Source organism: Xiphias gladius, chromosome 20 (genome assembly GCF_016859285.1).
Source record: "Xiphias gladius isolate SHS-SW01 ecotype Sanya breed wild chromosome 20, ASM1685928v1, whole genome shotgun sequence".
NCBI classification, from domain to species: domain Eukaryota; kingdom Metazoa; phylum Chordata; class Actinopteri; order Istiophoriformes; family Xiphiidae; genus Xiphias; species Xiphias gladius.
The window spans coordinates 9,210,501-9,442,934 of record NC_053419.1 but is presented as its reverse complement, the minus strand read 5'-3'; the positions used below and the strand labels follow the sequence as shown (position 1 = coordinate 9,442,934).

Sequence of the window (232,434 nt, the reverse complement as noted above, 5' to 3'; positions counted from 1 at the left end):
GGAGAGGAAAATGAATGCAATTGTAAGGGATTTGAGCCAGTAAATCTGATAATGAGGTTGCTTTTTTAAATTTTTTAATGTCAGAGCTATTATTCTGCATCAGCACACATCAATACAATGCACTAGAAATCAAGGAAACATATTTAAATAACTTGAATTTATTCTTTTTCATAGTAGACATTTGGACATGTCATAGCAGGAAAAGCAGGGCTGCAACATAAAGGATGTTGATAAATGATGGCTGCACTCCAGTAAGTTCTGTCTGTTTCAGGGCCCCGGTATGGTGCACTTACTAGGACCTTTCAACGGAGCTCATCCATGGTTAATGTTACGAATTCCACCTGCACTTTTCCTGCAATGTCAAGTCAAACTTTCACACTTTCTGTGAAAAAGGTCTGTTGTCTTCAGTGAGGAAGTGTATACTAACATTTTACTTCACTCTTTTACTATCCATCAGGATGAACTTTGTTTTATGAGAAAAAAAACCTGCGAAAGTAACGTCATTCCCATCAGCCTCAGCTGTGCTTTGCTTTAATTGGCAAATAATAGCATGCTAACATGCTAAACTAAGATGGTGAACATAAAAAAAAACATTCATGTCAGCCTCCAACTTGTAATTCTGAGTTGTAGATATCAGGAATTTCTGAGACCGATGTTACCAAACTGCTGGCAGAATGGCTGCAAGTCGACCACATCCCAATAAAATCCAATAGTAACACTGTTGCAATTCATTCAGCTAATTATATGGGAGATATACGCTGTTTGTGTGTATCTTATGTCACTCGGTAATGAGCAGCTACAAATATGTAACATGACAACATAAGCTAATTTAGGCTGTTTAACTGGTGTGACTACAAGGTTAACCGCCTTGGAATAATGCTTAAAGACTCTCAAGTGCTCTTCCCATTCTTCAGAGGCACTAGCTGTCTGCAGCATAAACACCAGCATTTTAGCAATGCAACCGTAGGCTGGTTAGCATGCTAACGTTAGCATATACCTCGCAGAACTGCTAGCATGGCTGTAGACTTTTGGTATCATTAATTGGTATTTCTGTTGATAGTTTGGTCTTCTGCATTTTTCCATTTTCATAGTCCTTTTTTCTGAGTGTCTTAGAACCTGCAACGCTTGAAAGCAGGCAAGATTAGATCCGAAGCAAGACTGAATCGAAGTTTGGCAAGTGGGAGAGGATCAGGAGTTGTTTTCTGTAAAACGGATGAATACTGATAAGTTAAAGATACTGTAGCTATGGAAGTATTTTATGCTTGGTCATAATTTCTATTTTTATTCTGTGGTAAACAACTTAATTTTAACTTCTTCTAATCATTTGTTATATTTTCTTGTCCTGTCTGTGATTGTTATTATCTGTTGTTATCTTTTATTATGTCATCTCTTTCAACAGTTGAGCTAAATAAAGTAGCTGTGACTCGAAGTGACTCACATCTCAGTCACTTTCCTGTGTGTGTGGGCGGGAACATACACACACACACACACACACACACACACACACACACACACACACACACACACACACACACACACACACACACACACAAACAAAGATACTAAGGTGTCCCCAAGCAAAGGTAGCGGCTGTTCCCAGAATCGCATTGCATGTTTTAAGAAAGAAATATCAAATATCTGAAAAGTTCCCCTAAACATCCCCGTGGAGATGGGATACACACACACACACACACCCCAAACACACACACAACCACACACGCACAAACATGCACTCACTCACCACACAGGATCAAATGTCCCAGGCTGCTCTTTGTTGAGTTCTGTTAAAAATGTCATGATATTTAAGCTAAATGCTAAAAATGCCCAAAGCAAAGAAAAACAGCAGCTTGTTAATTATCTATGTCCTTTCTGACTGAATGTCTATCTGTGGATCATGACCCTCTGAACCTCTCTCTCACAGTCTCTTTCTGTACTTCTTCTGCATCTCTTTTTCTCTCTGTCTGGAACTCTGGCCTCTCGCTACAGCTTTTTTCACTCTCTCTCTGCTCTTATGCAACCAGCTCATAAATAGAAAATGGATGTGTCAATTACTGTATTTATACTGGAAATGGACTAAAGGCTCAGGCCAAAGTTTATACCAGAGCCCACACAGGATTTTAAGCCTTCTTCCATTAACTTTATTTTTACTTCAGTTTCAAAACATAGTGACTCATTCATCTCAGCTGCACAGGTGGATAAAGTGGTGGGCTTTTTTTTTTTTTTAATAATTTATTTAGCAACTCAAAAAATCAATAGATCTCTATCAGACTCTTCGTGAAAACTGAGGAGTGTGCAAGCATGAACAAATGCACACATGTAGAATCCAAAGGTGAGGAAGGAAGGATTTGGAAGCGGGGAGAGGAAACAAAGAGAGATTGTCAGCCATTATTTTTCCAAGAGGGAAGCAGCTTTGGCTTTATGTTTTCTTTTCTTTACATGTTCAGTTGAATACATAGCAAAGTATTGGTGACAGGGTAAGAAGCAGGGACCTTTGAGGCCTCGTCCATCCAGCTGTGCAGTGTGTTTTTGTTGTTTTAGCTGCTGCTGGAGTTAAATCAGTCCCAATCCTGCATCTCTTCCTGGTCTATGCTGTTTGCCGTATCCTCAGCCAGGTGGTTCCTGTTCTCTACTTTGTATTATACCAGTTTCATAGCTGTGGGCACTGCTCTCAGAAAGCCACCAACCACTTTGAGGGCCTGTGAGCTGTTTTCTGTTAAAAATTTGTACACCATGCCAGTAGTAGAAGATTCAACATAGTTCATTTTTAGAGAGAGAGAAAATCAAAATGACCCAACATCTTGTTGTTGTTTTATCTTGACAGTTTTTTGGGTGAGATTTCGTATAGAAGGACATTATAATATATTTCTCACCACAGCAGCACGGTTAGTCACAGCCTTTTAAGTAAGTCCAATTGGGCAGGTAATACAAGCAATGAGATGGACAGTTTACAGTAAGACAAATCCCCACTGTCCTAAGTTATGTAAACAAGACTTGGTCAAAATTTAGTATATGGCTGGACTGCGCTTTATCTGTTTGCCTCTCTCCTACACCTTAAGCTCACTTATACAGTGATCTAATACAGCTGAATTCCCAGTAAAGCTGTTCTCATTAACACGTTTTTCTGTTTCTGTTGTCAGACAATGGAACAGGTATGAAATAGTGACTGAAACGCGGCCCATTAAGACTACATGTTAACCAGCAGTCACTTTCAACATGCCTTTTCCAAGCTGCTGCTCTGCAATGCTAAAATCCTGATTCTATAACCGTGACGTTGTCTGACAGAATCACCATACGCATAAGTTAAAGACAACGGCTGTGCTGTGATTTTGGCTATATTTACTTGTAAAATGACCAGTCAGAGAGAAAGGTAGAGGCTTATTCACATCTGTGTCAGCTGCCGTTCAGTCAGATGAATGAGACGCACAGAGAAGCATACCTTGCGCTAGGGGGGCAACACAGGCGACTCTCTTCCACGGAAAGTAGCTAAGGTTTGACCACAAAGTCGACAGATTTGTGAAGAAAATTCACTAAAGTCGGAAAAGTTGGTAAATCTAGCGAGAAAAGCACTAAATTGACAACACTACCTGTAAACGACACCCTGGTGACGCAATAGAAACTGTCTTCGCTAATTCACTTTGAAAGAGCAATAGCCAATGGTGTAACGTCAGCACTCAGTCACACGACATTCGGCACCGAATGCTAATTAAATATCAGGAGTTTTTAGGCTTGCTGAGCTATAGGACTTTATGCATAACCTTTTATTTATGATTAATTTGTTTTTATCTGTAGAAAGGAAAAATAATTCTCATTTATTATCATCAGAATTTCCCCTACAAATGCATCTTGATACAGAGAAAAGTGTGTGAAATGTGAAATTTTTAAATTAGACCTGAATATAAACATTGTTTTAGGTCGCGGTCTGCTAGTTTAGCTTTAAAGACCTCTGCAGCCTAAAAGACAAGACGGTAATCCTCTCAGCGTGGGATCCGGGCTCATTAAAAACACACCACCACTCCTGTCATGAGAGGACCCGTCACCAGCTGAACTGTGACCCATTTTGGGTGCGACCCCTTCGTTTAAGAAACCAGGCTACAGAGTCTATTATTCAACTTCCTGGGAACTAAACCTAAACACAGCACTCCTCTCGTGTGTGAGCCAAGCCGAGAAGCCGAGCTTGAATCGGCAGCTGAATAAAAGCCCTCATGTGTTCTTTCATTTTAATGGACCAAACTGTCTTGAGCTGCAGCTTAACAGCACATTGGTGTGTGTGTGTGTGTGTGTGTGTGTGTGTGTGTGTGTGTGTGTGTGTGTGTATAGAGGTGGTAGGTTAGAGGATGGGAGGGGTTCATGATACAGACTAGGGAGTGTTTCCTGCAGTTTGAACAATCACACCCAAACTTCCACCTTACCTCCATCAGCCTCCAGCTATTTCCCGCCTTTAACCTCTCATTCCCTTTTACTTCCTTTCTCTCTCTTCTGTTTTAGCAATTTTGCAAACTCTGTTTTCCTTTTCACTCTTCACATCCATGTTTTTCTTTTTCTGTTTTTTTTTTTTGCTCTGTCTGTCTCTCCCCTATCCATCTCTGCCAGTCAATGCATTTCACTTCAGTCCAATTCAGCTCAGGGGGTAGAAAGTAACTAACTACAGACACTATTGTTACTGTAACCAAGTACCTTTTTTGTGTGCTTTTACTTTTTTTAGGACATTTTTAAATCACTAAATGTACCGTACTATCATGATTCCTGTCTCAGGCCTGTTTATGTTGGCCATCCTGCTTCTGTCTCCTGTCATACTTCACCTGCCCACCAGATGTCCTTGGACTTTTCTCCCTTTCCCATATCCACCTGTTTTCTATTCCCAATTACTGGAACTTCCCCGCATACCTACGCACCTGTTCCTCATTTTCGTCATTTTCTCCCCCCTATTTATACCAGCTCTCTCTGCCCAGTGAGTGGCCAGGTTGTTTGATATGTTTCAGTGTGTTTCCGTTTGTGCTGTTTATTATGTGGACTCTATCTGCTTCTAGTGTTTTGTTACCTGTTGTCTGTTACTTGCCTGCCTGTCTGCCTTTCTACCTGTTATCCTGGTGTACATCACTAGTTCAATTAAAGTACTTCACTGCAGCAGGTTGCTTGTGTGCCTGCGCTGGGCCCTCCCCGCCTGTGCTGACACTGTACTTTCATATATGTAGCTAAATGTTTGATTAAAGTCACTAGGTGTTCAATTTGAACATGTAAGACTTTTGAGTTCCCCAGTGGTGGTAAAAAAAAAAGACACAATGACAGAGAGCAGTGCTCATCAATTCACCCCAACTCCCAACAGATTTGAGATGAATGGGCAGAAAAGGAAAACAAAAATTTTACAGTTTCTCAGACTATATGTCCATGTAATATAACGGTCTAAGCTGCATACCATGTAATTGCAACTTCCCCTGATCAATTCTGGCTGGGACGTTTGGTTGCATTTCATTCCCTTCACTCTCTGCCATGTTTCTTGTCCATCGCTCATCTTAAGTAAAGGCAAAAGACCCCCCCCCCCAAAAAAAAGGAAACACACATTCGTAATAGTAATTTTATATATAAAATAGCGAACAGTGGTCATTTGTCAGTGCAGCTCATTTTCATGTTTACAGCAGCTGAGTTTTTCTCACCACAACACAGAGTCAGAAAGGTTGTTACGGGTTAAACTAAGGATGGAAACATTTCGGAACATATTACCATACCTAAATTTTTTCTAAATTTTTCTTTCATCTGTTTCTTCAACAGTCTAAGAAGACCTGGTATCCAATCACAGTCTTTCCATGAGCAATAATACACAAAGTCGACTGTACTGTCTATAAAGCACTTGAGCACTTTTTCTTCCCCCCTCCCTCTCTGTTTCTGTGTGTTGCGACACCTCCCCCTTGTGTTGATCTTTGGTACTGAGCTCTGCAACAGGCAGCTCTCCTGTATGTAAAGGTTGAGGGGAGGACCAGAGGGTGGAGCTCCACCTCACTGTTCTCAGCTCACCAGCACAGGTACATTTTTTTTAGAGTCTGTAATCCAAAGCCAGCAAAGCAAATAGAGGCTGCCTGGAAATTGTCAGTTGTGGAAATGACATGCAGAGCCAGTGGCAATGGATAGTCAGGCAGTAGTCAGGCAGCCAGATATTGCTCTTAACTGAATGCCCTGTTAGATTATAAAGGCCTAACTAACAATGGGGAGGTTTGTGGCTGATCTATTTCTGCTACTGCTGTTTTCCACAGGACAAGTTGACGGAGGTAAGGTGCTGCAGAGGAGAAAAAAATCACTCCTCACTCCTCCTTGTAACTGACAGATGTAAAAGTTTGAAACTAAGAACAAATATGCTGCATTATGACTGTTTAATCATTTTTTTGCATCGCCATAATACAACTGGTAACACTATAAAAAGTCTAACCCCCACAGAATGTGTCTAAAAATATAGTTTTTAATGGCTGTTAGTGTAAATTTATTAAAGGTAATATTGAACATGTGGTTGTTGTCCTGAAGTAAATTCCATCCCCTTTATTACACCTCAGATAATGGTAATGTAAATGCAGTATTGTTGTTCGTAAAAGTTTCGATTAAGTTAAAATGTGTCTCTAACAGTTGTCAACTAATTGTTTAATCCAGTCTAATATTGTCTGTAGACATATGGCAATACGCTGCTGAATACTGGATTATATTTTGAGTGGAGCCTTGCAGTTACTTATGTTCTGCACAGGGACATGACTACTTGACCTGATGTCACACTGCTTACTAAATACCCTCCTAGACCGTTTAAATTTTAGTTTCTAAAATATTTTTGCTCTGGTGATGGTTTGCTTTTCAAGTAAAAAAAAGGTATGAACAGCTTTGGCAAAACCCTGAAAGCAAAAATGAACATTTTTTCCCTTTTGCTTCTAAATCCAAAAAGTCATTCAGCTCTGTGAGTGAACTACCTTTCCATCAACCTCTACATAATTCTGAAATATCAACACTTAATAACATCTGAAAAGTTGCCGCATGTAAGGGAAAAATCTTTATTGGCTATCAGCATTGCCTCAGACAGTTGCACATGTCTCTGTATCATCCTTATACTTGTTCATGAGAGCGCATAAAAGACCTGCATTCATAGGTGTGTCTGTGACTGTAGGAAGATTACTAATAATCCAGCGTTCTCTGGTATCATAGAGGCAGATTAGAGATAGATGGACAGACACTGACAGTGGGCTTATAGGCTTTATGCAGAGCAGCAAGCTGGGCCGACCTGCTGACTGAGTACTTCTCTTTGGGACCAGTCTTTTAACACATAATGATATCCTTGATCATAAAGTTTACTTTTTTCTGGCAGTGCATTTCCCAACCAGCATTTGAAAAGGATTTAAAGGCAATAAATTAATAAAATATTAAAACTATTTTGACAAATTATACCATTTGCAGGCAGAAGATTAAGGCGAAAGAACAATAAAAATATGAAAAGCAGAAGAACAGATGTAAAAGATCATTATTTTTTCATTGTTTTCTGTCTGTTTTTAAAGGAAAATTTGTAGCTATTTGTACAAAATGGAAAGTCTGTTATTCATATTCAACTCAATGAAAAATCATGTTAAACAAACACAAAAACAAAACTAACCAAGATTACTTATTCTGACGTTAGCCAAAAAAGGTTATCCAAAATAATTTTATAAAAAAAAAAAAAACTGCAAGAAAATAATATTTAGAGACTGATTACAATGTTAAATGGTTTTGAACGTCCTACAGGTAAAAGTCTACATTATGATACTGACTGACTTTTTTTGCTGTGATGTGGAAATATAAATTATTGGCTTTAATGTAATTACACTTTAGAATTCTTGAGTTTCACACGCACAGCAGCTTTTATGAGTAATTTTATTTATAAAATGTCTTGGCCTCAGTTTTTCTCCCCCTCGCGCCAATTAGGTCTTTTTTATTGAGATAAATGGAGCTAGTAAGACTTTAAATGCTTCTTTGGTTTCTTTTTTTTTCTCAGTCTCACTGCTAGTCCACATTGCTGTACAGTTTGTTATGAGAGAGCTTTAGAGAGTTTTTAAAACATCACCTATCCCCAACTACACACACACACACACACATACACACACACTCCCTCGCTAATTTCTCTGACCATTGTGATTGATTGATTCGTTGTGTGTTACGATTTCCATGATTGGACAGGCATTTTGACAGAGTGCTCCAATACTGCTGTTTTGTAGGTCAAAACGATCTTTTTTTAATTCACATTCAATTCATTCAAACACAAGTACATTGTAAGTACATATAGACATAATTATAAAATCTTAAATGTTTCTTAGTTGTGTGTCATTTGTATGGGGCTCTAAAAAAAGTGCCAAATGAATAAATGTGCATAGATATAAAGTAGTGGAATTGCTTTGTGCATTTTTAGCCTGCTAGCAGCATTGATCTAGGGATGTTAAATTCGGACAGACGTTCGGTCAATGAACCACTTTAGTCTGAACTGAAATATCTTAAACATTATTAAATGGATTTCCATAAAATTTTGTACAGACATTCATGATTCCAAGATAATGTGTCCTAATAACTTTGGTGATCCCTTAACTTTTCATGTAGCACCATCAACAGGTCAGAATTTCACTTTGGCCTATTCTTTGGTTTTTGATCATAAGTGTAATTCCCAGCAGCCTCAGCTCTACTTTGTGTTTAGTGCTAATTAGCAAATGTTAGCATGTTACCACGCTAAACTAATATGATGACCACGGTAAACATTACACCTCCTGAACTTCAGCATGTCATTGTGAGCATGTTAGTATGCTGATGTTAGCATTTAGCTCAAAGAGCTGTGAGCCTTACAGAGCCACTAGCATAGCTATACTGTAGATTATTCGGTTTGTTTTAACGTTAGTTAGATAGCTTTACAAGTACAAACTAGCTATACAGCTGGATAATTTGATATCTGGCATGAAGGTGTAATATCATAAATGCCATGTCATGAATGAAACACCTTTTGATTTATATTTGGAGCATGGGTTCCCCATTCAAGTTAGCTAGATGTGCTAGCATCGGTAGCTGGGCGCTGATTTGTGCTTGCAGAGCAGCTCTGCCATTGAGAAATGTTTGTACAGCTAAACGTTCAATCTGCGTTATCTGGGTCAACAGAGAAGTCTAATTAGGATCAGAACATTTCAGGATGACCTGCTCCAGAATCCATTAGTTGTCATTAATTGAATTCAGATAGCAGGTATAAAGTGCAGAGTAGACACCACATTGACAAAACAGTCAATACAGATTAATGCAGTGGTTCTCAAACTGAGGGATGGGCCCCACTTCGGGGGGCATTGAGCCACTGCAGTGAGGGCATGGATGACCAGGGGAAAAATATGGAGTGAAACTAAGTTGAATGAATATGATTTATGTAAGGAAAATAAAGAAATAAGAGTTTGCTGATGCTATTGTGATGACCTTCATTTCACTAAATATCAACATAGATCCCATTTTATTAGTTGCTTCCCCTATAGTTGTTAATGATTGCTGTTTGAGAATGTAAATAAATTTTAAAAAGTAATGATATATGTCTGCATAGAGCACATTTGCAAAATGCCTTTTAGCCTCATAATAATCTGTAAGAAAGCTGGTAATGAAGCTTTGTTACAAACCGAATTAATATGATTCTGACTAGGCTATGAGACAAACACTATGCATTTTATACCTTCATTAGATTGCGCCAGAACTTGAACCAAGACCTAAGCCATCATTCAGCGTTTCATGGTCAGCATCTTAACCTTAAAGCCATGGGGATTCCCCAAATAAACACTTTACTGACAACGACTTCATTTGAAATTGTAATTATTAAAGGACTTTTTGATTCCATTGGACCGGATTGCATGGTTGATATGTAACTACTCACTGTATTTCATGATATGAATGAAACTATTTTGGATCACAGAAACATCTTATGGGTGTGAAAGCCAGACTTTCTGTCAATAAAGTCAGTAGAGTCAGTAAAAACTTTCCTTACACTTTTATACCAAACTATATGATCTGACCGCGACTTTGGCCCCAACTTCTCATCTGTCTCCTGTTTCGTTGTTGCAGTGTCGTTCTACGGTGATAGCTACATCCACCTGCGGACGGTGGAGGTATCCATTCAGACCTTGCTCCATGTCCGATTTCGAACCTCCAGTCAAGCAGGGTTGCTGTTTTTGGCAGCAGGACACAGAGACTTCTTGCTGCTGGAGCTGATCTCTGGGCGTCTGCAGGTAGGCTATTACACATATTAGGGAGGTAGCAAAGTTGTCAAAAGTGTCTTCCAGGAATCTATTCATGGATGGAAGCAAGGCAAATGTACTTAATGATCATTTTAAAGAAAACAGATATTGTGAGAGGAAATCTATCAATTGTTTCCATGTCTTGGCAAGGTAAATACCAGTTGGATTTTAGTAATATGGCTACAGATCAGTCATACTGAAACCTGTCTGGAGGCTCTCACATAAAGATGCCTCACATATCCAAAACAAGAGGAAATATTTGTCCCTTGGGCCATTTTAGCTCATATATATTGGCATTTACTATCCTGAGGAGAGCCCAAGAAAAGAATCAGTGCACACAGCTTGGTGTCAGATTGCTTGCAGAGAGAAAAAAATAAACCCTTTGACACTGGCTTCATTTCAGAACAAGTTCCTTCATGATCAGCTTAAGACAGAAGACCACAAAAGTTTGATGAAAGCTCCCAGTACAAGGCTATGGAACTACTCATGAAAGAGTTTGGTTATATTTTTCTTTGTGGAATAATTCTTTAATCTACAGTTAACAACTCCCTTGATTCTGTTTTAAAAATTTGCACACTCAAGATCTAATCACCATTTAATGTCTAGTTTTATGTGTTTTGCTATTCTTGACACTTTTGGTCTTACAAATTATAGTTTTCCTTTGGGCATAGAAACAGAAGTTAGAAAGAGTTTCATGTCCTGTGTCTTGTTTATCACCTTTTATTCCCTCTCACTCTCTCCCTCCTTGACTCCTCCTTCTTCCCTTAGGTACGTCTGGACCTGGGCTCAGGTGAGCGTTCACTACGCTCAGAAAAGGGCATCCATCTTAGTGACCTTGGGTGGCACTCTATGGAGCTGACCCATGACCGCCATAATGTCACCATGACCGTAGACCGAAATTCTCACACCAGCCTCCGAATGCCAGGACCAGATCTGGAACTCAGCGTGGAGGACGGACTCTTTGTTGGCAGAACAGCTGGTCTTAACCACTCCTATCTTTTCAACATCTCCACCGGGTTTAGAGGTTGTGTGGATGAAGTTGTGTTCAATGAACATAACCTGCTGTCCAGCCTAAGACCGTATTCTAGGTACAAGAGCGTCCATGAAGTGTCTCTGGGCTGTAGTCTGCAGTTTTCTGCGACAGAAGAAGATCCTGTCAGTTTTTTCAGCTCCAAAGCCTTCATCTCACTCCCACCATGGGAGGTGCCGCAGGAGGGAGTGTTTCAATGTGAACTTCACCCCTCTGCAAGAGAAGAAGATGGTATGGTCATGTACAGCTCTGGCGACCAGGGAGAGTTTGTTGCCATAGAGATCATAGATGGTCACCTGGTGGTGACAATAGGAAATGGAGAGGGGAGTAAAACTGAGCTGCGTTCTCTAACACATGTCTCTAGCAACCACACCTGGTACCCCATCCAGCTGCACCTGCTACCCAACAGCGTCCAACTGAAGGTAGACAACGAGTTAATCAAGGCCAACCTGAGGCTGGAGCTCCAAATCATCCAGCTCAAAGGGCCGCTCTTCCTGGGAGGGCTAGATGAAAAAGCTCGGGGACAGGCGCAGCGAGTTGGGCTGATTTCTGCCTCATCTGGAGGAGGAGGAGGCTCCTTTAGAGGCTGCCTCCGAGAAATTAGGGTGAACACTCAAAGAACAGGTCTCCCTCATGCTGCCATCACCAAGGACATCACTGTGGGTTGTAAGACAGGGCCAGCTCCTGTGACGCTGACCACCATCAGCCCGACAGACCATCCTGAGTTTGATGTTACAACCTCACAACCAAGTAGCAACAATAAGAAGAACCTTAACTTTTTGTTGCTGAGAAAGCTAGAGGTCACAGAGGGAGGCCGGGCAGCCCTGGAGCCCAAACACATAAAGGTAGGACTTGTTGTCTCCTGCCAATCTGTTCTTCTAGTTATTACTTTCAGTTATTTGACAGGTTTCTCGTACATAAAAGTGAAAGTAGGCTGGAGCTATGTAATATAAATCTGTTCCTATTTGCGCTCCCTTTCAGGTTAATCTTGATTTTCCTAAATTAGGCATCCATCCTTCCCAGTTGAAGTTCCTCATTGAACAGCAACCTGTTCACGGCCAGCTCCGGTTGGACCTCAGTCCAGACCCTTATGGGATCCTGGATGAGGGTCAAGAGAAAAGTATTACAATAGGAACTGAGGAGAAGGACCGGACTTTCAGTATGCTCGACCTATGGCAGGGCCGGGTGACATACGTTCACAGTGGGTCAGAGGACCAGAATGACTTCTTCATGTTTTCAGCCTTCTCCAGCGATAAGAAGGAGCTTCCTGTGTTTCTGAAGGACAACCGTCTACACAGGTTTGATATCAGCATCAGTCCTGTAAATGATGCCCCTGTGCTCAGCCTCCCAGAGGGAAACCTTTTTACTCTGCTGGAGAAGTCCAAACGACAGGTATCCACAACAGAATGACCCAGTTGTATGAATATTTGTGTTAATTAAGCATAAGAAAATTAAAATACTAATATATCCTCAATGTTCTCAGATGACAACAGATGTGCTGAGAGTGTCCGACCCTGACAGCAGTCCTGCAGAGCTGGTGTTCAGCTCCCTTGGAAACCTCAACACTGCGGCTGGACACCTTGAGCACCAGGATTACCCTGGCAGGTTGGTGCTATGGCTTGTGAGGCGTTACAGTGCCTTGCAAATCTTCTTACAACCAGTCATTGAGGTCTGTAGGGCAAGTGACTGTTTGTATGTATGTAACAACAGGGACAGAAAACAAAAGATGCCTGAAAAAAGTTTTGACAAAGCAAAGACTCATTGAAGCTGAGGCTGTTAAATGTTATACATCAAAGTAATATAATATTTATTTAGATGAAACAGTCTAAATCTGAAATCAAGGCTAGTGGAACTTGACTGTGGCTCTCTGCAACTGCGGTGTTGAATCTGCTTGTACCTTGCTAGAAACTATAACTGATCATTCTTTGTGTTACCAAGGAATATCACTGACATATACTGGACCTGACAAATTAATCAAAACATTTAGACAGTTATTCTATACATCAGCGGTTGCTTGACTTTGTTATCACATTCATTAGTGAGACCACTGCACTGTTTTGTTGCCAATCGTGATCTCCAATATCTCCTTTTGCAGTGTCAGACAAACTAAGTAGAGTAGAGAAAAAACAGAAGACAACATGGAAGTTAACAGGGTTATATCCATCTTCCAGGGCCATTAACATGTTCTCCCTACACGATCTGGAGGAGGGCAAGATCAGCTTTGTACACACGGGAGTCTCCACCTCCAGGCTGCCACTCAGGGTTAGCGACGGGCAGAAGGTAAGTAATGTAGTAGCTTTCCCCAAAATTGAATAACCCAATGGAGATTTGCAGGATCCGTTACCGTTATGCTAGTTAGAGCAGTGGACTAACAGTGACAAAACCTTGATTAATGGAAACATATGGCTTATCCTACTTTTTTTTTAAAAATCTCTTTTTCTTCCTGTTACCCCTTCTATTGTAATATTGTCTTGTCTCTTCCTTTGTTTCCTCTTCACTTGTCCCCTTCTTTCATCTCTTTTCCTCACCTTTATTGTCTCATATCCTATGTCATGTCCTGTTCTCACACTTTTCATATACGTTCATCTTTTTATTCTTCCTCTTCATTCATCTTCCTCACCACACTTCTGATGTTTCCTTGTTTCCTCTCCTTTCTGCAGTCAAGCAACACAGTAGTTTTGCGGGTCATGGCAGTGGCGCTCGAACACAAACTGGTGAATAACACAGGATTGGAGGTGAACCAAGGTGAAGCTTCCATCATCACCACCAATCATCTCGCAGTACAAGTAAATGTGGCTGATCAGGCTGTGGAAATCCGATATGACATAACAGAGTTGCCACAATATGGTGAGCTCCAGCGGTTGCACTCAAGTGGCGGCTGGAAACCAACAACCTCGTTTTCTCAGAAACTTCTAGAAAAAGAGAGGATCAGATACTTCAGCACTTACCATGGCCTTCAGACTCAGAACAACATCACTGATCAGTTCAAATGTAAAATAAACATCAATTCCCTTGCCACTGAGGAGGTTGTTATCCCCATCGTGGTACGCTGGATCCACTTCAAGGTCACACGAAGCAAGATGGAGGTCAACGGTAGTCAGTTGGCTGTTGTCACTCCCGAGGACCTCCATGTAGTTTCAAAGGGAGTCAAAATTAATGAGAGCAACCTCTACATCAGGCTCATTACAGTGCCAAAGAAAGGTCAGCTATTCCTCGACAACAAAGTTCTGCAAAAGAACTCAACTTTCAGCCAGAAGAACATCACAGATGGTTTCGTGAAGTACAAACTGCTCAACAGGCTACATGATGACACAAAAGACACTTTCAGCTTTCAGGTCTTTTCGACACACGCCAACTCTACAACTTGCGACTTCAGAATCAACATCAAAACTGAGTCAGCAGCCATCACTTTTTTAAACAAAGGCCTTTCAGTACTGGAAGGAGGGAGTAAAGTCATTACCAAAGACATCCTGTTTACTCACACGGCAAGTAAGCGGGAGGTCCAGTACAGCATAACGGTGAGCCCCATGCATGGGCAGATAAGAAAGATCAATCTCTCCAACTCAACGTCCATTAATGACAATATTGTAATCTTTACAAATCAGGATATAGTGGAGGAGAGGATCATGTATGTTCATGATGACAGCGAGACCAAGCAGGATTCTTTTAAATTTCAAATCATGGTTTATAAACCGCATAAACACAGCAGCAAGAAGGAGGATAGAAACACAGCCGAACACACCTTTAATATCTCTGTGCAGCTCGTCAATGATCAGAGACCTGTCAGGGTCGTTGATAAAGTTTTCCATGTTGCCCGCGATGGCCAGAGGTTGGTGACGTTGAATGACCTTCGCTACCGGGATGATGATTCTGACTTTGAGGACAACTGGTTGGTGTACACACGGAGGGGGATTCCCATGGGAGAGCTGGTGCTTGCCAATGATCCCAGTCACAAGCTGTATGAGTTCACACAGCGGGACCTCGAGCAGGTTAGCAAGATTTATCTGTGAAGATTCTCCGTCATCCAGATGGAAGAATATTTAGAGTCACTAAATCAAAGGTATATAGATTTACTCTTTTACTGTTCAGATTGTTTCTGTGTCATGATGTCAATGACCTTTAATGTCTGAACAATTCAAAAATACTTACCAGTTTAACTGATGAAGCCTCTTGGATAAATGAGCTCATCAAACTAGTTTGCAGGTAATGTTGTCCAAAGGGAAAATGCGTTTACTAGAGTTGTTACAAATAACTACACTCAAATTTGAGTGAAAAATTTGTCATACAGAGGTATACAAGGCGATGAATCCTGGAGATAAGGGCACACACTTTCAGACAGTCTGCCTTCATTCATGCATTGCACCTGGTTGTACACATACAAAAAGTGACAAAGTTCAAATCCTTCATAGTTTCTCACCTCTGCACACCTGGGTAATTGCTTCAGAGTGTACTTGTAGAATTGTTTGATTTACAAAAAATGATGGACGCAAAACATTAAAATCAAATCACAACAAAGAAAACACAGTTATTCTCCTTGTTACATACAGATTGTAGTATGTGTTTCATTTAATTATGACATAAAAAGGAAATACAAACAGCAAAGTGTAATCTCTTTCAATCTATTTCTTCTTTTTTAATATATGCTTTTTAAGTCTTCCATACTAGATATTCTGTTGTACTCCTAATTGAAGACAATACTGGTATCTGTAATTGTTTCTGAATTTGTTTTTTAACCGTGCTGATGTTTTTTCCTTTCCTGTCATCATCTCATCTTCTCTTCTCTCCTCTCAGAAAAAGGTGTTGTTTGTCCACAGAGGAGTGAGTTTTGGGCGTTTTGTTCTTTTTGTATCAGATGGGAAACATTATGTTTCCACACTGCTGGAGGTGATTATAATGTCTTCACACTTAATGTATTTTATGGGTTAATTAATTTATATATATTATTCTGAGAAAACTCCATCAGCACCACTGTAACCATGCCAGTGTTAGCCAAGTGGCTAGTTTTCAACTGTTAAAATATCAATAATAGATACAATGTGTAATTACATCGAGGGAGGACAGGAAAAACATGAAAGCTGTTAAACAAAAAAGTAAAAACCAAAAAGTCAAGCAGTGTACACTATAGGAAAAACACAGTGTAACCATTCAACATTAATTCTTCCAGCTGTGATTGTATCATATATATGTTCATGTTATTTATGGGTTGTTTAAGTTGTGTGTTTGATGGTTTCCTTTAACTAGTGAGTTATATCTCCTTCTACAAATTATTTGCTGGTTATTAAATATCATAAGGCATTTTAGTGTGAAAATAAGTAAGCCTGTGATGTTAGCAGTGTGATCACTGACTGCTGCTGTAATTAATAACTGTCTCTGTTGTGTAACTGGCTGTTACAGGTGATGGCCCAGGATCCTTACCTGCAGGTGGAGAACAACACAGGCCTCATGGTCCAGCGAGGTGGGATCACGACCCTGACCTCTACTAATCTCAGCGTCTTCAGCAACCTTGACATCCGAGACCCTCGTGAAGTGACATTCGAGGTCTTCCTTCCACCTAAACACGGAGTCCTCTGCTTTAATGATGGAGATCATGGCACTGTAAAAGAAGCAGATGCAATTTCAATATTCAACTTTTGGGATCTGGTGGCAGGGCGCCTGGCGTATCACCACGATGGCAGCCATGAATTGTCGGATGTGTTCAATGTGTCGGCAAGAGCGAGGGTGAAGAGCATAGAGAGGAAACCGGACAGAGGGAGGAGGGAGGTGCATCTGGACATCGGAGTGTTGGTAAAAATCTACCTGGAGAGTCATCAGAGGCCACCAACGGTCATATGCAACCTTCCAGTGGTGGTGGCGGAGGGACAGACTGTCTCCATAAGCAGGGAACATTTAGAGGCAAGTCAGTAATCATAACACAGCATAAGACTCACCCATCAATTACTTAATATTTATTTTGCTCCATGCAGCATCACCCTCTATTGTTCCTGAGATATCCTGTAGCTTATTAACGTCATATTTAGTGCTGTTGTTATAGTTCTGCAAGTAGGATTTGTCCTCCACACATTCTACAGTACATACTGTATCATCTTCAAGTTGTTTAATAATGAGGCCTGTAATAATAAACTTGGCATATTTCCACTGTATTTGCAAATATGTACTTGTGTTTTCTATTCAACAGGTGGTCCATGAGGACAGTCAGCCCTCAGAGATAATTTTCACGGTCCTGAGTCCTTCCACCCTGGGCTTTCTTCAGAGGTTCTCCCCCATCAACAAGCACCAGAACAACAATAGAGAGCAGCAGCACCTCTATCAGGTATAGCCGGCAGTACAGCTAACTGTGGGTCTATTGGAGCATTTGTATCATGCTGATACTGGAAAATAGGTTAATGAGAACAGAGACTGTCAATCGTAAAACCAGAAAGACACTAAAAAGCCCCGTAGAGCTAAGGAGAATGTAGAATTGGGTGATAACTGAGGTGTTCGTTACTACAAGTGACAACTTTCACATTCATTCTTTGACTGTAAAATAAAAAATATTGAATTGTGGAGCTTTAAGTTTAAAAAAGTTATAAAAGTTGAATGTAAATGGAATGCCCTGGTGGCCTCTGGATGTAACGCGGTGACCATGAATTCCAACAACCCTGCTTTAAGTTCGGCCAGGGCCCTTTGTGGCGTGTCATTCCTGACGTCTCTCTCCCCTTGTTTCCAGTCAACTCTTTACTTTTGACCACCTAATAAAGGCATGAAATGCCCCAAAAACATTTTAAAATATTTTCTATGTAATATAACTGATACACATACTTCCAAGTTTTTTTTCATAATGACATGAGTGATTTCTAATTTCTCATATTTCCGGTTACTCTCCACTTTCATCTATCAAAATAAGAGCAAACATGGCCCCAGAAGTTGTAAACTTCAGCACTTTAAGGTCAAAGGATTCACAGAGAAACAGCATTTGATGGGTTTATCCTTTCTGTTCCTTCCTGCAGGGCATCAGAGAGCAGCAGACAACCTCCTTCACTCAGGATGACCTGAACCATGGATCAATCATCTACCATCATCAGGCCATAGGAAGCACCAACGACTCTGTTCTGTTGGAGGCAACCAATGGTGTCACAAAGGTCGGACCTATCAGGCTGGAGATCGATATCATTCCTATTCTGCTCCCTCTACAGGTACAGCATGTATGTCTAGATGTTAGATGAACCTCTGGAAAGGCGAGAAAATTAATCGATTTATCAGTTAGTCAGAGATCCAAGTGACCCAGCAAAAAAAGTTGTCTGCTGGTTGTTTCTGCAGGTGTCTGACTTGACCCTTGATGAGGGGTCATCCCTGCCACTGACCTCTGACATCATCAAGGTCGCCAATCATCACTTCTCAGGAATGAACTTCCTGTATCAAGTCATCGTTCCACCGCGACACGGACACTTGGAGCACAGCCGGATACCGGGGATGCCCATCACTGCTTTCACACACACTGAGGTTTGACTGAGCACACGAAAATACTCTATGGAAACTGCCTACATGCAGAAGGAAATGTTAGATATTTTGGTTTAGGTCTCTTGTACTTGTTAAAAGACGTCAATTATACCGAGTGTTTATATGTTAAAAAAAAAATACAGCTTAATAAACCTTTTTCCACAAATGTATCTCAAGGGAAGGCCTGGGAAATAGACTTTACAATAATTTTAGTGTTACTTTTCTCTGTTTATGTTTGTACTGTTTGTCCATTCACACACACACACACACACACACACACACACACACACACACACACACACACACACACACACACACACACACACACACACACACACACATCTGCACAATATCTCAAACACCACTGACTGGATTTGATGACACTTTGGGGCACAATATCTGTTGTTGCTCATTTTCAAGATGAGACTTTTTGCAGCTTAACTTTTTGGAAATAACACACAATGTCTGACTGATTTTTTACGAAATGAAATCTGAAACATTAATCTCTGTAAGATGATACAGTTAATAGGGCTTTGTTAGAATCAATAAATCTTGTCCATTCAACATTTGTTTCCAGGTGGAACGTGAGTACATCTCCTACATCCACGATGGCAGCGACACAGAGAGAGACAACTTCACCATCGTGGCCAATCAGACAGAAATCAGGAAGAACAGTTTGCCCTGCACCGTTCGCATCAGTGTCACACCGGTCAATGATGAGACTCCTGTCGTTGCAACCAACCGGGGTCTGAAGGTGAGAAGTGAAGGGATACTTTTGACTGTGTTTTGGATACAAAAAAGGGGAACTGTACAGTACACAGATTTACAATGTTCAGGGAGTTCTGAAATAACAAAATCACTCAGGAGGTCTTGGTGTACTTCAAAATATTTTTGAAAAGCCAGTCTCAGGAAACTTTATACACAATACACAAACACACAGCCTATATATACTGTACTGTCTTTATTTTTAGTTAGAAAATGTCTGGGTATAAGCGTATATGCTGGCGGATAATTAACAAGAAAGTAATAGACATGCCAAAGATATGTTTGCAATAACACTTTGCCATTACATAGTTTGTCTGAGTTTATTTTTCACTCATACAATATCCTGTTTGGTACATATCTTGGTCACAATTCTTTGACGAAATAATGGCCCCTTATCGAATTTGTTTTTTTTTTTTCTAATGTGTTTATGTTACAAAAAAATTGTAATGACTGAAATATATTTAGCAAATTCTTTCAGCTTTCAACTGTCAATATTGGTTTTGGACATGTTTTTCTTTTGTATTTTTCATTTTTATTATTATAATGATTATTGTAGTTATTACACTGCAAAGAGTGTGAAAACTTGTGTAAGGTAATGCAACAAAGGGATAGTGTGATATTTTGGGAAATGCACTGAAAGGTAGATTAGAATACTTCTTAAAATGTCCATCTCTTTTTTTAACAGCTAAACTTAATAGCCTTCCTGTCCTTTCCCTCCATTTTATCTCCTGTTTCCTCAGGTGTGGGTGGGCTCGGTGACAGAAATCACCATAGATGATCTTAGTGCAGAGGACTCTGACACTCTGTCTGAGGGGCTGGAGTTCGTTGTCACACCGCCAAGCAACGGCCATCTGGCTCTGAAGAGTGCCCCCTCCAGACACATCCTGAACTTCACCCAGAATCACATACAAAATGGACAGCTGGTGTTTGTGCACAGTGGTGAGCGAAGCAGAAGCTGTGCAGATTATAGTTAGTTTTTAAATGAAGTACTGCACAGTGCTTATTAGCAAATGTTTTACTGTAACTGTAATTTTTATGGACCTGTGGAATAAAAGATGAGTCTGAAATAAATGAAAGAATGGATGAATGAAAGAATGACTCGGCCTGACTCGGCCTCTGCTGGCTCTCTTCTTGTTTAGGTGCGTTGTCGGGTGGCTTCCACTTCCAGGTGAACGATGGCGTTAACTTTGCCCCTCGTCAGATCTTCAGCACAACTGCCCACTCTCTGGTCCTCACTTTGCAGAGAAACCATCCAATGGAGGTCTACCCAGGTACAACAGGTCACTCAGCTACAATGTAACACCCATTGTTCGAATCCCTGTACTTGCTCAAAACCAGCTGAAGTGTAGCGACTGTGGGGAGGAGAATTAGCAGTAATTTTCTTGCTCAGATAAACACGTGGTTTTTACAAGCTGGAAAACATCTAGAAATCTGGAAGACCTCCAGGATCATGAGCTTATTAAGGGAGAGGTTTCCAGATGTAGTGCAGTTACAAAACAATGGCACTGTGTGGCATCACTCGTCTAAGCCTTAGCTCACTGTATCACATCTCTGCCAACAGAAAATGATTTACAGTACCTCTGTGCCCACTCAGCGCCAGGCCGACAGTGCCACGTCATGCAAGAGTAAAGCGGCTCCAAACTGCAAACATACAAACTTATCAGTCCGTAGTCTGTCCGGTGGCAGTTACATAAGTGAAGCTGTCATTCTGATAGATAGCCAAGCTAAGAACACTTACAGTATATGATAGTAAACGACCTTATGACTCTACTGGTATAACAAATCATATTTTTCTATAACATGATCAAATTTAAAATGTTTGTGTTCAGATGATTCAGAATTCACTAATGCAGCGCCAGTACATTGTCTTACACTTGTTTTTGTTGAAGACTGTAGGCCAGGTGCCCACAAGGCAACAAGTTTTCAGAACTTGCATTTTAGATTCATCATGTCATTGTGGAGTGTCACGGCCGCTGTCCTGTGAGAAGGTTTAATTGCCACCGCACTGCTGACCGCTTCCTGAACATCCCATTTGCTTGATATTTTGTCGTTAGCTCAGTAATTGAATAGTTTACCTCAGCTGGATGATGTGAGATGTCCTGCAATGGGCTCTGCAATGTTCCTTTAACTGTCAGTACAACATGCGCAGTATATTAAATACTGCTAACTGTGATTTTTACAAAAACATAAGGGGATGATGCGTCCCACAGTTCTGTCATGGCTTTTTTTTTAAGTGCCCTGATTGTACCAAGCAAAAACCACATACACAGCTCAAAAGAATGTGAGGTATTTGATTCTGATTTGGCCAAGTTCGGGAACTCATTCCTGGTTGTTTTAAAATGCTTCTAAGAAAATGTCACTAAAAAGCCACGCACTTGCCTATACATCCATTAATTTCACATACTCTTAGCATGTCTGTCCTTTTGTGGCAGATTGGAAGCATGCAGATGTCCACAGATACCAAAGTTAATCAGGAACATTCACTGCCTCCTCTCCCTGTGTCTGTGTTCCCTTTTAAGGCTCTGTGACACCAATCAGTGAGCAGGAGCTTCAGGTGTTAACCAACGACGTCAGTGATATCAGAAGAAACCACTCTGTGGTGTTTGCAGTGACTGCTCCCCCTAAACTTGGTCGCCTGGTCCAACGTATGCCTGACAACTCCACACGAAACATTTCTACATTCACACAAAGCATGGTAGGAGGCTTATATATTGTGTGCATACGCACAGATTTCCAAATGAGAGGATGATTGTCTGCCTATGCACCAAAAGCAAACTTTAGTTTACTTCTCAAACAAAAAATAATTTCCTTTCTCCCTCCTCGTCTCTTCATCTCACTTTCTCTCAGGTGAATGATGGAGTCATCCTGTACGATCAGAACAAGCCAGAGTCAGTGGGATGGTCGGCTGCAGACGCTTTCTCTTTCACCGTGTCCTCTCCTCCTGCTTTCCTTCCTCCACACACCTTCACCATCTTAATCTCCTACCAGGCCAACGAACACCATGACAACCCTCAACACAAGACCAGACTACTGAACAATGCAGGTACCGATGAACTCAATCTTAAATACTCCACTAATCCAGTCTTATTTCATATTTGTTGCACTTTTTTTTCTAGTACAGACACATTACAAAACAGATTAAAGTATTGCCGGCAATATATATGAAATCATGATATTTTGGTTATTTATGGTTTTATTCAGTTTTGGTTAAAGTTGATCTTGATACACCTTTTTCCCTTTCTGTTGTTCCCGCTATTTGACCTATTATTAATTAACTTTCATAATAATTATTAACTATTTAATAAAGATTTCAGATGCCTTACATTTACATAATTATTTTAACTTAAATAATAGCATCATTTGCCATTTTCAGAGTCTCCAGCTACAGTACAATGCATTCTGGAAAGATTAGGCCAGCTTATTTGATTCAACTTTACTTTCTCTTTCATCAGGAAGAATATACAAACCCACCATTTGTTTCTGTCATTCAGGTGCTGTGGTGGCAGAGGGAGGCAGGGTCACGATTGACAGGTCTAAACTTGATGCCTCCAATCTCCTGGGGAACGTTCCAGAGCCCCACCGGAGAGACCACCACATCCTATACCGTGTGATTTCTCTGCCACGTCACGGGGCTCTGTCTATACCAGGACATAATCTCACCAGGTGCTGGGCTCATTTCTTGGTGTCTCAATGTACAGTATGCCCTGGGAACTAACACTGAAAATAAAATTTAGCAGCGTAACAACAAATCCAAAACACAAGAAAAACAACCACAAAACTTTAAAATATTTCTTTTCTCCACAATGTGACAAACATTGCAGTGGCACCTGCCTCTATCCGTTTTATTTATTGCCCAAAATAATCTATATTGTGTTTTCAAATGTGTAAATGATGCATTGCAGACAGAAATATTTACACAACACCTCTACCAATAAGTATATGTAATTAATGAGGGAATGAGGGCTCAAGTCAAAAATACCCAGAATGATCTCTTTGGAAATTTAATTTTCTTTATAATTTATTATAACCAACTAAACTATTTTTAACCACTGTCTTTTAATTTTCATCCTTCCCCAGGGACCAACCAGATTTCTCACAGATCACCCTGAATAAGATCGGCATCACATACATCCACGACGACTCTGAGACGACGAGCGACAGCTTCACTTTCCGGGCTTGGGTGGCTCCTTTGGATCTCTCCTCCTCTTCCTCCTCCTACTTTTCCCCTCTGTATTCAGCCCCATCATCCTCCTTTTCGTCCATAGACACGGTCTCTCATCGGCGAGTCAAGGACAGCCTGGCGGTGACGGAGACGTTCAACATCACAGTGACACCAGTCAACGACCAGCCGCCACTCATCAGGAGCAGAGCCCCGAGCATGAAGGTGGTAGTTGGAGAGAGAGTCGTACTTGGCCCAGACAATCTGCAGGTGAGCAAATGCAAAGCGAACAGGTGTAGATGCGGATAGCCATTTCTACACTATTTGTTTCTCAGTAATGAGATCCCGATTTTTAAAAATGATTATTTATGAATCACTGGAAACAATGAAGCATTTTTAGTGCTCTATATGCAAAGTGTCAATATCACACCAGAGAAAGTTTATCTTATTTATAGTAGCCAAAATTGTTATTATTTTCCAGTTACTTACTAATAGAATTCATAAAACTGGGTTTTCTGCGAACATATCGACTAACCAAACAGCTCTGACATTTTGCCTTCTGAGATTTATCAAACCAGCAGCAACAATATTTCAATATCAATGTAAACTTTGGGTGACCGTTTTCCTATAAAACAGTCTTATAAAACATAATCTTTTGCAATCTCTGTGTCCAGGTTGAGGATCATGACACCCCTCCAGAGGAGCTGCACTACCTAGTGATCAGTAAACCCAACAACGGCTACCTGACGCTGGGGGAGAGACCAGAGCCGGTGACCTCTTTCACCCAGTATGATGTCAACCACGGCCGGCTGCACTTTATACAGCAGGTGAAGAGTGACTCTGCACCATGGATACTTTGCAGCTCTGTAATTATTCTGATGGAAAACATTTTTGCTAGTAGAGAAATCAGTATGTATGGCAGTCTGTCACTGTGTTTTGATAGTGCCTCCCGGGGTTGCCAAGGACAAAAATGTCCAAATCCTACACATATGGGCTCTACATCACTGGCCACAGAAGATTAAGCTACAAAATTATAGTCCTTTCTCAAAAATAGACGACGCAACTCAGAAAAAGTGACATATGGATGCATCTTAAAGTCATATAGATCATAGATTTTTATTAATTTATTTTTTTTAACTTTCAGGCAGCCATTGATTTCAATTCATTTTAGTCATATGGAAATCAACTTGTGGAGATTTTAAACCTGCCTGAGATATATATATATATTCTGATATTCATGAGTGGGTATTATTTTTTTCCAAGTCATAATTTGATGTGATGGTAACTTTTTTTGGTGCTTTTTCATTCAATGCCCACTGTGTTTCTTTCACCTTCCTGTGTTCCCTCCATCAGGGTGAGCCCTCCACAGGAGTTTTCTACTTCAATGTAACCGACGGTTATCATCGTCCACTCTACAAACTGTTCAGTTTGGAGGTGATTAAGCCTTCTGTCTCCATGGTGAACAACACTGGTCTGTCATTGGTTCAAGGCAGGACCGCTGTGATCCTGACGACCAACCGGCTAGCAGCTCAGACCAACGGTCGCAGCAAGGCTAACATCACCTACACGGTCACCACGCACCCTCGCCACGGACGCATTGCTATTAACGACCAGGAGGTCACGATCTTCTGCCATGAGGACCTGCAGTTTGGGCGTGTTGTCTATCACATGACTGATCTCAGTGAATCAGAGGACAGCTTCCAAATCTCTGTGTCAGCCTTGTCGCCTGGGGTAGATTATGGAAATGTAACTGCACAGACAGTGAAGGTAACTGTGCGGCCTCTAGTCTACCTGAGGGAGCCGGTCAGAGTACCCAGCGGTATCGCTGTGAAACTCGGGAAAGCCATGATCGATGCCTCTGAGCTGGCAAGAATCAGCCGAGCCGACCCGGTCTTTGCGGTTCTGTCTCCACCAAAACATGGAAAACTAGTCAAGGTAAAACTGTTCATCGTATCTTTTGATAAAGTTTAAAGGAACATGCTGGTGATTTTGCATGTTTCAGCTCATCTTCATTCCTGCCAAACATTTTTCAAAGCATTCCATGTTTTTAGGTTGTTTCACATTGTTTTTGACATAAAATGAAAATACACTCGTAGAAACTTGACACTTACTTGTGATAGGGTATCCACCACAGTAGAAAATTACACTCTAGGCCCTGTTGCAAATCAGTGTCAGATGAACTTTCCTCTCTGGTTGATAGTTTCAAGTCTATTGTTAAAACTCTTACCATCTAATTTCAGTTCACTCTCTTTTCTGCTGTGTGTCTGTGCCTGTGTGAATATATGTAGATGACCTATGACCCTAACCAAGCATCAGAGGTCTTGAAGTCATTTACGTTCAGAGATGTGGTGCAAGGCCGAGTCGCCATTGAGGAGACCCTCAGTGACAGCGACAACCAGCTCCATGACAACAAATCAGTGCTCACAACAACTCGAGGCCACACCCCTGCCAGACCTCTCAATGATTCTTTCACCTTCCTGGTGAAGGCTGGAAATGTCCAACCAGCGAAGGGTGAGCTTCACTTCACCATCTTACCCCATCACCAGATGCATCATCATGGTCCGAGTGGTTTAAATAAAGCAGATGGGGCAAGTCGCGAACATACTACAACCCATCTGCCGACACATAATAGGACTACTACTGTAGGAGGAAGAGGAGGTGGACGAGGGGGATCCACAACACACGGCGGAGTTGAGGTGGGTTTGCACCCCCACATTTCGTCAAATAAAAACCACAACAGAGCACAGCACAAGTTGAGGCCTCACAGCCGCTGGGGGAACGACACACGCAGTGGGAGTCATGGAGGAAGATCAGGCAGTGGTGCAGAGGGAGCCGGAGGGGGTCACAATCCTCCTCCACAACCCCACAATCCTTCTGTCTCAGACAAACAGGGTCCCGTGAACCCTCCTGACACCCACCTGGTTCATGCCGAGGTCTTCCCTCGCCCCGCTTCTGATCCCCTCCTCATTATCCTGCCGCTGCTGGCCTGTTTGCTCCTCATCATTATTCTCATGGTTTTGATTCTGGTGTTCCGCCACCGCAAGGAGAAACAGGCCCGACTGCGGCTCATGCAAGAGCTCGCTAGATTGCCCTTACCCACTGAGAGCAGTCCTTACCTGGGCCGGCCGGAGCGGAGTGTGACTGTGCCCTCCGTGGTGGTCACCCCGCTTGGCCCTGCAAGCTGCCCTAACTCACCGAAGGTAGCCATAAATCCCAGGAGGAGGAGTCTGGCCCCTGGGATGACCTTCTGGGGGCCATTTGAAGCAGATGGAGCAGGTGGCGATGGGAACATTAGAAGTGGTCACAGTAATGAAAGACATTGTGGTAATGCTGTCCGCGTTGTTACTGCAGGATTCAAGACCTCTGTGAGATCTAGGTCCCAGACTCTGACTCTTAAAGACAACCAATACTGGGTTTGATTGAGGTAATTCAAAGAAAAACTGTGCCTTAGAGGTGTATTTTTGGTGAGAAGGATATAAATGGCATGTGTCTTCTCTCCAGGGGACATCTGTGGTCAAATGGTAAATCTGATCTGCTATGAACCTTTTATAAAAGAGGACAAAAATATGCACATTTTTTTGTAGAAAATGGATGATGGCCATCATATTGAAGTAATTTCACTGAAACAACTAGAACTGAACACATCTTTGTTGTAGTAATGTTTGTTAAGGCGTTAACCACCTATATAGGAGGATCAAAGTTAACAGAGTCAATTATTACTGCTTAGGCTGCTGTTTGTCATTGCACTTTCATGGTATTTTTCAGTTTTGCACTGTACTGCAATTGTGTGACATGAGAACAACCACCATTAGTTCCTTTATGCAAAAAATCCAACTTTAATTGTAACCATCAGTTTTGTACTGATTCCTCAAAACACTGGTTTTAACATTTGTAGCGACGAAGATAGTCTTATATTTTTGGAACCGTTACAGAACAAAGAAGTGAAACATAGACTGAGGTTTATTGCTATTACTGTAAATTGTCAAATTTAGAGTTAGCAGTGTAACTGGTAACTGAAATCTCTTGCCTACAATATAGCAACTTTTAACTGTAAAGAGCTGATGTGGTGTTACTTCTTCAAAAGAGTGTATGGTCAGCTGGTAGGTCATAATGTTGTTTTTACATGTCACTGAAGGTACTGTAAGCTTCAAAGTCCAAACTATTTTTTTAACATTTACCCCCACTGCACAGGTGTCATTCAATATACTGCAATTTCTGTTTTCCTTTGTCTGATTTTGTTACACCTCAAGGCTGCGAGCTGTCATGTAACTGTTTCTGATAGTTCATACATTATTAATGATTCATAGTGAGATGTAAAGACATAGGTAACTTTCCCAGTTCTGGATTGACTTCAGCATCTTTTTCACTTTTGACCCATTTTATGCCTGCATCCGTTTACCATGTGCTGTGAAAGATTTATTTTTATTAAAAGATATGTCTTAAAGACTTGTGTGTGTGTTCAACTCAAACACATAAATGCAATGAACTGTCAATGGAACTGCAAACCAAGACAGAGGATCCAAATTCATCTTTCGTGCAATATTTTTTGCAGTGTTAATGACCAACAGTGTCCATCTGGTGACATTGGCGATGGCCATTAAAAGCCGAGTATCTGAACACGTAAAAATGCCAGTAAAACTCACAATTGTGTGACAGTTACATAAACCCACTTCTAGGTTGTATGTAACTTGCAAAAGTAGGCTTCAGCCAACAGAGCCAATCAACAGTCAAACACAAAAAGAAAAAGTCTTTGTTATTTTAAGTCAGTATTCAAAACATGTTTCCAGATGTATATTGACCAGTCTATGCACCACCAGAAGGCTTTGTTTTTTTGCATGAAGTAGGACAATATATCCTGATTAACCCCAATCTTCATAATATCGTTATAAACAAAAAGATTTGGTATAATCAAATAAAATGATAACTGAAAAAACAGTGAAGAGGAAAATGACAAGAAATGGGAGAGGAGAAAGAGGCTAAGCCTAAATAATGGAGGGCCTGTGGCTGCAGTAACTTGACCTGCAGTCTGTGAACTCTGGTGTCAGATATCAGGGATCGGACTGCTGCTGCTTCCACAGCAAAAACAAGTGAGAACATGCTACTCTTTGGCAAAACTTTGCACTTGACAACACACAGAATACAGAATACAATTTCTATACTGGCCTGACATAACTTCACTAAAAATATGTCATATTTGCAGAATAATTTGTACATAGTTCGACAAAGGTTGGAGGAATGGCACACCAGGCTTTTTAATGACAAAATGAGAAAGTGATTTTATGAAATGACCTGACATTTTCATATAAATAAAATATGCTCTTCTCCATTGCAAAGTGATATGACATTAGTACTCAAACTTGTTCAGAATGTTGTTGCAGCATTAAAGTCATTTGTTTGGCACTGTCATGCCCTTAGTGACACTGTGTTTAGACTTTTATTGTCTAATGTAATTTTAAAAATAGCATTATATTTGGATTTTGTGATTTATTCTTGCACAAATTCATTCACAAAAAAATCAGAAGTTAGAAATGTTAGTCGTAGTTTGTGGTGTTGTCATGGCATTCTTGGTTTTAATAGCAATAACAGGCAGATCAGAATGTTTCTTTACCAGCATAGGGGCTTTTCTCTGAGAATGGTGTTTATGGCATTTACATTTAACAACATAAAAAAAAGAAAAAGAAATGGAAATAAATGACTGAAACACATTCTACTTTCATGTATTTACTGGAATGCTGTCCCACTGTGTTACATTTAAAAGTGTTAAGAAACAGTTTCATCATAGTTAATTATCTGTTTCTGAAGAAAAGAAAAAAAGCTGTTGGGAACAACAAACAGGCTGGTCGCTCACCCTATTATAAACCTCTAAAGTAACTTCCCAGGAAAGGAATGTCAAGTCAGACCTGAAACTGAAACATTTACCAGAAATACTATGTGACAGCACTAGATACTATAACATTTACAGTGTAAACCACTGTAATATATTCAGTTGATTATCTCAGTAATTAATCCTCATTTTTTCCCTATTTCTTTAGGGAGCATATTGGTTAAATATACCAGATCACAAACTTCCCTCTGACTGTTTGATACATGTTTATCTTGGAACCCGCTGCTGATTTTATGAAGGAGCTGCTCTATGGGTGAGGCTCATTAAATCAGTGCAGGATGCTGCCTGGTAAAAGTATTCAGAATATCAGCTTTTATTGAAAAGGTTTCTGGTTGCAGAAATTTTGCAAACCACAGAGAACAGTGGTATCCTTCAACAACAAAAATACTGTAATCAACTGGGGACTCACAACAAACAGTACTGGGATCTTATTTTGGTTACTGATTGGTTCAAAAGAATGTTTTGAAGTAGCAGGCTAACATGTAGGATAGGGAAACCAACCTTAAAGCCACTATAAGACGAAAAAAAAAAAATCTGACTTTGGCTCCCCCAAAGTTGGAGTATTCACCTCAGCGACACTGACATGAATGGGCTAAAACCACAATACTGACTGCACCAGTATTCACTATGATTGTCTAATTTTTTGTGACAAAAAACTATGTCCTCAGAAGAATTTGAAATGCACTATAATCACATAAAAAGCAATACTGAGCAGGTAATTCAAGTAAAAACAATGACATATAGAGATAGATTACATTTATTGTGTCTTTCAATCATTAAAAGATCCAGTTTAAGTGATTTAGGGAATTTCTTATCTACGTATATTTGTGTGGGGTTACCATGTTCCCGGATGGAGGGTTTCCATGAAGTGGTGAGGCAGTGGAGGATTGGAGAGATTACATGACTCTCAAACCGGGAATCCAGAGGCATCCCCATCATATTGAGAGCAGCTGTTTTTAATATCTGTGCAGTCCCGCTGATTTGAAAGATGTGCCTGGAGCGTCAACAAAAATCCCTGTTACTGGTACATTCATCAGAGCTGTCCGGATAATACAAGAAGTTGTCATTCCACAGTCCAGTGGCCTATATTTTTCTACAGAGTGGTATATTTCTTCCAACATTCATACCAGGCTCAGGTCCCATGACAACACAAGTCTCCAAGGTTTTCTCTCTTACAAGATGTTAAGATGTTCTCCATTACCAGAGGACGAACCCATCAATCAACACTGTCTGCTTCCCCCTTCAGGCCTCCCCCCACTTCCTAAAGGCCTTTGCAGTGCAACTTCTCCCTCTATTCCTACTGCTCATCGTCATATCTCTGAAGCGCGTCCTCCAGCTTGGCAGTGATCTTCTGGAAGAAGCCGATCTGCTGACGGAGGTGGTGCTGCATCTGCGAGCGGAAGTCCCGTACACGTGTGCGGTGGAAGTGTTGGATCTCTGCCAGTGTGGCGCAGGAAATAATGTTGCAGCGGTCGTGGAGCTCACCTTCCTGCTTAGGACAGTCTTTCACCTTGGTCAGTGCACCTGGAAGAGGACGGGGGAGGGAAGGAAGGAAATTGAGGGAGAAGACTGAGAAAGTGTGGCAGGTGTTTAATGTGTACACATTAAAAATAAAATTAGACCTTATGATTTCTTTTTAAACATGAAGCTAAAGCCAGGAGAGTGTTAACTTAACTTACCATTGCAAAACCTCAACTTGTTGTTTTGCCATTGCGGTTTTTGTAACGATTAAACATACAACACATAACTTTTTAACTAGTAAGCTTTAGAAGTGGTAGTAAGGGGATTTTTTTACCTTTGGAAATGGGCAGGCTTGCTATTTCCTCCTGTCTTTCTATTGTTTCCTCCTTCCGGTCTTTATGCTAAGCTAAGTTAACCGCCTCTTGGCTGTAGCTTCATTATTAACGGACAGACATGAGAATGGTATCAATCTGCTCATCAGGTTCTCAGCAAGAAAGTGAACAGGCGTGTTTCCAAAAATGTCAAACTATTTTCTTTGATACCCTCTACCAAAAGCCCAAGACAGGTCGCTATTCGGACAGGAGAGACTGACAAGCATAGAATTTTTTTTCAGAGAACAGTGAATTCAGCTAAAAAGTTGGAAACGTGATGTTAGAAGACTGCATGGGTCAATATGGGGGGTAAGTTTAAAACAGTTGGACCATTTTCACAGCAGACATTTTGACTGCCATACTGTGCTTCTCCTACTGTGATACGTCAAACTATCTGCTGTGAAAAAAGCCTATGACGTATATAAGGCACGCTGCTGGGCTGGCTGAGAGTTACAATTTTTTGAATGCTAACAAATAATAATGATGAAGGGTTTACAATTGACTATCAAGGGCTGCAGTTGATATTCATTTATCTTACAGTATGGACAGTAAAGTGCAGGAACACATTTACTCTTTCTGAAATACAGCTGAAAGAAACCCTCAGTGAGAGAGCATTCCGTTACAGAAGCTAGCGGCTAGCCCACAAGTGATGCAGGGAATTTGGAAAGAAATTTAAGGGAAAAAGGAAATGAAAAGGGCAAAAGGCAGAGTTTTTTAAGCTTTAAACCAAATAATAAGATAGTAAACCCTACGGTTAAAAAGATTTAAGAAGAGACTGTTTTTGACCTACACCCAAATTCTCCAAGCTGACCTCAAGTCTGATCGTGATATTTTTTTCATACTACAGAAATTAGCTGATTATTGCATACTTTTCCCCGGTTTCCCCTAAGTTTCCCAACAGCCACTTGTGACTCAGAAAGTCTAGTTTAGTATAACTAAACTCTCTGGGGAAGTAGTACAGTTAGGACAGACATGACCGATGAAAAAACAGATGAAGAGGAGCTCATTGTGACACTCTCTAACATGTCAGCATGTGGAGGAAATGAGGAGTTAGCTGGTAGCCTAGTACGACTCTCCTTTTAGATTTGTCTGTCACATGCACATGAAAAACACGCATCGGACCAGCTCTAGCACACTAGCGAACTGAAATTAACTTGGACTTTGCTCCCCTCCCTGCCAAGGTGATTACAGAGCTGTAACCTGAATCCTTGTACTGTTGGCTGGTGGGAAATGTGCACAGCTCTGTAGCTATCTGAACCCCCTCACACACGCACATTAACACACACACAACCCTCCCCTCTTCTTCTTCCTTCTTCTCTTCAACCACCAGGAGGAAGGAGGAAAAGAAGGAGAAGAAAAGAGGAGGAGGGGAAACTAATCTTGAGACCGCTCCATTTTGCATTCCTGCAGTCCCAGGGCAACACAGTACAAGGGGCCCAGGAATCTCCCCTCATTCAAATCAGATGTAGCCTCTGGACCTCACAGACAGAACGAGCAGACGGACTAGAAGACGGACCATACTGTACAGGGACATTTAGGTCAACAAAGCTGTCCCCCTTAAGTGCCCAACAGCTATTTTCTAGCTTTTATGCACTGCAATGTTGCCGTGCCTTCGTAATTAGGTTATTGGAGAAATTGTTTGACCCTGTATGAGATAGATGGATCTTGTGGTATGTAGAGCTACTGAGATAAGAATGGAGGTTAATGTCTTCGAAAATGTGAAAGAGTCTACTTTCCTTTGATACTCTGAGTCAAAAGAGTGTAACCCAATGGTTTATTTAGTTAGAGAAAAGCTGATCTTTCTCTCAATGAGGGCCCTTCATCAAATCAACTTTTGTGGAAACTGTGACTAAACCGGACCTCTTTTGTTAAAAGTAGTTATTTCACAACTATGACAGCAGAGGAGGATGTGTTCATGGGTGTTACTCAGCAGTCACTCCTATGACATCAGTGATGGTTTACTCAGAGTCTGTGCTTTTCATCTCAGCCTGGACTGAAATCTGAGCCAATGATTCCCTTTGTATAATTCTAAAAACTGGTTTATCAGTGTGTTTGAAACCATTAGCTCATCTACCTGACAGTATGTTTTTGGTCTTTAGATTAAGTGGCAGGATATTGTCTTTTCAACTGATTTCAGGGAAACTTGGTGAACAGTTAGGCTAACAAATGATTAGAAGTTTTGGTGTGGAAGAAGTTTTTTTTTTGGGGGGGGGGTACTATCTGTGTTTCTGAAATAAAAAAGAGAAAGAAAGAAAGACTGCTGTTCCCATTCCTAAGAGAGAATCACATTGGGGTTTTTTTTTTTCATAAAGCACTGGTAGCCAAGGTTTCCTGAAATGAAAATCACGCTTTGCCCAAGAATGACAACAATGCTTTGTGTGAGAGCTTATGAAAGCAGAAATTATGTTCTCAAATCGTGCGACATTACTATGAGTTGCCTTGTGACCTGTTTGGTTAAGTTGTGGGTCAGTTTTCAGAGTAAAGATGCGGAACAATTATTTTAGATAAAGATGGGATAAGTCAACTTGGTAATGTTTTGGGTAAATTTTCCACCAGTTTTCATTTACTAACAGCAAAAATACAAAGTAGCACAAATTTCCCATAAGATCATGTTCCAAAGAGACACATATCAATATTAATTCCACATATTACAAACATTCAGAAATCAGTCTTAACTTAGGCTTATTACTCCAAATTTAAATACTAGGGTCAGTGTCTTTCAGTGCAATAGAAGTGAAGGAGATTGTTTTTGTTGTTAGAGGTTTGTGGTCTATGGGGGACATAAAACAATGTGTTATTTATCAATCAGAAAGTAGGTGAAGTCCTGTCAGTCAAAGAGACCATTGGGATTCAGGCAATGTTTCGGAGCTGTGATTGTATCTAGAGAACAGAGCTGAGCGGACTATAGACACAGTGCCTCTAGGTTTGGCAGCTATCAAGACTTTGCATGCCAGGAGCAACTCCCTCCTCCCAACATGCCGAGAACTAACAAGCTAACTCCTCTGCAAGTCTTTTGTACATGCCTGAATGAGTGTGTGTTTCTGTGTGTTTTCAAATGAGTGAGTACAGGCTTTCACAGTACCCGGAGTGTTGTACACAATGGACTGGCCAAGGGTTTCAGTTTTCGACCCAGACTGACACTGCAGTTCAGTAAATGAAAACAGATGTTGCCTTTGGTTAGGAAGCAGTCAGAATCTGGGTCTTTGTATATTGTCTGCCTTTATATTGACATAATTAATAGATAGGAAGGCTGCGGGCTGGATGGCTTTTAGAAGCAACATTAATTATTTTTTTTAAAGCAAGTTAAAATAACTACAGTAAATTTGTGTGTCTCCTGTTTCACAGAAGATTACTGTCTGCTGCATGGAACCCAGAGCGAGAGGCCTGGATTCAAACCCTTCATATCTGCAACCCTCCACCCTGCACAGTCACCCATCAGCAAGAGTCCTGATCACTCAGTCCCTACACCTCTACCTGAAGCTAACCTCCCTGTGAAGAGAAGTATGCTAGGTCCTGCACCTCATTGATTTCTTGCAAGCATGTTGGAGGTTTAATGCTTTTTTTTGTCAGTATGTAACTCCTTCGCATACTCCTGTCATTCCTTGCACACAACACTGCACAGTTTCTTTCCCATCCCCAGGTTTTTAACATGTAAATGTGCTCACTGTCACTCACAAATGTGTCACAAATTCCTTTGCATTTATGCTATATGACAAACACTGTGGTTCTGAATTTGGATCCCACAGGAACACACACACACACACACACACACAAACACTTCCGCACCTTTCTGTACATGGATGATGTCAGGAAAATTGGCCAGGTGTCCTCTGTAGAGATCCAGCAGGTCAGAAATAGGATCCAGGTCTTGGCGTGGCTGCTCAGCAAAATACTCTCCTATCGCCTCGTAGGCCTCGCCAGTGTAGGCAATGGCCTTGTTCAGGCCCGCTGAGTAGGCCTGCTGGTCCAGATCGAATGCCTGTGCCAGGAATTTGAAGGACTGTCCCACTTTATGGTACTCCTTTTTGAACCCTGCCATCTGCTTGCGGGCGAACTCGTTGATGGTGGTGTTCACGACAACGATGTTCTCGTCCATCCGCTTGGTGAAGGTCTTGAAGCCTTCGATTTTGCTCTCGACTTCCTGGAGATCCAGAGGGACAGCAGGTGTGCTGAAGGAGAAATGTGGGGAAAAGACAGTCATTTTAGACCTCGTGGCTTTAATTTGAAAGTCCTTTATGGTTTCTTTTTATTTCACACATCATATCATCTTTATTACACAACCATGTGAGAACAGATTATTTCTCTGGTCTGGTTATATCTTTCATTATCAGGCGATCTCAATGATGAAAGCCTGTACTTACAGCACACTGACACAAGGAAACCAGATAACAGTGTCTTGTGAGAGGGCAAATATCCTCAGTAGTTACTTTTACACTGTTATAAAGTGGGTCGACAAAATAACAGGAACACCTAATGAAAAACTATGATGTAATCCAACACCACAAACTTGATTTTTACATCTCTGACACAGTATTAACATAACTATAATATTTAAAGCTTCACAAGAGTAGTCTTTTTCTGCAGGACAATTAAAAAGGAATGCATTACAATGTTAAGTGTTCTCGTTAAGTGGTCCATCCCCTGGTCCATCATTAATTTGCAATGTTTGGAACATTATGTGAAGGGCTGTAATTTATTGTTTTGGTGTACACTCTTTTCCTCAACCAGCCCCATCTTTATACTGGTGGCCTACATTTCCCAGGATGCCTTTACAATCTTCAGCGATTGTGCTTGACCTTAATGCACTCAGTGCTTGGTTATAAAAGTTGCACGAGCATGTAATAGTGACAACAGAGCCATGAGAGTGAAAAGTTAAGATAGCTTTTAAGTTAAGAAAGTGAAAGGACAATGGCCCTTATAAATCCAAATTAAAACCCAATCTGTGTTGTAGCAGCACTGTATTCAGATCTATTTTCTGCTGTTAATGGGGTAGATGTTGGCGTCTACTCATTCATACATACATACATCTACAACAGATACTTGTTACATTATAGGCTGTGGAAGCCTATCATAAAGAGAAAAACAGCTGCGCACATCTGTTAAATTGAGTATATTTAAACATGCAACACGTCAAAGGCTTTCCAGTGTGCACTCAATGCTGTTTATAAGTTTGTAATAAAAACAAGGATTCAAACCCACAACCTCTGCAGTACATAACCACCACTCCTACCTGATCGTGAGGAAGAAATTGGGCCCGACCAGCTCGTCCCTCTCTGCCTTCCTCTTGCCCTGTTTCCAGGCCTTCTCATCTACCCCGCACGTTAGAAAATGCTGGAAAACATCACAACGCGCCAACACAGGGTGGCTGGTCATGTGGTTCATCCACCAGATCAGACCCTTCCTCCTCTTGGAGATGAAGTCCTCCTCGAAGCGTCCGGTGGCCTGCTTCTCCGGCAGGTGGGGCACTGAGATGACAGGGAAACGCTCCACGAGCCGAGCGTACAGCCAGTCGAAGTGTTTATACCTGCGGGGAATGGAGAAAGAGTGGACAAGTGGGAGGATGAGAAGGAAGGAGAGGGTTGGGGAAGTGTAGGGGGAAGGTGTGAAAAAGACGGAGGAAAAGCAAACACAGGACTTTTTCCCAGCTGGGCCAGGTGGTAAATGAAATTTAAGTGAGCAAATATTGGTTTGGAATTACAGACCTACTGACAGGGGAACAATTTGAAAGGTGCAGAGGAAATCTTAAAGAGGAAAAGGGAGAAAAGGGAGATTTCTGAGAACTTCACCGGGCCAAAGGTCACAGTCATCTCTATTTTTGCTATTTTGTGGGATTAATTGTGGTCACAGGGAGAACCACAGAAACATTTATTTTAAGTGTATGGGGGCCAGAGGATCCAGTGAGGAAATAAGCCCCTAGATAGGGAGGATGAGGAGGAGGAGGAAGAGGAAGAGAGCTTGTACCTGCGGTTGACTTGTACATTTGTGTGCGTTGGGGTCAGGCCATAGGACATGTAGCTCTTCATGCCTTTGAACTTGGTCTGCTTGGTGGGGTCGTCAATGGTGCACGTGAACGGGTATGGATCCTCCTGCCATTCGGGCCCGTGCTTCCCCATCACCACACAGATCCTGTCCCCATCCTTCACAAAAGCAGAGGCCTCCCCGAGCAAGAAGGCCTCGCCTCCGGACTTGACAAAGGTGGAGAACCTGTTGAGGTTCCTCCCCACCGTGGCCGAGCTCTTGGCATGCTGCTGATGCTGCTGGGCACACCCACGGCGTGCAGGCAAGGAGGTGGTCACTGGGTGCAAGGGGGGCGTGCTACCAAGACCCTGAGGCGCATCGGTAGCAGGAGAGCCGTCGTCCCAGTCGTCGTCCCAGTCGTCGTCACTGCCCTGACTGGTGTGGAAGCTGCCTCCACCACTCCCGCCACTGCCGGCCCCGAGTCCCCTCTGCGGCTGGGAGTCAGGAGATGTGAAGGAGGTCTGGGTGGGTGGCAGGGCTTTGGTTTTGGGCGAGGAGAAGCTGTTGTTGTTACTATTGGAGGTGATGTGATCCTTGACGATCTCCACATAGGAGGCGGGGAAGAGGCCAGTCTCCCCCCTGCTGTTCTCCCCCTCCAGCCAGCCCTCCAGCTCCTCCTCGCTGAACAGGGTCACCAGCTCATTCTCTGTTATGGAGATCTCCCCTGGGTTTTCAGAGTGGAAGTCGTACAACACTCTGGCCTTCAACGCCATAATTTTATTATCACTAATATTACTTGTGTCTTTTTCTGTTTCAGTGTCCTCTTGTTCACTGCAAAGTCGCCTCAAGAACTTGCTTTTTCTTCCCGGATTAAACCTTTAAGATTTCTGTGGCACTTGAATGAGATTTAGATCGCGCAGCGGCAAAAAATAAAAAAATAAAAAAAGAAGAAGAAGAAGAAGAAAAGAAGGGTTATTTGTTTTCCACTTTAGTCATAATCAAACAGGCTTGAATCCGAGATCCGTGCATAAAAGAACAAGAACAGAAACACACAGCCTTGTATCCGACACCCACCTCCCTCCTCTCTCTCCGCTCCTCTCTGCGGGTTCAAATATCATTTGTTTCCATACAGAACTTAATCCCAGACGGAAAATGCAGAGGAAACCCGCCTTCACGGCAGATTTTCTCTCCAGCCGAAGATGCCGGTGAAAGTTTCAAGTTGACGAACAGTGCGACGAACTATGTGGCTGTTTTTCCCCCAGATAAGAGCCAGGGGAAAGTCCTCCTTTTTTCCTTTTTTTCTTTCTTCCTCCTCTTCCCTAGATGCTTGGAAGTTAAAGGCACCAGTCCTAACACGTAGTAGACTGGCTGACTAATGGAGGGTGGAGCTAGGAGCAAGTTCAGTCAAGTCACTGAATTCTTAAATGTAAAAAAAACCCACATAAACCCCTTTTTAAGGCCCCAACTTATGAATGTATCGTCCTGTTATATAAGCACACCATCTTTTAAAATGCCACAAATCCAATAGAAAAACCGGAATGAGTTATATCCCCATTTATTATTAGTATACTACTGCAGTTTACTTTAAAGAGAGAAATTAAAGTCCTGTTTGTACTGCTTGTGTTTTAAAGAGCCCCTCTATTCAAAAATCTCTTTGCTTTATGTTGCATGTTGGAGCTTCGCTATGCACAGTGATGTACAGTATGAGCAGAGTTCGGCACCGGAGAGCTGGTTTTCAGTTCATCTGCCGCAGGGGGTTGGTTTTTCCTAGTGCTCACCTTAAAATCTGAGTTTAAGGGGTGTACATCACAACCAGTGTGGAAGGGCAGTCCCGGTCCAGGACACATCTGACCTACATCAAGTGTGACATGGAAAAGTATATGTACATTCACTGACAACAGACCTTTCAGTGAAGCAGGGGACATTTGTTTCCAGCTGTTCAGAATTTTTTAATATGGAAGAGGGAGCAGATGTAATTTATGAATTTTGAACTATAGGTAAATTATAACATTTTTGTTGAAAAACCATAAAGCCCAAATTATTATTCAAAGCAGAGTATTTTTGTCTTGTAATATATTTGGAGGGTATCTTTACTCATGGTGCTATGCAGCTTTAATTAGCCCATGGTCCTACTGTTAATTGTCCCCATTTCTTCCCGTAGAAATGTATCATTGGTTTACGATAACACAATTAAAGGAATGACTTTAACATAATACTGAAAGGGCTACATTACCCACGTGCGAATCCAACTCACATATTGTCTTACAGGTCAACTTCAAATGTAAATTAAGGAAAGGCTACACACACTTTTATTAGTGACACAGTTGTTTACAGATAAATGCTTGTATTTAGATTTTTTCAACAGCGCATCTCGCCAATGAAGTGATACATTTAAAGATTAAGTTCATTCAGGTGTCATCATGGTCAAAATGCTTATTTTTACTTAAAAACACATAAAAATAAACTTAACATTAGCACATTTGCTCCTTCCCCCTCAATCAAAAATCCAGAATCTATCAATATGCAAATGTGTTTTGTTTCAAAAGTTTGACGGCTGAGCACAAAATGGCTCCTGCCTCAAAAAGACAGTTCCTAGTTCGTGTGCACTGGGGCTTTGACATTTCCATACCACGTGCGTAAGTTGCATATTGGGCTGGGACTGGCTTCAAAACCGGCTGTGGTGTCACACAATCATGTGGTATGGACACTCACAGCCGAGGTGAGACATAGAGCGGCGTTTTCCTCCTACAGCAGATGAATGTGAAAACAGCCCTCCAGGGTCCAAGTCTGCCCGACTTTGAATGTAGTCAATACGCGCCCAAAGAACGACGGAGACGGAGGCTCGATACTGGAGTTTCAGCTGCAGATGATGCAGTTTCACCGGAGGGATTATGCGCTAGTAAACGGAATTTCACAGCTCTTTTGCCCACAAATATGCAAGATAGGCGCCAAAAACTTTATATATTATCAAAATACAGGGGTGTCATATAATATAATATAACATAATATAACATAATATAATATAATATAATATAATACAATATAATATAATATAATATAATATAATATAATATAATATAATATAATATAATATAATATAATATAATATAATATAATATAATATAATATAATATAATATAATATAATATAATATAATATGTGGAGTTATTGTGCGTTTCCCCACCGCGGCCACTAGAGGTGAGTGTTACCTCACACGCACAGCGAGAGGAGGCGGCAGTTCCTCCTCCTGTCCAGCTGATGGCAGCAAACCGACTCCCCCACCCTGGATTCTGGTGATGTTAAACCTTCCAGACAAAGAAGGCTGTAATTAAACAACTGCTGGACACATGATGGGATATTCATGCTATTTCATCAAACAATATGTGCGTCATGTCGGGATCAACAGTCGCTCCGGCTTGAGGACACGTAAAGGATAAAGGAGGACGGTGTGATGATGTGAAACCTGCCTCGACCTCACAGCTGAAAGGTTTTATTATTGTAATAAATAAATTTTAAAAAAGGTAAATATGAGACGTTAATGGGCTGCAGGGGCTTTGTTCTTGTTTCTGGTGAACTGGGGTTCGCCTGTGGATGTGAGAGACGTGTCTGATGATGGACAAGGTACCTGTTTGTCCTCGATGATCCTTTGATTGGAGTTTACAGTGAGTTACAGTAGCACAGTTCACTGGTGTATGTGTTATTATTTGTGTTATTATTATTTGAATTTCTTTATTCCTTTTGTGGGGGAATTTAGTTTTGAACTAGAAACGGTTGAGATGTCCATTGGAAATGTGAATCCATACCAAAGAGCCAACACCAAAAGTAAACAGTAAAAGTGCCTTTAAAATCTGCATACATTTGTCTCAGTCAGATGAAATTAAAAGCCCGAATTTAACTTCCCATCTTTTGATGGACAAGAGCAATGTGTACAAACATTCAAAACATGAATAAATATACAAACCATCCCTGACGTTTATACAAACACACAAAAAATTGAGAATTTCCTATCATTTTGATCTGGACACACCCTTTGGGTTATACCTCCCAGTGATCAGAGTGAAGTGGCTTAAGTCCCCAGGTATTATTAAACTATTATTAATTTCAGCTTTGTTGAATCATTATTACTATTAGTCGAAGCATCACCCTAAACATCTAAAAAGAAGTCAAAAAATCCTATGATAATTTCAGCAAATATACATTGAAATAAAATTGGATTCATAATACTGACAAAAATATTAAAATCAGAAAACTTTGTTAAAAATAAATACATCAAAAAATAGAATAAAAAACACAGAAGGTCTGGTTCTGGTTAAGTTTTTTGGCCACGTAGCCTAATTAGCTGCAGTCTAAAAACAATAAGTTGTAGCTCGAGAAGCCTTTTCTTGAGACTGAACATACAGTAAGTATCAAGCGGCCTTAGACACTTTCTCCTCTCTCTCTGCTCTAGGTTTCTAACATGTCCGACCCGCTTCAGACCACCTCTGACAGTCTGTGCAAACTCGTCCGATGGGCTCACAGCCACGGCACCATCTGCAACCTCATCCCCAGCCTGCAGCACCTCGCTCGCGGTTCTTATGCCAACGTACTGACACCAGAACCTGGTCTCCACGGTAGCACGGTCCCCGTTGCCATTTGGGGCTGTGGGGCCGGACACGCCTACCATTGGCCCCTCAGTGACCATAGCAACAGCTGCGGAGGCTCAGCGAACACCGGCCAGGGACAGGAGAGGGTTGTTGGAGGGCGTCCGTCCAATAAGGTAGGGTAGACACCATCCTGTTTCAATAGGAAATATGTCACGATGCTCTTCAAATGCAGTCTCAGTGGTAAACCCAAATGTCTAACCTTACAGACTCTCAGAGACCTATGGTCCTGAAAAGTTTGCAAGGGCTTAGGGTTGTCCCACTGTAAAATCAGCAGGTGTCTCGGGGCTCTTGGGCAGACATTTTGAGACCTTAATGCTTAGGCTGCAGTCCTGAAAAAACCACCTGTCTGTCGACATACAATTCATGTTACGTTAAATGACCTGTAGGCAGTGATCGGTCTTTGCTACGGTTTCTCCCGATTGTCAAACCTCTCCTACACTCTATACTAGAAATCAGTTTCAAAATACATTTGAAATTCCGTTGCAGACATGTGGTCCATTTTATGATGATAGATCCTACACATGGGGGCTTTAACGGGGTGCTCTTGTGGTTTAATACTGCACTTCCACCGAATTGGGGGGCTTTTAAGAGACACATTGGACAAGGCTGAGTAGTACTCCCCATGCTGAGTTAACTGACCTTCATTTGTATAATTGGTGGAATGCCCCTTTAAGTTACATACTCGGGCATTTACACTGAGCTCTCAGTCGATGTTAGTTAAAGCCAGTGAGGGTTCGGTGCTTAGGCTCATCTGTTCTCTCTCTCATACCTCTCAGGTGGCAGCGAGGATCTCATGTGACCTCTCCGGCAGCGAAGCCGCATCAGAGGGGGAGGAGTTCGGCAGCCGGCTGTTTGACATCGCTGGATGCGACTCGTCAGCCACGGACGAGTATGGAGACTACGAGCCCCGCCCATCCAGAAAAAGAGGCGGTGCACCGGGAGGAGAGGTGGCGAGGAAGAAGGTCAAGCAGGAGGCGACCTCAGCAGAGGACTACGACACTTTTGCTAGCACAGGGCTAGCAGAGGCAGACGCTGTCAATCCTTTACAGGCTTGTCAAGCAACAAACACACACTCTCAGTTCACTCACACGCTGTTGCCCAGCAAGCCCCTCCCACCCTGCCCTCAGCCCCAGCATGGACAGAATCTGGGGTGTGAGGGGTCAGTGGGCCCAGAGATGGAGCTACTGGGTGGAGGCAGCTGTACGAGAGGGACCACAGAGCAGGCCGATAGATGCAGCTCCGCCACAGAGACTACAGAGAAGACTGCAGGTACAGCTACTTAGTCAGGCTCGGAAAAAATAGTGTAGGGTCTGCATCAGATGTGTCTGAATCAAAGTTGATCTTATGATGCAGAAGACTGATTCTTACCCAGAGTGCGTGCGTGTGTGTGTGTGTGCGTGCGTGCGCACACACGCCCACACTCTTGGCTTCCACACGTCTGGCCTCCTTTTGCTTACTGCTGTATTCGTATGTGTAAAGCTGCAGATGGCCAGAGTGAGCTGGAGAAGCTGCGAGCGTTACTTTGTGCAGAACGCAGCCGTAACCAGCAGATGACAGAGGTGATCTCCAGTCTGAAGCAGGACAAAGAGCTGCTGCAGCTTGAACTCACTAAGAAAGCCGAACTCATCTGTGACTTCCTGCAGGACAAACTGCGGCCAGGTAGAATTTGGGTTTGAAAATTCACCTACAGTGACGATGAATTGAGTGACTACACCAAAGTGCGGTGCTTTCAAATAATCATACAATAGTGATAAAGAAAATAAAATAGATGCAAAGAGTAAGAAAAAACAATGATAGATAGATAGATAATACAACAATAGTAGTAAAATAAGATAAATAAATCATCCAGGAAGTCCAGGAATACCAAAATCAAAATAAAAACAAAAACATCCAAATTCAGTTTTAATTGACAAATGATTTTCCATGTACTCCAAAATATAATCCTGTAGCCAAAAAGTTTCTCTTGCCAGATGGCCAAATGCATTATTTCCTGTTTCTTAATTCCAGAGAAGAGGTGGCCTCGTTACTCTAATCAGATGGACCCGGGAAGTTCTCACATGACCTCATCTGACGATGTGGCAGGGTTCGATTCGCCAACGCTGTTTGACTCGTTCGAGGAAATGGAGCTTCACCCTCTGGAGCACCACCGGACCCTGAAGAGCAAGAGGAGCCGGGAGGGAGAGAACACCAGAGTCAGGAGTAAGAACCTAACACAACAGAGAACATTCACCACACAGTAACAGTGATACCAGTGTCATACTTTGCTTATAAGTATAAAGCCTGGTTGTTACTAAATACTGCACTAATATGCTGATGTGTCATTTACATTGAACTTTCCGCTGTGTCTCTCCTCTCCAGTGAAAAACGTAGTGGGTGTGATAGCGCGCTACATGGCCGCCCTCCAGGAGTTTCGGCGCAGCGTCTCCATGAAGGTGGCCTTTGACCGGGTCGGAGTGGACCGCAACACGATCTCGCGCACGGCGGCCATAGCCGAGCTCAGCCTGGCCGCTCCGGAGGTGTTTCATGCGTTGGCGCCGTGGGACGAGAAAGAGGAGACGCTGGCGCATTATGCTCACCGCTGTCGACAGGCGATGGATGACACCATTAGGGCCAAGATCAAAATGATGAAGGCGAAAGGAGAACTGCTGCCAATCGTGTCAAAGTGACAAATAGTTAAAGATAGTGTGTGGACTGACTCCTTATGACTGAATCAGAGGCCTGCAATGCACAGTTCTTGTACAAATTCAAAGAAAATCCAACACATAAAACATAAAACGCCTTGTCAAAGAAAAGCCCATCCATGGATTCTCTTCATCCATTGTTCCACACTGTGCCACCTTAGTCTGTGGTTCTCAACTTAATCCAGGAACTATATTGCAAGGTTGTTGTGATTTCTTTTTTCTGTTGCACCAACTTTTTCACAGCCTCGTGTACTTCTGATCATATCGTGTGGCTGCATTACAATCGGGCCACATTTCTGCTGCCGTGGGTGTCGAAATACTGTAGGTCTTTCTGCCTCCTGTCCACTAGATTTCTTCTTGTATAGTTGTGAAACATCCATTGAAAATTGTGACTCTGGATAAACAAGCTCTTGTTCTTAGATCCAGCGAGACTCTCACTAGAAACATTGTTTTATGCTGCAGTCATGGCAGCTCAGAATTCATTATAACAAAGTTTCAGCGTGCTTCGTTTCCACTGAATCATGAAGCAATCTGTAATGGGCACATTACACACCACTTTATAGTTAAGTGGTTGCAGTAAACAGTCTGATCAGTGAGGGACTCGTCAGTATTCAAGGTTCAGTGACTCAAAAAATGTTTTTTATGCATGCTAATATGTGGTATTTAATCCGTTGTGCGTTGTTTTGTGTGCTGCTGACCACTGTTTTACAATAAACCACAAAAAACTGAGAGCATAATGAAGTTAAACAGGTCTTAAAAACGTGCCTTTGTTCATTGGTAGGGAAGGGTAAATCAGATCCAACCTAGGGAACTCAAGTGGAGCCTGTGGGTCCTCTCAGAACAGAGGGCTGTTCACATTTAGACTGGATTTGGATCATTTGAAAACACGGATGCGACCGGTCAAGTCACAAAAAAAAGAAGCGAGACAAAAGAAGAATTGATCTTAAAACCTTATCATCTGAACACAGTCATAGACTATGTATTTAGGCCTTCTGCCTTCTTTTTTTTTTTTCATTTGCAAAAATGAAAGCTGAAATCCAATACATACACAATTGCATGTAACAATTTTATTGTCCAAATATCAATACAAATCAATTACAAATGTAAAAACCTGACAAAAATGTACATTTTATGGAAAGCCATATGATAGGCAACAGAGCAGGATAACATTTACAGTATTTCTGTAGAGTTTGTCTTTAGCCCCTGGATGACTTAACAGGATTTTTCTTAGTGATCTGGAATCTCTAATCCAACTGTTTTTTTTTTTTAAAGCTTTCCTAAAATCAGCAGCCAGGTTGTTAATCTGGAAAATGTAAAAATGATGGATTCACTTCCCCCTGAGATTGTTTACAACTTGACAAACAACTGTCCATTAACCACAGACTTAAAAGAGGAAACTGGGAGAGACAGTGGTCTGATGTGCACATATTTTGTTTCTAAGCTTTGTCTCAGGCAGTATGGAGGGAGATCAGGAGTCCGAGGTCATGACTCAGGCTCCAGGCGTGGGAGGACGGGGAGGATGAGGTTTCCAAACGAGGAGTCCTGAGTGATGAAGAAGCCTGATGAGTGTGCGTGTGCGTGCTGCAAGAAAAGACAAAGGTTTGAGTTACTGTAGCTGAATGAGGAGTTACACAAACAGATAAAAATCAGACTACCAGCGCTTCTAAAGTTCACTAATTAACACTTTATCCGTTGTCTGTTTAATCTGTACCAGCAAAACACTGTGTTTTTACACCACATATGGTTAGCTTAGCACAAGAAACTTTTTTTTTTTCTTTTCACAGTCTGGTTTTTGTTGGGATTAAACAAACAAGATATAACGTTTTAATTAGTGAGCTTATTTCTGTAAGATGTCTCATGTTGACATGACACCTCACTTATAAAAATAAGTATTTCCCAGACCTGTATTCACACTGGCAACTGGTAGTCAAACATTATTCAGCACAGGAGCCTTTGTGAATGCGATTTACAAAAATTGCTGTCTGCGTCAGTCAGAAACCCTGCAGAATGGGGTCTCAACATCCGTCTCAAATTTCTAAACAGAGGAAAACTCACCAACACTGACTCAGCACATAACTGGACATTTTCTTAACATTATGTACTATTATGATAAGAATAAGACCACATAATAACAGACGAAACAGATATTAAGAATGAGGATGGGTAACTTGCGCGCTGATTAATTTTTCAATTAATAACAGTGGTGTGACAAAGTCTGTCATTTGAATTTGTGGTGGCGCCCGTGATGCTGTGAAGTTGCATCTGTATCTCGGTGCATCTCACCTGCAGGGCGGCCTTCTGCTGGGCAGCGATGTGCTGCTGTTCTGCGTTGTCCCTGAACTCCTTCAGACTCGGCCTGGACAGCGAGATACTACAGGATGAGAGGGCAAACGACACTAGTCTGGTGTCCTCTGCCAAATCATGATGCACTGCTGGCGATCATTTGAAACTAAGATTTGAACAGTGATTATTTGGCAAACAGTATCAGTAGTTAATTCCCCTCTCATGGAAAGGTTTCTGCAAGGCTGTGACTGAGATAAAACCCCTGTTATCCTCCATGGCTGTATACTGTCCGTACCTGGCTCCAGGAGTGTTCATGGATTGATTCTGCATCAGCCGCCTCCTCTCCTTCTCCAGCTCGGCCAGGATTGCCACCCGTGTTTTGTTTGGGAAGGCTGGATGGGGAAAAAAAATGAGATGAGAAAGAAAACTGCAGGAAAAGAGTGGGTCACAGAACAGAACAACAGGTATCTGCTGACATTTAATTCATGTCATCCCGGGCAGCATTTTGAGTATATGCAGATGACTGTGTTGAGAACAAAATAAGTGTTATAAACGATGGTAAATTCAAAAGAAGACTGGTGAACCAGTAGCTAATGTAGATTCATAAAGACCATAAAATGGGGAATGGGGCCCAATGTTGAGAGACTTTTAGCCACATAGATTTATACAGTAGTTTTACCCAGAGTTTTTACATTAACCATAGATTCTCTTTTAGCCTTCCTGCACCAAATCCTGAAAGCACTCAGATGAGATGAGAGGTTGTAAAGTGTCTACTGGGGTTCAGTGTTGAGAGAGGAACTACAGAGGGTGTGATGCCTTCAGGGGACACGGCATTTGTAGTTCCGCACCTGGAGTCAGGAGCGGATACAGACTGACTGACAAAGACAAAGAACTTCAATGCCGTTAAGCCAAAAAAAACAAAAATAATTACCCTGTCCTGGAGGATTGGCAGCCATGTAGGTCCAGGTAGCGAGAGGCTGGTGAAGAAAATAAACTACGGAGCGGTTTTTATTAATGGTTTTGCTATGTTGTACTTGTTTGTGTTTCCTTCCGCCCGGCTAATGTTGCGCTGGTGGATGGACGGATAACGATAAAAGCCCCCCTGAATGATGAATGTACCTGAAACTTGAGCTGGATAAATAACACAGTACTTTCTGTTGTACACCACTATAACCGCTGCGGAAAGTTTAAAATACTGATAAAACTGTCGATTGTGTGCGGACGGTCCGTCGCATTTTAACCCCTGCTCTCGTGTACCGGTTTTTAAGTTAGGCAGGTCTGATGGATGATACAAGACAATGTCTTACTCTGCTCCTTTTTCTGGTGACCAAACACGTTATCACGAAAAGCACCAAGGCTAGCAAACTAGCATCGTGAAAGTATACTGCCTGAAAATAACTTGTGGATGCTCATTATGAGCAATTTAAATCAATCAAAAATGTCGTATAAAGGTCCAGTTACTTTCAGAACAGATGTCTGAGGAAAATACGTTCGCACATGGGAATTAATGCGCCCCAAAACGCAAATCGTTTTCTCAAACTTTAAGTTTATGTGCTCAATAAACTTAGCACAAATTAGTCATGTGCACAAGGTATTTATTCAAGAGCATAAATAATAGCAAGTTTACCCCGGCAACTACCTGCTTTAAACAATCATCATTGTTTTTACAATTTAATAAATAAAATAGAACTCATACTCTACTTTGTAGCTTTCTGCAAGAGCTTTCAACCACAACTCACGGTCTTCTTTGGCAGATGGAGTTCGCTCAGTTGTCATGGAGATAGCTTGACAGTTGAAACGAGGAAATGCTTTCTTTCTGGAAAGCTATGAAAAGAGCTAGTAAGTAGACCTTGAGTTAAAAAATTAAGTAAAAAATCATTTATTTTCATGCTATTCAGATTAAAGTCATAATTACTGTCTGTTATAAGATGATGTTACCTAGTAGTTTTTTGTTTTTCTTTGTGATAATAAAATAAAATAAAAAATGTTCAGGGTTAGCAGTTTTATTGACAGTTCACTGGTTTTGTGTTTATAGACGATCTTTAGAGTTCCACTGTTGTCACGTGACGCGTATGTTTACATCCGGGTTCTTGGGGGTTTAACGTCCGCAGCTGCGCAGTGTGAGTCAGGTGACAGGACCAACCAGCGGATGTAACATCTCAACTGAAGAGACTCTGACTCCGTGTCCGCTCACCGTATCATCCGCGGAGAACTGGGCAGCCGTTACCCACGATACCCGGCCACGTCTTCCCGCCTCCCGCAGGATGAGTGTCGGCGCTCCGAGAGGCCTGGCCAGCTCGGGGCAGAAGCCCATCGCCGAGATCCTACACCCGCTGTCCGCCGCCGAGGAGCCGCTCTCCCCGGGGCCAGATGTCACCGTTAGCGTCGGAGGGGACAAGGTAGGGTCTGCTTGGGGCTGTACCGAGACCGGCAGTAAGTAGTAGCAAACTGATGTGGTATAATAGAGAAAACGAAAAGAGCACAAGCGAACGCCTTTTCTGGTGAATGTTCACTATGTTTGTATGCATTTAAGGTTCCCTGCACATTACTGGAGGTTAGACCTGAGCCTGAACCGCCCGAGTTTCCCCCTGAATCACTGGATGAAAGATAAATCTTAAAAAACGTGGCTTACTTGCAATGTCCTTCAAAGGGACTTACCTTTTTTTTTAATTTCAATACAACAACAAAACCACTAAAGCATTAAGAACACACAAGGACAGAGAAAAAGGAAGGGGAAAATGATCTTACTATTGCAGACACACACACACACACACACACACACACACACACACACACACACACACACACACACACACAAACAGTTAGACTGTGAATAATGTGTATACGTCATTACACCATTTACATTTGGTGGTGCACAACACTGACTCCAGTTTACACGTTTTGGTCAGAAAACAGATTTCCCTTATTCCACTTTCAGAGAGGGGCCTGACATCGCTACCAGCCCAGTTGCGCTGTGTAAACGAAGATGGACCATGCAAACAAATGACAAAGCTTTTATGCTTCCTGCTGTTTTTTTACCCTAGGACTGACAACCTTAGCAACCCCTTCTGTATCGCAGTTAATTATTGCCAATAGGAGATGCTATAATCCCCCTCTGTCCCTCCAATAAGGGAACTTTCCCAGGTGAGGGTACGGTGTGGTAATGGCTCTGGTCCCAGCCAAACAAACTGTCAACACATTTCAACAAAGATTTGGTGGAGAGTTAGATCGTTGGACGGCAAACGAGTGATTAGTTTTTGGTGTGAATGTGTTTTTATATGCTCCTACAAAGAAGGTATAATGCCCTGAACATACATTGTATAGATTTCCGGAAAAATCTAGCTGTCTTATTGGGTTGCTCCGTTTTTTTTTTTTTTTTTTGATCCCCTCACTTTCAGTTAAACATTTATTCCTCCAAGGCTCCAAAGGAACGTAATATACACAACCAAATCCTGTCATAGACCAACAGCAGAGTTTGCATTCTTAGTTTCTTAACCTGAAAGCAAACAGTTAGCAGTTCATGACTGATGAGTACATTTTGATTCGGTCCATGATATCATTAATATTGGGATATTATTGGTATTACTATTAGTGTTTGCTTCCAATGTTTAATCATGTTCTTAGGCAGAAGTTGGGTGGGATTTAGTAGACCTTTTTCATGGAGGACATTCTGACATGTCACGGTAGGAAAAGTGGGGGTGTAAATAGTCAAATGAATGACGGCCAAATTCCTTTTAGCTGCTTCAGTTTCATGTTCACGCTGGATCCCTGTGACACTGGGGCAACTTAGTAGAACGGAGCCATGGCTAATGTTGTTAGTAACACCTATGCTTTTCCCTGCTGTGTCAAGTCAAAGTGCCTGCTGTGAAAAAGGCCTATAAAAATAGTAATGTGGAACACGCTGTGCACACAAGTTTTTCACCCTTCATCTCTCTCAGGTAAAAACAGTCAAATATGTTTAGAAAATTCGAAATAACTGTGAAGCCCTAAAATGCAACATTTAAGCTCTATCACAGTTTTACAGTGAGCAGAACCCCACATTATATCCATTCTCGTATCACAGCATTGATAATTACATTCATACACCAGTCGGCTGCGTATTTAAAAACAGATCTTATTCTCCCGGGGTAATATTTTCAGATTCCTCGTCCCTGTCCGTCTGAGCGTGGCTGCGCTGCGGCGGCCTGGTTGTTCATTCACATGGATGTAGTGATGCAGCGCAGCACAATTATCTGAACTGTGATTACCAGCGTGGGTTAGCACCACAGTGTAAAAAGAGCCCTCACAACGTCAGCAGCCTGTATGTGTGTTCGTGTGAGTATACCAGAGAGAGAGAGCGGGGAGTGGTGTGAAGAAAATGTGCGTGTGGTCAGTGTGTGCAGTTGTAGTGTGTATGTGATGGAGTGAGAGAGGAGAGGCAGAGGTGTAGCACTTTTCTTGACAGCGATTGGATTGGATGGATTGGAAAGTTGCACACTTGTCCACTGCAGGCAATTTAAAAAGGAGAAAAAGTGTGTGTGGCAGGAAGAGTGATCAAGTTTGAACATTAGCTGCTCTGCTTTCCCACATGCACCTTAAACTGTTTCTGGAAGAAAGTAGCTCCCTCCTCATGTGAGGCAAGCCGGGGCCACAGAGGACATTAGCGGCTGGCAAGTAGTGTGAGACGTCGGGGTTTCAGATGAAATCAGACGTGGCAGTGCAGGTTGTAGTGATGAGTAGACTAGTTTTATTTTCAGAACCAGTTTTGATGATGCAACCCTGCTGCCTTCCTGTTGCAGTGTTTACATTTTGGTCATTGTTTACATTTCACATTCTGTTGCCTGCCGTCCCTGCAGCTTGTCTAATGAGATCATCAGAGTCCTCTCTGAATGTGCAGTAATACATGGATCCATAATAAAATCGTTATTCTTTACAATTATCGTTTATTGTAGTCATGTGCCCGTTTATAGCCTTTGGACTTTAGAAATGAGTTTAAATAGCACCTAGAAGTAAAAAATCAACCACATAATTCTCTTATTCTCCAATAGTCACGTCCAGATCCACAGGTTGTCTATTAATCTTAAAGAGACAAAGTCCCACAGTTTCCTCTTTTGTCCAGCTATTTGAGGACCCTTGCTGTGTGTGGATGGAGCCTGGAGATCTGTTTTTGTAGACCCAGATACTAATTGTATTGATATTCGATGCAACAAACATATCTTTGTTCAGAAACCAAGAGAGAGAAAACAAGAGTCATGAAGGGCACTTCACAGGAAAACTTATTTATCAATAAAATAACTCATTCATCATCTGTTAACTGCAAAAACACTAACATAATAACAGTTTCTTTCAAAAAATAGAATCAGATTAGATCAACTTTGGTCGTTCCTACAGCTGGTCTAACTAGCAGTTGTTTTCTCACAGTTGGTATTTTCTGTATTAAGCCTGTGGAAATGTATACCCATTCCACAAATGCTCCATTTCTCTCCTCTCGTCCATTATTCAATTAGAAAGACAAGCGTATTGTCAGATGATTCAGGGCGTGTATGCAGCAGCCGCAACAAGAGTCCCATTGACAGCGAGAAACAACTGCATCACCATCAGCATCAATCTATCAGCTCTTTGTTTGCAGCTTTTCCCCTTGCAGCATCTGTATTTGGTGTCACCACAGTGTCATGTGTGTCCACGCAGGAAGCGGTGTTGAGCAACGGCACGCCGGTGGAGACGTCCAGCCCCGCCTCGGCGTCCTCGCTGTTCAACAGGCTACAGCTGGACGATGACCCGGAAGCAGACGCCCAGGACCCTTACGCCTCCACGGAAACCCGTGACCTTTTTGTCACAGTCGATGACCCAAAGAAGCACGTCTCCACCATGGAGACCTACATCACCTACAGAGTCTCCACCAAGGTCTGCTATGGGCTGGTGTCATGACAACACTGTCTACGTTGTGTCCTATGGACAAGAGGGGCTGCATTAACCTTCTGTCTACTAGGATCGTAGTGGTTTTGCATGTTTTAATCCAGCTACCAATCATGTATACATAATGTTACTGCTAACCATTTCCCAGAGCACACAGTTATTATCTCTGCACCACTTGGAGACAGGTAATCCATCATAGTGAAAATGTAGTCTTCTTATAATTTGTAATATTTTGTTGTATTTGATTCCCGTTTTAACTTTCCTTGATGGTGTGTTCAAGGCAAGTTTGATACCCAAGAGTTAAGAGCTGGCCGATGAACAGCAACGTTTCAAATGCTAAAAACCGTCCATCTGAGGCAAAGAAAGTAACACCTGTCGCCGTTTTAACCCTGGCACCACCTTCAGGCAAAAAATTTCTAAAACTGCAGTTTTTCTTTTTTCACAGCTCCTCTATTTGCTTTTCCTTTGGCAGTAATGTACAGAGACCGAAGTCTGCTTGAAAGCAAACCCAAATGTAATGCAGCCACAACATAATTTGTTTTAAGTAATGGTCAAATGGTCAGTTTTGCTTTTGAACTTTTGTCAATCTTCAAATTTTAGGAGCGAGTCTCCCCAATAATTGAGCTCAGCCTGTTTCATGCAAAAATCTATCAAACCACAGAGGAAAATTATGACGATCAGTTGAAATCTAGAGGCTCTTTACGTCTTTCGGTCGTGTCTTGTACAATATGTTTAACTGTGGTTGTAATTGTAGATGCCAGGGGGCATTGTGTTTTTTTTTTTCCAAGTGAAAGTGAAAAGTATATTTTGGTCAGTGTGGAGCGTCAGCTTGAGGGGACAAGAGAATACTCAATCATAATGTAGCCTGGGGCCATTACATATGACAGCTGCTATGTGCACTACTGTGGTTCCTAATTTCAGAGGCCTTAGACAAATATCACAACCCAATATGAACACAAAGTGTTAATTGAGGGCATGCAGGGGTGTTTTTTAACACTAGATTGTCAGAGAGAGAGGGTGTGTGTTTGTGTGTTTGTGTGCATGTGCGTGGTGTAAGCTGTATTTCAAGATCAATAAGCATGTGCTGTAATCCCATTTGGGCTGAGATGAACAGAGACATGGACACCCTCTAGTCTAACGTGTGTATCAGTTCTACTGTACTGTACATACATTTATTAACTTATCGGTTTTCATTGTGTATAACTAATTGATACACAATGAAAACTAATCTTAAATAACTAATCATTAATAAACTTATGATAATGATGCACAGATGATTCACTGCCACCGATCAAAACAACCTATCAAGCCCTTGCACACACTATATTTTATTTTTCAAAAGTAGGGAGGTGGATTTCTCTAGCATTCCTACACAATTGGTCCCCAGTTACACAAGGTAAATACATCCGGGTCCCTTCTTAGGTTTATGATAAATTAAAGGTGAGAATCGGGCTTTTAGTATGTAATTTATACAATGTATCCTTCCGGGTGACACAACAAATATTTGTTTGTGTGTGTGTGTGTGTGTGTTTTCTTCAGACGACAAGGACAGAGTTTGACTTGCCAGAGTACTGCGTGCGACGACGCTACCAGGACTTTGACTGGCTGCGGATCAAGTTGGAAGACAGCCAGCCGACCCACCTCATCCCAGTAGGTCAAACGAGCCATGACGCAGCCTACAGCCCTGCTTTCCAGTGAGAACCGCTTCATTTACGTTTGCTGCTCTGCTTCACCTCTCTCCTCCTCCTCCTCCTCCTCCAGCCACTGCCGGAGAAGTTTGTGATGAAGGGCGTAGTTGATCGTTTTTCGGAGGAGTTTGTGGAGACGAGGATGAAAGCTCTGGACAAGTTCCTGAAGCGAGTTGCCGACCATCCCGTCCTCTCTTTCAACCCGCATCTAAACGCTTTCCTGTCTGCCAAGGTAAGACAGCACAAGGGTGGGAAGAGTGGGTGACATTTTGTTCTTTTATAAGATTTTCTGCTCATAATCACTCCTTCACCGCTTAACAAGAACACTTGTATTTTTCTTTGATGCAGTACTTTGTATGGGTCAGCCTTTCCTTAAACTGCTGGCTCTGTGCGACTAACATCTGCTGCCACAGGCTACGTAGTTGGTTGTTTTTGGTTCAAAATTGTTTAATTTATGTCACACAGAACTCTTTATAAACAGTCATTTGCACAGAGAATCCAATAAATCAGTTAGTGTAAGCCACAGAGGAAAGTAGTCCCACTGATCTGTGAATACAGGGCAAGAAATGGAATGTGATCATGGTAAAATGTGAAAAAGGAAAAAGCTTAAAACGCTGATGCACATCCAATGCAAATCAAAAAGCTTAATCTCAGCAGTGATCTTCCAGTAAAATGCACAACCACAAATTGCAGAGTCTCCGTTTCCTAACGTGTCTGTGTGTGTGTTTGTGTGTCTGTGTGCGTGTGTGTGCGTGCGTGTGTGTGCACGTGCGTGCGTGTGTGTGTACTCGCGCGCCCTCCATGTCTGCCATCAGTCACAGATTTTGTCTCTAAGTAGCTGAGACACAAGACAAGACTTTATCGATCGCTGTAGGGAAATGAGGTTGTCGCAGCAGTAAAATAATTGGACTCAGAAAAAGAAAGTAGAGCATAAGCATATAAGAACAGTATCTACCGCGTAAAATGGGTGATAAAACACTGAAGGTAATAAAACAGAATAGAAGCAGCTGTGGGGTTGTCTCAGCATACAGGTGACAAATTCACGTCATGTGGGCTGTGTGTCACCGTGTGCCTGCAGGACCTGAACAAGCGTCAGGGTCTGGCCCTGCTGACCAAAGTGGGCGAGTCGGTGAAGCACGTGGCCGGAGGCTACAAGCTGCGGGCGCGGCCGGCCGAGTTCTGCGCCATGGGGGAGTACCTGGACACCTTCAGCCAGAAACTGGGAACCATCGACCGCATCGCTCAGAGGATCCTCAAAGAGCAGTCAGGTACCGGACCGATGGAAGAGACTGGTGATAGGAATTCATTCCTGTGTCCTCTTGGTGGTTGAGGGTTCTGAGCTTGTAGACGCTCACCTGTAGACGTGGCGTCGATATGAGATTTTTAATACTGGTTCCATACATGGACAACCAAGCTGTGTTGCACATGGGTGTAAGGTAGTTTCTTCATTGTCGCATTTGACTGTGAAGGAGGAATTCATAAGAGAATTTACAAATGAGAAAATGAGGTCAGAATAGGTTGAAAATGGTGTATACTAGTGCAAAATAACGCAGCCAATAAACAGATTAGTTCAAACTAGATTTCTTAATAAAGGGACTTGGAAATTAATTTGGAAATCAGTTTGAAAATAGAAATAAAAGCAAAACAAACCATTTAACAGGACAGGCTTTAAAAAGAAGAGCAACAGAATCATTTCTTTTTCATTTTGCATTTCCATTTACCAGTTGCTTTTCTCTTTGATCTTCCATTTAGCAACTCTATTGTTATGTACATGTGGCCTTGAGCTGGCAAAACTTAGTGTGTAAGCCCGTGTAGTTCTTCTAAACTTGTATTTCAGGCTCCAGTAAGCAACTTGTAGAAACAGTGGTGTGTGCTGCCTGCAACTCAAGTAGTACCCCTTATCTACTTCTTCGCTTAGGAGCCCTGCTGTGCTTGAGGTTAGCTTATGTTACGAAATGGTTCCGTCTTTAGCACGGTGGCTAACACTAGCCTGGACGAGTTTATCCACAGTGTTGACATTTTCAGTGCTGCAGTGTTTGTTTAGAGAAAAAAACCCCAGACCTTTGGGCCGTGACGGTGCACGATTGATAACTAGAGGCCTAGCAAGTGATGACAAGTGATCCTGCCCTGTGCGTTCCTCACTGTCACCAACCGTTCGGGTTTTAGGAGCGTTGTAGTCTGTGGCCTGAAAATCTGGAGTGCTAAGGAAACGTCCTTGTTTCCAACTGTAGATAATGAAGGCCTATGAGCTGACACAGATGTGACCATGTTTGCTTGACTCAGCAGCCTGGTGTTTGGCCTTCATCCTCTCCCATGTAATTTCTATATATAGATTTTTTCGCTTGAACATGCCAAACCCTCCGTATCGCCTGTGAGGAAAGAGAGGAAGTGCTGCTGTGATTTCTTTTCCCAGTGCAGCAGTGTTTTGTGCTGTTACAGATTATTAGCCAGTCAAACTTAAATCCAGTTAGAGTATCCAGTGTGTATGAAGTGTATAAATTCCTTGCTCCGCCATCTAACCTCTTTATTTATTTATTTTCTTCTCTCTCGCTCCCACTAGAGTACCTAACAGAGCTGCGTGAGTACGGCACTGTGTACTCCAGCTGGGCGGTGTCGGAGGAGGAGCTGCGGCGCCCCCTGGAGGGCGTGGCCAGCTCCGTGACAACGTGCTGCGGCGCGCTGGAGGACCTGAGTGAGAACATGAGCCAGGACTTTCTGCCTGTACTCAGAGAGTACGTCCTCTACATAGAGTCCATGAAGGTGAGAGGGACGAGGACGGTCGTATCAGAAACGCTTCTGTATTTGTTTTTAAGTAGAACATAGTGATTAAAAAGAGATTAAAAAAATATGATTTGTCAGTAAAATGCAGTTTGAGATTGGAAGGTGTGATTTGTTGTGTTGTTTACTTTCCTATATCATGCTTTCACAGTACATCACAACTCATTATTACTCCTAAATGTTAAAAGGTGCTTCTTGGTGCAGTAAAATAAGTAAAGTTGTCCTGAAGCCATACACTGTCAAAAACGCCAACTGTGTTTCAGAGTAGATCCTTTATCCTTTGACACACACATCAAACTTGCTTCTTCTAGCTGAGTCACTTTTAACCCTGAATAAAGGAAGTGGCATCTGAGAATCTGCACGCATCACGTCCTGTCCTCACCAAACTCCTGATTCACCATATCTCTTTCTGTTAATATTTTTGTCTATGATTTCTCTCAAAGATGATTAAGGTATCAGTAAATGGCATACTAACGCTGCATGTTTTCTGTTTGATTACAGAATGTTTTGAGGAAGCGAGACCAAAGCCAGGCGGAGTACGAGGGACGACTAGAAGCCGCTGTATTGCGCAAACAGGAGGACAGAACGCCCGTAAGTATCCTCCTAAATTGCTGCGTTTACTGTTCACATTTCCGGGGGTGTCGGTACTTTCCCAGGGTTCACTTCACAGCGTTACTCTCTTTCCCAAAAATGTCCCTGTTGGAAGCATAGGGGAGAGACATTTAACTGTGTTTAATAGTGTTTCGACCAGACAATTCATTATTTACAACATTCTTCCGTTACAAAGTACAGCTGGTGTGCGCTTTGGAGAACAAAGTTCAGGGATCTTATATCTTCATAAAGGATGATTGGGATGATTTCAGCAGAAGTAACGGGGACTATTGGTGGATTAACCTGTACAAAAATCAACATGTGTGTAACTGACATAGAACTTCATCTGGATAATTTAATTGTGAACATACATGTGTGTCAGGGTGTCATCTATCACTCTGCCAATTATATTCTCTGATGCGACCCTCCCCTTAAAAACTTATGCACCACCCAGAGCCCCCGGTGATTCTAGTCCTGTAAAATGTAGTCTTCTATTATGTCCCCTCCAGCCCCCTGTAGCTGTAGTTTTATCTGTCTCGCTGTAGATGCCAGCCGAGGTAGAGAAATGCCAGGACAAAGTGGAGTGTTTCAACGCTGACCTGAAGGCAGACTGGGAGCGCTGGCAGAGCAACAAGAGACAAGACTTCAAACAGCTTCTCACCAGCATGGCCGACAAAAACATCAACTACTATGAAAAGGTACGCTGGCTGCTGTAAAGCTCTGTGGTCATGACTTTAAAATACTGCAAAGACGTGGACTTTAAATCTTAATGGTCTTGTGAGTATTGATCAAAACATTTTTCATGGTTAGAACAGAAGCAGAAAATGGTTTTACCTGTATTGTGTTAGGATGTATTCAAACATTGAAGAGTTTCGAGCCCTCACACCCACCAACAACATGTTATGACAAGGAAATGCTGGTTTGCTTGTTTCCCACAATAACACTAAAAATAGAAAAGTGTTATTGCTACGGCTGAGTATCATCTGAAAAATACTGATACTGATACCAAAATAATAATTTTTTAGGGATACTTTAAACATGTTTCTATACAAAAAACCATCTAACAAAACTCAGACTTCTGAAATGCAACAGTGACATAACTGTTTTAACACGAAATTAAAAGCATTGTTATTTACACTAAAAAGTACTGATGTTCGATACCCAGACCTAGTCATTCTCAGTCAGGTTACTTTATTTCAGACTACAGATCCACAGTAAGACAACAGAAAACTGGTTTCTTAACATTTACTGGCAATAGTGAGAATGACTCTAAAGCTGAGCACAAAATTCGAAAACAGATACATGAAACTGCCTCTGCCTCTCCCTGTCTCTCCATTTCACTTCATTCTTTCCCTCCGTCGACTGACTCTTCACCCATCTCCACCCTCTGCAGTGCCAGGCAGCGTGGGAGTCGCTCATAACTCTCCTCCAGGAAAAACAGACTGAGGACAAAAGGGGTGAGACGAACTGAAACACGTCCTCATGCCTCTGCCCCCCCCATGTCTTTCTCCTGCTCTGTATCACACACACACACACACACTCATGCCAAGGAAACGGACCAACTGGGCAGCAGGTTGGAACTGCTGGACTTTTGCCCCTGTTCCACCGGGAGATGATTGTACAGAGGGGGAGTCGTCTCTCTCAGTGAACTGACCCGCGAAAGAGGTAATCAACGGTGCATTCATGGGCAGCGGGGAAAGATGAGAGAGTTACTATGTACAGACTTGTTTTGTTTTTTTTTGTCTTGTTTTTTTTGTTGCCGTTCTTATTGACTTTTTCTACTTCATATTTCCAAGTAACGTTCGGTTGCCAATGCTATTCGTCTTTATTTAACTGCGGTCTCAGAGAAGTGCGTTTTCTTTCAGTTCTCTCCACTTTCACATTGAGACGAATGTGAAGGATAACTATTTACCATTGCAGAAAACATTTTTTGAAGGCAGATACTGATATTTTGAGTGGGTGTGAAGTATCTTACATTAAAGTAAAGCTATTCGGAGCATCCACAATATTCCTTTCCCCGTCGGGTTGTAAACGGCTCTGAAAACATAACGCTAAAACTCTCCACTGAAGCGAGACTCAATAAAATTCTTTTTCATCTCTTAAAGGCATCATATTGGTTGTAAATAAGAAGCCAATATTTTACACTTAACAACCGTACTCATTATTTTTGCATGTATCAACCCATAAAACCCTGTATTTGCCATTACTGTTGACCACTTTCCAGAAGTTGGTAAACTTCACAGTTTTCCTACTTTCCCTGCAATCTTTGTTTTTAAGAAAATCTACTTTCAGAGACACGCATTTGCTGTGGCATCAGAGGTTCACAACCTGGCCTTGTGTTCGACCAAAGGGCTGCAAGGGAAAAGCAGGGAGGCGCAGCGACACATGTCAAAACGAGACCTCAGTAAAAGCCTCTGTTATTTTGACAAAGGGAAACTTTAGGATTCTTTGGCTGTTTTTGGCCCTCACTTTTACAGATAACCAGACAGGAGGCAAAGCTGCATTTGACAATGACGGCACAAGTGTGGGTGTCTGAGTTGAATGTGGTGCTTTCTTGTTGAGCTCGATTTGGTTACATACTGCAGCACCATCTGGTGGCCAAGCTGTTACTAGTTTTCATCCTCATGAAACTGCCGGCTGAACAGTGCTCTACCTCTGTTGGTTTCTCTTGATATCACATTTATTTTTACCACGGCCATTTGTACCTGCTGTAGCGACTTCAGCTCTCCTCTAGAAACAAAGGCCTTAACTCAGTTGGGGATGCTAAATGGCACACTGGACAGATTTGCCTAATGAAAAGACACAGAAGGAATTGAAGGTGAAGACTCCATTTGTATACTTTATTAGTAAACTTTATTTCTCTTTTAAACAATTGGAAATGATTAGGTGTCAATGTTCATGAAGAACTTTTTAGAGTCAGATGTCCTTTTCTTGCAGTAAACTGCCTCAGTGACTCATTTACATAAGATCTCTGAAGCAAAAACAAGAAAAAAAGAAATCTTGGGGAACATTTGGCATTATCACACTCCTTTCATAGGATTTGTGTCTTGTTTTAGGAAAAGTAAATCTAATGCTGGATAGAGTTTAGAGCTGTCAGGTTAACATCTGTCTACTTTGGAGTTGTGCAAACACAAGAGGAAGTGGATAAGTCGCTGCTGAAATGAGTTTAGGGAGCGCTCCCTGGGTCAGAGCCACACATTTCAGAAACTACATTCTGAGTGATAAACCCTTTTACTTTGAAAGCTAATGCCACTTGTTTTCAGCGACCAGTTTTCTCCTAGTATGAACCTAAATGACTCTGTAACGTGGACATATTTTTGAGGTTGTGTTATCCTTAGCTGTGACTCACAGGAAACATTTTTTAGAAGATGTAGCTGCACTGCAGCATGAATGACGCTTTATGCGTCACTTTTTTCTTTTTTTTTTTCCCCCTCCAGATTGTTGCTGATGTGGCCTTGCTTTGAAGGAAAAGATATATTCTGCTACACTTCAATGCGTAATATTCGCTGAACCCACTTCAATGATTTCCAACTTTTCCTAACATGTATTTGACCATACAGGGATGTACTGTAGGTTGACAGTTAAAGCAGTAGTGGTATTGCTGAGAGTTTAGCATTTTTCCCTCCCATAGTTAAAAACTTCTATCCTTTTTTTTTCCTCTCCGTCCTCAGCTGTATTGTTAGCTCAGTACACTGAGCATAAAGTAGCAAAAACTTGACCACTGATACCAGGGCAGACTCAGTCATGTCACATCTTTTCAGAACCACTCTTACAAAGATTTTAAATTCTGTTAATTGCAAGGAACAGATATCGCCACGTTGTAGCGTCTAAAACAGGGGGAGACATTTTTTTTTTTCTCGGTCACAAGTAATAATAGTTTGCTGAAGAGTTTCTTTAGTGTCCTTTCATTTATTGACAGGATTTTCTGAAACAAGGTGCTGATATGGGGAAATGACATAGCAAAATGGCTATAATCTCAGCTTTTTATTTTTATTTTTTAGCGCTTCTAGAGGCTTTATTAAAACATCAAAATCTCCTTTGTTACGTTTCTTTTAAATGGTGTCCTTTTTATCTGATCATTTTTGGATGCTTCTTCCTCTGATTTTAAGTTGATGTCACTTTACTGAGCCTGCCCTCAGTGTAGCCAAATGCCAGCACTATAAGACAGCGACGAAATGAAGTGACTGCGTCTGCTTGCGAGCTGGTTTTAGTGCTTTGTCAGTTCTTTTTTTTTTTTTTTTTTATGTCCTTCATTCCCTTTGAGCTTTGAAAGCATGAAGCAGCTTCTGCTTCCTCTTACTACCAGAAGTCAACGAGGTGACTCGTGAAGAACATTGTATTTTTAATTGTGTGTGTTGAATACAGCCTGTTAGATGGAGCAAGAAGAGTAGCTGTGGTCCAGTGTAGAGGCGGGTACAGCAGACAGTACTATGGATGCACTGATGCTAAAAGGTTACATTTCTCAGAATACCAAAATATTAAAATCCTGTATTAAGAGCCAGAGTCAGAGGAGTCTCTGTATTGTCTGGTTCTTTCACATATACTGTAGAAGAGGATCTCCATTTTTATCCTCAAACCACTGCTTTAAACGTTACATTATAATTTAGAGTTTTGCTACCTTTCCACATTTTCCATCCTTTTTATGTTACTTGTCACAACTTATATAAACATGCGCCACAATTAAAGTTATGTTATTCAATTATCAACAGCAGGAACTATAGAAAGGTAAAGCACTGAAATTAAGCAAAGTTAAAGGTACCCTGTAGAGCTTTTGACCACTAGTAGCGCTGCGGAGCAGTGTTTTCGTGAGCAGATCCCTGATGGGTTTGTATCTCAAGGAAACACACAAAGCGTTTCGGTAAGAAAACCTGAATGGAAACAGAGATTTGTTTGTTTACTAGAAAACTCCACAGTGCGCCTTCTTAAAGCAGTTTGGTTTTATCAGACTGTAAAGTTTTACATTTCATAATCCGTTCACCATTACATATAAGCGCACTGGTGAACTCCACTAGGAAAAGATACAGCAGGCGGCATCAGACTTGATTTCCCCATCTTTCTAGCAAAAATAAACATTTCAACCAGTAGCTAATGTTCACTGTGACCCAGGTACATTTTAAGATATTGACTTGATGAAGAACTTAGGAATAGGAAAATGTAGCAAACATGATATAAGTTTTAAAAATGAACTGATAGGATGTCAAGAATAACTCTGACCACTCTTTTCCTTTTAGTTCTGTTTTGTTTACTGGATCAGATCGGTACTTGGTATCTGTTTGTGGACAGCCGAGCACTGTGAGTCGTTGCCATCAGAGCAGTGATTTTTAAAACGAGGCATCGATGCATCTGTACACTCTCCTGCTCTCTGGTGTAAATGAAGTAACTGTACCGGCCTGCACAGGTTCTGAGATCATTCAGAGTTGACTGAAATTTCTTTTTGCTCCAATGGCAATGTTCTGTATTTTCAGTATACTGCAATGTACAGCTTAATTATATACAGTACAGCTGAGTCTATATTTGTATAATAAGGAGATCGTCGTCGGGGTTCCAGTGAATATGTGAAGATTACTAGAATACATTTTAGAAGGGATTTTGGAGATTTGTACTAATGATGTAAGCCTGGCATAACCAAAATATGAGGAATGAAAAATTTTGTTTTTATTTTTGATGCTCATTGGAACCCTGACGATAGTTTTCCGATGAATATACTTTACCTTTTACTCATAGCCATTGTAAAAGCCCCATCCTATACAGTGTGCCTGCTGAATTATTTTTGCACTATATATGTAGCTCCAACCCCTGGCAGAAGTGTCTGTTGGGTGGGGGGGAAAAAAAAAAAAAACAATTTGCTTTCTTTCATTTGCCAAAAATTACAATAAAGAGTCTGGTGTCGAGTTGGTTCAGACATACTTTGTGTTGCAGTGTGAAACTTCGCCTGCATAGCCGATTCAGGTTAAATCACCAAACAGGGACAACTATGACGGCCGCCACTGTACAAGCCTATAAAGAGGGGAGAATGTGAGTTTTGTCCTTCTTTAACGTACAAATCAAATGTCTCTAAGCCAAATGTCCCTGTCTTTTCCTCCCCTTTTCCTCGCGTGCAGTCACACATGAAGAGAGACCTGATCAGTCAAACCTGTATGAAAAGTTAAAGGTCAGATGACTTATGAACGTGTGAATCTAGCTTCAGTCTTTTTATTTCTGCCCCCCAGTGTGTACTGTTTACGTTCAGAGTCCTTATTGTACATTTGGATGTGAATAACATCTTGTTGTAATTATAAATAAGCTTGTATATTGATGTTGTTTTTGATGCAATTTATCTTTACCTCAAATGATTTTTTGGATATATTGGACCAATAATAAAAAGAACATTCATTTGATATTTTTCTGCTCTGGTTCGATTTTTCAGTTTTTCTTATGTAATATTTTATTGGGTTTTAACCAGCTGAAATGTGTTGTAAGTGCAAAAAAAAGTAATCATTTGATGGGAATACGCATAGTAACAATGATCTTACGAAGCAAGAAAAAACATGAAGCGGGAAGGTTTAGATACGAGTTTTATCATTTCATAAAACATTGCATCCAGTTAGTTTCATACAGACAAAATCAAATTATTAAACAATTGTTTGAGGAATGAAAAAAACCAAAAAAAACAAAAACTAGACTTTTATACAACTTAATTGCAGCTTGCTGATTCATTACTGCAAATATTTTCCTTTTGTTCTAACCTTTGTACCAATGTAAAATGTACCTTCTGCGTTGTGACATAAACAACATCCCTTTTGTCAAGTGCTTTTTTAAAAGTGTCACAAATACATAAAAGTGCAATAATAAATCCATGTATAAAATAAAAATAACAGTAATGCAGGCTGCATCTTCTTCCCTTCTGCTCTACCGTTACGTTACCGCTACGTCTCGTACCATATAACAAAATGACAGGCCACACGCCATGAGATTTCCAGACCTCTTCTCATGGGGACAAGGTCACTTCAGGCATAATTACTCTAGATGTCAAAATTATTATATCTAACTGTAGTTATTACAAAAGTATTTCATTTCTAAATTTCATAGTAATTATTTCATAATTTGTTTCTGAACTTTTTGAAAAAAGATGGTGATAATTTAATGTGTGGCTGTTAACCAGACAAAATCACACAGGCTAAAATTCAGGCAATAGGTTAAAATGATCGAACCTTATATAGTACCTTTCAAATAGGTTATTGCTTTACAACCTAAAGCAAAATTAAAGGAGGTTAAAAATATCAAAAGTGAAAAAAAAGAAAATCATAAAAACACCAATTTCAAAAAAATGTCATTTTTAAACAAATTTTGCCTTTGCTCTGTCAACAGTTCCTGACCTGCAGGGTTGCACTCTATATACTATAGAATTAAAATAAATGCACTTTAATCTATGTACATAGCATTTCTATTTTTAAAGATAAGTCAGTATGTGAGAACTTCAAATGACACCATACTCATACAAATTCTGAGTTGTGTGTACAGTCATTAATTACGTGTGACTGGTAATCGGTATCTACAAATGTAAGTTTGGAACCGTAACGCAAATAACTGCAACTAAATTAACCGACAGAGAGTGTCAAGAGGTCTTTAAACCATCCTCAAGTACAGAAACACTGGAGTGACCCAGCAGCAGCCGAACAAACTACACGATTTAAAGTCAGATACTGACCCAGATTTGGTCGTGACAAATCTACAGATTAACGACCAAGTTTCAACTCAGAAGAAAACAACTTAAAGCCAAAGTCTGCAATCATAATAAAACTGAACTTCTGACATATGTTTGTTTAAAACCCTCATAAGATTACATACGGTGCATCACCAGAGGTGCCCGTTTGACAAAAATTTAAATTGCAAGTGTGTGTAAATCCCTGAAATCCCGGTTTCCATCTAGCTTGGGTGTGCAAGGCTTTAGGAAGGAAATATCTCACCTCCCATTAGGTTCCAGCATTGATTCAAATATATTAGAAATTTACAACTGAAATGATGTGATCCTGTAGCATGAGCTGGTTCACAAAAGCAAACTTCATTAAACGTGTGAAGTCAAATCTTTTCACAGTATTAAAAAAAAAAAACAGCCTATTTTAGGCAGCACTCACAACTTACTTGTCATGCCTGACACATTCACTGCAAAGTCTGCGTAATGCTGAGATCACCCTGGGTGTGTTCCTGTGGACATGTCTCTAATCCTTTAAAGGCTGCTTGGACCAATTTCACGGGTTAATGAATTCCACTGGTTGATGATGCCTGCCTGCATCTCAGTCAGAAGTTGAACAGTTTCAAACTTTTTGTCAGACCGGTTTGAGATATTTTCACGCAGTTTACCTCCAGTCAGAGCAAGCCATCACACAGGCCTTATTCCAGAATGTCACAGGTTAATTTTAGTTTTTTTTTTTTTTTTTTTTTTTTTTAAAAAGGTCTCACAAAATGCTCACATGAACATAAAACTTCTGTTTGTTCCTCCTCTAACAGCTCGAGTGTAGGAACTCCTTTCACGCAGTGCCTACAGTTACTGTATAGGAAGTCACTCTCCTTCTGCTCATTTCATGTTTCAGTTCCCCGTCTGCCTCGGACCGATGCCAACTCACTGCTGGTGAGTCAGTGCCGCCTGAGTCCTTTGGCACTTCTGCCTCTGAGGGGATCTGCAGCCAATGATGCTGGAGGGGGGGGAACAGGAAACGTGCATGGAGAAGTGTGTGAGAGAGAGACAGTGTGTGGGTCAAGTCCAAGTCAAGTTTTATCACAATAACTCAGTATTTTATGCCTGAATTAAGCTTTTAAGACTGTTTTTCATTGGTGCACTATGTAGAGAGAAACAAACGCTGACTGCAAACCTGCAACTTTATGTAATGTCCTGATAAACCTGCAAACTAATCTACTGATCTGAAACGGTCTAAAAAGAGTACCTGATAGGTATCATTCCCAGTACTGTAATGATGCTGGAGAGCGTGAAGACGAAGCCGGGGAACCAGTCCAGGGTTCTCTGATAGATCTTAGTGAAGGCAGGGATGTAGGCCAGACCGACAAACTTCAGAGCCAACTGCAGGGAGGTGAGAGTGGTGCCTGATGGGAAGGAAGGAGGACAGACAGTTTAAAGGAGAGAGAAGTTAATCCGACAGAGAGATCTCTTTAAAGGAATAGTTTGACATTTTAGAAAATGAACTTGTTTTCCTTTTTTGCCAAGAGTTATATAAGAAGATCGATATTACTCTCATGTCTGTGCAGTAAATATATGAAGATATGGCCAACAGCTGGCTTACATAGCTTAGCATAAAGACTGGAAACGGGACACCGTCAGCCTGGCTCTGTCCAAAGATAACACGATCCAGCAGCGCATAACACCGACCCCTAACATACAGCCAGAGTCGTGAAGAACTATCTTCAGTGACCAGAATAGCAGGGGGCGCTGCAACAGGTTGTCTGGCCCCCACAGAGCCCTGATCGCAACATCACGGAGTCAGTCTGGGACCACATGAAGACACAGAGGACACTGAGACAGCGGAATTCCACAGAGGAACTGTGGCGAATTCTCCAGCAACCTACCTGCCAAGTTAACACTGTGCGCAAGTGTACCGAGGAGAACCGGTGCCGTTTTAAAGACCAAAGCGGGGTCAAAGCAAATACTGATTTGATTTAGGTTTTTTCTCCTTTACTTCACTTTGTAAGAAGTTAGTTCAGGAATAAAAACTATTCATGACATTATTTTTGAAAGCATCCTCATTTTATGCTTTTTGCCCAAAACCTTGGCACTGTAACGTATATTTCTTAATATTTTAATTTCCTTGTATGTGTGGACAGGAAAAGGGTTTGTGTGGCTGATGTCTATGTTTGCATTGCACTGACTCCTCAAACAGGCATCATACCAAAGCAAGCACAAGGGAAAAACCCTGATAATGAACAAACCTTTCCCTGTGTGTGTGTGTGTCTGTCTGTCTGTCTGCCTGCCTGTCTGCCTGCCTGCCTGCCTGTCTGTGTTTGTCAGAGAAAGGAAGCATGGCACTCAGATGGACTTTTGGCAGAAGAGGATCTTTAAGACGTCATCTTTTTTAGTATAAGCCCGTCGGACTGGCTCACGTGTAGGTTTCCAGTATACACCGCTCTTCCGTGTGTGCATGTCTGCATACCTGACCAAAAGCTGATAAACACTACTGTACACACACTGAACACAAGACCAAAAGACTAAAAATGAGGGTAGCTTGATCAAAATTAATTTCTCCTTAGAGAAAATGAAGTGTACTGAAATAAAGAGTTTTCCATCTTCCAAGCCCCTAAACGCCTCCTCCGTCCACCATGCAGCCGCACAATAACCTAAGTATTTGTTCACAAAGTTTGGGAATGAGTTTTAAAAGGTGGTGAGTCGTGCCTTTATCAAAATATTTTCCATGTTCTGCTTCTCCACATCGGGCCTCCTGATATTGTGGTCAAAGTTTTTTTTTTTTATCTGCCAGGTGACATATAATGACATAATTTTCATCACACAGCAACTCCTTAAACACGCTAACCATCACACATTGATGATAACAATGTGAGAGGATCACTGTTCTGACCTGTCACTGACCTTCACACTGCAAACTCAACTCTCTGGAAATAACCTCTTGCCTTCCCTCTCCTACAACTTCCTCCTCTCCTCGGTTGGACACCATCTAAACACTGCACTTCTCTCTTATCTTTGATACTTTCAGTATTCTAGATACTGCAGTATGTAAACACTTGCTAATAACAACATTTAATCTCACTGTGTAAAAAACTAAGCTAGATGTCACTGATTTGGCAGAGCTTTGATTTATCTTGTGTGTGGAAGACGCTGAATGAAATTTTATTTTCAGTTATATTATAAGTGGATATAAATATATTCACTTATATTCACTTTTTGCACACTATTTGATTGGGTTAAGATGTCTGTTTCTGCCTTTACAATACAGTGAGGGTTAATGTAATTTGATTTATTTTGTTCACAGCATTGAAAATGTCATTTACTTAAATCTGGCTTATTCTGGATAATCCACAAGACCTCGCTGTGAACGTTTTTTGGAACTACCTTCCCCCAAACAAATAGTCCCTCTTAAAACTCTAGAAGTAAGTGAGAAAATATGGTTTGCTTTTTTTTTGGGGGGTAATTCAGATGAACTGACCCTTCAATAATCTAAAACTTTTAGCAACTTTCAGTTGCAGCTGTATGTTTTAAATCCATACATGTAGTGCAGTAAAAAAAAAACCCTGTATTTCTCACTTTTAAAGCCATATTAATGTGATGAAACCATTGTCAACCTGCTATTTTTATTACTCATCTGTAGTGCTTTCACACACCTACACACACACACACACACACACACACACACACACACACACACACACACACACACACACACACGCAGGCACACAGGTTGCATACTCACCGTATGAGGAAGCTGGAACCTGCTGTGAGAGCAAAGATCTGATCGTGGGCATCGGGATGAGAGCAAACAGGCTGAGCGAGCGAGCTGCCGAGAAATGAACACCAATTAATTTTTTCCCTCTCGATTCCTCTCCCTCCACAATGTCCCTTTGTACACCCAACCACCCACCACTGCCGTCCACCTACTAGCTTCTGTCTTTGGCAGGTTTGTGTGTCTAATAGAGCTGTAGCCAGTTTTGTATTATCTCACCCACACTGTCTAAACAATGAGTCTTTTGTGTTAAGGTAATACTGTAACCTGTCACATTTTCATTAAATGTGACAGTCCATTTTGTTTGTCTGTAGCACAGATTGCGGCTGGTTAAACATTATATTATATTTCATTAAGGCTTTTTCATTATCAGCCGTGACATCTGAGCTAGTGTTTTCACCCTGTGACTGTGTGTGTGTGTGTGTGTGTGTGTCATCATGGCAAAATGTGGTCCTGGAGACACCCAATGTAGCAACAGCTATCACAGAGTGGGTTTTGAGTACTGTGGCAGGTGTTTGTATGTCTGTCTGGTTGTGGTCTGAGCAAGGGCGCTGGAAGTAGGGAAGGAGCCCCCCCCCACTTTACACCCCTGGCCCAGGTTCGTTTTAAGTCGTAGATCACTGTATCCCAGTTTCAATCATTCCCGTCCACACTAAGACATTAGGTAAAACTACAGACCGTATTGCAATGGGATCCCAACAGCCGCAGGTCAAAACATCAGCATGTTGACGGGCGTCGTGGCTGGTTTGATCCCATCACACGATGGTCTCTAGTGTGCTGTTGTGAACAGCTTGTGAATGCTAGCTCTTTCCTTTTGCACAGAAAATTATGTGTTTTGTATTTCTGCTTTGTTTGGAATGAACAGAATAAGAAGGCTGTGTTTTTAAGATTTTATGCTTTAACACAGATAGAACATTTACGGAGACAATAACCTTCCAGTGTATCTGTCGCATAGTGCTGGATGCAGAATTGGATGTTTATGGTCTCTACTCACTGTCGTTTCCCTATTTTGGTTTCCATTTTTTACTATTTGTACCGGCAACCTAAATCTGTCAGACGTGGAGCCAGCTGATACAATCCTGTTACAATCCCTTTTCTTACTTTTGCTGACTCAAGTCAAAACAAAAAAAACAACAACAACCAAACATGAACGCTTGTTTTCTCCTGTTTGCTGTATTAGCCATTTGGCTAAATAAAAATGAGAAAAGAGGTTACTCAAAAGACTCTTGTGGGAACTAAACCCTATCTTTCATTTATAGAAGAACCTGTTAAACCAACAGGCCAAATGTGAAAGACTGTAAAGGAGTGAGAGATCACTTCAAAGAGAAAAGACACTGCCATTTTTTTATACACACATCTAATCCTCTGCTGGCAAAATATACTAAATTTCACACTAGTGCTGAAACGATTAGTCAATGAATCAATTTATCATTCAATAGACTGACAAAAATTTTTTTTTGGTTGAAGTCCTTTATCAAGCAAAAATTCTGATTCCTGCTTCTCAAATTTAAGGATATTTGTCCCTTTCCTGTGTTTTATTCCGAGTTACATGGAATATCTTTGGGTATTTGACTGAAAAACGAACCAAACTAAAGACGTTATCTCAAGCTCTGAGAAAGTGTGATGGGCTTCTTTTCACTGTCTAATGACAATTTATGCACTTTCCCATGCACTTGAATGGGAAAGTGGTCTCAGACTTTTGGACCCCGCTGTTTTTTTTTTCAGTAAAAAAAAAAAAAAAAAAGGGCAAGTCAAAAAAGAAGCAGTGCTCTGATTCCGGGATTTAACCCGAAGGTACAATCTAATGGGGCAAATGTTAAGGAAGGGACGAGAGATTCTGTTGCATTTTGTTAAGCGAAAGAAAAAGGCGAGTACGCAGGTGAGCTTCTCCAGGGAGCAGGACACACACAACAAGAAAGACAAACGGCGTGAACTGCAAGATTGTTTTTTTTCCCCCCTTCTTCTTCAGGTTGCATCGTCCTACCTGCCCACGACCCACCACAAACCCGGGCCCCGTCGACGCCACTCCGTCTTACCGAGGTAGAACATGTAGGTTGCCGTGACGAAGGACATGAAGTAGATCCCCGAGGCGAAGGACACCATGCCGACCAGGATGAGCACGACGTCGCCGACGCAGCGGCGAAGCAGGAGGACGCCGAGGAAGCTGGTGAGGAAGATCATGCAGCCGGCTGCGTTGCCGTAGCCAACCTGGGGGGGGAAATAGGCACAAAAGGAGAGGGAGTCAAATTGGAAGTCACCCGGATAGAGGAAAGACATGGACACACGCTAATGACAATGATCATAATAAGAATCAAGCAAAATTACTGTCATCGTTCCTGCATAAAGTATCGGAAACTTAAAGGAGAGCGAAATGTCACCTGAGTGGCGGTCCAGCTGAGCGGCTCCTTCATCACAAAGACGCCCAGTATCTCCATGGCCCCGCCCACCGCAAAGTTGTACAGCACGGCGGCCGCGAACAGCAGGAGCACGTTCGCCTTGTCCTTCCCCGCAGTGGCCGCGGCCACCCGGGCGTCCTCGGAGGCGTCGCGAAGGAGGCGGCAGTCGTCACCGGGCTCGTCGCTGGGCGCTCGTTTCACCTTTGATGAAGATGCCAGACACACACACACACACACTTAACATCAGCATGATCTGCACACTGCTCGGCAAAATATTCGGCCCCTGCTAGACTTGGGGGACATAAAGGTGAAAATCTGGTGCAGACAATAGGACACTGCTGAAAACAACGTCAGACTGAAATCCACTCAAGCTTGAGGTTTTTCTGGGGAAGTTTCAACAACAACAACAAACAAACAAAGATTTCTGGATTCTGGTATATTTAGTACTGGTCCAACTTCATATTTTCAAACAATAATTGCCAATTTTTTCTCTGGATTCTATTTTAGTACTGGTCCAGCTTCATATTTTCAAACAATTATTGCCAGGTACCGATAAGCTGACTGCGGTGCAGCCTTGGCTCACACAGACACACCAGTCAAAAACGCACGCATCACACATTCATACGGGAAACCCTCTGCGATATTACACACACACACAGGCACACACGCTGACCTGCAGCAGGACCACGGACAGTATGAGGCAGAGCAGGTGCAGCAGTGTGCTCACAATGAGCAGGACGATCCCATGCCCCAGACTGGAGCTGTACAGCAGGAACAGATGACCCGACACCAAGCTGCCCACCAGGCCTGAAATCCCGTACAGCAGCTCCACTCTCATCATCACCTGCATGGGACATGGACACACGCCGCTTCTTTTAAAAGGAGACCTTGTATCCTTAGCAATCACAACTTGAAGGACACTAAAGTTGTCATTTAAGGTTGAGTTCTGAGGTGTTATTCTGTTATTTTAGGCCAGGCTTAGGCCACACACAAAAAATAAAATAATGTATGTGCATTTGACGAGGGGCATGGACGGTGTGTGCCAGTGTCAGCCTCTGACATAACAGAGGGCATATAAAAGACACGTTTTGTCTCCAGCGGGAGAGAAAAGTAAAAGTTGCAGCAGTACCGTGTAAAAACATTACAAGTCCCACTTCACCATTCTGTGTTTACTGAGTCCAACTTTTGTGAACGCTTGTCTGTGCTCCAGCTGAAGGAAGAGCTGCAGAGCTCCGCTAACCTGCCCAGGGAACCAGCCTACTGGAAAAGCAATACATATTTATCTAGTATTGATATTGTTTAACGATTACCTTTGGTGATATTTTCCGCTATAGTGTTTCTGCCTCTTTATAACCGCCTCCCATCATTTTGTGGTTTGATGAGACCGAAAACGACATTCAGATTTCTCCGGACCACTGACCTTGGACCGGTCGGCCGCCGTGGAGCCCAGCGACGCCAGCGTCATGACGCCGGGCCAGTAGGCGCAGAACCCGCCGGACAGCCCGAAGAGACCGGCCGCGCCGAACATCACCTCCAGCGGCAGGCGGAAGATGACCACCAGGAGCAGGGCGAGCCTGGACAGCAGGTACCCGCTCAGCGGCACCGCGATGGGGGCTTTCCTCCTGCCGCGGTCGCTCAACCTGGCCAGGAGCAGCGAGGGTAAGATCGGAACCAGCCGGATGATGAGGTTGTAGGTCATGAAGAAGTCCGTCATGGCTTTCTGCTGGCTAGCCTCCCTGGAGAGCTCGCTGTAGGTGGCGTTGGCGCACCGGTCCTTGACTACCAACTGCAGGGCGGTGTCGAACAGAGTGCTGCCCAGCTGCTCGAGCACGATGATCGGCTCGATCTGACGGAGCACCGCGAAGGCAGCGAGACACGAGTTCGGCACCACCATGGCTGTACTTTCGGGGTCATTCACGGTATACCGGCACCCTCCCCCGAGACCTATTAAACCCCTAAAACCGGGATCAGACCGAAGGCGGAGGAATGCAGCGGGTCGGTGTTCTCCAGTTCTCCTGGGTCGGTAGAGGATGATTTAGCGAAGGAGAAAAAGCAACTCTTGTCACGCCCACTTCCTCCTGCTCCTCAAGTGCTCGGCCGCCGAGCGAGGGCGTGGATTCAAACTTGTGTATGGATGAGATTAAGCAACCGCGGGAGATTAAGCGCTCCCACGCATGCACGGCCACCGGGTAGACTCATGTTCAGTTTATTCATTCCAAAGAAAAAGACCCTCTACAGTGACACCGGGTCGGTTTTAACAGTCGGAAGTCAAACAAGTTGCTGAACTCTCCCGTAAAAGGGAAAACGGCGTGTCGAAATGATGAGAGTGTCCCGGCCGCTGGAAACGGCGGGGGAAAAAACTCGCCTTTGCTGGAGTCTGAGAGTCGGAGGATGGCGGAGGATCCGCCCGCTGCTCGAGAACGAGGAGCGAGGCGTTGACGAGCTCGAGCGCTTCGCCGCGCAGCGACCGCGGTTTTGTTTTTTGTTTTTTTTTTACTTCCCCCCCCCCCGCCAACAGCCGCCGCTCGCCGCGAGGCATCAGAGCGTCCTGCCAGTTTCGGAGCGAAAGCGTTGCGTAAATGAAGCACCCACGAGTCCAGCATCTACATGTTTTCTTTTTAATGAGAAAATATTCATAATATGTAGAGTAGGTGTATAACTGTGAGCCTTACATGTGCTACAAAAAAAAAAAAAAAAAAGCAGAGTATGAGCATACAAGTGGTTAACATGGGGACAGAGGTTATATACTGTTGGATACGATTGCTTTGTCACATGCAGACAGTGTGAGTCCCCCGCACCGAAGCTCGGGAGCTTCTGCGGGGTGAAAACAAGCTACCGGCATTTAAAATGATAAATAAATCATCTCTGCACCATCAATTCAAACAACAAAAGCATAATAATAATAATAATAAATCACACAATTATAACTCATCCGCGTGTGTGCATGATGTCTGTTACCTTTTCAAACGCATTTTCTTTTTTAATGAGAACTCCAACGGGTTTGGGGGGGGGGTTTAATTGTGTCCTTTGAAGCAGAAATGAGGACAGCATGAGTGTGTTTGTGTGCAATAACAGAGTTTTACAACGTGCTCCTGCAGCTGCAGTATACTAGGAAAAAAGGCCTTTTGCTTCGGTTTCTAAAAACTGAAATGGTAATGTGGCCAAAGGTTGGATACAGTCGATGCTCAGCCTGCATCCAGATTGGGCCACTGTAAAACAATCTCATTCATCATAAAAGGGTCTGTATCTGTTATTCATCCTGAAAAAAAGCTCTGGTGAGGCTCACGTTTCCACTTAAATCTCATATTTCTCACCGGGAAAGCAAATATACCAGTATGACAAGTGCTTTTAATATTGCCTGGCGGTTTGAATCTTGTTCCTGATGTCGAGAAAAACAGTTTTTGTCCCAACTGACTTTTTCATTTGTTCCTTAAGACCTGTGGCAAAAATTAAATCTCAAATCAGCATCAATGACACTGTACCTCTGTTTACATTTGTGGTATCAATGACAAACTTCTTTTGCTTTTCTCACGCTCATAAAAAGGGACACTAGTCCTTTAAATACTTTTTTTCATTTTATATATTATTAAAAATGTATAAAAAACAAGAACATGGAGGATTCTCTTGAACAATGCGTTTTTTTTTGTTTCAGGGGGAAATGGGCGCAGCACAGAGGCAGAAGTCCTTGGTTTTTCACTTCTGGTATGTGGAGCTGCTGAATCTTCATTTCCCACTGAGGGCATATTACGAGACAGCCAAGTCAGATCATTTGCCAAGAGGAATGTGACCTCATGCTGGTGCTGTCCCAATAAATACAATATAGATTCATTATTGTCAAGGGTTAGTATGTGTCACGCAGCTTTTTATATTTTGTGCAAGTTTACCTCAGTGTACATTTGTATTTCAGGCATTTATCTGAGGATTTCATTCAGTGTGAGCAGACAGAGAGGTCGGTGCCTCGCTGAAGGACACTTGAACAGGACACATATGTGATCAAACCTGTAACCTTTGGTTTACAGAAGAGAACCATTCTCCTGATATCCTAAGGCTGAAAAAAAAAGTCCCATAGGCTTCAAAATAAAGACTGAAAAGTAAAATAATTTTGCTACTTTTCAGTTAAAGTGGTTCAGAAATACCGTATCTACAGCCATGCTGACACAGTTCTACTTTAAATTCTCATTTCAAGACATTCCTGTAGGCACCAGGGATTATTCGGATTGTGTCTGCAGTGGGTTTAGTGTTTTCATCATGAAGCTTGTTTTATACACCTGGACAGTCCACAGTATCATCAGACTCACAGAGGCCTGTATTGCCATAATTTTTCGTTCATTTAACAGAACAGAAAATCACGTCATCCTGCAAAATCAAAGCTCACAATATATTCGGTACAAAAAAAAAACCTGACAAATCCCCTACTTACAGTATGTTAGTGACATAAAGATGAACAGAGGTCTGTTCAGCCTGTTGTTACTGATAGTTAGTTGTCTTCTTTTTGCTGCTTGTTGTGTGCTTATTTCAGGTTAGGAAAGGAGTGTAATGCCATGCACACAATCAGCACTTTTTAAATAGACGTAAGAGCTTAGGCTGACTGATTTTCACTAAATAACAACATTGTGTTTTGGTATAACAACTTTTTTATAAAAAGCTTGTTTAATATTTCTCATCAAACTTTATCCTCAGCTAGCAAGGTGTAGTAGATAGACGGCAGTTGCCCCACTGGAATCTCAACATACTTTTTCATATATCAAATACACAGTCCTACCTCAGTATAATACATGAAACAACTGCTTACATCAGAAAGCACAGCTCAACAAAGCGGCATAGCCAGCAAAGGTAAAATAAGTGATTTTTAGAATATAAAACCCCTGACCCAGCCCTTTCATTAATACACACACCGACTGAAGTGACACAGATTTGACCTGCAGTTAACCTTTCCCTCTTCCCCATCTCTCCCCCTACTGTCTGCACCTTATAGATGTGAAGTCACTGAAGAGCAGTGTTTTGTATAGAGACTATGTTATGTGGTTGCTTATTTTCTCTAAGTTCTACTGAAACTGTAGTAATACAGGATAGGAGAAGGTAAAATACATCATACGTATCGTGCATTCAACAAATCACTGACAGGTCTAAAGCAAAGTTGCACCTTGATGCTAGTTTTGCAAATTCCCTCGCGAGCATTTAAGGGATTAATGGACGCTGGCCCTCAAGTCGCCACTTAGGATTTAATACGGATGCTTGAAGGAATGCCAAAGCTCCCACCGACATGTTGTCTGTGTGTTATATCTGTACTGTGGTGTACTATGGCACTGAAGGATACAGAAGATAAAACTTTAAGGGTTCCGAAAGTGATGCATCGGGTCCCATTTAGTTAAAATCCTGGAAAACATTACAGCCTCCACGCAGCGTCATCAAAGTCAGGTAAAAATTATTCTGAAATTACAGAAAACATGTCTGAGTGTGTGATTAGGCCTCGCTCTTTCTCCTTTCTTGATAGTCACTCTGCACACACCTGCTTGTCTTTTGCATCTTTTTTCCTGTTGGTAATCAAACGCTTCCCACACATTTTGAAGATGATTCAGGCTATTATCAAGCTCACATTGCCAAAACCGTCATCATCAAGTCTCAGGAAACCTGTCAAAATAAAATCTTTAGATCCCAGCCCCTATTTCAACAATAAAATGGCAGATAAGTGAAAAATCCTATGAATATTTCAGTCATTCAGCGTCTAATAGTAAAAACCTTCTATCCCAAATAAACTTCTGCAGAATGCTCCTAAGCCACCATATAACCCTTTCAAAGTGTCTCTTGCGTCCCTGACCTTTTTTTTTTTCTTCAAACTCACCGCAACACTTCAAATGTCTCTCACATACTCATTCTTTAACATACTGTTCCGACTTCAATCCTCAGGTCCAAAAATCACAACTTGATGCATCTCATCGATGAGCCTCATTGGTCAAGCCCTAGGGTCATGTGATCATCAGAATACTATTAGTAAAATAAATACTGTTTCCTTTCTCCTCCTGTTTGCATTTTTCCTTCAGTCTCTTCATCCTCCTCTTTCTCCTCCTTTCAGCTCAGTCCCTTCACTGTCTCTGAAAGGAACTCTTTACTCCTCCTCTTCTTCTTCCTCCTCTTCTTGTTCTTCTTCCTCTCCTTCCTCATTGGCGTAGATACCAGCTTCCCACTTCAGCGCCATGTCGCTTTTCCTCCTGGTGACACGAGTGGCCTCCAGAACCTGACAAACACAAAACAAACGATCAGATGGGCGCACATATATCTTGGCATCAGCTAGCAATTGAAAGGAACTCATGCTTTTTCCCAGCACAAGGGATCTAAGGGCAACACAATCACAAGAAAACACACCACAGTGACTTTAATATGACATGCAGTGTATGTCAAACACTGAGGGAGCGCTTGGTTAAACCGTCCTGCAGTAAAGGATTCATGACTAATGACCTAGAGTTACATTTGTGCAAATAAACCACCAAAATGAAGTGCAACTGCATCATTTGACAGTAAAGGTAATTTTACTCCAGTTCAGGGAATGATTGATGCATCAACACCGTCCCTCTCCCACAAAAGTACCAAACACACACACTCCTACAAACACATACACCCATCTTCACACAGAGTGAAGATTTTTTTGTGAGCAGGAATCCAGGGTAACGGAGAACAGGGTGAAGGTGAAGTTGATTCCGGGCAGAGGTGCGCTATTGAGGCCTGACATAATGGCTGAGGTAATGATGATGATAATAAGGTGGATGCTAAATGATTTTCACAAAATTGGGCCCAGTCGTGTAGTTGGAAATGGAAGCACTGACGCTACCTATTGTAAATATGATCTCAAGTTGATTATCATCCCACCACACAATCCACCAAATATATGTAAGTACACGGACTGTCTTTCATCCAAAACTTTCTGTTCCCTTTATATATTTAAGCACTTAATGATTCATTTAATGTCATTAGCTATTAATCCTTTTGCAATCTTTTAAAATAGTGCACATATTTCATTTGGAATTAAGTCATTTGAATTGGTACTGTACTGTATACATTTGATATAGAGAAGAAAAGTGTGCGTGAGAGGATCAAAGGTCACACCAAATCCATGGACGAGCACATGCAGCACCAACACCACAGAGCAGAACATTAAAGCAGTCAGACCACAAGCAGACCTGGGACCAGATAGAAAACTTTTTAGGTCTCCTTCACAGAATCCGCCCAGGCTAGGGTTTCAAACAAAATAATACATTCCCGTATATATTTTCTGCACCAGTTTCATGTCTGGAAGACTGAGTGAAGTGACGCAGTTTTTATTTCTTACTGTTGACACATCTACAATGCAGTGCACTTTTAATGGAGAATAAGAATGTGCAATTTCCACTCTTGTGACTCCTCTGCATTTGGGAACTTTCTCTTCTCTGTTAGTTGAACTGAAATAACCCTCATGAAAACAAACAGCTTTGTAATCCTGAATAAACAGTTCCTTCAATGAGATGTGATAATGATATCCAACTAATTTTGTCTAATGGTAGGACCAAGGGCACATCCTAATCTCTAAAAGCTATAATGGGAGTTAAGTCTTTCTTTAACAGCACAGAAACAGTCCAAAATATACACAGGAATGTACTGTACTAGTTTTCCTCAGAGATTTCAGTTGAGTCTGACCCAGGTCTGTCAGTAAAGGCAGTTAACAGAGTGACAGGTTTGGGGTGCGACAGGTACCTCAGTGGTTACCTCGTTAGCCAGCAACAAACGGGCATACTGACCGACCAGCAGGAGAGAAGCAACAGTACACAAAGTCAACACATGTGATGTCATCATGGATAAACATTATCAACATCAGCGAGAACATTACCCGCTGCAAAATGGTCAGTTCAAGATACATTCACCTAAATTTCTTGAAAAGGAATGAACGCAGCTTTTTTTGTTTGTTTTGTTTTTTTGCAGTATGTGAAGTTCTTAGTGAACAGATAAAACATGGTGACGTGAAACTGTTTTCATTTTCTGATTGTGTAAAAATGTTTAACTTTTTCCATGATGTATGCCATTTTGTAGCGTAATTAGTTTTTGCAGACCTTTATTTTGCCAGTTTAGTCTGCCCAAATTCAATAGAGAGATCTAATTCTTAATAAAGAGCATTAAAAGATGTATTCAGACACAAAAAATAACAAAAGTTGGAGTCAGGAGAGAAATCCCCCAGCATCTGTGACTTACTTTCTATTTCACTTCCTTCCTCAGGCTGGGAAATTCCCTTTTCTGTTGTACAGTATTTGTTCATGCCAATGAGTCATGGATGGCAGCATTCATCCGTGACATTACCCAATCCAGACAAACCACATTATAGTCCAGTAATGTGTGACAAGGTGTGGTCACATTTGTGCTACTTTGACTCACTGAGAAGCATTTCTTTGTTCAGAAGTTCAACAAGAACTCAACAAATTTAATTTTATTCATTCAATTTTTTGGGGGGGGGTAGCAATGTTATTTTTTTCTTTTTTAGGACTAACTGACAAACATTAATAGTAACAATTTTGCAATTTCCTATGGCTGACAGCTTCAAATTCTTTTTGTTTTTGTTTTATTTCTGAAAACAAGTCTTCCTTTCTCTCATTCATGTCTCTGCTCATTTATCCTCTCCAGGTTTGAATACTTACACTGTTGTCCTCCATTTTCTCCCTCCTCTTCACCTTGTGTGTTTCATAGTCTTCCATAAGCGTCTGCATGAAGTTTTTGGGTCGTGATCCTCCAGAGTCCTCACTGCCAGCGTCAGATAGGGCTCCTTCTGATGGTGAGGGTGAGACAGGCGGTGCAGGTCGAACCTTCTCGATCTTTCCTGCATATCAAACAAGAGCACATAGAGTTAGACACGTTTGTTGAAATGGCATGATCACACTAAGCATGTTTTTCATATATTATAACTGGTATACAAGAGAAAATTAACTATGACTATAACTTTCTCCCACATTTTGATTTTTCAAACATAGGTGCAACTAATAGCATTAATGGCCAAGTTCCATTTAGTGTTTTTTTTTTTTTGTTCTTCTATTTTGTATTCTGGACCACTGTTGCTTACTGGCACACTTAAATGGGATTGAGCCTGTCATTAGTTGCGTCTCACCTGTGCTTTCACAATTGTGAAATAACTTCCTCACACCGCCACTGTGGTTCAAATATAGCTTTTCAGAACCTATGTGTTTTTAAGTAACCTGATCTTCTTGTGTTGTTTTGTTGAGTTTTTCTTTGTTTATTCTCTCTTACCTGAAAACTTCACCTGAAAAATACATAATAAAAAGTTTAGCATCTCCCACTTTTTATAGTGAGAATAATATTTGCATAAAAAGACGCCAGAACGGGATGCAGCAGTGCCCAGTGGGGATTAGGAGTAAGCATTCTTCATGCTTGTAAGATGAAGCTATAGGAACTGGAATCAGATATGTTCTGGCTCCTCAGATACCAAAATCTCCTGGCAGTTTGGTGACCTATCAAATCTCTGTCAAACAAATAAAACACTTGCGTCCATGTGTCCTTTGCTTTGAAGGCCTGACTTTGTTTAAGTTGAACTGTGTGAACTTAAACAAGTCATTTACAACAAGACAACAAGTCTAAAGCTCGTAAGGCTGTACTTAGACACAGTGATGCTTTGAGCTTAATGCTAATGTCAACATGCTAACATGCTGATGTTCAGCAGCTATAATGTTTACCATGTTCACCATCTTAGTTTAGCGTGCTGAGAGCTAACATGTAATGGTTAGCACTTAACACAGCGCACAGCTGAGGCTGATTGGAATATCATTTGTTTTGTAGGTATTTTGGTGTATTGGATAAATAAAAACTTTGATCTTGTGATGGCACTGAAAAGTCAGGGGATCAACAAAATTATTACATTTCATCTTGAGGGCAACATGACTGCCTGAACCAAATTTCATGGAAATCCATCCAATAGTTCTTGAGCTATTTCAACAACAACAACAAGCTTGTACCAGGTGCTTCATACGAGGACCAATGAAAAACATCTTTACAAAGCGTATCAACTTACCTGGTGCTGTCTTTGCTGTCAGTGTGAGTCTAGTTGGCAGGCTGTTGCTCTTAATCTTATCGGCTGGGGATATGGTGGTTTGCCGCACGCCTGCCCTCACAGACCCATGACTGCTGCTAGAGGTGTTGCTGGGGCGGACCATAACAACAGGTTGCGCCTTCCTCTGTGTCTTCAGCTCCTCCTCCCTCTGCTGAGCTGCTCGGATCTCCTCCTCAATCATGGACAAAGTTCGCTGCTTCTTGGAGCGCAAGCGGAATGGGCCGCTGGCCGCCTCCACCTCAGGGCCTCGCGTTGCTGCTGCTGTGCTACGCAGTTCAGCTGCCTCTGAGTATTTACTGAAGTAGCTGAACTCCGGTTTCTCCGGGCTTGGAGGAGAAGGGACACGATAGACTGGGGTTGGCCTGGGGACAGGAGCTGCTGAGGCTGGAGTTGGAGCTGGAGCCGATGCTGAAGAAGCCAGCGCTCTGGTGTAAGAGGACTGGATTTTGATCCTGGGGCCTCCATCTTTGGGTCTCTGTGGAGGTGAGACAGGCTGAGAAGGTGGTGGAGAAGGTGTCTGGAGCTGCATTGGCTGTGCTGGACCTGAGGGCTGTTCCTGCTGCTGAGTCTGTTGTGATTCTGAGGGCTTCTCTTGGGAAACAACTCTTACTTCTGGCCGCCTGTCTGGCTGAGGGGACGGGTTGGATGGAGCAGGACTGGAGGACCCAGGTGATGTGAGACTCGGAGCTCCACCAGAGGACGCAGGGGAGAAAGAAACTGGCACTGGGCTACTTGTATAAGCTGAGGATGGAGACACAGGATTGCTGAGCTGTGATGAATTCAAGTCAGTTGGCTGCCAGTTTCCTCCATTCTGAGCTGCCAGGGCATTTTGGATGGCATTTTGGACAAGTACCCCAGCGTGGTACTCCAGCTCGTCTTCTGTTGGACTGCCACTGGTCTGCCCGTTGACTGGGGTGGTGGGCTGGGGGGTAGGAGGTGACACTGGGGTAAGTGGCAACGGGGTAGAGGATAGCGAAGCCCCGCTGTCGGAAACATTATCCAAGCTAAACACAGTAGTGTCCTGAGAGCGGACAGATGACTCGTCCAGTCCTGAGTCAGACTCCTCTGGGTGGAAGGCTGGGAGGAAATGACCCTTCCCTTCCTCTTCCTCACGCAGGATTGTCATTACAGCTCGTGCACATGTGAATTCTCCTGCAATTCCTTCATCAGACCAGGTCACATGACTCTCTCCACTTTCTGCAACAATGTCAATGCTCGCCTGGCTGCCCCTGGTTATGGATTTTGAGAAGGGCTTGGCGGAGTATATCTGAGGAGCTACATCCTTCCTGGGTGCATTGCCTTGCAGAAACTGCTTCCTGGCAGATGAGAAGTCAATCTGCTTCTCCACAATGTCCTCCTTCCTGGTCAGCTCTGGGTCAAAGGTCACCATTGTGGGAGGACCTGACACCTGTGGCTGCAAAATAGAGATGGGAAGACAGAATACAAAAGAGAAAGTTAGGAGAAGAGAGGTGACTACTGAAAATCAGACAGCAATGTAACCAGAAAAAACAAATAGAATACAAAAGCTCAACAACATCTTCATATTGTACATCACAGTCTAACTTTGGTATACTTCCTCATGGTCAAAGAACATGTATGTGTGTGTTACCTGTGTGTATGTATAACTATGATTCTGTCGCTGCTGTTTTCTCTCCTGGTATTTCCTGAGAGACTCAAGCTGCTCTGTGTCCAGCTGCTCTTCCAAAGGAACCTTGAAAGAATGAATGAACCAACCAAAGAACCAGTCAGTCAGTTTGTCAGGAAGCAATGGAGTTCAAATTGGAAACAGAGATTCAATGGGATCCTACCTCCTGAGGAGGGTTCCACCAGCGCTGGGCGATCCCAGGGTTCTTCTTCACAGCCTGGTCTCTGATCAGCTCCTGGCGCTCACGCTCCAACTCCTGAACCTGACAGGGAAAACAAACCAGGAGAAGAATATATGAGTAAGAATATCCACAAAGAGTATCCCCAATAAACTGCTATTAGCTTTAGCTTCTCATATTAATTTACAATTACAAAAGAGAAAACATCTATGCAGATTTAGTGTTTAGTGTTTCCATGTCTGTAACTATGGTCCAATAACAGTGTGACTCAACTCAAAATTATCTAATTTTCTAGGGGATTTATTTTTCATAAATGAAATTTGTTGATTTTAAAACAGTTTCCAGTGGTTACTGATGAAAATGTGACCACAACTGACCTTCTGGGCACAGCTTTCGAATCATGTCTTACGTGTGTTTTGGCAAGTACAGTATAGGCTGGTATTTTGGTCATAACTCAAAAAACATGCAGCTTAAAATAACATATAACTAACATATTGTACCTTCAAAAAATAACTTTTGTAAATTTTTCACTCCTTTATTTCCACACATTTAAATATTTTGTGCAAAAATGGTTGGGTTTCCTACTTAGAAAAACACCCATTCATCTTCAGTAAAAGCTGACAGCCATGACAACAATTTTGAATATCTAAAAAAATACAAACATTTCAGCTTTTCCTTTTTTTGTTAAATTATGTTGAGATAAACTTGTGGTTTTAAAGTTGTTACAGTAAAAAGGAAGACACATTTTGGTCAAGTGTTGAGAAGTATGAATACTTTCACACACTATCATTCATTTTAAGCTTAAGAGCCCATTTGAAAACTTATCTTGTCATAATTTTGCTGGTGTTAATATTGTGCATCATGCAGCAAGCGGCAAGCAGTTTACACTTTTTGCCAAAGACAACCAGTCTGACTTTAAAGGTACTAATTTAAGTTAACCACATAATATAGTGGCTCAACACTAAATAATTGTTTCGTAAAATTCACATTTATCCTTGTTTATTTGATAGGATCTTTTTCAAGAAGGAGAAGAAAAAAAGAAACAGTACTTTTGTGTTGTTTTTGTTACCATGTCTCTAAATACTGCATCTATTACGTATGATACATTATCTAACAGCTGTTCACCTCCTCTGAGGGTCGTCTCCTCGTCACCCTGACCTGCTGCTCCTCTCCAGGGGAGAAGAGTTTTGCTGGCCGTCTCTCCTCCTGAAACGCTCTCAGCTCAAACTTCGCACCGCTGCGCCCCGACTCCTCCCCCTGCACATGCCCGTTGGTTCTCGCGGCAGAGTCCTCTTGGTGGAGGAAAGTTGTTTGTCTCTGACGCTCCACAATGATTGGCTGGTGACTGATAAGAGAGGAGGCTGACACACAGACAGAAGGAGAGGTTCCGTCGACGCTGATTGGTTTGGTGTGTTCTGACAGAGAAGAGTTTCCGTTAGTGGGCGCTTCAGAGGCTGCGTCTAACACCTGGTCCAGGTAGCGGATCTCCTGTGGACACAACAGACAATCACAAAGCTGTAGTGGACAAATATTATACAATAATGGTCACCAAACTCCTCCTGTTATTACAATTAGGGGTTAAAATAAAGAATGGATGTTAAGCCATTTAACTATATATCATGTTATAAATAATAATTTTTTTTATCAACATAAATGTAGAGGGAGATGCTCCTGCATCATTTGTGGACTTGACAGTAAATGCCTATTTATAATGGCAGAAAGTGGAGAACATAATGTTTTACTGACAAAGAAACATAAACAGAAAACATAAGAAGTTGCACATGTACTGTTTCAAAGACAGTTTACTTTTAGCATGTTATTCATTTAATGGATTTTCTTTAAAAACAAAGTTCTTTTAGTCATTCAAGTTTTTGTCACCAAAACATTTTTAAATACCGTCTTAAAATTTTCATGTTATTGCAATAATTACAGAGATCACATCAATCATCTTAGGAAAGTTTTCATATAAGCACAAGCCTAGGCACAGCTGAGCTTTAGTGATGGTCTAGGTTCTTGGGACTGGCCAAAAGACAAAACAAAACTAAATTCCAAGGCAATGAAGGTCAAAACTATGACCAACACCAGAATGATGCACAATTCAAGCTATGTACATGCACCTTAATGGAAATGTTGCCAAATTAACTTGGTCTGTGGTTGGAGGAAAACTCCTTTTTGTTAGGCTAATATTGCTCAGATTGCTGAAAGTAAAAGAAGAGCAACACAGAAAAAAGAGAGAAAAGTAACTTAGGAAATCAAATTTGAAAACCATTCCCTAAAACTGTGACAAAGCCAGTACAATTACCACTCAGCCCAAAATAAATTGGCACCATTCCAGGAAATAAAAAAAAACTGAAAATCTGAGTACTGTTCAGAGAACCTGCATACCTGAACCACCTCACTGTCAGGAGTCTCTACTTTCACACCAGCTGCGCTATGGGCTCGGTTACTGGGGCTGCTGAGGCAGCCATGTTGGATCTGCTGGCTCTCCAGTTCCATGGTTTGAGGCCTGTCAGTGATAACGCTGACCGATTCCTGGAAACTGACGCTCTTCAGGGCTCGCTCTCTCGGTATTGTGTCACTGACATCCTCGGCTGCCCGCCACGATTTCTGTCCACAAACAAACAAAAGACGTAAGGTGCAGAAATACTCTATGGAGAAGCTGTACACTCTGTCTCATGATCAATTCAATAATGTTTACTCAGAGCAGTAATTTATAACCAGTTTTAGTACAGAAAGGTCAGAATCTTCCTAGTCTCTCTAAAAAAACACACAGACACATTCCATAGATAAATTTGTCTGTCCGCATTGCAGTAGTACAGTGTGTTGAATTGAACCTCTGCAGCAGGAGTGTGGTCTGACTGGTTCCCACCACTAGGGGGGACCAACTCACATGCTGCTGCTTTATGACAGATCACAAACATAACAATCTTCCATAGTACTTAAACAGCAGTATCGTTAAAGACCTTCATGCTTATGTAAATGAATCAGAACGCTGAAAACTTGGGGTTGGAGACAAATAATTAAAATACAGAAACTCCTAAAACTGTTTTTATCTTCTCTTGATTAAAGAACTGAGTCTGAAGGTCCTACCTGGCATCATTGGGCACTTTAATAATATATATGTTCTGCACAAAGTATGTCTGAAATGCATCACTGGCAAAGGAAATGTCTGTAAAGAAACTTCAGATTCTGCAGCTGTAGAGACATTTAAGGTTTGACAGCTTCTCATTTGTTCTGTTACCCACATTAGCTCCCTGTATCTTCACAGCCTCAGCTTTTCACTGAGCAGCCTCACTGATGTGTTTCTGGATTAAGTGCCTGGCTCAAGGCCACATCATCAGTAGTTGTTAAGAGTGGAGGAATATGTCTCACTCACTTCCAAAACCCAAATCTCCCTACTGACTTGCAGACAGAGCCTGTTGCGACTAATTGTATAACTGCCAAACAAAGTAATAAGTTGTCAAAATGTACTACAATGTCCGTCTAAACGGCTTCAAATTGAAATTAAATCCGTCAATTTATCGCAATTCACTGCACACATTATGAACAAACACATGTGACCTTAGGTCATAAAATATGCAACCATTTTAGCTGATGATATACTTCTAATATTGGCAAATAAGAGCTACTCAATAAAATTATTATATTATTGCTGAAAAGTAAGTTACACCCTCATGAATCACCAATTAATGCAATAATGTGATGTTACATTAATCAACAGGCTTTATAAAAAAAAACTAAAAAACATAATGTTTTTTTAATATTTTGAGAAGCAACTTTGATTTTATAAAATATTTTATCATTTTCTAAAAATTTTACCCTTACTTATCAATTGCAGTCACATTTTAACTGGCATATTGATTCATCCAAGGGAGAAATACACAGGGGGTGATTGTGGTGTTAAAGGACACACTGGTAGACACGTTGACATGCAGGGATCAAACCTGCGACCTTCTGTTTTTGGGAACCATCTATCCGACACATTCCAGACACGCTGTTAGCGAGAAGCTACATGTACTCACTCCTGTCTTTACTGACCTTTCTGTTTCTGCATGAGCCACTAACAAATACTCTAATGGCTTCCTGTTTTACTGCCTTGCACTCATCACACCTCTACTCAAAGGATGTGTTTACTTCCACGAGGACCTACTGACCCGGGTCTCTGTACCTGTGAGTGTGTGTGTGGGGATTTAACGAGGACCACTTCTGTCAATATGATCACTGTTTAGATAAAACAAAAACAGCCATATCGAGGATGGCTTGGCTTATGGCTTGGCTTTTTACTCCCTCTTTCACGTAAAGCTTCAGACACACTACCAGACTGTTTATTAATAATATTCACGAAGATTTCTACTGATGTGAAGTATCTAAATGAGGGGTCAAAGCCCTCATCCGGATACTTCACATCTACATTTTGGTTTCTCATCCCCTCTTCTGCTGAACCCCCTCATTCACTCTTCATTGCTCCCTTTGCATCTTTTCCTTCCTCTCTTGCTTCTTCTCTCTCCTCTCTGGGATTGTTGGTTTGAAGGAACAGCGGTCAGTGAAGTCACATGGTGGACTGTAACACCCTGCCTCTCCTCCAAAAGCCTTCTCTTGTCTCTCAAATACTAAAGAAACACTCCTCCACACTTCTTCAGTGCTCTCTCCTCCTCCTTCCTATTCTCATGTGTCCTTTTACTACTGAGAGAAAAAAGAATTCTCTGAGGGCATTTTGGTGACCCATCTGGCTCAGTCACATGCAAATTCCTGACTTTATACTGGCTTCATTAAAGTTTCTCTATTTGCTGTTTGAACACAAGAAGGGCTGCATTTCAGGCTATACTCATTTCAGACATTTCTATACGCACAAACAACAACTAAAAACGGGGTATTTTACCATGGCTACAGAGAAAATAAAAAAGGGTCCCAAATACTAAAACAATACTAATAACAGAAATACAAATTAGCAAGACTATTCAAGAGTCTCTACCATGGTAGCAGCTCTGGGAGGCTGTGCCGCAGTACAGCATTTTGCATTGGGAGTCATAATCATACTGTTGGCCACAAGCTCGATTTTTAATTTCAGCAAAAGTAATTTTGTTTAACCAAATTATGACTGAAATAGGACAATATTACAGGAATGTTTCAGCTGCTGTACTCTTTCCCCGTTTCTTTCATCTCCAGTTTCTTTGTTTTCTTCTTACCCTGCTCATCAACAAGACAAATGATTTCTCACCCAGTTAATGATATTAGTGACCATGTGAGGACCTGATGTCATTTCTACTTACACACTCATGCACACAAAGTCTTCTGTGTGATTATATTTGACCCATTGTGTATAGTGCATGTGTATATGTGTGTGCATGTGCAGGAACGTGTAACTGTAGGAGTGTGTGTCCAGCGGGCAGGACAGTACAGAGGGGGAGGATATCCTGTTACTGCCTCAGGAAAACAGTACTACAGTACAGGAATGTCTCATATGCAATGCTATTCTGCTTCACACACACAAACACACACCCACACCCACGAACACACACACAAATGGAGTGTGTATGCGATTGTAGTTGTGCAGCAGTGCATGTAAGCAAGTGTGTTCTTTCACGTCTGTGTATTTGTATAGCAGGTGTGTATTCATGTGTGTATTTCTGTCTCTCATTGAGGTGAACTGACATTCCAGGAATAACTAGCTGTCCTCAAGGCTTGAAGTTTAATACTTGTGATGAGGGACATTGTGCACCCTGCTTGGCCAGCTAAAGGAGCAAAGTGTGTGTGTGTGTGTGTAAGAGTGCATTTGTGAGTGTGTGTAAGTGTGGAAAGAAATCATGTAACTAGGAAAAATGCAAACACATTCTATAATGTGTTTGAATTTCTGAAAAATCAGAATGTGTTATTACCCTTTAAACAGTATTTAAGTCCCCTTTAGCATGTAAATATACATAAATGTTAATGTAACATTTACATGAATAGTGAAATATAGTGTTAAGTCATTATAGTCCCACACCCTCACCACCAAGATGTGTCAGCTGTGTGTGTGTGTGTGTGTGTGTGTGTGTGTGTGTGTGTGTGTGTGTGTGTGTGTGTGTGTGTGTTTTGAGTTTTTCCAAAAAAGGAAGAAAAGCTGAGGAAAGTCCTACTTGCCAGTCCTGCTTAATTTACAGAGTTATGCTAGGGCTAGGACTCTAGTGTAGAGTTTAGGATTAGTATTATAAAGTTGGCTAGAGTTTGGTTGAAGAAATCACATCAGAGTAAATCATAGGTTGGTTTAGGTCAGTTTAGGGTTAGGTTTTGGGTATAAAGTTAAGAAGATTACAGTGACGAATAAATCATTTTATGGTTGAGATTTGGATGTAAAACTAAGATTATGGGATTAGGTTTCTTATGTTAATCTTAAAGCAACTATTTGAGTTCATGTTTAATAATATCATTAGGCTTATATTTAGAGTCAGTAAATGCTGGCCTGTTAAGCACTGTACCAGTTTTAGTTTTCTTTTTCAAATCCATAAATCAGCCTTCCGCATGTACCCAGGGGTACAAGTGAAGGTTGGGTATTTAAGCAGTAGTGTTGAGGTTAATATCATAAGGGGTGTGAATCAATAAATTCACTGGAACGTTATCAGAATTACAGTTACAGAAATGTGAGTCCATCTGAATCAGCTAACTATTACTGCTTACTGCTGTCGCATTCTCCGCCTGTCTCTCTTCCCATCACATCTGGAAATGGTTATGCTCTGACTGTGATGTGTAGAAATCACAAACAACACACACACATAAAGATACACTCTCGGCTGCATGCCTCAGACGCTGGGGGATTTGTAAACTAGAACACATTTACCAGAATGAGATTACACCCGAATACTCCTGACTGGAAATGAACTATCTTTATGTCTGGCAGGCTTCACCTCTCAGTTTCTCTCTATCTCACACACAAACACATCTACCATGCCTTTAACATCACGTCACAGTCTTCTGTTAAAGTGCACACTGTGGTTGGAACACATGGCAAATGTAAAAGTGAAAGCCCGATGATTTACTTCCACAAACACACGTACAAACTCACACACTAATCTTCTGTGTAACCCTGTGCAGTCAGCGTTCCCGGCTCTGTTTCCTGGCTAAATATGATCCTGTATAGTAACTGGAGCTCACTGTTGGTTTAGCGTGGTGTTCTCATGTCCAAACAGCCTGGATTATGAACGCAGGCCAAACAGTGCTATCCCGTACTTATTCTTGATACCAGTCAGTCTCCTCTCGAGACAGTCTGGAGATGCTCAATAACAGCGATGGTACGTCACTGATAAACTAAATAAGCAACTAAATTGACACATACTGGGTATCTGGTTGGAAGTGTCAGCAGATAGGGATGTGGGTTAATGAAGGAGGCTAACAGCTGGAAGAAACAGAGAAATCAGTTGTATCTTCGGGCCAAAGTGTGCAGATGCTAAAGTGCGCAGTTCAACATTATGTTGCAACATCTGGACAAACACAGCACCATTATCTCAACTCTGACAGCCATACTTAATCTAAAACAAAAAAAATATGATTTTAAAAACAAATCTGTTTGGGTGTTGGATTGGACTCCTGTCTATTCTGATACTTCCTCCTCTTTTCCGTTAGAGTATTCCAGTTCACATGTGCCCTCTGTAGCTAATATTTGAATGGCGTTATACCTTGCACAACATATCTGCTGAAAAGTATTTTAAACAACGAACAGAATCTTTTGCAACCATGAAATTTTATCTGTTGTATGTTGTTGTATGCTATTTTTATCTCCTTTTTCTCATCAAAACAAAATACAACTGATCTAATGATACAGAAATGCCACATTAAAAAAAACACCGAAAAGTAAAACAAAACTGTTGTACAACTCCACAAAATTAAAGAGGGTTACTACTCACCTGTTGCTTTTAAAAGTACTGGTAGATTAGTCTATTTTAGTGATATCAGTAAATCCATGGTGTAATTTTCAGAATTTCACCTCCTTCAGTTTTGTAATATTACAATAATTTCTACCATGCACATATGTGTTTTCTTTCAATTTAGCTCTGTTCACTTGAGTCCAGCCTTGGTCTGTCCTGTCCAGATAGTGGGAGTGCCGAACTTGTCCCTGGCCAAGCCTTTTCCTCCTCTTCTTCTCCTGCTTTTCCTCCCCTCCCGTCTCTTTCCTCCCCTCCACAAAGCCTCTCCTTTCTCAGTAACATTCCTGCTCGGTAAGCTGTGATGTCATGGGTTAAGTGTGTTTCTGCGTATGTGTGTGTGTGTGTGTGTGTGTGTGTATGTGTGTTTCTCCAGATACCCTCACCCACAAAGAGTCCTTCTGTGCAGGCCCTCCTATACACACATAGACACACACACACACCAAAAACATCCACCCTGTGGCTCCCAAATCCTCCCTTCCTGTGTATGACCAAGCCCTCTCTTTCTCCTCTCCATACGTATGTCATTCGCCGGCCTTTAACCCACAGCTCTTGACAAAACTGAACGACTGAGGGTAAGAAGTGATGATGAAGAGATGATGACTGAGGAAAGAAGAGGAGGTGATAAGAGAGTAATGGTATTTTCTTCTGTCATCATCGGTATTGGACTGTTAGACTGATATACTGACTCTTTCACCTTTTAATAAAAAATAAATGAAATGAAACCTGCTGAATCATCCTGCCTTACAGCTTCTAAAGCCTCAAAGTATTTTATTATTAGCGCTTTTAGAGGAGACATGTTGGTTTTAGTGCTGTTTCAGAGGCTTCTCCAAAAATAAAACTTTACAGAAGGAGCCAAATCTTCGTCATTATTTGGCTAAACCCCAAATTTTTACGTCTCGGGGTCACAATACGGCTGCTTGTGTGTGTTGGTGTTGTGTGTGTGTGTGTATGTGTTGGCTCATAGGATCAGGCAGGTGGAACCAGAGCTGACATGAGTCATGGTTCACTTTCTCTGCTCACAAACACTACATCGAGACGCAATAGAACTGGCAACACTTTCCTCGAATTTACAAGTCCAATTAGCTGTATAGTGTTAGCAGCTGCTAAATGATGGAGGATGGTGCTACAAGCGAGGTGCTGATGTCAGAATGCATTTCAGAAATTAGGGCTATAAGGATTCATTGTTTTTAAAAACCAAATAAGCAAATGACAGAGCAGTTTTACAGCAGTATTTGACAGAATGATATACTACTTCTTCTCTGAGCTACTTTCCTCCTCTCTAGTGTGAAAACTTGACCTTGTGTCGATGACAAGAAACTGCACCAGATGTTGTACACATTGAGGGGCTGTGTCACACACTGGCGACAGAGAAGCATCAGCACTATTAATTAATGTCTTCTTTGAATATGAGGACTGGAATATAGCTTTTTGAACTTCTTTTTCAAAACTGTGCATAGAAATAAAAATTCACAAGACTTTGTGGCACTTCTGTGTGACCTATATGAACCATCAGTCTTTTAACTTAAGGTTTAATGCTCATGTAATTTTGTATCTAATTGAAAACTGAATGAAATCATGATAGCATTTTGAGACAAGCAAGGTGGTTCAGAGGTCAGAGAGGTTATCCTACTTTGTAGCTAAAAAAGGAAGCCATGCAAACGCCATGTGTGCCCATTATCAGCTGTGCCTCCTGTCAGAGTGTTACAGAGAGTAGCTGTCCCTCCTCGTCTAACTGTGAATTTCTCTGGATAACAACCTGGACTACAATGCAAAAAAACAAAACAAAACAAAGAAATTAAACGTGAGTTGTGCCACACAAGCAATATCTTTATAGCCCCGTGCCATTCAATTGTCCCTATTTGACTAATTACAAGTTCTTAGTGAGTTCCCAGGCTATAAATAACTCTGAGCCATATGATGAAGAGAATTCGGTCACAGAAATTCAGGGCAGTAACCCAATTATTAAATATGCATTGGAGTGTTAAATTCCTAGATGGGTTGTAACACACAAAGAGACTTGTGATGGTCATTTTACCAGTGCCAGTAATTTACAGAGGGAAGAGCTAATGACTATAGGGTCCAGTAATGGACAAAGTGTGAACGATGAAGATACTGTCAGAGAAAGAGAGTCACACAATGAGGAAATAAAGCAGGAAGATATGTGCTGGTTTATTCATGTACGTGTGTCTACATGTGAATATGTGCAACTGGGTCAACACCATCAAGTCAATAAAGAGTAGCGCCCAGAGCACGTCATGGAAGTTGATCACGATTGATGAGAAACAAAGCGAATGACACACTTAACCATCGCAACTCGCCAGAGAGACAAAAATGTTCAACAGCACTATACGCAAGATGCAGAAGTGCATTAGAAGTGCAAAGTTTTACGCATACAGTAAGAAATCAAGGTGTTTCCACATGCAATAACAGAAAAACTAAATAAACATGTAAATGTACTCTTTTAGTAATTAGGTCATGTCCTGAGTGGCTCCAGGGTATACAGTTTGTCTCTCCATCTGCGTGTGTGAGTTTGTGTCAATTTAAATCTGTGATTTTGCATACAGTATGGAGAAGGCATTACAAGTCAAACACAAACATGGTTAAGGTCACAGAGACAGTATTTCTTTGGTGTCGTGTGTACTAGTTTGACAAATTTTGGAGAGAAACAGGATGCTGTGTAGTACATAAGAGCAGAGGGAATTCTTCAAGACAAATTAATCCTATTAATGGAAAAGTGAGCACCCAAATATTCAGCTGCCACTCTGAAAACTTTGAGGAGTCTAAAAATATGAGAATAGAACTTGCTTTTGTGATATTAACTTTCAAACTAAATCTCATCTGCTTGAAGTTGAACAACTATGACTGTTGCTCACAGCTACACTTGCTTATGTTAATCACAGTTTACAGACAAGCTGCTAACCATCCTAAGGGAACCCATGGATTCAGCCATGAGAGAGTTTTGAACACACCATGCATACAAAGAGACAGAGAAGAGATCATGCCTTCCTCCATGAAAGAGCAAGTTATGAACATTCACCTTTCAAGCCTAAAGAGGGTGACTGTTGAAAATTCTTCAATCTCATACACCTATTTTAGAAACGCTCAAGATGATGAATGGGGATAACAAAATAAAAGATAGGCAGTGAACACTTTTTAACTGATCACAACGCACAGGTCATCTAAACAGGAAACCAGGAAGCTGTGCTAATTTGTATCCACGGAAACGGCCCTCAACACAGGAAATACACTAAAAACTAGAGGACACCTGCGCAAGAACACACACAGAAACAGAGTGCTTGCAGCATGCTGTGAAGTTCACTGAGGTCAACGTTTGGCAAAATAAATAAGACTGAAATACAGCAACCAGATCAGCCAAGTAAATTTAAAAATACAAAAAGATCAAAGCATTGGCTTAATATACAGTTTTTCACATTCTAAATTTAAATATTTCAAGACCTGACTTAATCTAATTGATTTTTAGCAGCATAAAAGCAATGACAACAAACCCGCACAAGAACCTCTGGGAGTTAACAGTTCACAGCCAAGCCGCACAGAACCAGTAAAGCAATGTCCATCCCTGTTTAAGAAGGACCAGCATAATAAAGATAGTGTGTCTACTGTGCATCTCAATCCTGCTACATACACAGACACACAAGCACAGTGACTGCATATTGCAACACTGCAAAAGAATAATATTGAAGGCAATTTTCACCTACCCACTGCCAGAGTGAAATCATGTTAAGGTGCCTTTTGAGGTCTGAATGTCACAGAGGAATGCACTGCATGTCTGGACTCATGGCAGTTATTTCTGTCCCTTTCCAACCCTCTCATGACAGCACTCACACACAACCTAGACCCCCTAAGACCCCTTCATAGAACAACAACAAAGGGCCCGATGGGTGCCTCGGTGAGACTCTCCAGGCTGAATACTAATGCTACACTGCACTCACTCACACACACACACGTTTGCACAGCTATCCTTATGAGGACATTGTATTGAATTCCATTCATTGTGGACAGCCGGACCCAAACCCTACCCCTAACCTTAACCATTACCAATTCACGCATAACTCTAACCTTAACCTAACCTCCGTTCACAGCTTACCCCTGACCTTAACCAGGACCTCAGAAATGACATTTTGCCTCATTAGGACCTGGTTTTGTTCCCCATGAGGACTACTGGTCTTGATAGGTTTGGTGTTTTTACCGGAAAACGTCTCAACACAGGAAATACACTAAAAACTAGAGGACACCTGCAAGAACACACACAGAAACAGAGTGCTTGCAGCATGCTGTGAAGTTCACTGAGGTCAACGTTTGGCAAAATAAATAAGACTGAAATACAGCAACCAGATCAGCCAAGTAAATTTAAAAATACAAAAGATCAAAGCATTGGCTTAATATACAGTTTTTCACATTCTAAATTTAAATATTTCAAGACCTGACTTAATCTAATTGATTTTTAGCAGCATAAAAGCAATGACAACAAACCCACACAAGAACCTCTGGGAGTTAACAGTTCACAGCCAAGTCAAGACAGAACCAGTAAAGCAATGTCCATCCCTGTTTAAGAAGGACCAGCATAATAAAGATAGTGTGTCTACTGTGCATCTCAATCCTGCTACATACACAGACACACAAGCACAGTGACTGCATATTGCAACACTGCAAAAGAATAATATTGAAGGCAATTTTCACCTACCCACTGCCAGAGTGAAATCATGTTAAGGTGCCTTTTGAGGTCTGAATGTCACAGAGGAATGCACTGCATGTCTGGACTCATGGCAGTTATTTCTGTCCCTTTCCAACCCTCTCATGACAGCACTCACACACAACCTAGACCCCCTAAGACCCCTTCATAGAACAACAACAAAGGGCCCGATGGGTGCCTCGGTGAGACTCTCCAGGCTGAATACTAATGCTACACTGCACTCACTCACACACACACAGCGTTTGCACAGCTATCCTTATGAGGACATTGTATTGAATTCCATTCATTGTGGACAGGACCCAAACCCCAAACCCCTACCCTAACCTTATTACCATTACAATTCATAACTCTAACCTTAACCTAACCTCCGTTCACAGCTTACCCCTGACCTTAACCAGGACCTCAGAAATGACATTTTGCCTCATTAGGACCTGGTTTTGTTCCCCATGAGGACTACTGGTCTTGATAGGTTTGGTGTTTTTACCGGAAAACGTCTCAAAGAGGGAACAAAAACGTGCACGCGCGCACACACACACACACACACGCGCGCGCACACACACACACACACACACACACACACACACACACACACACACACACACACACACACACACACACACACACACACACTTATATACTTACAGACTGAGGGTCTTCTTAAACAGAAAGGTCTGTAGTCAGAGAGTGTGACCAGTTGTGTACACAAGCTCTCCAAGCACTGGACAGAGAGCCAAATTAACACTCCCAGTACAAGTGCAGGACTAACTGGGACAAAACACAGACAAGCAGTAACACTGAACAGCTGTCCATTATTACCTCTCTCTTGAGTTGAGTTAAGGAAACGGCTGTATTTCTTTTTTTAAATAGAGCCTAGATCTGTGTGTACAATAATATTTTATACTGTGAAAGTAAAACAAATTGTACTTTGCTGGGCTGGTTGCCCCGTGAAATGGTGCACTATGTGTGTATTATGTGACAGTTAATGTACAGTGAGTCAATCACTGTTGCAAAATAAGATCTGTTTAAGGGCATTTTGAAAAGTAGAGGTCATCCTGATCACCCTGGACTGCCTTAATTGGCAAAAATTACAGTTGACTGTACATGATACTCAATCATACGACACATATTATTGATTCAAAATAATATTATCAGAAATAATTTACACACGTCTGCCAGCAAGAACAGCTACAGTATAAAGTCATGAAGTGTAACAAATTAATTTGATTAGCATCCAATCAATAAAATGGATCAGACATCTTAAATAGGTAGTATGGTTAGATATTTGAGAGGCCTGCAAAGCTTTGACTAATAAACACAGCAAAATACATCAAATTTCACTGGGGAAAAAAGTCGTATCCTTTCATATATTTTTATATTAAAATATGCCTATCTGTAAGTATATTATAAAGGATCAGGGGTACATTTTTATTTGGGTATTTTGAGAATCAAAAGTATTTAATTTAAGTTGCCACTATCTCTGTCATGTCATCTATGATTTTCCACATACAGCAGGAATAAGAAACCAAAACTTTGTTAGAAATTCAGGATACATTGCCGACAACTTTTTAAAAAATTTATTAAAAAAAACTGTTCCCTTTCCTTCCTTTCCTCAGCTCTCCTGTTTATGTAACAGTCCAGCTCTCTCCTGCTGTTAATCTAGCAGGACACAGTGCATGCTGTCAGCTCTCATCCCCTTTGTTTCATATCAGATCACACACACAAACACACAGTGAACGCAAAAATTCAATGACGATAACAATTTTAATACACCACCCTATAAATCTTACAAGCCTTAAAAACAAGCACTTCTCCAGTTCATCTATTGCTAGACTTTGTAACCCTTAACTCCAGAACAAGTCTGTTGCCAACACACTTTAAGTAATGTCAGAACAGATAAACATGAGCCTCTGTAGAATCAGACAATCAGAATCCAAAATAATAGGAAGACTGTGCAGGGAATAAGCTAAGAACAGACATGAAGTAAAAAATCTTCACTACAGGAAGAGGGGACACGTGGAAGGCTGAGTCTGAGCGTTTGAAGGATGTGTTTGTGTGTTTTTGTGTGTGAGCCAGTGTGTTTGTGTGACGAAAATGCTCCTGAGCATATAATTCTAGTCCTTTCCCAGCGTGAATCAGACAATTTATGTATTCTGTCCCACGCGACTCTCACTGCAGAGACCACACAGTGAGGCTAACCAGCTAACAAGCTATGGGTTCTGAATAAAAAGAAGATATGTGGTCAGAGTAGCTATCGTGAAAGTTTTTTTTCTGAATTTTATCTATAGGGAAAATTTGCCGCTTGCTTGGCGCAAAATCAGAAAAGGATATATGATAAATGCAAAGTGGCGTTTTTGCAGTTTAATTTGCAAATTGCTGGATGTTCATTTTTCCAAGAGCATAAATATAACAACCTCTTTTTTTATTGACAAATGAGTTGTCTTTAGCTGTTTTCCTTGTGGAACAATGTGGTTGATCTGCATCATTAACACCCTCAGCCGATAAAATGGTCAAGGCAATGCTTAAACAGTGCACTTAAGCATTGCCTTAATTGCACTGTTTGAGTCAAAGAGTGGAGACCCATAAGATAAGTGATTTACACTACGGCACAACGCTCACTGGTATAACTGCTAGCTATTTTTAGAAAGCTTGACACACCTACCAAAACACACCCCCGCAAGCTACATAATAAGCTGTCTGGTTATCACTACATGTTGCTGAGTGAGTGACATAATCTGTCAAATAAAGCGCAATTAGATTGTATACCAGAACTAATAGGCTTTGTACTAATAGCTCTAAAATATTCTGTGAAACACAAAGAAAAACCAAAGAAAGCCAGTCTTAACTAGTCTGACAACACTGCTACAGTGATCAACTTATAAGAAGCTGTGTCTGACCTTATTATCCATCAGCAGCGCACTCCTCTTGCACAAGTTGATTGAACAGTGTGAAAATGTGCACTGTTTCTAGTTATCATATCCCATTCGTTGAAGCTGACCCAGCCTCAGCAGCATATAAAAAGAGTTATTAATGACCTATAGTTTTAGTTTACTGCCAACCATTAGACAGGGTATATTTACACTAACACTGTTCCAAGAGAGTGAACCTCTTCCCAGTGATAGCTTATAGCATTAACTAGCTCTGCTCTGCCTTACACTAAGAAGAGCAGTGTGTTAATCACCTGTCTATTTGCGGAAACTAACTCATTAGCCTGCAGTATTTAGACAGAAGAAGGAGGCCTCACACAGGAAGAAAACAGCCCTCAACAGCAAACCTGTTTAAGCCTGACAATATACAGTATATCCAGTATTGTATATACAGTATTTCTGCATTTATACCAGAGCCTAGGTGCTTGTGTATATGTTACCCCTGCATAAACAGAATAACTCAACTGGTTGAGGTCAATCTCTCAAGTGCCTATCATCAAATATTTACAAATCAAATAACAAACATTAAGTTTCTCCTGCCAGTTTAACTTAAACACTTGACCCTTGTCACTTCACCCCTACAAGCCTTAACTGACCTAGGTTTTATCTTAACCCGAAATTCAAGTCCTAACCTTTATCGAACCTTAAAGGAAAACGCCACTCAAACTCCTGTTACACAGTCTGCCACGTTCACTACATTCCAGGAGTTATTAAATGAAGTGTTGTAATTTACCGTTTTGTTGTTCCCTCTTTCACCCCAGCTGCTTCATCTACTTCTGATTCAGTTACCAACTCCCCAAACAGGCTTTCAGCAACCCGCAGGAATATCCCTGAACCAATTCCATCATGACAGCAGCAGTCACTGGTAGAGTGAGTTTTTACAGTGGAAAAAAGTGAGAGCTGCTCCATAGAGATCAATTTTTTTCAATCATACTCTACTGCCCGTCCTAGAGGAAATATAAGACACATGTACTCCTTACAGACCTTCCTTGAGGCAGTGGGAGCTAAAATTGGATAAAACTGTTATAGATCATGTCCCCGATTCTTTGATAGTTAAGTCATTTCCCATAATGACGGATACAAACCAGATGGTTGAACCTCAAGCACCCGTCAAAATTCTAACCCCAAAATAGACCCTTTAAGAAGCTGGACAAAATGACATCACTTCCTAAAAATGCCCTGACCTGGAGGGTCCACGGCTCAGCTTGTGTGGGCTCTCAAAAAGATTAAGAAATGACAACACCCACACAGACGACAGCGTCCCAAGCCCCCCTCCCACATTCTGTAACACCTAAAGCCCAAATGGCATGTTGACATTCCAGTTTAAAGCTGGAATTTGAAAAAAGAGACTCCTGCAGCTTTTCACCACCAAAACACAGTGCTGTGTTATGAGATGAAGCCCTGATATTAGAGGTCAACCTCCCTGCTGACTTCCCCAAACTACAGATAAAGTTTCTGCTTTAGTTTCTTGTTGATCGGGAATTCTGGTGTGGAAAAAAATGAAGGTAATTCAGCTCTCTCTCCTCCTTTCAGGGAAGTATAAGCAAATTTACATTGTGTTAAAAGTTAGAAATGTTCTGTTTGAAGGCAGTTTTCTTCATTATGTCCTTAATTATTGTCTATGTGTGCATGTTTGTTTTAAACACAGTATTTTTGCCAGTAGGTGGTTTGTGCTTCGCTTTGTGTTAAATGAATGACTTCTGTTGCACAGTACAACAATAGTCGGTGGATGTTATGGACAATAGTGGGTGGCGGAGGTTGTGTAATGGTGGCAATCACATGGCTGGGTTGTATTGTTGCATTTCCTGCATCCATCCAGTTCTCTTCCTCTCTGGAACACAAATACCGAAACAGTGGACAAAATACTTTCCTACGATGGCATGGCAACAAAAAATGACTCCTTGACCTTGCTAAGTGCTTCATTCAAACATTTTTCTTTCATTGTCATTTTTTCATTCAAAGTGATATGAGTCTCAACGCGATGTGGCTGCAAAAGCCCTTCGTTTGTATTATTATGGACTGGGCGGAGACAAAGGTCAGATTAGTCTTGACCTTAGCTATACCAAACCTAGCCTGGTTCCAGACCCCCGACTCGACGCCTGCATCTCTGTTTTTATTGTGAAGTTTGGTTTGGCATATCCAACTTGCAGGAACGACTGAGCCAATCGGAGTTTTGTAGACAGGATTAAGAATGAGGAAGCCATTTTCCTGTGCCATTGCAGGAAGCTGCAAGCTTGGGTGACACTGATGCATCTATTCAGTATATTAACTATTTCTTTGATTGACATGGCTGACTCGAGTTAACTGCTCCTACCAAATCATTCACTTTTGATTGGCTGGACAAAATAACTCCCACTCCTAAACAGAAAATGGCTTTCGTAAACACAACATTTGACTCATGAATAATGAAGTGAAAATGAAATCGGAAATGAATTAAATCCATTATAGTGTATTTCCTTTTCTTATTGATGATTGGTTTCAGTTTGACAAATCAACAGCTTGGCACACTTTAAGATTATGACAAAAGCAAAAGTGCCTCCATCTCTTCAAATATGCTCTTCTTTCACTATGTCAAAGTGACTTCTTTTTACCTTATGATCAAAAAAGCAGTTATGAGAAATAAACCATAAACACTTAGGCAGACTCACACAGACACCACTGTGTCCCTTCATCTCTTTTTGGTGTCATCCACTCCCATGGGCCAAACAAAAATAGCCACAAAGTGTCATTCCCTACCAAAAGAACTACTTAAAATCCCAGCTACTTCAGACATGCACAAACATGAAGACGCTTTGTTTAAATGCTTGGAAATTCATTTCAAGGCTCAGTCTAATAGCTGGCCAGAGGGGCACTCACATGATTTCCAATGACAATCATCCAAGCCACATGTTTTCTCTCTAAGTCATATCCACTCATTTTCAGCTGATAACACACACATTAGTGACTATTGTATATCATCCAAAATTTGATATAACTCAAAAGATACCAGAGTGTATCAGTGACATTAGTGTCCATGTGAACTGTGCTGATTTGACTTTAAAGTTTGAGACTTCATCCAGGAACACAAGGTGGAGTATCACTCTCTTCCTGGAAGTCAGCCAGTACAGGCCCATCAACAGATCAGCCATTGAAAGGCCATCGGCCAGTTTATGTCAACAATACTTCGAGTCGTGTGAGGCTGAACAGACTTCCTACTAGTATCCTCCACCTCCCTCCCTCACGTTTTCCTCACTCGGCTTACATTCATTGCTCAAGCTACCCCCAGCGCGCACACACACACACACACACACACACACACACACACACACACACACACACACACACACACACACACCTGCACTGCCCTTTATCTCTCCATGTACCCACTGTCTCACTGTCTCAGATTGGTCTCTCCTCCAGTACCTCATTCCCATTTCCACCTCCTGTGTACTCTTGGCTCAGCTTAGCTCAAAAGCTTTAGCATCATCAACCACACAGCTGTTATATAACCTGTGATTATGTGTGTTTGTGTGTATGTGTGTGTGCTTTCTGGGAAGAGGGAGTGGTTTGGAGGAAGAAGACATCAATGATAACTTTGTTGTTCCTGTCAATGTTCTCACACTATACGGTGCTGAGAGGGTGGGAATGGAAAATGTACTTCCACCAGACACACACACACACACACACACACACACACACACACACACACACACACACACACACACACACACCGTACAAACACAGAGAAACCTTGAGCTACACTAATAGGCACTGACTCTCTCAATGGGACATTTAATATGTGGCAGGTACCTCCTGTCATTGGCCATCTAATCAAATTAGAGAGTCGGCTGTGATTTTTCTGTCCCCGGGCCTAGCAGAGGTATTGGCAAACACTCTGTCTGAATTGGCAGTTTGCTGCTTCGCTTCGTTATTTCCAGAATCAGCTAGCAATTGCAAATGGTGACCAAACAAAACAGTGAGCACAGCTGATGAGCTCTTCTAAATAGAGAGCGGGCACTAAAAACTGACTTAAACCTCCACCATGACTTTGATTAGCCCTCGGTCTTGAATCTTACTGATCAAATCTGACCTGAATCTCATCAGTGGATTCGTTCTCCCTAATAAAGTTTATTGCATCAAGAGGATACTCCAAAAATCTTACTCAAAATGCCCATCCTGTAATAGAAACTGACCTGAAACTATGTCTTTTTTTATACTGTTTTAATGGTGCCTTTTGCTCCTTGCTTCCTCTTGCCAGGTGGCTGTGTCTGCCTGTCTTATACACTCTGCAGTGTAAACTGGATGCAAAAATAAATTAAAGCTGTCAAGTCCAAGACTCACTTGAAATGATGCTGCAAGAATAGTTAAAGAGAAATACTTGAGCTGTGGAGCCTTCATCATCCCTTCTCTATTGTACTGGTCAACTGCACTCAAGCAAAATGTCAGTAAGTCTACAGCTAAGTAAAATCAATCAGCATGATTGAAATTGATGGGAAAACAGGGTCAAGGTGTCTTTTTTTCCCCAGCAGATTCTTCACCTAAGGTTATTCTGACAGCAGCTGCGATATTAATTTGAATATGAACACTTAAAACTCTTCTATCGAAAAAATTCCAAGTTGCTTGGCTACAGCTACGTGCAAAGAAAAAGATTAAAAATTCAACATATGAAAATCTGGAGCAAAGAAATGAAGTCTGGCTTCTGGTGGTTTGGTAGATCGGTTGCTATTCTGTGATACGCCAGCACATTTGGGACTGCCTCACTTTTTAACCATCTTTTCAAAATGTTGAAATATAGAGTTAATATTCAAAATGCCACCAATAGGTGCTGTTTGGCAGGGACAGGGCTGAAATTGCGTGTACTGCCACTTGACCTTGGGGTGAGGTTTTATCAGGGGTTTTTACAAGAGCAGGAGCGTGTTAACTGTGTGTCAGTCCAAGAAAAACTATCTCAGCTTACTACTGATTATAAATTAGTACTAGATAATTAGCCACTATGATGCCCAAAGTAGGGATAAGTACACTGGACAAAATCAATATTCGAAAACAGGAAAAAAATCCAGTTAAACAGTATTGTAAAGATTTCCGGCGAGGTATGTGGCAAGTACCAGCAACAACAAGAATGTCTCTCTGGCTCTGCCAAGTCATTCAGCGTGCGGATGATGAATACCGGGTTAAGGTCATTCCTATATCTAGGTTAAAGTGATGCAGAGGAGGAGGAGGAGGAGCACAAAGAGGCAGAAAGAGAAATAGAGACTACTGCAGCAAGCAGTCTGGTCCACTGACCTCCTTTGGATGTCTCTCTCCCAGGACAAGGAGGGTGCAGTATCCTGTGTCCTCCCCTCTTTAAAGCCTATCAGTGTAATTGCAGGCTCTGTTTCTATTAGCCAGAACACATTCACATGCAAAGAAACACACACATAACTAACAGCGCAGTTAGCATGCAAATAAAGCCCAATGAACCCCAACCGAGACACACAAACCCTCCACCAAGGCTACACTTTCACCAAATATCCTCTCCTATGAGTTTTCTTTCCAATGTTAACTTCAGTTAAAATACATTTCTGTTGTGTTTTTAGCGATACTTTTGTTTTAGCTGAATTTACCTGCGTGAAGAAAGATGTGTAGCCAATCCTTCGGCGCTCCTTACTACCGACTAATTAACGGCTAATAATCGGGACGGCGGAGGCGTACCCGACCTGCTGACGACTACTTCTTTTTCTTCTTTTTTTTTTCTTTTTTTCTTTTGTCGTGTCCTGCTTTTTCTTCAACGGGCACCCTGAAAAAAAAAAGCGTGGCCGCAGCTGCTGCAGCACCAGCCGGCGGGACGTTAAATGAAGCAAACTGACGAGAGCGAGAGAGCGAAAGAGAGAGAGGTCGCGCAAGGGATGCTCGTGCGGTCAAAACAGCGGCTATAGCGGTGACGGCAGCCTCTGACTCTGGGATGACATTGAGCTCCCTTTACGCGCCAGCTTTTCCAACCGGCGCTTCCCTCCTCCTCCTCTTCCTCTCCCCCTTCACTTCTCTCTCTCTCTCTCTCTCTCTCTCTCTTTTTTCTAGGCACGCGCTCTGAATAATGCAGGGCTCGCGAGGTCCCGGGAGTCTTTTCTGTCCCGTTCCAGAGACAATCAGAGAGCGAGCCGCCAGCGCGAGCTGCAGCCAAGCACAATGAGGCCGACCCGCGCGGATCAGGTTACCGCCGTACTGCCTTTCAGTCATTTATTCAGCTGCAAAACAATCTAACTGCAGACCAGCCAGGCCCCCCCGTCCGGCTTCTGAACCCCACCTCGCTGTCTCACCACCTCTGTGTCTCCCCACCCCTGCCGGCTGTCCACCTCCAGCTCTAACACCCCCTCCCCTCCACCCCCCGCTCTCGAATGTGCTCAGGTGGCGTTTTCAGAGAAACAAAAGCAAACTCAGAACACTCCAGAACAGGCGGTGGCTGTTAAGTAAGTAAGCTAGCCGGCATTTACCCAAGTCCTTTACTTTACTTCCGGCTACTTCATGCTGCACCACGACACCGATTTTAGACGTAAAGCTTGTTCACTGGTCACGAGAAGTGTTTATACAGCCTGTATTGTATAATGTCCTCTGTGGCCCCGGAGGAGCCTTCACGAGCCTGACGAGATAACCCTGATGACGCCACCAGGGTGTGTGGAGTTTAAAAGCCATGGCATTGTAAGGCAGGGAGTTTCTAATGAAAGACTTGAATCATGGGAAGTGTAGGATCCACCGTTTTGGGGGGGCTGGCCCATATTGGGGGCTAAAAGTCGGGATATTTCGGCCTCTGCTGCTTTGATTTTGACCATTATTTTTTCAGTCTGCCTCTCACAAGCCCCTAGCTTTATGCAAGTGCAATACTAAATAGCTGGAGTACCCCCTTTCAATGGGAAATATTATACTTTTTACCTCTACTTAATGCTAAATTGCACGTTAAGATTTTTCTTACAGAATGTATTAGCAAAATCTGATGCAATGTTGTGTATATACATAATTTAAAGTATCAGTTAACAATGCAATGGTAATAATATAATAATAAAACTCAAGGGGTATTCTGCATAGTGAGCTGGCGTACTTTTACTCTTGAATACTCTTTTGCTTATGATATTTACATACTTTTACTTAGATAAAACTTTATTGGTAAGGGAGTATTTTTTAAATAATATAGTCTTAGTACTTTTACTGTAACAAGGGATCTGAGCATTTCTAATCCCACTGAAAACAGGAGAAGGTCCAGGACACCAACCCTTATAAATAAATAAAACAATGAGCATATAAATCACTAAGTAAGTGAAGGAATGAATATTACAGAATGGAATGGGTCTTTTGGGTAAAAAATGTGGGATATCCTACATCAATATATACTAAATAGAAGAAAGTGCCATATGGGCATAATATAGTCACCATAAACTTGAAACTCACTTCACTGAAAGACCAGATATAACTCCTTGTAGGGACATTAAAACACTTTGATAGGCTATAGTAGATTTAAATGCCCAAAAGTACAGTAAGGTCACTGTAAATGTACTGTTTAGTACCATAGACTCATTATTTGTCCCTCTTAGAAATATTATAGTGATACAACACCGGGTAAAAATGCCAACGAGTACAGTAAGGTCATATTAAATTTACTGAGTGCCATAAATATACAATGGGTACCTATAAAAATATTATAGAAACACTGTAATGGGACATCTGAGCACACTGCAGAACAAATATGCACCCTTAGAGAAGAAACAATGCGACTGAAAGGCATTCCAACCATGCCCAGTCTATGTAGAAGCACATACAGATCACTGTGCCTGAAATCCAGATGGGAAGGGCCAAATGATTATATCACTTAAAGCAAACATATTTTCAACTTAAGATCTTTTCTACCTCATGGGGGAAAAAAAACAAATGAGATGTCCTAATATGAAGTTCATCAATCTGTGATGTCCAGGAATTCAAGGAATTATTTAGGTATTTAGTTTCTTGACTTGCCCACTTTCCCTTAACCTGCCTTGCCTAGATGAAGATATACATTTTGAAATTATCAGCCTGAGTTTGCTGTACTCAGCTGACACATAGACAGCAATAGAAATCCTAAAGCAAAAACAGGCATCGCAAATATTTATCTAGTTTAGAAGAACTCCAAATCCCAACTTGTCCACGTGCTCTTAGCACTGGTTGTCCTGTTCTTCCCAAGATTTGTGATTCACATCTTTTCTGAAACTCTTTCCACATTGAAGTAAAATAAGAAAAGAAAAAAAAGACCAGTATGACACACACACACAAACAGACACACACATACAGTATACACACCATTTTCAGTGAGTGGTAGCCCAAAAAATGGATGATGGAAATTGCCAGTTGGAAGCCTGTCATCCCCACTAGAAGGTGAACAGATAGTCCCCTCTTATAACTGCATCATGACAGGTTTTACTAGCCCGACAGTGCTCTGGTGTAGTCCCCTTACTCTTCAGATGTCAAATCAAGCTCTCTGATAAACGTGAGTATATTATGTGAAGACTATCTTGCAGAAACTCCTACCCTGTCCATAGTTATGACTTTAAAGTTTTTGTAAGTATTTCCCCCCCTAGATAAACAGTACATAAAAACACAGTCTCACAGATACACTACTCACCATGGCAGTGTGAGGATGTCTGGTCACAATGGGAGCTTGATAGCCATTTGCTGTTGTCACGGCAACCTCTGGTGTTTGGCTGTAGCCTGTGATGTAACAAAATATGAATTATCATCATGTCATCATCATCTTCATCTTGAATATTAATTTGTACCTGTGGGTGAACTATACATATTTCAGTGCACTGCCTTTGTTTATGAACATGTTGATGTAAAGTACCTCAAAATATTGTGTTTTTTATGAAATAAGAAAAACAGCCTAATCTGGCTTATTATTTGGTTTTGAAAGGAGTTTATAGGCCCCAGGAGGATGGAATATGTAATCCTGCAATCCTGCACATACGCCTTAGTGGTGGATTCTGAATCTGTAAATCTTTTAGCACCATAGTGAGAATTCTCTTTAATCCAAGAAGAGCATTTGTATGTGCACGACAGACAATAAATATTTGGTCTTCACTGCACTCTCTGGCTGTATTTTTATTTTTGTCCTATTCTTAGCTGATTCACTCACCTAGTTCTACCTTGAGGAGTCAAGTTCATCTCATATCTTGTCATCCTCAACATCCTGACACCCACACTCACTGCAGCTGAAGTAACAACACGGCTGTCGGAGCCGAAAACATGAACATTAATCTGTCAGAACAGGTTTATATTGTGACTGCTACTGCTTTTACTAGCCTGCTACGACCACTGCCAATAACACTTCAACCAACACTACAGCTACTACTATTACTACTACTGCTATTGCTACTCTGCTACTACTAGTGCCAGTTTTAATGTCATTACTATTATCCTGCCTCTACTACTATGCGGCTACTGTTGTAGCGGTCACAGTAGCTAGCACAGATTGGGGAAGCAATGGCAGCAGGACCAGTCGGAATAGAAGTGGAGGAAGAAGTAGCAGCAGCAGTGGCAACTGTAGTAGTAGCTGTTGGTAGAAAGTACATTTATTGTTCAAATACTGTACTTAAAATTACAGTATTCTAAGACTTCATTTTATGCTACTTTTACTTCAACTATACTTCAACATTTCAGAGGGAAATTTTGTACTTTTTATTCCATTATATTTCACAATTTGGCTATATTTCCAAGGTACTTTGCTGATTTTATATACAAAGAATAGGATAAGTCTATAAAATATTATAGATGAAAGTACCCAACATTAAAACGCTGCTCAAACATTAATCCTTGAGTAAACAATGATCCAATAATTACACATAATACGTGATATAGCACTCAAAAACAGGCCATTCTTAACGCGTGCTTATGTATTTAAGCAGTATTTTTACACTGCGTTATTGCTGCTTTTAAAGGATCTGAATTCTTCTTCCAACTCTGTTAGTAGGAATACTAGTGACAGTATTAGAAATGGTTTTAGCATTAGTAGTAATAGTGGCTGTAATAGTAGCAGCAGTATTAGTAGCATCAGCAGTGGAAGTAGTGTATTAAACCTTCTCCTAGGATACCGGAGATTCAGGAAGATGAGACTTGGCTCTCTTGTTGCACAGTGTATGTAGAAATTCAGGAGCTCTGTTCAACTAATAATTCAGCTGACTTTTCTGCTGCGTCTTTATCTGCTACCTCAAAAAGATATTTATTTTTTGACTTCTGCTCTAACTGTTTATGTCCTATTGTTGATTGTATGTAAAGTTTGACTCACAGGAAGAAACCACCAAGTGATATGCAATCTCATTAGGCCACAAAGCAATTTTATTATTCTATTCTGACTCTGACTTTTGTACTGTTATTGCACTATATCAGAACAGATGAGACTGTACAAGAAGCCCATATGCTATCACGCAATGTTCATAGTGAAACATGTTTTCCACTCTTGATAACAATAATAATATTGTCCTGTCGTGTGCATGTGCATCTGTGAGTGTGTGTATCTGCAGTTATGGTTTCTGTTAAAGACATCAGGCCGTTATTATCTAAAGATAAATCAATTAGTGGTTATTATCACGGAACACACACCCATCCTGTAGTCTGGGAGTCTATGTGCGTGCGTGTGTGTGTGTGTGTGTGTGTGTGTGTGTGGCCTAAATGCTAGTCCTGTGTTCGAATGCTCGTTGTCATGGCATTTCTAATATAATCATTTATTACCTTGTATTATGTCTTCCGGGGAAATGTGTGTCATGTTTGTGTGGCTGCCCTCCCCAGATGATGTGTGTATTATACAAGAACAATAACACCCAGTCTGTCGTCCAAGATAGACACACATTATCAAAGGAAAGAGGACATGACAATTTGCTAATGTTCTGTACTAGTCATACAGGATAGCGTATTGTACATAGACTGTTTATCATATGTGTCCTGTTCCTGAAGTGTTCATGAACAAAACTGTATAACACTGTGAGTGGTATACAGATGGTTAGTACTTCGGTGAGGTAGGTTCATTGTTTTTCTTTACCTCAACCGTTCTGTTTTGTCAGTGGTATCTGTGGTATCAGTGGCATCAGTGAGGTTAGATGACTGAGCATGCAGTGATAATGTTGGTGAACTGTTGCACGATTCCTTGCAGTACCTACTATTGATACCAAGAGGGCGCCTCAGGGCTCCTGCAAAACAAGGGCATGCAAGTGTCTAGATTGATCCAACTATTAACCCACTGTAGATACTATAGATCTGCTTTTCTTCATGCTTTCCTTCCTTCAGTGCCAGCCACCTCCCTAATTTCCCCTTCGTCTCCTATCTGTCTTCTTTAATACTTACAGTCCCGATCTTGCTATGGTCATCCTGACTCAGTATTCTTTGCATTGTGTAAATTCATTAGATGCCACAGACACAGTATAAGTTCCTACAGAAATGTTTGAGCGATTTTTTTTTTTAATGAGCATAATTTGCACTGCATCACTCTCCCTATAAAGACATCCTTTATTCTTGTCTTTAATATTTCCAGTAAGAGCAGTCTGATGCCATGTGGCAGTTTACCCACTTTTGGCCAACTTCCTGCATTTTATCAGTTTTTTCCTAAGCTGGTTTTCAAGCTTGTATTGGACTCTGTACTACTCACATCTAGTAAATATTATGAAACTTATACTGTCTACATATTAAGGTACTCTCAGAGCAGAAGGTCTTGGTGAATCAAAGTAGGAATTGTGTAAACCTGGCTCTGATTCCTAACTCACCGTGAGTGGGGTTTTAGTCTTGCTCCGGTTTTTTATGCAATAAAAAGTCTGATTTATTAAATAGGGCAAAAACAGAACATACTGTACTGTATGAGAGAAAAGTTGTACGTGACCTGACTTTGATATGTGTGTTTGTGGTGCAACTTTGCAAAACACGACAGCTCTCTTCTTCACATGCACAGTGACTGATTACTTTAACTGACCACATTTGTTTTTAATCCTGTGTTGTTTGGATTTGAAATTGAGTAAGTGAGACTATGAGGCTGAGCACACTGCATGCATGTAAAACCTTCCTCATTAAAAGTTAAATTGTTCTTTAAAATGTTGCCTCGAGCCTGTCTTTCGCCCTAACATCCTTTCAACAAAGTTGCATGTAAAACTTGAACGAATAACTCTTATGTGTCTTATGTGGCTGTTGAAAACACTCACCTAAAGTTAAGTGTAAATTGTGTGTGTGTGTCTGTGTGTCACTCTGCATGTGTGTGCTTGTTAGTGGCAGTGGGTAGTATAACAGATAGGGATGCAGTAAGGATAGCTTGTGATCTTTTTGCCAGCAGCCAATGAAAAAGTGAAAGTTAGCGACAGATGGAAAGAACAACAAGCAAGAGACAGCAGGGGGGCACTGGAGAAACTCAGCTTTATTGACCAAAGATAGAGAGAGGATACAGACATCGGAGAGAGAAAGAGGGAGAGAGAGAATGTGACAGAGTGAGTTGTCATAACCATAGGAAGAAGAGGAAGCGAGAGAGAGAGAGAGAGAGAGAAGTGTGAACATTAGAAAATGGCTCATTTTTTGTTTAAACAGTCCATACAACCGTGAGGGCAGGCAGACAAAGAGAGAAAGAGAGACCCCTACATAGTCAGAGGAGTACGACAGGCGTGGCAGTGGGGCTGGTAAACTCAACAAGTCTGTTGTTCTCCTACAGCTCCTTGCATTACATCAAACACACACACTCACACACACTCACACACACACACACACACACACACACACACACACACACACACACACACACACACACACACACACACACACACACACACACACACACACACACACACACACACACACACCCCAACAGGCAAACTGGATTGGTCAGGCTCCATTAACTTGAACTCAGCCTTACTCTTTTCTTCTTTTTTAAAATGTTTTTGAGATTTTGAATGTATTTTCTTTTGTAAGTACATACAGTTAGTGCTTCTTTGCTCATTGCACATCATGTGTGTGCGTCACACATTCGGGAGGCTAACACGACACTTCTCTGCATAGTCAAACATTCATGCAATAAATGTGTTTTGGCTAATCTGGGTCACTGAGCAGGAAAATATCAGTAATTGTCCCCAGCCTACATGAACCTTGCAGTCTGATTGCTGCAAATAAACTAAATATGAGAAAACAACTGTCACACTGCTTAGAGGGACTATCTTGGTGTTTTTTTCATGAGCTCTGTTGCCATATAATCGAACCATGAGGACAAACTATGCGCAAACATGGACACTGCGAAAAATGACAGCGTGAATTTGGTTGTGTTTTTCATCAGTGAATTTGTTATTTTTCAGGTAAATGTCAACCTTCAGATGTTTTAAAGGGCTTGAACACTCCAACAAGGTTCCTGTTTGTGGCTACACTAACATTCATTGCTAAGCTACAGGCCTTTGATAAGAAATTTTTTAATGGATTCTTTTGGTGGATTACCTAACTCAAACAAATTTACTTGATTGTATGGACACCAATGGCAGCCTGGGGACATGCAATAGGAAAACAGTCAAAAAAAGTGTAAAATGAACTTGATTTGTTGTTAACCGTCTTCCATGCAAATCCATCAGTATGTTTAAGTTAGATACTGTCTCTGCACAATGTTCTGAGATCCTCAGATGCCTTCAAGTCCAACTCTAACACAACCGGGAATGGCAGTAGCTGTCAAGAGTTCAGACAAGTTGGTGATGGTCAGAGGAGACTGTGTGTGTATGTGTGTGTGTGTGTGTGTGTGTGTGTGTGTGTGTGTGTGTGTGTGTGTGTGTGTGTGTGTGTGTGTGTGTGTGTGCGTGTGTATGTGGTTTTTTTTGGGGGGGTGGTCGGGTTAATCGTGAGATTACACACTGCAAAGCGGTGAAGTTAGAGAATGAAAATGTACAAAGCTCTCGTTTGTGCACTCATACAGTCGTCATATGGCATTGCAAGACATCTGAACAATGTCTAGTTCCCAGAATAATCAGAAGTATCTCTAGATCTCTATATAGATGCAGAAAATAAAATCATCACTAAATAGAATATAGAGTATATTTACATTCTTTATCTACACAGGAAATCAGACCCTGGTGGGCCTGGTGGTGGCCAATCACACAGCCAGCTGGAGAGCCAGCAACAGTGGTCAATCACACTAAAGCTTGTATGTCTGAAGGCCGACAGTTCTGCACTGACAGGAAACTTCAGAGGTGGGACTGTACAGCTCTGCACAGAGCCATATAAGGAAAGAACCTGCCATTGTTGGAAATACACCATTTTCTCGCCAAGAATGATTGTTACAGTCTTTCATTCTTTTTATGACCATTACCAAAGTTAGTACATGGAGTAGGTGTTATGTTAAAAGATGTTATGTTCTTTAGTCGAGGGCCAGGGCTGGTGAAGCTGTCGAACAAATAACTGAAGAGAAAAAAACAAAGAAAAGGTATTGCACTCTGAAAAAAGGTTGTTGAGGCTCTTCAGGTCAGTCGATGCCCATTACATTAAGTTAGTGAAGTGTTCACTGTCGCCTTTTCAGTTTTATTTATTTATTTTGTCATGATGTGAATAAATCATATTAAGATCCAAGGAACCAAGGACATCACGCCCACTTGATACACACCTGAGCCTGAAATACACCCATAAATCACATTATTGATTTTGGAAGAGCCTCTCTAACCTCTTTCTAAATGTGCAAATGTCTTCTCCAGTCACATATCTGGCCCATACAACTTTATTGATATCACTCTAACAACTGGTATCGCTCTGTAGCGTACAGTGGCAAAGTGTAGTCACTAACTCGCCAAAAATCAATTCACCAGATGCAATTGAGCATCCTCTCTCTTCCATCTAACATCAAAGACATTTGAAATGAAGCAAAATCTTCAGAGCATCCATTACCATTTCACAGAAAGAGGATGATTACTGCTTTTGAGAGCTTCTCTGAAAACCAGCCTAGAAAATGACCTACAGTGTAATCTATATGATGTTGTTATAATATATATATATAATGACACCCAGGCCACATTATTTGTAGCGCCCTTGTAAACGAGGGCCTTGCTGGTGACTATAGCAAGAGCTGGCAGTGTTTTCAGGCTCTTTGAATTCTAAAGAGTGTAATGGACCTCTAGTGGCCTTCTGCAGCAATAAAGTGAATTTAATGGACAAAAAGATGGACATAAATTGCATATAATCTTTGTCTAAAAACTAATTTGAGCACAGCTATCGTAGTTGTAATATACTAATTTGGTAGTGCTTGTTAATATTCATTACTCACATATATTTGCCCAGGCTGTTAATGGTATCCCATGTTTGTTTTCATAGCTGGAAATGTGTGTACCCTCGTTGCCAGAGAGTATTCATTAAGCTGCCGTTCACTTCCTGTGCTCTATAGCCTTTAGACAGACTGGAAAAATTGGCTGTATAGATCCTACTGGCTACCAAAAGGTGTTCCACGGCTTCTTATTGGCTGCTGAGTTAGGAAGTACCAGAATAGGAGGAAATGATCTCAGCGATGGAACAGCTGGAGTTAATAGAGAAAACATTGGAGAGAGAGAGAGAGATTAAGAGGAAGATGAGGGAAAGAGTGAGAGAGTCCTGTTACTACAACCTACAGGGTCAAAAACCTCAGTTTCCCATGGAAACAGTTTTCCCACCAATTCAATGGCCTTTTAAGTTTCAAAAGAAAAGAAAAGTAAATGTTCAGATAACAGCAAACTGAAATATAAGTCTACTAGAAACTTCTAATTATCTCTAACTTTTGTTAGGACTATTAGTGTGGAAGAATGAAGAGGCACATAATGAAACCAAGGCAACAAGTACCCTCCTCTCCACCCTGGTCAGAGAGAGTCTGTACAATGAAGGGGGGTGTGGGTTGTTTGAGTTCGTAGGTTGGGTGTTTGGTGTGTATTGTATATGTGTACGTTTGGAGACAACATCTGTTGAGCAGAGGGTTGAGAGAAAAGGAAGTGGGAAGTGACTGAGTAGAGAAATTGAAAAAATAACTGAGACTGTGTCTGTCTTTTTGAATGTTTTATAAACTGGCTTATTCAAGGCGGTTATCTGGTTGATTGTCCTTAGAGCCAAACATACTGTTTGGTTAGACAGCATGGCAATGTGACTGATTGTCCGCAAAGTCTTACTGACCACTGAGAGGAGGTTTATATAACCTGGATTCAGCTGTTTGAAAAGAAACATCAATTTTTCTCCATCCATCTTTCGGATTTCACCATAAATATGGCAGCATGACAACAGCTTAATTCCTGCAAATTGATGTTGATTTGAATTTATGAAACATATTGTGCTGTTGCAGGAGAAGGGAGGTAGGAAGGCAGAGCCTCCATGTTGACAGAGTCAACGAAAGAGCAGAGATGTAGAGGTGATAATGTAACTGAGGAAAAAGTCAAAGGTCAGACAAGAGCGTGTGTGTGCATGTGTGTGCCAGCCGATCAGAGTCCAGAGGAGGAGGAGGAAGGCAGGCCTTCTGTTAGTAACCATCCAGAGACAGAGGAGAAGAGAGGGTTGTTTTGGGTAATAATAAAGGGTAGAAGAGGGAGAAGATTCAGTCACATGAGGATACAGCACTCGCAGCGTTTCCTCTTGTCTGTACCTTTGGCGGGGGTGACGCTGGCGGGGGGGGCTGTGCTGGCGTCTTGATTCGCGGGGGGCGAAGAGGCGCTGTCAGGCTCACGGCCGTCAGATGACAGTTCCGTGCTGGCGGCCTCAGACGTGGCTGGCCTCCCCGACACGAGGTCAGCCGCAGTGCCATCGATGACAGATAGGTCAGTGACCGTCTTCTCCCTCAGCGATTTCTCATCGTCTTCGTCGATCAGAACCACCTCGGCCTTCACGGCACCGTCAAAGCCTAGCAGCCGCCTGCTCTCGCTCGTGTCCTCAACATCCTGGTAGCCGAGGAACACCATGGTGACTGGATGCTCCACACTGGCTTGAGGGGGGGAAGTTAGCTCGTTGCCTGGATGGGCTGAGGAGCCGGGCTGGGTTGTTACAGGAGCAGAGGGGGGCATCATGCCCAGTCGGGTCTCCCTCTGGAGGGTGACCTGGGCTGGTGGGCTGGAAGGGATGGATGGCGGGGCGCAGGAGGGGGGGGACAGATCATCAACATCTGCCGGGGATATGTAGGCCTGTGGGACAGCTGGGGTCACCGTCACCTGACCCCTCCCGCCATCTCCTCCTCTTACAACAGGTCTGGCAGCACGCTGGATCAGCTGGTCAACCTGTGCAGAGCTCCAACCATTCTCCACGGTGGTCGTGGACACACCCCCAGAGGAAGTGACCTCGTACACCACTTTTCGGCCATCGTCATAGACTTTGACGCCACGCGACGCCACATCCAACGGGCTCACGCGGTTGGCTGACAGGATGCGCTGCTCGCCGGTCTGTGGGTCATGCTGCACGTTGATCTCCATGGCAAACATTGCTGTTAGGAGGGGAGGGGAGGAGAGGGAGGGATGGAGTGAATGGGAGGAGAAACGGGGAGGGGGGAGGGGTTGATGCAGAAGGGAGAAGGGTTTGAAGGAAGAGTGAATGGGGAGGGTCCAGTGGCAGGGGGTGGGGGGTGTTGGGAGGAAAAGGCGGAGGTAGTGAGGCGTGAGGATGTGGACACAGTGTTCTTTGAAAACCTGATATTTGCAATATGAGTTTCTTATTCAAACTGCTATTAATTCAATTAGGACCTCAACTTTATTCTTTAGAAAAGCAAACCACAGATGCAGGTTAGTAAACTAGAAAAAAAAAATATCACTAATAACTTTCCCTCACTATGCCTAAACTTACTGAGGACAAGTGTACATGGAACTTCTAGTCAGCTGTGGGTATCTTTTGCTTGAGGATTGATTGACACTAAAAGACTTATACTTATACTTATACTAAACGTGCAATTTTGAAAACACGTAGTTTCCTAAAGTTCAATTAATCACGATCCAATCAGTGAAAGTGTGTTAATTTTTATTACCCAAGAACTCAAAAGTGGGGTTCAGTTTTGTTCTTACACTTGTCTTTTGATCTGAAATCGTTCACTGCACATTAGTCATAAGTACAACTGTCTAACTTAATCGTACTGCCCCAAAAGCTGAGCTTTTATTTTGTAAGGCTATTCCCCAGTGCAAAGTCAGCAGCACTAAATACAAAGAAACAAAGATAACGAGGTATACACAAAAGTGCTATCACTTTTAGCTTTTCCTTTCAACAAATACTAACAGTCACTGTTCAAGTATTACTGTATCAAAGAATAAAGACTTAAACTAATACAAATATCTAGAGTAAAAGTATTAGTAATCCTAAACCCACTAATACCAAAACTAAAGTTAACATAATAAACCCCATGGCAGGAATATAACTTAGCAGTATTACTGTAGTAAAAGTAGTCCAAAACAAAAACAAAAAAAATATAGTAATCCTATCATGGAGACTAAAAGTAATTTTAATACTTTCTCTATTACTAATCTGATTCCAGAATAAATTATGATACTGTTTCTGCTACCAATAATAATAGACTTGTACTGACACTAATACCTATAAATACTAATTTTTTGCTAATAAAAATAATGAATTTTAATTCTACGGTGTAAATTATAGTCTGGTCAAAAGTTATTACTGAGATGAACTTCAAGACAGCAGACATTGATACTGTGCTTGATGTCCATATGTTTTCAGTATTGTGGATACACACTGGTTAAGTATATGTCATTCTGAGTTCATGGTTGTGTTGGTTTTTTTCAGCACACATGGACATGTAACTTTTAAAGTTCACATGAGATTTTACGGAATTTGTGCAAATGTGTGTGCATCTGTGCCTGTCCGCTCTCCATGTGCGTGTGAAAAAAATAATACTAATAACTTTCCTCACTATGCCTAAACTTTCATTGAGGACAAGTGTACATGGAACTTCTAGTCAGCTGTGGGTATCTTTTGCTTGAGGATTGATTGACACTAAAAGACTTATACTTATACTTATACTTATACTTATACTTATACTTATACTTATACTTATACTTATACTTATACTTATACTTATACTTATACTTATACTTATACTTATACTTATACTTATACTTATACTTATACTTATACTTATACTTATACTTATACTTATACTTATACTTATACTTATACTTATACTTATACTTATACTTATACTTATACTTATACTTATACTTATACTTATACTTATACTTATACTTATACTTATACTTATACTTATACTTATACTTATACTTATACTTATACTTATACTTATACTTATACTTATACTTATACTTATACTTATACTTATACTTATACTTATACTTATACTTATACTTATACTTATACTTATACTTATACTTATACTTATACTTATACTTATACTTATACTTATACTTATACTTATACTTATACTTATACTTATACTTATACTTATACTTATACTTATACTTATACTTATACTTATACTTATACTTATACTTATACTTATACTTATACTTATACTTATACTTATACTTATACTTATACTTATACTTATACTTATACTTATACTTATACTTATACTTATACTTATACTTATACTTATACTTATACTTATACTTATACTTATACTTATACTTATACTTATACTTATACTTATACTTATACTTATACTTATACTTATACTTATACTTATACTTATACTTATACTTATACTTATACTTATACTTATACTTATACTTATACTTATACTTATACTTATACTTATACTTATACTTATACTTATACTTATACTTATACTAAACGTGCAATTTTGAAAACACGTAGTTTCCTAAAGTTCAATTAATCACGATCCAATCAGTGAAAGTGTGTTAATTTTATTACCCAAGAACTCAAAAGTGGGGTTCAGTTTTGTTCTTACACTTGTCTTTTGATCTGAAATCGTTCACTGCACATTAGTCATAAGTACAACTGTCTAACTTAATCGTACTGCCCCAAAAGCTGAGCTTTTATTTTGTAAGGCTATTCCCCAGTGCAAAGTCAGCAGCAGTAAATACAAAGAAACAAAGATAACGAGGTATACACAAAAGTGCTATCACTTTTAGCTTTTCCTTTCAACAAATACTAACAGTCACTGTTCAAGTATTACTGTATCAAAGTATAAAGACTTAAACTAATACAAATATCTAGAGTAAAAGTATTAGTTATCCTAAACCCACTAATACCAAAACTAAAGTTAACATAATAAACCCCATGGCAGGAATATAACTTAGCAGTATTACTGTAGTAAAAGTAGTCCAAAACAAAAACAAAAAAAATATAGTAATCCTATCATGGAGACTAAAAGTAATGTTAATACTTTCTCTATTACTAATCTGATTCCAGAATAAATTATGATACTGTTTCTGCTACCAATAATAATAGACTTGTACTGACACTAATACCTATAAATACTAATTTTTTGCTAATAAAAATAATGAATTTTAATTCTACGGTGTAAATTATAGTCTGGTCAAAAGTTATTACTGAGACGAACTTCAAGACAGCAGACATTGATACTGTGCTTGATGTCCATATGTTTTCAGTATTGTGGATACACACTGGTTAAGTATATGTCATTCTGAGTTTATGGTTGTGTTGGTTTTTTTCAGCACACATGGACATGTAACTTTTAAAGTTCACATGAGATTTTACGGAATTTGTGCAAATGTGTGTGCATCTGTGCCTGTCCGCTCTCCATGTGCGTGTGAGTTTGTCCTGGTTATAATCCAACTTGGCTGCAGCCCAAACCCTTCCCGTCCTCCCTCCCTCCCTCTCTCCTCTCTCCCCTCCCTCAACCTCCTCTCCTCCCTCTGTCTTACCGGGTCTTGGTATGGCGTGCTCTCCAGAGGCAGGTGGGCCGGTCCGGGGCTGCGTGGCCAGGACGAGGTGGTTGGGATCGGGGTCCGTGCAGTCCGAGAGAGGGCCGGACATGCAGCAGGTGGCATCTAGTGAGCAGGAGCACAGGAGGGGAAATGACACATGGTCAGAGGGATGTTAGAGGCCGAGAGGGAGAGCCACACACACGCGCACAAGCACTCTAACATCAGCTACATGGTGATACACACATGAACGCTGGGTACGCACACATACACACACCTCAGTTATTTGTAACCACACCCTGACACAAAAACACACACACACACACACACACACACACACACACACACACACACACACACACACACACACACACACACACACACACAAGCACACATACAGCCCAGCCCCCCAAAAGAGAAACTAGCCACACCCCTGAGTGACCCTACCCGCCCCTATTTTTACACACAAATACACACAAAAACACACACACCATCTGACTCTCCTCATCTCTGTTTCTGTGTCTAGGCCACTCTAGCACCCCTGAGGTTCAGTGCTTATGCAGCAGAAGTATGTTTGTGTGTGTGTGTGTGTGTGTGTGTGTGTGTGTGTGTGTGTGTGTGTGTGTGTGTGTGTGTTTGTGTATTTGTTACCGCTTTGTGTGTGTGTTTGTGCATGTGTGATGTCAGGAACAAAGCTTTAGGGGCTTATAGGGCTTGCTGGTGAATAGGAGGGATAAAGCCAGCGACTGCAGGCTGCAGAGTCATGGCCTTGTGTGTGTGTGAGCTTCAATAGTCTCGCTGAGCCGTGGTCTGTGTGTCTATGGGTGCGTTTTAGTGCATGTGTGTGTTTGTGTGCAGGTTTATATATGTGTGTTTGTGGGTTTGGCTGAGTGTGTGTTTGGGGGTTCAGGAGCGTGCTCTGGCCTGTGTCTCTCCTGCCTCAGCGAGACTATTATACACACACACACACACACACACACACACACACACACACACACACAGAGAGAGAGAGAGAGAGAGAGCGCGAGAGAGAGAGAGAGAGAAATAAAGAGAGAGAGGGATCCCACTGCTAGGACACAACAATAACTCAGGGGTGAACACCATCCCAGTGAGGTGTGCATTTTTTAGCGCGTGTGTGTGTGTGTGCGTGTGTTTGTGTGTGCGTGCTGGTGTGTGTGTCATTGCTCATACCTCCATCCTGGGTCATCAGACTCTGGAAGAGAAACAGGAGAAAATCCATATGAGCCACAGTGGAGTGATCTCTTTTTTAGGGGGATTTTTCAACAAAATAATGATGATTCAAGGCTTTTTATCACAAAAACTATCAACAGAATATGATGGGTATAATTTAATAATGAAATAATATTCCTTGTATTGTTCCTTGGAAAATATTTGAGCAACACAATCCCATTCTGTCTTTTCTCATTTACCACTATCATCTATTGCTTTTTTCATTGATTTGGAGAGCAATGCTTTTTTTAAAAAAGTATTTACATAAAGTCTCCTGTTACTACTTTAAAAATAACCAGTTATGTTTGAAAAGTAAATGCTATTAAATTTCAGTTGCAACCCTAAGCCTGCTTTGGTGCTCCTCATTTAGCATCTGCAGCATTTAGCATCTGCAGCAATGTGACTGCCAACTTCATTTTTAATTATAGCTTTAAAATGAAACGTAAACTTAACAGCTATGTTTTGCGAATGCAAAGCTACCTATTCTTATTTATATCTAACACACCTGTGTTTTTAATTAGCAGCAAGAGATCTATACAAGACTCCATTTCTTTTTTCACAGTTTATTTGCTTCAATATATCAGAAAAAAACCCCAAAATAATTACAGTGTAATTAACAAGAAACTCGTAACAGATTGCAAGAACTGAAAATCTCCTATAGGGGATGGCCTAGCTACTACACAACAGTAATGTCAGTACCAACCAGTTAGAGCAGAATGATTTCAGTATTAGCATATTTCTGTCAAAGCCAGACGTTTGTAGCATTCCAAGGTTCTAAGTTGTTCACGTTCTCATACCTTCTGCAGGTCTTCTATTGAGCGCTCTGTCTCTTTCAGACGTTCCCGTAAAACCTGCTCTTTGGCTGAGATCTGAGACTCTTCACTTTCAAGTGCACCGATTTCAGACTCCAGCCTGTAAACACAAATGAGTAAGAGAACACCCTCTGTCAGGACATTGGAAAAGTTGCAGAATCAAGCCAACTGTTGCCCTGTACAGAAAAAAGTCCACTGTGCACTTTGAGATAACACTACTTGAAGGTAAATGTCAGGGAATCAACTCATATGCCAGAAAAGCTGAAAGGGAAAAAAGGAAGGATTGTGTGAGGGGGCAGGTTTGGATCTAAATTGGATCCTGATAAGATTCAATCACATTGTATTTACACTCATTCATTTATTATTAGAGACACCTGTAGTTAGCTAGTCTGAAAACCACTTGCTATTTCCTGCCCTCCGTTCTCAGTGCCTCTTGGGTGCATTGACACCAGCCTTCTTGAGTATATCACTCTGATCTGGGTATGATCCAAATCCTTAAAACATGAAATGACTAGACAGAGATGCTGTAGCAGCCTCGTTGTTTATTTAAAACAAACAGAATGTGACAAATTTATGGCAACAAAACTCAGCAGGTCTGCACAATACATTACTGAAATTATGACTGAGTTGTTTAGTGAGATTAGTCCGACGTGGAGGCTGAAGAATTACATGATCCATTCATTATATCCTGCACTGCTAATCCTATTTGCAGAATGTGTGAATATCACTGCTTGCAGTTTTTTGGCTTTAAATAATTGCCTAAATCCTGATCCGAGTTGAGGTCTGAGTGTGAGTTCAAGTAGCACATCCAACTTTGTACCAGTATGAGAGATACAACAATTCCTTATGTTCTTCAGTGCCCTCCAATATAACTTGTATTACTGTTTTTGTAAGGTTAAGAAAAGATCACTTTCATGGTTAAAGGAAACACATTCACTGTTGGAAACAGATAGAGAACCATAGTCTCAACGGTCAAAGTCATATGCTTTGTTCTTTAAGAAATGTTTGCGAAGGTATAATATTGTCATCCTATGTCTGACCTTGCCACTGAGAGAAACGTAGAAATGTCCATATGACCAATTCCGTCATACAAGATCATACACATTCATTCTCACAAGGACATTTAAGAGATGGATGTAACAACAATACTAGGAAGCGGTCAGGGAGGAGGACCAGGGTTGCTTCCTCACGGACTGCCAGCACTCACAACACTTCTGAATACTCTCCTCTGGGACACAAGGAATTTGTGCGTCAGTGTGTGTGAGCATGTGTGTGTAAAAGAGATATTATGGTTCATAACAATGGCATTAACAGTGGATCTTCCCACAATGGTCCAGAATCCATAGAGTTCACTCATCATATTAGCATCAGTGACCATGAACAAGCACTAGTACACACTGTCCTGACTTTACTGTTTACTATTTTGGGGAACATTTATCTGAAGGTTGTAAGCATGAATGGGCCCAGTTCAACTGTCAGCTGTGATGATTTTCCAAAAATATCAACAGTGTTCTGGGGGAATATATTTCTGGAGTTGTTGGTGCTAACAAAAGAAACCAGAAAACCCGGTGCTTTGGTGCTGATCACTGAAATTTAACGAAACACATCCACACAGTTCACATCTCCATCCGCCAGTGTCTCTACTCATGGTCATCTTCAGTCGTGTGATGTTTGGATACCATACAGCTGCCTCCAGACTGTACTGTGGCACTAGAAATACTTCCTACCCAAGCTTTGATAACTGTGAGGACCAAGTGCCCTTCTTCTTCGATATGTATGCCCTCAGACATCTTAGCCGAATTGTAGGCATGCACATTGCAGCGGAGGTTGTGTACCGGGTTGGAGCAGCTGAAAGGTTAGCCTGCAGTAAGAAGTAAAGCTTTTAATTGCTGAATCTGTCACTGTTGTTTGTCTCTGCTGAATGTAATCACACAGTACTTAACATATGAAAGCTTGTTTACATCTGATAATTGAACAATAGCATGGGACCAGATTCTTATAATAAACCTGGCCTTATGTAACTCTGTCCTTAAGCCATTGTCTGGAACAAAATAATCACCACAGTTCGGGGTTGTTCAGTGTTATTTGAAATCAGTGGATTCAAGGGTCTTTGTATTTAGAGACCACAATCTACTGTCCTTGCTACAGCACAAATGTAACAAATATAGCAACATGCACAGCCATTGTAAAACCACTGTCCATTCTGAAGATAGCCAGCATCTTATCGAGTGTATTGTTCATTTGTCCATTACAATGCAGCATATCAAGGTCTTGTTGGACTGGAACTTCATAGCAACTCAGCTGCTTAATGAAAAATGTATTTTGTTTATACCTATAGCATACTGTAGGTGGCATTAAGCAGGCGAGAGTCACTTATTACAACCATGATACTTACACTGTTACTTTTACCAATCTTCTCTTTTCTTGAATAACTTTTAAGCATTTTCTCCAACTTCATATCTGAGTGTATTTCTTGTGCTAGGAGTAATGACTGTAGTCAGACAGTGGTTATTTATAAATGCTGTAATGCTTGACTGTACATACCATATTTAACCCTACGAGCCTTGTTGGGAAACAATTTCCCAACCTTGGATTGAGTCGCAAGGACTGTACTACAATGTGCAATCACTTTATCTAAGTAGACTACTTGAAATTTATCTGTGGACTATTCTAGACGAGAATTTCTTAGAGTGATGATGTGTAAAATTACACACACTCAGTCTGTCCACTTAGACAGAATGAAAGGGCGACGAGCCCTACAATGGACATATCTGTACAGTGATAGATAAACATGGAAAATAAGAATGTACAATCATGAGAAAAATGTAATTGTCCATGTAAACAAAAAGCAAAAAAAAGAGAAAGACAATAGAGGAGAGAGTGGGAATTTTCGGAAGAGGAGGATAGGTGAGAGGGCTGGGGGGATGGGTAGGACAGATTGATCATTGGTATAACGATTTCAGTGATTACATTCACACCAATATAAATCTACCTTAAATATTCTACTGAAAGTGGTATTTTCATTTAAACGCTTAGATAGTTCAGAGTAATTTCACAGCAAGATTGCAAGTCTGAGTTCTGGGTCTTGACCTCTAAATTTTGGGGGGTTTTCAACTGTTTTTGCATTTCGGCATTGTGCACCTTTCAGGCCAAAAGAGTGCAGGACATGCTGACACGATGCGCGGAAGGACTTGCCTGAAAGTAAAGCAATTTGTGCCTCTGTATTCATCCAAAATATTACGTTGTATGCTACATAAAGCTGATAACTTCTGAAATAATGAGGAGTCTTACTTATGTGATCATTTCATTGATGGTACTTGCTAATTAATTTCACAGTAAAAAAACAAAAATCTACCTACTTTTATGTTGTATCATGACAGTGGCAGAAAGAGGAAACGGACTGGAGATGATGAAAGTGTTTAAAGCAAAGCAAAGCAAAACGATTATTAACATTAACAGACACTAAAAGTTGTCTATCAATCAAACTGCAGCAGCGAGTCTCGCCACACTCTGCAGGCAGCCATTAATAGTATCCACGGGCTGCTAGAACTCAGGCTACTTCCTGTCTCTGGTAGATGAACTTTTCAAGCCATGTTCAGCTTGGTTGAACTTAGACACAAAAAATCTGACTGGCAGTTTGACAGCTGTTTTGACAGTGCTGACCTCTGATGGAACTGACAGCGGGACAGTGCAAGATGGAAGGAGCTACTGTAGCTTATTGGCTGTGTTGCATCATCCACTTTTACTTATCATCCTCTCTTGTAGTATAAACTGCTCCACAAAGGATGAATGGTTCGCAGACAGTTATGAGACAGTAGTCAATGTTACAAATACATCTTTTGAATAAACCAAACTTATTGTAACATTATTGATCCAGTTAGCTTGCTAGTTGTCAGTTCCCTATCTCAGAGCAGACATGTGTGCAGTTTAAAAAATAAAGCTGTAAAAAATGTAAAACGTTTGCGTGCCCCCGCACAGGACATGTTTGATAATTAATTTGTCCTATCCATGTCACCGATTATAACCTAATGTCTTTTCTAACCACAGCAGATGTCTGTACGCTGTTCCCTCTCCTCTCTCACTCTTCTCTGCTCATCCCTATCTGATTTCCCTTTTTATCAGGGAATGGATTTTACCTGCTTCCTGTGGGTGCATGAGCTCTTGCCAAAATGGACGAGAAACAAGATTTGGGACCGGAGGAGGATGCAGGTATTGCATCCTAGTCCATTACTCCATTAGATGCTAAGGAGCATCCTACAAAGCAAATTTTAGACAGGGTGTAACATCATGTCGGGATTTATTACGCATAAATCCTTGTCAGTTGCTTATAACACTAGAATAAATTGTGTTAGCAGAAATCTAAATCTTTTTCTTTGAATATGACCTCTCACTGCTAATCAAAAATGACTCTAATATCACTGTTATACTCCTTAGGGATTCATACTGTGTCTGTGGTACCCGATCAGTGTATCCTCTCTAAATATATTGACCTAGGTAAAACTTTAGGTGGGAAGTGTAAGTAAGAAATGGATATGGAAAAGGGTAGGAAGGAAGGTAGGAACCAAAGTGCCAAGGCAAATAGCTGAACATCCAGCGTACAAAAAATAATAAATGTATAATAGGATAAAATGCAATCCTGAAGAAACTACAGCCTATAAATGATTCCAAGGCAGCATTTCCTATGGGAGTATTGGCTTGGATTAGATTACGTGTGTCTTTAAATGTGTCAACCCCCTTATGGTGTTGAGAAAAGACGAGCACGCTGGTCATGCTTGTGTCTGGCACCCTCTAGTGATCAAAACTCAAACATGACCAAGCTGTGAGCTCAGTGAGAGAAGAAGTGACGTGATGCAGCTGCTTTTTAAATGACCCTTCCTGCGGTAGCAACCACTGAAACCCTTAGAACATCAATTAAGTTCTTTAGAAGAACTTCATTATTCAAATACCAGAACTTACGATATAAATAGTATGTATATGAACAACTGTACATATCGAAAATACACACCAAAGAATTCTAGACTTGCAAAACCATCTAGAAAACCTTACATTTCCCCAGAGGCTGGCTCTCCTTATTGCAGAATAGGATATGTGGCTTTTGCATGTGTGTGCATGTGTGTATTGTGTGTGTGAGATGGGGCCATGAGCTCACACTGTCCTTCCTTCCTCTCTACTTTTACTTTGTCTTTCTTTTACTTCCCCTTCTGCCATTGTTGCTACCCCTGGGGCAATCCTGAAAGAGACCAGTGATGTCTCTGTCCCGTCCTGTCAACCAACTGCAAGGCAGTTGCCACGGATACGACTGGGTGGGCAGCAACTGCTTTCCACATCATACCGGAGGAGGAAGAGCAGACATCTGGTTCTATGTGTGTGTGTGTGTGTGTGTGTGTGTGTGTGTGTGTGTGTGTGTGTGTGTGTGTGTGTTTGTGTCAGCGTGTGCGTGTATCTGTGTGTGTGTGAGTGATTGTGTGTGTGTGTGTGTGTGTCCATGTGCACACAGTGTGTCAGAGATACAGTGACAGACAAAAACAAGGACAGACTGAGGGCATAAAAGAGGAGGATGGTCTAACCACAGTGTAAAGACGGGTGTATTTATACAGTTTACTGCATGTGTGTTGAGTGTAATTGAGGTCCAGTTCTCCTCCTGAAGTTTTTCTTGTTCATGCACCAGACCAAAAGATGCGCTGAGGATGAAAAGATCTACAGTCCATACTGTAAGTATTTGGACAGTTACACATTTTTATTCTACAGGCTCTGAGCCTCAGCGCATCCAGTTTGAAGTAAAATAATGGACACTGCATTAAAGTGCCAATCCTCAGCTTTAATTTGAGTGGGTTTACATCAATATAGAAAGAACTGTGTGAGAGATACAGCCCTTTCAACACATAGTGCCCAAAGGTTAGGGGTTCAAAAACAATTGGACACTTGGCTACCAAATATTTCTTGGGCAGCTGTGTGAGTCGTTTCAATGTTAGTTAATGCACAAAAGAGCTCACACGTGGTTCAGTGTTGACTGAGGGGTTGCCATTTATGTTAAGGTGGACTTGTCTGTCAATATGAGGAGTGAAAAGCTGACCATGCAAGTGAAGAAATTACTAATGAGGCTCAAAAAGAAAAGTCTATCATTGAGATACACAAGAAAACGAGAAAATAGCAACCGATCTGGTAAACCGAGCAGCACAAGTCTTACAGATAAGCAGAAAATCATCTGCAAGGTGAATAAAAACCCCTTTATGACTTAGCAGCGAGTCAAGAATGCTCACCAGGATGTAGGCGTATATGTTTCCTTCATGACCGACTGGCGAACTGTTATTTATTGAGGATTTTGCTCTTGACAAAAGCAACAGGATGACTGCAGAGGTATCCAGGAGAATTCTGTGTGTTCAGAATCCGCCAAATTCATCAAATCTCATTGGACAACATTTCATTATTCAGCAGGACAATGATCCTAAACATACAGCCAAAGCAAACGCAGAGCTTTTCAGGGTGAAGATGTGGAATATCCTGAACTGGCCAAGTCAGTCAGCTGATCTCAGGCCGGATGAGCAGCAGTCCACCTGCTGAAGACCAGACTAAAAGCAGAGAGACCTAACAACTTCAGGCAGTCATTGACTGCAAGGGATTTTCCACAAAATATTCAATATGATGATTTTATCTGACTTTATGTGTTTCTGTCCAATTATTTTTGAACCCCTAAACTTTGGCCAATGTGTTAAAAGGGATGCATCTCTCACACAGTTCTTTCAAAATTATAGCTGAGACTTGGCACTTTAATGTAGTGTCCGTTGTTTTATTTCAAACTGAATGTGCTGAAGCAAAGAGCCCAAAGGACGAAAAATGTGTAACTGCTCAAATAATTACGCTTGGGACTGCATATTGGTTGAAGTAAGCTTCAGTGGTTAGAGTCAAAGAGCAGTAATTTTTCCAAGAGGTCCATGCAGTTTAAATTTATGTAGAGAAGTTTAGACATAATGCAGCAGGAACTACACTGGGTTTTTTCGCATTGCAGATTTATATTTTTTTACTTTCCTTCAATTGTAGTTCATTAGTTATTTAACATATATAGGCAGTATATAAACCTTTCATAAATGGTTTATAGGCCACTATAATGTAGTTAGAAGCTTGTGAATAACTATAGCTGCTCCTGTGGGCACACATAAGGTGAGCCTGTTGTATAAACAGATAATCGATGAAAATATAATAAAGTGCAGGTGGAATAGTATGTGTTTTAATGTGTTTTCATTGGAGAAGTTATAATTGAAAAATATTGTACATTCAAAATGCCCTTATATCTGCTTACAACTACATTATAGTATGATAAAAATTTTCTAGATTTAAAACATTTTTAAATATTTATATACTGCCAGTGAACCATGGTACAGTTAGCTTCTGAATTGGTTGCTTATGTAAAAAAAAAAAAAATGTGTAACTGCTCAAATAATTACGCTTGGGACTGCATATTGGTTGAAGTAAGCTTCAGTGGTTAGAGTCAAAGAGCAGTAATTTTTCCAAGAGGTCCATGCAGTTTAAATTTATGTAGAGAAGTTTAGACATAATGCAGCAGGAACTACACTGGGTTTTTTTGCATTGCAGATTTATATTTTTTACTTTCCTTCAATTGTAGTTCATTAGTTATTTAACATATATGGGCAGTATATAAACCTTTCATAAATGGTTTATAGGCCACTATAATGTAGTTAGAAGCTTGTGAATAACTATAGCTCCTCCTGTGGGCACACATAAGGTGAGCCTGTTGTATAAACAGATAATCGATGAAAATATAATAAAGTGCAGGTGGAATAGTATGTGTTTTAATGTGTTTTCATTGGAGAAGTTATAATTGAAAAATATTGTACATTCAAAATGCCCTTATATCTGCTTACAACTACATTATAGTATGATAAAAATTTTCTAGATTTAAAACATTTTTAAATATTTATATACTGCCAGTGAACCATGGTACAGTTTGCTTCTGAATTGGTTGCTATGTAAAAAAAAACGAAAAATGTGTAACTGCTCAAATAATTACGCTTGGGACTGCATATTGGTTGAAGTAAGCTTCAGTGGTTAGAGTCAAAGAGCAGTAATTTTTCCAAGAGGTCCATGCAGTTTAAATTTATGTAGAGAAGTTTAGATATAATGCAGCAGGAACTACACTGGGTTTTTTTGCATTGCAGATTTATATTTTTTACTTTCCTTCAATTGTAGTTCATTAGTTATTTAACATATATGGGCAGTATATAAACCTTTCATAAATGGTTTATAGGCCACTATAATGTAGTTAGAAGCTTGTGAATAACTATAGCTCCTCCTGTGGGCACACATAAGGTGAGCCTGTTGTATAAACAGATAATCGATGAAAATATAATAAAGTGCAGGTGGAATAGTATGTGTTTTAATGTGTTTTCATTGGAGAAGTTATAATTGAAAAATATTGTACATTCAAAATGCCCTTATATCTGCTTACAACTACATTATAGTATGATAAAAATTTTCTAGATTTAAAACATTTTTAAATATTTATATACTGCCAGTGAACCATGGTACAGTTTGCTTCTGAATTGGTTGCTATGTAAAAAAAAAAAAAAAAATGTATTTGACCACATTTTCAAAAGATGTGAAATCTTTTCATTGTGCCCGAAAACAAATGGAAATCGTAATTTATAACAGATGTCGTCATTTCAACAGTTTTTACACGCTGTAAAAAGCAAGACTCACTACTTAATATTTGCCTCTAACAAAGACCTAACATGCCTGTTTTAAATCTCAATTTAGCTTACTCACACTGAACGCCTCATGTATCTGCACTCTGCCCCTAAACAGACTGTTACAGAGCGCTCCGCATCCTCCAGTTTCTGTCCTGAGTGTTGCTCTGTTTTCCCGATCACAAACAGGATGTGAAGAGTGACATTTGGCAGAAAAACAGATAAGGAGCACCTGCTGTTTCAGGGACAAAGACCAGGTAAGCAGGTGAAGTGAAACCTGTTGGCCCATGTTAATTTTCCAAATTATAATCACATCACTCAGTGGAGATGTAGGCTTAGTGTACAACATCCACCTTCATTCTCAAGTTCGGATCTTTTTTTATACCCTGCTCACATAGTAAGATACAATAGCTGTAACTCATACAGTTCTGCGTTCCTTCCTACTTTTGTCACGAGTGATTAACTGTCCTTGGCTAAATAGTTTATTAGGCACAACACAAAGGCAAATTACAGATTGTGCTGTGGTTAACTTGACAAGGGCAGATACTAATCTATACATCCAAATCTTTCCATTAGAGGTCTTAGTAGAAGTTACATGAAAAATACTACTATAATTTATTTAAGATCAGATGAGTGTTAAACAAATATTAATCGTTTATTTCGCTATTATGGACACTTACACAGCTAAGATAGCACTTTAATTGTGTATCTATCACAACGGCCTACTGTGTTTTCTCTTTCCTGTTTACAGTGAAGGGACTTGGTTTTAATAACACATCCAGTGGGTTTAAACAATAATGTCCAAGTTTCAGATCAATGACTTGTTTTCGAGTCCCAGCTCAGTCCTTGAGATACAGGACTGAGATTAGAAATAATTCCACGTAACAATTATTTGTAATCTCAATCAATCTTTTTTTCCCCACTTAATTGCTTTTAATCGTTTAGTTTATGAAAAGTCACAAAGTAGCAAAAAATGTCATATTTTCCGAGAGAAAAAGATGATGTCTTGATGATGTTAACCAACAGTCCTAAACCCAAAGATATTCAGTTTACAATGACATGAAACAGAGAAAAGCAACAAATCCCTGTCACCACCTGTGAACATGTTTGGTGTTTTTTGCTTGATTACACAACTGACACCAGATAAATATATACAAGTTTAGGTTAGCCTATAATTTCACACAATGTGTTGCTCCAACATGAACAAAAAATATAGTTGCAATATAAATACACTGCCCAGGTAATTCGGTCTCCTTTGGCAAAAATGATTAGTTTGGTGTCTTTTATGCCTTTAGTTCACACTGTCATTTAAACTGACTTTAACTGAGAGTGAGTTTAAATTAGGTTTAAATTAGAAGACTGTAAAATCAAGGCAAAAGGAGGGCATACGCGGATAAAAGCCAGATCATAAACACTCCAGTGTCCCTAAGTAATTGATGAGACATTTGTGTTTTGTTCAAGCAAATGGCCGTGACGGAGTACAGTACCTTTTCATTCCTCTGTTTACACAACCTGTTTTTGCCTGTAAAGATTTGTCTAGACATCAAGATAGATATCAAAATTTATGATGTTTTTGATTTTTGGAAACATGAGCCAAGCACCGACATTTCTTGTAAACTGAGGCTTTGGTTTAGAGCTATAACAAGAAACAGGAGGCTGTGTTGGATCTGATAGTTTTATATACAGCAAATGTCCAACATGACACATGGCTGTGCCGTGCTCTTAAATCCAGTCTTTCCTAAAATGGTGTCTTTGTCTGAACTTTGTCACACGCATTCTGGGACAACTTTTTGGACTTTGAATCTGTTTAGTTGTCTCCAGTTTGTTTTCACTGCACTTGCATTTGGCTCAAGCTAAAACTGAAATGTTGATAAGCTCAGAAACAACAAACTACACCGGTGCACAGCTGAAGTAGAGTAATAGTAACTGAACTGCACTTTTCTGCTCAGTGAAAAACAATATGCCCTCATTCTGCCACTGCCAAGCAAAAGACACATATTCTTCGAACGTTATGTAACACGACACAGGGCACTTCAATGGGCTCGTTGCAATAAGTATAGTTTGCTGTAGTCAAACTTCCAGCTGGGCCCCATGCATCCTACAGACTCCATTTGACTCTCCAGCACAGTTAAGAGGTTTTCTGGCCTGGTAATTGATTGATAGTTAGATGAGATGAGATGAAACACTCCCGTGGAGACATAAGGACAGAGCTGGAAAGAGCTGAACATACTCCCCAAAATGTCGAACAATCCTTCTACATAATTAGTAAATGTGCAGAAAGTATGGGACAGAGTATATCAATAATTTACATGCATGGATTTAGACCTGCTTACAGTTCCTACTGCTGTGACAAAAGCTTGATTGGGGGTAACCAAGTGTGAAATACATGCAGTATAGGTTAAGTTTGAACAAATACATAAAGAGCTTAAATATACAGTTTTGTAAATACATGGCCTCATCATGCTGCAGTGGCCTAGTTTTTATCGCTGCTGCAAAACATAACCAAGCTCCCTCAAAACACAAACTTGCATGTTTAACTCAAAACATTCTGATCCCTGAATAAACAAAACAAAAGTTCTCCAAATCAGTTTGCAAACGAGTTGAGAAATTTGTCCTGTAGCTGTGGCGGGATGTGCTGTTCAAAAACCACACTGCTCCCCTTCAATGTTGGCGACATCTGCATGGAGCTGTCTGCGCAACGTGAAACAAGCAATGATCCAAAAGTAGCACAGTGTGGGTACGGGTCGGGTCGGTGCCACTTTGTGCTGCTCTTGCCCTCTCTCTCCGTTTACTTAGCCCGTGCATGTAATGACAGGGATATCTTTAAAACTACCACTGCTGCCGCCACGCTCTCTCCCGTCCTGTCTCCTTCTGTCTGTTTGTTCTCCAGGCTCTGCAAAGCTGGCATCTCCTCCTGCTATTTCTTCATCGCCCCATTGCTCCCTTCTTCCTCAAGTTGAGTAACAACAGGGAGAACTACCACACAAACTGCCTCCATTTCCCCCGTCTCTTTTTTCATTTTTTTCTGTCTGTGCTGTCCAATCACCTTAGGTATGTGTATGAAATAGCCTGCACAATGATTGCACTGTTGCTCTTTTCCCCCAACTTACTTTATGTGATTTCCAGTTTAAGGTCAACAGCAGGCAGCACTTACAATACCACACAAAGGCACTGCTGTTGTCCTTATGTCTTTGTTCTTTGTTTTTTTAAAAGTGTTTTCTATAAGGTTTACATAATTGTAAGAATAATATGATGGGACTCTTGTTCTTTCTTGCGTCTTGTCTTTTATTTCTTCATACATTTAAAGCTCAGTTGCACTAGGTTTGTTCTCCATCAACAGATACAGCTGTTCCTCTTCTTTCTTTCATTCCTGTTTATTTGTTCTCAAGTGCATGAAACCATATGAGCATCCATAAAAGAGCTGCAGCTATGTCTTTGTCACTTTTCCGTCATTAAAGTTCTCACTAGTGCATGTGTTATTGTTTTGTCTAACAGCCATAAAAGTGGGACGGACAAGACATCTCGGCTTGTGTGCTTTTAGTTACAAGACAGTGGAGTCTATCTCAGACATGTTTATAGGTGGGGATAGGTGTAGTTTTCATGGAAATCCAGGTTTATATATGATTGTGGCTTTAAACACACTCCCTTTCACACGCACACACACACACACACAGACACACACACAGACACACACACACACACACACACACACAAGAACACGCACAGATAATGCACAGTCCACATTCGTCCCAACTAGTCGCCTCTGTCCCTATCAGTAGTGGAAAGACTCCAGTTGCCAGGGTTACGGGATATTCTGGGATGGTGTCCCGCAGAGAGTAAATATAGATGCCACACCCTCTGCCTGAAATGCACACACACACACACACATGCACACACACACGGGTGTGAGCTGTCTATCAGTTTCCCGTCCTGTCCGAAGCATCTAAATGGAAATATCTCCCGTCCTGACGGCATGACATCACACCCGAATGAATGACAGTTGTTAAACGTTTTTCATAATGCAGACTGAAGGCACTCCTTAGACTCCCACGCATGTGCTCTGTGTCCGTTTTACCCACTGGAGACTAGGTTTTCCGAAAACCTCGAGAATTGAATCCCAGACAGCTGAGCTCATCTTAAAGCAATTTTCAGCAGACCCTGGTTGACAAAAGTAATTGCCTGAAAAACATTGCTCCTGTTTATGTACAAACTAGCAAGAAAAAAAAGCCAGTTTGCCTGATCCTTACTAAATGCTGTGTCTGTGGAGACAGATGGTGTTCAGGATATGAAATGAGCCCTAGGGTGAGTGAGTGTGGTTGGTTTTCAAGATGATGATGGGAACAGGAAATATTGGCCTAAATTGAAAAAGGCCATAACCTGGGATTATGTCTAAAACAAAACAAGGGACAGTTGTATCACAAAGCATACACCAACTTTTAGATTTGAAGAAAAACTTGGAAAGAAAGACATTCAGCATTTTTTTTGACCCACCAAGGGTGATTTTGAAACTGTACTTGTTCAAACTGATCCTTTAACCCTTGGTACTGAGTTTTGGAAAGAATCCATTCAGGTCGTTTTTGTCATACAGTTGTCTAGAGGACTCTGGCTTTCTTCTACCTGTCTTCTGACATGCTGAGGAATGGAATAAAGCGGGATTTGGCTATAGAGTGAACCCTACACCGTAAAAAAAAGGGAAACCAGACCATAAACAAATGACAGTATGGCACAGTAAAGAGTTATCTTTGTGGCTTTATTGCTTTAGTAAGTAATTAAAACCATGAACTGCACGATCTCCACTTTGAAACAGACAACAAGTCCATTCAACTGCAGCTGAATGAAGCGATTCACACGGAGCAGCTCCACAATCACAACTGTACTTGGGTCCACAATGCTCACTCTTTGACCATTCACTGCTGTTGCGTTCATACCAGAGCGAACGCAACCCCGGCGTTCATGACGATGCACGATGTTGATGTTATTTCAGAGCTGCCGATAAGTTACAGTAGCTGCTGGCTAACAGAGTGTCTTTCATGCAGAGATTCGATAGACGAGGAGGTGGAGCGAGAGTCTGACTCACTGATGCCAAATTGACCCGGATCCTTCCACACGGGCCTCATTTTCCAAGCGCGCTCTCATCGCCATCGCTCAAACACGTGAAGTATGAAACAATAAATCTGCATAGCATGTTGGCTGATTAGTTTTAACTTTACTCCCACTGCTGGTAATTAAAAGAAGGCATTAAACTACTCCACTACTGAGATTTTTCCACTAATCAAAATTAAAATAATGATTTTTTCCTGATAAAGTACTTTATGAGGTGTTTGATTTCCCTCTACTCTTTCCTGCATGGTGCCAGCAGCTTCTACTGCTTTAGGCTGTGTACTCACTATTTGTCCTGCCCAGAACACACCGAGGGAGATTCCTACTTAGAGGCGTTTCCTTTTCGCCCCTTCACTTTTGAATCCCTGGGCATTCAAGGGCATTCTTGTCATGTAGATGCACACATTACAGGGCACAGCCCAGCCCAGTTCTCACATGCTGCCGATGGAAAGCACTCGCAGCCGACTGTAATAAAGCAACACGCTGGCAAGACCTGCCCCACACTTTATTCATGGCATCGATGATCTCATCACGCCCCAACTTCATCGGGGAATCTCACAGCAACGCTTGATGAGAATCAGGAAGCTCCTCCCAGAGACACAAACGCAGGAAGTGCACACAGAATCACATCACTCTCTCTCTTTTTTTCTTTTTTAACCTTCACAGTATCTCACTCTCTTCCTCTAGCAATTACGCCCAGCTTTCACTAGCATGTCTTGTATCTTGTAACTTTCTCTTTCTGCTTTATGAGTTCCCCTCTTCTCTCCCTCCAGCTGTGGTTTTCTCCAATGGTGCCCTCGTCTTTTTTCTCCCTCTGATCCGTACTTCTCTTCGTTCCTTACATGTCAGCTCTTGTCATATCTGTTTTTAGAGAAGTTACATATATATACAGTAGCACTTGGTGTTTGTTTTCACATCAGCGCACGAGAGAAATGTCGATTTCAGTCTAAGGTTACAGAACTGCTAGATTCCAGAGCACTTCTCAAATAACAGTGTGTGTGTTCATTTTAACCACTGTGTGTACAGTATGAGTGTGTTTGTGTTGAGTGGCATGTAGTCTCACAAAATTAGAGCTCTATACTGAGACTTTGTTTTGATTCTTCAGACACGGTCGGATGTAATTTATGTGTACTACTGTTGATGTTGTCAGAGTTTGATTTAGCTATATAGCTATGTACTACATGTCTAATAAGTGGACAGGTTGAAAAAACTGGTTCAAGTCGACTTGATTTTTAGTATTTCCAATTTGGACAATGTGAATAGGATGCATAAAATCTGTGCTTTTACGGAGGACCAGACATAAAACTGGAAGGAAAGCCAAGTAGAAGATATAATTGGTATTTTAGGAAATATCTCAATTCAGTCAAAACTGAAGAATACACATTGTGGAAAAGAAAAGCCGACGTGTGGTAACAAAAACAGACGTGAAGAATTGTGTTACTGTTACTCTGCTGCTCGCATCTGTTCACTATCAGTCTGGTCATACTGGTACTCAAAATGCATTACATCCTACAACGAACTGCAACACACTCATCCCAAAGAGAAGAAGAAGAAAAAAAGTAAATCCAACGTATGCTGTGTTGCAAAAAGGAGCATGAAGACTAAACAAAGTCCGAACTGCATGAGCAAATGTACTTCACCTGTGTATCATGTCTTCCAGCCTCTTCCCTTGTTCTTCATCCTGTTCCAGCTGCTTCCGCCGCGCCTCCTCTTCCTCCACCCCCATTCCCTGGAGGAGCCATCGCTCGCGCATGGCTTTGGACTGAGGAGGGGAAACAGACATGTTAGGTGCTTACAGAGCGGTTTAAGATTATATAAAGGAGTAGTTCGACATTTTGGGAGATGTGCTTATTTGCTCCCTTGTTGAGAGTAAGATGAGAAGATTGCGACCTCTGCCATGTCTGTGCACTGACTCTTCTCAAACCGCAACCCAGAGTGTTTTGGAGTGAAAAAGAAGACATCTGCTTCATCAGACTAGTCAGAGCGTACAAATGCAACACTACAACACCCTTCAAAAAGCTCTTCATTCTGAGCCAGTTTGTGATACAGCATTTTTAGACATTGTTCACAGCCAGTGGAGCTCTATTATGGAGACTAATTTCTAAGAGACTTGTGAGATGGCCGCCAAGCACAGCTACATCAAATTAATAAACATGTAAGCCCACACATGCACATAGTTCTTATATAACACAGATAAACTCTAAACCCAGCTGTTACTCACTGGCAAACACTTATCGCTAAAGGTGAATCCCGTCAGGCCAAGAGTTCTACAGAAATTCGTTCCTCATGATATGTTGCAGAGTAAGTTCTTATGTCAACCTACATTGGACAATCTTTTATGCAGAAGAGAAACAAAGCTGTTTTTCTTCGCGCCTGAGCATTTTCTTTGAACGTCACAGTTAATTAATTAACTTTACAAATTAATTTTTCTTAAATTACAAAGGATCTGCCTTGTGCTTCCAGTTGGGATACTTCTGCTTTTCTATTAGATTTTTATTTTAACTACAGTTCATTGAGTGAAGGTTATTGTAAGTGAGCATTGTGCCCTTTGATCATTTCATGGCTGTGTAATGAGGAAAGGGGGGTGGGTAAGTATGTCTGCTATCCCGCTGCCGCCTGAGGCGTCATCAATCTGTCCATCTCAACAGGAATAAAATAAAATATATCCTCTTTTCATGGACTTGTCTGATGTTAACAGGTCAAATAAACTGTGTCTTTTTGGCTCTGCACATTGATCTTTAACAAAACTCATGAGATTATTCTGTTTCTGTATTTATAGAAGTTCTGTCTGCAACTTTGTCTCCAAGACACATTTAAACATAAAAATGTCCAATATGTCACTTTAGCAAACTGTTTATTTTAATAAAATGTACAAATGACTTTTTTAATGTTTTAAAGAATAATGCTAGAGTGTGTTTATGCCACTAATGTCTCTGTCTCTGTCTGGAACTCTGCTTTGTTACCACAACAGAGTCGAGCGGAAACACTTAGCTTCACCTTTGCCTGTTTACTGTCAAACTGTTGCTTGGCTCTAGGTCGTAGAGCTGACAATCATTAACAGTATGAGTTCCCAAACACACACACACACACACACACACACACACACACACACACACACACACACACACACACACACACACACACACACACACACACACACACACACACACACACACACACACACACACACGCACCACACAATGAGCTCTGCAGAAATCCTTCCAAAGCATTTTACCACCTGTTGTCAGAATGTGGCCGCTGGCCTATTTGTTTGTTTGTGTGTGCCTGCTGTACACGCACATAGCCAAGCTAACCTCACATACACCTTTCGCATAATCAGAGTTGTCAGAAATATTTTAAGACTGAGGTAAGACATTTTCCCAAAATATAATGTAACCACCGAATTATTTTTTTAAATTACCAAAACTGATAGTCCTTCGGATGTTTGTTTTTTACAAGGGTTCGTGTCGCCTTTTCTTTGCCTATGCCAAATTAAAAAAGAACCCTTTGCATAGTTGTGACTGTGCACGATCAGAAATGTAACTTTCTTGGTTAAATATAGGTGATAAAAAAATACAATAAATCTGAAGTTGGGAGCTAAACTTGATTTAAAGTCCAGCTGACTGGTTCTGAGTCTGTGGGGCCGAAGCTATCAGCCCTTATGCAGCTGGTTATCCCATCCTTGTTGTTAGATTTCCTGTTCAAGCCGAGTAAGAACGAGTGAGAACAAATAAAAACAGATGGTTGCAGGGACATCAGGTTAAACTTGACACTGACTGTAACCAGCTATCAAATGAATTACAGTATATTTAAAACATGGGGATGCTGCTGCTGCTGAAATAACAGCCAGTTCATCAATATTCTGTCTTCATTTCATTTGGACTCAACCTACTCAGTGCAAGTACAGTTGCTGCTTACACACTGCTTCTACTTTATGTTAATCACAGGTATGACAAGGATCATAATTTTACTTTTGTACAGTTTTGACTGTGGTGCAAAGACAATACCAATGTGAAGGTTTTTGATCCAGTAAATTATATATTTATACGATTTTAATTTTTTGATAGCATATTTACTGTTTGATCTATCACTGGGCTAAATGTTGGAAAAACATTGTGGGTTATTGTATGTGAGAGATAAGAGATGAAGCATCGCTTAAGACTTGAAGTAACAGTTGTTTGAAGGTCAGATATTGAGTTTAAGGATAAAGGTGAAGGCAAATTGAGTCCAGGTAAGGCTTAGAAGTTAGTTGATGAATGGAGTTAACGATGAGCTTTACAAATGTGTGTGACACCCATTCATCTCTCTTAATCGACCTCATCCTTTTCCTTTTTCCCTAAACATAGTGCTTGATTTGAGCCTACATGTCACAGAGAGAACAAGAGACAGAGTAGGCTTACGCACCTTCCTTTACAGTTTTGTTCTGTTCCTACGTGCTGCTTTTATACATACATGCGTGTGTGTTTAATTACTTGTGTACACAGATGAATGTGTTAGTCAGTTTCTGGCTGACAGGTAGCGGCTCATTCCATCTTAACATCCAGATCTCAGTGCTCCCGGTGTGCAGGCCTGTTGGAGCAGCGTTTCCCTTGGCTGAGTGGGACAGGCCTGGCTGTTTTCTTCCTTCCAGAAAAACACTCCAATCCAAACACACATAAACGGTTCCCCTAGTGATTACTGCCAGCCACCACTGCTAAGCCAAGAGTGTGTTGCAAGGAAACATAGATTTGTCGTTCAAATAATAAGTACTGCGTCATCATGGACACAAACTGCTGATAGTTTGTGAGTTCAAAGACAACTGAACTACTTTCAGGCTTCAGTCATTTATGGAGAGTTCTTGAACCTTTCAACCAATGAAAAATTGGTCCCTTATCCTCACGCACAAGCTCAGAAAAACACATGACCAGCCACTGTCAGGTGGAGACACAGCAGATATTGGCATCCTATACATTTTGAGCACTGAATCATCATGTGACATCTCTGCTTTTGAGTTAAAGACTTTGATTTCTGTTTCCTCATCACATTATAGAACATATGCATGAATAATTGTAGTAAAAAACAGGTTAAAAGAATTCTAAAAACAATATCTATTTCTATATCTATATGGGTGTTACTACTTAATGGGTGTTACTAGTTAATTCATAACCCATCAACTCACTGTATGAGTTGCATTTTTTCCATATTGCACTGGTGATGTATAATTGCTTCACCTCCAAAAGGAATTGTTTGAGAAATCCTGCTGCCCTAAAAGCTGCACAGATGCCTGGTGGGTGGGGACGCAGCTGTGGGTACCCATTACACTACAAATAGCTATGGCAGCCAGTTTTAATATTTGCAATAAAAACACATTCCATTCTCTAATTAGAGCCTTAAAACACACTTAGCATGAATACATCTTTAAATAAGTATGTTTGATTCCCGCAGACTGGTGAAGGAATTAACACCCCCTTATGGAAATATCGACAAAAGAGAAACATTGATTAAAGCCATGTGCACAGTGCACTACAGCTATTAATGAAGGTTAGACTGACACACAACTGTTGTACCTGGGTTTGATATCAGTCTTGGGTCCAGATTTATACAGTCTGGGCCCAGACATGCATTAAAACTAATCTAAGCCCTACTGGTCTCTTTAGTGTAACTGACTCAGCACTGCCTGAATTTGAACCTGAAAAGTTGTACCAATTTTACATTTATATACATGTTTGATACACATATCTTATCCTTAGCATAATGCAACAATGGTCCCCTGCTGGACCAGGGGCATGGTTTGGGGGTCTGCTTTTTTTTATCTAACCTGTGGACTGTCCACGCTCCTCAGAGAAAACTGAAACACAGTGAAACATACTGTATGATCTGAATGCAGCCTAACCTGAACATCTTAGTGCTTTGCTAAATCTGAGAAAATCAAGCCTCCTCTGATATTCAGAGCCAGTGTACTGCTCTGTTTAGTTTTCTTGCATACAACACCAGCAGGCTTGAACTCCAGATGTAATCAGCATCTGGTCACACAGTCCCATTTAATGGCCATTACCTCTGAGTGCCACACAGCCAGGCAGCATGAAGCAGGCTTTGTAGTCTGATCTCCAGAGACGCAGTGGCCTGGGAGAGGAAATGGAGACTGGAGCCCAGAGATTTGATAAGGACCTTTGGTGCTGTATGATCCAAGCCTCTCAGAAAGGAGGTGTTGATCTGAGTCTGGGACCATGTAAACACCAAGATAATTTCAAAGTCAAGTTAACCTAACCCAGTGTTTTCTGCTAAATTCTAGTCTCCTCAATATATGTATAGTCTATTTTCCTTCTGGCAGTTGGTTAAAATTGGTTATTTCAGTCTCTGATGAATAGCACAGACCTTCTAAACAGCCCCACACCTTCCCTTTAAGAGTCCTGCTCAGAGTGGTGGTGTATCAGAGCTCAACAGGAAATGGAAAGTCTGTTAAACAGCGTGAGAGAGAGCGGAGAGCAGGCTGGTTCTCAGAGCAAACAACTGGTCAATTACCCGACACAACTTTATTCGTCACTGCTTTGTTCACTGCTTTGGTTAAAGGACCATTTCTTCGCCTCACATACAGAATATTGTGATGATTTTGATTTGCCCTGTGGTATATATGGAGTTCACTTTAATCCAAAACCAAGTTCTTGATCATAAATCCTTGATCTCATCATATATTTTTTCCTCAACCAAACCTGCTCTCAAATGATGTTTTTCCAAACTGACTTCCTATGGAAATAAGAACATCACACACACACACACACACACACACACACACACACACACACACACACACACACACACACACACACACACACACACACACACACACACACACACACACACACACACACACAAGCAAAACACCAACCTTAAGATGTTGTAGCTGTAGCACCAGTTCATCTAGCTTGCTTCTTTTGTCTTCGATTTCAGCTTGCCGTTTTCGCTTCTCCTGAGAGACAAAGAAAAAAAAGGGAAAATTACCACTCAGAACAGGTCATTTAAAATCTGAAGTTTTCATTGTTGTGGATTGATACTGTCTGTAGTTTCATTAGTTTTGTATTGGAGTGTAGAGAAGAAATAATATTGTTGGAAGAAGGTTGAGCATGATGATGCACTAATGCATACTGTTGTAAGGACTTAATGTTTAAATGTTAACATCTGCAAGACAAGATCCCTTCAGGGAATCTAAGGTTTTCATTCAATCAATTTAAAGGTGAGGAGAGACTCAATGACTTCTGATGTACATTAGTATATCGTACAACTCAATTTAAATTGTTACAGTCTGGTTTAGCCTACTGGTGTGGTTGATATCACAGAAGCTACATCCAAGTTTTTCAACAATACAGCAAACTAATGAGGGAAGTTAGAAGTAAACAGATCTAAACAGGCTACAACTCTAAAAAAGAATATTCCATGATTCCTCTCATTGGTGCAACAGCAAATCCCCACAAAAGATCCCCGGGTGTACATGGGAAGGAAGTGAAGTATTAAGGGGGTCAGAGGTCAGGGCTTATTGAGGGTTGAGAGGGGTTAGGGTCTACAGGCTATCGAAAGAGGAGGGATTAGGCCCAGAAGTCTCTAAATGGCGCAGAGGTTGAACCTGAAGTGGGGAGAACAATCCTTAACTTCATGTTGGAGATGAATGAGGCTGACGTTTGGAGGCCAAGGTGGGTGGACGGTGAGTAGGACAAAAATACCAAACAGAGAGAGGTGATGTGGAGTCACTGTATTTGAATTTACTTTAACGAGAATGCATGGGAATATAAACAAACCAGATCCCAGGACAACCCCATTTGGGACCGAAGGGCATGAGATGTGTATGTGGCTTCGTCTCTCCCCCTCTCTCTCTCAGTGGGAGCAGAACAAGGATTTCTGGGATGTTTCCTGTTTGCTAAATTTATAACCATTAGGGAAAACCCTAAAATGTGAATAAAAGTTAGACTACCTCTCAGAGAGAGAGAGAGATCGAGCAAAGACTGACACAGAATAGAATAAAGGGAACTGAATATAGAGTGGCAAATGATAGAGTAGCTGAATTGAATGGCATAGAATAAAAATAGAACAAAATAGAATAAACTAGTTGTCATCAGAAAAGAGGTCTAGGTTGAAGGACATGTTGTACAGAATCACCATTTGCAAAGTAAATGCACTTATTTTATTTCGTTACATCAAAGGATCCTGACTGATCTGAATTATAATCAGCGGCTCTGGAGCATTTTCTGCACATTTTTGTTTTCAATTTCTACCAGAATGAACTGTCCTCCCCTGAAAGCTTACAGCACTGGTCGTATGTAAGCCATGGTGCACGGTGTCCTCTTGTAGCAAGAAACAGACACAACTTTTGGTGCCTAGATCTTGTCTTTTTTTTTTTTTAGAAAATTAAGAAAAACAAAGATTTATATGAACAGAACAGAGTATAACAACTTGACTTTATCAGTCTTGCTGGTAGAACATATCATGAAACCGCTCAGGGCTGTGAAAACGTGCACAAATCCTGAGGTCATCTCACTCTTTCTCTCTCTCTGTCTCACACACACACACACACACACACACACACTGCAGCAACCTACACAGCAGCGGTTCCCATGGCTTGTGAAGTACAGTCTGAGAGCCTGAGCAGAGGTATGGTCACCAGATGTCAGGGAGTGTTAAATACATGAGGTTGAGAAATGGCCAAAACACACACACACACACACACACACACACACACACACACACACACACACACACACACACACACACACACACACACACACACACACACACACACAAATACAGGGCAAATCACAACACACGGAGGCAAATACACAAATGGGCTTGTGTGTATTGTTGTGTGTATTCTGTGTTGGAGAATCATTGACTTTATGGAAAATGCATATACATATGGACAGATGCTTGACATCCTCAGATCAAAGACTGTCTGGTTGCCATTTGGTACCTCACACATTCCAGAAACAAAATGTATGGAATGGGCCTTCCCATCCACAACAATGCTCTGTTTACACCAAAGTAATGATAGTTTATATCATATAATAATAGTTTATATCAGTGGCCTGTCCTAGAGGTCCATTCAGACTGACAATAGCTCTGTGGCAAATAACACTCCTCCATTAACACAGACTCCTCATTCATTTCATGACGCAGCGCAGGGGGGGTGGGGGGTGGGGGGCACCACAGAGGGATGTGGGGAAAAAAAAGTTTACTTTAGCTCCACTTTTTCTGCACTGGCCAGTCAAATACTGCTCATCCAAAGACACATACAGTCCAGGGACCTTCGAATACAATGTGGCGTACATTTCAGCAATGTTCCAATGTTCTTTTTATCTCACAAATTTCAAGACAGAGAAGACAATTATTGCTGCTGTGAAAACTTCATAGAGTTGTATGATCTTGCCTCTGAAGAGAATAAACCACTCTGTGGTGTCTTGGTATTTAATTAAGCCTCAGCAGTAGTAAAAATCTGGCACAAACGCATCCATTGCATTGCCGTAGTAGAGCTAATGTATGCCTGAACGCAGTCTAGCTCATCCAGACTTGAACGTTAGACCGAACCATTAGATCACTGTTCAGTGCCAAGAGTTTTACTGTGGACTATTCAGCTCCCTGGGGTCACAGAGTGTGTTTGATCAGTTCAAAAGTTCGACTATCACTATAAATTGATGAAATTAGTCCCTCGCCATGTGCAGTTGAACTGAGAAAGACCCTGCACCGTGCTCTGTCCACTGTATTATCCCCCTTGAGGACACATCCTCCTCCTCAGGAAAATATGTTGACATTCTTGGTGACACACTCGTGACTTCCCACACTCTGACTCACTTGAGTGTTCGGCCCCACTTGGCACGCTGCTTAAGCTTTTGTACTGAAGGGCATCACGTCCCGCTACTGTTGACACTGTCCAAGGAGTTGGACACTAATGCAGAATTCTGTCTTCAACCTTTAAAATGATTGAGCCCCAGTGGAGACTTTTACTTTGACACATTGTTGTTTGTTTGTTCAACTTCAAAAGTCAACCACAAGTCACATGAACTGGACAGAAATTAGTAACCCTCATCCTACAGGGTTAAAGATTTTGGCAGTGGAGAGGGGGGTCAAAACTTACAGTATCTAATTAAAGCTCCTATAAACTTAAGTTCGGCACAATGAACTTTCAGTCCTCTTCTGTGGTATTCATTACCAGAAAAAGATGGAATTTAAGAGGCTAAAAGTCAACTTCTGATCTCACTTCTAACCCTAAACCCTTGAGTCTTTTGGTGGTTTCCTGTATTAGATTTGTATAATGTTCCCAGCCCTTAAAAAGTGTTTAACAGCACGTTTGTTAAGAGGATGCACAAACAACAAACAAACAGAACTAGACTTGCAAGCAGTTCTACCAGGGTCCAAGCCTTGTAAGGTAAGGTCAAGACATTACAATATTATGGAGAGAAACCCAACAGTTCCCACCATGAGCAAGCCCTTGGCGACAGTGGAGAGGAAGTCTATGAAACCATGAAAAAAATAAAACGGGAGTTTACTACACATATTTCTCTTTTTTGCCTCCTAGTAAACAGTTAAAACCAAACATTGGCCATTTTCCAGGAAGGAAGGTTACTTCAAAACAAATAAACGAAAACAAAAAAATTTCATTTTGGTGTGAATAAGCGGAGAGGTAGGGGTTTGACTGACTTCAACTTAATTTACATGTCTGTTTTTTGAATAGACAAGTCTTTAAAAAAAAAAAATAGAACAAAAAGAATGGATCAGAACTGGTGCATAAAGACACGCATACACACATCTGCTTATGAACAGCATCCTGCACTATTGGTACACATCAACTCAAATGAGGTTGACCGCATGAGGTCACACAGACAGGATCCTAATGTGGTAAGGCAGTGATGTCTCTCTGCTAGCTTTCAAGTCCTGCTGATGCTGAGATTGTGAACAGAAGTGGGCAACGGAATAGATGGGTCACATGCTGCACACGCCGACACGCCCGGCACAGACATCTCACAGTGAAGATCATCTTCCATTCAGCGAGCAGCCATACCTGAACACTTAGAGAACAGACTGAAATGGACCTGTGGTCTAAATGTCATGGGTTTGATACCTTGCTAGAAAAGATCTTTGGATAATTGTGTAAACCCTGAGCCCCTACCTATATTATCCAGTTTTGGAATGTTAGTTGTATAACAATCTATTTTAAGATGTTACTTTGGGCCCAGGGACTTTCTCAAGGTCTTTTCACTATTTCTTCTAGCATAAAAATAGTTTGATCTAAAAAATAATTTGTAGATTAATTGATGGTGAAAATAATGATTATTTGCAGTAAAAACCTGCATGTCTGTCTTTTTTGCCATCAATGTTTATTGTATATGGTGAAGCTCTCTTCAGACAATGCTAATTTGTTGGCCTCGGGTGAACAGAGGTGCATGAATGCTGACCTGGTAACTCCTTAGCCAGTGGTGGCGTCAGTAAATGCAAACTTAGCACATCGCTGAAATGTCTTGCATGCCGATGTCATACGATAGCATCAGGTGCTGACTATATTCATCATGTCCGTCATGAGGAGAGACACAGGTAGGCATAGCTCTGCTTCTGCATGGAGAGACAAGCGCTAAACAAAACACGGTACGATTCTTAACTCTTCCCGACGTCCGCTTCACAAGTCAACAAGCAACGCACTGCTCTCAGCAAACCAGAGAGCATCTGTCATTAGGAAAGTAACGAGAACAATATTCTGTGGCATTCATAGCTGTAGCTGCTAAAATGACCTTTGCTGCATGTCAGTCTCTGTCCCCTGCTTCGGTATTTCTCTGTCTTATCACTCTGCATTGTTTACTATCCAATTAAGCTCAAATGTCATGAAAATAATTTTAAAACCAGCAGTGCCCACAAGAGCTACGTTCCAACCTCTCCTGTCTCAAGTCTCTGTTAACTTCAGCCCCACTTACACACAGAAGCATGTACGCACAGACACGCACACACAAACACGCCAGAATGTCCAGTAGGTCCAAGACAGCTGCTGCTAATTTTAGACGGCATGTAACGCCTAGCATGCCCTAGACCCCCTACTACCCAACAAACCACACAACCCCTTCCCCCTCAAAATGACTTTGCCCCAAGCACAGTCCCCACCCCCATAAACTGCTAAAGTCCATAAACTAAGCCTCCCCGAGCCACCTATCCACTCCTGCCTCTCCAAGATCCAATCTGCTCAGTTGGTAGATGGCAACACCCACTCTGCCAAATTTTCAAAGCCTAAGACAGATACTCAGTAGGCCAACTCAGCAATCATATGCAAGCAGTCAGACCTGCATATGATTGGGGGGGGGGTGACTACCAATTTTGTCTTTTCAGTCAACTTGATCAAATAAGCCAGATCCCATGTTAAAAACCCTAAAACATAAAAGATGGCAAAAATCTGTTCTATAGGCGAGAAAGAGCTAATTTAGCTGCACAGGGCTGGGAAATTGTGTTAAATCTCATTCTCTCAGATAGAGTTTGTGAAAACCATGTCTTAGTCAGATGTTTCTGATTGTGAGCAAATAACGGAACAAAGATGATTTTAAACCATTCTTGATCAACTGTTCAGCTAACTGCCACTACATAGTTAAGATAAAATTGCTGCAAATAACAGCAAATGACAAAAAGCTTAATCTGTAAAAAATGATTCACTGGGAAAGTGTAAAAACTGCTTCTTCTTTTCAGGGGTTCAGTGCTGCCAATATGTCAGTCTATAAGTAAGTAAACTTCACAAGCTGAAACTGCACATGCCTGCAGGCAGCCCAGCCCCCCACGCTATTTAACTCTCTCAATGCAGCCCATTACCCCAGCCCTCCACTGAGTGCCACAGTCACAAATCTCAGCGTATGCCAAGGTCTAGCTACGGCATCCCCCACACCTTCACCCTGCCCCACTTACTCCCCTGTGTTAGACCTCACTAAGTGGATCCAGAAGACTGTCCATCCTCCAGGAAGAGCATGACTTACACAGATTACGTCACAGGGCAGAGATCAATCCGTGGTCACATCTAGAGGGTAAAGTAATTCATAACTGCACATTAGTCTTGCAGAATTCTTAATAACTTTCAAGAGATACTAAAGGCATAGGGATTTAGATTTTAAACTGATTGTGATCTTTTTGCAATAAAATATCTAAAACTCTGGTTCCTGACAGTCTCTGTCTTGTTCCTAGAGTCAGAAGCCATCAGTTCCTCACTCTCTGTCGTTCCCACAAACGCAAACACTTTGTGTGTGTTTGAGTATGTGTGTGTGTTGGGGGACAGCTAAGAGCCCAAAGGGCTGAGGTCATCTGTGTAAACATATCACAGACACTACAGAGAAGAAAGTGAATGAGTACATGCAAAGACACACACACACACACACACACACACACACACACACACACACACACACACACACACACACACTTTTGTATATGTATTTTGCCATGCTGCTTGCGGTTGGCAGGCCACACAGGCAAAAGCTAATTAGAAAGATGGAGCTCTAACCATTCATTGGCTGATCTTAAAACCACATGCAGAGCTCTGGTGAACACACACACATCTACAAAACCCTCGGACACGAACACACTTGCACACACACACATATAAATATGCACACACACCAGGCTGTGTGTGCATATTTACCCTCACCAGGCTGTGCTGACTCTGACTGCTTTAATTACATGTTAATAATATAACAATTACAGGTCTGGATTTAACAACATTACATCACAACTGTTCCCTAATCTGAACAATCAGTTACCATGGAAACCGGCGCTGCTGGCAGCTGACAGGTCGTAATCACTATCAGACTGTGGGAATCTTTATCCGTTTGTGTGTTTGGTGGACAAATGAGCCAACTGACTAATCAACTCTTAGATTAAATGCTGGCAAATGTCCTACCCTTTGTTGGACCCCATGAGTAATGCTCTGAGTATTAAGTACATAACAAATCAAGTAGTAACATAAATTTAGGTTAGTTACTGTAAGTAAATTGTGTAGGAGTGGAAAGATGTCACACAGGATCCATTGCTCTCCTCGTCTATTAGAACTTCTTTGCACTAAAAAATTAATGTAGATGACAACTGGCCAGCACATTAGCTATCTAGAGTCACATTTCTGAGAACTGTTGCACATGAAGACTTTAAAAATATACATATTTAAATCATGTTTTCATCTTTTAGCATTTGTACAGACTATGTTTTAAAATCATGACTTGCCCCCAAGAAGATAATCAGATTTTTTTTTTTTGGCCATAGCACACCTACTCACCTTTGAAACCTGAAAGTTAAGTCATTTTATAATGTGTTTTGAACACTTGTAAATAAGACTTAAATGTCCTGAGTCAAACTCTGAGCTGTCTCAATCACTACTCTGCTGTGATTGAGCAGATAGGTATGTCGTCCTTTCTCCCAAACTACAAAGAAGGGCTGGTGAATCACAGCCATTAGCGCCATGCTTTATTCATGAGCCACATAGGGCATAGACCTTTCTCTGTGGTAAAGGAACATTATAATGACAGCCGTCTGCTCCCTGACAACGATTTTTTAGGTCTGTCTCAAAAGACAAAGCAGGGCAAAGAACCCAAACTTTAGATCCAAATTACAGCACATGTTAATCAAGATCAGCCTCAGATTGAGGAGATGTGTGTTCAGGCGGCTCAGATAAGGAAAAGACTGGTCAAGCTTTTACAGCGATTGGCTGTGATTTTAGTGGGAGCTTCCAGTTTGGCTCGAGATCGCCTAAAGTATTGATGAAGCCAGACACTGATGTTGATGACAACGAAATCTCAGTGTATCAATTATTGATGAAATCATTAACGTGTCAGCTGCAGACCGGAGACAGTGTGTTAATTGTGTTTCTGGACTGTGCACCTCTCAACAGGGGTTCAGTGATGTTCATTCAAAAAGCCAGAAAGTCAGATATCGCCTGTCTCCATCCAAAAAAGTTTTAGGATTCTGATTCAGTGTTTTTGGTTTTGCTGAAACCGCCAGCGAATTACAAAACGCCTCCATTGATTGACAGTCGGAGGAGGCTGCTATAAAATACTTCCCCTTCCTTCTGAGATGATCTGGGAAACTTTGTCCAGCGTCTGGGTTCACAGTGGACCTCCATTTCTTGGCTTTGTCTGTGGCTTACATGATGCTTAGCAACCTCAGATAATCATTATATTATTAGTGTTATAGTAACCCGTCTCTTATGAAGTGCCTGGTAGGGCTTGTAAGCTATTAGTGCTGTTGTTGTCTTTGATATAGTGTACACACACTCAGCTGAGACAAGACAGATACTCATTTGGAAGAGACAAAGAGGCTCAAAAGATGCACTTGTATTTAATACCTGTCCGTTTTTTGTGTCAGAGCTCATGGTACTTACAGCCGGATCTCTAACAGTACTTCAGGATAGAATAAGACTACATAGAGAATTCTTTGTAGTGTTTAGGTAGAGTTGGCTGCAGCTGCCATCAGAATATTGTGCAGCACTTGCAGAATGAAGCCTTGGTTTTTCTAGGCCTCAGGCCAAAATTAATTTACACGATAACATAATCAGTGATTTTGTCGTGTTTTGTCAAAAACACATGCAAGAATGATGAAAGAAACAGAAATACTTGTTCCTCTCTGTTCCTATCGTGAGAACTTTCCACTCTCTTTCTTTGCTTAAGTGCCTGACTGGTTTAAGTTCATGCAGCCTGGTATAGCTGCCATGTTTCAACGTGGCCAGAATAGTTTCTCCATCTGCTGCTGCTGCCGTTCCCCCTACTTGTGTGTATGAATGTGTGTGTGTGTGTTCTTGTGCCTCCGTGCGTCAAGAGCTGAGTGTGTGTGGTATGCTGTGGTTCCTTGCTGGCGCCAATTTTAGTCCCAGGCAGTGAACCCTGGTCCCAACTGTTGCTCTGAAGTCCCAACAGCATCGAGCCAAACACTTGAACAGATGCCTCGCTGATCGTGAAACATAACGGCGAGTATCGAAACACAATCTATACCACCTCGCAACTGAGATCTTTCAACTCTGGAAAGCAGATACACCTAAAAACCTTAGACATGAGGCCAAAAAGAAAGAAAAAAAAACAGAGCAGATTTTCCACCAACTTTTCTCTGAGTTGGTTTCTCACGAAAAAAAAAAAAAGACATGGAAGAAGATGAAAGCTGACACGAACAGCAAGACAAATACAGCAGCGGTGCAAGATAGAAGGCCAGGCAGGGAGTAAAAGCACATTACAGTTTATTTTAGCTTTTGTTACCTTTGTTAAGCATTTAGTCTCCCACCACAGAAGCTGAAGTTAATGACTACTAGCTGACCTGGTAGAGGTGTAATGTAGAAATACACACTGGACACTGGATGTCAATAGTAACGTCAGTGGCTCAGCTTCTGTTCAAGTTCACGTTATAAAGTTGTTTTGCTTATGAACAATGACAAAACAGCATGACAGACCACTGCTCTTTCATATTTACCTTACAGCCCGGGGGTCACCCTGACGCCGAGCACCTCCACTGGTGTGCTTACGTCACATGGATTAATTTGTCAAACAAACTTGAACTTTGGTTTGGAGCAAAGGGACAAAGGCAGATGCAAATGCTTTTTCCCGCCGTCCACATGTGTTTGAATTGACGTGAATGGATCATGAATGAATAGTGTGACTGGGCAGAGAGAGGCAGAGAGAGCAAGAGAGAATGAGGGAGAAGGAGAAGTAATGAAAGAGAAAGAGAGTCTGGCAGAGTAGCAGGAACTCTGACAATTAAGCGAGATACTGTGCTACAAATGACAGAAAGAGATGAGGTCAACGTGAGACAAGGCGGCAATGAAAGCTCTCGTGTTTTAAGTCAATTGCAGACAAACAGACAGCAAAACAAACAGGCAGAAGGTCCAAAAGTAGACAGTTAAAACACACTTTGACTTACCGCCAAGGCCAGCAGCCTCTCTTTGTGGAGCTGAGCCTCCTCACACGACATCCTGGGGGGGAAGCAGGGGAGAGGGGGGTGAAAGGAGAACGAGAGGTGAGATCCGGGAAGACAGAGAGTCCCACAGTGAGAGATAGAGAGGGGAGGAAAGTATAGGAGAGAGGGAAGAGAAAGAGAAGAGGAGGAGGAGGAGGAGGAATATCCAGATGAGGTTCTTCCTCAGCAGTAATCCAACCAGAGAGAGGAGACAGTGGGAGAAGGAGCTCACGCTGAGAGGAAGCAAAGATCTCTCATTCACTGGCCATGTGCCTCACACTCCAGCCCGCTGCTCGCATGATCTCTCTCTCTCTTTCTATCACCCACTCTTTCTTTTGCGCTCCCTGTCTCTCCTCCCATTTTTGCCCTCCTTCCCTCCCTCCCTCTCTTTTTTAGGCATGAGCCATGTGTGATTAAACAGCTGGGAGGAGCAGCTGAGAGAGAGAGAGAGAGAGAGAGAGAGAGTATGAAGGGGAAGAGGAGAGGAGCGATGGGGTGTGAGAAGAGAAGGAAAGAGAAAATGGAATGAGGTAGAGAAAGAGGAAGAGCATAATAAAATTGCAGAAGCAAGGAAAGAGGAAGCAGATGAGTATTTGTCATATTTGATAGCTGAGGGTTGCTCAGAAGAGATGAGGCAATGGGAAATTTAACAGCTTGAAGAACAGCTTTTTTCATTGATTTTATCTCCCGTCCATTAAATTTACTCTTTCTTCTTCTTTACTTTTTTTCTCCCATTTATCACTGATATAAATCAGTAGATCAATATACAGACTGATCCTATCAGAAACACTGACTGCCAAGTTCTGTGCTTGAAGGAGCATTCTAAAACATTTACATGGGAGGTAAAAATCAGATGAGATTTTTTTTGTTGCACAGGTGAGATTTTAAAAAATCTGGAATCCAGTATACAAGTGAATCAATTCTGTTATAATGACTCGGCATTTCCATTGGCTCACAACTGGAATACTGGTTAACACAGTCATGAAATGTAGTCTTAAGTAAGAAGCACAGGATACTGCCTGAGCTTTGGACGCGAATGATGTTAAAAAAAAAAAATTGCATTCCGCAACCACAAATCATACACCAGCAGGAAATTGGAATGACAATTTTAATCCTGAAAAAGAAAAACCTTGTTTTGGGAACTAACTGTTGGTTGATATGTTGGTTCAACAGAATTCACCTAGCATCCTAGCCTTCACCCATATGTTGTCACGTTTTAAGAATTGCTTTAATTATGTGCCGTTTTTGCTGCTACCTGTCAATCGCAGGCCACCACTGCACTGCAAGCTGACAACAGACACACATGCAGTACCTTTCTCATGACAGGGGTCATGCAATATCTTTCTCTCACTTTTAAAGACAAAGTCCCAAATCCTGCAAAGAGTTTGTTACAAGCATTTAAAGATACAGCAATCCTATAATAAACTTGTATGGGACCACCGGCAGTGATGCTGCCCACACACAAACAATCTCACAGCTGACTCTTCAGGTTCTATTTCTGGTCACTCCGGTCATACATTTATTCCAGTGCCTTTCAAAGTGACATCAAAAGAGACCTCAGAAGGAACAGGGGAGAAAAAAAGAAATAGAAAACAAAAGACAAAGTGGAAGATAATTGTGTCACGCCATGAGTTGATGTATGCAAAAGAAAATCAGTGGAATGTCTATGGAAATACAAACTGCAAAAGCACCACTCGAAAAGGCACAAGATACCTTCATACACAGACACACAGACTCACACACACACACACACACACACACACACACACACACACACACACACACACACACACACACACACACACACACGCGCACACACAAATACACAGAAAGAAAGCAGAGTTTGAGTAAATAGGAAACAGTTACCTGTGTCCTAATTTTTTTTTCTCCCTGTTTTAACTCTCTAGGTTCACCTGGGTTTCATCCATTCATCTTTTCTCTCCTCTCTTACACCCTTTTTTTTTTTTACACCCTCTCTTTCACACTCTTTCTTTTCCTACATCCCAATCTGTTTTCCTTAGCTATTTCCTTACATCCTTTCCTCCTTTTGTTGTCCTGTCCCTTCTCTCCTTTGCTACATAATCTTTCCCATATCCAACACTTTCTCCTCTCCTGCCTCCTTTCTTTCTCCCTCCATATATCTTCTCGTTTTCTCTTTTATTTCCTTTACTACCTTCCTCCCATGATGCATTTCTGCCCTCTATCCCTCCTTACTTCTGTCTTCTTTCCCTCTCAACCATCACTTCTCCAACTTCCTTTCCCCCCTACATTTCTGTCTTTCCTCCCCTTCTTTCCTACTCTCCATTGTACCCTTATCTACTTTCATCCCTCCCCTTATCCTCTCTTTCCATGCCCCTGTTTCTCTCACCTCCACGCCACCTGTCCCACATTCTATCTATCCATTTCTTTCTCCTTCTTTCTTTTCTTCCTCTTCCTCAATTCCTCCCCGTCCTCCCCGTCCTCCTCTCTCCCTTTTCTCCATCCCTCCTTCCACAAGTAGACATCCTTATAAGGAGAAACAGCAGCAGCAGTCCTGGCCATGTCTTCAGGGAATACAGAAGCATGTAACACCCCCCCACACACACACATACACACACACACACACACACACACCATCACAAATACACACAGACACAACAGCCACCGCATTACACCAAGAGAGCAAAGTGTATAATAAATAAGTGCAGCTGGAGAGTATCTGTCCCATGAAGCCATTGGGCAGCTGCAGGACTTGAACAAATCCGCAGTCGTATTCAGCCTTCAGCTAGAGCTTCCATATTTGCTTATGAACTGTTAAACATTTAGAGTTATCGGAGATTTTGATGTTTAGAGGCATTAAGGAGCTGGTAACAGCTGAGTCAACCATATGTGGTGACTTGACTTGTGTTATTATAGTGCACACAAACAAGTCTCTTGCAGATTCATTGATTCAGAAGTGCTGACAGTTTTATTTGCTACACTTCAAGTTTGGCAGTCTTTTGTGCATGACAACAGTAAAAATATGTTTTCCTCCTCAGTTTTGTTTTACAGGGAAACAGCCAAAATGATTACGAAACTTTAAAAAAAAAGATTTATTTCTATTTTTTTTAACTTATTGAATATTTTTATTGTACTGTGGTATATACTATATTATATATATTGATATTTTTTACTTTACTATAAATTCTATGTAATGCAAAGAAAGCCTTCAAATTTATTTACTTGAATTCCATGGTTCATACTCAACTGATTTAAGAGTAGAACATGTATAATTATATTTTTTTATTTAATTTGTTTGTCTTTATCAATTTTATTTCCAACACCCAGTTTTTTGTTTCAGTTTAAATTTGCTAGCCTAAGCTGTCAGATGAACAGTTTAATTCTGAAAAGAATATATATTTACTGTACCTTCAAAATATGAGTTATTGCTGAGAGCTGTTTGAGCATTTAGGGCTTCAAGCTAAAAATGTGATGCATTATGAGACTAACTGATTATTGTGGTGTATGTGTCTTCTGATGTTGTTCAGTGCAGCAGTGGATTTTCTTCTATATTACCTTGTGTTAAGGTAAACCAGCACTACACTATTGTGTGAGGTGCCACTCGTAGGGGCAAACCCATGGAGAATTATTACCTGACTCTGCAGATGCCCTCATCTAAAGCATCGTTTAAGCATCTATAAGGTAATTATTTTTGGTTTTACAGCCCAAAACTTTGCTGTTGTGATTCACCCTCACGGCTCTAGAATCTTTTACATATGCAGCAGGCAGCTGTTTTCAGCAAAAAGAAGTTCTAAAAAATAAATAAATAAATCTAAAAAAAACCCTGCCAGTGCGAGCAGCTTAATACGACCCATAGTTACTTTTTAGGCCACCCTTTAGGTCGATTTACACAGCGCCAGTCATTCCAGCAAGCCCTGAAATGACAAGTTTACCTTCAAATGACAAAGCCCTTTAGTGGCCATAGTAATTATGGCAGGAGCAAAGGAGGAACTCAGGTGACGTAGATAAAAAGTGACAAAGTCCGCATTGGGAGGAGGTTGGGGTGGATGGATGTACTGACAAAACACTGGACTTAACACGGGAGACCGAACACAGATGGGCCACTGATATGCCTGCATGTCCAGGGGTGCATTCAGGAAATGCTTCTATGGTGTCGTATCAGAGGGTTGGGACAGGCGACCTACTGTATATTACTGTTTAGGTTGGAGGTCTTGTTGGCCCAGCACCAAAAGGCGCACAGACAAAGTGAGCAGCTAGCTGGTGAACACAGAGGAGCATTTAGCAGCTGAGGAGCTGATATTACCCTCAGAAGTTGAGACCAAAATAGAGCTAAAACGAGATCGATAATTGAAGTTAACTTCACTAGGTGGAGAAAGACCTATTTTCAAATCAATACTAATATTGCTTTGTGTCTCCTGGATGTTTAAATAGGCAAACTGTTGCTCACCATAAAAACTTTATAAGATGATAATGGTTCAGTGTTGTGTTTAGAGTTTATTGTGCTGCAATGAAATGGCCAAAATAAAGAATTCATGCTGGGTTAAGTTTGATATGATTCCTCGGAAGTTCCTCATTTGACATTTGTATGTGTTTTTAATTGTTACTATAAATATAGTCTGAACATACTTTAGCAGGCTTTGCTTACTGCAAATTAGGTTGTAGTACTAGTGTTGAGGTTCACCCCCAAGATACTAAAACAGGTTATAGACCATGACCTGTTTGGAATTTTGTGAACATATAGCTTTTAAAACCAGGCTCAGCTCTGCAGCTGTGTGACTTTACATCCAGTTGAAGACTTAAATCTGGCGACTCTGAGAGCATCTGTTTGACCTGGATTTACACCAATCACATCATTATGTTGGCTGCTCACACTGTCATTACAAATCATACTTCCTTATTTTAACATTTTTCTACTTCTTCAAAAATATGTTTATTTCGTTTCCTTTCTACCACACTTTCTCCCTCCTCTATATCTTCACTCCCCTAAAATGCTGCCCCCCCTCCTCACCCCACCCTGGCAACCCCTTAATTCTGGCGTCAGCTACGTTGGTTGGTCGTCGTTGGAGACAACAGCATCATTGTTCCTCTGCATCGCCACGACGACACGATGACCTCACTGCACAGCCAGCTCAACCCCGCCTCCCCCACATCCCAGCCCAGAGGTAATGGCCTCCAGATGTGGAACCAGAGGCAGGACAGCACACACAGACACACAGACACACACACACACACACACACACACACACACACACACACACACACACACACACATATTAACACAAAAATATAACAACATACATAGAGGGAGTAGGAGGCAGAGAGAGTCAGCAAATATGGACAAAGAAAGTAAATCACAAAAAAGGTGCATGTGCGTGTGTGTGTGTGTGTTTATGTGTGTTTATGTGTGTTTATGTGTGCGTGCGTGTGTGTGTGTGTGTGTGTGTGTGCTCTATGCTATCTTAATGCAGCCATCCCCTTTGCCTGCCATTCCTGAACTTAGTACTCCCACATTTCAATTCTCCCCAAAATAACGCACAGACAGAGCCACACTTCTGGTACAGACCGGGCGCTGCTGCACTTTTTGTTACGCACGTGTGTGTATGAGCCAGAGAGAGAAGTGGTGAAGGGAAAAAGCAACCTAAACAGATATACAGTATTTCTGGCAATGGGACTGCCAGACTTTCATCTCATTCATATTTTAGATGTCGCTGAGGGAGGTTAAGCTGTGCCATCTGTGGCACACTGTCTGTCTGTCTGTCTACACACAGTTTAACTAAACACTAATAAAGAGTATAAAACCTCTTTTTCCCCCAATTTTCAGCACCCCTTCCTCCTCAATTTCGAATGACCAGTTCCTTGAGTACTGCAGTCTTTGTCACTGCTAAGTATGTTTATTTTTGTATTACAAAATTAAATTTTAAATACATTTACACATTTATAAAGGGCAGTTTAAGGGAGAAAGGTTGGTGATGGCTGAACTTTTGGAAGTCAGCAGCTTTTCAGCAGCTAATCACACATCAACTCTCCCTGTTTTGTTTTTTGTTTTTTTGTTTTTTTTTAGTGATGTGACTGTATTTCAGTCTGCTACAGTCACGGAAAGCTAGCACATTTTGTTCTACTGAACAGAACACAGGAGCTGAGAACTTTCAAACTTGATAGTAACCTGTGTAGAATTTTTTGTTTTATTCCAGTTACTGAAAACAACTTTATGAACAGCTAAGCAGTAAGCAATCTGTGTTTTGCCTGTAAAACAGTTAAACTAGCTCATGCACAGATGCAAGCGGAGTCTGTCATACTGCCCAGAATCATATGAACAGAACAGAATTACTCATTAACCCAGTTACTTACAGAATGCATGGAAACTTGGGTAGCATATGAATTAGCATCTTTTGTACTGGTTAACAGTAAACTGAGCTGCCTCCTCTGTGTCAATTCAGTCCATTGTTTTATTTTTCTCTCTCTTTTATTCTCTCATGAATACTTGTATATTGAGGGAGAAGAAAAGCACATGCATGTCCATATATATCAGTGCATGCATATGTTTCTGTGCATGCATTTATAAGACACTTTTACCCTAGTGGCTTTTAATCGTCAATACACAGATGAGAAGCAGATGTTTCTGGCCCACTCTGGTTATCACCACTTCAGTATGTTCTTTCTGCTCCCTCTTTTTCCACGCCATTATTTTTCTTCTGCTCTGTAGTTTGCACGTCTCCTCCAATGTGAAATTTACAATTTATGTTCTGGCACTTTCACTTTTATGCAGAGGAGAAATGTCACCTTTGACACCTTTTTCTTTTCTGTAAAAAGAAAAAGGCACTTATTGTGATATTGATTATTTGAGTTAAAGCCCCACTATGTTGTGCATAGATATTAAGTGAAGAAGAGGAAGTGGCGTGGTATCTCCACATTTCCAAGAGCACGCAATTTGAGTATTTACTTCAGACCAATGTGTTTTTTGAGGAGACAATGGAGACAATTCACCATGGTTCGTCTATTTTTGTGGATCTGTCTTGTTATTATTTTATATTTTTTTTATCAGTCTGCAAGAACTTTGAATTGCATTTGTATGAAACTGTGCTCTACGAATAAAACCTAAACTTGCAAAGGTCATAACTACACAGGAGACCTTGTGAGCTTTGATTCAGGACTGCAACTAAAAATTACTTTCTGTCAAAATCAAAGTGTCTAAAACGATGGGCAAAAACAAAAATTGCTGCAATAATAAAAATATTAATGTATTAATTTGATGCTCTTGCTGCGTTGCCACCCTGTAAGACTGGATATGCTTAATTCATCCCATCACTATTAGCATCTCTTCCCTTTAAGACTGCCCAGAGTGTATAATAAATACCAACAGAGAACGGGCCATCTGCCATTGTGGTGTCTGCACTCTACGTAACCACAAATACTATCTCATCTTTCTGCTGAATCAGTGGGCAACCCAGAGAGAGTACAGTGTACATGGTGATTAAAAATGAGGAAAACAGATAGAGTGAAGGAAAATATGATGTGATAGACTGGCTGAATCACATTGTCTCATTTTCCAGATTACAGCATTAACTATTGATGCACCAGCACAGCATGTCTGCCTCATGCCTCATCGCACCTTCTCTGCCTGCCTCATGGGTGCGGCTCTGGCAGAGGACGCAAAAATCACTCGAACTTGTCACTCAAACTGCCTGTCGGCAGCTGATTAAGACTCTCAGCTATGCCATGCTGGTTATCACTCGAACCAGCAAACTGCTCAGCATCCCCTAATCTGCGACATCTACTGGGCTTTCAGACTTTTAATTTAGAACCAAGGATGCACAGGCTGGGTGATCACCATAAAAATAGCATACATACCCTGCACAAGGACGTAAACTGCAGAAGCTGTGTAATCTGTTATATATAGTATGTATGCAAAATAGGATATTCAGGCTGTAAAAGCCTCCAAAACGGACAGATATTTAGCGGGAAATCTAGTTTAATGACATCAAGAGACATAGTTACTCATCTTTCAGACCCTAGACTTACTGTAGGAATCCACAGCACTTTCCTTTACCTTATATACAGTAGAATTTTTTTTTTATTTTGTTGACTTTCTGTGTTCCTTTGGTTGTTTAGCAGCCATACGAATTTCTTCACCAACAATGGCTTCAGAATACAATACAGTACACCTACGAAGCTCTGACTGTTGAAGAACAACTCCCACTCTCCTGCTCTTACTAGAGTATCACTGTCACTTGCTCTCTCCACATCAATTCATATAGCCAACAGCTGAAGGCAGGAGCAACAAATTAGAATCACGATTTTAAATGTCTGTCTTTTATCTGAGTGAGACTCAGGATTAACCAGTGGATTCAGTTGTTTGATTATTTCCAAAGCTTCTGCCTTCATACCACTCACATTTTACTGTGGCCGAGTCTAGAATTAACCTCAGTGTCTTCGTCCTGCTCTTCAACAGAGCTGAGGAATGTTTACCCAAGATACCGTACATCTACCAAATTTATCACTTAGTCCTCATACTTGAAGCTTTCTCTCCTCCGTTCCGGTGTTCGTCTGGGGCCCATCATCTTTTATTGAAGAATTCTATGATGTGACACCTGACTGTGTCCATATTGCTACTCTTCCCAGTCCAGTTCTGAGGGGATGTCAGTGAACCACCTTCCAGTTGTTTCCACTCACTGTGGCAGCAAACTGTGTAACATAAGCCAGTGGAAAACTGGAGGTTAAATGGGGCTTACTAGAAACTTTCAGCAACTTTTTGGACGAACTCCAGCAGCAACACTGAAGGTGCGAGGTAAAGACTCATTAGCTTAGCACAGTTAAGGCTACAAACAACCCATAATGGGTTCTCTTATGCAACAGACTCACTATGTAAAACTTGCTCCAAAGGAAATATCTGGTGTGGCACATTTTTAAACATAATTTTCCAAAAAAAAGAAAAGTAGGTTTAGGCCAGTATGCCCATAGAACGTCATTACAATACACGTCTTTGAGGTGTACTAGACTTGACAGATTTATTGTAAAATACAAGGGTATTTTTCTTATTTTCTTCTTAAATATTTTTTATATTCTAAAATTGTAATGTTTGCCAGGAACTGCAGCTGAAGGGTCAGAATGATTTGAAAAGTCTGCTGATATGGTGCATTTCTATTTCTTGTGGGAAGCAACATCAAAGACTTGACAGTTGGCATCTCATCAGCAACATTCAAGCAGCTTCCAAAGTGACTCGAGTCTTAACACATTTCCAGTGTTTTCCCTGGTACTTGTCTTGCTGTGATTTTATTAGCTTCTGAAGTCTTATTAGGTGTTCACCAAGTCAGCCTTTATTCCATTAACTCTCTGTTTTTGCATGCACATTTTTATCTCATTAGTAGGTACACACACACACACACACACACACACACACACACACACACACACACACACACGCACACACACTTATAAACAGACACCCAGACATAAATCACACACAGGAAGAAGGGGTCTGCAGCATGGTGGACTGTGCTAACACACAGAGGCCGGACGAAGCCCGTAGCCTTCACACTGACTATCCCAAAACATGCAACGTTACACAAACACATGAACACACACACACACACGCACGAACACACACACACACACACACACACACACACACACACACACACACACACACACACACACACACACACACACACACACACACACACACCCACACACACACACACACACACACACTCACATTCACATTCACATTCACACCAGTGTATGTACCAAGGTGTTAGGAACAGAATGCGGATAGGAAATTGTGGAAGAAGGAGTTCATTTGATTTGTGTAAAAAGGCAAGGAAAGGACACAGAGAAAGACAGTCACAGAAAGAGGAAAATTGCCATGGTTTGCAGAGGGAGTGTGAGGGTGAGTGAAGAAAAAGAGAGACAGAGAGAGGAGAGAAGAGGGGAGAGGGAGGAGTGTACATGGTGTACCGCGTGTCTCCTCTCCAGTTATGACTGAGCAGCAGCCTCACCATGACGGAGCTCTGGTTCCCATGACAACCCAGCCTGTCAGATGGAGAGGAGAGAGGTGGAGGGATGCAGGCAAGGAGTGGAGAGATGGAGGGAAAGATAGATAGAAATAAAGATAAAGAACATCTACTTACGGTGCTGTTGCTGTGCCGTTCCTCTGCAAAGGTGTGTCTGACATGGCTGCAACACCCGTCTCCTCTGCTCTCCTTCCCTTCTCCTCTTCCTCGACCTCCTCTCCTTCTCCTGTCCTCTGGTGTCCTTTTGACAGACTTGTGTCCTCCTCTTCTTTCTCCTCCTCCTCTCCTCCTCCTCCCTCCCCTCCTCCTTATCTTCTCCTCCTCCTTCTTTCTTCCTGCCTTTTCGGTGTATGTTTGTCACGACAGGATGTGTCCAAGCAGCTGCTGCCGCCGCTCCTGCATCGCCCTGCTTTGCCAGCAAAAGGGGATGGGTGTAAGCATGTTTGTGTGAGAGTGTGTGTGTGTATGAGAGAGAGAGAGAGGCAGAGAAAGCGAAAGAGGGAGAAAGAGAGGTAAATTGTTTATTTGTATTTTACATGTGCAGGGTTGTTAAAGAGAGAAATGAGGGATTTATAGTAGGAAAGCCAGTGAGCAGAATGAGGTAAAAAAAGACACAAACCAGTCATGAGAGAGCAGGATAGAGAGCAGAGGATGGCAAAGAGACAGCAGAGAGATAGAGATAGAGAGCCTTAGGGGAGTTACAGTATAATGAAAGGAGTGGCCACCCTGCCTCACTCAGGCTTCTACCCTGAGAACAACCTTTCCCCTCTGAGATTAAGGAGGGATTCATTTAAGGAGGCGCATAGGATACTCAAAAACCTCTCCACTGTTTAAAAGAAAAAAAAAATGCAGCTTCCTGAAGTAAGCTCCATTATGAGAAAATGGGCCTCTGGGCACAGACAAGTAAAAGGCCCCCCACCCCTCTTACACAGGACCCACACATTGACAGTTTGTGACCCTTTATTGTAATTTTTCATCTCTCTCTGGTCATTTCGCGACTCTTCCTGTCATTTTTCTGGTCTTTGTAGTCGTTTTGTGTCTTTCTATCATCGTTTTGACTCTTAAACAGAAAAATACAGACGCTCTGGCCCAGGGACATTCAGTAATCCAAACTGGATAACGTTTAAAGGAAATGGATGGATGGACAAAACTGAATGATGCTGAGCAGGACTCTTCAGGTATAAAAGAAGACCGACAGTTATGACTCCACCATGACTGATGTTCAGGATAGGGGAAAGTCTGGGCTTGTCTGCGAGAATTAAGACATGTCACCATAGACAGAAATGAACTTACAGTGGGCCGCAGTTTAGAATCAAATCCTTCCCGTCCAGATCCAGAACAGCTGGAGCTCTCATGTTAATATCACAGAGTTTTACAGCTGGGGTCCAGACAATTCTGATCAATCTTTGAGGATGTGAAACACCTAATGATTACACATTTATTTACTGAGTTTAGTAGATTGCAGTTATCTTTCAGATTTCCATCTTCTTAAAGCTACAGGGTCACATTCAGTTTTGATCTGAGCCCAGTCAAGAAAATCAAACATCTTGACTATGACTGGTTGGAGATCCATTAGGAATGTGAGATAATATCAGCTAAATGAACGCCTGTGATGATCTTTGTGATCCTTTTGATCTTGAAATTCAGTATATAATAATCTGTCTCGTAATCATCTACAGTAATATATTCCTGGCTGCAGTTTGAGCTGGCTAATGACAGACATCCAAATGTGTCACACTTCATTCAGTTATTCCTTCATTCTCTGCCTGCCTTTGCCACTTTCACAAACTGTTTTGTCATTTCAGACCATGCCACTCTCACCTAGTTCCCCAATATATACACCGGCCTGCTTCCACTTGCACACTGCCAGGCTGTCTAATGTGAAATCCTAGCTGTAGCTTTCCAGCCTTTTTTTTTTTGCCCATCAGTTTGTGCCCCCCTGTCTTTGACCTCCTGCTTGTTTTAGGGCTTTACCTTTTGCTTGCTCCCTTTTTGCCTGGTGTTCCCGCCTGCGTGTTACCTCGCCCCTCGCCAGGCCCTCTCTATAAAGGCGTCGTGCATTTGAGTTCTGTTTGTTCTGAGCCGTGACAGAATGCTTGTCATCGGATGTGTGCTGACAAATCTTTTCAAAGTTGGATTGGGTTATAGAATGCTATTTGTTCACTGCATAACGGAGTTACAGAGGCTAATGATGAAAGGAGCGCTGCAAGGTCAAACTGCAAAAAGTATTGAATGTTTCAATGGCAGCAGAAAATCATGAATGTACAAGGCAAACACAACCAAACTGCAGGGACAAAGAGGAGCAGCAGTTGCAAGTTGAGTTGAAGCAACACAGGTCTTACAGACCTTTACAGTAGAGAGACGGCTGATGGGATCTGGCACGGTACCTAATTTTTTGAATAGACTTTTTTTTTTTTGGGTCTGAAAATCTTCCATGTTAGACGAGACAAGAATCCAGCTGCTACTGTGAGCGTGGTGAGAGCTGTTTAGTCTATGAGGACCTGCCTCAGATATTTATCCAAACAAGAAGCTCAGCAGTCTTTTTATTGGGTCTACAACCTGCTGGCTGAGTACTTAACAGCAGTGGCTGCAGGGCAGAGGGAAAGCAGGACCTCTTCCATCCTTTGCCTTCTCCCATTCCTCCCTCCCTTTTAATTTTAGCTGGTTCCTTCCTTTTATGTTCTGCTAGGTGGCTTCTTTCCATTATTTTCTGTTTTTCTTCAATCCCTTTCTCTTTCCCTCTTTGTTCTCCTTCTTCTTTCCTTCCTCCCGTTTCTTTTCTCTTTCTATGTTCCTTTTGAAGAGCTCAATTTGCCTTCTTCTATTGCTGTTTTTTCATCCCAGCTTCTCCTTGCCCTTCATCCTTTTTTCCTCTCTGCTTTTTCCCCCTCACTTTTCCTTCCTTCACCGGTCCTTCCCTCCTATTCTCTCCAGTTTTTTTTTTAGCACATTTCTCTTTACAGACTATAGCAGATTAACCCTGATATGAACAGCCTGGGAGTGAATCAGTGTAACTGCAGCCTGTTCATTAAATACTTAGCAGAGGTCCTACATTAAGCGTACTTTACGTATTTATACATTCATTGTTTAAAGATGAATCAGATTCTATATTCTTTTTGTTTTGAAGCAAAAAACTTGAAGCAGACTAAAAATGTGCAAAATGGGTAATAAGATGAAAGAGGGGTAAAAATGGAAGGATGGAATTTAAGAGGTAGTGCAGATTTAACAGATTATTCCAAAGTTTAAGAAATACAGGGAGCCAAATGAGTTGGAAAGGAAGAAAAAGGGAATATATTTAACACGATGGCCCAATATTGCCAGAAAACGTAGCTTTTTTTGCGAGTTTTTATTGTTTTGTACCAGCAGCAGAGTCGCAAACATGCCATTGCCAGGCTCAAAGGGCAAAGTGAAGGTCACATCTCTTAAAGTGCCAAGATGTTTCATGTTCCTGGCTATCACACATTCAGATGTTTACACTTGTGGAGACCGTTTCTTCTCAACTTATCTGCCTCCTCTCTGCTATTTCCTTCTCTCTCTCGCTCTCTCTCTTCCCTTTCCTGACAGTTCACGCTGAGCCCATGGTTATCATGTTGCGTGGTATGCCAGTTATTCCGAGGCTGCACTTCAGGTTTAGGTAGTGACCTTAAAAGGGCATCGCACATGCAGCTGGTACCCTCCACACTCTCTGACTCACCCTTTACTCCCACCCTGCGGGCCGAGCGTTTGAAGAGTTGTAAGTGCGTCTTTGATTAATCTTATTGCTGAGTGTAGGCAACCCACATGCGTAATATGGTTAAAGTGCAGCTTAATTAATAATCAATCATTCCGGATCAGCGGGCTAAAAGGAATTCCTGCTCTGTTGTAGAGGAAAGGAGCCATCGTCATTACAAACGTATTGAAAATATTATAAAAGAATTTGAAAAACTGGAAAGTTTGAATATTATGCCTTTAAGCATACAGTTTTCTAAAATATTAGACATTAATTCAAATGAATTATGTTTGGGCTTATCAGACCTCGAATCATTAAGTCATGCACTGTGCCGTAGTGAACTACATTCACAGCATATCATGTCTAACAACATGTACTGCATGTGTAATCCATAGTGATGATAGTGACAGAGGTTAATGTCCTTTTTAAAGTGCAGAGTATACTGCCATCTTGTGGATTAATGAAGCCAATTGAACAATGTCTGACTTTGGCGACTCTTAGTGGTAGTGTCAAAATAGAGAGTGGTGCAAACAACAGTGACCCTGCCCATCGCGTCATGCCCATTCAAGCTGGGGGGGGGGCACGAGCCTCACCAGATTTTTGATATCTGGATTTTTTTGTATTTTGTATTTTATAACTATAATTTTTTTAATATGTAGTTGTGATCACTATGAGTCAAACATATTCTTCTAATTATGTCATAGATCACACCTCAAAAAGTCACACACCCCCTTTCCCTGTGTTATTAGTTTCTTCCAAAAGTTGCAGGATGACACATGGCCGTATGTAGGGTTTTAGAAATATTGTGGTCCTAAAACTGAGCTTGCTATGGGGGTTTGGGGGCATGCCCCCCCCCCAAAAAAAAAAAAAAAAATTGATTTCCCTGAACCACATGTGCATTTTAAGATGTTTGGGGGGCAAAAATAGTATAACAGTAGCTCTAAAATTCAAGAAGAAATGTGTCTCTTTGACCGACATCTGCTCTATCACCTCTCAGCTCTCTCTAATCACCTCCTGTCACCTTTTTTCCAGCCTGGTCTCCTCCAGTATTGCTCTGCTTCTGTAGAAGCTCTGAGTCTTTCCCCTCTTGTGTCTCCTGTGCTATTTCTTCCAGCCTCCATTTCAATGTCTCTCTGCTAGGCATAACCTTTTCCTTGTCTCTCATCTCCTCTCGTTTCTCTGTCTTCAACATTCTTTCTGTTCATTTCTCTCTCTGTCCTCTTGTCTTTGTTCTCTCTCTCCCTCTGTATTCAGTGCCCTTCCCTTCCCTTTCAGTGAATCCTCACTTGTCTCTCCTGCCAATGTGTATTAAAAATAATTTAGTCAAATTATATACACCTTCTTTATTTCATTTTTGTGTTTGAATTTGCATCATTATAGATTTGAATTATATAAATGTGTCCCAAACAGTACATAAATATAATCAAAATGTGTGTAATACAACAATATAATAAAACTATATTATGACACTATATTTATGCTAGTTTGTGTTGTTAAATTCAGCCTATTGGTTCCACTGTAATTACCAAAGAACACAAACAGTATTTCTGTGGTTATTAGGCCGACATTGTTTGAATGTGGGCAGGTCAGTTTTTGTTTGTGTTGAACAGCACAGGTCCATTATGCTAATCCTATCCTTGGCACAGTGGGAAGTAACTGCTCTTCCTCTCTCATCTCCATCACCTTCTTTCTTTCTTTTTCTCTCCGTCTGCTCATCTTGTCCCATATCTCTTCGTTTCCCAAAGCTGGGCTTTGATTGATGCAGTATTTTCATTTTCATCTGTGTCAGTGAAGAGAGTAAACACAGGGTCAATTGATATTTGTATGTGTATTTGTATGTTACCAGTGTTACGGATCAACTGGGGATCATGTTAAGTGGGGATAAACCAGTGTACATGACCATAACAATCGTAGATTTATCCTATTTCATACCAGCTGTGATGCCTGATTTGGGAAGCAGGGAAGACAAAGCGCAAATTCTGCAAGTAGCATATCTAATAATGTTTAACACCCCCATCTCATTAAACCCATAATTGAGCATCATATAAAATGAGGATACCAGGAGACAACACATACTTGCAAAACAGTTTTGAAAGAGGTTAAATGGACCAGAAGAAAGCTCTGGAGCTCATACTATATCTAACAAACTTCCTGTTAGTGACGTATACGGCCACAACATTGGCCGAACGCAACAAAACCCTGCGTAAACCTAAATAGTTGTGAGGACCTGGTACAACGGTTTGCATTTCATAGGCCACCAGAAGGCTTGGTTGGTGTAGCTGTAAGCACCAGTTATAGCCTAATGTGTAAAAGACACCACAACACTACAATTTACATGATAGCCATATTGCAGCTCTTCACTCAACAATGTGAATTTAAAACCACTAAACCTGCAGGTTATACGTACTGAGGCTACTGGTGATGATGGAGCTTTTAGGGAGGCTGAGCAGTTTAGAAAATACTCGACTACTGCTCAGTCTGAGCTTTTATTGGCAATAGAGCAGACACTGCTGTGCTCATGCTGCTTCCTGTGCATTGTGTTTGAAAATACAGCTATTACCATGTTGGCAGGTTCCTCTCATCTGTGGCTCTATTATCTACGTTCTCTTAATTAATTTGCATTATGGATGTAGTCTTTCTATGTCAATTTATACCCCTTAAGATTTTTGGGCGAAGACGATGAATCTCTTTTTTCAAGAAGAGTGGTGGCAGAGTAGAAGTGAGCGAATAGGTGAGTGTCATTTTCAATAACCATAACAGCACAAATAATTGACATGTAAATATCTAAATACATATACAATATGTACCCTAATGTAAAGTGGGAGATTACTGAGCTACAAAAACTGCCTTAGTGAAGCCATTATTTCCTCTTTTTTTTCTGGGGAAGGACCCCATGACCCCCACTCTAATTGTACCCCCTCAGAATTTTGGCTTGCATGAATCCCCCTGCTGTATGTGCATAGTTTAACTGATATTAAATTATTAAACATTGCAAGTGTAATTGCTAAAGCATTATGAATAATGTCCAATACACCCCACTATAACTTGACTAACTTAACACAGTAACTTTCTTTGTTCCTATGCAAAGGTAGTGAAATGCTCTAGTTGGACCACCCTGTATAAATGAATGATAAATTCATGTGTCATATTTTACCAATGTAAACACTGTCTGCAGTACCAGATGTATGCATAATAAATAGGGAATAACACAATGACTTTCCCTGTCTTTGCACTGCCAGAGGACATCCAGTAGAGGACACTGCTAGTCAGAATGAAAAGTGGTGGTAATGTGTTAATGATTCGTTTGTACTTTTTTAAGGCTTTTACGAGGTCACTGCAACTCTTAGCTATGATCTCTCTCTGGATATTACATTTTTCTTGTATTCTCTCTAGGTTTTTGGATGTATACCCTCACTAATTCTGTAACTACGTTTGGCTAAATTGAAACGGTACAGGAAAGGGGATGCTAGTGGAGGGAGCATTGAACGGAGAGAGGAGAGGGAAAGGAAAGGGACATGATGTCTTTGTAATGTAAAAAATTTCACTTGAATTTTAGATTATTTAACAGCGACTGAAAACTATAAAGTCTTTGAAAATATGTTAATGAAAAAACTGTGAATATGAAAAAAAATCTAATCTTCTTGTATCGATGCTCACAACTCTCCAATGAACCAAATTTATTCTAAATTTATATACATTGATTGTGTGTCTGAATGCACAGTGACTAGTCTACTGTTTGTTACATATCTTGCAAAGGAAGGTCTTATTACTTTAGTGTCAACAGACAGTTTTGCAGGCTTTCTATGTCTTAACAGCTACCTGGTCAGATTCCTGTACGTGCACAGACATACATGCACGCAAACTTGAAAAAATAGACAGAGAGTGAGTGGGAGACACTTTTTGCTCCAGTGGGTTTTGGTTGTTGATCCAGAGAGTCTGTCATCTTAGATAAGCCAGCGATACCACAGGAACCCCATCTGGGATTTACTGTGACCCACTTCAGAAGTACTCCAAACTGTTTAACTCAGCACATATCTGGTATCTTCTTACATGGTGGACAAAGGGGGCTTTAAATAAGTCAGGACGTTTTGACTAGTTTAACTTTAAACACAAAATGCAAATTTCTTCACAGAATTACACACTTTTCATATGACACTAGTTATTCAGGTCATTCACTTCAGAAAGCCAAAAAGCTTTCTTCTTCTTTACTGACATAAATTAATACAAATGCCTTGTACAAAACCAGCCATAACACACAAACCATAAGGAAAATATACATAATCAGAATAATCTGGAAAATAAACAATTGTAAGATAAGGGGAGTTAGAATTCATTTAGAGATTTTAAATAAAAAGCAAGTAATAATTTTTACGGCAGTTAGATTACAGAGGAGGTAGTATCTGACCTCCCGTGAAAACTAATATGCAGTGATATAAAATGTCCACCAATATGTTTGTTAATAAAAACACAAAGATTGTTCCATAAAAGGTCTCAAAAAAGGACAGTAAAAAAAGGGGTCAACAACAGTCTCAGGGGCCAAAGCCAGAAATTATAGTGACTTGCCCATTAATGTTTGAATCACTGGTATTGATCAGCAACTCCATTGTGGCCCTTAGACATTCACTGTGGTGCAGTACTATTTTTTTGCCCCTGTGAAGGTGCAATCTGTGTTCTTTTTATTATCTATATTTAATTAGCAGACCAATATGTATTTTATATGGTCTGAAACAAATGTAAAGGGTGAAAAACAGAAAGTAGTGTAATGTAATGTAAAAGAGTGATTCATTTATGAATTAAGGTTTTGCATATTCAGCATATCCCTCGGCTGGAGGCAGATTGATTTGCCTTTCGATATGGAAGTCAGTTATAGAGGAAATATAATACTAATTCTAATTCTCCTACTGTAATAACAATTAATATGTATGTTTACGAAGATCAAACATACATTTACAAATCTCCTTATAAATGAAAATCAAGTATAGTATAAGTACATATTTAAACGACTGAATGCCAAACTGGGATTTTGTCCTGAACAACGCTAATTAGCACAACAGATACCAAATTTTTGATACCGCTAACGCGGAGTATGGCAGTGTGACACACTTCACTTGTGCAAATTCCTGTGTTTGCCACAGCGGAGGTTATAAACAATTTATTAACATCCTGGAGAGGATTTGGGTGACGATGAAGGATGATCACATCCTCCTTGTCAGGGCAAAGTTATTAAAACAAATGAAGAATTAAACAAAGGAGTTCCACTCTCTGATCTGCAGTGCAGCTATGGCTACAGCAGCACGGGAATCTCACTGCAACTCCAAGCAGTGGGCAGGGACAAAAGTCTGCCATCAAAATGGAAAATGAAGGGATTGGTTAGTGACAGTTTGTAGCTGATTAAATGTGACATAGAGGTGGCAGCGGTTTGCCAAAGTTTAAAGCATTTCATAGCTGTCATGTCTGCAGGTCCAATCTTCATTTCTATACCTATTATTAGATTTTTATAAGATAAGCACTCCTGACATTATCCAGAGGTCAGATTATTTCTGTAATCCAAAAATGAACCATATCATCCTTCAACTAACTTCTGTCAAAATATATTTTTACACAATATTCATGTTCTTTTATAAACCATAATACCAGCAGCCACAACATGAGTTCTTTGATGTCAGCTGCCTTTTTAATCACTTCAAAGTATTGTAGGCATGCCCACTTTCTCTGGTATTACTGTTGTAACAGTTGTCCCGGGTTGAGGTTTTAAAACTTAGTAGTTTTGACCGACTCCCTCAGCCATGGATTGCAACTCTTTCTCCGGCTGTCCACTGACTCCTGGTCAGTTTCTTTTCACAGATATGTTTTCCAAAGTTCAAGAATGAACCTCCACAGTCAAACTTAGTAAACAAACGGGATCCAGAATATAATCATAAAGTAAACGATCAGCAAAAATTGCAGTTAATTATGTATTCTACCATATAACCTAAAGTAAGGGCGGTGGTGGGTACAAATTTTCACCCTGCCACAAGACGACTGACAAGTAAGACATCAACCTGAACCTGTTTGGGTGAATGCACAACAGGGCTTTCATTGGTTTCTGCTTCCAGTTTTCACACTATAATGTCTTAAGGCTAATGTCTAAAAAAAAAAAATCATATATTATCTATATTATCCAGCACAATCAGTTTCTGAATAAGTTCCAGACCAGGAGTGGGTCATGCAGTTACAGAATCCACTGTATGTCTCCAATGTCTAGTTTAAATAATTGTTCTTCAAGAGTTTCAAGAAGCGAGTTAAAACATCATTTAAACCACCCTCCATAGTTCACTGATTCCACTTCCAGCTGTTGGGCTGAATCGATTCTTGCAGATGTTTCTCAGGTTAAAGGCTCACTGCAAACTGAACTTGTGCGCTTGGCCTATGTGAGGCTGAGGTGGAGTGAGGTAAAGTGCAAGATTTTATTAGTGGTCATCAGTGTCCAGCAGTGTGAAAACATCAGGGAGGAGAGTGTTAGTTTGTCATTTCAGTCCAGTCAGTAGTGTAGACCACTGGGATGGAGTGTGTATGTGTGTGTGTGTGTGTGTGTGTGTGTGTGTGTGTGTGTGTGTGTGTGTGTGTGTGTGTGTGTGTGTGTGTGTGTGTGTGTGTGTGTGTGTGTGTGTGTGTCTGTGTGTGAGAGAGAGGGGGAGAGAGAGAGCGAGAGAGATTATAGAGCTTTCTGTTAGGGGAGGAACAGTCGGGAAAGCCCTTTTAGCATTTAACTGGGAAATCCCAGGCATTGGTTTGGAGGAGGGGGGAGGCAGATGGGAAGAATTTTGGGGAGAACCCTGTCCTCAGAGGGTGGAGGGGTGGTGCTGTAAGTGCATACAGTATGTAACATCTGTTTGTGCAGTGAGGAGTAAACGTTTGTTTTAGGGGTTTAATGTATTTATAATTGTGGTCTCTGCAGGTCCTTTTTGGGTATGTATGTGTGTTCTGGTATGTGTACATTTATGTGCATGTGTGTGCGCAGCTGTGGCACGCAAAAGAAGGCCAGGGCCCCGGAGACAAATGTGGCCGCTTACCCGCTCGGTTGCCATGGCGACAGAGAGATGGGAAAGGCTCTGTTGGAATTGTCATTAAAATGGAGAGCAGCACACCACTGCATGCCTAAACACACATGCACACACACACACACACACACACACACACACAATGCATTCACATGACAAAATAAGCAAGCATACAATCACAAAGACACACAAATGGGAGGACACACACACAAGGTTTTAGGGTTCCACTGTATCAGTGGCATTATTGTGTTGTTAATCAAATGAGAAGTGTGATTGGTTTGTTGAAACGCGCTACAACATCCATCAATATCACAATTAATGGCTGGTTATTCCCCTGGGCACATGTGTGTGAGTGTGTATGTGTATGTGTGTGTGTGTGTGTGTGTGTGTGTGTGTGTGTGTGTGTGTGTGTGTGTGTGTGTGTACTTGTGCTTCTATCTTTGTGAGGACCAGTTTGAGTTTTATACCTTATGGAGTGAAGACATTTTTGGCAAGCAAGGATATTTTGGTCAGTCCTCACAACTTCAAATGGCTGTTTGAGGGTTTAGACTTTGTTTTAGGATTCAAGTTAGAAATAGGTTTAGGTTAGGGATACGGTAAAGGGTTGGGGTTAGGCATTTAGTTGTGATGGTTAAGGTTAGGGTAAGGGGCTAGGAAATGCATTAAACACACACACACACACACACACACACACACACACACACACACACACACACACACACACACACACACACACACACACACGTAAACACACACACACACACACAAAAAGACTGTACTAATGAAGGAATTCACAAGCTTTCTCTCTCTTTAAGTATCCTGCTGGATCCAGCTACTCTCTCTTCTACAGCACCATTTTATCGATGTCATATTACGTGTGTGTTTGTGTGTGTGTGTGTGTGTGTGTGTGTTTGTGTGTGTATGTGTGTGTGTGTGTGTGTGTGTGTGTGTGTGTGTGTGTGTTCTATTGTACTTACATCTTTGTGAATTCCTGGAGAGTGGTCACACGTTTGGAAACTGATAACATTTTGGCCAGACATCAGTTCTTCAAAGACCTGCTTGAGGGTTAAGACTTGGTTTTAGGGTTGAGCAATTAGGAAATGGATAATGTCAATGTCAAGGTGCCTCACAAGTATAGAAGTACAAACACGTGCTTTGGAGGGCAAACAGATGTCATTGTCTCACCTGAAAGCCTTGTTGTGCCCTGCCAGACCCTTCAAACTCTGGTGCTGGTGACCATCAATTCTGCCGACTGAAATTACAACTGTTTCTAGCATATTTTATCAGCTGTAGCAGGTTAGCTTATTTAGCTAACATTAGCTTCAGTAGTTGGTTGAAAACACTGCCTCAGGGCCTTCTTGTTAATGTTTCTAGCTGGCTCATTTTAATACCAGACTCTTGTAAAAGGTTTGTAAATATCCACTTGATCGCTATATGTCCCAGACTAAAAAGTCTAAAAAGTCAGCATTGTCTCCAGTTGTTGATCCATGTATCATCAGTATGGTAAGGGAGAATGTAAGATCAGACTCTAATTTCATTCTAACATAACCCCGTTTGGTTGCTTAGCTTACATACTTGGACAATAAAGACAGGTTAGATTCCAGCTTAATGCTCGTATTTTCAAATATTGTGTTTCACATGTTACATGGGAAAAGGATTAGTACTAAAAGTGTGTTCAGCAAACGTAACACTATCTCAGATCATGATTTTGGCTGAAGTTGCTGGAGTGTAAACCTCCAGAAGATCTAATAAAGAGCAGGACAGAGCTGCTATCAATAGCTCTGATATGGTAGCATCCAGGACCGGCTTCAGTGGATGTACTATTATGAAGTTTTTCAGGGTTTTTTTTTGTATGTAACCTTTAACCACAAAAAAATAATGTAGTATATAATGCTCCTTGCCAACAGAAGTTAACACTTGCTTACTACTTTAGGCAGTTAGCTAGCTAGCTTTGACAAGCTAACATTTTCTGTTTACGTTAGAACAGACAAACACACTGTTTAAACTATTTTTTTACATTTGTGTTTTTGATTTTGGAAAGGCTATGATAGGACCGATACTGTTTGGGGAGGGGTTTGACAAACAGCCAATGCTGCTCCTTTGCAATGAGCAATGCCAGCTGAGGAGGCCATGGGGCAGGAAAAAAAGTAATCTTTCAGTTCATCAACTCATTGATGAGAACTCTTAAATATCCTTAAGTTTGAATCCATTTCTGGGAATAGCAGTTCAGAACTGCAGGTCAAGTGGCACCAAATGAGTGCATTAAATGGGCTGTGACACTTCAACCAGTTTTAAATACATCCATGTTGCACATTCATGGAATTGCAAGCTAACAACAGTGAGCTAACGTGCATGGTCCTGTTGTTTTACATTGGTGGTTTTCTGTGTCTGACAGTAGAAGAATGACACTGTGCTGGACTCCTCTAAGGCAAGAATACATTTGTTTGTGTGTTTATGGCCCTAGCAAGTGTAATCATTCCACACACCCGCTGTAAAGAAAGGTTAAACTAAATGTTATAGGAAACCTCAGGGGTAAACGGATGCTTCCCAGCTGTCTCTCATTTGTTCTATTTTTAAAAAAAGGCATTTAAGAAAAGTGATTTGGTGGGAGGAGGATGGCTGCAGTCTTGATGTACATTATGATGATGTGTTTTACACAAACTGAGTTCATATGGGAGATTGGTGTAATTTATATGTATGTGCACATAAGTCAGTTTCTCTCTATGTGTTTGTGTGTTCTTCAGATGGCTGCCCAGACTTGTGTGTTGCTTCTATCAGCTTAACATTGTTGCCCAAGGCCACATGGTTTCATAATACTGCTGCTTTGCTTCCTGCATAATCATTTCTTTCAGGCTCTGGATCCCCCTGCCTTCATATCTAGTGTTTTTTTTTTGCCAGCCGCTCTCCTTTCTTCTTAGATTGTCTCTTCTTAATTTAGGCTGCACCTCCCACTCCTTCTCTCTCGTTGTCATAAATTCTTATAGACAAGGAAATAGTCTTTGTTATCCTGCCTCCCTTTCTTCTAATGTCCTTTCAATAAGACAACATATTTCAACCCAAAAATGATTAATATCCATTGTAAGTCATTCTAACACCTTTTCACCGGCATTTATCTTATTAATATTTATTTGACCTTAATAGGCTTTGTTGTCACCCATATAATACATATAATTGTGTGTCCATAGTGTCTATTGACTTGTAGTAGAGTGCAATAGAGAAAAAGCTATGTCCATAACCATAAGCTCATCCAATCAGATTTCTGCAAAGCTGTGCTCCTCTGCATCATCAGTGTGTCATCACCAGGAAACCCCTCAACACATTATGACTTCACTTGTCATCGTTGACAAGCATATTGCGGAGCCAGGCCCTTCAATCGGGTGGTTATTGTGTTGCCACATGTATACACATGTGCTCAATCTTGCCACGTTATTTGCAACAGTGTTGCAAAATCAGGCATCTCCTGATGTGCTCGTTGATATCCCCGGCATTATCATGTCACACTATTAAAGGTTAATGCTCCAAGAGAAGGGTCTCTTTTCTGGACTTGATAAATAACTTTCACCCATGTCTTGTTAATCTACTTCCGTCTCGGTTACTTTCTGTTGGACAGAAAGTACAAATCAATGGACTTTTCCCTGTAATGTTTATAAACATTTAAAGTATAGGATGTTGTCTTTGGTTGCTTTGGGGAAAACCGTGGCAAACAACGAGGCCTTGGAGGAAGCTTTAATAAACGCAGTACACCATTCTTCTGTCGTAAGGCTAATTTTCAAAGGATTACAAAAACAAAGAGATTCCAGAGAAAGCTTGGCAGGACATTAGTTTGGCTGCAGGTTTGTCAGGTTTATTTGGAATTGAATGTATGCTTCGTTACTTTGACAGATCATGATCTAGCCATAAATGATTTTCGATGTTTTAAAACAGATCTGTATCAAACTGTGTGCGCAACCATCACTAAAACGAGGACGGACCAAACATGATGACGTCACAGTAAACCACAATGACGTCACACTGCCATTAGCTGGTGGAGTCACCCTGATTTCCGAATAAGAATGTAAGCATGTTAAAAGAATTTAGACAAAGCAGAGTTGGCAGTGTGGTATAATAATTATCCTGAGGAATAATAACATCACAGTAACATATAAAAACTTCTTTCAGAGAGTGCGCTACTACAGCTCAGTCCGCTGCCCAATGACATTGGAGTTCTGTATTTTGAATGTGCGGCAGCAGGATAGATCTCTGCCACCACCACCACTCGTGGCCACCTCCAAACCTATCGAAGACCTACAGTATACAGCATGCTCCTATCCACCTTCTCTAATCTAACATCCCAATCATGTAGCTTCATAGAGTGGGTCTGAGCATAAAGTAGAGTGAATGCAATATGACAGGATCAAGGAATCAAACTAGAAAGTTAAGCTAACCAATTTTATTAACACTGTTTATTGGGCCAAACCAGATGATCAAACCTTGCAGATGATGTTGCTGGCTGTGTGTTAATTTTATAGAGTCTCTGCTGTTGAAGAGATGTATATTTTGGTGTACTCATACCCGCTAAAATTAGCATCTCATTGTTTTTGTTTGAGCGGTTTCTGTTTCTTGCCTTTGTCACATGATGAGCTGCAGTGACAAGTTGAGAAAGCCGTTGTGGACTTGGCAGCATCAGCCTTCTCTCTTCTTGCTACTGTTACTGTCACCTGCTCTTGCTGCACCACTCAAGGCATTGGTGTTAACTGCTCACAGTCTGAAGCAACTTCAGTCATCATTTGATCGCAAATGTGCAGTGAGTGTCAAGCATGACAATGCTACAATCAAATGCCAGAAGGTTTTTGTCGACAGAATGGAGGCAAATAAAATTCTAGTTAGTCAAGTCACACCTGCATGTTTTCTGGGTATATAAAACATAAAACCAGCATGAGAACAGATGAAAACAAACGTCGCCTACTATCTACTGAAATCACTTTTAGAATACATTTGAATACATTAGTTCATGCAAATGCCAAATCACATTTTTAATTTACATCTGAGACACCCTGTTTAAATAGTTGCTCAAGTTATTCACTGGGTTTTGAAAGACTGTGAGTCACAACATCCTCCAAAGTTTACTGATTATCCCTGTATAATTTTATTTGGTTGATTCTTGGGTGGATGCTTTCCAGACTTAAATGTTCAAGAGAAAAATTACCTTACAAGATGTAGTCTTTCTTCACAAGGATAAAAACGTCTCCCCCAGTAAACAAGTTTTTCAGAGTTAGTGCACAGGAAAGAATCATTTCAGTGGCATCAACAGAACAGTGATTTCAAGCCCTGCATATTATGTTACACCCCTCTCATATTCTGGTAATGTAATTACTTAAGTGTTGACATTTATGTCAGCAGCATTGCCTCAATTTGTGTAGGATATAAAACAGATCATTTAGTGCTGCAATCAAACATTATTCTCATATCAGTTCACGGCATTTATGAAGTCATGTTGATGGGACAACAATGACCTTTGCAGGATGGATCAGCATCCCGGCTACAAAAATTAAAGCTCAAGAAACATGGTATTATATTATACTGTATTGCAATGTATTGTGTTCAGTTGTATTCTATTCTGCTCTAGTCTGTGACATATGAATCTTGCAGCATGGAGGAATATATTTATGCAAATACGGGTGGCTGTTAGATTTGCATCACATTTGTACTTGTGCTGTGTTCACTGACCTGTGAGACTATGTGAGGGGAGGAGAGGTGACAAAACATGTGAGGAGAGGAAGGGAAGAAAAGGTTATAGATGCTTAAAGAGGGAGGAGAGGGGAAAACAAAAGCTCGTATACTGTATTATTTATCTCCTGCAGATGTATGTCTACATTATTTATCCTCATGGGCAGAATATTTCTGCTCTGGCCGGCAATAAATTACATTCTTGGTATGGAGGATATAGTTTATATCACACTTCAGATCCGCTGTGTGGGACTCATGCCAATTGTGTACACTTACAATGCAGAACTGAATCAAACAAACTCTGCAACATATAAAGTATTTGGGTATTTAGATATATTCACATTTTTATATTTCTCTTTTGGACACTTCAGTGCCCTGAGCAAACTCAACTCCAAACTGTGATTGCTTCTCTGTTTCCCCAGTGTGTGTGTGTGTGTGTGTGTGTGTGTGTGTGTGTGTGTGTGTGTGTGTGTGCGCGTGTTGAGTCACAGTGGTTCCATGAGCTTTCAGCCCTCTGAGTCTCTAATGGAGATGAATGCTGCCTCCTCCACCTTACAACACTGATTTGATCACACAAATAGGCAGCACCACTCACCCTTGTTTGTCTGTACCTCATATTTGTGTTTGTACAGTTTGTGTATACGTGTGTTTGTGTTTGTGTGTGTATGTGTGTGTGTGAGTGCGTGTGTATGTAATCCTCTGTCATTGTTTACGTCAGACCACAGGGTACAGAGTCTCTGAGAGAGCACCCTGAGGCCCGTGTATCAAATTGTACCAAAGTCTGTGACATTGTGTGTATTTATGCATGTTTGTGTATGTCAGGGTGAGTATATTTCCTTACTCAGTAGGACAGTGTCCTCACAAGATTGGAAAACCTGAGAAAAATCTGTGTTTTGAGGACATCCTGCTCCTCCTCGCATTTTTAGAGTTATTTTTGGGCCAGACCCCAGGTTTACAGATTACAGATAGAATAATGACTCATTTGCCTGAGGTTAGGTTAAGCACTGGTTAAGCATAGGATGTTAGTTTACTATGAAGAGAAGGTATCTGCAGGTTTAGGATTTGGATTTTAAATTAAACAATAAATTAGTGAGGCTAAGATTGAATATCAGTCTACAGTGCTGTACAGTTTATGGAATGAATTCAGTCAGAGAAAGTCCTCAAGACGTTTTTGTTTGTGTGTCTGTTTGTGTCAATTAGTGTCTTGAAATTGACATTGCCATGGCAACCATTTAAATCTATCCTCTAGTTACATCATAACCCTATTCACACTTCTCAGTGAACATCTGCTCCCATTCAGTTCAAATTGTTCACCTCAAGAGGAGACATGTGACACATCTTCACTGCTCACAGACCAAGAGTCAGTGTGGCTGAAATCTGCAGTAGGAAAAACACGGTTGCGTGGGATATTTTTAATGGGCAGGAGTCAGCTTTTACTTTACCGTACCCCTAACGTTTCTTTCTAACTGGCTCGCTTGTGTAGTTCATAGAGAAAAAAAAAAACATCACTTGCTTTTAATTTGCAGGATCCTCATTTTGATAAATATGAAAACTGGGCCACTGTATTTTGTCAAGCTCCACACTCATTGTACCGAATGAATGAATAAGACTGGGCTCCTGTTGCTGTATCTTCTCAATGCGAATCTAAATCTGTAATTGAATGTGTTTAGTAAATGTGGCATAAGCACTAAAAACTGACATTGTTGGGCTGTTTTCTTTTGTTTAGACGGAAAGTGGAAGGTCCCCTCCCATGCTGAACACTAAGCTCCACAAAGACTGTAATAAAGGAAGCTATAATCTAGACTGCATATTCTCCTTAATAAAATCCTCCCACATTTTGGATGTAGTTCAAGCTGCAACCAAACAACATTTTAAAGGAGACATTTGAAATGTCAGATTTAATAGTTGCCTGCCTCTATATCTCCCATTCTGTAGGATTTGTTTGAAAAGTTGTATATAAACTAACATGGTTCTGAAAGAAAACTTTTACTTTGATTTTATTTGTGTCTTGTATTGCAAGAAAAGAGGAACACTCTGGAGGGCCTCATTCTCGTGGGATATCTCTGGGGAAATACTCCTTCCCTGTCTTCAAATGGATATACGCAGTCAGAGAGAGATGGAGATGAAGAACACAAGAGATAGACGGCCAAAGCTGAGAAATTGAAAGACATTGAAGGAGTTGGAGAATCGGAAAGAAACTGACAAATGAAGAGAGAGTGAAGAAAAGGACACATACAACAACAGAGAGGGTTTTTCCACTGGCTGTGTTTATGATCAAACAGATAAACACAGAATGAAGCAGGACAGAAAAAAGTACCACAGAATGGGTGTGATGATTTATAGTGGATGTAGATGAAAAGCTTCAGCTCCCATCGCAGCACTAGGCTTTTGTCTTGCCTCACTAATCCTCCCTGCAGACTCTTCTTTCTCTTCCTTAAGCCCACATTTTCCCTGAACGTCCCCAGTCTGCGCTTTCCCATCATCTCTCTCACTCTCCTCACACATTTCCCTGTGTCTTTTTTCCCTTCAAATGCACTTCCACTGCCTCATGCTCCTGCCCTTCAATCCCCTTTGACCCCACCTCACTGATTTTTCCCTACTCATTTAAACATCGCCCTGTCTCGCAAACCAATCCTGCCCTCTGCACCATTTCACTTCCCAGCTGTGATCAACCCCCCCTGTGATCCTGTTAAAGCTTCATGTCAGCATTAGTGTCTGTTCACACAGCGGTATACTGCATATTAAGCCAGACAGCCGTTGTGTGAGTCGGAGAGTTGGAGGCAGACAGAGTCTAGGTCAGCACCAGCATCTGTCTGGCTTGGCCAATAAAGGGGAGGAGGTTGGGGGGGTAATAATATGGGACAGTGCTTCTTGTTATTGCTAGCAGATTGTGTTTTTTTTTTAATGTAAATTGGAAAAAGAACATGTCAATGTGACCAAAAGTAATTGGAACATTTGGGCACTCAAACAGTGCAGCCATATGTGATTGCTGAATATCTTGTTTCAAAACCATGGGCATTACTATGCTGCTATGAGTGGCTCAACTCTTGAGAAGGCTCCACTCTGGAAGAAGCTTTCCACAAGATTATGGCACCTGGCAGCAGGGATTTACTCCCATGCAGCCACAGAGGCATTAGTCAACTCAGAGAAACATTTTTTTTATAGGCATCATGTCCTGGACAGGGGCATTTTCATGTTGGAACAAAAAAGAGCCTTCACTAAACTTGTCACAAAGTTATAATACTATCATGTTATTGTATGCTGTGGCATTAAAATGTCCCATGACGACCGGCACAGTCACCTTTTCAATTGATTAAACGAATTACATATATCATGTTAATTAGGGAGCTTTAGACTAGCTGGTAGGTGGATTTTGATACTTTTGGACAGACCTATGGATAGCCCTCCGCTGGCTCCAGCTTCATTTTTAACAGACAGATATCAGAGTGACAAGAGATGATTCCAAAATGTTGAGCTATTGCTTTAACTGGAACAAAGAGGCCTTGCCCAATCCATGGAAACCAGCCTGAGACCATGTAGTATATGTAGATTATGTTTCCAGTTTTTAGCCCTGAAGCTCCTTACCAAATTGGATGCATTATATGAGGTAATGTCTACAACATACTGGCAAACATTTTACAGTAATAACTTAATAGACAGATTCCTTTCTTCCCTCACCCTAATTTCCCCTCTCTTCTGTCACCTTCTCTCAACGTTTCCTTCTCTTCCTCCTTCTTATTTCCTACTTCTCCTGTCTACTTATTCATACCCCATCTTCTTGGTCCTCTCCTCATCCCATGATCTCGTTCTCATTCCTCCTTGATTTTCTTCCAATCCTCTTTCTCACTCCTTCTCCTCTTTCTTTTCTCCATTCTCCTTTTTGCTGTCTTCATTCCTTGTAGCTGCATTTCTTTACCACTCTTTATTTTCTCTACATCTTCCTTCTTCTCTTGCCTATCCACTCCAACCTTTTCTCCTCATTCTATCTTATCCTTTGCCTCTGTCCTTCTCCTCTCATACCTCCTCTTCTTCTTTCTCCTTTCTCCCCTATCTCTAGTGTATATTGCTCTTTTATATCTTCAGGGAATCTTTTCTAACCTCCCTTTCTGTTCCCATCCCTCTCCTCTCCTTTACATCTTTCCTTTTTCTCCGCTCGTCCCTCCATTGAAACTGCTTTCTCTTCAAGGAGATGAGCGTTCCCACCCTGGCATCAGTTTGTTGGTTGCCATGACAACCTCCTGAGCCAAGTTATTTATAGCAGCAGATCAGCATGACTTCCACACAATACAGATTGTGTGTGGATATGTGTGTTTTTGGGTTTGTTTTTGTTTTTTACATATTTCTGCCTGTGTGTGAACTTTTGTCCTTTTGGACAAACATAATGACTAAAATCTCAGCTGAGCAATATGCATGAAAATATATATCGATACAAATGAATATGCATGCAATATGTATGATTGCATTTCCATTTCAGACAAATAAAGGCAATTGTAGTGCTGTATGTTTTGGTGCAAATTTTCTAGGGTTAAAAATGCATTAAAGATGCATCCCATCCTTCTGCCATTATGGGGCAGTTTAGCATCTTTCAGCTCATTGTTTTGCTTTTATGGCCTGCAACTTTACTGTTTTGGTTCAGTCTGACTTCTCTCATCAGTGTCCTTTCCAGATGCACTAGACACTTGTTTTACAGCAAAAAAGCTCTGATGCCCAGCACCAGACAGCAGACAGATAAAGTTAATTACTGCTGGTGAACATCGTCCAGCATTTAGCAGCTAGAGAGCCAGATATTTCCCTAAGGAGAGCAAACCCATGGCTAAAAGGAGAGTGAATATTGGACTTATGATCGACAGGTTGATACAAGCAAAACTTCAAATAAATTATAATGTTGCTCTAAGTCTTCTGGATGTGTATATAAGCAACTGTTTGCTAACACATATCAACTTTACAAGATGATGATATGTTAACGTTATGTTTACATTAAAAATAATTATGAATGATACTTGATGTCCATCATATTGTATCCATCAAGAAAAATGTTCTTGAATCAGGTTAATATCACTGAAATTTTGACCTTTTAACTTTGACCTTTTAATGACTTTCAGATTCACATTTGAAATTGCTGTCCATTCCGAATGCATAGTCATACATACTACATTTAAATTTACTAAATAAAATTGGTCACAATAAACTTTATAGTAGTAAGAATGATTTGGTGCACATCCTCTTTGAAATTATTGTCTCTGTTTCAGTCATATAAGTGCATATTTACTCTCACAACATCAGCATGTCTAGCTTGCAACTGATCCTTTGACAAAGGAAATATATTAGTGTAACCATTGTACTTATTTTAGCAACTGACTGTATACTGGCCTTCAGTTAACAAAGCTACTTGAAAAGTTTCACTAGTGATCAAAGTCAATCCAGTTGGTTTGCACAGGCCGCAAATGGGAAATCTGGCATGTGTCCACATGCCAATGTCAATTTAATTTATTATATGTTTATGTTTATTTCTATTTTAATGCTGAACACTAACACACATTTATTGTAAGTGCTGTAAGCTGTGTTGGAGTTTTCTTATTTTCCCAAAAAGTTAAAAGATGACAGCAATGCAGATGGAGATATAAATGACAGAATTGTGGTGAGTCTGGTGGATCTCAGACTCTTGGCAGACCAGTAAAAAACATGAACAGAAATTTGCAGCATCCCTGTGGAGTGCATGAGTGCCAGTAATTAACATTAAGTAAGATCTCATCACAAAATGGATCCGCCACAACATTGAAACCCCCTGCCTAATATTGTGAAGATCCCACCTTTGAACACTTTGAACATGTTCCTCAAACCATTCCTGTACAATTTTTGCAGTGTGGCAGGGCACATTATCCTGCTGAAAGAGGTCACTGCCATCACGGCATACTGTTGCCATGAAGAATTGTACTTCAACAATGTTTAGGTAGGTGGTGCGTGTCAAAGTAATATTCATATGAATGGTAGGACCCAAGTTTTCCCAGCAGAACATTGCCCAGAGCATCACACTGCCTCCGCCGGCTTGCCTTCTTCCCATAGTGCATCCTGCTGTCATCTTTCCCCCAGGTAAACGATGCATATGCAACTGACCATCCACATGATGAAGCGCTTCTGTCGGATTGGACCATACAGGCCAGCCTTCGCTCCCAACATGCATCGGTGAGCCTTTGGCACTTATGACCCTGTTGCTTGTTCACTGGTTGTCCTTCCATGGATCCCTTTTGGTAGGTACTTATCACTTCATACTGGGAAAACCCCACACATCCTGACGTTTTGGAAATGCTCTGGCCCAGTCATCTAGCCATCACAATTTGGCCCTTGTCAAAGTTCTCAGATCCTTACACTTGCTTACTGACTGTTTACTTGCTGCCTAATATGTCCCAACTCTTGACTGGTGCCATTGAAACAAGATAATAAATTATATTCACTTCACCTGTCAGTGGTTTTAACGTTGTGGCTGATCGTTGTATTTCCTACAATGCAAGCTACAGTTTTTAAAGTACAGTACTTTCTGTCAAGTTAATAGCCATCAGAGTTTAATAAAATGGATTGAGGCCAGTAAAGTGATAATCTGTTTTATAAATATACACTATTTCCAGCTGTGACAATGAAAGAGGGAATCTTTGGGTAGCACTGGAAACAGAAAGTAGTACATTTAAAATCTCTCCCTTGTCTGGTCTTTAGGCTGTGTATGTGCATGTGTGTGTGCACGTGTGTGTGCATGTGTGTGTGTGTAAATGGCTGTTTGCATGTCTCTCCAGCAACACTGATCACAGCCAAGGCCGGTGCTTCACGGCCAGCCTTTTACGTTGCCATGGAAATGAGCCCACTGCTTTGGAGCCGCTGAGAAACCAAACACCCTCCAATCAATAAGCTTTTTGAATAATGGGTCCGTAGACACACACACACACACACACACAAACACACACCTAAAACACAGACACATACAGGCTCACAGAGAAGTCTCAGTGCAACTCTGAAGCTCCATCAATAAGTAGATAGTTGCACAAATTCAGCCAATTCAGATAGAGTACAGGGAGGAGAAAGAGTGAGTAAGAGTCTTTTGAAGCCCACTGAGACACTTAACTGAGTGCTGGAAAGAGGAGTCATGGCAGCTGGCAAAGTGCTGAAGACAGAGATCTGGAGTGTGACTATTATTCATCTCACCAGATTTAGTGAAATGAGCAGTGGATACACACTGTGGACATTTATATTGTAACGGTTAATTTCCTCTGCCATAAGTAGGATTACATGTGCTTATAACATGAAAATGACATGCCACATTCACCCCTTTTTAGGTAGCTGACAACTTGAAAACTGAAAAAAAAATGTCATTGAATTTCAAGTTATTACTATAGGTTTAGAAACACTACACTATGTTGTTGAGTCAACGTGGAGCTTCTTTGGCCGATGGAGAGAATACCACCAGGCATACAGTATATGAGATGACAACTGCATACACTAGGTGATGTAGTGAAAGCCGATATTCCTTTCGCTGCGTGTTTTTGTGTGTAACCCCCATATGTAATAGATGCTGAACACAGGCCTGATAATCGAATGACTCATGCAAATACTGCTCAGTGTATTTTTTGACTCCTTTTTCTTTTAAAATGTATTACATGAATTTAAGTGAGGGAAAATGCAGATATAAATACAGTTAATTCAGCTAAATTTAAATGGTTCCAAAGGCAAGGATAGATCCACAGATTCATGTTCTTTTTGTCAAATTATCTCCCTGCTATCATCGATTGATTACTGGACGGAGGCCCTGTTTGAAGCTACTGTTAACATTTCTTCAAAACAACTACAAAGAGATGCAAAATGACCAAACAGGGATTGAAGATGACCACAAAGAGACTCAAAAAAACTACAAAGAGATGCAAAACAACCACATAGAGACAGAAATTGACCACAAAGAGAAGGAAAAATAACACAAAAAGACATAAATTGACTAAAGAGAGACAAAAAGACCAAAAAGAGACACAAACGACCAAAAAATGACAGGAAAGAGACACAGAAATATATGCAAAACAACCAAAAAGACATGCACAATGACCACAAAGAGACACAAAAGGACCATATCATGTCACTTTGAATGTGTGACTTTTACTCTTATGTAGGAGGGCTAGGGGGCCTTTTAGATGCCTGCAGGAGGATATTTTTGTCATAAGCTGTTCATGCCTGCCATTGTCATGTAACGACAGAGAGAAACGAGAATTTATAAGTGCAGGACACAGTTTTCACCTCTTAATCATTTCTGCTTCAAGGTCTGATGAGTCAAGATGCACCAAAATGCCCTTCTGCGTACCACCATTACACTGAGCTGTATGTCTACTTATGACTCAACTGTTTGTTTGTGTATTTCTGATCTGACCTCTCTTTTGTCAACAAGCCTTTTCAACCCTCCAGGAATGCAGCTGACTGGATGAGGTCTTGCCTTTTCCTTTTACAATCAAGACACTTCAATCAAGGCATAGAAAAACTGGAGAGACATTATACGTGGTCCTTGGTTATTGAAATCTTCTGTACAATAGCTGATCCCTTCTGACCCTGTCTTCATGCTTCATACATTCACATTCTTCAGTATATTAACACCGTTTGGTAATTTACAGGATTCAAACAAGCACCCATATTGAAGTATAAGCTTTATCTCATAGAATTCTCTGGCAGAAAACCTAACCACATATCACATTTATAAAGAGGATGTATTCCATAAATAAACCTACGGAAACAGCACATTGATTTCAATGTGTAAACAGTTTCTGCTGTGAGTGCCATCAAAATATTAGTAAACACAAACAACTTGATGAATCTCTTTCCCATGGCAGACATTCCAGTGGGAGAACCTTTGGAACCGCAGCTTTCCAAGATACTTTTTTTTCCTGATGAGACATTAATAGAGTGAATTTGGCTTCTTGCACTATATATGTTTCAATACTGCTCCTTCTCTTGGAGCAACAGTGCCGACAAGATAGAAAAGATTACACGAAGAGTCTCCTTACATCAGAAAATTTATAAGAAAAGAAGTAGCCAATGCAGAAAGGCAGAATTGGAGCCAGGTTGTCAGGACTAAGAAAGATTTCCTTTCTGAATACTTCCATTGGATCAAATTCAACAAACTTTGCAATGCCTTCATAGGTCCACCAGCCTGGCCAGAATTACATTCATTCTCACTGGGTTGGGTCCCGCTGTATTAATGCAGGTCTTGAATTTCTGCATCAGCATGTCCAAACCTTGTCCTAGAAACCCTAGAAATTACGTATAAACAATTAAAAGAAATGTAATGGTGCCTGGATTACATTTGCAATTAATATAATGAGAAATAAATTAGCCAAGTTACAAAATGTTGATACTGAATGTATCAACAAAATGTTCACTGACATTCATTCTTACAATTTCCACTTGCAAAAACTAAAGCATGAATTTATGTTAGGTGCACACTACACTAGGTTAAAGTTAGGGAAAGGTAATGGTTGGTTATACACTGAACAAGTCAAAGTCATGAGTCATGGTGTTTTAACTTCATTAGTATAAGCAGAAGCATGATTCTTCCTTAACCTTAACTAAAGTTTCTTCTGTTGCCTAAACCTAACCGTACACAGGACTCGGGATGTGAACGCTGGTCTTTGGTGTCAAGTCCTGCACTTTGTACAGCAGCCATCCACCACTTCCCTACTCATATACAGTACACATGTAGTACTTCCTACACTTGAAACAAGACTAGGTCTAAACCTAGTATATGGCTGGACTGCCCTTTATCTGTTTGCTTCTCTCCCATTCTCTGTGCTCACATATACATTATTTTAATACGGCCAATTTCCAAATGAAGCTGTTCTCATTTACATGTTTTTTCTGTTTCTGTTGTCAGACAACGCAACAAGAATGAAATAGTGACTGAAACACGGCCCATTAAGGCTACACGTTAACCAGCAGTCACTTCCAAGCCATTTCCAAGCTGCTGCTAAAATCCTGATTTTATAACTGCGACCTTTTTTGACAAAATCATAAACTGCATAAGTTTAATTTAGTAGTAAAATGATGATTTAGAGAGAATGTCTGTTAACAACCCCCTGATGGCACCAATTCTTTTTGTGAGTAAAATGGCCAATCGAGAAAATTCAGCACTCAGTCAGTCAATCAGTCAGTCACAGACATCGCTCAGTTTAGGCCATTACAAAATTACACATTGCTACTCTTTCTGACTGGGGCTGCTCATTAGGTGTTGGAGCATCAGGCTGCTGCCGGTGTTTTTCTCGCTGTTCTTTCTGGTTCAAAATTCTAGACCTATGGAAATCTACCTTAACGTCTTCTAAGTCATTGCTTTCATCCTGCCTCACATCCATATTGTTATGCACATCAGACACACCTCAGCACAGACCAGTACATCCACAGTCTTCCAAGCCGAAGCATATCTTTACGATTCAGGTCTATTTTTCTGTGTTTTATGTGCATAACTACAGTGATTGTGTATGGGGCTCTGAATGCTTTCAAAACGCAGGTGACGTACAACTCAATACTGCGCCTGAACATGTCCTCTGTAGACACCCACGGAACACCGGAGCTGGTACTGCTCCGCTAACAAGTTGATCATGCTAGCCCGTCTGTTTAGACACAATGTCACTAAGATGTAAAGTACCTGGCTCAAAAACACTTTGGCAGCTATTTATGGGAGTTGGCTAGTTCTTCACTCATCCTGATAATATCCTCTAAATTAATCTGGGAATTTATACCCAGCAACACTCCGGTCCTGAGGCTGATTGTCTTTGTCGAGGCTACCACAGCCCCCATTTAGATCCACCCTAAAATTTGGTACCAAATTTGTCCATCACCATTTCAGCACTATTGATAATTATAACTTGTGCTGACTGCACATTTTATGATTTTACAGTAATATGCGTAATAATATCTGATATTACTGTAAAATCGTGAAATGTCACATTAACACAGTTTGGTTAATGTGACTGAAGGCCATAGATGAGAGACAAGGGAAGGAGTGAGAGAACTGGGCTGAAACAGCAGAGGGTTGGAAGAGGGGGAGCCTGAGCGCAGAGTGTAATGTACCATGCTCTCTGAATCTAGATCACTGAACACACCAGTGTTTCTTCAGTAATTTCTTGCTGCAGAGATGGGCACCCTGGTTTCACTTGTCTGTCCCAGTTTTGGCAGTGTTGCATTCACTGTGCTAATGCTACAACTAGCCGAGTCACAGAGATGGGACAGTAGATTTTCGACATTCGTTTGAGACGAGGTACATAATACAATAAAAGTAGAGAAGCAACTGAATGAAAAAAAGGGGGGGCACGAAAATGACAGTCGACTAGTTCCACTGGGAATAATGTTAGTGTGCAATGCTAGAGTGTGTGGTAAAATTATAAAAAATTCATCACTCTAATTTCAAACACTTTTTGGCCTGGGATGACAGCTGAAGAACGTTTCTGTGATTATAACATTGCACTTGTCTTGTTTTGGTCCCATTCATTCTCCCTGGCTTTGGATCAAACCAGTCCAATTTTACCACAAGATGATACCAAAGTCAATAATTTTCAAATCCCACATTTAGCCTACAGTATTAGCTTTAAAAATATATATATATAAAAAAACAGACTGCATAAGTAAACACTGATATAGCATCTGGGATACTGGTGAAACTGAAACTGGTCTCTGAGGCTATGATTTAAGGCCTACATTTTGCCAGATATAGAGCCCCAAAATCAAGTGTTGGTTACTGGGTTAAGTGATAACCACCACAGCTAAGTGTACCAGACAGAGAAACCTGTCAATCAAGTACAAACAATGACAAATGTACAAATGTACAAATTATTAAAAGATTAATTAAAAAAAACTTCCCATGGATACATAAGCAAAGGTGTCATTAGCTTTTAAAATTGCAATGATTTTTGGGACATTGGCATGTCTAAAAGAAGATTTTTTTTGTGTGGTTTTCTTTCTTGTCTCATTTCAATACAATCTGAGTTGTCTTGGAGCCAACACCTAGCGGCCGTTGGAGGAACTGCATTTTACGGCTGGCCTGTTGGTTAGACAAATATCTTTAACTGTCAACCAAGCATAAAACTTTTACTCGTTAAATGTTTATTAATATCAGAATTTTCCTTTTTTTTTGGCACATGCCATTCACGCACTTCATTGTAGTTGTTTTGTAAGTTTCTCATTTAGTTAAAACTAAAGCCTTGAGAGAGAAACAAACATTGCCAGAATTTTTTGTAATATTTTGCTTCGTTGGATTCTTGTTCTTCTTTGGACTTGATGTGTGTCACTTCTAATTACTGTCATCCATTTATTGAGACCTTTAGTGTCTATAATTGTCTAACTGAGAGAAATTATTATGGAGAGCCTGGTGAAAGTAATTTCTTGCAGATACATTTTAAGACATCTTTAATGAATACATTTTTCATTTTAATACATCTCTGATAACACTGGATTTATTCTGTGAGCAACGGTACCAGTAAGAATACTCAATATCCCTTAACAACACCGTCGCACACCGCAACAGCCACAGCTCAGCAAACCATTCGCCCTGTCTATCTGTGCACCCGAGAAGCTCCATGAATATGAGGCAGCACTGAAGGGACACCGTCCTGCCTCTCCGGGACAAGGGCCGGTAAAATAAAGCGGTGCTCCTGCAGCACCCGGGGTTCCGTGGAGCAGGCTGGCGTAGGAATACGCGAGCTAGACAGCCGACCTGCTTGTAACACAAGGTCCCTACACCGAATTAAATACGCTCCACCGGGCCCGAGTAAGCGTCTTGTCCCCGCCCCCCGACGAGCCACAGCATCCATTCTCCTGCGCTCACATGCTGCGTGATCCCAATCACAAACCGAGAGCGCTGGCTTTACTGAACCGATGGAGTAGTAGTACTAGTAGTAGTGGGAGTGCTCACGGCGTCCTTTCGCCCCTATCTGCTCATTTTTCCTCAATGGATTCGCCCTCTCGCCGGAACACTGCTTCATCCCATCGCGGTAAGTGTGCGTGTTGTACTTGCAGATGCTGTGTGTGTAGGGGGGGAGTAGAAGAAACGGGACTGTGTAGCTATTGTCTGTTGCTGAAGCAAGTTCGGACCAAAACCAAGTCACAACGCGGGGCACTCATTCGATGAAATGTGTCCAAGCGCGTAAAAAAAAAGAAAAAAAAGGTTGTGTGTGTGAATGGAACAGCTTTTAATCGCGGATTCAGTGTTACTGCGCGGAGAATAGTGTTTCGGGGCTTGTGAAGAATCGATATCGGCATGGACACAGACACCTGTCTCAACCAGCAACAGTGGCCGCCCTCCGGCGCTGATTTCAATCTCACAAATAGGATTTTTGAAGACAACATCCACTTCGGTGCCGCGCATCCCCTCGCTAAGAAGGGAAAACGGACAATTTTGCGCAAATGTGTCGCCTCCGCTGCCGAGCAAACGTGTCTCCAGTCCAGCACAAAAAAAAAAAAAAAAAAAAAAAATTGGCCCGTCTCCCCGCCCCCCAACCTCAGAGGCTGGCTATTCCTCCCAAAACATCCCCCGAGACGTGCACCGCGCAGTCGATGCCTCTCCGACGGTCACTGAACGAGTGAAGTCCCGTGCCCGTTATGATGAGCGCTACAGGGTAACCTTGACAGTAATTCAGTGCAGCATGTGTCATCACCCTCTCCCGATTGCCCCTCATATCACCGTATTCAGAAAACGGCACTGTGCGTGCACAGGCTCGGCCTCGGCTCGAATATAAGAGCTGAATATAGCAGTGGGAGGGGAGGAAGCGCTAACACGATGAGAATGAGGAGGTGAGGAGGGAGGTCAGATGAACAGGTAGGGTTTATTTGCCGTGAGTGTTTGTCTTGATTCTCTCTCTTTGGATCGTGCGGCTGCTCTCTGGCATCACACCAGGTTGAAATGCAGGGGTAAAATGTATTTTACAGTAAGCTTCAGTTGGTGTATGGGACTGTGAATGGGACCAAATCATAGTGAGTTAACAACCCGTGGTGAATATCAACAAAGTCTTCCAGTAATGCATCAAATTATTTGCAAATTTGCAGCTGAGAGGCTTTGCAGAAGAGCAGAACTGCTCATTAGACTAGTATCCAGTGGGTTACGGGATCACGAATGTAGCAAAAGGCACATATTTCTACCAGCCGTTTGTAGCTGGAACCTGTGAATTTGTGCATTTTGCTGTGTGTGTGTGTTTAATATATGACAGGTGTATTCATGCTCGTCCCTGTAGTATAGCAGGCAAATGGTATTATTCAGCAGACAGATGGCAGGTGGCTGGGCATCAGGTGAGCCTTTCCTTGGCTGTCAGCAGGGCCTGCTGAATGCAAGACACCTCTTGGCACACGCCCACCATGCTGTACTACATTATGGCACAAGTTTGCATTTATACAGAATGTGTGTGTGTGTGTGTCTGTGTCTGTGTTTGTGTCTGTATATTGTAGATTTGAGTATGCACATGAAAACATCTTGCACACAAGTCTCAAATGAACGCACACGGTGTGTTATATACTGAAATGCTTATTTTGCCATCGGGTGTGTGTGTGTGTGTGTGTATCTGTCTTTCCTTGAACAGTTATGTCACTTTTGACCAATGAGATAACAAAACAGGCTGAGGTCACAATGACATCATCATGCGTGGCAATGATACACGATGGGGATGTTCACCTGTGACATCAGCAACAGCGTTAAGAAATTTTAATTTTGCTGATGTGGGATCTCAGCTTCTAACTTCAGCACTTATTTAGCTAGTCATGATTGTTATTGTTGTCAGCATCATTCATTTTCTGTAACAATTGTGGCCAAGATCACATTTTCACAAGATTTATCGATCATTATTGTGATTATTATGTAACAATTTTGACATTCGATTGATTTTTTTCTTTATTTTTTGACAGCAGTCCGTCCGTTTTAGTCACATTTTAGCCATTTGATTATTGTTAGTTTTAATTCTGTTCTGTTTGTTATTGGCAACGTCATTGTTAGTCTAATGTTGGTTTATTATCGATCCATCACAATGTGATGAGCAGTAGTAGAGCATCCCATGAGATTTGTTAAAACGATATTCAGCTCCAGTGTATGATTACTTCTTCCCATAGCAAATAACACACACATAAAACATACATAAAAAATACATGAAACGAAACATGCATGTATAGTTCAACATCTTCTCTTGAACAGAAGTGAGTGAGTGCCAAGGGACACTGGATACACACAAGTATGTCATTTCATGCTATTTAGAAAAAACTTCTGCCTTTTGCAGCCACAAACTCCCAAAGCTGTTATAGTGCACTTAACATGTGGGGGGTGGGGGGAATCATATTAGTGGCAACGTGCTGTTCCGAAATGTGTCATAAGTTACAATAATTAAAGTGGAAACGCCAGCTGATGCATTGTTTAAAAAAAAAAAAAAAAAGCGAGACGGATATATAGTAGTGAGGATGCAGGAAGCAATGACCCCTGGACTCTCGTCTTGATATCTAATGCCTCTTCTACTCCCACAGCAGAGACTGGCTATTGATCACACACACACACACACACACACACACACACAGACACACACACAGACACACACACACACACACACACACACACACACACCTTTTCAGACTGCCACACATCCAAACCCTTTCCACGGTCCATTGGTAGCAGCTATTTGATTACCACTAGATCTGGCGGCGGTGTTATTAGTGCAGTGGCGGTGTCCTGATTGGGCAATAGATCTGTCAACATGATGTCTCAGGGGAATGACTGGCCCTAAGGGGAGATGAGGCCTGCCTCTGGAGATTGAGTGTCCCTCCTTTTTATCCATAAGAAGGCTGATACATACAGGTGATAAGGTGTGAGAGGAACAGGATGAATAATAACGCTGGCACCAATTAATGAATAATTTTGACTGGTTTTCCAGAAGCCAGGCGACGTAGTGGTATCTAATGTGGCTAAACATCTATATTTACAAAGATGCTGGATGAATTTGAGAGGGTACGTTGTTGGGTGTTTTTATAGCATGCCAGAATGTGGTGTTAGCCTCTAAGCCCCGACTCGCGCATATACTGTAATTAGTCAGAATGGGAATGGGAGCTAATGGAGAAATCCTTCAAGTTGCAGCCAAATATTGCTGCTGGGTGTGTAATTAAACATGTTGTGTCTGAAGTCCCTGTGAACTTTTTCTGTACTAAACCAGGCCACGATCTTTTCTTAACCTTAGCCAATGGCTGTAAGTGTCTAACCATAACAATAAAAGAGTTTAATAATGCTGTAATGCATTTTGCTGATATGTTCAGTATCAACATACTGTATTTGCAACTTGCCAAATAAGTTGATCAACAATATATCCTCATTACGTTCATAGAAAACATAATCCAGTCATAATTACGTTCCCTACAAAAGTTTTTGGCAAAAGCTGGGTTTTCCCATGTGGTCACATCCTCTAGCTAGCTATCTGCTCTGGCAAAGCTGCACTAACTAGGAGACTTCTGTGTATAAGATATTTGTAAGAGCAGCTCTACCTTTCTGCATACGTATCTATACATGATGCTTGACCACATGACCAGAACTAAATTACAACAGAGATTTTACCGCTGTTCCAGCTCCTACAAAACTTTTTGGAACGTAATATATGATTGCAAGGACGATGAGAAGCTACACTGCCAAGATACTGTAGCAATATTGAGAAATCTCATAAGGGAAAGAGGTCTTTATCTCCAGCTGGGTAAGGAGGACGGTACTGTGATGGTTCTGATGGTTGTTATCGGACTGAAAAACAGCTGAACGCTCAGAGATCAAGAGCTTGTTTGATCTAAATATAGACGGAAATGTTACAAGGCAGCATAAGAAAAACTCGCACGGCATCACTCAGCAGTCTACATTCGAAATGAAAACACACACACACACACACACACACATACAGAAGCTTTGGGGCACTCGTGGAAAGGCATTTTCTCAACTTAAAAATTTACATTTATACATATGCAAATTTACCTGAAGCGTTTGCAGTTGTTTATTAAAGACATTATTGGTATGGAAAGGAACCACCAGCACTCCTGAGTAAATCACTGCGTATACTTAACTAGAACTGTTGATTTCAAATATAAATAGAATTAATTTTAGAAGAAATTCATGATTCTAAATCTTATTTAGCCTCAAGCCTCCCTATGAACAATAAATAAGTCAATAAAAGTAGATTGTATTGAGAAGGAATCCAAACCAAAAGTAAACAGAAAAGCACTGACCTCATGAAGATGTCACCACACTGTGTTTATTTGCTGTTAGTCCAAAATCAACAAGCAAATTTATACTGATAATAAAGCAGCTGATAATAAAACACTGTGTTTTTGTTCAGTTGCAAAATGAGCAGACAGAGATATGACATTGAGAATGAAATGATCAAGGCTCTGGCAATGAGCTAAAATGAGTGTCAGAGACAAATACCACTTTGCTTTATCGGGAAAAAGACATGAGGGTGAAAGTAGGCCAGCAGTTGAGGCAAACCCTTGATATGTGGAAATACATAAATGTGTTTGAAAACTTTTGAGACTGTACGTGTTGCTGGTTAGCAGCGTCTGAAGAAGCGAGCTTATTATCTCCTCAGCTCTTCTCTGCTGCTTCTTCATGTCTGGCTTCTCTTTCTCCCATATTCTAAAGTCTTTCTCATTTTTCTTTTTGAGAAGTTCAGATGGTTTTCTATAAGGATATTACTGATCTTTTTTTACCTTCAACTTTGTACTGTTTCTGATCTCGTCCTTTTTTGTCTCTGTGGTTGACATTCATATGTCCTGCACTGTATGTCATTGCCAGGCGTTGTGCAGATTTTCCAGCTAAGCTGTCTGTAAGGGAGACAAAAAAACGGATTCCCGTAGTGATTCCTCACAATCGAGTGTTGATGTTAAATCACAAATTATTATTTATCAAAGCTGGTACAGAGCTTAATTAAAAAATGTACAGAGGTAGGGACTGAATTAGATACAAACCTTTATTGTGGTTAGCATTGTTTTCATTATTAACTGAATAAATCACCATAAATTACCATGTAATATAGATGCACAGCAAGTTTTCATCAAATATATTTTCAAAAATAAGGTTCTCTGGAGAGATTTAAAACAGTATACCGCTGATTTAGCATTGCACTCCCATAACATTGTCAGACTCATGATCGACATCAAAATCAACACAGCTGAACCAGATGTATCCTTTTTATTCAACGTCTTTTTCTTCCTAGTCAAAAACTGGCACCTACATCACCCACGATGCAACTCTACCGCTGACAGTTTGGTCTGAGAATCAGGTGCATTATGCTAGTAGTGGTTAATATAGCCTCGAGCCACTAGCCTCAAGCAGAGATGAGGAGCAGGTCACAGAGGTCTAGAAAGTTCACTTTTTTCACCCCCAGATTTTTTTCATTTTCAAACTTGTTGTTTTCAGACACAATGTACACAGAATCCAATGAAATCACCTGAGGCAATTTATCAGCCTTAACACTGTGTCCCCTGGAACCACAAAAAGCTTCAATATGGTCGTTTGGTTGGAGGACTTGATGAGGTTCCTTGGCTGGTCCCTTGGCTACGAGCCATATGAGCCTACCATCGGCATACTTACCGGACCTTTTTTTTTGTCATGGTAAGAATAATACGATGTACAGGATCGTACCATCAGCAGATGTCGGAGACTTTAGTCATCATGCTAACAATAATAAACAGACCATTAGGGTTGTGAAATGGTCATGGTTTGGTAGGCACAAAAAGTACTGTGCTATGTTTAGGTAAAGATCGTGGTTTGGGTTACTATAATATCTTCGTTTAAGTTAGAGGACCTTCATCCTTGTGGTTACAATAGTAAGCAGTTAAGGTTGTGGAACAGCCATGAAAAAAACAAAAACAAACGCTGACTACTGGTTTCAAACGGGAAATGAACAGTGGTCTCCAGCGTGAAAGACCTGTGTTTTGTCGACTCATTCATCCACCCCAGCCTCGTCATAATTTGGACCTCTATGTACTATGTCAACTGGCTTCCTCCTTTGCCTCCATCATAACTTCTACGGCTGCTAGAGGTCTCCTAACAATGAAGTGTAACTATGGGTCGTAAAAAGCTGCTTGCACAGACATCCTGTGGGCTTGTTTTTTTCCAAGAGGACAGTCTCGAAGGCTTTATACAACTTTTTTATTTGTAAAATTGGGGGAGACTTTGCAGGCTTGGAAGTCTGTGAACGTGCTACTCATGTTGCTGTAGAAACTCTATGTGATGAGTTTAGTGAACATTCATCAGTACTCATCATTTCAGGTCAAAAGTGCTCAAGTCAGAAGAAGAGAAACAATTTATAAAGTCTTCGCTTGTAACTCCCGCTCACAAGCGGCATCTCCCAGAAGAGATAGCACAAGCTATTCTCCCCCCAATGAACCACCCTCTAAAACATGATTTCCGTTTCCCTTTCTTTTTTTTCTCCCCTGCCTTTGTCTTTCCTATGTCTTTTCCATCTCTTTCTATTTCTCACGATCCCGTCCCATTTGCTCTTTCTGCTGCGTGTCCTTGTCCTCTCTGTTTACCTCTTATGTTAAAACACAGTTGTATGTGTCCAGATCTCACAACCGTTACTTTGCGAGTAAACTTATTATTCTCTACAGTCTAAAAAAATAGATTGATTTCCCAGAAATCGTTTTAAAGAAAGCCACAAGGGAAGTATGAGAACAGCCTATTTATAGCAACAAAGATGCTCTGTTGGCTAGTGTGGTAGTCATGGGACAGCTCTGTGTCTGTGAGAGAATATGTGTGCACTTTTGGGCAGTCAGCAGATGTGGAACTCAAAATGAGATTTATACACCTTTTTGGTCATGAACCTTTTCCTAACAGTTATGATTTCAGGAAGAAAAAAATGATTTATATAAGATTTGTATTATAAATGTGAAAAAATAACCAGGGCACCAGGGGAATTTTAAGCATCAAACGACTCAGAAGATTTTTCTGTAGTCAATAAAAAAGGCACAACAGTATACTGCAGAGTAGGCCTGGACACGGACTGGCATGCTGAATTGGCCTGTTTCCCAGCAAACATGTTCCTCAGTTCTGATGCAAAAAAAAACTCCTCAAAATATCCTCATTTAGGGCTTTAACTATGCATAGTGCTTCAATTAGCATGCCACAAAAACAGAAGCAATCATTATAAGCAGTTCTACAGCTGCCCATGGAAAGTAGCACAGATAATATTACTATTAAAGTTATATTAAAGGTCTTTAGTTATAATCATTATTTTAACAATAACAGTGTATCGAATGATAATGTGAAAACAAAGTGACAATGTGAAAGATGTCGCTCGTAACCTACAGAAAACTATCACCCAAATTTGCAGCCGTGCTCGGCTTTACAGAGCTTTACAATGAGTTGCAGCTCATTGTTTCCCTGTCCGGTCTGCAGCTTCACTGTTTTGGTTCACTCTCACCGCTCTCATGGTGTTGTTTTTTGGGGTGCAGCAGGCAGCTGTTTTTAGTGAAACGCTCTGAAAAAGCCACAGACAGACAAAGTTAACAACTAGTTGGTGAACATAACAATTTCACAAACAGGGAAAATCAGAAAATCCTCACATTTGACAAGCTGAAGAGAGCAAAAGTTTTGCGTTTTTGCTCATTAAAAGAATTTAAAGATTGAATGTTAAATTGTTATAGCAGTTTAGACTTGTTTTCTCTGATTTAAAGCCAACTAAATTGGTAAACTAAAGTATTTTTTAACCTAGCCAGGCATTTTATGTGTGGATTTCAAACTGTGCAAAAGTCCAAACAGTTCAAACAGTTACCCTCTGCTGCAATTTAAAACCAGTATGTTTTGAAGAAGCCAGTCCAGCTGAAAAATTCTGGCGTTTTTCGAGTTCAGTAACTGATGCTCTTTCGTTCAAGTACAGAAGGAGAGAAGGGCACAGGGCTACACCACCAACATGCTGCCAGAGATAACAGGAGGTAAAATTTCATTTTTCCACGCCCAGCTTTTGACTCCAAGCTCTGTCATTGTGACAGTTCAGTCACGTTCAGACAGTCATCACAGTCAGGCAGAACAACTTAGCTGGAGACCAGGACATGGTCAATCAGATGATATTTCTGGGCTCAATATTTCACAGTCAGCGCTTGCCATCTCTGAGAGGAGAGCAGTCACGTCTAGACAAAGTCATCACGGCCTGGCTGAGTGGAGAGGAGATACTGATGAATCCTGACAAGGCCTGTAGGCTGCTCGTTTGATGAGCTCGCCGCTGGGAAGACAATCTGATCACTTTTCATCTGACTGTAATTAACTGGCTCCTGGAATAGGAAGAAAAATGCTCCTTGGTTATGATCTTTGAAACATCTTTTGAAACTGATCTCCCGAGGCTAGAGAAAAAGAGAAATCATTTTAAGACTCTCCTGTGACTAGATCCAATTGTTTGGCGCTGTGACTTCTCAGAGCTGTGATGCTGTTCTTGTGAGTGGGAAATAAATGAATGTAGTGTAAACTCTTTGACATTGAGTGCAGCCCCCTTAAATTTTCTGATTTGAATCATCTGTCACAGTGCCCCGAGTCAAATCATCCAGCCCACAGTCCAACTGTTAAATCTCCAGTTTCTTTTTTCTATTCCTTCTGCATGATTTCCCACAGAACAGGACAAAAATAAAAGTCTAAACTGCACAGATTTTGAGTCTTTCGCAAAAATAGACTACATGTGTCAAAAGGTTTAAGGTTTGGACCCACTTTGAGCATCACAAAGACAATACTGGCCAAACATTCTAAGCAAATCCCAAATTCTGAGTTTGTGTAGGAATAACAATGTCATCAATGGAAAAAAGAAAAACTGAGAAAAAGCACCTTATTTTGATTAGTACTAGATTGCTTACACACCTTTTTTCTGGTCCATTTCCTGTTCACTCAGCATGAATAAAAATGAAGTTATATGAACAGACAGGTAATTCATTTATTCGTCCGTTTTGGTGACTATCAATCTGTGCTACATGGACCAACATGCAGAGATGACATATCAGTGACTGACAACAAGCCACGAAGCACTTTACTGCACATTACTTGTTTATTTGTCTTCTCTGGTCTCACAAAGAGCTTATGGAGAATTAACTGATAATGAGCATTAATAGCCAAGACTGCAGCTTAACCTCCAATAATGAGAGATAGAAACGGGAGGAAAAAGAGGCTTCTTGTACTTTGATATTATTGGGTGGACTTGGGTGGCTGCCTAAATACACGAAGCAGGCAACAAACACAACACACCGCTATTTTACCGCCATAATTCTTTGTCATTAATCTTGCATAATTATATTGTTTGCCTAGGCATCTGGTGGCCAAGTTGATTAGATGCACAGTATTCTATGCCTGCCATGTCATTGATTCGATTCCAGGGGCCCTTTGTTACATGTCATCTTGTCATTTTTGTTTTTGTCATTCTATTTTTTTGTTTTTTTGTGCTGTGAAGGGATTTTTTTTTTCACTTTCAAATATCCTGATCACAGATGTTTGTCTTGTGGCAGATTATGTATCGTAGGCTTGCCTTCACAGCTGTATTTTGATTATTGTGGGGAAATTACTGTGGTTGTATTGCATGGTCACTTACATTGAGCCCCACCTCTAATGTAAAAAGTGCTTTCTTGCACTGTTTCATAAAGTTCCAACTTTAACGTTATCTGTTAATTACAGTTAAAATATTTTTTGCAGTTATAATCTGTTACTCGTGAGCACTGTATATATAGGGAGCAATGCTGTGTATTCAAAATTCAGACGTATCACTTTCCCACTGAGATTAAAAAAAAAAATCACAGTTGGCTACATGAGCTTTCCATTTGACTAGTTTGATGAAATCATGGCTCAGTGGAGCCAGCTGCAGAAATTATGAATTAATGATGTTGGTGGTTTTAGAGAAATCTGAAAAAAATGTAGCATTTCGTCGAGTGTCAGAAGTATAACAGTGTAAATGTGATTAGTATGGTCCCTTTATGTTGGGGGATTTTTACCACATTACAAGCATGACTACTCAATTCTTTCTCTGTGGCTGATGCTTCCCCACCTGCCATAATCTGAAAAGTCACTGAGTCACTGGAGGCCGATTATACTGTTAATGTGCACTTTGAAAGATAGCAGGGATGTCTAGCAGGAGCTTTTTTATGGATTTACTGAAAGCAAATTAAATTTACATGGCATGTAAGACTTTTCAGACAGGTGCTTGAAGTTTTTAGTGAACTGGGAGACCGTCCATCAATCTCGCCTGACAGCTATCCACCCTACTGACGTGAGAGTGAGCTCTGTTGTTGACACTGAGTTGAAGTTTGCACTGATCTTCCTGTAAGAGGAGAGAAAGATAAATTACAACATTATCGTTTGCTGGTAAGTGAGATGTAAGCGTAAATTCTTCCACTCCTCACGCATGCAAGTGCTAAAAGGTTTAAGTATAACATGGCAGGATGAAAGGTCTCTGTGCTGTTTTGAAACTGTTGGTGTTTTATACAATGCATTCAGAAAGTATTTAGATCCCTTCCCTTTTTTCACTTTTTTATGTTGCAGCCTTATGCTAAAATCATTTAAATTCATTTTTTTCACTCATCAGTCTACACTCAATACCCCAAAATAACAAAGCGAAACAGAATTTTAGAATTTATTGCAAATTTTTTCCAAAAGACACACTGACGTAAGTATTCAGACCCATTACTCAGTACTTAGTTTAAGCATCTTTGGCAGCGATTACAGCCTGAAGTCTTCTTGGGTACGATGCAACAAGCTTTGCACGCGTGGATTGGGCGATTTACCGCCATCTTTTTCTTCAGATCCTCTAAAGACCTGTCAGGTTGGGGAGTGTAGGGGGGCAGCCATTTTCAGGTCACTCCAGAGATGTTTGATTGAGTTCAGGTCAGGGCTTTGGCTTGGCCACTCAAGTACATTCACGGAGTTGTCCCTAAGCCACTCCTGCGTGGTCATGGCTTTGTGCTTATGGTCATTGTTCTGTTGAAGGTGAACCTTAGGCCCAGTCTGAGGTCCTGAGCACTCTGGACCAGGTTTCCTTCAGACCAGAGAATCTTATTTCTCACAGTCTGAGAGTCCTTTAGGTGCTTTTTTGCAAACTCCAGCTCTCCTGTGTCTTTCACTGAGGAGAGGCTTCCATCTGGCCACTCTGCCATAAAGACCAGATCGGTGGAGTGCTGCAATGATGATTGTCGTTCTGAAAGTTTCTCCCATCTCCATACACGATCTCTGGAGCTCAGCCAGAGTGACCAGAGGGATCTTGGTCACCTCTCTTACCTAGGCCCTTCTCCACCAACAGCTCAGTTTGGCTGGGGAGTCAGCTCTAGGAAGAGTCCTGGTTGTTCCAATCTTCTTCCATTGAAGAATTATGGAGGCCACTGTGCTCTTGGGGACCTTCAGTGCAACAGATACATTTTTTTTAGCCTTCCCCAGATCTGTGCCTCAACACAATCCCATCTCTGACCTCTGCAGGCAGTTCCTTTGAACTTATGGTTTGATTTTTAATCTGATAAGCATTGTCAGCTGTGAGACCTTTTATATAGACAGGTGTGTGCCTTTCCAAATCATGTCCACACTATTGAATTTACCACAGGTGGACTCCAATCAAGGTGTAGAAACATCTCAAAGATGGTCAAGACAATTGGGAGGCACCTGAGCTAAATTTCAAGTGTCATAGCAAAGGGTCTGAATACCTGTGTCAATGTGATATTGAGTTTTTCCTTTTTAATACATATGCAAAAAATTCAAAAATGTTTTTGCTTTGTCATCATGAGTTATTGAGTGTAGATTGATGAGGAAAGAAATAAATTAAAAAAATTGTAGCATGAGGCTGTAAAACATAAAGAATTCTTAGGAGGTGAAGGGGTCTGAATACAGGCACAAACAGACATTTGTTTGGCTGAACCTCAGGTGAAGCACAGCAAGTGCTGTGACACTGACGGTCAGATTGTTGCCATTTAATGTCGGCTTGATTAGTCTGGATTGAGTGTTAAATGAGCTGGGACAGACACTAAGGGACTGATTAGACCTGCCAGCCTCACTGTCTGCCTGCATGTAATGACTCAGTGAGATTGAAGCGTTTGGTTTCAGATTGGGATGAGAGTAGGGATCGGTGGAGCTTAATGTGGCGTATGCAGAAGGAACTATGCAATTTGTACTTATAACACAGCAACTACAAGTAACTGTACTGACCATGTTGCTAATGCAACAAGTAGTCTGGTGTAACAGATACAAGGGGTAAAGGCGTTTTTTGACGCAGTATAGTTTACACGTTCACTTTTTTTAAATTTTTTTTTTTTTATACATTTGTATCTGAACATCAAGATTGTCCCAGTTCAGTTGCAAAAGAGTTTGAAAAAATGCTTCAGGGATTTTAAATGTGAATATTAAATTTCAAGTTTTGGGGTTAGTCCACCACATTCAAATAGCAACATCTTACAGGCTAAGCAGGCAGATTTCCATATCGGTAGAGTCTGCACCCATGACTAAAAAACCGACCAGAACACAGTGTAGATAAAGAGACAGTTTGGGGCTCTGTGATTTTACACACAAAAGCAACTAATCAGTGAGCTGAAAAAATAATCGGCAGATTAAGCCTTAGTGAAAATACTCGTTGGTTTCATCATTTTCAATTATTGAAAATTACACATTTAGGAAAGCACTCTGTGGGCTCCCCAAAAGACTTGAAACGTACAACTGAGATGTACATATTAAGCAATCGATGAAAAATATACATGGCTCATTGCCAGGATACCATAATTTTATGTGTTGACTATTGTCATCTATTTACAGCATTCATAATGCATCTCAAGAATTATCATGGATTAACCTGAGACTTTTAATGGCTCAATTGGCTGTTCTGTTCATTATGTCTGACTGATATACAGATTTTTGAGTTTGACTTTGTTTTTCAAATCTTCTTCTGACTTTGGTGTAACTTCAATTATTTTATCATGATGATGTTCTGGGAGTTGGCAAAGTAGTTACTTATCAAACAAAAGCTACAGAAAGTAGAGACGCGTATGTGGTGAAAATGACACACCTACATGTTTCTAAAAGGGTAAGTGTGGACATTGTAGTTCTAAATAGATTTTCCATGTTAACTGTTATTGCCCCTGAACTCTGTGAGATTCTGACTGCTGCTGTGCTCCTTATCTGACTGTTTTGCCTTATCTGACTGTTTTGTTGAATTTTGTGTTGCTTTGTTCTGATGAGAGCGTTTTATCACAAAAACTCCTTGCTAAACCAGTTTTTAGGTTGTCCTATGTTATTTAGTACCATGTAGTTATGTATAAGATGCAACAAAGGTGGCAATCTTTTCAACATTTGAGTAGAAATATGATGTCTTGATATTCAACTAAAACATCTCTTGTGGTTGAAATGATCAGTCTGTGTTCAAGGAAAATCCCTTATCAACATCTGTTATGAAAGAAGGAAAGAAAGAAAGAAAGAAAATAAGTTCTTTTTATAGAATTTGAAACACCAATGCTTTTTTTTTCTCTAACTTGGCTCTTCAGCAAACCTCCTCCTCTCCACAATCACTGCCTTTACTCAGAATTCTACAGTAGGAAGAGAGAGAGAGCTCAAATTGGGGACAATGTTCCCCTTTAAGGGGGAATTAAGTACAATTACAGCCCCAAAACACATTTTTGTACATTAAATATCTACAGGGGGGTCATAGCATTGTTGATTAATACCAATAAATCAAGAATTGCTACGGCAGATACTGGAATTTTTAAGACCAACCTAATCTACACCCACTGAAACTATGAGACACCTGCTACTTGTACTGTCAGTCCTCAGCAATTAAAAACAATGCTACAAGTGACTGATAAGCCATTTCAGCCTTGTTTAGAGCCAGACAAGCAAATAAGGCAGCAGTTTTATTTTTCCAGTATTTGTCTCTTCACTACACTTTTCTATTGGACTCACACTCTTACTAATCAGCTTGCTATTCTCAGTGGGGAAATGTCATGTTATTGTTTGTGACAGTGAGAAGCCATGATAAAACACTGTAAAGCAAGAGGACAGATGGACAATGGAAGCAGTGCCAGTTTGAGTGCAGGAGGTCATTTCTAATAGTGTGGTTGTAGTCTCTGCTGGTTGTTTACAATCTTGAGAGAGTAGTTAAGTCATGTTAATAAATCCGATATGATTAGAAAAATATTATCTCTTGAGGGAAAATTAAGTCTTGGACTCAGTGCCATTACCAATGCAACAGAAGAGGCTTTAACTGACACAGAGAAATGTGTTAGAATACCAACAGGAACAGAACAAAATACCAACATCAAAGTAAAACACAGTATGCAGCTGTTCTATAGATTAAGTGTTACCCAGGGTGTTTTAAAGACTTGACAGATAGTTCTATGAATTATATCTTGTACATAGTAGAGGTTCATTCTGGAAACTTGCCAGTTTTCACCACCAAGGTCTAAAAAAGCCTCAATTTGCCATGACACTTCCTGGTTCCACCCAATCCCTACACTTCTCCTTAAAGATGGTGAACCCGACTGGCCCTTAGTTGATTAATAAATTAGTCAGGTGACAGAAAATTAATTGCTGACAGTTTTGATAATAAGATTAATCAGTCGAGCCATTTATCAAATAGCAAATATGAGGATTGTCTGTTTTACATTATTGCAAATTGAATAATAATGGAACAGTGAACCAACTTTTTACCCTTACAGGGCTACCGGAGGGGTCATGGAAATTTGCTCATCCAGTCTACATGTCTCTTGTGGACTTGGAGAAAGCTTACGACGGTGTTCCTCGGGGAGTCTTGTGGGGGGTACTACATTAGGATGGGGTGAAGGGGCTGTTACAGTGAGCAATCTTGTCCTTACATAACTGAAGTGAGAGTTGTGTTCGTATTCTCAGCAGAAAGTCGTTTCCACTTGGTGTTGGTGTCCCTTACCACCGATCCTGTTTGTGTTTTTCACAGACAGGATCTCAGGGCGCAGCTCGGGGGAGGAGTGTATCGGGTTTGGGGACCTCAGAATTGCCTCGCTGCTTTTTGCAGACAATGTGGTTCTGTTGGCTTCATCAGTCCGTGACCTCCAGTATGCACTGGGAAGTTTTTACAGCAACTCCAAATCCGAGGCCATAGTTCTCAGCTGAAAACAGTGGATTGTTCCCATCGGGTTGGGAGTGCGTTGTTGCCTCAAGTGGATGAGTCAAAAATCTCTGGAGTGACCTGAAAATGGCTGTCCCCTGACACTCCCCATCCAACCTTACAGGTCTTTAGAGGATCTGAAGAAAAAGATGGCGGTAAATCGCCCAATCCACGTTTGCAAAGCTTGTTGCATCGTACCCAAGAAGACTTCAGGCTGTAATCGCTGCCAAAGATGCTTAAACTAAGTACTGAGTAATGGGTCTTTTGGAAAAAAATTGCAATAAATTCTAAAATTTTGTTTTCGCTTTGTCAGTATGGGCTATTGAGTGTAGACTGATGAGGGAAAAAATTAATTAAAACGATTTTTTTGGCCTGTATCAATCTCTTCAGCATCATTGAATGAATCCATAAAGGATGTCTTTTCTACGCCTCATGGTTGCTGAGATATTAGCCAAAGCATTTTGCAATATTTGTTAGGTAATTTCTCACCACATGGTGGTGCTATCATGCACTGTTAACCAAGTTTCAGCCTTGTAGCCTATATAGTTTTTGAGCATGATTGATCATGTTTCATCATGTTTTGCTCATTCCCTACAGAAAACCATTAAAAAAATCATTAAAAAAATCATAAACTCAACCATTACAGAATTACAGTAATAGCACCTATCTTCTAAACATGCTCAACATTTTACCTTTGGAACACTGTTTCTTGCTGCGTGTAGTATTAGTAGCACATCAAAGAATGGATGGAAGAAAATAGTTGAAAAAGAATTAAAAGCGAAGATAATTATAATATGATTGCTGCATTGGCAGCAGTCACACAATAAAAATTACACTCTCTAGCTATAGGCAGTTGGTTCCCATGAATAATCCATATCAGTGAGTACCATTTGTAACCTACATCTACTGTAATAGTTAGATATGGCATTGGTACATTTCTGTCATTATCAGATAATGAGCGATGACACCTGATGTTCCTGTTTTTGCAGAGTGAGCTGCTGTGAATCCTGAGAGGAGAGTTCTCCCGACAGGAGACAAGATGGCGTCCAACAACACCCTGCGCAGCTACTCCATCCTCCCATGTTTCATCTTTGTAGAGGTGAGAGACTGTGTGTGTGTGTGTGTGTGTGTGTGTGTGTGTGTGTGTGTGTGTGTGTGTGTTCAGGTGTTAGAGCGATAATCTGCCTTCTTCTGTACAAACTGTAAAATTCATGCATATGTGCATTTTAATCCTGCTTTAAGGATTGTACATGATGAGTGTGTGTGTGTGTGTGTGTGTGTGTGTGTGTGTGTGTGTGTGTACTAGTGACAATTTAATCATTAGCAAATGACCTCTTCTGGTAAATTACACACAGCTAACCAGAGCGTAAAGTGTTGGAATGAGTGGAAAGCCAAGTTGTGTGTGTGTGTGTGTGTGTGTGTGTGTGTGTGTGTGTGTGTGTGTGTGTGTGTGTGTGTGTGTGTGTGTGTGTGTGTGTGTGTCTATAAGAGTCGTGTTGCTCCTCAAAACTCCTCCATATTTAATAACCATGTCAGCTGAAAGTCCTTAATCAGAGAGATGTCTCAGGATGCCTTGCATTACTCTCCTCTGTCTCTCTTTCTCTTTCACACCCTCCCACTCACAAACACACACACACACACACACACATGCTTCCCGGAGGAAATATCCTGCATAGCAGTCTCAGATGAGTTTACTCTCACATGATTCTCTTCCTGTCCCTGCCTCTATCTCATGTCTTCTTCTTGACTGACCTTTGTGTCTCATTCATATTTTCTGAAGACCATCCACGATGAGTGTTATATATTACTATTATGGTGTGTCCTCCAAGTGAATAAGAGAATTGGTGAATGAGTGAAATGTGACAGTTGGATATGATCTTTTCCCCTTTGATTCATGATGTTCTACCTTGCTGCTTTTAGAGCAAACCCCATTGGATATTTTTTAAATCAGTACTTCTTAGGTAAGAATCACATTATGTTTCTGCATGTCTTTTCACAAGTGAGACATTAACGCAAGAAACTCCCCACTTATATCAGATATCAATCACCTAAAATGGAGCTTTGTGTTGTTGAATTGTGTTGTTGAACAAAGAGAGATGGCAAAAAAAACAAACAAAACATCTGCCACCAGTTCTTTGATTATTTCTATTTTGATTTTACTCAAAATAGAAATAATTTTATGAATTATATTTGCACCTGAGCTCTGCAACAGCTCACCGCATTAGCCATTAGCCCTGTTTTTCGAAAGATTAAAAAGTTTAATATAAGATATTAGCTACATTCTGTTCGACTAAAAGGCATCAACCTCATGTATACCTTGATTCAGTTCAAAAATACTAGAGTTGAAAATGCTAGATGGGAAAAGAACACAGCAGACAGATCACAGATATAAGGTTTATATATGATTGTACACTGCCACCACATTAGATCACACATAGTCAATAAAAATTGTCACTTTTGCTCCCACACAGCCAGAATTAAAGTTAGATAATGTGTGAAATCGCTCTGCACAGCAGTTATTACCAAAAAAGACAAAATCACATTGGATGCACACACATTACAATCACTGTCTTTTCAGTAAAATGCTCTTCTGAATTGTGACGCATAATTAATCATCGCAGAGTCCTCCAGCTTCTGTAGAAATACCTTCGGTTAGACAGCCTCTCATCAGTGTTTTTACAAATTATGCTCATTTACAGCTTCCAAGTTTCTCGGCTAGAACTCTGACATGCTCTGTTGGACATTGCTAAGCAGTAACCACAGCTTCATGTTCAAACAACATGGTATCATTGGAAATTGAGGTTGGTTTGAATGTGACCTTGGAGCTGATACCTTTTGGCTTTCCTAACCTTTCTTCTCATTTGGAATTTGTACATTTATAGCGTGACATTGACAAGTGCAAGATAAGGGGAAAGGAATTGCGTCAAGAAGTGTCATTCACAATTCTTTATTAGATTTAAAAATTGTTCCCTCTTAAAAACCATCATGTTTTATTCCCTTGTCCCCCCTCTAATATACTTGACTCTGTGATCAGCTCAAGATATCATATGAATAACAGACAAGTTCAGTTAAGATCTGACGTTAAAAGGGCACAGCCACAATTTTCTACATCAAGTTCACTTAACTCGTCAGAGAAAGTATTATTCAGCCTGTGGAGACAGTTGTATGATGTCTGCAGTGTCTCCATGGGGACCTTTTCTAAAAGTCTGAAAAAATTAACGTGTAGACTACACATTTTTTTGCGGAAAGTATGTGTTACAAACTGGGGGGATGTTGTTTGAAAGATGTGAGCACTTGACAGGCAGGGAGGGTCAAACAAAAGATGCAGTCTAGTTGCATTATGGGAAATGTAGGATGCACTGGCTTTGAGGGCTTGATTTATATTTGTGATTGGTATATGCTGGCCTCTGCTGCTTCGATTTTGACCATAATGTTTTAAATCTGTCTCTCACAAGTCCACCAACTTAATGGAAGCGCAATACTAAATTGTTAGAGTACAGCTAAAATATGGTTAAAATAAAGAGTACATGTTAATAGTATTTTTATGATATAAGCAAATCTTGCATATCCTAATATATAGACATAACCAGTGATTTTTTTTTTTTTTAGTCACATGTAGCTTGTTATCATTTGTAAACTGGCTTTGTAAAATGATAACTCGTGATCATATCATCACAATATGATACCAATGAAAGTTGACGAATAAATTGGTATAAATTGATATAATATTGAATGTTCACCCAGCCCTATTATCTGGTGTAATCTGGTGTAAGGAAAGTTGAAAATTAGTCAACAAATAAGATACTGATAGTGAAACTGTGTACTGTATTTTTTGTTTGTTTTGGTTTTTTTGGATTTTAAATCACAAACTCAATATCCAAAAAAAGTATCAAACCATGAATATTTTCTCCATATTACAGTATACTCATTATACCATTTTCACGTACTCCCCCTCTACTTCACGGAGTTGTCAAAGGCATCCTGTCCATCTCCTTGTCTAACTCTGCCAATCCCTGTTGTCTCTTTCTCTCCCTCCTTGACGTCTCTGTCACATCCTCACAGCTTCATTTCTCTCTCATGCCTCCTTTCTCTTTTGAACCTGCTTCCTCACTCCGTCTCTTCACTCATCTCTTCCTATTTTTGATGGTGTCGCTGAAGTTCTTCCTCCCCTTCCACCTTCTTCTCTGTCACACCATCTTGGTGCCCCTCACTATTTCCCTGCTCCTTTTGTTTCTTCCTCTCTCTTTTTTTTCTTTTTTAGTCACCATGCCTGTCACGAAAAGAGCAAGGCAGAGGGACAGTGCTGTCACATGACCGAAACACAACGTCCTGATTGCAGCAGCTCGGCCCTGTAGTTCAGTGCCAGCGGCAGTCTGACAGGGAGGATGTTTATTAATGGTGATTTGTTTATTTAGTCATGTAACTTGTTGCTTTTTCTTTTATCCGTTACTTAACCCTCAAGAGCGTAATTTGTTGTTGCTGTTTGTCATCACTGTAAGAGTAACTATGAGACGGAAAAAAGGACTGTGAGATGAAAGGGGATTAAAATAAGAACAGGAAGAGAGGACTGGGAGTGAGTAAAACGAAACAGGAAGGTGGGACCCATGGGAGGAGAAAAAAAGATGAGATGAGGATCATGATGAAAGTACAGTAAAGCAGGGGGGAAAGAAGTGAGTGGTTGTAAAAACTGTTAAAAATTAATTAAAGGTACAGCTGTGAGGAATGAGTAGAGAACAGATATATCCTGTACCTCCCCCCAGATGAGTTTATGTAATACACAGAGTTCCAGGCTTTCATTAATCTATCTAGGACCACCTCGACTTTTCAAGTGTTTCGTACAGAAATGAAAACTTGCCTTTGTTCACATCACCTGCACCAGGCTCTCAGGGGAAAAACCAGTCTCCTGACTAACATTTGTGAAAATTAATTCTGTCAGCCTTAGAAATAATTTCTTCCTTTTATCTCACTCTCCCCACAGGGACTGATTGTTTTCGATGTTGCTCCGTCTCTCTCTTGGCTGCACTGACAAAATATGATTTTGACATGGGGGATTCTAAAAAGGGGCTTTTATATGGGGAATCATGTGTTAAATTTAGCTTTGGAGCCTAATAAACCTGCTACTTTTATATATACAGTTTAAAAAGGAAACGTGTCATTTAAACCACCTATGGTCTCAATCATTTCATCATCATTTCATGTCTTTTTTTTCCACTGCTCACAGGGGAAAAATATCCAACTGGTATGAATATGTGAGTGGCCTTATGTCCCACAAGGGATAGGAGAATATTTAGTAACTACTACAGAATATGATGAACGTCTGCCTGTCGGAAAATACCATTAGACTCACTTTAGAAAAACATAATTATTCTTCCTTTCTTTTCTAAGATTCTGACTCAGTATAAAAAAAGAAGAACTTAGAGCAAGGCTATGTTCCTTTTGCTGAGCAGTGGCACAGTACAGTGGCCTCTGTGGCCACAAGTGGTAATTACAGGAGTTGGGCACATTATATTCTGTAAGCTCCAAGTCCGAGCAGTGAAGGGTACTTGAACAGACAGGAAAGGAAACATGTCTACAAGTGAGGTACAAAGACGGCAAACATCTAAACCCACAGCAGGTGTAGGTGCTAGCTTTATGCTGACTGGGTGACTAGCAACAATGAAGGTTCTTCCCTCGGCAGGGGTGACAGCTCAAGCCACGATAACGGGCATTTGTTGGGTTACCCAACATGTGACTATGTTCCTCTGCTGTTGTGATCCACTCATGTTCACACACCACAGAAAATACAATCTGGTGGCTGCTAGCACCTATCTTAGCTCTGTTAATGACCATCTACGTGACGAGTACAGTCAGAAGGTTGGGAGTCTGGAACTCAATGCTGTTGGATTACAAGCCAGGTTACATATTGACGAGATAGCGAGGGACCGCACAAATTACTTACTAATTCACCTAAGGAACTGATAAATTAAAGAAAGCAATAAGGATACATCTGGCAATAAATGCGGTTATAAATAGTGGAAACGTTAAGACAAATAAACCCAGTCCTACAAGACTATGAGGTATTTTTGGGATTTAGCATTACAAATGCTCCCACGGAATAAAACTCTAACATTAGTTTACTTTGTAGCAATCACCCTCCTAACATTAGGAAACTGAATCGAGGCCACAAAACAGCAATGAGAGAAAAATGTAATACCCACAAACTGCTGCTTCAACACTGTAACCAATGCGCAGTAGAAGCCAGTGTTAGAAGTTACGTTAACAATCAAGTAAAGCAGATGTCATCTCTTATTCTGTTTAAAAAAAAAAAAACCTGTTGCTTTGCTTCTTTTCATCGTGTTATTTTTAGACTGAGGGTTATTCTTGTCTTGCTCTGCTCTTGCTCTCTTGTTTCTATTTCGGCCTGTTGACCCTCTCCTTATCGTACTCTTTCCTTCTTACTTTTAACACTCAGCACTTTGGTTGGTGGTGGCTCTTCCATTTCCCCCGACATGTTTCTTGTGGTCACCTTCTGTTTTGTTCTTCTTTTGCTTTATGGCTGGCAATCTATGAAGTGGCTTACTATTGCCACCCACTGCTATGGAGTGTGGCATTGGAGTCTTTGTTTTTCTGTCGAAACCTTTGTTCACACCTTGTTGGTTGGAGACATGCATTTGATGGTATCTCTTGCTGGCATATCCCGTCTCACTGACCATTTTAGAAAAGTAGGTGGCCAAAACAAAAGTAAGAGTGGGTCACATAGACTCACTTTAAGACTAAAGGCCAAACTTACTTAAAGACTAAAGGCCAAACTTACTTAATCTGCAAATGTGCAATTGTGGGTTTTTTTATTGAATCTGTCACACAATCTGTGTGTGTTTAATTCCTGATTTACTAAGGCAGCAGAAGGAGAGCTCATACTGTAGGCACAGTCCAGCAGTGGGACTTCTATGAGTTTGCCAAGATTAGAAAATAGATAACATGGCGATCTTGACTAAACAACTTTTACTCCCACTACAGTTGAATTCTACATGAGAAATAAGGTTATTACTCATGCAAGTATAAGATTCAACCAGGAATAGTTATATTATTGGTCTAGTAGACAGGGGGTCTTCATGAGAAATGAAAAAGAGATTGAATAAGATGTACAAGTACACAAAGGGTGGGGGTGGAGCAGCATGTCCAGCAGCTAAGATTGCAGCAGGTGGAGGTGGAGATGGTGTTGATACAGCTGATGTTTCACTAGAATACCGAGGCAAATGCAGTCAAATCCAGTGGAATACGTGAACAACCTTTGCTGATGTCTCCACCTATTATTTGTGCAGTCCACCCTTAAATGATTTGCAATAAGGAAAGAGACACACCAGGCTGTAACTCCAACCTGGTGTGCCTGCTTGATTAATACGCCACGTGTATCTAGGGCACAATGTGTCACATCTGTGCCTGAAAAACAGCCACAAAAGCCTTAGAGAATCTGGCCCTCGCTTCTTAGACACACCCCACAAAGATTGGATGACCCTTCTTGAAATCACGTATGGCACAAGATGCTGTACTTAACATATTAATGAGCTTGGATGAAGAGAGGAGCTGTCCTTGATATAACTGGGATTTTTTTATTTAAACTCATTTAATATAGTGGTCTGTAATTCCTTTTCAGTAAAGAATGTAAAATACATTCTTTTTTCTTCTTTTGGGGCCCCTACTCACATTTAACAGCTTACTATTCATCATTATATCATAGTTGTTTGGAATACATCTTGAGTAGCTGTCTTCGGTGTCCCTTCAAGACAAGTTTGATAGTGTAATATAACAGTGTAAAACCGGGCAAGCCAGGCTAAGATGACCATTTCTGTCAGTTTTTTTTCCAGTCTAATAACACACCATGACAGTGAAATGAAAATCTAGGGCTTGGTGTTAGATTTATATAACATTTTCCTGGTTGTTTTCATGCTTTGAGGGAGGAGATGGGCGGTGTAACTGTTAAATGATTTCGGAGTGAAGGAGAAAGAGAAAGAAGAGAAGAGATTGGAGAAGGGAGGGATGGGTAAAAAAATAATTAGGTTTGGATTTTTATTATAATGAAATTGACTGTGTAGAAGGTAATTACAAATACATAACAATTCATATTTCATCAGAATGGTTCAGAACCACCATAAAAGCAAACTTATCTGTAAGAGCTATCAGTCTTATGACTTATACTAGACACTTTATTACAGATCTTACACATTTTCTGAGTATCTACAAAACATACAGTACAGTGTCAGGTGATAATTTTCTGTGGGTTCATCACTACAAGCAACAGCAGTTACATTATACTTAGTTATGTGATCCAATGTTAATATGAAAATATTAACAAGAACAGTTTTGAAGTTGACAAAGAGGATTAAGAGATTTTACTTCATTGGAGACCTTTATGTAATTGAAGTATACATTGTAGAAGTAGGAAATGCTTGTCTACTCATGTGAAATGATATTCGTCTGAGAGAAATGTAGCCTGTTAAAACCTAACAGAGGTAGATGGCTGCACCAAAATACCCTGCCAGACTATTGGGTAAAAAAGGTGAATTGTATCCTCCGGGGGAGAAGGATAATGGTATGCTGCAGTAACTTTTTATAACCATTTTTACTACAACAACTCTTGTCAGTCTGCCCTTCACACAGCTAATGCAGCATGACACTGGCTGTGAAGTGAATATAATGGAGCTACATGTTATGCCACATAGAGAAAGGGTATACATGTCCAGGTGTAAAAACTGTCACAGAAAAGCCAGCTCATGAAGAACTTACAGAAATGGCGAGCAGCCTCCAGGGATTAGACTGCACCACTATTTTCTTTTCAACAGAGTTGGCACACTTCAGCGTCTTTATCAAAAGGTAATTACTGGGCTGACTCAAAAACAAGTCAGGTCTGCTACAGGCTACAGAACAGACAAGAGAAGAGGAAAATCGGACTGAACAAGCTTCAATTACTCTTACCTCTTGTGGCCTTTTTGCCATAGCCCAATGACACTCATCATGTCTATTGTCTCACTGGTTGTTTATCGCTTTCTATGATTTAGGGGTGGAGAAGGAGGCGGGATGAGTGATGGTGGAAATATTTGAGCTTTATGGAGATCTAGAAGAGACGATGTGAGTGGAAGGAATAAAGTAGGGAAGAAATGGTCCAGAACTTGCTCTAAGGCATCTTGATCTTCCACACTAGCTCAGTGCTTTCTACCAGCAACCTTAACTTTTAACGCTACTGCTGAACCCAGGCTGGTGAATTACCAGAAACTGTGGTGGCTGTTGCAAATGAGCTTGAGGCAAGCTATGGTCTTTTTTTTCTGAATGCAAATAAGGTGGATGCCATAGTAAATGAAATCACAGTAATAATAATATAGTTCAACAGGTGTGCCCTTGTGTACACCCCTCTAGATAATATGTCCAATCCCTTTCCAGGTGTTCCCTTGTAAACATGACAACTGTGGGTATGTGATCACAGAAGGTATTACATGGCATTTCTGCAAGCGAAGGAATTTACATATTTTCAGAGGAGACCTATGAATAATTTTGTAGCTGATTACCCTGCTAGAACTTGTTTATGGAACAACATGAAAACATGAAATTAACCCATATCTGTCAAGAGATGTCCACACGCAGCATCCGTGGACAAGCTGTTTAAAGATAGAGGAGCAAGAGGATTTCTGTTTACTTGAGTGGCTTTACTTTGCTCGATGCTGTTAGTTACGAGTCTTAACATCGATGTGGCTGGGTAAGGTGTTCAGTCAAGGATTATGGTTCCTCATACCAGTAGCTGTTAATGCATGTGAACTGTGGGAGAATGTTCTCCACAGCAGGGTACCTTTGTGATAACAGGAGAAAGCAAAAAATAATACTAACTAGCTTAGTGTTTTTCAAAGAGTTGGCATAGAAACAAATGAAGCGCGCACACACACACACACACACACACACACACAAACACAGGCACACACACCGGGACATCTCTGTGTTGCCATCTGTCACTGGACTAGATCTGCCAACATTTCTCTCCTGTTCTCAGTTGCCTTCTTGCCTTCGTTGTCTGAACCCCACTGGCAATATTGTCCAGTCTGGTTCACACACCCTCCCTATTTGTATTTGCACTAAACAACATTTAGTCCTGGTCAGCTTATTTGATTGGACAGGATACATATTTGATAATCGGTCAAATAGCACTGGTATGTTTTACTTTTATTCTAGTGACTGACTCAGAAAATCCACAAGGAATCATATACAGGTCATTGTGTGCTGTAGCCTATGACAACATAAAACGTGCTATACTAGTGTTTTACCCCAGCCTGGGGCTTGTAGAACAAGGTCAACAACTGTGAACTTTTGCTTTGTAACATGTCTTCTCCAAAAAAACAGAGAAATCAACTATCAAACAACAGCATATTTGCTCAAATGTGCAGGTTGCACAGATGATTGAAAGCTGACTGACAACCTCTTTTTTCACAGTACAGTACATGTAGTCCAATATCTCTAAACCCACAGAAACTCTTGCATAATGTTATCAGATGAACTTCAACTGGGGTACCTGATATTTGTTCAACTAATAATATTTACTGCAAGCTCTCATGGTATTTGTGGTTTTCTTTACCTAAGACAACACCACTGTACAATGTATGCTGATAGAACCATTGACTTACACAATGGTTCTATCTTGATTTGACATGTAAATAATGTGTCCGTTTAAAAACATTGTTTTTCCCCCAAATGAATTTGATTTACTTGATAGACAACTGAAGAATGCCTGAGAGAAAAACAACAAAAAGTAAAAGTTAGCAGTCTGATGAGAATGATTTCTTGCAAATGTGGGTTACTGTAACAGCAAACTGTCTTGCCTTTAGCCCTGGAGTGTATTCTAAAACAATCCGAGAGTTAGCTTGTGATGTGACATCTCAGTTAGTAGCCAGCACGCTCATTAGTGAAGGAACTGATGGTAATGTTAACATGTAGCTTCTCGTGTAGCTTTTTTTTTTTTTTTTCCTGAACCATCATATGACAAAGTATCAACAGTGGTTGACGAAGTTTAGTGAATGAGGCACGTAAAAAATAAAAAAAATAAAAAAACGGTGACAGTTTTGTGGATCAACAGTTAGAGAAGGCACACAAAGAAATCAGGCAGGAATATTTTATTAAAAATGTGGTCCAAAAGCTGTGTTGTGTTTTGGGAACTATGAATTTTCAACTTTGCATTCAGAGTCACTAGAAAAAGATGAGGCTGTATCATTTTAGTTTGACGGTGTTCTTACTTTAGTTGCACTCAGTCATTTTGCAAACTGAAAACGTGGTTTGGCGGTTAGATTTGCAGGCTGGAGCTGTGTAGCCAAACCATATTTTGTATCTTCGTTGGGATTAATGATAACCGTCTAGCGTAATGCTCAGTTATGTTGTATGTGATGTTGTGGCTAATGTATGATCAATGAAATTTTTAAGTTTTTATACATTACCTTAATATGTACACTACCCTTAAAACATAGTTTAGAATACAGTTCAGTTAGAACAGAGTTAGAATAGAGTCCAGTTCTCGTATAAACCGCCTTGTGAAGATTTGTGTTATCTTCCTTTTGGAGCAATACCGATCTTTCTGCAGTGACATAGTGACGCCTAGTGTTGGCAAGAAGTATGACAAAGGGCTGGGTAGACCATTTTTCAAGAATCACACAAACCATTCATAATATCACTTCTTTACAATGCTTTAACAAACACAGGCATTTAGCAGATTGCAGATTTTTTTAGCAAACAAAGGTGAAAGGAGAATCAGACATGATTCATTTTGACATGTTTTATCTAGTTGTAATAAGCTGATGTTTTATTGATTCTTATGGGATAAATAAAGCATCTTATTATTATCTTCTTTCCTTCCTTCTCCTAGATAGCTCCCTATGATCACATTTTCACTGTGATCATAGGGAGCTGAGTTGCTGTTACTCCTCTAAGCTAAAAAAAAAAAAACTGGTAGTAATTTTTGCTTGACTAAGATATCCTACTTCCTCCAGTTCGGGTGATGTTTTAGGGCCTCGCTTTTCTTTGGCAGTCTCCCCAGCATTAAAATATGAAAACATCTCATTACTTTTTTTTTTTTTTTTTAATATAAAACCCCAGCATAGTGCCAGCAGGTTGGCTAGATTGGCAGCATTAGTGGCTGAGTGACACAGGCAGATGATTTTCAGAAACCACATTAAAAGCCTTGCTATGCAGTGGCTTACATTTTCTATTCCAGTGTTGGTTCGTTATCGTTGACTAGAGATACCGTATATAAAAAAATAAATAAATAAAAACTGCCTGCAGCCGATTCGAGACTGAGAGTGAAAGGAGGCCAGAGACAAAAGATGATGTTAGAGGGATAAAAGGATGAGGGGGTGAGGGAGGAGAGGAGGTGGTAAGTGATGGTACTGCTGCTGCTGCGTGTGGTGGTGATGGAGGGTGCTGGTACACGACCAGAGTTAGCCTGAGAGAGAGAGGAAAAGAGATGTGGTTTTAGAGGATTTATGCGGTTGTTCTGTATTAAAACCTATCAGACACATCACAGCTGATTGAAGAGCGGAGTGATGTTGAGGGATCAGCCACAAAACAGCTTGTTTAAGGAAATTTTTATCTTCTTATACTGAATCAAGGAGGGCAGCCTTCAGTGCGCTGGATGTACAACTAACAACTCTTTTTCCTCCTTCCTCTTCTCCCCTTCTTCAACTCTCTCTACTCTCTCGCTCCAACATGTTCTTCTTCCAGCTCGTCATCATGTCCGGCACGGTGTTGTTGGCCTACTATATGGAGTGCACGGACCTGTTCAGCGTGCATGTGCAGGGTTTCTTCTGTAATGACGCTGAGCTGATGAAGCCTTACCCTGGCACGGAGGAGTCCAGCTTCATCCCCCCCCTCATCCTGTATTGCGTGGTGGCTGCTGCTCCCACCGCTATAGTGAGTAACACCCTTTTTATATGTGTTTCACAACAGTGTTGAAAACCGAAGACTTTTCAGATTGTTATGCCGCATGCTGGAGTGTAATTGACAATAATCAGATGTGGCATGCATGTGTTTATCCAGGCTCTTTCCATTTCAGCCTCCCTACTTTTTTCTGAGACAGCAACCAAGTGCTTACAGCTTTTCAAATCTGAAACCTATTCTTTTCCCTAATGATTTCTTTTATAGAACCACCAAAAATGTAACAATGAAAAAATCCCTACTCCACTAAATATCCTAATAGTCTTCATTTAAAGTTAACATATCCAGCTAACTGGGCTTAACATGACCTACCTTTGTAGCAGTGGTTGTACGCACACATAATTACACAAGTAATATTTAATAGATGGGCCATTCATAGAAAATAGAAATTCAGGCATAGAATGATAGATTGACACATAAGATAAGGACAAGAAAAAATGAAAATGAAAAATAAAGTTATTAAAACATACTAATAAAAAGTCTATAAAAAGTGTACAATAAATAAAAATATTAATAGAAGTAAAAACCTTATCTGTCTGTAACCTGCTACAGATGTAAAATGTCATGGCATACTGTCTGAATGGAGACGCTTTTCATATATTTTTATGGGTTTGCTGATAAGTTTGGCACAGACTGAACTTTAGGCTCTGTATTTTGAACTTTATACATTATCGCTTTGGCTTGTTATTCGCCGTCCGGCACTACAAAAGACCATTTTGAAATTAGCAGTGAGGTCATAAAGTCATGCTGCACAAGGAGGAGTGTATGTGGGCTGCATGTGACGCTGTTTGATACGGACATTCACAGTATCTCCACGTGCTAAAAAGCAAGTGGATTTCCTGATATTGGGGATGTTCCACCATTCTTCCACCAGGCTTCATCAGTTCGGCTGGATGAATGGGGCACCCGTGCATTAGTGGAACTTCGTCACCATAAATTGAAAGACCAGTTGTCTTTGACCCCATACCTGCTGACAGACGATATGTCCCTAACCCATACTATGCACTAATTCTAAGCAGTTTTTGAGTGTGTAGTATTCACACTGGAAAAGGGAAAAATTGTTCAAATCAGACAGTGTTGATTTTTGAGTTTGCTGTTGATGGACACTGTTCTCCCCCACTGCACTGCACAAGGAAATTGGACGAGCCAGTCATAGCTGGAAAAATTATATTAACGCATGGAAAGTATTGAAAAACTTCCATAATAATTTTTGAAACTGGCAGTGATTGATGTCTGACGTTTCAGGTGTAATTTCTCATTAGTACAAAATTCAATTCAATTCAATTTTATTTATATAGCGACAAATCATAACAGAGGTTATCTCAGGGCACTTTTCATATAGACCAGGTCTAGACCGTAGTATTTATAGTTATATTTACAGAAACCTAACATACCCCATTAGGGGAGGGAGGAAAGAGAACATAGGACAGTACAGGTACCACATAAAAATGTATTATAATAATAAGTAAAATGATAATGGGACTAATAATAAAAGTAATAATTATAATAATAAGGGTGAATAATAATAATAATAAACTAAATATATTAATAATAATGATAATCATAATAGCTGCACTAAGTTCCAAAACAAAATAGTTAAGTATGTTGATTTTTTTTGCTATACTAACTGTTGAAACAGTATACTGTGACCATCAGTATGTCATTCATACTAAATACATATACTGTAGTGTGTAGTATGGATTTGGGAAATGCAGAGAAACTTGCCTCAGTAGGCCTTTTTCATGGCAGGACATGACATGACTTTCTTTCATGACTTGCCCTTGCAGGAAAATTTAATTGTCAGCCAGCATAGAGTACACAGTGGCAGGGCCTTGACACTAGTAAAGCTAAGTGGAGTGCAGACCTCATTAATGTGATTAATGACACCATATTACCTGCTATGAGAAGTCAAAATATCCCAAGTGAAAAGAAATCATTCTCTGAATACTTCATGACTTGTCCAAGCTGTTAATTTGTAAAGCCTTGGGATGGTTTTAGATAAATATAGGACAGTGGCTACATTCGCAATTGTGATTCAAATGCCTCATACAGAAGTAGCAACATACCTCCACCAGGTGTCAGTTTTGCTTCACGCATCTTGACTCCAATCAGACCCTGCACCACACTGTAGACTATGTCTCTGGGCCCCTGGGTCAGTTCATTATTAAACCCATATCAAATATTTTCTGAACACCTCCTGAAGAGTGTTCACATGTGTGTGTTTAATATTATTATTCATCGTTTCCCATATGAAACAGATCCCAGGACGCAGCTATACAATAGTCTGGTTCAGTCTGCTGCAAGTAGCTGATGCTTCAGGGTCAGACAGTCCTCACTATGTTTTAGAATCATGCAGTGCATACAGGTTAAAGGCTGCAGTGGTGTATCGGATCATTTCGGATGTGATGTGCTGGCTGTAGAAGTGCTGCCTTTAAAAATAATCAATTCCACACACTAGCTTTGGCTTTGATTTCAGTGCGTGTCATCTTGGGGGGTCAAGTGTTAAAAAGAAAATACCGTCGTAACAAAATAACTAACGATACTGTATTGTACAGCCATAAGTGGCAAGCCAAACATCCTTTCACGGTGGCTCGACGCTGACTAAAGGGTCCAAGCAGAAATATTCCCCCTACCATGTTTGTTCTCATCGTCGCTATAATTATTATCTCATTTTTCTTCATTTAATTAACAGTGCTATAATATACAATGATTCACATTCTGACTCGGTGAATGTTTTATGTGTTTTTTAGAGTCTCTATAGTTCTCCAGAATTTAGAGACTGTATAGTTGCCATCTAATTGTAGCCAAAGAATGTGTGGTGAGTCCAAGAGACCATTAGGCAGTTTAACTGAAACAGAAAGAATTAGTGATTTGGCTGGTGGTGCAGTACTATATAGTACTAGTATGCATGTATGTATGAATCCTTTTCACTCATTTATGTACCTGCTCCAACACCAAGTCAGGAAGAGAGAAAGCGTGTACACAGGAGACCTTTATTTTTTGTGATCTGTGTCTTCTGAAGAGTGAGCCAACCAGAACCAATCAGCTAAATCTGTCCGTTCCAATCAGCCGTCCCTACCCAGTCTTCCCTCATTGTGAATGCTGTGTGTTGTTACGTTCAGCATTTGAAGCTCTGTTTCACATCCTGAGTGTAACAATCTGTTTTTTCTATAACTCTAATCTGTTTTTACATACAGAGGGCTTGACCCAGTGCAAGTAAAGAAAGCACATGGAAAGAGACAAGAATTTGGTTGTGCTGTCTATGTGTGCAGTATGTAATGCTGTATGTTGTCAAAGTGGTGAATGTCTTTCTGGATTTTCCCATATTTGATTTCTTTGCAGAGTTCTTTTCTGAGTGCTGCACATGTGTTGTTGAATTGCTGAAGTTATTCTCCATATGCTTGTGTTTTGTATTTGCATGTGTTTCCTTAAGTTGCAGTGTGTCGAGCTTTCGGTTCCACCATGACTCGCTTATTGCTTACAGAATAACAGCATTTAATTCATGAGTTATCAGTATTTCACACTAATATGATTTCCTGACTTTTCTAAAAAAAAAACAGTTGAGAATGTTAAATAACATAAAGAAGGGCAGAGATAAAAGGGTCAAGGTTAAGAAACTTGCCAGTCCTTATGTTTTACGGAAAATTACGGGCTCAAATTAGGCTCAATAAAGTGGCCTGACAGGTGTAGTAAATTTTCAAGATGGATGACGACTCAGGCTGTTCCACGACCCAGGTGGGTTTCCATAGATATGCAGCACATTAAATGTTTACCATTATTTTCCACTTTTTTTTCTGTAGAAAGTATTCCTAACAGAACCCTCTGCCCTCTGATTGGGCAGTTTGACTGTGCTTTGTAATTGTATTGTCATTGTACAGTCAGATTCGGGTATAAAGACAGGGTCATAATTGGTACTTGTGTTGGAACTTTGAATGCTGAGCTTTACAGGTAGTTTTCTGCTTTGGTTCTGTACACAAATGTTCACAAAGCACTTCTTTTCGTCATCTTCTTCTTTGTGTAAGCTCCCCACTGAGATCAGTTGTTCACAGATTTTATTCACAGTCTCATTTTTTATACAAATGCAAATCTTTTCTACACATTCCTTTTTTTTTTTTTTTTTTACAAATACAAGGCTTTTCTACATATGAAAAACATTGAATTTCTCATGCAAATTTATTTTACAGGTCGACAAAGGTTGATTTACAACTACAAACTCGGGAACTATTTGTGAACATCACTTTACAGGCTCAAAATCTTATTGACCCTAATTGGAGCCCATAGAAAATGAGTATTTCCATTATTTTCACTTCTATTGTTCACACTATTCTGTATACTTACTATACATTCTCTATAATTTCATGTATATATGTACTGGATTTAAACTGTGATATACATTTTTATATAAACAGACACACACACACACACACACACACACACACACACATACAGATATACAGTATATATATATATACTGTATATCGGTATGTGTGTATGTATATATATATATAATATAAATATAAATATAAATATGTATGTATGTAATACCTTTTAGTTCACTAGTTTCACTCACATCTTCAGTAGCCACCACAACAGTTGAGTAGCTTATACTGTGAATGAAAATTTTGTGGTTCAAATTTACTTCTTGGGGCTACGGAAAGCAGCAAATCCAAAATTTAGTTAAAAAAATCATAAACTGCAAACTGCCATGAGAAGGTTTTTAGCAGTGCACTGTATGTGTTCCATTGAAATATCCCAGCTTTTACCTCCTTTCCAAACAGTCAGCTCCTTTTCTACTACAGTTTCAAGAGACACGTAATCATGGTTGTAATTGTGAAAGATGTTTCATTCCTGGACACACGCCACCCATCTATTTGTTATGAGATATCACTGTTGTCTGGCTTCTTTGTCCCCCCTGTTTTGCTGTTTATTATCTGAGACATTTTGTTTTTTGCTCTCAGGCTCTAAACACTGAGTGCTGCTGCCAGCATATTAAGGTGGAGAAAAATTTGAATTATTGCCACTTTTATTGAACAAAACCCCCCCAAAAAACCCCCACATCCTGTAGCTTGCAACTCCTCCCTGTAACTAATTGGTGTGGAGGTGCATCAGTGATCCATAGTGTTACACACTTTTAAACACACACGCACACACACACACACACACACAAACACACACACACTGACATACCCAATGAAATAAAACACATTGGTCTAAAATCTGGAAGAGTGCTCCGATTGGCTAAGAAATGTGACAGACAATATTATTTGCAGCTGATTTGGTGAGAGTGCATCTGTGTCCAGGTGTGACAGGCTCTTCTGCACTGATTACTTCACAAAAAAAAAAAAAAGATTAAAAAAAAAAAACTCAAAAAACTAACGTAAGTTTAAGTATTAATACACAAAAAATACGTAAATAAAATTCTCGATTAGTTTACTATCAGGATATATTGGCTTTTTTTCAAATTAAACTATAACTCTTTTTTGTTCCTGCCATTCAACTTTTTTAAAAGATATATGTCCATGTGATCATGTTCTTTTGACTCTTATGGTGACACAGGCTAATTTTATATGTGTAATTTTACATAAAACTCATTAAATCCTAATAAGATTAATACTACTTTCTTCCTTTATCCTGCTTGTCCCTGATCACACACTCCTCCTTGGAGCGTGCTGTGTCAGCTGTTAAAGTTTTGTTAACACTGCTGGTCATTTCCCACAGTTCCATCGCTTTCGCTCTTTCTCTCTCTCTCTCTCTCTCTCTCTCTCTCTCTCTGTCATCTCTCTCATTGGTATATATACTATGTGGCCTTTGTATTTCACAGTCTCTTTATCCATCTGTACACCAATATCCCAAACTATATAATTGTGCCCTTTGAGAGTGCTGTGTCAGGAGCTTAAGTTGTGCTTCACACTGCACATTGCTCCGTCTCCACATGAGTCATAAACCAGAGAGGTGGCCAACCAGAGTTAAGGATGACAGGGCTGGGATGTCGGCCAATTAGCAGAGACGCAGTAATTTATGCAGAGTGTTACACATGGCCGGCCCACTGGGAGGCTGTGGAGGTTAGATGGGTCGCACTCATGCAACGGTCTATAAACAGGCATCAGTCATCCTTCACCCTCAGAGCCAAGATAACGAAGGCATGATGTTGTTCTTGTCAAGTGTGGGTCCAATAGGACCAACTGGCTGACTAAAAGTTAGGCACTGGGCGATAACCACCATTACCAACTATAGAAGTTGCTCAAGATAAACTTCCTTTAAAAACTGAGCAATAGAGGAGAAGGATTGTATTAAAGTAAATGAGAAACCTGCAACTCAGATGCGTTTTTCTGCCAATTTAGGTCCTTTATAGCTAATTCCACTGTTTTTTATGTGTCTTGGTAACAATACTGAAAATTATCGGCTCATTAAGCAGAGATTAAAGCAGCATTAATTATTTTTTTTCCACTTAGGGGCAGCACAACAAGCTGTAAACACAGCAACTTTACAAAGTACCCCCTTATAAAGTTGATGAGTTAGCAAATAGTTCATTTACACATCCAGCAGACACAAAGCAGCAATAGCAACATTTTCCTTTCTCACTATGAATTGAATATGTTTGGGTTTGGGACAAGGCAAGTGGTGTGAAGATGTCACATCAAGCTCTGGGAACTTGTGATGAGCATTTGTAAATCAACACTGAGAGATAAATCAATAGCTTTGGATTTTCTGGTTCGACAAAGATGTCTAGGAGCACTTAACCTAAATCCAGCCAACAAAATGGCTTTCGTCCTTTTTCGGGATGCATAAGTTGGCTAAGAAACTTTTATTGCATGTTTCTAAATAAGTACTCAACTTGTACCACAAAGATTTGTTTTTTATTACAATTTGAGAAGATCATCAAACACTATCACAAACAAAAAGTTTTTTTGCTGCCTCAGGCTGCACACCTGATTGTTTTCTGATCAAAATTTCTCTAATTTTGGCATTAAGCATGGTGGAACAAACCACACCTTTAATCATTTATGGTTCTCCACAGGGTACAGCAGTCACATTTAATGTCAAGTAAAAAATCCGCAAAAATTTGTTTCTGCTAAATGCTGTGGGCAGGTACTGTCCGCCAATTTCTGTCACAGGTAGAGTGTTTTATGGAGCTCCCCTAGATCTGTTACACTGGTGAATAGGTCAATGTTTTTGAGACAGTACATGAACCAGAAGTCTGTTCTTTTTGTTTCAAGTCAAGCAAAGGACTCCTAAGAGTTAGGCACCCTGTAAAAGATTTGCTTTTTCGTGTCTGTTGTTTAACCTTTTCATTTTCTGCTTAGACATCACTGCGTCAGTTGAATGCCTAGTTGTTTCTTAGTGCTCTAACACGGTACATTTAGAGATAGTTGTTTTGAGCCAGTTTTCATGGCATTTGTATAAATAACAGTGGGGGTTACATGAGTTGAAATAAGACGATCAGTCAGTGGTAACTAACCTTTTCAGTGCAGACACTAGTGAGACAAATACCTCAGGGCGATTGCTGGAAGCTTGAAAATGTTAATGTCATCATTTAGAAATGACTCACTGATTAGCAGCGTTTCAAAAACTCGGAAGGAAATGACCAGTAACTGATTTTATTTTTGCTTTTTCAGTTCATTTTAAAGCAAAGGCAATAATTGACAGTCACCAGAGATACATTTTGAGCTCCATTCATGGCAAAACTAACTCATGTTTCAGATGTAGCATAGCATACGCCTTTCTTGATTGTTTGCACATGCGTGCAAAAAGAAAAAATAAACCTAAATAATTTGTTGACTCGTATGGTCATATACACATGAGACCTAAAGGAGACTAAAGAATCATTTTGTTTACATTTAAGTCATAGATTTTTCTTTAAACAATCCAAGATTCACAGCCTGTAGTGAAATTATGTGTTGTTACACGTACACTGGCCCTATATGCTACAAGTTATATGCCTTTTACAGTTACAGTCTTTCTGAAGAAAAATGATTTTTCTGGTTATGTTGCATTTGAAGACAGATGTTTCTGGGTCATTCTACATCAAAAGATGGATTTTTTTGTCATGATGCCTTTGATGATAGTTTGATTCAGTAATTTGCATGCTTTATGTCACTCATTATTTAGAGGAAGAAATGGGTTTGAAAATGTTAATTCAGCTTCCTTCATGCTGACAAATCCAGACAGGACTGAATCCAGTGCAAAGGTTTCAAACACTGATACCCGTTTTATGTGAGTGCTGTCAGTCCCTCGTTCTTCATAATGTTTTTTGAGTTTCCCAACATCATAACATCGGTTGCTCTCGCTGCTCGTACAGAAAAAGAAATAGGGTAGAGTTGCATTCTCAGGAACATGTTGATGATGTGGAGGGATGCAGGAACACACAGGAGTTTTGTTACCTTCCTGGGGCTCAAAACTTACTCTTTTTTTGAACACAAACACACACAAATACCAAAGGCCAAAACTAGATGTGTACACACAAATGCACTTCCTGTGTGCACACATTCACTCGCTCATAAACACGCACATATTTTTGTAGCAGCCTGCATCACCCAAGGCAGCCGGCAACGAGTTTCATTTTGTGTGTCCAGCAGCAGTTTTTCCATTAGACCTGATGTAATGTCCACACTATAATGGACCTGAAGAAAGGCTGCATTAAGACACAGTGGTCTATGTACTCAGGCCAGACAGGGCAAAATGTTCCTCTGCCTCGTAATAGCACGTCTAACTTTGTTTTGTTTTTTTTCTTCCTCCTCTCTACGTGTTTCTTTTCTGTTTGTATTTTTATTTATGGGTCTCTCTGAATCTCTTCCTATTTCTGTCTCTCTCTTGTGTATAGATTTTCATCGGAGAGGTGTCCATGTATGTGATGAAATCAACGAGGGAAGCTCTCCTGGCGCAGGAGAAAACCATTGTGACAGGAGACTGTTGTTACCTCAACCCCCTTATCCGCCGCATCATACGCTTCATAGGTAAGAAAGTTTTCATGTCAGATACTCTAAACTGCCCAAGACTATTCATCTTGATCGTGTCCGGTAACTGACAACTTGAATAAATTTTGGATGTGCTGATAATTGTTTTAATCAGGAGCCTGATCTCTAAATTTTGTTGTAATCTTTCATTTCATGAACAACATATTAAAACTTGGTCATAGTGGAAACACCAAAGTGAAACTAAATCAGTGTCTTATAGACAGTGCCGGGTAAGGAGACACCTCCAAGAATTTTGTGCTCACGATGCATGATGGAGTTTGATATCCTCATACCTCCCGTCATGCACAGGCTTTTGGACCTTTGGTTGCTCGATGACCCTGCTTGTTAATGCGTTCCTTACATGAAGATTGTGACAACGATCCCATTGAATGAGTAAATGTATCTGATACGATGAGTACCTTGTGCTGCATTCCTGTGAAGTCCCCCCTACATTTTCTTCGTGTATCGCCTCAGTGCAGGCGCACTGGACCAAAACAACAAAAAATGGTGGATTCATATCATTTCATTCAGTTCAGTACAGAGTCTCATACTCAGCTGACTGTGTAGAGATTCAAATACACATCGCTATGCACTTGAGTGATCACATCACCATCACCATGTCAAGGTGCTGCTTTTGACTGTCTGCAGTTTAGTTTTGGATTAGGATAAGTTTAGTCTTCTGCTTTTTCTTTTAGTGCAGAGCTCTTTAAGCTCTAGGTTACTAGCTCAGTAACGCGTGCATCTGCAGCATAACAATTGTTTCTGTGGCTTTCACAGTCTTTCGCTAAGCTTTGGATCAGAAAGCAGCATGCTGTATATCATGGCTAAGCTGACAGTTGCATGTGGGTACTGTCAGTCACCTGTGAGGGGAGCTCCAATGCAAAAAGGCTACCGATTCGAGCAGTAACTCTGATGTTTCACAGCTTTAGGTTTTGGTGTTTAAGATTAGTTTGTTCACATTCTAAACATGTCTAGCATAATCCTAAAACGGAGAAAAGAGGGTGCAAGCAGTAAACAAAAAACATGGTCATCCTACAACCAAAGTTCCAGTGACCTGTGAATGACGAGCTGTATAATGGGAGAAGCAATTTTTCTGTTATGTCAGAGATCGGTGGATGCAGAACAGTGAAGGATGAAAAGATGAGGAATAAAGAGGGCCAGCATGAGAATGGGAGCAGCGTGTTTTAAAAGCCATCACAGACGTTTTTCCATTTTTACTCTTCCATCAATATCAGAACAGCTACTCCCTACCTAGCCCGAACAAGTCTGTCTTTCATGGACCCATACATGTAAACCGTACGTTGACCAATACTTACTTCGATCTTCAAGGTCGTTTCTTGAGAGTAAAGTGCAACGCATACTGGCCATGTCGCCTGTCACATAATTTGATGCCTGTAGCACAAACTTGGCATGCCATGCAGACAGAAAAAGTGAAGTTAAGGTAGCTGGGATCAGATCTGTGTAGTAAATGTGATAAATTTGCTGCTTTTCTCAGGTGCTGATGCTCATTGACACTGGTAAATAGGACATGTGGTGTGTCCTGGCAGGAGAATGGGCTTCAGATCCTGCTGCTGTGTGAAAATCTATTTTCTCAGTCAGGTTCTTACTATAATATATTTGGTCATAGAGAACATGAGAACCAAATGCTCTGCCAAAGGTTAGTAGGAACTAAGCATCATTTGAACCCTATCTCATGACAGTTGTTTGCGTCTGCTTATATGCCAGACCACTTTCAATCCGGTCTGAGGAAACCACTACCACACAGTCCTGATGAAGCAAATTTTTGACTTTTGAACTCTTAATAATAATACCGAAAGATGTCTTTTTTCCCCAAACTTTAACTTTGATTGTACTTGTGTAGCCACTTGTGTCTTAAAATTTGAATCAGAGTTATCAGGGACTTTAAGTGTATTCAGTAGGCATTATGCTTGGCATAAATGATCCAAGGGCTGCTTTTAGTGACGTAATATATTTTGTGTATGGTTGGGCAACAGCTGCAAACACCTTGCTGAAAAGTGTGAATAAAATTACCGTCTCAATCACACACAAATATATATATAGGTTGTCCTGTATTCTTCTTGGGTTTAGACTTTGAAATGTGTGGCTTAAATGGGACCAGTTGCATCATGTTATGCACCTTGTTTACACGTGGTTGGATTCTGAATACCTGACCATGCCAGCCGCTTTTTACTTGAATGAGGTAAACTTGCAGGTTGTGGCTTTTCAGTTTAAACACTGAAACAAATTAGAAACATTTTTAGCAAGCATGTTGGATCAGATACTGTACAGGTTATATATGAAAGATTTTCATTCTTAGAATAAGGCTTTACACCACAATTACAGGTAAGGTTTTTAACCTCACACACCTTTCGCTTTTTCTTAAAAGCTAACAAGACATCCGGCCACAAGCTTTGAAGTGAAATTATTTTATAGTCACTTTTCCACAGAGTTTAAGTAGAACTGGGCAAACTGACAGACTCTTGCTATCTCTTCCAGTAAAGGAGGTCGCCTGCTGGACTTTGCTTGCATATTCAGAACTGTATTGTTCATTTTTAAATAATACCCCTGCAGTTTATAGAACACTCATCAGAAATTAATTGGGCAATTCATATGATTTATATTTCTGTCTGCTCCTGAACAATCTCTCAAATTTGCAGGCTCACTGAGGCTTTTCGTTTCCCGCTCTCCTGCTCCCGTCCCAACTCCTCTCCTCTCACCCTAATCCCCCCCTCTCTCTATTTCCCTCAATGCCCTTCACACAATCATGTCCCTGTACCCCTCACAGGCACCCGAACCCTCCAAACCCCACGCCCCCCAGCCCTCTGCTGCCCCCCCCCCGTATGAGAATACAAAGCAGAGTAATTTCATGGCTAAGCAGGCCAGATAATCAACAGTCATATTTCACTGCAAAAGGAATGCAGACATAGACACTGGTCAGGGTTAGCGCGCTGAAAGTGTCAGTGCAATCGCTCATATTAGATGCTGTTTTTTTCTGTGTGTTAATATTTCTTTCCCTTTCTGTGGTTCACTCTTCGTTCTCTCCAGGTTAAGTTCATTTGATTCCAACATTTTCTGTTCTCTTCTCTTCTCTTTACCAATGGTAGATTCATACTTATGGCAAAACGGACAAAAACCAAACAAGTCAGACCTATATTATTTGGGATTAAGGCGAGGGTCAAATGATGGAAGACATGCAGGTGCATCTGTAACATGATTTGTGACATTACAAAATCAATACAGTTTGCATCCAAAGTTCAGTACCTTTGTTTGATCATACAAAAAATACAAATAAACAGAAATTTTTCAGG

General features: G+C 40.8%; 8 protein-coding genes and 1 long non-coding RNA gene across 23 annotated transcripts in view; 4 read left to right on the top strand and 5 right to left on the bottom strand.

Annotated features, from left to right (window-relative positions):
• The first annotated feature begins 6,196 nt into the window (after positions 1 to 6,196).
• LOC120806557 (chondroitin sulfate proteoglycan 4-like) lies at positions 6,197 to 28,073 on the top strand. The gene is made up of 22 exons (XM_040157852.1): positions 6,197 to 6,260; positions 10,072 to 10,235; positions 11,013 to 12,119; positions 12,256 to 12,666; positions 12,758 to 12,879; positions 13,446 to 13,554; positions 13,935 to 15,263; positions 16,066 to 16,158; positions 16,669 to 17,166; positions 17,450 to 17,584; positions 18,261 to 18,446; positions 18,571 to 18,753; positions 19,328 to 19,504; positions 20,256 to 20,454; positions 20,655 to 20,786; positions 22,035 to 22,210; positions 22,363 to 22,558; positions 23,007 to 23,178; positions 23,593 to 23,944; positions 24,349 to 24,501; positions 25,028 to 25,609; positions 25,963 to 28,073. The coding sequence occupies exons 1-22, from the start codon at positions 6,197 to 6,199 to the stop codon at positions 27,091 to 27,093; spliced, it is 7,671 nt and encodes a 2,556-aa protein (XP_040013786.1). The 3' UTR covers positions 27,094 to 28,073.
• On the bottom strand, positions 20,099 to 22,012 carry LOC120806559. The gene is made up of 3 exons (XR_005709713.1): positions 21,920 to 22,012; positions 21,094 to 21,156; positions 20,099 to 20,867 (listed from the first exon to the last, which is right to left on the bottom strand). It is a non-coding gene; the product is annotated as an uncharacterized LOC120806559 (long non-coding RNA).
• On the bottom strand, positions 27,976 to 38,662 carry LOC120806558 (sorting nexin-18-like). 2 transcript variants are annotated; one of them, XM_040157854.1, is made up of 5 exons: positions 38,423 to 38,662; positions 37,352 to 38,243; positions 36,621 to 36,914; positions 35,177 to 35,559; positions 27,976 to 31,082 (listed from the first exon to the last, which is right to left on the bottom strand). In XM_040157854.1, exons 2-5 carry the CDS (start codon positions 38,119 to 38,121, stop codon positions 30,856 to 30,858), a joined length of 1,674 nt encoding a protein of 557 aa, XP_040013788.1. In that variant the 5' UTR covers positions 38,122 to 38,243; positions 38,423 to 38,662; the 3' UTR covers positions 27,976 to 30,855. The 2 variants fall into 2 exon arrangements, with proteins under 2 accessions (XP_040013788.1, XP_040013787.1); XM_040157853.1 differs by having other exon boundaries at positions 37,352 to 38,235.
• Positions 38,663 to 40,650: 1,988 nt separating this feature from the next.
• On the top strand, positions 40,651 to 45,419 carry LOC120806794. Of its 2 annotated transcripts, none has more exons than XM_040158243.1 (6): positions 40,651 to 40,835; positions 41,796 to 42,104; positions 42,768 to 43,260; positions 43,471 to 43,650; positions 43,999 to 44,190; positions 44,350 to 45,419. In XM_040158243.1, the coding sequence occupies exons 2-6, from the start codon at positions 41,805 to 41,807 to the stop codon at positions 44,655 to 44,657; spliced, it is 1,473 nt and encodes a 490-aa protein (XP_040014177.1). In that variant the 5' UTR covers positions 40,651 to 40,835; positions 41,796 to 41,804; the 3' UTR covers positions 44,658 to 45,419. The 2 variants fall into 2 exon arrangements, with proteins under 2 accessions (XP_040014177.1, XP_040014178.1); XM_040158244.1 differs by lacking the exon at positions 40,651 to 40,835 and adding an exon at positions 40,852 to 41,010.
• Positions 45,420 to 45,730: 311 nt separating this feature from the next.
• On the bottom strand, positions 45,731 to 48,799 carry LOC120806798 (SOSS complex subunit C-like). 6 transcript variants are annotated; one of them, XM_040158248.1, is made up of 4 exons: positions 48,695 to 48,799; positions 47,251 to 47,347; positions 46,956 to 47,043; positions 45,731 to 46,253 (listed from the first exon to the last, which is right to left on the bottom strand). In XM_040158248.1, exons 1-4 carry the CDS (start codon positions 48,729 to 48,731, stop codon positions 46,155 to 46,157), a joined length of 321 nt encoding a protein of 106 aa, XP_040014182.1. In that variant the 5' UTR covers positions 48,732 to 48,799; the 3' UTR covers positions 45,731 to 46,154. The 6 variants fall into 6 exon arrangements, with proteins under 6 accessions (XP_040014182.1, XP_040014185.1, XP_040014187.1 ...); XM_040158251.1 differs by having other exon boundaries at positions 46,956 to 47,028; XM_040158253.1 differs by having other exon boundaries at positions 48,657 to 48,740.
• A 297-nt stretch (positions 48,800 to 49,096) lies between these two features.
• snx30 (sorting nexin family member 30) lies at positions 49,097 to 71,396 on the top strand. 3 transcript variants are annotated; one of them, XR_005709736.1, is made up of 10 exons: positions 49,097 to 49,354; positions 52,623 to 52,838; positions 54,390 to 54,500; positions 54,612 to 54,770; positions 55,617 to 55,806; positions 57,099 to 57,298; positions 57,818 to 57,907; positions 58,453 to 58,605; positions 59,301 to 59,572; positions 71,318 to 71,396. XR_005709736.1 is itself a non-coding variant. In XM_040158246.1 (9 exons), exons 1-9 carry the CDS (start codon positions 49,220 to 49,222, stop codon positions 59,376 to 59,378), a joined length of 1,332 nt encoding a protein of 443 aa, XP_040014180.1. In that variant the 5' UTR covers positions 49,097 to 49,219; the 3' UTR covers positions 59,379 to 63,746. The 3 variants fall into 3 exon arrangements, 2 of the variants coding, with proteins under 2 accessions (XP_040014180.1, XP_040014181.1); XM_040158246.1 differs by lacking the exon at positions 71,318 to 71,396 and having other exon boundaries at positions 59,301 to 63,746; XM_040158247.1 differs by lacking the exons at positions 59,301 to 59,572; positions 71,318 to 71,396 and having other exon boundaries at positions 58,417 to 58,525.
• LOC120806795 (thymic stromal cotransporter homolog) lies at positions 64,448 to 73,767 on the bottom strand. 2 transcript variants are annotated; one of them, XR_005709735.1, is made up of 7 exons: positions 73,165 to 73,767; positions 72,418 to 72,588; positions 71,727 to 71,945; positions 71,333 to 71,556; positions 69,319 to 69,402; positions 66,829 to 66,985; positions 64,448 to 66,579 (listed from the first exon to the last, which is right to left on the bottom strand). XR_005709735.1 is itself a non-coding variant. In XM_040158245.1 (7 exons), the coding sequence occupies exons 1-7, from the start codon at positions 73,636 to 73,638 to the stop codon at positions 66,507 to 66,509; spliced, it is 1,350 nt and encodes a 449-aa protein (XP_040014179.1). In that variant the 5' UTR covers positions 73,639 to 73,767; the 3' UTR covers positions 64,448 to 66,506. The 2 variants fall into 2 exon arrangements, 1 of the variants encoding a protein (XP_040014179.1); XM_040158245.1 differs by having other exon boundaries at positions 71,385 to 71,556.
• Positions 73,768 to 74,378: 611 nt separating this feature from the next.
• LOC120806066 (A-kinase anchor protein 2) lies at positions 74,379 to 162,916 on the bottom strand. Of its 4 annotated transcripts, none has more exons than XM_040156725.1 (17): positions 162,811 to 162,916; positions 152,669 to 152,720; positions 142,662 to 142,742; positions 137,437 to 137,558; positions 121,980 to 122,094; positions 121,144 to 121,165; positions 119,953 to 120,078; positions 115,740 to 116,567; positions 107,781 to 107,866; positions 86,031 to 86,252; positions 84,771 to 85,133; positions 83,631 to 83,729; positions 83,432 to 83,533; positions 81,784 to 83,236; positions 80,402 to 80,580; positions 79,470 to 79,508; positions 74,379 to 77,979 (listed from the first exon to the last, which is right to left on the bottom strand). In XM_040156725.1, exons 1-17 carry the CDS (start codon positions 162,852 to 162,854, stop codon positions 77,851 to 77,853), a joined length of 4,062 nt encoding a protein of 1,353 aa, XP_040012659.1. In that variant the 5' UTR covers positions 162,855 to 162,916; the 3' UTR covers positions 74,379 to 77,850. The 4 variants fall into 4 exon arrangements, with proteins under 4 accessions (XP_040012659.1, XP_040012660.1, XP_040012661.1 ...); XM_040156726.1 differs by having other exon boundaries at positions 79,482 to 79,508; XM_040156727.1 differs by lacking the exon at positions 79,470 to 79,508 and having other exon boundaries at positions 74,380 to 77,979; positions 162,811 to 162,915.
• Positions 162,917 to 191,782: 28,866 nt separating this feature from the next.
• plppr1 (phospholipid phosphatase related 1) overlaps positions 191,783 to 232,434 on the top strand; it is a 52,575-nt gene continuing 11,923 nt past the window's right edge. Inside the window, exons 1-4 of one of the 2 annotated variants that reach the window (XM_040158257.1) lie at positions 191,783 to 192,149; positions 208,223 to 208,332; positions 219,960 to 220,148; positions 228,994 to 229,126. In XM_040158257.1, the coding sequence (XP_040014191.1) occupies positions 208,273 to 208,332; positions 219,960 to 220,148; positions 228,994 to 229,126 (382 nt within the window). In that variant the 5' untranslated portion in view covers positions 191,783 to 192,149; positions 208,223 to 208,272. The remainder of the gene's footprint in view (positions 192,150 to 208,222; positions 208,333 to 219,959; positions 220,149 to 228,993; positions 229,127 to 232,434) is intronic. The other variant, XM_040158258.1, reaches the window with a different exon arrangement.

Bases quoted from the DNA above. Each gene is read 5' to 3' on its own strand.
- LOC120806557 (XM_040157852.1), top strand. From the start codon at position 6,197: ATGGGGAGGTTTGTGGCTGATCTATTTCTGCTACTGCTGTTTTCCACA. The intron at 10,236-11,012 runs GTAGGCTATTAC...TTCTTCCCTTAG, and splicing joins TGATCTCTGGGCGTCTGCAG to GTACGTCTGGACCTGGGCTC. The intron at 16,159-16,668 runs GTGATTATAATG...TGGCTGTTACAG, and splicing joins ATGTTTCCACACTGCTGGAG to GTGATGGCCCAGGATCCTTA.
- LOC120806558 (XM_040157854.1), bottom strand. From the start codon at position 38,121: ATGGCGTTGAAGGCCAGAGTGTTGTACGACTTCCACTCTGAAAACCCA. The intron at 36,915-37,351 runs GTACAAGCTCTC...CATTCCCCGCAG, and splicing joins AATGTACAAGTCAACCGCAG to GTATAAACACTTCGACTGGC. The intron at 35,560-36,620 runs GTAGGAGTGGTG...TTTCTCCTTCAG, and splicing joins AATTTCTTCCTCACGATCAG to CACACCTGCTGTCCCTCTGG.
- LOC120806794 (XM_040158243.1), top strand. From the start codon at position 41,805: ATGTCCGACCCGCTTCAGACCACCTCTGACAGTCTGTGCAAACTCGTC. The intron at 42,105-42,767 runs GTAGGGTAGACA...CATACCTCTCAG, and splicing joins GAGGGCGTCCGTCCAATAAG to GTGGCAGCGAGGATCTCATG. The intron at 44,191-44,349 runs GTAAGAACCTAA...TCTCCTCTCCAG, and splicing joins AGAGAACACCAGAGTCAGGA to TGAAAAACGTAGTGGGTGTG.
- LOC120806798 (XM_040158248.1), bottom strand. From the start codon at position 48,731: ATGACAACTGAGCGAACTCCATCTGCCAAAGAAGACC. The intron at 47,348-48,694 runs GTGAGTTGTGGT...TTCCCCATCCAG, and splicing joins TCCATCTGCCAAAGAAGACC to CCTTCCCAAACAAAACACGG. The intron at 47,044-47,250 runs GTACGGACAGTA...CTCATCCTGTAG, and splicing joins ATGAACACTCCTGGAGCCAG to TATCTCGCTGTCCAGGCCGA.
- snx30 (XM_040158246.1), top strand. From the start codon at position 49,220: ATGAGTGTCGGCGCTCCGAGAGGCCTGGCCAGCTCGGGGCAGAAGCCC. The intron at 54,501-54,611 runs GTAGGTCAAACG...CTCCTCCTCCAG, and splicing joins AGCCGACCCACCTCATCCCA to CCACTGCCGGAGAAGTTTGT. The intron at 54,771-55,616 runs GTAAGACAGCAC...GTGTGCCTGCAG, and splicing joins ACGCTTTCCTGTCTGCCAAG to GACCTGAACAAGCGTCAGGG.
- LOC120806795 (XM_040158245.1), bottom strand. From the start codon at position 73,638: ATGGTGGTGCCGAACTCGTGTCTCGCTGCCTTCGCGGTGCTCCGTCAG. The intron at 71,946-72,417 runs GTCAGCGTGTGT...TCTTCATCAAAG, and splicing joins TGTCCGTGGTCCTGCTGCAG to GTGAAACGAGCGCCCAGCGA. The intron at 66,580-66,828 runs GTACTCTTTTTA...CCCCCCCTCCAG, and splicing joins CTGGGAATGATACCTATCAG to CATCATTGGCTGCAGATCCC.
- LOC120806066 (XM_040156725.1), bottom strand. From the start codon at position 162,854: ATGTCAGACACACCTTTGCAGAGGAACGGCACAGCAACAGCACC. The intron at 152,721-162,810 runs GTAAGTAGATGT...CTTCCCCCCCAG, and splicing joins AACGGCACAGCAACAGCACC to GATGTCGTGTGAGGAGGCTC. The intron at 122,095-137,436 runs GTGAAGTACATT...TTGTGTTTACAG, and splicing joins CTGGAAGACATGATACACAG to GCTGGAGTCTGAAATCGGTG.